We start from the raw sequence: 240,871 nt of genomic DNA, 5'->3' as shown, positions 1-240,871 counted from the left end.
TGCCGTACCCGTGGCTCACAGCAGGATAGGCGTAGGAAATGGGGCTGGCGACGATGGTTTTGGCCACCACGGGCGTGTGCACGTCGATCCTGGAGGAGTAGCTGGTGGCGGCCGGAAGGGCGTATCCTCCGTGCAGGTATCCAGGAGCTGGGGCCGCAGCAGCAACGGCGAGCACTACAGACAACACCACCAACTTGAACATTTTACTAGGTCTGTGTCGTCGACGTGAATGACAGAATACCCGTTCTGCGAAAAATCCACATTTATATAGAGGGAAAAGCACCAAATCCGTCCCCTCTGCAGCCGCTCTAACGCAATACAAAGACCTTTATTGTGAGAAAATAAGTAAAATATGGTCACGCGTCGCTGGTGACCGCCAAATTACAAGTATATGGAACGAAATTCGTAATTATGAGATTATTATTGCCGTAACTGCTTTATTCAAATAGTTTGAACATGAACGGGTGAAGAAATTTTTAATGTTTTGACACTGTAGCTTGAAACAACATTTGGAGCTGTACAAATATTTGGTTTAGTTCAGCGTCAAATTTTGTCACAATCACAGCTACATATGCAGATTTATTGCTTTCTTCTGTTTAAGGTAATATAGTTTTATTTTGTGAATTTACGATTGTTTGACACATGCCCATTTATAATATTATACAAGCGTGTGATATCACAATACAAGCAACTTATGTCATCACTGTTTTTACTTAAGCAGTATACATTAAATTACGTTTAAGTGATGAGAAAGTAATTTTTCTCTAAATGCAGTAATAAGGTATTTAAAAGAAAAGTGACACAACCAATAAGATAAACGTTTCATTACAAAAGAAACATTGTATTGTGATAAATAGTTACAGTTTAAGTAACAGCATTGCAGCAACTATTCTACATACCGACCTGAAATGGGTCCAGAAGAAGGAATTTTTTTTTTCTGGAAAAAAATACATTTGTCTAGATGCATTTGGTTAATTGTACTTAGATTATCTTGAAGCTATTAATTAATAAAAATGAACTAACATTTAGGCATGCTTGTTCTAAAATGTTATAAGAAATACCAGTTTTTTGCATTTTTTTTCAATAATTAATTAATTTTAATTTTACGGATTTTAAGGAAAAAAGGGAAGAACAGAAACACAAAATTTTTTGTTGATGTGTATTTATTTTTCAAACAATATACAATATTTCATTGCGATTGAAATATAAATGTAAATAGCAAAATAGGTCATAAAAATTCAACGTTACAAAAACATAAATTGTGTCAAGTCAAATATGTAAACCGCAGTACAAAAAAAAATGTAAACAACTGACAAGTTATAGATATCTACAAGTAAACCTATGGTATTTGTGGTTTTATTTAAATTTTTAGACATTCCACTTGCACCGCTATTTTACTAAAGTTTAGAAGTGTTACAAAATTCTTATTTAAATAGTCATTCATTTAAACTTTAAAATATACAAAAAAAAACAATAAAAATTTGAAGTATAATATTTTATTTCTTGTTTTTAATTACATTTCAATTAATTTTTCCCACCATTTGCAAGTGCTGTTTTTTTCTAATATGTGTCGAAATCTGAATACCCTAAACTATCGTACAGTTCGACCCACTTTTGGTACGTAGCTTCCTTTGGATGATTTCTTATTTCAAGATTTTCGTTTATGTCAACGTATAAAAAGTCACCATTCTCGGTGGAAACTAGAGGCCACGTAATATTTTGCAGCAGTTCAGATGGTTCTGGAGTTGGGTTTCTGACTCAGTGTGTTAGAATATCGTACTACTGTATCAGTACTTACTGGTATTTAGCAAAGTTGGTCCAAATCGAAATTATTCTATCAACTGTGGTTTGATCAGATTGTGGATATTTAGTGACATCGCAATCTGTTCCCCCACAAAAAATGTAAGCATAATCTTCACTATGAGCAACACTCTCAGCACCATCATAATGGACATCGAATCCAGGAATCTCTCCGTCATAGGAAAACTGATAAAAGAACGTATCGGCAAATGCCGAATAAATTTCAGCGTGTTTGATAACAGAGCGTGTAAATGAAGTGTCACTAGAATACTACCACCAAAAATAAAAATTAAATGCACTGCAGTGATATTTTACCCGAACACCGTCCCCAAGATGCTCGGCTAAAGGTTCACCACCTGTGTAAATCTCCCGTATTTTTGACCCAATGTTGGTACGATTTGTCTCATCGGTCACTGCCATATCATGTGGCACTAACCAACCCAAATTTTCGTCATAGATGCCCATCACATTTTTCAAAGTAGCTGCGTCTGTATTTGAAAATTAGCCAAACAATTGTTGCATCTTTTGTAATAATACCCGTATTAAAAGCAAGATTTTCTTCCGAAGTAATACCAAGCAAGGTAGGAACTCGAATAACATTTCCGGCTTGAAGCAAACCATACATTTTTTTCGTGAGAAAAGCATCCGGATTTTTGACTTCCACAACTGGGGTCCAAAAAAACCCATGCAAGATTTCCGTATCATTTGGATTTTCCTCCTTCGGCAAATAACTAAATTTAAAAAAAAAAACAAATACACGCAACATACTGTATCATGATATTGCTCGGACGCTCGATCCAGTGCTTTTGCGTCCACACTTTGCAAAAATTCAAACAAAGTTTGTGAGTCACGATTGGTTTTAAACGTGTCGTTTATAAAAGCCGCCGTGTCAAAAGCAATCTCCCTGGCCCTTCTTTGGAAAGACCAAGGACTCAAAAACGTCCCACTTTGTAAAATAGCGGCTCGGAACAAACCTAAAATTTCCTTCCTTTAAGTGTCTTGTTTATAAACCAATAATAGACCTTCATTTTGTTGATTTAATAACTGATAAGCACAAGAGGCCGCACCGGCACTTTGGCCAAAAATAGTTATCTTATCAGGATCACCACCGAACAAGTTGATATTATCGTGTACCCATTTCAAGGCCAAGTGTTGATCTTTTAGACCATTGTTACCCGGGATTACTTCGTCTTGTGTTGACAGAAAACCTACGATTTTCGAAAAAAGAACACGATTTATAAAAATTGTTATAAGATTAATTACCAAAAGGCCCTAATCTGTAATTAATAGCAACAAATACAAGATTTTGGTCAACTATACGATCACCATAGGTGTGTCTACCAGAACCACCGACAAAACCACCACCATGTATGTACACCATGACAGGTATGGGATCCTTTTTATCATCAGGAAGCTACAAATCTGTTGCAAATAAACCGGGAAAAACTGTTATGCTTGTATCAGTAACCTGAGGGGTGAAAACATTGAGATAAAGACAGTCTTCCGACTCAGACTCTTTGTTAAACTGTTGTTGGTAGCACTCTACGTCCATATTAGTGGTATCTAAGGGTTCATCCCAGTTTGCTGGTGGTATGGGTGCCTTGAAACGTAACTGTCCAACTGGAGGAGTTGCATACGGAATTTTTTCGAAAGCATAGTAATGTGTGTTTTTAATTGTGGTTGCTTCTTTGCCTCTAATTGGACCGTTTGGTAGTATAATTTCGGGAGCTCCAAGCTTAAAACCGTATTTTTATTCTCGGATTTTTGAGCCTTATAAACTCACCAGAGAAGCAACGTTTGTTAATAAACTTAACGCGACTAATAACTTCTTAACCATCTTGTAGGTTTGCAAATCTAATAAATACTGCAGTTGTTATTGTTAGTAGAATAGTATTTCTAAATACTTTCTGTCCTTGACAAGGTACTTTTGATAAAAAGATATATTTCAAGAAAGCCTCTTGAATTTTTGTGATGATCTTATGATGCATAAGGTTAACGAATGATTACTGCATGTTTTTGTTCATAAATTATTGTGCCTGACAAAGAAATAAACAACTTGGAAGATCTGCAAATCATATTTTTACAAACAATTAACCGAAAAACAAAATTTTGTTCTCAAAATTTATCTTATCATCATCGAGGAAATATTTCAGTTTCGAAATATCTTCTAGTTTGAATAAATATTGCTCTTAATTAGTAATAAAAATAACACAATACAATTCAAGGCTTGAACTTTAATTTTGACCTTTATTATAATTACATATTTTTGTCATTTGTGTGTTACAACATTTAAAGAATTCCGTTTATTTTTTTTAATGCTTCTTATAATTAATTAGATGTGTGTAGCTTTGTGAGTTCACCATAACAGTAGACTATTGCATTACATCACCGTAATTTGGTAACAATTTCGAAAAACTAGGTGCAATTAGAATAATGAAAATAATTAAGAAGGTTGTTTAAAAATGGAAATGTTCCTGTTAATTATTATTATGAAACAACCGATAATTCCTTCTTAACCTAATAACTTCTTCAAGTCTCTTAACAAATTTTGCAATTTCATTACAGTGCCCAAAATGTGCTTTTTTCCGTTTTACAAAAAGCAAAATCATCCTTTAGGAAAGTGTACAGAGCACTGTAGAAATTAAGTAATAGTTATGTTAAAAATACCTGTTTAACATTCCTATAAATAAATTAAACGTTTGTATAAAAGTATGTATAGTAATTAACAAGAAAAAAAGATTTAAATTATTACCAACTTAAGCTAGTTACTGATGTTCCCCGTTTAGAATTTCATAAGTGTCGAAAAATACGTAATGATTTTTTTTAAATAGCATTTGTTTGTTTTTTTTTTATTTTAAATAGTAAATGATTTTTGTTAATCTTGAAAGTAGGTCCTTCACTCCCTTCACTATTTCTCCAAGTCAAAGTAGTAAAAAATTCAAATACTTTAAATAAAAGTTTAAATGAAATTAAACAATTGGGAGCGGTTTACAGAAGCGTCATTAAATTATCATAAAATTGCAATTAAACAGTTACTTGACCAAATTCCTATGACAAAAATTGAAATAAAATTTTAAAAAAATACTAAAAAAATTTTTTCTACTTTTTGGTGGTTTTAGAATTACGATAGGTCACCTACAATCTGTAATAGAGGTACAAAAAATTTAAATAAAAGTGAGGATTTCTAGAAAATGCATTTTAAGCAATTTTTCAAATTTTTAGAACGGCCGAAAAGTTGACTGTTATTATCTAAGCCGATAATTTCAAGTCCGATGAAAAATATTGATAAATAACACTTCCACAGACGTAAACTTATTTGTTCTGTCGTTTCTTGTTATTTCTTTAGGACTTGCTGAGTTCACAGTTCAAGATTATAGATATCTTTCTATTTCAAAAAAGATTTACCTTTTGTAGATCATATGTTAGTTACACTTGGGGGCCTCATAAAGGTTTTTAAAAAACATATTATTTTCAATAATTTTATTGTTGCAAATAATTTACATTAACACATCAGTCCTCTCTTCACCAAGCGTGTACTACTGGAGCATGGGCGGCGTAGGCGACGGGAGCAGCAGCCACAACCGTGGGGTGGTGGTAATCCACGCGGGATTGATGGGAAACAGCGGCGGAGTAGGCGACGGGGGCGGCTACGACGGCGGGAGCGGCGACAACGGCGGGCGCGGCGACTACGGCCTTCTGAACAATGGGGGCGGCATAAGTGGCAACAACTGGTTTGCTGACGACGTCGGTTCTGTACTGGTGACTGACGGCGGCAGGGACGGCCACAGCGGGGGCGGCCACCACAGCTGGGGCAGCGAGGGCAGAGTAGCCCAAAATACCACTGGGCTTAGCAGCAGCGATGGCTACGAGAGCGGACAACACCACCAATTTGAACATTTTGATTGTTTTAGGTCTGTGTGCCGAGTCTTGGACTGACTGATGCTGGATCCAAAAACTGAGCGAGTTTTTATAGGCCTGGCATTGGTGTGACGTCGCCAAAATCAAGGAAGTTTAGATCTAGATCGACAAAGGTTTGGGCAGGTATTATTGTGCTTTCATTCTTGTCACTAGACCCAAAAGCCTTGATAATGGTTTCGTGTGAGATACACCTACTGAACTTTTCCTCCGGCGGAACAACTCACGCACTAATTTGACGAAAATCTGTTTTCGATAGTCGGAATAGCTCAAATTACCGAATTAAGACACGGCTGAATATTTGGCTTTACCTATTAACTCATCTTATTACTGGAACTTGAATGACTCGTAAATATTAATTTAATTATTTCAACGGAATTATTTCAGACCTATTTCAGGGTGATCTTGTTTCAGTCATGTGTCTTAAATGTAATGGTCACTCTGTATTACACATCCGTCTAAGACTACTTATTACTATTTTAAGGACTGGTTTAGCAGTACATGACTGATTCAATTTAACTTATGATTATTTTAATTGAATAAAAACGTCAAATTAATTGTAAACCGGGCCCAAGTTTGCAAATATTGCTATTCTTACTAACAATGGTTTTGTTCCTGACCAGTCGTTAACCTTTCCAAAGTTTTTCCATAACACTGATCGTCAAAAAAACTTAAATAAGCAAAGTCTGTATTCAAATAAACCAAACCAAACAGTTGGTTAATAGATACATAAGTACTTCACTCTCAATTTCATCATTACACGTGTAGTAAAACTAGCTGTAGTAGTTGTAAATTCCGTAGTAATGAATATTTCCATTTAAAACAGTAAATACAAGTTTTTATATTTACCGGTTGTGGAATGTATTAACATATAATATAATATAGTAACATACATTCGGAAGCAGCAAAGCGTTAAAACAAACGCATTATAGTACTAAGTTTAAGAAAGTTATTACTTCTAAGTAAATCTGTCATCTATATCGTAAAAAAATTAATTAATATTCCAGTGATTTTCATAATTTATTTGTTGGCTTATGCACTAATCAATAATTTATGCAAGAAACTCGTTTGAGCTGATAAAAGCAATTTATTGTAAAGTCGTTAAAAATGAATCCCAATAAATCCACACATCAACAGATACATAAATTAAAATGTAGATAAATTTAAGTATTTTACACGAAATGTGTAATCGCTGTCTAGTCTTGTTTAATAAAAATGTCTGACCAAAAATAATACTTTTGCCGACTTATTACAACTAACAGAAATTTCAACACGTTCAATTTGTATTTATCCAACGTCTGATAATGAAATGACACTGAATCATACTATTTTGATAGTGAAATCGGCTCATTATATAACTGATTAGTCGAAACTCAAACAAAGTATTTATTCCCATTGTGCAACACTTTGAGTGACGTTGGTTTATTTTCTTTATATTTTGTATTGATTTTCAAGGTATAAATGAATTTTTTATCATTTACTCAACTGCATCTGAGACGGATTTCGAAATTTTTCCAAGGCGTGGCATGAGACAAAGCGTACATTAAAGGGTAAAATAAATAAAACATGCAATGTACTACACTTGATCTTTGGAAGGTCATCCAGGTGTAAAAATATAAGAATTAAAAAGAAAATAAAAGGATAAGTTTGAGTTTAGGAATTTTTAGGCGGTGTGCACATAAATAATAAAAGAAATAAAATCAGGGGTCACTGATTCTGAATATCGACCGACTGTCTACAAAGTCCAAGAACATTTATTAACTAACTTAATATCCATACTAAAAATTCTAATTAATAATTCAAAGAGGTGAAAAAAACAAAATTTTTTAAACTAACTCCAGCAAATTTTTATGGACTTCTACATGTCTTAACAACCCACAAATGTTGTTAAAAGTCTACAAAAAGTCCAAATGTTCGATTTTTTGATGTTTGATATTTTCAATTTTCGTCGCAGTTTTTGTCGATTTTGGGTACCCGGAACATTTGTCGAGCAATAGCTCCGAAACTATTGGAGATAACCCTATGAAGTGTATTATCGTTGGAAAGCTCTTTAAATTACCTATTTTCTTCAAAAAAGATTATTGTTCTCTGACAAATAGTTTTCGAGAAAATTGCTGCTAAATGCAAAAATTGGTAAAATTTTAAAAAATTCATAACTAAAAAACTATTGGCAATTTGGCAATTTTCTCGATGCCAATCGATTCCCCGAACTATTTTGCATAGGTACGGATCAAAACAGTTTCACTTTTTAGAATTGTTTAGCCGTAAATGAGAAAATAAAAAAAAAATAAAAAAAGTTAACACCCCCCCCTTAAAATTGGTCAATTTTTAAAGTGTCTCAAAATCAAATAAAACCTATTCTATCTTATAGATTTTGATGTGCTCTTTCCGATCTAAAAAAGCGTTTTCTCCTAGCTCTTTTAGAAACATTTTTTGCGAGATATCGCCTTAAGTCTTATTCCATTTTGTAGAGTTTTTTATTCTGGTTATCCTCCATTTTTCCGTTTCACGATATCTTTAATAGTTTCGCCGTAATTGGCGATTGAAAATTAAAAAAAAGTGAAAATGGAAACATTTTTTTTTCCGTTTTTCTCGAAAACTGTAAAACTTAGAGTAACGAACAAAAAACCATCTGATAGCGCTTAATTTTATCTATTTTTTCGTCTAAACCCGAAGTCGCTCCGGGCAACGGTTCCGGCTACAGAGGCGATCAAAGTTTTTCACTAAAAAAATTTATCAAAAAAAAACTAAAAGTCGTAGAGCATTGCGATTTGTTCCATTGAATTCTACGGCTCATTTTACATATTATATCAATTTTTCACAAGAATTAAAAATTTAAAATTTTTTGCCTAAATTTAGGGTAGCCATTTGTCATAGTGAAAAATTTTATTCATTAAAAAAATTCATAATTCGAAAACTAAAAGTCGTAGAGCAATTCGGTTTGTTCCATTGAATTCTACGGCTCATTTTACATATTATATCAATTTTTCACAAGAATTAAAAATTTAAAATTTTTTGCCTAAATTTAGGGTAGCCATTTGTTATAGTGAAAAATTTTATTCATTAAAAAAATTCATAACTCGAAAACTAAAAGTCGTAGAGCAATGCGGTTTGTTGAATTCAGCGGTTCATTTTCTGTATTGTACCAACTTCAGAACTTTAGTTTAGAACACTTATTAACTAACTTAATATCTATACTAAAAATTCTAATTAAAATTTTTTCAGATTTTTTTCGAAAATTTTTCGCGAAATATTTCTTTGGATATAATCTATAAAATTTCTAATTTATTATTATTGCAAAACTTGTTCAAAACATCTGGCCTGTCTTTTACAAAATTTTGACCCCAAACAGTTATCGATTTCAAATAAAGAATAATAACAAAAAAACAAAAGCAGTAAAGTAAACTACATCTTCAGTATAAAAGCCCAAATTATTAATAAAGATATTAAATCTTTTCTGTAGAAATAGATGTGAGTTTATTTATGGAAAATGTATTTTATTGTTAATTTTTATTTTTAGTTCTTATATTATTCATAAATAAATAAGCGAAAACCGACCACCAATAATTCACTTCAAACATATTAAAATTTAATTTAATTTGCATAACAAGAGATAGGAGTTGACACTTACACCAAAGAACCGCGATTTATTAATACTTAAAGACATTCTTATTGTTTCTGTTGATATTGCGATTTTATCTTGCAAAATAGTAGGATACCTAGTGTCAACAGATGTTATTGAACTCTTTTTTATAAGTTTTCAAATAAAATTAAATAAAATCCGGGACTGTAAAACAATCTTCAACAGACACCACATTTTAACTTTTGTTTTACTATTCCACTGTCAGAACAAAAAATTTTATTAGACAGCAAAGAACATAAAAGTTTCATTAATTTACTAAAGTAAAAAAATAGATTACAGAATTACAGAAAATTACAGAAAATAGAAGTACCTACTTCTTTGTAGTTTATAAAGCTAATATTAATTACAGAAGTATCAAAAAACATACATAATTGTGAGTAAATTGTCAATCAGAATTACATAAATTACATTTATCGACGAATAAAAGTACCAGGAACCAGCATGTTCTTGAATTTAAATATCCAATAACGAAGCAAAATGACTAACAGCGTGTCGATAATAATAGCAGTACCGTTTCGCAATCCGTCCACTAGGAAACTACAAACGTGTATTGCACCTAATCGTATGAATTAGTACGCTCGTAGTCGTACCAACTCCTCACCAACACGGTAAAAGTAAGCTTTCAAGGTCTGGGTCCCCCAAGGATTCGAACCAAATACTTAACTCCTCGCCGAATTCATTGAATGTCTCACACCAACTGATCGCTATAAAAACGGCTCGGAAATCCAAATCGGCATTAGTTCGATTCAGTCAGTCGCACGACTCGTCAACACAGACCTACAAAATGTTTAAATTGGTGGTGTTGTCCGCTCTCGTTGCCATCGTGGCCGCCAAACCCGGAGGCCTTTTGGGCTACTCTGCCTACGCCCCGGCCGTCGTCGCCGCCCCAGCGGTGGCCGTGCCCGCCGCCGTCAGCCACCAGTACAGAACCGACGTCATCAGCAAGCCGGTGGTTGCCACCTATGCTGCCCCCATCGTACAGAAAACCGTCGTTGCCGCCCCCGCCGTCTACAGCGCGCCTTTGGCTTACGCCGCCCATGGTGCCCATTTGGCTTACGCCGCCCCCCTTGCTCACGCTTGGTAGAGAGGATTGATGGAACTTAAATGAATTTATTTTATTTTATAAATAAATAAATTATTATTTTTCATTTTTGTATTTTCATTTTTCCCATTTTTTTTTAATTAGGGACATGTTTATGAGTGGGAATGCACATGCTTCAATCTTCAACAAAAAAATCATAACTCCAAAACAAAAAGTGATAAAGCAAAACGGCTTATTCCAGTGAATTCCACGCTTTATTTTACGTATTCTACAAACTTTTCAGAAGATTTATTATTTTGAATTTTTTTCCTAAAAATTTTAATTTTGCCTTACCTTCTTACCTCCACAAAAGTAAAAAAACATTTTTTTAACTAACTTTAGCAATGTTTTATGGACCCTCTGAAGTTGTTAAAAGTGCAAAAAAGTTAATAGCATTGATTTTTTAATATTTAATTTTTGCAATTTTTCTCGCGATTTTAGTCGATTTTTGGTAACCGGAACATTTATCGAGAAATAACTCTTGAACTATTAGAGATAACCCTTTGAACCTTATTATCGTTGGAAATCTCTATTAATTAACTATCTATCTATCTATCATTGTTTTTTCGGAAATTGCTCATAAAACCAAAAATAGGTAAAATTTTAAAAACGATTCCGGCTACAGAGACAATTAAAGTTTTACACTAAAAAAATTCGTAACACAAAAACTAAAAGTTGTAGAGCAAAGCGGTTTGTTCCATTGTGTTCCATGGCTCATTTTGCATGTTTTATCAATTTTTAACAAGGATTGAAAATTTAAAATTTTTTGCCTAAATTTAGGGTAGCCATTTGTCATAGTGAAAAATTTTATTCATTATAAAAATTCATAACTCAAAAACTAAAAGTCGTAGAGCAATGTGGTTTGCTCCATTGAATTCAGCGGTTCAGTTTTTGTATTATACCAACTTTTCACGAGATTTAAAATTTTCAATTTTTTTGCTCAAATTTCCTGAATAATAATAATACACTTTACCTTCAAAGAGGTGAAAAAAAATTTTTCTTTAAACTAACTCCAACAAATTTTTATGGACTTCTACATGTCTGAACAACCCACTAAAGTTGTTAAAAGTCCACAGAAAGTCCAAATGTTCGATTTTTAGATGTTTGATTTTTTCAATTTTCGTCGCAGTTTTTGTCGATTTTGAGTACCCGGAACATTTGTCGAGCAATAGCTCCGGAACTATTAGAGATAACCCCATGAGGTGTATTATCGTTGGAAAGCTCTTTAAATTATCTATTTTTTTCAAAAAAGGTTATTGATCTCCGACTAATAGTTTTCGAGCAAATTGCTGCTAAATGCAAAAATTGGTAAAATTTTAAAAAATTCATAGCTAAAAAACTATTGGAAATTTGACAATTTTCTCGATGCCAATCGATTCCCCGGATTATTTTGCATAGGTATGGATCAAAACAGTTCCACTTTTTAGAATAGTTTAGCCGTAAATGAGAAAATAAAAAAAATTTAAAAAAAGTTAACACCCCCCCCTTAAAATCAGTCAATTTTTAAAGTGTTTCAAAATCAAATGAAACCTATTTTGTCTTATAGTTTTTGATGTGCTCTTTACGATGGAACAAACCGTTTTCTTCTAGCTCTTTTAGTTTGGCCGTAATCGGCGTTTAAAAATTGAAAAATTTTTTGCGAGATATTGCCTTGTGTTCTATGCCATTTTGTAGAGTTTTTTACTCCGGTTATCCTCCATTTTTCCGTTTCTCGATAACTCTAATAGTTTCGCCGTAATTAGCGATTGAAAATTGAAAAAAAGTGAAAATGGAAACATTTTTTTGCGTTTTTCTCGGAAACTGTAAGACTTAGAGCAACAAACAAAAAACCATATAATAGCGCTTAATTTTATCTATTTTTTCGACCACACCCGGAGCCGCTACGGGCAACGGTTCCGGCTACAGAGGCGATCAAAGTTTTTCACTAAAAAAATTCATAAAAAAAAAACTAAAAGTCGTAGAGCATTGCGGTTTGTTCGATTGAATTCTACGGCTCATTTTACATATTATATCGATTTTTCACAAGAATTAAAAATTTAAAATTTTTTGCCTAAATTTAGGATAGCCATTTGTCATAGTGAAAAATTTTATTCATTAAAAAAATTCATAACTCGAAAACTAAAAGTCGTAGAGCAGTGCGGTTTGTTCCATTGGATTCAGCGGCTTTTTTTTTCTATTATACTAATTTTTCACGCAATTTAAAATTTTCAATTTTTTTGCTCAAATTTCCTGAGTACCTTCAAGAGGTGAAAAAAAAAATTTTTTTTTTAACTAACTCTAGGAAATTTTTATGGACTTCTACATGTCTTAACAACCCACAAAAGTTGTTAAAAGTCCACAAAAAGTCCAAATGTTCGATTTTTAGATGTTTGATTTTTTCAATTTTCGTCGCAGTTTTTGTCGATTTTGGGTACCCGGAACATTTGTCGAGCAATAGCTCCGGAACTATTAGAGATAACCCCATGAGGTGTATTATCGTTGGAAAGCTCTTTCAATTATCTATTTTTTTCAAAAAAGATTATTGATCTCCGACTAATAGTTTTCGAGCAAATTGCTGCTAAATGCAAAAATTGGTAAAATTTTAAAAAATTCATAGCTAAAAAACTATTGGAAATTTGACAATTTTCTCGATGCCAATCGATTCCCCGGATTATTTTGCATAGGCATGGATCAAAACAGTTCCACTTTTTAGAATAGTTTAGCCGTAAATGAGAAAATAGAAAAAATTTAAAAAAAGTTAACACCCCCCCCCTCAAAATCAGTCAATTTTTAAAGTGTTTCAAAATCAAATAAAACCTATTTCATCTTATAGTTTTTGATGTGCTCTTTACGATGGAACAAACCGTTTTCTTCTAGCTCTTTTAGTTTGGCCGTAATCGGCGTTTAAAAATTGAAAAATTTTTTGCGAGATATTGCCTTGAGTCTTATGCCATTTTGTAGAGTTTTTTACTCCGGTTATCCTCCATTTTTCCGTTTCTCGATAACTCTAATAGTTTCGCCGTAATTAGCGATTGAAAATTGAAAAAAAGTGAAAATGGAAACATTTTTTTGCGTTTTTCTCGGAAACTGTAAGACTTAGAGCAACGAACAAAAAACCATCTGATAGCGCTTAATTTTATCTATTTTTTCGACCAAACCCGGAGCCGCTACGGGCAACGGTTCCGGCTACAGAGGCGATCAAAGTTTTTCACTAAAAAAATTCATAAAAAAAAAACTAAAAGTCGTAGAGCATTGCGGTTTGTTCGATTGAATTCTACGGCTCATTTTACATATTATATCGATTTTTCACAAGAATTAAAAATTCAAAATTTTTTGCCTAAATTTAGGGTAGCCATTTGTCATAGTGAAAAATTTTATTCATTAAAAAAATTCATAACTCGATAACTAAAAGTCGTAGAGCATTGCGGTTTGTTCGATTGAATTCTACGGCTCATTTTACATATTATATCGATTTTTCACAAGAATTAAAAATTTAAAATTTTTTGCCTAAATTTAGGATAGCCATTTGTCATAGTGAAAAATTTTATTCATTAAAAAAATTCATAACTCGATAACTAAAAGTCGTAGAGCATTGCGGTTTGTTCGATTGAATTCTACGGCTCATTTTACATATTATATCGATTTTTCACAAGAATTAAAAATTCAAAATTTTTTGCCTAAATTTAGGGTAGCCATTTGTCATAGTGAAAAATTTTATTCATTAAAAAAATTCATAACTCGATAACTAAAAGTCGTAGAGCATTGCAGTTTGTTCGATTGAATTCTACGGCTCATTTTACATATTATATCGATTTTTCACAAGAATTAAAAATTTAAAATTTTTTGCCTAAATTTAGGATAGCCATTTGTCATAGTGAAAAATTTTATTCATTAAAAAAATTCATAACTCGAAAACTAAAAGTCGTAGAGCAGTGCGGTTTGTTCCATTGGATTCAGCGGCTTTTTTTTTCTATTATACTAATTTTTCACGCAATTTAAAATTTTCAATTTTTTTGCTCAAATTTCCTGAGTACCTTCAAGAGGTGAAAAAAAAAAATTTTTTTTTTAACTAACTCTAGGAAATTTTTATGGACTTCTACATGTCTTAACAACCCACAAAAGTTGTTAAAAGTCCACAAAAAGTCCAAATGTTCGATTTTTAGATGTTTGATTTTTTCAATTTTCGTCGCAGTTTTTGTCGATTTTAGGTACCCGGAACATTTGTCGAGCAATAGCTCCGGAACTATTAGAGATAACCCCATGAGGTGTATTATCGTTGGAAAGCTCTTTCAATTATCTATTTTTTTCAAAAAAGATTATTGATCTCCGACTAATAGTTTTCGAGCAAATTGCTGCTAAATGCAAAAATTGGTAAAATTTTAAAAAATTCATAGCTAAAAAACTATTGGAAATTTGACAATTTTCTCGATGCCAATCGATTCCCCGGATTATTTTGCATAGGCATGGATCAAAACAGTTCCACTTTTTAGAATAGTTTAGCCGTAAATAAAAAAATTAAAAAAATTTAAAAAAAGTTAACACCCCCCCCCTCAAAATCAGTCAATTTTTAAAGTGTTTCAAAATCAAATAAAACCTATTCCATCTTATAGTTTTTGATGTGCTCTTTACGATGGAACAAACCGTTTTCTTCTAGCTCTTTTAGTTTGGCCGTAATCGGCGTTTAAAAATTGAAAAATTTTTTGCGAGATATTGCCTTGAGTCTTATGCCATTTTGTAGAGTTTTTTACTCCGGTTATCCTCCATTTTTCCGTTTCTCGATAACTCTAATAGTTTCGCCGTAATTAGCGATTGAAAATTGAAAAAAAGTGAAAATGGAAACATTTTTTTGCGTTTTTCTCGGAAACTGTAAGACTTAGAGCAACGAACAAAAAACCATCTGATAGCGCTTAATTTTATCTATTTTTTCGACCAAACCCGGAGCCGCTACGGGCAACGGTTCCGGCTACAGAGGCGATCAAAGTTTTTCACTAAAAAAATTCATAAAAAAAAAACTAAAAGTCGTAGAGCATTGCGGTTTGTTCGATTGAATTCTACGGCTCATTTTACATATTATATCGATTTTTCACAAGAATTAAAAATTCAAAATTTTTTGCCTAAATTTAGGGTAGCCATTTGTCATAGTGAAAAATTTTATTCATTAAAAAAATTCATAACTCGATAACTAAAAGTCGTAGAGCATTGCGGTTTGTTCGATTGAATTCTACGGCTCATTTTACATATTATATCGATTTTTCACAAGAATTAAAAATTTAAAATTTTTTGCCTAAATTTAGGATAGCCATTTGTCATAGTGAAAAATTTTATTCATTAAAAAAATTCATAACTCGAAAACTAAAAGTCGTAGAGCAGTGCGGTTTGTTCCATTGGATTCAGCGGCTTTTTTTTTCTATTATACTAATTTTTCACGCAATTTAAAATTTTCAATTTTTTTGCTCAAATTTCCTGAGTACCTTCAAGAGGTGAAAAAAAAAATTTTTTTTTTAACTAACTCTAGGAAATTTTTATGGACTTCTACATGTCTTAACAACCCACAAAAGTTGTTAAAAGTCCACAAAAAGTCCAAATGTTCGATTTTTAGATGTTTGATTTTTTCAATTTTCGTCGCAGTTTTTGTCGATTTTGGGTACCCGGAACATTTGTCGAGCAATAGCTCCGGAACTATTAGAGATAACCCCATGAGGTGTATTATCGTTGGAAAGCTCTTTCAATTATCTATTTTTTTCAAAAAAGATTATTGATCTCCGACTAATAGTTTTCGAGCAAATTGCTGCTAAATGCAAAAATTGGTAAAATTTTAAAAAATTCATAGCTAAAAAACTATTGGAAATTTGACAATTTTCTCGATGCCAATCGATTCCCCGGATTATTTTGCATAGGCATGGATCAAAACAGTTCCACTTTTTAGAATAGTTTAGCCGTAAATGAGAAAATAGAAAAAATTTAAAAAAAGTTAACACCCCCCCCCCTTAAAATCAGTCAATTTTTAAAGTGTTTCAAAATCAAATAAAACCTATTCCATCTTATAGTTTTTGATGTGCTCTTTACGATGGAACAAACCGTTTTCTTCTAGCTCTTTTAGTTTGGCCGTAATCGGCGTTTAAAAATTGAAAAATTTTTTGCGAGATATTGCCTTGAGTCTTATGCCATTTTGTAGAGTTTTTTACTCCGGTTATCCTCCATTTTTCCGTTTCTCGATAACTCTAATAGTTTCGCCGTAATTAGCGATTGAAAATTGAAAAAAAGTGAAAATGGAAACATTTTTTTGCGTTTTTCTCGGAAACTGTAAGACTTAGAGCAACGAACAAAAAACCATCTGATAGCGCTTAATTTTATCTATTTTTTCGACCAAACCCGGAGCCGCTACGGGCAACGGTTCCGGCTACAGAGGCGATCAAAGTTTTTCACTAAAAAAATTCATAAAAAAAAAACTAAAAGTCGTAGAGCATTGCGGTTTGTTCGATTGAATTCTACGGCTCATTTTACATATTATATCGATTTTTCACAAGAATTAAAAATTCAAAATTTTTTGCCTAAATTTAGGGTAGCCATTTGTCATAGTGAAAAATTTTATTCATTAAAAAAATTCATAACTCGATAACTAAAAGTCGTAGAGCATTGCGGTTTGTTCGATTGAATTCTACGGCTCATTTTACATATTATATCGATTTTTCACAAGAATTAAAAATTTAAAATTTTTTGCCTAAATTTAGGATAGCCATTTGTCATAGTGAAAAATTTTATTCATTAAAAAAATTCATAACTCGATAACTAAAAGTCGTAGAGCATTGCGGTTTGTTCGATTGAATTCTACGGCTCATTTTACATATTATATCGATTTTTCACAAGAATTAAAAATTTAAAATTTTTTGCCTAAATTTAGGGTAGCCATTTGTCATAGTGAAAAATTTTATTCATTAAAAAAATTCATAACTCGATAACTAAAAGTCGTAGAGCATTGCGGTTTGTTCGATTGAATTCTACGGCTCATTTTACATATTATATCGATTTTTCACAAGAATTAAAAATTTAAAATTTTTTGCCTAAATTTAGGATAGCCATTTGTCATAGTGAAAAATTTTATTCATTAAAAAAATTCATAACTCGAAAACTAAAAGTCGTAGAGCAGTGCGGTTTGTTCCATTGGATTCAGCGGCTTTTTTTCTCTATTATACTAATTTTTCACGCAATTTAAAATTTTCAATTTTTTTGCTCAAATTTCCTGAGTACCTTCAAGAGGTGAAAAAAAAAATTTTTTTTTAACTAACTCTAGGAAATTTTTATGGACTTCTACATGTCTTAACAACCCACAAAAGTTGTTAAAAGTCCACAAAAAGTCCAAATGTTCGATTTTTAGATGTTTGATTTTTTCAATTTTCGTCGCAGTTTTTGTCGATTTTGGGTACCCGGAACATTTGTCGAGCAATAGCTCCGGAACTATTAGAGATAACCCCATGAGGTGTATTATCGTTGGAAAGCTCTTTAAATTATCTATTTTTTTCAAAAAAGATTATTGATCTCCGACTAATAGTTTTCGAGCAAATTGCTGCTAAATGCAAAAATTGGTAAAATTTTAAAAAATTCATAGCTAAAAAACTATTGGAAATTTGACAATTTTTTCGATGCCAATCGATTCCCCGGATTATTTTGCATAGGCATGGATCAAAACAGTTCCACTTTTTAGAATAGTTTAGCCGTAAATGAGAAAATAAAAAAAATTTAAAAAAAGTTAACACCCCCCCCTTTAAAATCAGTCAATTTTTAAAGTGTTTCAAAATCAAATGAAACCTATTCCATCTTATAGTTTTTGATGTGCTCTTTACGATGGAACAATCCGTTTTCTTCTAGCTCCTTTAGTTTGGCCGTAATAGGCGTTTAAAAATTGAAAAATTTTTTGCGAGATATTGCCTTGAGTCTTATGCTATTTTGTAGAGTTTTTTACTCCGGTTATCCTCCATTTTTCCGTTTCTCGATAACTCTAATAGTTTCGCCGTAATTAGCGATTGAAAATTGAAAAAAAGTGAAAATGGAAACATTTTTTTGCGTTTTTCTCGGAAACTGTAAGACTTAGAGCAACAAACAAAAAACCATATAATAGCGCTTAATTTTATCTATTTTTTCGACCAAACCCGGAGCCGCTACGGGCAACGGTTCCGGCTACAGAGGCGATCAAAGTTTTTCACTAAAAAAATTCATAAAAAAAAAACTAAAAGTCGTAGAGCATTGCGGTTTGTTCGATTGAATTCTACGGCTCATTTTACATATTATATCGATTTTTCACAAGAATTAAAAATTCAAAATTTTTTGCCTAAATTTAGGGTAGCCATTTGTCATAGTGAAAAATTTTATTCATTAAAAAAATTCATAACTCGAAAACTAAAAGTCGTAGAGCAGTGCGGTTTGTTCCATTGGATTCAGCGGCTTTTTTTCTCTATTATACTAATTTTTTACGCAATTTAAAATTTTCAATTTTTTTGCTCAAATTTCCTGAGTACCTTTCAAGAGGTGAAAAAAAAATTTTTTTTTTACTAACTCTAGGAAATTTTTATGGACTTCTACATGTCTTAACAACCCACAAAAGTTGTTAAAAGTCCACAAAAAGTCCAAATGTTCGATTTTTAGATGTTTGATTTTTTCAATTTTCGTCGCAGTTTTTGTCGATTTTAGGTACCCGGAACATTTGTCGAGCAATAGCTCCGGAACTATTAGAGATAACCCCATGAGGTGTATTATCGTTGGAAAGCTCTTTCAATTATCTATTTTTTTCAAAAAAGATTATTGATCTCCGACTAATAGTTTTCGAGCAAATTGCTGCTAAATGCAAAAATTGGTAAAATTTTAAAAAATTCATAGCTAAAAAACTATTGGAAATTTGACAATTTTCTCGATGCCAATCGATTCCCCGGATTATTTTGCATAGGCATGGATCAAAACAGTTCCACTTTTTAGAATAGTTTAGCCGTAAATGAGAAAATAAAAAAAATTTAAAAAAAGTTAACACCCCCCCCCTTAAAATCAGTCAATTTTTAAAGTGTTTCAAAATCAAATGAAACCTATTCCATCTTATAGTTTTTGATGTGCTCTTTACGATGGAACAAACCGTTTTCTTCTAGCTCTTTTAGTTTGGCCGTAATCGGCGTTTAAAAATTGAAAAATTTTTTGCGAGATATTGCCTTGAGTCTTATGCCATTTTGTAGAGTTTTTTACTCCGGTTATCCTCCATTTTTCCGTTTCTCGATAACTCTAATAGTTTCGCCGTAATTAGCGATTGAAAATTGAAAAAAAGTGAAAATGGAAACATTTTTTTGCGTTTTTCTCGGAAACTGTAAGACTTAGAGCAACAAACAAAAAACCATATAATAGCGCTTAATTTTATCTATTTTTTCGACCACACCCGGAGCCGCTACGGGCAACGGTTCCGGCTACAGAGGCGATCAAAGTTTTTCACTAAAAAAATTCATAAAAAAAAAACTAAAAGTCGTAGAGCATTGCGGTTTGTTCGATTGAATTCTACGGCTCATTTTACATATTATATCGATTTTTCACAAAAATTAAAAATTTTAAATTTTTTGCCTAAATTTAGGGTAGCCATTTGTCATAGTGAAAAATTTTATTCATTAATAAAATTCATAACTCGATAACTAAAAGTCGTAGAGCATTGCGGTTTGTTCGATTGAATTCTACGGCTCATTTTACATATTATATCGATTTTTCACAAGAATTAAAAATTCAAAATTTTTTGCCTAAATTTAGGGTAGCCATTTGTCATAGTGAAAAATTTTATTCATTAAAAAAATTCATAACTCGATAACTAAAAGTCGTAGGGCATTGCGGTTTGTTCGATTGAATTCTACGGCTCATTTTACATATTATATCGATTTTTCACAAGAATTAAAAATTTAAAATTTTTTGCCTAAATTTAGGATAGCCATTTGTCATAGTGAAAAATTTTATTCATTATAAAAATTCATAACTCGAAAACTAAAAGTCGTAGAGCAGTGCGGTTTGTTCCATTGGATTCAGCGGCTTTTTTTCTCTATTATACTGATTTTTCACGCAATTTAAAATTTTCAATTTTTTTGCTCAAATTTCCTGAGTACCTTCAAGAGGTGAAAAAAAAAATTTTTTTTTTAACTAACTCTAGGAAATTTTTATGGACTTCTACATGTCTTAACAACCCACAAAAGTTGTTAAAAGTCCACAAAAAGTCCAAATGTTCGATTTTTAGATGTTTGATTTTTTCAATTTTCGTCGCAGTTTTTGTCGATTTTGGGTACTCGGAACATTTGTCGAGCAATAGCTCCGGAACTATTAGAGATAACCCCATGAGGTGTATTATCGTTGGAAAGCTCTTTCAATTATCTATTTTTTTCAAAAAAGATTATTGATCTCCGACTAATAGTTTTCGAGCAAATTGCTGCTAAATGCAAAAATTGGTAAAATTTTAAAAAATTCATAGCTAAAAAACTATTGGAAGAAATTTGACAATTTTCTCGATGCCAATCGATTCCCCGGATTATTTTGCATAGGCATGGATCAAAACAGTTCCACTTTTTAGAATAGTTTAGCCGTAAATGAGAAAATAAGAAAAATTTAAAAAAAGTTAACACCCCCCCCTTAAAATCAGTCAATTTTTAAAGTGTTTCAAAATCAAATGAAACCTATTCCATCTTATAGTTTTTGATGTGCTCTTTACGATGGAACAAACCGTTTTCTTCTAGCTCTTTTAGTTTGGCCGTAATCGGCGTTTAAAAATTGAAAAATTTTTTGCGAGATATTGCCTTGAGTCTTATGCCATTTTGTAGAGTTTTTTATTCCGTTTATCCTCCATTATTTTTCCGTTTCTCGATAACTCTAATAGTTTCGCCGTAATTAGCGATTGAAAATTGAAAAAAGTGAAAATGGAAACCTTTTTTTGCGTTTTTCTCGGAAACTGTAAGACTTAGAGCAACAAACAAAAAACCATATAATAGCGCTTAATTTTATCTATTTTTTCGACCAAACCCGGAGCCGCTACGGGCAACGGTTCCGGCTACAGAAGCGATCAGTTTTTCACTAAAAAAATTCATAAAAAAAAACTAAAAGTCGTAGAGCATTGCGGTTTGTTCGATTGAATTCTACGGCTCATTTTACATATTATATCGATTTTTCACAAGAATTAAAAATTTAAAATTTTTTGCCTAAATTTAGGATAGCCATTTGTCATAGTGAAAAATTTTATTCATTAAAAAAATTCATAACTCGAAAACTAAAAGTCGTAGAGCAGTGCGGTTTGTTCCATTGGATTCAGCGGCTTTTTTTCTCTATTATACTAATTTTTTACGCAATTTAAAATTTTCAATTTTTTTGCTCAAATTTCCTGAGTACCTTTCAAGAGGTGAAAAAAAAATTTTTTTTTTACTAACTCTAGGAAATTTTAATGGACTTCTACATGTCTTAACAACCCACAAAAGTTGTTAAAAGTCCACAAAAAGTCCAAATGTTCGATTTTTAGATGTTTGATTTTTTCAATTTTCGTCGCAGTTTTTGTCGATTTTAGGTACCCGGAACATTTGTCGAGCAATAGCTCCGGAACTATTAGAGATAACCCCATGAGGTGTATTATCGTTGGAAAGCTCTTTCAATTATCTATTTTTTTCAAAAAAGATTATTGATCTCCGACTAATAGTTTTCGAGCAAATTGCTGCTAAATGCAAAAATTGGTAAAATTTTAAAAAATTCATAGCTAAAAAACTATTGGAAATTTGACAATTTTCTCGATGCCAATCGATTCCCCGGATTATTTTGCATAGGCATGGATCAAAACAGTTCCACTTTTTAGAATAGTTTAGCCGTAAATAAAAAAATTAAAAAAATTTAAAAAAAGTTAACACCCCCCCCTCAAAATCAGTCAATTTTTAAAGTGTTTCAAAATCAAATGAAACCAATTTTGTCTTATAGTTTTTGATGTGCTCTTTATGATGGAACAAACCGTTTTCTTCTAGCTCTTTTAGTTTGGCCGTAATCGGCGTTTAAAAATTGAAAAATTTTTTGCAAGATATTGCCTTGAGTCTTATGCCATTTTGTAGAGTTTTTTATTCCGGTTATCCTCCATTTTTCCGTTTCTCGATAACTCTAATAGTTTCGCCGTAATTAGCGATTGAAAATTGAAAAAAAGTGAAAATGGAAACCTTTTTTTGCGTTTTTCTCGGAAACTGTAAGACTTAGAGCAACAAACAAAAAACCATATAATAGCGCTTAATTTTATCTATTTTTTCGACCAAACCCGGAGCCGCTACGGGCAACGGTTCCGGCTACAGAGGCGATCAAAAATTTTTCACTAAAAAAAATCATTAAAAAAAAACTAAAAGTCGTAGAGCATTGCGGTTTGTTCGATTGAATTCTACGGCTCATTTTACATATTATATCGATTTTTCACAAGAATTAAAAATTTAAAATTTTTTGCCTAAATTTAGGATAGCCATTTGTCATAGTGAAAAATTTTATTCATTAAAAAAATTCATAACTCGAAAACTAAAAGCCGTAGAGCACTGCGGTTTGTTCCATTGGATTCAGCGGCTTTTTTTCTCTGTTATACTAATTTTTAACGCAATTTAAAATTTTTTTTTTTCAAAAAAGATCATTGTTCTCTAACTAATAGTTGTCGAGAAAATTGCAAATGAAAGCAAAAATAGGTAAAATTTAAACGTTTTAAACGAATTGATCATATACTTAAAAAATAGAAATATTTTGTAATCACTAATCATTAGTCAGTTAGGAAATAAAAGGTACCAAGTTATGTGTACCTGATTAAATAAAATTATTATCTTGTAAAATACTAATTTGCTAACAAAAACTACAAAGTATACTTACGAAACAAAGAATTCATAACAAAACGACCACATACAGAATGTGCTATTGCGCTTAATAAATCCAATGTTAAATACATCTTTAAATTAGCTAATACCTCAATAAACTTATGATGCAATGAGACTGCATTAAATAATAGATTTAAAGTTATTGTTACACAGAAAAATTGCAATTTCGAATTGCTGACAGATGTTTATAAGTAATAATAATTGTCTTTCGGCAGTTTTATGCGTTTGTTCATTTAAATTTCTGATCAAAGTCCCTATCACTCTCTCTATTTTATTCACTGTCGAAAACTTAGCGAGATTAAATTGAAGACTGTTGAAAAATTGACCAAAAAAAATGTTTTTATTTACTTATTTGCATTCGAAAATAAAGCTATAGATATGTTAATACCTACATTAGACCATTATGTAGGAGTCCATTTAACATTTTTCACCTCCCACAGACTAACCAACCCACCCTAGCAGTAATTTAATTAAGGTTTTTATTATACAATGTGTCACTAAGAAAAAGCAAAATTTATTGTTCGGATTTTCTAATATTTCATTAATTTATTTTTACCATTTTACAGCTATTGTAATTATGTGGACAGGAATATGCAAAAAACAAATTATAGGTAACAGTTTATTTTTAATGAAACATATCACCTTGAAAGAAAAAACACAAACTTGAACTTTTCACAAATGTTGGACAAGAGTTTTATTGTATTAAAACAAGACTACCGAACCTCAGAAGCCAAGCCTTTTTAGGTTTTAGTGACAGATACGAAAAAAAATCCGCTAATTTATTAGGAGGGTGTTCCAACAATAGCTAAAAGAAAAGAAAAATTTTTGAAATATACGAGTATTATAAAAGATAAAAATTTTAACCGACAAATTTATCCACAATGATCGTAAAAAAGCTATTCTCTAATTACATTATCTTTTTTTCATTACCCTAATGTGTTTCTCGTAAACATTCATATTAGAATAATTATACTTTAAGTGGGTCAGTTAAGGTAAAAAACCGACACTGACAAGGCAAAACATTCTTATTGTTTCACTTATTTCACATCCAAAAAGATGCTTATCAAAAGCAGCATACCTTCAGCAGATAGAGTGCGTACCTGCCGTTCAGAAAAAATAAAAATTTCGCCACACATTTGCATCAAAGTACATGCAACTTGATATTACAGTGGCATTTATTATGCAACCGAACTGAAATGGGCGAAAGCACACATAACTCGTACGCCTTTAGAATGATATACCTTGATTACATATAAAGAAGTTACAGTTAGACAATTGCGTTATCAGATGAAATTCACTTTTCTAAGAAATTCCAAAATGTTCAACAACTAACCTTGCTTAATTTCGTCATTACTGTTATGTGTAACCATGGCCTCCTTGATGTATGGTGACAACTTCGTTGTTCCGGCCTGGCGCATCGTTAAGTTCGGCTGATTCTCCACTGGCGCTGCATTTAGCGGACTGACGTTTATTTGACAAATACCATTTTTGAGGTTAAAGACTAATAAATTTGAAAGATGTAAGTGTGCATTCGTGAAATACGTTGAAAATGTGAGGATAATTCTAAAGTTATGCCCTGAATGAACGTTTGGATAGTGTAACTTTTGCAGGAAATCATTTTACGATCATTAGGATTTTTTATTTTCAGCTTCAGAAGATATACAAATTATTTAAAGGTGAATTGATTGTTCCTCGTTTATAAGTATTTTAAGCATAACCTACGGCACTAGTACGCAGACACAGATGCAGAGAAAACGATGTTTCAAAGAACCTTCCATTTATTATGCATACTCTATGGTTTTACCAATGGTTAAGGTTGAATGCGTTACAAATCTGTGATTTTTAAGACATGGCTTAAGTTTTCTGAAAGGTATTTGCAACCTTTTAACCAGCAGATATTTGCAATACATGGTTTAGGCAAATGAAACTATTTTGCACACACGTATTTTCAAAACCTGCTATTGTTAATTTAATTTTAGTAAAATGTACAAAGGAAGTCGTTTTTTTCAAATGAAATGGGTTACAAAAGCTCGATCCAGCGTTCTTCTGCTAGAGTGTCTCTGAACCGTCCGTTCCAAAGTCCCTGTCTGGACCTCGGCTCACTCTCAAGCACCGCTCGTGGATCACCAAACTCCCGAAAAAAATCTACTACTTTATAAATTTTTTTGAGTTTTTGTATTTAGAAATTATCAATTACATTGTGGGCTCTTTTTCACCTTCTCTTATGATGATTGTACTTGTTAAATTCAATTTTTTTTCGGATTTAACCTCACAAATGCTATTTGTCACATAAACGTCAGTGCACTAAATAGGGCGCCATCTACGGTTTCGAAAAAACCGCTGAAGCTTATCGATGCGCCAGGCCTGAACAACGAAGTTGCCTCAATATATCAAGGAGGCCATGTGTGTAACCGCTAAAAAATTATATAGCAGTGCGACAACCTTTACACATTATCTTCTAAGGTAAAATAAATGACCTTGGGCGTTATGATGTGACGCAAACCAAAATTTGTTTGCTGGCAGGATCAGGCATGCGGAAAATCACATTTCAGGACAAAGAAGCGGCACTTTCCAATCGGTTTCTTATTCAGTGCAGTTTCAAAACACCTGTGGTGAAAAATGTGGCAACTTTTAAATTCAAATTTTCATTAATCACTCCGTTTGAAGTTCAAGGTTTAAGTGCGCTAATTTTAGAATTATGTAGGCATTTAAAAGAAAATTGACGGACCTTTTGCCACTTTTTTGAAGCCTTTGGAAGGTATAAGTGTCTTGTAATTATTTGTTGCGAATTGATAGTCCTATTAAAAATAATAGAGCAATAATTTTAGCTGTCGCTTTAAAAGGACGTCGTCTGCCATTGATATTTACAACACAATAAGATGTACAGAATCTGTCATAAAGTCAACAACCTTTCACTATCACACTTTGTTGTAACCTTCACCTTCAACTTGAAATAGTGGGATTTCCGTAAACGTTATTCTTCACTTAATTCTGAATGTTCAGTGAATATCAGTGCTTGAAATTACGTTTTACTGAGCAAACAAATTTAAATTAGTTACACGTTATCCACGCTACTAATCATGCATCAAGCTGAGTCTAGACGAGTTTCCACAACGAATAATGCATCATATCTGCCAACAAATGCAAGACTTTCTAATAAGTGCAATGCCAAACATGCTGAGTGCATTTTTTGAATACAAATTTTGTCTAAAAAAATAAAATAAACCTACATTCAATTCAATTCATGAATTTATAGACAAATATGTAAATAGTCCTTGAAAGGACAGACGTAAGATATTTTCAGCATTTTTAAAGCTATGCCAAGTAAATAACATTGTTCCTCGAAGAATTTGTTGACCTTTAATTTTGATTCGTTGAATTTAATTAGACGCAAATAAATTACCAAAGGGTGTGCCACTTAATTTATTGCCAATATTGTTATAGTTTTGACACTGTTATTACAACAAAATCATAACACCGAATGAATAATTTAAAAAATTCAAATCTGAAATGAGAAAATCTCAACTTCTATTTGGTCAGATTTTTTTGTTGAGTTTTTAAGACAAAGACTGTAATTCTCTGTGATTTAATATTTCCTAATAGGAAACTGCGAGGTCGAAAAAAGTTCTAAGGTCATGTGAACATGACTGTCTAAAGCAATATGTCTTATTTTATCCAAAAATCTAATTTAAGTAACTTATGCAACAAAATATTAATTTAAGGTTAGAAAAGCACCTAATAAAAGTAGGAAACATCCCTAGAGGCGGATCCAGAAATTAATTTTAGGGAGGCCCTTCCAAAAAATTTTAGAGTGGTGAAGGTTAAGTTATTGAATAAATTACTGTTGGTATGTTAAAAAATTTCAAATATTTTTAAAAAAAGAAATTGAAAAATAAATGTTATAAAGCAAATATTTTTTTTTAAATAGAACAACCTATATTTTGTGCATTTTGGAGACATACTGAGTGAGTTTAAAAAAAGGCATAAATTGCATACTTATACTTATATTATAAGCAAAAAAAAACACTCGTCTCTTATAAAATAAGCAAAAAAAAGATAAAGTCTTTTATGTGTAATCAATACATTTTTGCGTGTTTTTAGTTTATTTTCTTTTTACGATTTTTTTAAATAATTTTAATTATTTTATGCTTACCAGAAAGATAAAAAAGTTTATCTACAATAAAAAAACAGTAACCAAAAATCTTGGTTGCCATTTAAAAAAAATAAAAATGCCGCCATTAATTAGAAATCAGTGACGTCACAAATGTTAGCATGCTGTAAAAATATAGCATTTGCAAAAATAAAATCGACCTGTTCGAGGATATTTTTGAAAAATAACCCACAACAGAAATATAAATTTTTTGTGTTACTTTGAGCTCACTCTATGTATAGTTGTTAATCATAATATTTTTTACTAATCGATTTTGCCAAGTTTTAAAATACTTGGATATCATTGACAAAAACAACATATTTTTTTAAAAATAAAAAAAAAACAACATAAAATACAACTTTATTGTATTACTCTTCGATTTATACCTAGAATATTTTATTAAGTGCATAATAACCATTTATTTATTAATTTATTATTAAATGTGCATTAAAAAACTTATGTTAGAGTAATTATTAATAAAAAAAAGTATTCAAAATTGTAATTAATTAATTACATAGGTAAGTACTGTAGACTGTAGAGCAAAAAAATAAAAACAAAAATCGTAGTTTTTCCAGATGAAATTAATATTTCATAATAGCAAAGTGGAGCAAGGTCAGTCTTCACGACAAATTGCCTTAATCAAGGAACTATCACATCCTTTTAACGTTGAAAAAATGATATTCAGGTGCAATTCCATAAATAATTAAGTGTCCATTATTCCTTATCCGTCCACGTTTCCCAATGATGAAATAAAATTACGCATTATCCACGCAGTATTCATTCCATAATTCCACAGAATTGCGTAAATGGTGAGCAAGCGGCCCCCTCTTCAGCCGAAGCCCCGAAGGCCGGTAAATTTTTTTGTGTCTGCGCTAAGGTATCACATCCGCAATATTGTAAACCACACAAGGTTTAGGTTGGGCGTAGCACATTCACCTTCTAGTGTATAAAAAGCTCTGATAGCCATCGTCTTCTTCAGTCCAGTTTGTCCACAGCACAACACAGACCTACAGACAAAATGTTCAAATTGGTGGTGTTGTCCGCTCTTTTGGCCGTTGCCGCCGCTCGTCCCGGATACTTGGCTCCGGCTGTTTACAGCAGTGCCGTCGTGGGCAGCGTTCCCACCTCCATCAGCCACCACAGCAGCTCGGTGGTCCACAGTGCCGCCATCGCCGCCCCCGTCGTCCACGCCGCCCCTGTTGTACACGCCGCTCCTCTCGTCACGGCCCATGCCGCCCCCATCGTTGCCGCTCATGCCCCACTCATCTCCACCTATGCTGCTCACGCCCCTCTCGTCTGGTAGAACCGACGAAGTTAGGAAAATAGTCATCTTCAAGCCGAAGAAGCAGCAACCAATCTGTTATCTCTGCCATATTTAATGCTCTCTACTGTGAAAAAATAAATATAGATCCTTTTTTACCCTTATGTTCTTGTGTTCGTCCTCCTAATCATGAGTAATCCTCCACCAAAAACCAAAGGATAATCAATAGATTTCTTAAGAAAAATTGTCAAAACGTTTTTTACTGGAAATTTATTTATTAAATAAAAAAAAGTTGAAAGTATAATAACAGAAAATAAAAAATGTTGGTATAAAAATAATATCAAGTATTATTAAAAAGGTAGTAAAAATTCTTTATCATATTTCAGAAAATCGGTAGCTGCAAACTTATTTTGTAACTACTTCAGTCCACATTATCTATAGTATAATGATAAATAATTGTTTATAACTTTGTAGTAGTTTATTTAATTTAAAAAATCAAAATTTGGAGACGTGACAACATTGCGTATTATTTTTTAAGAAAGGGCTCAGTTCCAAAAATTATTAGACAATATTGCTACATATCGTTTATTAAAAATTCGTGATTTATCAATAACTTTAATATACACCTAGACGATTTTTGACTATTTTTACCCGTCTTTTATGCATTCTTGTCTCAATTGCTCCATTTATTTCAGTTTTAAAGTTTTAATTAATTACTTTATTGAAATAACTTTATGAAATGTTTTCCAGAACATTTAATTGCAATCAAAATTCAAATTGTGATTAATCTGATGTTTGAAAATAATGCAAAGTAAATCAAAACGTAATTCAAATTAGTCTAATTCTGAATTAAATTTTAATTTGTCTTCTGTAAACTGACTAGTATGAATGATTTAATTATTGATTAATTCCCACGTAATCAGATGAACTAATCAAATGCTCAGGTTCCGGGGCTAATTGTGCATTACATTTAAGACCGGAATTTTGCTTAATTTCATTAATAATTTTTATTTAAAGATTATTAAATTTTCAGTAAAAAATCTTTTTTCTTTAAATTTAAATTGAAATTATTGAAATAAATTATTGTCCAATAAAACATACAAAATAAGACAAAATTGTGTTTTAGTCAATTAATAATTGTTTAGACGTTGAAACAAATTTTGAATTACTTTTTTTGGTGAATTATAACAGCAACATATAGAACGTTATTGCAAATAACTTGAAAATTTAATGCGCCATCTGTATATAAAAATCAACTTCATATTCCAATTGGAAAGCTAAAGTTATTGTTTCTCAGCACGGTAACTGTAATATGGTGGAAACCAGTTGTATAGTTGATGAATAGATGTCAGGTAAATGTTATTTTTTATTGTTTTGAACTGGTATATTTCAATTTAAAAATTTAAGAATTTTTTAAAAAAACAAGGTCAACAGTCAGCCTCAAGTTTTATTTGATTTATGGCATAATTTATACTGTACAATTTACAAAAGCATCTACGATTATAACTAAAAAAACTGTTGAAAATATGGAATTATAATACATTTAAATATTATTTTGCCCAGTTATACCTAAATAAATATCTCTATTTCAAAAAAAAATCAATAACACGCGGAATACTCACAACGTACTCATAATTTATTAATACATTGATATTGTGCATAATAATTAATCAAAACTTTACAAAATGTGTTATTATTAATTTGACTAAATTTAATTATACGGATATTTAAATTTTTTCTTGCATAATAATAAATTTAGCTTAAATGACATTGTTTAAAAGGTAGTATTTTTTGGTTCATTTTAAATTATACATTTAGATTTGAATAAAAATCTAAAAAAATGCGACCAATAAATTGGGTGCGACTGGCGACTCCTCGCTAATTTAAATTCGGAATAGTCTGACTACAAAAAATAAATTTCAAACTAATGCTTATACCAAAAAAACGCCTATTTATAACATCAACGTAGTCAAGAATAACCGAAAACTAGTTCTTTTGGCGTCCGGTGTGTACGCCAATTAAATCTTTTAATGTCAACGTGCTTTATATTACTCGACTTTTCTCATCAGAACAGCTTCGTCGTCCTTCATACCACACCCAATCTTCTATAAAAACCCCGAAATTTATTGGTGCATATTCAGTCTTTACTTTACACAGCACAGACCTTCTTTAACATGTTCAAGCTGGTGGTGTTGTTCGCTACTTTGGCCCTCGCCTGCGCCAAACCTAGCATTGGCCATGGGGCGGTTTCCTACACGGCCTCCATCCCGACTGTAACCGGGGCCGTAAGCCACCAGAGCAGAACCGACTACGTCAGCAGCCCCGTGGTAGCTTCTTACGCCGCCCCCGTTGTCAAAACCGCCGAAATCGTCGAAACCGCCCCCGTGGTCAAAACCACCCTCCACGCAGGGCCAGCCGTCACCCACTATGCCTCCGTGCCAGTCACTGGAACAGCCTACACCAAAAACCTCCATTTCGCCGAAAAAGACGTAGTCACTGGATACACCTCCCACATTTACAAGCCCAATTTGGCGGCTTTAGCCACCCCCGTCGAAGCCATCGCTCACCACGAAATCGCCGCCCCCACCATCGCCCACGTCCAACCTGAAGTCGCCGTCAAAAAAGTCGAATTTGAAACACCTGTTGTAAACGAAATCCACGCCGTCCATGCCGCCCCCGCCGTCTCCAGCTACTCTTACTCCGTAGCCGCTCCCGCGGTTGAAACCAAAGTTGCAGCTGTTCCTGTCGTTGAGACCAGAGTTGCCACCCCCGCAGCTACCAGCTACGCTTACTCTACCCAAGCTAAAATTGCCGCCCCTGCTGTTTCTCACGCGGTTCCAGCCGTCGAAACCAGAGTTGCCGCCCCCGCCGCCACCAGCTACTCATACTCTTCCCAGACTAACATTGCCGCTCCTGCTAAAGTCGTAGCTGCCGCCCCTGCTGTTTCCTACTCGGTTCCTGCCGTCGAAACAAGAGTTACCGCCCCCGCCGCCACCAGCTACTCATACTCTTCCCAGACTAACATTGCTGCTCCTGCTAAAGTCGTAGCTGCCGCCCCCGCTGTATCTTATTCAGTTCCAGCTGTAGAAACCCGAGTTGCCGTGCCTGCCGCCCCCGCAGTTTCCAGCTACTCTTACTCTGTTCCCGCCGCTAAAGTTGTAGCTGCCGCCCCCGCAACTAGCTACGCTTACTCTACTCAAGCTAAAATTGCCGCCCCAGCCGTCTCCGGCTACGCTTACTCGGCTCCCGCCGCCAGAGTTGTGGCTTCCGCCCCCGCTACCAGCTACGCTTACTCTACTGAGACTAAAGTCGCCGCCCCTGCCGTCTCCGGCTACGCTTACTCGGCTCCCGCCGCCAGAGTTGTGGCAGCCGCCCCCGCTACTAGCTACGCTTATTCTACTGAAGCCAGAATTGCCGCTCCTGCTGCTAAAGTTGTAGCTGCTGCTCCTGCTGTTTCCAGCTACGCTTATTCGGCTCCTGCTGTTGCCACTAGAGTTGCTGCTGTAGCTCCTGCTGTTGCTGAATATTCAGCTGCTATTGCTACTCCAGCTATTTCTACTTATGCCGTTCATGCACCGATTTATGGAGCTAGAGTAACTAGTCCTGTAGTTGCTACTAGAACTATCAGCGTGCCTTCGAGCATTGCGACTGAAGTACGTCACTCTAGCGTCAATCAATGGTAAATGTAATGACTGATTTTGCAGCAATTGTGTTGTGAATTAATTTAATATTGTATTATTGTAAATACAAAATATAATAGTCAAACATCTACCGACTGTCTTTTTTGGAACAAGCTGTAAACGCAACCAGATTCAAATTAAAAATAAAGCACATCTACGTTGTGTCTTTTTTATTTTCGAATAATAATTTGCCTTGTTCCTAAACCCACGACTTTGATCTTTGACATTTTCCCAGAAGATTCCCAATGCATATTGTTTAATTAAAAAAAAAAATCAGAGAGCAGTGTTTGGTTTTTTAAGACAAAATATTCCAATTATTTGAAAGCGTAATCATTAGCTCCAAGTGAGACACTTCAACATGATATGGGTGGAGTGGACCCACAAATTTGGCAAGGCCAATAATAAGTTGACATTTATACCGGTGCGAACCCGGTAATGAACCAATAGTTTAGGTAATGTCACAATGAATAATACAATTTTCTAATTTAATAAAGTATCCTCAATCAGTAGCACAAAAGTAATAAAAATTGTGAATTGTTGTTTAGATTTGAAATAAAAAATTTGCAGGATTTAAGCAGTAAGGATCAATAGAAAATAACAATAAAGCCTTTTTTTTATTTTTTGTAATTCGCAACCTCTCGCAACATAACTAAGAAAAAATAAATTAAATACAATGCACTCCATATTTATCGGAAACTTTAGAAAAAGGAGTTGATTATTGCAAAAGTTTCCTGTTGACATTGACTCTGGCTGGTCGACATAACCGGCCCAAAGATTTTAAATGTTGCATTAATTATTCTTGCATTTCTTATTGTCTTGAATTTTGGAGTAAGACATACTCGTAAAGTGAGAATTTTAATTCGCTGAACAACGAATATTACACACAACACTATTAACCCTACGCTCAATTTCAAAAAAATCAAATCAGTGCATTAGTAAAATTTTGAAATCTTCTATATTCTATGGAGGAAATAAAAGAATTAGTTTTATGTTTAGTTAAAAAAACATGTGAATGCATTACAAGCAGTGCCATGAAAACGCTAGTGTTCAGCGAAATAAAATTTTCACTGTATAAATCTTCTCATTCGCGTAGTTGTTTTGTTACGAGACGAAAAAATTCCCTTCATTTAGAAGGTATAAATTATTGGGTGTAAGAACTGGTTTAAATATAATGTGGAGTCAATTATACAGTGAAGACTTTATTTTGCTGAACACTCGCGTCGCCATATAACTGCCTGTAACATATTTTCATGATTTTTTTAGTTTTTTCTTATGATTTTATTTTTTTTAATTAGTTCTAATTAAATTAGCACTACTGATTAATAGTACTTAATAAAACTGTCGAATAATTTCAAATGCCAGTTCTTGAAGTTGAAAATTAGCATTTTATAAATAAGCGAATAATATTTAGATAATAAAATAATTATTATTCAAATAATAAATTAATTAATTAAACTCAACCAAAACACTTCCGTCGTATACCTGTATCCTCCAGCTTTATTCAAAGGAAATACCTAATGCCGTAATTATCTGTACATGAATATATAGTTTTTTGTTTAATTTTTTTGAAATAAACAATATGCAAATAGAAAACGAGCATAAACGTGTCACATGTGAGGAATCACAAAAACAATACGAGACATCTGTTGCTTTTTAAAAATCTTTAAAAAGTGACATCAGGAAAGAGAAAGAACAAGTAAATAATCAGTTACTGGAAGCAAAAGCAAAATTAGAGTTTGCAGAAGCAGAACATGAAAACCGTTGATCATTGGAAAGCTTTTTAAAGAAGAGAGTAACTCGTTAAAAGAACTTAAAACGCAAAAACTTGCTGGCTAAACGAGTTGAAAGATAATTTAGTAAAGCTAAGAACGTTGCTGCAGAAGCGCCGATTAAGTCTTTACAATTTATTTAAATCATTCAGCACAGGAAAGATCCCCAAGAAAGTTAAATTCACAAAAAATTGTCGTTCAAATCCACCAAAATTCGCGATAATTTAATCTAGCGCCTTGGTAATTTTTTTTTCAAGTTACCTCTTTTGAACTAAATATTTTTTTTTATTTTTTCAATTTTTCTACGCAGTGATGATTACCAAAAGTTTCCATTTACAATTAAGTGTTGGTTATTGTTTTATAACTAATAATGTTCATAGTGAAAGTACGTGGCCCCAAAGGTCAGGCAAAAGCTCAATGTGCTAAGTGCGTCATGTGCGAAAATACAAAAACAAAGATTACGCAACCAATCAATACAGAGCTTTCCAATTTGCGCGTGCTGTAATATAAAAAAAGTAACTTCCTGTCATGATATCATAATATTAATGAGTAAATTTGATGTTTGAATTTTAAAGCGGTCAAACGCTCGGTGTTCCTTCCGATTCTTGCTTTTATTATCGTAACTACACGGCCACTTTCTCCCGGAGCCGGATCTACTTTGAACTTCGGTGCACTTTTTGATGTAATCTTTGACTTGCGATGGAACCGACGCAAAAATACTCGTCAATTAAAGTAGTAAAAAATGTTTAAATGAAAAAATACCACGTTTAAACATATTACTTTAATAAATAAATGTATCTCTAACACAATTATTGGTAGGTTTATTTGTTTGATTTTCTCGAGATCATTGAACCCTACCGAGTTAAAAGAATTAAGTGTAATGCAGAGACGGCGTTCAGCGTGCAGCAGGATTTAGTAATAGTAATCAGGGATTCCCGACTTCCTTGACTGCCACTTTCATTTTCAGTTCGGTAATTTGAGGTGTTGAAAGAGCTGAGTTACTCATCGGAGTCACCGCAAACACCGAGAGAAGCTTGTAGATTATTATTTAAGAAACACAATTACCAAGTAATCAAATTTTTCACTTAGTTTTGATTACTTACAACGTAGGTTCAGAATAACGACTGACAATCTTTCCCAAAAAAAAGCTTTTTTCGCGACTCCAAAATTGCAAACCACGTGTTAGTTGGCCTAAATATTATAATACAATTTTTTAATCTGCATGGAGATCATAAATAGTGAAGTCACACTGTATAAGTTACACCTTAATTCTCCTGAAATGGTTTTGAAATATTTTCAGGTCGGAATTTCCAGTCAGAATATGTATGACTTGACCCTCTATCAATTCAGTTCCAAGAAAATCCCAGTTTTGTAACACATTATGTCATAATAATCGGAAGACCACGTACTCTATAAATTTATTCTCTTCTAATACGTGCTTAAAAAACATTAATCTATTATTATTTTTACGAGTTCATGATGCACCCAATTCATATTGCTTAAGTGTTTTAATATTGGGGATTCCCCGTCCTTAATCTTAAATTTTAAATTGGTATCTGATGAACTTGTCCGCAATAAACATCTTTATTACACAATAAAAAACCGCCAATCATATCGAACTGCTTGTATTGTCTTTGACCCACATCACGACTCTAGAATTTGTCAACTAAAAGATTTTGTTCTCTTTTCCTCATTTCTGTTATTTTTTTAATTCTCTTAAAAGGATATAATAATTTAAAATATTGAAAACTCGATTGAAAAGCTAAAAGCAACACTTTCTAGAACTTGTGATAGGAGAAATTTTAATAAAACACAAATTTTGTGTATAATTTTTTATTAAATTAAAACAATACAAAAAATTGTGAGACACATTTATTTAAAAAATCGTGTAAGCAAACAATGAACTTATTATTTTTTAAAGCCTAAAAAAACCTTTCGCTTTTTAATAATCTCATTAATAGAACACCCATCTTCACAAAGCTTTCCTTTCGGTGATTTAATTAGTGTGATATATGGATATACCAACTCGTATTGTACGGTTGGTGTGAATTTTTCTTTTGAGCATTTTTTGTCTCGTTCCACGTCCAAATTTTCTCTTTCTCAATTATTATTAACAAATAGTACTAATAATAAAAAAATTAAACCGAGACATTGTAACACGTATTGTTTTGTTAATAAATTTGCATTTTTTAAAGTCTTGTTTCTGTATTATTTTCAAAATATCTGTATTGGGACTCTTTCTAGTTACATATAGCGAAGAGTTTCTTGTAGAAATTACTGTTGTTTTGCAAAAGCATTGTCAAAAAATATTAAAAAATGGACAAGTATAGACTTTTATCTATTAGTCACTTGTATTACTAATAAAATTAACAATTTAAATTGTAATGATCTTTGGTGCACGTAAAGTTGCAAATACACATAAAAAAATACAACAGGTGATACTTGTATTAATAAAATGCAATTGATAGTTAATTATATTAGCAAAATTTCCCACAACGCACCAAGATCCGTCTTTCCATCCCAATTCTCTTAAATTCTTTTGCAACCATCCCCTACTAAAAACTTCTTTAGCTTTACTGAAGAATATATAAGGTGAATACTGCAGTATGCAGCGTCAGTATAGCAGCAAGAATATTTTTAGTTTGAGATAGAAAGTGTCTGCCTACGTTAAGAAGGGACGATATAAAAGAGTCTATCAGAGAAAAGAAGTTCTTCATTTAGAGTGTGTAGTGCTTATCAAACGGAGAAGTGCAGCTTTCCAACAGGTAAGCTATTTTTTTGTTCTAATTATTATAGTGTCTCAATTAGTTTATTAATTATAAAAGAACCAAATAAATTAAACATTGTGACAATAATTGCAAATGTAAATATTTTTTACTGTAATATGTAACTAAAAATTTAATAGTGTTGAATTTTGATATTTTAACGGTAAACCATAATTTTCTCTTTTACAATATGACAATTTCAAAATTAATGATGTGTGTAACCCATTTAAAGTGTTCCACATAATACCATTTTAATCAGCTATTTTTGTATATTTATACCTACTTGAAAGTTTAGTGGTAAAAACTCAAACAAACAAAAATGTAAATTAATTACAACTAATTACAGATTTTTATTTTTACTTAAACGCTTTCTCTGATCTGACATGTGTATTACCAGTGTTGTCACTTTTAATTTTAATAATAAATCAAAACAATGATTGAAAGATACAGAAGATACTTAATTAGCGCCGGTTCAGTTTGTTACGGTACATTTTTCAGTTACGGTAATGAACTAGTGGCCGTGACCGCAACAAGATCGTTGGAAAGTAAAGGAATCATTGCATCTTTGACTGACGTGATAATTTTACTAAGTATAACTTGCTTCACTTACTTTCACTTGGATTTCCAGAGAAATTAGCATCTACTGACATTAATACAATTGCTATTGTTTTCAGTTTAGAACACAAAATTCACATTATCATTTCCCATCGAATCTATGTCAGTAGCAACAAGTTCACTTGAAAAAAAACCTCTTTCTTTAATATGTAGTTTAAAAAAAAATGTTTTTCTCATCGATTCTTTGTTGACGAGTTAATATGACATCATCCTCTGCCTCCGAAAATGTTCTTGAACCCATGCTGGAAAGCACGGAAAGTAAAAGCGCTAACCTACTTCTTCCAAACGAAGCGCCACCCACTGCACTTTTGCCAAATCGGTGTAGCAGAAGGCGGCGATGTGCGAATTTCACTTTTACGCCACAACAACTTTCTTGCGCTGGATTTACCCACATTCAAGAAATTTAATTATTTCCAATAAACATATCAAAAAAATTTCCAGACATGCGTTTGACACCAATCATTGCCTTCGCGGCAATGTTCCTCCTGTGCCATGCTGCTGCTGAAGAGAACGCATGGTCCTGGGGCAACAAAGACAAATCACCATCCAACAACCCACTTGAACAACAACCCTCAGCCAGCGATCTGGCCGAGCAAAGCTCCCAATTCAACTCCACCCAAGCCGAGAAAATCATCGACCATATCCTGGTCTCAAACAGGCAAGGGCGGAACGTTGATGGGTTCGATGAAGTCTACAGCGACCCCAGCGTCCAGGACGCCCTCCAGAAGGGCGACGACGCCGAGGCGAGAAACCTCATAAAGGATAGGCTGTGTTCCTTAGGACTCATGCAAGTACGTTTAACGTGTGCTTTATAAAAAATATTTTTCCGTTATACAGATTTGGAGATTTTTTGTAGATTTTGAAAATAACCCCATGTAACTTATTATCTTTGAAAAGCTTTATTAATTATTTGTCTTTTTCAAAAAAAAACATCGTTCTTCGAGTAATAGTTTTCCCGCAAATTGCTCACAAAATCAAAAACAATTAAAATAAAAAAAATTCATAATTAAAAAACTATTGAGTATTTGGCAATTTTTTTGATGACAATCGATTTTTTAAATTGTCTTACATAATATAGAACCAAAGAAGTTCCATTTTTTCGAATAGTTTTGCCGTAATTAAGAAAATAAAAAAAAATGTTAATACTTTCTTGGCACAATTAAAAATTTTAAGAAAAAAAATTACTAAAACCCATTTTATTTTGTAGATTTTTGCTTCAAGCCTGAGATAACCACATAAACCTTACAATTTTTGGAAAGCTCTTTTTCGAAGCAAATCATTGTTTTCCGACTAATATTTTTTTTGCACATTGCTCATAAAATCAAAAACAAATAATATAAAAAAAATTATAACTAAAAACTATTGAGAATTTGGCGATTTTTTTGATGATAATCGATTTTTTAAATTGTCTTACATAATATAGAACCAAAGAAGTTTCATTTTTTCGAATAGTTTTGCCGGTATTAAGAAAATAAAAAAAATTGTTAATACTTTCTCCGCAAAATTAAAAATTTTGAAAAAAAAAGTTGCTAAAACCATTTTATTTTGTAGATTTTTGCTTCAAGCCTGAGATAACCACATAAACCTTACAATTTTTGGAAAGCTTTTTTAATTATCCATCTTTTTTGAAGCAAATCATTGTTCTCCGACTAATATTTTGATGATCGCATATTGCTCATAAAATCAAAAACAAATAAAATAAAAATAAATCATAACTAAAAACTATTGAGAATTTGGCGATTTTCTTGATGACAATCGATTTTGTAAATTGTCTTACATAATATAGAACCAAAGAAGTTCCATTTTTTCGAATAGTTTTGCCGTAATTAAGAAAATAAAAAAAATTGTTAATACTTTCTCCGCAAAATTAAAAATTTTGAGAAAAAAAAGTTGCTAAAACCATTTTATTTTGTAGATTTTTACTTCAAGCCTGAGATAACCATATAAATCTTACTATTTTTAGAAAGCTCTTTTAATTATCTATCTTTTTCGAAGCAAATCATTGTTCTCCGATTAATATTTTTTTTTGCACATTGCTCATAATATCAAAAACAAATAATATAAAAAAAATCATAACTAAAAACTATTGAGAATTTGGCGATTTTTTTGATGACAATCGATTTTGTAAATTGTCTTACATAATATAGAACCAAAGAAGTTCCATTTTTTCGAATAGTTTTGCCGTAATTAAGAAAATAAAAAAAATTGTTAATACTTTCTCCGCAAAATTCAAAATTTTGAGAAAAAAAAGTTGCTAGAACCCATTTTATTTTATAGATTTTTGCTTCAAGCCTGAGATAACCACATAAACCTTACAATTTTTTGGAAAGCTTTTTTAATTATCTATCTTTTTTGAAGCAAATCATTGTTCTCCGATTAATATTTTTTTTTGCACATTGCTCATAAAATCAAAAACAAATAATATAAAAAAAATCATAACTAAAAACTATTGAGAATTTGGCGATTTTCTTGATGACAATGGATTTTGTAAATTGTCTTACATAATATAGAATCAAAGAAGTTCTATTTTTTCGAATAGTTTTGCCGTAATTGAGAAAATAAAAAAATTGTTAATACTTTCTCCGCAAAATTAAAAATTTTGAGAAAATAAAGTTGCTAAAACCATTTTATTTTATAGATTTTTGCTTCAAGCCTGAGATAACCACATAAACCTCACTATTTTTTGAAAGCTCTTCTAATTATCTATCTTTTTCGAAGCAAATCATTGTTCTCCGATTAATATTTTTTTTTTGCACATTGCTCATAAAATCAAAAACAAATAATATAAAAAAAATTATAACTAAAAACTATTAAAAATTTGGCGATTTTTTTTATGACAATCGATTTTGTAAATTGTCTTACATAATATAGAACCAAAGAAGTTCCATTTTTTCGAATAGTTTTTCCGTAATTAAAAAAATAAAAAAAATTGTTTATACTTTCTCCGCAAAATTAAAAATTTTGAGAAAAAAAAGTTGCTAGAACCTATTTTATTTTATAGATTTTTGCTTCAAGCCTGAGATAACCACATAAACCTTACAATTTTTGGAAAGCTTTTTTAATTATCTATCTTTTTTGAAGCAAATCATTGTTCTCCGATTAATATTTTTTTTGCACATTGCTCATAAAATCAAAAACAAATAATATAAAAAAAATCATAACTAAAAACTATTGAGAATTTGGCGATTTTCTTGATGACAATGGATTTTGTAAATTGTCTTACATAATATAGAATCAAAGAAGTTCTATTTTTTCGAATAGTTTTGCCGTAATTGAGAAAATAAAAAAAATTGTTTATACTTTCTCCGCAAAATTAAAAATTTTGAGAAAAAAAAGTTGCTAAAACCATTTTATTTTATAGATTTTTGCTTCAAGCCTGACATAACCACATAAACCTTACTATTTTTGGAAAGCTCTTTTAATTATCTATCGTTTTCGAAGCAAATCATTGTTCTCCGACTAATATTTTTTTCGCACATTGCTCATAAAAAAATGTTTTTTTCAGTGTGAGGAAGACATCCAGGGCAAGCGCCCCTACATCGCCCCCGAAGAGCTAATCTACGCCCAACCCGTGGCAATCAACCCCGTGGGTCGCCCGATCCCCACAATCCCCCTCAAAGTGCCAAACCGCGGCACCTACGGCCCCCCCAAACCCGTCCCATTCCCCCCAGGTCCTCCCCCAAGCAAGTTCGGCCCTCCTGGAAAATACGGCCCTCCCCACAAACCCCCCCGTCGCGGCTACGGCCCTCTCCCACCCTCCAAACCCTTCTACGGCCCTCCGCACAAACCCCCATTCATTGGCGAACACGAACTTTACGATGGTCCTGAGTTTATTTCCAAACCGCACGACTCTTTCGTGCAACCAATCGAACCTGATACGCCTTATCAGTTCGAAACTGGCCACCACAAAGATAAGAAAGTGGAGGTGCACGTGACCGCTCATGGGGGAAGTACCCAAGGTGGTGCAAATGCTGGAGGTGTCCAACAACACGTCCACCACCACTTCCACCACAATGCTGATGGTATTGCTGCTAAACCGACGGTTGTGGTCAATCCGGTGCCCATTGCCACGACTGCGGCCATTTCGTCGTCGAATTTCGGGTCTTCGTTACTTGAAACCGGGGGAACTACCCATTTTAAACCATCAGAGGTTTTGTCATCAAGTTTTAACCCACTGTCCTCCAGTTACCAACCAGGATTATCGAGTGGTTTTGGAAGCGGGGGTTTGACAATTGGGGGTTCGAACTTTGGGGGGTCTTATGGGGGCCAGACCATTGCCAGTTACGGGGGGTCCTCCCACAATTTGGGGTACTTTGACAAGATTAAACCTGTGAGTGAAAACTACGGGGGTAGCAGTTATGGTACCACTGTTGGTTCGTACGGATCGTCAGGACTTTACAAGAAAGAGCTCAATCTTGGGAGCAATTCCATCAATTCTAACTTCATTCAAAGTAGCTACGCTGATAAGTACCAAGGGTTGGAGTCAGCAAGGGCCGAGAATTACGACTGTGTTTGTGTACCATATGACCAGTGCCCCAGTCATGATATAATTGGGCGTAAAGACGACCTCTACCTTCCCCTTGATCCCAGAAATTTGAAAACCGATATTGAAGCTTTGGGGGAGGAAGAACGGGTGATTACGGACGGAAACGGCACAATGACAGTCGTGCGAGTGCCCAAGGAGGCAAACTTTGATAACAACACACAGGAAAATTTGAAAAATAATGACACCAAAACGGTGACAAAACGTGAAGCTCCAACAGACGGGGAAAACAAGGACGACAAAGCCAAAATTGAACCTGTAAGTATTTTTTCTTAATAATTCTGGTGTACCAACATAATCGTTAACCCAATGGAAATTAACTTGGTCGAATGGTTTGCTAGGAGCGACCGCTACTGATCCACCGCCTGCCTTGTAACTAAACCACTAAAAGAAACTGTAAATAGTTCAGTCTAAAACACTGACAAATGACTGACCAATTTTAAGAGTGCAAAATTTTGCAGCGACAATCGTACGGAACTTATACCAACAACAACAACAATAAGAAAGTGAAACCGACTTTCGGAATTTCGTTTGGTTTACCAAACCAAGGAGGCGGTGGATACCCCATTAATCCCTACGGCCCTAATCCCCACGTTAATCCCTACGGTGGCTCGATCGGGGGTCAGGGAATCAATCTCGGATTGGTTTCCGTCAATCCCTTGATCTCCCTCCAAGTCACGAAAGACGATTACGGCGAAAAAGTTTTAAAACCGTTTGTCAATCTCCACGTGACGCCCAATAACTACCTCCTTCATAAATTCGAAGGGCTGTTCCACTACAAGAAAAACTTGATTTTCAACAAACACAAACACTTCCACTACCACAAGCCGCACCACCATAACGTTCACTATTACCCGACCCACCATCACGCCCATGGTCCTCCAATTTACCATCATGGTCCCCCGGATTATCCCGGGCCGGAGTATTCCTACGACCATGGGCCGAGCGAGTTAAGCGAGCCACCGTCTTACGAGCATTTCGTGGGCGCTGACTACCCCCCTAGTCATCCGTACTATGACCAAGGCTCCGCTCTGTCGTACTATGACGACCCCCATAATTACGGGGGCAGTCATGGCAGTTACTATGACGGTAGTTTTCATGGTAGAGCTCACGATAACACGACTAATTTAGTCGATGGTAATAGTCTTTTGTACCAACTCCAGCAACAGTACGACAGTGGTCAAAATATTTATGCCAACTCTTTGTCTGATAATTCCCAAAGTGACGATTTGTACAATTCCGAATCGCAAAATTCTCACTCCAGACGGGGCAAAAGCCTTGCCACTTCCAACCCTATCAAATTCCCCTCCGACCGAAAAAGACGTGACGTGACTATGACACCGACAAAAAAATCTAACACGACGAAGGTAAAGTAGGCAAAGCGTTATTTTTCGCAGAAAAGCACCAGTATAACAGGTGGTGAAGTTGACGATTCAAAAATAACAACACTATTAAACAAACAATCTGTGGCATTCAATTTTTGGCAATTACGACAAAATTTGCTGCCAAAATAAACCACATGTGTATGTTAGACATTCTAATTAATCTAGGAACGTCGTAAAACCGCAAAATTCAGGAAAGTTTAGAAGTTAAATAGTTTTTATCCATTTTGAATACAAGTATCAGCTATAATAACGCAGAAAAATGGAAAAATTAAAGTGTTTTTAAATTTCTACGAGTAGTTTTTGTTATATTTAACAATTTTGTGTGTTTGTACTCTCGCAAACCATTTATAACATCGCGGAATCAAAATGCATAAAGCGTTTTTACTTAGGGTTTTTGAGTAATTATTTTTTTTTCAAAACTTCAAAAAAATTAAATGTGTCTACAGTCAAAGGAATTATTATTATTATTGTTACTATTATTATTATGATTATGATTATTATTATCATTATTATTCTATTTATTATTATTTATTATTATTATTATTATTATTATTATTATTATTATTATTATTATTATTATTATTATTATTTTAGATATTCGATAAAGTATTGAACATGGATTTTGACAGTTTATTTTAATTTTGGTATTGGTCTTATGAGTTATAAGTTATAACTTATAAGGTCTTAAAAACTCAGAGAAAAGCGTATTCAAAATTTTGAAAAACCGAGTTGTGTTTTTTCCGAGATTTTTTCATACAATCACGCTAAAACTATGTATTATCCGATTTTATTTTATAAACAATTGTCAGTGTATTATTTATAAAACTTTATGGTTACTTTGATCGTTTCTAATCCTAGAAGATCTTGACAATATTGTACGTATAATCATTTTGACACAACACTTATAGTTTTCAAAAAATACATATTTTTTTAAGTATTAAACGTGTGGTCTAGATTATACCTTCTATCGACTCTGGCTTTTCGCTGTTTATTTAATACAAGTAGAGAATTTATCAAATTATTTTTTTAAATAAGGTTGATAAGAATGTAAAATAGTTATCACTGGTTATTTCTGTCACTGATTAATATAATATAAATTGCGTTAGCTATTTTTTTTGAAGTACATGAATAATTTATAATAGCTAATTTTGAGAGTAAATGCGTTTTTATAGTTTTGAAACAGCTAATATAAATATAGAATATTTATCCCATTTGCAGAAAACATTTATAGATCAATTTTCGTGAACTGAATTGTCATGAATTAAAAATCAATTTATGAACTTAAATTTAGGAGGAAGTAATGAATTATAGGTCTATCTAACCGAATAGATCTATCTAACCGAATCTTTACTGTTTTCAGCAAAACAGCTTAACATTAAGCAGGTTTTTGCTTTGGGGTTCCAAGAAGCTTTAAACTGTAGGATTTCGCACGTAAAAGTTAAAGAAAGCGTTAAAAAAATCCAATCGCTTTTTGTCTAATTTGACTGTGTTATAGGATGGGTGTTATGATTTAGAGAACCAAATGCAAAATCTGATTTTTTTAGCCATATATTTTAGAATTTTATAAATAATCTTTTAACAACTCTTTCTCCGATTTTTTTCTAAGTGTGTTCACAGTTTTGAAAAAACAAATAACTAAAACTCGTAAAAACATTCAAAATCTGGTTTTCTAAAAATAAAATCACACTGATTTCACCAAGTGGTGAAAATGTCTATGAGCAGTTCCTACTTTATTTTCAACATTTTCTAAAAGCCAAAGCAGCTAAGAATTGACAATAACTTACGTAAAATCGTCCAGGAAATATGATTACGTAAACCGTTTTGCCTTGCAAACAATAGATCTTAATTTTTAATTAATTAATTTTTTTCCAGCGCTGATTAAATATTGATATTAAGCGCAAATTCTTTTTTTTGGCGTAGGTCTTAAACTATATTTAAAAATCGGCCAAAAACAACAAATAAATGCAGACACGTGCCTATGTCTCCAATAATTATCTGAAGAAAGTTTTTAACACCGTCTTCATCACCGACTTGGTGACTTTCTGCACTTCCCCGCCCTGCCTTTGCACAATCACCTAATTCGTAAAACTTTGCAGCGCCAGGCCCACTTCGGCCGCTCCTCGACCTGCGGCCCCCGGCACGTGTGCTGCCGCCGCCCCTTGCGCCCCCACGTCCCAACCCCCGGCCACCGCCAATGCGGCACCCGCCACTCCCAGGGCATCAACGGCCGCATCAAAAACCCCGTCTACGTGGACGGCGACAGCGAGTTCGGCGAATACCCCTGGCAAGTGGCCATCCTCAAGAAAGACCCCAAGGAGAGCGTCTACGTCTGCGGGGGCACCCTTATCGACAATCTACACATAATCACGGCCGCCCACTGCGTCAAGACCTACACCGGGTTCGACCTGAGGGTGCGTTTGGGCGAATGGGACGTCAACCACGACGTGGAGTTCTACCCCTACATCGAACGCGAAATCACCTCCGTCAACGTGCACCCCGAGTTCTACGCCGGGACTCTGTACAACGACTTGGCCATTCTGCGCATGGACAAGCCGGTGGACTTCGCCAAGCAGCCCCACATCAGCCCCGCGTGCCTGCCCAGCCCCCATGACGACTACACCGGGAGCAGGTGCTGGACCACGGGCTGGGGCAAGGACGCGTTCGGGGACTTTGGCAAGTATCAGAATATTCTGAAGGAGGTGGATGTGCCGATTGTCAATCACGGGCTGTGTGAGAGGCAGTTGAAGCAGACGAGGCTGGGGTACGACTTTAAGCTGCACCCTGGGTTTGTCTGCGCCGGTGGAGAGGAGGGCAAAGATGCCTGCAAAGGGGACGGTGGCGGGCCCATGGTGTGCGAAAGAGGGGGCACTTGGCAAGTCGTGGGGGTCGTCAGCTGGGGCATTGGATGTGGGCAAGTTGGAATTCCGGGGGTTTATGTCAAAGTGGCACATTATCTGGACTGGATTCGGCAGGCTACGCAGCGGTATTAGAATGGAACGTTATTTATAATTGTAGTTTTAAGGATAACTTATTTTTTGTATTGTTAGTTTCAAGACTTAATTACCTAGGTCAATGGTAATCGCCTATGTGATACTTTTGTTTCGAGTAATTTTATAACTATTTATAATAGGGAGGTAACTTTGAAAAAGTTTTGTAATTCTGATTTAAATGATTATAGTTTGAATAAAAAATTAAAATCAGCCGATTTTCTCTTTCCCCTCCAACTATACTTCCTTAAATAAATAATTAACAATCGTGTAAAATTCCAAAAATATGATTTCCAAAATTTGTCTTGGACGCACTAAAATTTACGTGACGGTTACTGATTATCCTCTCTCAGTTCTATCCTAAGCTGCATTTTTTGATATGATATATCACTTTAGTCAATGTTTGTTTTTACGGTTGGAAGACTGTAGCAAATAAATGTCACGAAAGATTTTTTTCTTGGCATTTTTTTAAATCTTTCCTTTCTCTTAATATTTAGTTATAAGTAATTGTAGGTAGGTATTCAATAAAACAAGAAGTAATTTAGAAACATTTTATTGTCTCTGTTAAACATTTGTAACACATACACTGTAAAATACAAACATGTTAAGTAATAAAAAAATTGTTTCTTCCATATAAAAACTTTTTTGTAACCTTCTCCATTGCAAAAAGTACTACAAAACACAAAATTTAATAAATATCTGTTAAGTAAAATATCGCACAAAAAGCAAATTTGTAGAAACTGCATTGTACAAGTATTTATTTATTTATTTTGGATGATGATTAGATGATTTTTTTTATTAATTCGTTAACTGTTATTGATAAATAATTAGTATTTGAAACAAGAAGAATGTTTTATTGTTATTCAAAATTATTTTATCATAAGAGGATGAGCCATAATTTAATGTTTGCACGGAGCAATTTATTATTTAATTTCTTATCATTTGTTATGAAATACAGGATCACACAAATAGGGCCTTAATCGTTCTATAAGTTCTCTAAAGTTAAATGTTAATTTTATAAAGTTTTTAATTATTGCAGATCATTTAAACTTAAATAATTGCAGAATGATTACTGATTAGTCATGAGAAAACGAAAATTTATTATAAATCCTGATATGAACAGTCTTTTTATTTTTTAACCGCGAATATTTGCCTAGAAACACGTCCAATGTCCCACGATTAAAATTAATTTATTCAAATTGGAATAATCACAAAATGTCTAAAGCTGACATTATTGAAATACACAATTCAGTAAACAATGGTAAAGCAGAAACCCACAGAGGCATTTTTTTAAATCTTTTTTTCTCTTAATATTTGGTTAAGTAATCGTAAGTATTCAATAAAACAAGAAGTAATTTAGAAACATTTTATTGTCTTAAACATTTGTAACACATACACTGCAAAATACAAACACGTTAAGTAATAAAAAAATTGTTTCTTCCATATAACAATTTTTTTGTAACCTTCTCCATTCCAGCATTGCAGTCAAGGGAATGCAACAACGATGCGCGAAAGAAAAGTGCTACAAAACAAAACACAAAATTTAATAAATATTTGTTAAGTAAACTATCGCACAAAAAGCAAATTTGTAGAAACTGCACTTGTACAAGTATTTATTTATTTATTTTGGATGATGATGATTAGATGATTTTTTTATTAATTCGTTAACTGTTCTTGATAAATAATTAGTATTTGAAACAAGAAGAATGTTTTATTGTTATTCAAAATTATTTTATCATAAGAGGATGAGCCATAATTTAATGTTTGCACGGAGCAATTTATTATTTAATTTCTTATCATTTGTTATGAAATACAGGATCACACAAATAGGGCCTTAACCGTTCTATAAGTTCTCTAAAGTTAAATGTTAATTTTATAAAGTTTTTAATTATTGCAGATCATTTAAACTTAAATAATTGCAAAGTGATTAGTCATGAGAAAACGAAAATTTATTATAAATCTTGATATGAACAGTCTTTTTATTTTTTTAACCGCGAATATTTGCAAGGGTTAGTCAAGCGGCATAGGAGAAACGGTTTATTAAATCATACTATCAACATGCGGGGCCACGTGCGTTATCTATGCAGATTTCTGTAAATTTGGGGTACGTGGCACGGTCGTTAATAGAAACTACTTATGCCATCTTTTGGTAGTGTGATTTCAAATTAAATCGACGAATTTATCCAAAAATCCAAAATATTAAGCAACCTTTGGCGCGCAATGTCACACTACATTCAACGGTGTCAAAAAGTTTTTTCAATTTTAAATGTTTCAATTTCCAATTTGAATTATTCTGCTACGTGTTGTGTTCGTGGTTTTCTCTTTTTATTCTTATTTGAATTCGTTTGTTGGTGTTATCTACTCCTAAAGTAATCTCAAAAACATTTAAGTTTTGAACTTTCGAAGGCTAAAATTTGGTAAGTCGGGATTCTTTTGCCACCAAAAATACTATGTAATACATATCTCCAGCTCTGGTATGGACCTATTGTACACTTAAAAGGCAACCTACAACGTTTATTAAACAACTTCTAGCTGGCTGGAACACATGATTCTGGAAACAGTGCATCTCTTTACTTGTGAAAGTTATCCAGAAACAAATCGACTTGGGCACCAAAAATAACTTCGAGAATTTAAACCAAATTTCATTTTTTGAGTGGACATCTATGATGGACACCGTTTAAGACTTCTACCTTGCACATAGTGTCTTTTATTTAATACACGCGTTCATTCATTCATTTGTACAAAAGCCACAAAAACGTATCTTGAACTCCCTCCATTTTTACCGTTAAGTTTCAAGACTGGTGAATCCACGAAAGTGGAGTCCTTACATTAAAATCAGAAAAACCTCTTACTCATAATAAGTTCATATAAGTAAATTTGTTGTAAAGTCATTTACGTGAGTCTACAACCAACACGAAAACATACAAGAAATGTTTGCACATACTATTCAAAGCAACTACTTTTCTGTGAAAATTGAATTGGGCACATGTCTAAAACTCCAATGGTACCTTATTAGAGTCCGTATTTACTTACTTAGTGCTTTAATTTTTTTCTAAATTTCAAAATAATGTTAAATAACCGGTTTTGAGGGTGAGGAAGTTGCCAAATTAAAATGTGGAAGCCAAACACGACATTTATTTCTTATAATTGATGTTTTCATAATTTGTGTAACGTTAATTCATTAATAAATTATTTTCATTCATTGTATTTATTTTTTCTTTATATTTATAATACTAACAAAATTTTGCAATTAAACACATTTAACCGATTTTCAATAAAATCGGTTATGTGTGTTTAAATTGTAAAAAAATAAAAAAATTAAATTAATTGTATAAATAAACATTTAATATTCTATGATATTTGCCTAGAAACACGTCCAATGTCCCACGATTGAAATTAATTTATTCAAATTGGAATAATCACAAAATGTCTAAAGCTGACATTATTGAAATACACAATTCAGCAAACAATGGTAAAGCAGAAACCCACAGAGACTTATGGAATAAACTGGTAAAAGAAACGGACGATTTGAAACGCGAGGTGGAAGAATATAAGCGTTCTAAAACCCCAGTTCTGGATCCTCCCCCACGTACAAAATTAGTAGCCCCTGCTACTAATAAACACTATTTTCCAGATCCTGTTATTGATTATTTAAACGAGACCATTTTCCCGGTCCTCAACTGCGGCTTAATAAAAATGCTTGAAAAAGTGAAGGAGCAAGAAAGCGAAATTTTTACAGTAAAACGCACCACATTCACATCGTTCAATAACTTTATTTTTAGGAAGGTGACACTTATCTCAACAGTCTTAACTTTATCGCAGAGTATCTCTGGAACATGAATCCTAGACATCCACAAAGAAAAGAAAATTGGACACCTATTACTAACATTTTTGGAAATAATAAATAGCTAATTATTACTACACTGACGAAAGTTTTACATTCTTGTAAAGACTAATTTTCGGCAATTCTTGCATGTTTGGTTGGAAAGTGACAGTGGGTGTCTCACCCTCTTCCGCAACCCTGTATTTCCCCGTCTTCGTTTTGTGATAAATAATCTCCAACTTCAAATCATGTACATCCTCCCCTTTAGCTTTGTTTTCTCGCATCAACACGTCTTTCATCAAAGGAGGAAACTCCATAGTCCTTTGTAAAATCTTAATGTCGCGCTTTGCTTCAACCTTGCTGGTATATTTATGCTCCTCATCCTTTGGTATTAACTGATAATCCGCTTTGTAACTGGTGGACTCGATTGTTATAGGTTTAGGATAGGTTATGCCCCTAAACGTTTTCTCAACCAGGACTCGAACTTTACGTTGGTCCTTAAAACAAGGATTAGTGCTACGTGGCTGAAAGCATCACCCTTACATCCATCGTTTGCACTTCAGGACAAGCCAAAGGCTCGACCTTCAAGATTTTGAAAAAACTTGTCTCAGGATATCTCTCAAACGTGCTCCTTATAACTAATCGGCCCATACCGAAGTTTTTCAAGTTTCCGATAATTTCCCACAAGGTTTTGCCCTTGTAACTGGTGGTTCTGCCTATGTATTTGTACGGCATTTTATTTTTTCTTTAAACTTTGTGAAAATATTTTTTTAGGTTAGGAAAGTGCAAAAGTGAGGTTAGGGTAAGTAAGTTCAAACTTCTTTATTCTAATAAAGACAAACTGCTTCTAAATGAAATAAAACGATAAATAATTTGATAAAAATCACAATATTAAGTTTTCTTAAAAAAGCTCATCAGTGTTGGTTGTTTTCCGCTGACTGGTTTCTTGTTCTTCCCTTTTGTTGCTGGCTTCTCAAGTTCTGCCTTATTGTTCTTCTTTTCTGACAAAACCTTGGGCTTTTGTTGAGATTCCTGCTTTGGTACTTCTTTCTCATCTTCAGAGGCACTTTCGTAAATATATTCAACATTTGTAACTGAAGAAATTATGAAAATACTTATTTTATTTGAACAACTTGGAAAAACAAAGACTAGTTTACCTATAAAGCCTTCTTCATCAACGTAAGTCTTATCAACAGCCTTCCTCTTTTTATTTTTTGGGGCTGGTGTTGGTTTCGCAACTGGAATCTCAACAGGTTCTTCATCAGATTTCTCAATAATATCTTCTTCACGGTCTTCATCTTCGAAAATGTCTAAAATTGAAGAGACAATAATATACAAAAAACTATATTGTAATTTATTTATTACCACTACCGCTATCTGAATCGCAGATTTGCTGTATCCTTTTCCTCTTTTTATTGGGAAGATCACTTTTACTGCTCTTCTTCCTTTTCTTAGTACTTTGCTTTTGAACCTTCTGTGCAACTGGTTTTATCTCTTCAATATCTACATCCATTTCTTCAATCTTTTGACTGTCTTCATCAATAGATTTGCTAGTAGTAACCTTAGTTTCTTCAACCTCGTTCTTCTTTTCTTCACTTTTAGGTTTAACGTCTTCTTTCTCTGACTTGGGTGGAGCTTTTGCAAAAAAACTTGCAATCCCTCCATTCTGTTTAGGTTTGACGGAAGTGATTTTACTTTGTTTTTGTGATGATTGTGGTTCTTTGACACTTTCTTTCGCAGTTGCTTGAGTCACTGGTTTTGGCTGGGAGTCAACCTTTTTAAAGAATGAACCTTTTTCCTTGACAGTAGTTGGAGGCAGAGGTGGCAAAGTTTTCTCCTTAACATTTCGTTTCACACAGTTTTTACTAGTCAAACAACCAGCACTGAAACGCGTTATTTAGCCACAAACCAGGATATGAATAAAACTCACAAATTGTCATAAGAGGAGTCTGTTAAGGCTATCATGTTGTAATCAATTTGTCTCGCCTTCTGAACACTGTAAACAACTTCTGATGAAATATTCTCGAACAAATCCTTCTTCTCTTGTAAATCTTCATCCCTGACGAGGTAAATCACTGAACCCTGCTTGTCTTTCAAAGCACCACAAAGTAAATAAGTGCAGTGTAGTTCCCCCAGTTTTAATTTCGGGGAATCTTCAATAAACTGATTCAAGTGTCTGGTGGCTTCACTCAGTGATATTTTTAGCTCATTTGCAACTAAAGCAGTAGTCACCTGAAGGTTACGAGCACTTTAAAAGGCAAACCCTCAAGCTGTGGAATACTCACAATCTTTTCTTCATCGTGAACCAACTCGATTATCCGTTTCTGATTAGAATTTTCTGTAGAACCCATTTTATTTTATGCAAGTGTGCAAGACAAGTAACTCTATTATCTATCTATTATCTATTACAACAATAATATTAAAATCGCGCCATAATGCTAACAGCAAAAACCTAACCAAAAACACGTAGTCTGGACGCGAGAATCGCCAGATTGTAGACCATACGCCCACGAGAATTCTACAAGGATCGAAAATCTTTAGTTCTTTATACTAGAACCAAAGCTACAACTCACAAATTAAACAAATTGAAAATAATTTTCTAACTATTGTCTAAACAATAATTTAAGAGTTTATGAAATTGTTGTATTTATTTAAACAATAAACAATTGGACTTGGCTCCAGATACAATTCTGACAAGAAAAAATGCGGAAATCAAATGCAGTTAAGTTTTAATTTGTAATCGAAACACATTAGAATGGCCAGGAGATGTTCTACAAATGTGATATGCAAGTCAGCGTAACAGCTTATTGATGTTTTTATAATGATTTACGATTATTTTGATAATTTTCCTGGTGTGAACTTGGCTGTAGAAAACGAGAATGGTGGGGAAATGGTGCAGCAATTGTCTGGTCGACTGTAATTTTCATGGTGCCAGCACGTTGTCTTTACCGACATTCTGACAAGAGAGTTGTCAGTGGCACCAACGTTTAACTTTTTTCAAATACAAAATGGTTGAATTGTGTATTGTTTATAAGTATTGCTGTATTGAAAAAAACGCAAAACAATGACGTTTTTTATTGTTTTTAGCCTACAAATATGGTGAACAAGTCGTAAGGGCATACTCTACAAGTTTACAAGACAATCTACAAGAAAACCACCATTGAAAAAATTACCAGGTTAGCAAAATTTTACTCGGAATCGGTTTACACAGCTCCAGTGCTACACCAAGACGGATTTTAATTGAAGCTGCATACAGCCCCACATTACGTTTGACCAAGTTATTACAGTTGGTTGCAATAAAAACCGAAAATGTCTTAGCAAGATTTATTAATTTGAATACGTCTTGTTTTCTGAACTGGTAAGTTAGAACCAATTAGAACTACCAACTAATCACAGTTTGACAAATTTTATGCGAGGCTCAAATTTTCTGAGCCAGTAGTTTTCATTAAAAACTTCAATTCTTGCTTTAAGAAATGGTCTTATGAAACCTGATTTTAATATACAGCGTGCTCAAAAACTGGCGCACCAACTCAATGGTGTGTGGTAGAGAAGTGGTTACATATAAAGGTAAAAATAGTAAAAAAATTCTTTGTATTAAAGTTATTGATAAATAACTAATTTTAGGTAAATGATATGTGTCAACGTTGTCTAACAGTCTTGATCGCAATAGAATTTGAGCAACAATAAAAATAAATTATTTTTGAAACGGTTTCCTAGGAAATAATTCCCAGTGTTGGCACATCTACACATTGTGATTTTTTGGATGAATTTTAATTTTATTAAATTAAAAAAACTGCTAAAATCTGATAGTAAATTTTAAAATAATTATTCATCGTTTTGGGACGGAACGATTACCTGTTGTGAAACATAAAAACATAAAAAAATAATGAAAACTAAAGAAGCTAACACAATAAGTTTGTAGCTTCAGATTTTTTAAAATGTAACATTAGGATTTTTTTCAATATTTTTTCCGTAATCTGCACTTGCTTCTCAATAACGTACCACTAAGTTGGTGCGCCAGTTTTTGAGCACCCTGTATAGTACTATCTTGCGTTCCTATATTCTATTTCAGTTTATAATTGCCATTTCAGTTTATTATAGAATTTTTCAACAACGCATTTGGAGTTTCTGGTGGGTTTTCTTGTTTTCTTGGCTCAAAACTTGTCGTTGGGATTTAGCTTAACACAGAGTTTTTGTCTTATACAGAAACTTTCAATTTGTACTTTATTTCACTCTAGAACATTCTACTATGAACTGAAATGGGATATAACACACATTTTGGTTTTAATTATTATTTATTATAATTATTAATTATTTTATGCTGATAGCTGCAAAAGTTTAAATTGGATTTTGGACCGGAGAGAAGTTAAAAAATATAACGATTGTCTCGCGTTTTTGTGATCTTTATTCATATTTTCGTTTAAGCTAATTCCGAATTTAATTTATTTAAATTCTTGTATATTTGGTTGCCTATACATTCCGGCATAAAATTGACAGATTGAAGAAATAAAAAATTCGTACAAAACGGTTGTTTTAATAATAAAATCATTTATACAATGACATTGTATATTTTTTTCAGGAAAATTACAAGTTTTATAAATTTTTTATTATTTTTGAGTGTTTTATTTACAATTTTTAAATAATTTTCATTTACAGTTTACTGTAATTTCATATTTTACAGAGCACTGTATAGATGACACAATAGAATTTATAGTTTCCTGTAAATTTGTACTTTGACAGTCAACTGTTAGATGGCACTGGCAGTGACATCTAGGCGCCAATTATCGAAACAAAAATACCAAAACTGTGGATTACAGTAACCTATATATTTTTGAGTACCATTTTATAAACAATTTTGGATTAATTTAAAACCAAAATTTGCACTAAGATCATAGAAAGACAAGAAGGTGTTTATATTTTTACCTCTGAGTATTCGTGTGGTCCGTAAAATTTTGCATTTTTTCACAGTTTGGACTTTCAACCAACTAAGATGGAAGTTTAATTATAATAATTTGGGAATTAAATAAATTAATTAAGGGTTTTTAGTTAGTTAAAGACGTTTCTGTAATCTTAATACACATTTTGATTTTATTTTTAATTTAATAATATTTATGTTGTTTAAACTCTCGTATAGTTGGTTGTCTATGCAACCTATTAAAATTGGCAAATTTTGTAAAAATTAAATTTGTATCAAGATCATAGGAACGCAATAAGGTTTTTAATTTTAAAGATTCTTTTGCGTTCCGATGATCCTAATACTTTCTTTAATTTTTTTTTTTAGGTTGGAATTGTATCCTGATTTTGGTTATAATTGAAGAGTGTACGCTTATCGCATTTTATGGTACTGAAAGGATAAAATCCGACTTTGAATTCATGTTGGACCCATTTGCTGGTCACGTTCTTTGTTGCTGACTGGAATTTTCACATGGGCTTCGATTGTCATACAGAGTATGAATTTGTTGAAGACCCAGAATGAATATTTGGTACTGGATAATAACTTGTTTTGGCATAATTTTTTTTTGTTTTTTTTTTTTGGAAAATTTACTTACAACACACAAATTGAAATAAAAGAATTACAGATTGGACCAAAAAATTTTGTTAATAATTTTAAAGTAGGCATGTTAATTTCTATCATTCCAGTTCAGTGGTTCTCAAAATTTGGGATCTTGACATTTTTGGGAAAACTATGCATTTTTAGAAAATGTCTTTTTTATTTAAATTAATAACTAGTTACATTATTGTTAACCGTTATAAACGCACATAAAGAAACTAACACCAAAGTGACAAAATAAAAGAATTTAAAAAACTATTAATAAATAAATTGGCAAAACTCTGAAATTTTGACACGTTTGTTTAAATACTTTTTACTCCAAAACCAAGGTCTATGCAAAAATCGAGACAAAAATTTTATAACGTACAGAAATTGTTTAGAAATAATGTACCTTTCAAATAAAAAAATTCAGATGTCTTAATATTATTTTATAAAAATAATAAAGTTACAAAAGTGACACCAAATCTTTGGTTTTGACAGCAAATTATTGTACAGTAATTCATTAAGGAGTTAAAAGAAACATTACAATATGTAATTTTCAAACTTTGGCGCCCTCTAACTTTTAAACGCTGCGACTTTCTACAAAGGTAACTTGGATTTTGTCGCTTTATTTTGACATTTTGTCCCACCTTTACGTAACATCCTGTAGTCAATTTAAATTTCCCGCTTATTTTTTGCCACAAACAAATTATTCAACATCTTATTGCGTTGTCGCTCCAACAGGTGCTACAATTTCGATAAAAGGCGACAAACTTTGTACCGCCTGACGAATTTACGACCGCAATAAGCCGTAAAAGTGACATTTTACGCCTGCAATTAGTCCGGGACTTCCCCGCCTCAATGTTTCCAACAATTATGAAATTTTTATGCAAAATTTAAACCAACTAAATTTCAGTTCTGGATGTACAGTAAAAGTGGTGAGATCCGTCGAGACGAGGCCTGCCTTGACTACAGCGGTCAAGAGGTGATTCTGTACCCGTGTCACGGCAGCAAGGGCAACCAATTTTGGGATTACAACGCCAACAGCAAACTTTTAAGGCATGGAAGTAGCGATAAATGTTTGGCCATAAACGAAGCGAAAAATAAACTACTAATGGAGCCCTGCGACGAAGAGGCCACAAGGCAACACTGGTCGTTGGAGAACTACGACGCCAGCAAATTGTGATTGTTTTAGTTTATGTGTGTGTGGCAAAAAGACGAGTAAAGTAAGTGTACAAAAGTTTTGTATAAATGATCGGTTTTGCAGTTTTATAACGAATTGTAGATTCTAGCAACGACTGTGTCTATCAATATCTACATATCCAATTGTTTTAGCGCTCAATTGTTACATTCCTTTACTTAAGACTGTAAATAACTGGTTACATATCCAACAAATATCATTTAAGCAAGCGGCCTGTGTATATAATAACAATTGAAAAGTACTTAATTTCATGGCAAATTATTTTCGAAAACGATCATGTGATAATTAGTCCTTTAATTATGTAAATAATTATATTATTTGCTCAATTTCGTTCCCTTTTACGTCAATTACTCTTCAAAGGGCCATAAAGCAGCGTTATGTAAATAACTCGCAGTATTTTATCCTGATTTTATTATTACATAATCATAATGTACTTAATATAGTGTACTAGACATGTAAATGTAGGCCAGTGTATGTATTTTTATAACGTGCCTTATTTGTGTATATAAAACGTTAATAACATTATGTTGAAATCACCCCACATCAATTATGTCTGCGACAGTACTCTGCTGGAGCGAGATAAACTTATACCGCTGTCGTAGAACAGAGCGAGACACAAAATGTGTATTACTGGTTGCCGGTAAGTTGGCGTTTATTTTATTAAATTTATTCTAGTATAACCGGAAGAGTAATTACTGAATTTTTAACGTTGGAAAAATTATATTGAAATCAACATCCCCCTTTTTTTAAGAAAATACTCAGTTAAGCGAGATCAACTTATAGGTGTGTTGAAAGCTAAGGTGTGACACTGGTGTACTACTGGTTGCCTATAATTCTATGTTTCGTGACGATGTAATGTAATGTCATCAACTGTCAATTGTTTTTAAAAATTTAATTTAAATCAATTTAATTTAAAATAAAGCTAGCCCCAATAATATTTTTCATTAAAAAATTAAAATTCGGTCCTGTACATCATCGACACACGATTAACTGTGATTTTCAGATTGGTAGTATGACAAATTTTGGTGCGAAAATTAGTTGTAGCGTATTTTAATTATGTTTTATTAGCTATAAACTTGTCCAAAATAGCTTAAAAGGTGACAAATATGTTTGACTACAAATTGACGAATTAATTTTCACACAACTGGTAAGTTTTATCTAAATACACAATAACCGGCCCTCGTATACGATTTTAAACCACCCTCGTATACAATGATTTCGTGTTGGCGCGCTTAATTTCCACTAAATACGTCACGAAAGTGACCAGGTTATTGATTTTCTCGAACCCCAAATACGGGGGCAGTTTTAAAAATGCTTGAAATATTAACTTTGTGGTGAAAAAGTGTCTTGCAGGACAATTTTTCGAGTCTCAACACCCAGTGTGGCCACGCGTTAGAGGGCTGTTTGAAATAAATATAATTTTCGATTTTTAAAATGCATTTAATTTAATGGCGGGAACAATAATTTTTGGGGCGCCCTCATATAATGTGTTTTCAAAGTTGGTAGACTTGGTTTCCACTAAAACGTCACAAACGTCACGCGATCGATTTTCTGCTACGGGGGCGTTCTAAAAGTTATTTAAATTCTGGCTTTGGGGTAAATAAATGGTTTGCAGGACATTTTTTATATTCTCAACCCCTTTGTTACACGCAGTGTGTCCACGTGTTAAAGGGCTGCTTGAAAAAAATGTAATTTTCTATTTTTAAAATGAATAAATTTAGTGTGCGGGCGATGAAATTTTTGAGGCGCCCTCGTAAACGGTGCAAATTTGTCCGAACACGTGTACTTTTTTTGACAAGTACGTCAACTGTTGCGTGAGAGCGGCAGTTTTCGGGCGGCGGCCGGAGCGGTCGGACGTGTGTCTGTGCGTGCGTCTTGTTCGTTAAATTATTAAATAAATTATTAAACCGCGACCGCGACGCGAATTAATTAAAGTGGTGCTGTGCTGTGCTGTGTTGTGCTGCGAAATTTTAAGGATATTTTGTACAAAGGACCGTTTAACCGCAAGTACACTTTTATTAAATTGGGGCGCGAATTAAACTTTAATTTCGAAGCGAGACAATCTAGCGGCCGGTTTAATTCATTTGTTAAATGTTAATTTTGAACGTAAATCAAATTTATTCAAGTATTCGAAATAATTTAATTGCCGTCAAGCCTCGGTTAATTTATTTTCGTTTTCAATTCAGTTCGAAGCGCGAATCCGTTTAAGTTTAAATTTAAACAAATTCAAATGAAAATTAACGTTGAACTTGAATGCACTTTCACGGCCGGTTTAATTTATTTATTAAATTTTAATTTTGAATTTAAATCAAATTTATTCAAGTACTCGAAATAATTTAATTGCAATCAGGGGCCGGTTTATAGCAAGCGCCGGTTAATTTGTTTTCGTTTTCAATTCAATTCGAGGCGCGAATCCGTGTATTTTTAAATTTAAACAAATTCAAATGAAAACGAACTTTAATTTTGAAACGAGACAAATTAAGCTTGAATTTGAATGCACTTTTACGGCCGGTTTAATTTATTTATTAAATTTTAATTTGAATTTAAATCAAATTTATTCAAGTACTCGAAATAATTTAATTGCAGTCAAGGGCCGGTAATTTATTTTCGTTTTCAATTCAGTTCGAAGCGCGAATCCGTTTAAGTTTAAATTTAAACAAATTCAAATGAAAATTAACGTTGAACTTGAATGCACTTTCACGGCCGGTTTAATTTATTTATTAAATTTTAATTTGAATTTAAATCAAATTTATTCAAGTACTTGAAATAATTTGATTGTAATTACGGACCGGTTTACAGCAAGCGATTTAAATTTAATTCAGAATTATTTTAATTCGTTTCGTTTCACGTTTTACGATTCAGTTGACTGCGTAATTAAAGGCCGGCTTACAGCAAACGATTTAAATTTTAATTCCGAATTAAAGAATAATTTATTTTCGTTTTCATTTCAATTCGACGCGCGAATCCGTGTATTTTTAAATTTAAACAAATTCAAATGAAAATTAACGTTGAACTTGAATGCACTTTCACGGCCGGTTTAATTTATTTGTTAAATTTAATTTTGAATTTAAATCAAATTTATTCAAGTACTTGAAATAATTTAATTACAGTCAAGCGCCGGTTAATTTATTTTCGTTTTCAATTCAGTTCGAAGCCCGAATCCGTTTAAGTTTAAGTTTAAACAAATTCAAATGAAAATTAACGTTGAACTTGAATGCACTTTCACGGCCGGTTTAATTTATTTATTAAATTTTAATTTGAATTTAAATCAAATTTATTCAAGTACTCGAAATAATTTGATTGTAATTACGACCGGTTTACAGCAAGCGATTTAAATTTTAATTCCGAATTAAAGAATAATTTGTTTTCGTTTTCAATTCAATTCGGGACGCGAATCCGTGTATTTTTAAATTTAAACAAATTCAAATGAAAATTAACCTTGAACTTGAATGCACTTTTACGGCCGGTTTAATTTATTTATTAAATTTAATTTTGAATTTAAATCAAATTTATTCAAGTACTTGAAATAATTTAATTACAGTCAAGCGCCGGTTAATTTATTTTCGTTTTCAATTCAGTTCGAAGCCCGAATCCGTTTAAATTTAAATTTAAACAAATTCAAATGAAAATTAACGTTGAACTTGAATGCACTTTCACGGCCGGTTTAATTTATTTATTAAATTTTAATTTGAATTTAAATCAAATTTATTCAAGTACTTGAAATAATTTGATTGTAATTACGGACCGGTTTACAGCAAGCGATTTAAATTTAATTCAGAATTATTTTAATTCGTTTCGTTTCACGTTTTACGATTCAGTTGACTGCGTAATTAAAGGCCGGCTTACAGCAAACGATTTAAATTTTAATTCCGAATTAAAGAATAATTTATTTTCGTTTTCAATTCAATTCGAGGCGCGAATCCGTGTATTTTTAAATTTAAACAAATTCAAATGAAAACGAACTTTAATTTTGAAACGAGACAAATTAACCTTGAACTTGAATGCACTTTTACGGCCGGTTTAATTTATTTATTAAATTTAATTTTGAATTTAAATCAAATTTATTCAAGTACTCGAAATAATTTAATTGCAGTCAAGGGCCGGTAATTTATTTTCGTTTTCAATTCAGTTCGAAGCGCGAATCCGTTTAAGTTTAAATTTAAACAAATTCAAATGAAAATTAACCTTGAACTTGAATGCGCTTTCACGGCCGGTTTAATTTATTTATTAAATTTTAATTTTGAATTTAAATCAAATTTATTCAAGTACTCGAAATAATTTAATTGCAATCAGGGGCCGGTTTATAGCAAGCGCCGGTTAATTTGTTTTCGTTTTCAATTCAATTCGAGGCGCGAATCCGTGTATTTTTAAATTTAAACAAATTCAAATGAAAATGAACTTTAATTTTGAAACGAGACAAATTAAGCTTGAATTTGAATGCACTTTTACGGCCGGTTTAATTTATTTATTAAATTTTAATTTGAATTTAAATCAAATTTATTCAAGTACTCGAAATAATTTAATTGCAATCCGGGGCCGGTTTACAGCAAGCGGTTTAAATTTTAATTCCGAATTAAAGAATAATTTGTTTTCGTTTTCAATTCAATTCGGGACGCGAATCCGTGTATTTTTAAATTTAAACAAATTCAAATGAAGATTAACCTTGAACTTGAATGCGCTTTCACGGCCGGTTTAATTTATTTTTTAAATTTTAACTTTGAATTTAAATCAAATTTATTCAAGTACTTGAAATAATTTGATTGTAATTACGACCGGTTTACAGCAAGCGATTTAAATTTAATTCAGAATTATTTTAATTCGTTTCGTTTCACGTTTTACGATTCAGTTGACTGCGTAATTAAAGGCCGGCTTACAGCAAACGATTTAAATTTTAATTCCGAATTAAAGAATAATTTATTTTCGTTTTCAATTCAATTCGAAGCGCGAATCCATTTAAGTTTAAATTTAAACAAATTCAAATGAAAATTAACCTTGAACTTGAATACATTGCTGGTTTAATTGATTTATTAAATTTTAATTTTGAATTTAAATCAAATTTATTCAAGTACTTGAAATAATTTAATTGCAATCCGGGGCCGGTTTACAGCAAGCGATTTAAATTTAATTCCGAATTAAAGAATAATTTATTGTCATTTTCAATTTAATTCGAAGCGCGAATCCGTGTATTTTTAAATTTAAACAAATTCAAATGAAAACGAACTTTAATTTTGAAACGAGACAAATTAACCTTGAACTTGAATGCACTTTTACAGCCGGTTTAATTTATTTATTAAATTTTAATTTGAATTTAATCAAATTTATTCAAGTAATCGAAATAATTTAATTGCAATCCGGGGCCGGTTTACAGCAAGCGATTTAAAGTTTAATTCCGAATTAAAGAATAATTTGTTTTCGTTTTAATTTCAATTCAAAGTGCGAATCAGTTTAAGTTTAAATTTAAACAAACTCAAATGAAAACGAATTATTTTACTTCAGAATTAGAATTTGTTCTTTCGGTCCACTTTTGTAAAAAATCATTACGATGTAAATGACTAATTTGTTAGCATGACAACTTGTATAATACATAAAAGCTAATGCCAAGAGTACGCTTTTTGCACCTCAATATTTTTTATGAAAGTGAACCGAAAGTAATTAATTCGTTTTAATCTTTTTGGCTTGGCTGCTGCTGTTGTTTCTATAGCATCATTGGCTTGACACTAATTTAATAAATTTTCACCCTCATTTTGAGACATTCTGTAGCAATAAATTATTTTAAAAAGACTCTGATGCTATTTAAACATCAGTATCATCTTAATAGAGGTGTGCTTAACGATTAAAATTTATTTACTGCAATTATTTCGTCTTTTATTTTTAAATTTAACATTCATATCGTCCCACAATTTGGTACAAATACGTATTGATAAGCACATCTCTAATAAAAAAGGGAAGTATGTACGTAATTCGGAAATAGGTTTCAAGTTTACGTGTTCTGATGTAACTTTTTTCACCACTACCGAAAGTAGCCAACAAAATTCACAATTTTTTGCGCGTCTTTTCTTTTTCTTCTTCGTAATATTATTGCTTCAAATGGGAATAGATGTAACCGCTGATGCTGACTGACTGCAGTCAATTCAATTTGTTTCCAATTCATTGAAGAAAAAGCTATGAATGCAATTTTACTTATGAGATATTTTCCTCACTCCAGGTAATTTTTTGCTTGCGTCATCATCGCCTACTGGGCCAACCGGGGATTTTGAATTAATTCACATTATGGCATCGAAAACAAATGGTCTCGTGGCATGGTGCTGAACCATTGGGAAAAGGAAACTATCTGATGGTTATAATAGAAGACGTAAGTGAACGTCGCTCCAACTCATGGCATGTTGGGGGAAAAGTGGAGGAAATAATAAAAAAAAATTGGATTCGATGGAATTGACTGATCTAATTATGATTTCTTAAAAGTGGGTTAGTATGATTCTCTTGAATAAGTGGGCACTGATTATTTTCCTATGACTAAATTTTATCAAAATTGATAAAAAAAAAAAATAGCAAACCCCTAGATTTGTTAATGTATCAATGGTGTACTAAGCTCGTAGTAAAATCGAATAAAGACTCGATCTCATTAATTTGAGTGTGTTAGTCGTGCTGATGCTCCTCGATAGACACATACCTATAAACGGTATTAGCTGTCGTGCAAATACATATCTTAGATATGTAGAGGAGATGCTGCGAGCATAAAATAGTACACTAAATACAGGCATTTTCTAGGATGGCTTTGCATTCATTAAAAAAATCAAAAATATACACAAACTATAAAAAAAATAAAAAATAAATAAAAAATAAACAAAATAAAAAATAAAAAAATAAAAAATAAAAAAATAAAAAAAATAAAAAATAAAAAAAATAAATAAAAAAAATGGTCGTAAAAGGAAATTAATCATTGCCTGTTTATTTAAGAGAATTGCTTAGGTAGCCCAAGAATCATAATTAGATCAGTCAATTTCATCGCGTCCGCCTCTGCTTTTCTCCCATTTGCCATGAGTTTGAGTGGCGTTCCCGTCTTTTATTATAATCATCACACTGTTTCCTTTTCCTGGTGGTGTCTGCACTGTGCCACGAGACCATTTCTTTTCGATGGTACAGTGTGGGTCAATTTAAAATCACCAACTGGCCCATTTAGCCGATTATGGCACCAGCAAGAATTATTTGGACTGAGAATAAAATATTTTATGGGTAATGCGCGTTTATAGTTTTTTCTCTTTGCTTTTTTTTTAACGGTGTCACATTATCACAGTCAGCAATTGCTTTCTCATTTATTTCCACTTTAAGCGATTTTTTGTCAATGTTTTTTTGTTAATTTAATGAATTTGGTGGCTGATTTCGGTAGCGGATTTTATTTAATGTAAAGCTCGAGTCTTGTTATAAGTACATACTTTCCTTTATCAGGTAGGTAAATTTAAATTCATTCAAACTTTTTTTTATAATATAATAAAGGTCGGTTTACATTAACCCAATTGCAGTCAAACTGCTGATCACGTGATCAAATTGATTGGCGAATTAACTTTTAATTCAGTCTTTTTTAAACCGACTTTTAGTATATTATTTTTTTATTAACCGAGGTTTTGGGTTTGTAATTTTGGGTACAGAAAATATTTTTGTTTTATTTTGTAACATTAATCTTCAAATAGTGTCAATCCCTGCAAGAGCAGCTTTTACAATTCTCGTATAAATTTCGGTTAAGTCTGTTAATCATGGTATCGTGTAATATGAATAATTGTTACAGTTTTTTTTTCACAAATAAATAAATTTATCCGACGATTGTACATGCAGCTCTTATTATTTTTATTTATATTAATCATAAATAATTTCTTCGTTTCTTAGAAATTTTTATCACATGTGTTACTTCCACCTTCAAGGGTTGCCCAACACGAATGCAAAGATTGCATTAAACAGTGAGTAAATCTAAAGTTGCTGAAGTAAAATTAATAATCGTCTTAGGTCGTTCATTGCAATTTCCACTTGGAGTTATGAATTTTGAGAGCTCAAAAGCTGGTGCCTGTGTTGTAAGTTTTAAACTTACTTTTTATGCATTTATTATATGTTTATTTATTAGGAATTGCTTTACAAACTGTTGCGGCCTGCGGGATTCGGAGGATTTCAAAGGCGTTCTTCGTCTGGTTCTTCAGAAATTATTTTTTAACTGACAATAATTATCATTAAACGTTGTTATATTTGTGTGATTGATTATGTTTTTTTTAATAAACGCTAAGGAAATGTGTCTTTTATTGGGGGGCAAATACAAGTTCAATAAATTATAGGCATTTTTGAGCTAAAAAAAATAAATAGAAGAAAAAGGTAAGTGGAAAAATAATGTACAATTACAGTGTTTAAAAAAATCGCGCTAAATCAAATTATTTTAAATCGGTTTTTCCGCGCTAAACTAGATTTAAAAGGTTTGTGAATACGTGTTGTCAATCATTATGAAATTAAAAATCGTACTAAACCGGTAATTTAAAAAATGGCGCGGACACGTGCACTTAAACGGTAAATAAATTTAAAAAATGGCGCGGACAGGTGCTAATTGGTAAATAAATTTAAAAAAAATGGCGCGGACACGTGCTAATTGGTAAATAAATTTAAAAAAAAAATGGCGCGGACATGTGCACTTGAACGGTAAATAAATTAAAAAAAATCGTGCGGACACGTGCACTAAATCGGTATATAAAAAAAATGGCGCGGACACGTGCTAATAGGTAAATAAATTTAAAAAAAAATGGCGCGGACATGTGCACTTGAACGGTAAATAAATTAAAAAAAATCGCGCGGACACGTGCACTAAATCGGTAAATAAAAAAAATGGCGCGGACACGTGCTAATAGGTAAATAAATTTAAAAAAAAATGGCGCGGACATGTGCACTTGAACGGTAAATAAATTAAAAAAAATCGTGCGGACACGTGCACTAAATCGGTATATAAAAAAATGGCGCGGACACGTGCACTTAAACGGTAAATAAATTAAAAAAATCGCGCGGACACGTGCACTTAATCGGTAAATAAAAAAAAATGGCGCGGACACGTGCACTAAATCGGTAAATAAATTTAAAAAATCGCGCGGACACGTGCACTAAATCGGTAAATAAAAAAAATGGCGCGGACAGGTGCTAATTGGTAAATAAATTTAAAAAAAATGGCGCGGACATGTGCACTTGAACGGTAAATAAATTAAAAAAAATCGTGCGGACACGTGCACTAAATCGGTATATAAAAAAAATGGCGCGGACACGTGCTAATAGGTAAATAAATTTAAAAAAAAATGGCGCGGACATGTGCACTTGAACGGTAAATAAATTAAAAAAAATCGCGCGGACACGTGCACTAAATCGGTAAATAAAAAAAATGGCGCGGACACGTGCTAATAGGTAAATAAATTTAAAAAAAAATGGCGCGGACATGTGCACTTGAACGGTAAATAAATTAAAAAAAATCGCGCGGACACGTGCACTAAATCGGTAAATAAAAAAAATGGCGCGGACATGTGCACTTGAACGGTAAATAAATTAAAAAAAATCGTGCGGACACGTGCACTAAATCGGTATATAAAAAAAATGGCGCGGACACGTGCTAATAGGTAAATAAATTTAAAAAAAAATGGCGCGGACATGTGCACTTGAACGGTAAATAAATTAAAAAAAATCGCGCGGACACGTGCACTAAATCGGTAAATAAAAAAAATGGCGCGGACACGTGCTAATAGGTAAATAAATTTAAAAAAAAATGGCGCGGACATGTGCACTTGAACGGTAAATAAATTAAAAAAAATCGCGCGGACACGTGCACTAAATCGGTAAATAAAAAAAATGGCGCGGACACGTGCTAATAGGTAAATAAATTTAAAAAAAAATGGCGCGGACATGTGCACTTGAACGGTAAATAAATTAAAAAAAATCGTGCGGACACGTGCACTAAATCGGTATATAAAAAAAATGGCGCGGACACGTGCTAATAGGTAAATAAATTTAAAAAAAAATGGCGCGGACATGTGCACTTGAACGGTAAATAAATTAAAAAAAATCGCGCGGACACGTGCACTAAATCGGTAAATAAAAAAAATGGCGCGGACATGTGCACTTGAACGGTAAATAAATTAAAAAAAATCGTGCGGACACGTGCACTAAATCGGTAAATAAAAAAAATGGCGCGGACATGTGCACTTGAACGGTAAATAAATTAAAAAAAATCGTGCGGACACGTGCACTAAATCGGTATATAAAAAAAATGGCGCGGACACGTGCTAATAGGTAAATAAATTTAAAAAAAAATGGCGCGGACATGTGCACTTGAACGGTAAATAAATTAAAAAAAATCGCGCGGACACGTGCACTAAATCGGTAAATAAAAAAAATGGCGCGGACACGTGCTAATAGGTAAATAAATTTAAAAAAAAATGGCGCGGACATGTGCACTTGAACGGTAAATAAATTAAAAAAAATCGTGCGGACACGTGCACTAAATCGGTATATAAAAAAAATGGCGCGGACACGTGCTAATAGGTAAATAAATTTAAAAAAAAATGGCGCGGACATGTGCACTTGAACGGTAAATAAATTAAAAAAAATCGCGCGGACACGTGCACTAAATCGGTAAATAAAAAAAATGGCGCGGACACGTGCTAATAGGTAAATAAATTTAAAAAAAAATGGCGCGGACATGTGCACTTGAACGGTAAATAAATTAAAAAAAATCGTGCGGACACGTGCACTAAATCGGTATATAAAAAAATGGCGCGGACACGTGCACTTAAACGGTAAATAAATTAAAAAAATCGCGCGGACACGTGCACTTAATCGGTAAATAAAAAAAAATGGCGCGGACACGTGCACTTAATCGGTAAATAAATTAAAAAAATCGCGCGGACACGTGCACTAAATCGGTAAATAAATTTAAAAAATCGCGCGGACACGTGCACTAAATCGGTAAATAAAAAAAATGGCGCGGACACGTGCTAATTGGTAAATAAATTTAAAAAAAATGGCGCGGACACGTGCTAATTGGTAAATAAATTTAAAAAAAAAATGGCGCGGACATGTGCACTTGAACGGTAAATAAATTAAAAAAAATCGTGCGGACACGTGCACTAAATCGGTATATAAAAAAAATGGCGCGGACACGTGCTAATAGGTAAATAAATTTAAAAAAAAATGGCGCGGACATGTGCACTTGAACGGTAAATAAATTAAAAAAAATCGCGCGGACACGTGCACTAAATCGGTAAATAAAAAAAATGGCGCGGACACGTGCTAATAGGTAAATAAATTTAAAAAAAAATGGCGCGGACATGTGCACTTGAACGGTAAATAAATTAAAAAAAATCGCGCGGACACGTGCACTAAATCGGTAAATAAAAAAAATCGTGCGGACACGTGCACTAAATCGGTATATAAAAAAAATGGCGCGGACACGTGCTAATAGGTAAATAAATTTAAAAAAAAATGGCGCGGACATGTGCACTTAAACGGTAAATAAATTAAAAAAATCGCGCGGACACGTGCACTTAATCGGTAAATAAAAAAAAATGGCGCGGACACGTGCACTTAATCGGTAAATAAATTAAAAAAATCGCGCGGACACGTGCACTAAATCGGTAAATAAATTTAAAAAATCGCGCGGACACGTGCACTAAATCGGTAAATAAAAAAAATGGCGCGGACACGTGCTAATTGGTAAATAAATTTAAAAAAAAATGGCGCGGACATGTGCACTTGAACGGTAAATAAATTTAAAAAAAATCGTGCGGACACGTGCACTAAATCGGTATATAAAAAAATGGCGCGGACACGTGCACTTAAACGGTAAATAAATTAAAAAAATCGCGCGGACACGTGCACTTAATCGGTAAATAAAAAAAAATGGCGCGGACACGTGCACTTAATCGGTAAATAAATTAAAAAAATCGCGCGGACACGTGCACTAAATCGGTAAATAAAAAAAATGGCGCGGACACGTGCTAATTGGTAAATAAATTTAAAAAAAAATGGCGCGGACATGTGCACTTGAACGGTAAATAAATTTAAAAAAAATCGTGCGGACACGTGCACTAAATCGGTATATAAAAAAATGGCGCGGACACGTGCACTTAAACGGTAAATAAATTAAAAAAATCGCGCGGACACGTGCACTTAATCGGTAAATAAAAAAAAATGGCGCGGACACGTGCACTTAATCGGTAAATAAATTAAAAAAATCGCGCGGACACGTGCACTTAATCGGTAAATAAAAAAAAATGGCGCGGACACGTGCACTTAATCGGTAAATAAATTAAAAAAATCGCGCGGACACGTGCACTAAATCGGTAAATAAATTTAAAAAATCGCGCGGACACGTGCACTAAATCGGTAAATAAAAAAAATGGCGCGGACACGTGCTAATTGGTAAATAAATTTAAAAAAAAATGGCGCGGACATGTGCACTTGAACGGTAAATAAATTTAAAAAAAATCGTGCGGACACGTGCACTAAATCGGTATATAAAAAAATGGCGCGGACACGTGCACTTAAACGGTAAATAAATTAAAAAAATCGCGCGGACACGTGCACTTAATCGGTAAATAAAAAAAAATGGCGCGGACACGTGCACTTAATCGGTAAATAAATTAAAAAAATCGCGCGGACACGTGCACTTAATCGGTAAATAAAAAAAAATGGCGCGGACACGTGCACTTAATCGGTAAATAAATTAAAAAAATCGCGCGGACACGTGCACTAAATCGGTAAATAAATTTAAAAAATCGCGCGGACACGTGCACTAAATCGGTAAATAAAAAAAATGGCGCAGACACGTGCTAATTGGTAAATAAATTTAAAAAAAAATGGCGCGGACATGTGCACTTGAACGGTAAATAAATTAAAAAAAATCGTGCGGACACGTGCACTAAATCGGTATATAAAAAAAAATGGCGCGGACACGTGCACTTAAACGGTAAATAAATTAAAAAAATCGCGCGGACACGTGCACTTAATCGGTAAATAAAAAAAAATGGCGCGGACACGTGCACTTAATCGGTAAATAAATTAAAAAAATCGCGCGGACACGTGCACTAAATCGGTAAATAAAAAAAATGGCGCGGACACGTGCTAATTGGTAAATAAATTTTAAAAAAATGGCGCGGACATGTGCACTTGAACGGTAAATAAATTAAAAAAAATCGTGCGGACACGTGCACTAAATCGGTATATAAAAAAAATGGCGCGGACACGTGCACTTAAACGGTAAATAAATTAAAAAATCGCGCGGACACGTGCACTTAATCGGTAAATAAAAAAAAATGGCGCGGACACGTGCACTTAATCGGTAAATAAATTAAAAAAATCGCGCGGACACGTGCACTAAATCGGTAAATAAATTTAAAAAATCGCGCGGACACGTGCACTAAATCGGTAAATAAAAAAAATGGCGCGGACACGTGCTAATTGGTAAATAAATTTAAAAAAAATGGCGCGGACACGTGCTAATTGGTAAATAAATTAAAAAAAATGGCGCGGACACGTGCACTTAATCGGTAAATAAATTAAAAAAATCGCGCGGACACGTGCACTTAATCGGTAAATAAAAAAAATGGCGTGGACACGTGTTACTCGGTAAATAAATTTTAAAAAAATGCCGCGGACACGTGCTGCGGACACGTGCTAATTGGTAAATAAATTTTAAAAAAATGGCGCGGACACGTGCACTTAATCGGTAAATGAAAAAAAATGGCGCGACACGTGCTAATTGGTAAATAAATTTAAAAAATCGCGCGGACACGTGCACTAAATCGGTAAATAAAAAAAATGGCGTGGACACGTGTTACTCGGTAAATAAATTTTAAAAAAATGCCGCGGACACGTGCACTTAATCGGTAAATAAATTTAAAAAATGGCGCGGACACGTGCACTTAAACGGTAAATAAATTTAAAAAATCGCGCGGACACGTGCACTTAAACGGTAAATAAATTTAAAAAATGGCGCGGACACGTGCACTTAAACGGTAAATAAATTTAAAAAATGGCGCGGACACGTGCACTTAATCGGTAAATAAATTAAAAAAATCGCGCGGACACGTGCACTTAATCGGTAAATAAAAAAAAATGGCGCGGACACGTGCACTTAATCGGTAAATAAATTTAAAAAATCGCGCGGACACGTGCACTTAATCGGTAAATAAAAAAAATGGCGTGGACACGTGTTACTCGGTAAATAAATTTTAAAAAAATGCCGCGGACACGTGCTGCGGACACGTGCTAATTGGTAAATAAATTTTAAAAAAATGGCGCGGACACGTGCTGCGGACACGTGCTAATTGGTAAATAAATTTAAAAAAAATGGCGCGGACACGTGCTAATCGGTAAATAAATTTTAAAAAAATGGCGCGGACACGTGCTGCGGACACGTGCTAATTGGTAAATAAATTTTAAAAAAATGGCGCGGACACGTGCACTTAATCGGTAAATAAATTTAAAAAATCGCGCGGACACGTGCACTTAATCGGTATACAAAAAAAAATGGCGCGGACACGTGCACTTAAACGGTAAATAAATTAAAAAAATCGCGCGGACACGTGCACTTAATCGGTAAATAAATTTAAAAAATCGCGCGGACACGTGCACTTAATCGGTAAATAAATTTAAAAAATCGCGCGGACACGTGCACTTAATCGGTAAATAAAAAAAATGGCGCGGACTAAAAAAAAATGGCGCGGACACGTGCACTTAATCGGTAAATAAATTTAAAAAATCGCGCGGACACGTGCACTTAATCGGTAAATAAATTTAAAAAATCGCGCGGACACGTGCACTAAATCGGTAAATAAAAAAAATCGTGCGGACACGTGCACTAAATCGGTATATAAAAAAAATGGCGCGGACACGTGCTAATAGGTAAATAAATTTAAAAAAAAATGGCGCGGACATGTGCACTTAAACGGTAAATAAATTAAAAAAATCGCGCGGACACGTGCACTTAATCGGTAAATAAAAAAAAATGGCGCGGACACGTGCACTTAATCGGTAAATAAATTAAAAAAATCGCGCGGACACGTGCACTAAATCGGTAAATAAATTTAAAAAATCGCGCGGACACGTGCACTAAATCGGTAAATAAAAAAAATGGCGCGGACACGTGCTAATTGGTAAATAAATTTAAAAAAAAATGGCGCGGACATGTGCACTTGAACGGTAAATAAATTTAAAAAAAATCGTGCGGACACGTGCACTAAATCGGTATATAAAAAAATGGCGCGGACACGTGCACTTAAACGGTAAATAAATTAAAAAAATCGCGCGGACACGTGCACTTAATCGGTAAATAAAAAAAAATGGCGCGGACACGTGCACTTAATCGGTAAATAAATTAAAAAAATCGCGCGGACACGTGCACTAAATCGGTAAATAAAAAAAATGGCGCGGACACGTGCTAATTGGTAAATAAATTTAAAAAAAAATGGCGCGGACATGTGCACTTGAACGGTAAATAAATTTAAAAAAAATCGTGCGGACACGTGCACTAAATCGGTATATAAAAAAATGGCGCGGACACGTGCACTTAAACGGTAAATAAATTAAAAAAATCGCGCGGACACGTGCACTTAATCGGTAAATAAAAAAAAATGGCGCGGACACGTGCACTTAATCGGTAAATAAATTAAAAAAATCGCGCGGACACGTGCACTTAATCGGTAAATAAAAAAAAATGGCGCGGACACGTGCACTTAATCGGTAAATAAATTAAAAAAATCGCGCGGACACGTGCACTAAATCGGTAAATAAATTTAAAAAATCGCGCGGACACGTGCACTAAATCGGTAAATAAAAAAAATGGCGCGGACACGTGCTAATTGGTAAATAAATTTAAAAAAAAATGGCGCGGACATGTGCACTTGAACGGTAAATAAATTTAAAAAAAATCGTGCGGACACGTGCACTAAATCGGTATATAAAAAAATGGCGCGGACACGTGCACTTAAACGGTAAATAAATTAAAAAAATCGCGCGGACACGTGCACTTAATCGGTAAATAAAAAAAAATGGCGCGGACACGTGCACTTAATCGGTAAATAAATTAAAAAAATCGCGCGGACACGTGCACTTAATCGGTAAATAAAAAAAAATGGCGCGGACACGTGCACTTAATCGGTAAATAAATTAAAAAAATCGCGCGGACACGTGCACTAAATCGGTAAATAAATTTAAAAAATCGCGCGGACACGTGCACTAAATCGGTAAATAAAAAAAATGGCGCAGACACGTGCTAATTGGTAAATAAATTTAAAAAAAAATGGCGCGGACATGTGCACTTGAACGGTAAATAAATTAAAAAAAATCGTGCGGACACGTGCACTAAATCGGTATATAAAAAAAAATGGCGCGGACACGTGCACTTAAACGGTAAATAAATTAAAAAAATCGCGCGGACACGTGCACTTAATCGGTAAATAAAAAAAAATGGCGCGGACACGTGCACTTAATCGGTAAATAAATTAAAAAAATCGCGCGGACACGTGCACTAAATCGGTAAATAAAAAAAATGGCGCGGACACGTGCTAATTGGTAAATAAATTTTAAAAAAATGGCGCGGACATGTGCACTTGAACGGTAAATAAATTAAAAAAAATCGTGCGGACACGTGCACTAAATCGGTATATAAAAAAAATGGCGCGGACACGTGCACTTAAACGGTAAATAAATTAAAAAATCGCGCGGACACGTGCACTTAATCGGTAAATAAAAAAAAATGGCGCGGACACGTGCACTTAATCGGTAAATAAATTAAAAAAATCGCGCGGACACGTGCACTAAATCGGTAAATAAATTTAAAAAATCGCGCGGACACGTGCACTAAATCGGTAAATAAAAAAAATGGCGCGGACACGTGCTAATTGGTAAATAAATTTAAAAAAAATGGCGCGGACACGTGCTAATTGGTAAATAAATTAAAAAAAATGGCGCGGACACGTGCACTTAATCGGTAAATAAATTAAAAAAATCGCGCGGACACGTGCACTTAATCGGTAAATAAAAAAAATGGCGTGGACACGTGTTACTCGGTAAATAAATTTTAAAAAAATGCCGCGGACACGTGCTGCGGACACGTGCTAATTGGTAAATAAATTTTAAAAAAATGGCGCGGACACGTGCACTTAATCGGTAAATGAAAAAAAATGGCGCGGACACGTGCTAATTGGTAAATAAATTTAAAAAATCGCGCGGACACGTGCACTAAATCGGTAAATAAAAAAAATGGCGTGGACACGTGTTACTCGGTAAATAAATTTTAAAAAAATGCCGCGGACACGTGCACTTAATCGGTAAATAAATTTAAAAAATGGCGCGGACACGTGCACTTAAACGGTAAATAAATTTAAAAAATCGCGCGGACACGTGCACTTAAACGGTAAATAAATTTAAAAAATGGCGCGGACACGTGCACTTAAACGGTAAATAAATTTAAAAAATGGCGCGGACACGTGCACTTAATCGGTAAATAAATTAAAAAAATCGCGCGGACACGTGCACTTAATCGGTAAATAAAAAAAAATGGCGCGGACACGTGCACTTAATCGGTAAATAAATTTAAAAAATCGCGCGGACACGTGCACTTAATCGGTAAATAAAAAAAATGGCGTGGACACGTGTTACTCGGTAAATAAATTTTAAAAAAATGCCGCGGACACGTGCTGCGGACACGTGCTAATTGGTAAATAAATTTTAAAAAAATGGCGCGGACACGTGCTGCGGACACGTGCTAATTGGTAAATAAATTTAAAAAAAATGGCGCGGACACGTGCTAATCGGTAAATAAATTTTAAAAAAATGGCGCGGACACGTGCTGCGGACACGTGCTAATTGGTAAATAAATTTTAAAAAAATGGCGCGGACACGTGCACTTAATCGGTAAATAAATTTAAAAAATCGCGCGGACACGTGCACTTAATCGGTATACAAAAAAAAATGGCGCGGACACGTGCACTTAAACGGTAAATAAATTAAAAAAATCGCGCGGACACGTGCACTTAATCGGTAAATAAATTTAAAAAATCGCGCGGACACGTGCACTTAATCGGTAAATAAATTTAAAAAATCGCGCGGACACGTGCACTTAATCGGTAAATAAAAAAAATGGCGCGGACTAAAAAAAAATGGCGCGGACACGTGCACTTAATCGGTAAATAAATTTAAAAAATCGCGCGGACACGTGCACTTAATCGGTAAATAAATTTAAAAAATCGCGCGGACACGTGCACTTAATCGGTAAATAAAAAAAAATGGCGCGGACACGTGCTAATTGGTAAATAAATTAAAAAAATCGCGCGGACACGTGCACTTAATCGGTAAATAAAAAAAAATGGCGCGGACACGTGCTAATTGGTAAATAAATTTAAAAAATCGCGCGGACACGTGCACTAAATCGGTAAATAAAAAAAATGGCGTGGACACGTGTTACTCGGTAAATAAATTTTAAAAAAATGCCGCGGACACGTGCACTTAATCGGTAAATAAATTTAAAAAATGGCGCGGACACGTGCACTTAAACGGTAAATAAATTTAAAAAATCGCGCGGACACGTGCACTTAAACGGTAAATAAATTTAAAAAATGGCGCGGACACGTGCACTTAAACGGTAAATAAATTTAAAAAATGGCGCGGACACGTGCACTTAATCGGTAAATAAATTAAAAAAATCGCGCGGACACGTGCACTTAATCGGTAAATAAAAAAAAATGGCGCGGACACGTGCACTTAATCGGTAAATAAATTTAAAAAATCGCGCGGACACGTGCACTAAATCGGTAAATAAAAAAAATGGCGTGGACACGTTACTCGATAAATAAATTTTAAAAAAATGCCGCGGACACGTGCACTTAATCGGAAAATAAAAAAAAATGGCGCGAACACGTGCACTTAAACGGTAAATAAATTTAAAAAATCGCGCGGACACGTGCACTAAATCGGTAAATAAAAAAAAATGGCGCGGACACGTGCACTTAAACGGTAAATAAATTTAAAAAATCGCGCGGACACGTGCACTTAGTAATCGGTAAATAAATTAAAAAAATCGCGCGGACACGTGCACTTAATCGGTAAATAAAAAAAAATGGCGCGGACACGTGCTAATTGGTAAATAAATTTAAAAAATCGCGCGGACACGTGCACTAAATCGGTAAATAAAAAAAATGGCGTGGACACGTGTTACTCGGTAAATAAGTTTAAAAAAAATGCCGCGGACACGTGCACTTAATCGGTAAATAAATTTAAAAAATCGCGCGGACACGTGCACTTAATCGGTAAATAAAAAAAAATGGCGCGGACACGTGCACTTAAACGGTAAATAAAAAAAATGGCGTGGACACGTGTTACTCGGTAAATAAGTTTAAAAAAAATGCCGCGCACACGTGCACTTAATCGGTAAATAAATGTAAAAAATCGCGCGGACACGTGCACTTAATCGGTAAATAAAAAAAAATGGCGCGGACACGTGCACTTAAACGGTAAATAAATTTAAAAAATCGCGCGGACACGTGCACTAAATCGGTAAATAAAAAAAAATGGCGCGGACACGTGCACTTAATCGGTAAATAAAAAAATGGCGTGGACACGTGTTACTCGGTAAATAAGTTTAAAAAAAATGCCGCGGACACGTGCACTTAATCGGTAAATAAATGTAAAAAATCGCGCGGACACGTGCACTTAATCGGTAAATAAAAAAAAATGGCGCGGACACGTGCACTTAAACGGTAAATAAATTTAAAAAATCGCGCGGACACGTGCACTTAATCGGTAAATAAAAAAATGGCGTGGACACGTGCACTAAATCGGTAAATAAAAAAAATGGCGTGGACACGTGTTACTCGGTAAATAAGTTTAAAAAAAATGCCGCGGACACGTGCACTTAATCGGTAAATAAATGTAAAAAATCGCGCGGACACGTGCACTTAATCGGTAAATAAAAAAAAATGGCGCGGACACGTGCACTTAAACGGTAAATAAATTTAAAAAATCGCGCGGACACGTGCACTTAATCGGTAAATAAAAAAATGGCGCCATTTTTTTTATTTACCGATTAAGTTGCACGTGTCCGATTAAGTGCACGTGTCCGCGCCATTTTTTTTAAATTTACTTACCGATTAGCACGCGTCCGCGCCATTTTTTTTATTTACCGATTAAGTGCACGTGTCCGCGCGATTTTTTAAATTTATTTACCGATTAAGTGCACGTGTCCGCGCGATTTTTTTTTAATTTATTTACCGTTCAAGTGCACATGTCCGCGCCATTTTTTTTTATATACCGATTTAGTGCACGTGTCCGCGCGATTTTTTAAATTTATTTACCAATTAGCACGTGTCCGCGCCATTTTTTTTTATTTACCGATTAAGTGCACGTGTCCGCGCGATTTTTTTAATTTATTTACCGATTAAGTGCACGTGTCCGCGCGATTTTTTAAATTTATTTACCGTTTAAGTGCACGTGTCCGCGCCATTTTTTTTTATATACCGATTTAGTGCACGTGTCCGCACGATTTTTTTTAGATTTATTTACCGTTCAAGTGCACATGTCCGCGCCATTTTTTTTTTAAATTTATTTACCAATTAGCACGTGTCCGCGCCATTTTTTTTATTTACCGATTTAGTGCACGTGTCCGCGCGATTTTTTAAATTTATTTACCGTTTAAGTGCACGTGTCCGCGCCATTTTTTTTTTTATATACCGATTTAGTGCACGTGTCCGCACGATTTTTTTTTAAATTTATTTACCGTTCAAGTGCACATGTCCGCGCCATTTTTTTTTAAATTTATTTACCAATTAGCACGTGTCCGCGCCATTTTTTTTATTTACCGATTTAGTGCACGTGTCCGCGCGATTTTTTTTAATTTATTTACCGTTCAAGTGCACATGTCCGCGCCATTTTTTTTTAAATTTATTTACCTATTAGCACGTGTCCGCGCCATTTTTTTTATTTACCGATTTAGTGCACGTGTCCGCGCGATTTTTTAAATTTATTTACCGTTTAAGTGCACGTGTCCGCGCCATTTTTTTATATACCGATTTAGTGCACGTGTCCGCACGATTTTTTTTAATTTATTTACCGTTCAAGTGCACATGTCCGCGCCATTTTTTTTTAAATTTATTTACCTATTAGCACGTGTCCGCGCCATTTTTTTTATTTACCGATTTAGTGCACGTGTCCGCGCGATTTTTTAAATTTATTTACCGTTTAAGTGCACGTGTCCGCGCCATTTTTTTTTATTTACCGAATAAGTGCACGTGTCCGCGCGATTTTTTTAATTTATTTACCGTTTAAGTGCACGTGTCCGCGCCATTTTTTATATATACCGATTTAGTGCACGTGTCCGCACGATTTTTTTTAATTTATTTACCGTTCAAGTGCACATGTCCGCGCCATTTTTTTTTAAATTTATTTACCAATTAGCACGTGTCCGCGCCATTTTTTTTAAATTTATTTACCAATTAGCACGTGTCCGCGCCATTTTTTTTATTTACCGATTTAGTGCACGTGTCCGCGCGATTTTTTAAATTTATTTACCGATTAAGTGCACGTGTCCGCGCCATTTTTTTTTATTTACCAATTAAGTGCACGTGTCCGCGCGATTTTTTTAATTTATTTACCGATTTAGTGCACGTGTCCGCACGATTTTTTTTAATTTATTTACCGTTCAAGTGCACATGTCCGCGCCATTTTTTTTTAAATTTATTTACCTATTAGCACGTGTCCGCGCCATTTTTTTTATTTACCGATTTAGTGCACGTGTCCGCGCGATTTTTTTTAATTTATTTACCGTTCAAGTGCACATGTCCGCGCCATTTTTTTTAAAATTTATTTACCTATTAGCACGTGTCCGCGCCATTTTTTTTATTTACCGATTTAGTGCACGTGTCCGCGCGATTTTTTTAATTTATTTACCGATTTAGTGCACGTGTCCGCACGATTTTTTTTAATTTATTTACCGTTCAAGTGCACATGTCCGCGCCATTTTTTTTAAAATTTATTTACCTATTAGCACGTGTCCGCGCCATTTTTTTTATTTACCGATTTAGTGCACGTGTCCGTGCGATTTTTTTTAATTTATTTACCGTTCAAGTGCACATGTCCGCGCCATTTTTTTTTAAATTTATTTACCTATTAGCACGTGTCCGCGCCATTTTTTTTATATACCGATTTAGTGCACGTGTCCGCACGATTTTTTTTAATTTATTTACCGTTCAAGTGCACATGTCCGCGCCATTTTTTTTTAAATTTATTTACCTATTAGCACGTGTCCGCGCCATTTTTTTTATTTACCGATTTAGTGCACGTGTCCGCGCGATTTTTTTTAATTTATCTACCGTTCAAGTGCACATGTCCGCGCCATTTTTTTTTATTTACCAATTAAGTGCACGTGTCCGCGCGATTTTTTTAATTTATTTACCGATTTAGTGCACGTGTCCGCACGATTTTTTTTAATTTATTTACCGTTCAAGTGCACATGTCCGCGCCATTTTTTTTAAAATTTATTTACCTATTAGCACGTGTCCGCGCCATTTTTTTTATTTACCGATTTAGTGCACGTGTCCGTGCGATTTTTTTTAATTTATTTACCGTTCAAGTGCACATGTCCGCGCCATTTTTTTTTAAATTTATTTACCTATTAGCACGTGTCCGCGCCATTTTTTTTATATACCGATTTAGTGCACGTGTCCGCACGATTTTTTTTAATTTATTTACCGTTCAAGTGCACATGTCCGCGCCATTTTTTTTTAAATTTATTTACCTATTAGCACGTGTCCGCGCCATTTTTTTTATTTACCGATTTAGTGCACGTGTCCGCGCGATTTTTTTTAATTTATCTACCGTTCAAGTGCACATGTCCGCGCCATTTTTTTTTAAATTTATTTACCTATTAGCACGTGTCCGCGCCATTTTTTTATTTACCGATTTAGTGCACGTGTCCGCGCGATTTTTTTAAATTTATTTACCGTTCAAGTGCACATGTCCGCGCCATTTTTTTTTAAATTTATTTACCAATTAGCACCTGTCCGCGCCATTTTTTTTATTTACCGATTTAGTGCACGTGTCCGCACGATTTTTTTAAATTTATTTACCGTTCAAGTGCACATGTCCGCGCCATTTTTTTTTAAATTTATTTACCAATTAGCACCTGTCCGCGCCATTTTTTTTATTTACCGATTTAGTGCACGTGTCCGCGCGATTTTTTAAATTTATTTACCGATTTAGTGCACGTGTCCGCGCGATTTTTTTAATTTATTTACCGATTAAGTGCACGTGTCCGCGCCATTTTTTTTTATTTACCGATTAAGTGCACGTGTCCGCGCGATTTTTTTTAATTTATTTACCGTTCAAGTGCACATGTCCGCGCCATTTTTTTTTTAAATTTATTTACCAATTAGCACCTGTCCGCGCCATTTTTTTTATTTACCGATTTAGTGCACGTGTCCGCGCGATTTTTTTTAATTTATTTACCGTTCAAGTGCACATGTCCGCGCCATTTTTTTTAAAATTTATTTACCTATTAGCACGTGTCCGCGCCATTTTTTTTATATACCGATTTAGTGCACGTGTCCGCACGATTTTTTTTAATTTATTTACCGTTCAAGTGCACATGTCCGCGCCATTTTTTTTTTAAATTTATTTACCAATTAGCACCTGTCCGCGCCATTTTTTTTATTTACCGATTTAGTGCACGTGTCCGCACGATTTTTTTTAATTTATTTACCGTTCAAGTGCACATGTCCGCGCCATTTTTTTTTAAATTTATTTACCTATTAGCACGTGTCCGCGCCATTTTTTTTATTTACCGATTTAGTGCACGTGTCCGCGCGATTTTTTTTAATTTATTTACCGTTCAAGTGCACATGTCCGCGCCATTTTTTTTTAAATTTATTTACCAATTAGCACGTGTCCGCGCCATTTTTTTTATTTACCGATTTAGTGCACGTGTCCGCGCGATTTTTTAAATTTATTTACCGATTTAGTGCACGTGTCCGCGCGATTTTTTTAATTTATTTACCGATTAAGTGCACGTGTCCGCGCCATTTTTTTTTATTTACCGATTAAGTGCACGTGTCCGCGCGATTTTTTTAATTTATTTACCGTTTAAGTGCACGTGTCCGCGCCATTTTTTTATATACCGATTTAGTGCACGTGTCCGCACGATTTTTTTTAATTTATTTACCGTTCAAGTGCACATGTCCGCGCCATTTTTTTTTAAATTTATTTACCTATTAGCACGTGTCCGCGCCATTTTTTTTATTTACCGATTTAGTGCACGTGTCCGCGCGATTTTTTTTAATTTATCTACCGTTCAAGTGCACATGTCCGCGCCATTTTTTTTTAAATTTATTTACCTATTAGCACGTGTCCGCGCCATTTTTTTTATATACCGATTTAGTGCACGTGTCCGCACGATTTTTTTTAATTTATTTACCGTTCAAGTGCACATGTCCGCGCCATTTTTTTTTTAAATTTATTTACCAATTAGCACGTGTCCGCGCCATTTTTTTTAAATTTATTTACCAATTAGCACCTGTCCGCGCCATTTTTTTTATTTACCGATTTAGTGCACGTGTCCGCGCGATTTTTTAAATTTATTTACCGATTTAGTGCACGTGTCCGCGCCATTTTTTTTTATTTACCGATTAAGTGCACGTGTCCGCGCGATTTTTTTAATTTATTTACCGTTTAAGTGCACGTGTCCGCGCCATTTTTTTATATACCGATTTAGTGCACGTGTCCGCACGATTTTTTTTAATTTATTTACCGTTCAAGTGCACATGTCCGCGCCATTTTTTTTTAAATTTATTTACCTATTAGCACGTGTCCGCGCCATTTTTTTTATTTACCGATTTAGTGCACGTGTCCGCGCGATTTTTTTTAATTTATTTACCGTTCAAGTGCACATGTCCGCGCCATTTTTTTTTAAATTTATTTACCTATTAGCACGTGTCCGCGCCATTTTTTTTATTTACCGATTTAGTGCACGTGTCCGCGCGATTTTTTTTAATTTATTTACCGTTCAAGTGCACATGTCCGCGCCATTTTTTTTTAAATTTATTTACCTATTAGCACGTGTCCGCGCCATTTTTTTTATATACCGATTTAGTGCACGTGTCCGCACGATTTTTTTTAATTTATTTACCGTTCAAGTGCACATGTCCGCGCCATTTTTTTTAAATTTATTTACCAATTAGCACCTGTCCGCGCCATTTTTTTTATTTACCGATTTAGTGCACGTGTCCGCGCGATTTTTTAAATTTATTTACCGATTTAGTGCACGTGTCCGCGCCATTTTTTTTTATTTACCGATTAAGTGCACGTGTCCGCGCGATTTTTTTAATTTATTTACCGTTTAAGTGCACGTGTCCGCGCCATTTTTTTATATACCGATTTAGTGCACGTGTCCGCACGATTTTTTTTAATTTATTTACCGTTCAAGTGCACATGTCCGCGCCATTTTTTTTTAAATTTATTTACCTATTAGCACGTGTCCGCGCCATTTTTTTTATTTACCGATTAAGTGCACGTGTCCGCGCGATTTTTTTAATTTATTTACCGTTTAAGTGCACGTGTCCGCGCCATTTTTTTATATACCGATTTAGTGCACGTGTCCGCACGATTTTTTTTAATTTATTTACCGTTCAAGTGCACATGTCCGCGCCATTTTTTTTTAAATTTATTTACCTATTAGCACGTGTCCGCGCCATTTTTTTTATTTACCGATTTAGTGCACGTGTCCGCGCGATTTTTTTTAATTTATTTACCGTTCAAGTGCACATGTCCGCGCCATTTTTTTTTAAATTTATTTACCAATTAGCACCTGTCCGCGCCATTTTTTTTATTTACCGATTTAGTGCACGTGTCCGCGCGATTTTTTTTAATTTATTTACCGTTCAAGTGCACATGTCCGCGCCATTTTTTTTAAATTTATTTACCAATTAGCACCTGTCCGCGCCATTTTTTTTATTTACCGATTTAGTGCACGTGTCCGCGCGATTTTTTAAATTTATTTACCGATTTAGTGCACGTGTCCGCGCCATTTTTTTTTATTTACCGATTAAGTGCACGTGTCCGCGCGATTTTTTTAATTTATTTACCGTTTAAGTGCACGTGTCCGCGCCATTTTTTTATATACCGATTTAGTGCACGTGTCCGCACGATTTTTTTTAATTTATTTACCGTTCAAGTGCACATGTCCGCGCCATTTTTTTTTAAATTTATTTACCTATTAGCACATGTCCGCGCCATTTTTTTTTAAATTTATTTACCTATTAGCACGTGTCCGCGCCATTTTTTTTATATACCGATTTAGTGCACGTGTCCGCACGATTTTTTTTAATTTATTTACCGTTCAAGTGCACATGTCCGCGCCATTTTTTTTTTAAATTTATTTACCAATTAGCACGTGTCCGCGCCATTTTTTTTAAATTTATTTACCAATTAGCACCTGTCCGCGCCATTTTTTAAATTTATTTACCGTTTAAGTGCACGTGTCCGCGCCATTTTTTAAATTACCGGTTTAGTACGATTTTTAATTTCATAATGATTGACAACACGTATTCACAAACCTTTTAAATCTAGTTTAGCGCGGAAAAACCGATTTAAAATAATTTGATTTAGCGCGATTTTTTTAAACACTGTAATTGTACATTATTTTTCCACTTACCTTTTTCTTCTATTTATTTTTTTTAGCTCAAAAATGCCTATAATTTATTGAACTTGTATTTGCCCCCCAATAAAAGACACATTTCCTTAGCGTTTATTAAAAAAAACATAATCAATCACACAAATATAACAACGTTTAATGATAATTATTGTCAGTTAAAAAATAATTTCTGAAGAACCAGACGAAGAACGCCTTTGAAATCCTCCGAATCCCGCAGGCCGCAACAGTTTGTAAAGCAATTCCTAATAAATAAACATATAATAAATGCATAAAAAGTAAGTTTAAAACTTACAACACAGGCACCAGCTTTTGAGCTCTCAAAATTCATAACTCCAAGTGGAAATTGCAATGAACGACCTAAGACGATTATTAATTTTACTTCAGCAACTTTAGATTTACTCACTGTTTAATGCAATCTTTGCATTCGTGTTGGGCAACCCTTGAAGGTGGAAGTAACACATGTGATAAAAATTTCTAAGAAACGAAGAAATTATTTATGATTAATATAAATAAAAATAATAAGAGCTGCATGTACAATCGTCGGATAAATTTATTTATTTGTGAAAAAAAAACTGTAACAATTATTCATATTACACGATACCATGATTAACAGACTTAACCGAAATTTATACGAGAATTGTAAAAGCTGCTCTTGCAGGGATTGACACTATTTGAAGATTAATGTTACAAAATAAAACAAAAATATTTTCTGTACCCAAAATTACAAACCCAAAACCTCGGTTAATAAAAAAATAATATACTAAAAGTCGGTTTAAAAAAGACTGAATTAAAAGTTAATTCGCCAATCAATTTGATCACGTGATCAGCAGTTTGACTGCAATTGGGTTAATGTAAACCGACCTTTATTATATTATAAAAAAAAGTTTGAATGAATTTAAATTTACCTACCTGATAAAGGAAAGTATGTACTTATAACAAGACTCGAGCTTTACATTAAATAAAATCCGCTACCGAAATCAGCCACCAAATTCATTAAATTAACAAAAAAACATTGACAAAAAATCGCTTAAAGTGGAAATAAATGAGAAAGCAATTGCTGACTGTGATAATGTGACACCGTTAAAAAAAAAGCAAAGAGAAAAAACTATAAACGCGCATTACCCATAAAATATTTTATTCTCAGTCCAAATAATTCTTGCTGGTGCCATAATCGGCTAAATGGGCCAGTTGGTGATTTTAAATTGACCCACACTGTACCATCGAAAAGAAATGGTCTCGTGGCACAGTGCAGACACCACCAGGAAAAGGAAACAGTGTGATGATTATAATAAAAGACGGGAACGCCACTCAAACTCATGGCAAATGGGAGAAAAGCAGAGGCGGACGCGATGAAATTGACTGATCTAATTATGATTCTTGGGCTACCTAAGCAATTCTCTTAAATAAACAGGCAATGATTAATTTCCTTTTACGACCATTTTTTTTATTTATTTTTTTTATTTTTTATTTTTTTTATTTTTTTATTTTTTATTTTTTTATTTTTTATTTTGTTTATTTTTTATTTATTTTTTATTTTTTTTATAGTTTGTGTATATTTTTGATTTTTTTAATGAATGCAAAGCCATCCTAGAAAATGCCTGTATTTAGTGTACTATTTTATGCTCGCAGCATCTCCTCTACATATCTAAGATATGTATTTGCACGACAGCTAATACCGTTTATAGGTATGTGTCTATCGAGGAGCATCAGCACGACTAACACACTCAAATTAATGAGATCGAGTCTTTATTCGATTTTACTACGAGCTTAGTACACCATTGATACATTAACAAATCTAGGGGTTTGCTATTTTTTTTTTTTATCAATTTTGATAAAATTTAGTCATAGGAAAATAATCAGTGCCCACTTATTCAAGAGAATCATACTAACCCACTTTTAAGAAATCATAATTAGATCAGTCAATTCCATCGAATCCAATTTTTTTTTATTATTTCCTCCACTTTTCCCCCAACATGCCATGAGTTGGAGCGACGTTCACTTACGTCTTCTATTATAACCATCAGATAGTTTCCTTTTCCCAATGGTTCAGCACCATGCCACGAGACCATTTGTTTTCGATGCCATAATGTGAATTAATTCAAAATCCCCGGTTGGCCCAGTAGGCGATGATGACGCAAGCAAAAAATTACCTGGAGTGAGGAAAATATCTCATAAGTAAAATTGCATTCATAGCTTTTTCTTCAATGAATTGGAAACAAATTGAATTGACTGCAGTCAGTCAGCATCAGCGGTTACATCTATTCCCATTTGAAGCAATAATATTACGAAGAAGAAAAAGAAAAGACGCGCAAAAAATTGTGAATTTTGTTGGCTACTTTCGGTAGTGGTGAAAAAAGTTACATCAGAACACGTAAACTTGAAACCTATTTCCGAATTACGTACATACTTCCCTTTTTTATTAGAGATGTGCTTATCAATACGTATTTGTACCAAATTGTGGGACGATATGAATGTTAAATTTAAAAATAAAAGACGAAATAATTGCAGTAAATAAATTTTAATCGTTAAGCACACCTCTATTAAGATGATACTGATGTTTAAATAGCATCAGAGTCTTTTTAAAATAATTTATTGCTACAGAATGTCTCAAAATGAGGGTGAAAATTTATTAAATTAGTGTCAAGCCAATGATGCTATAGAAACAACAGCAGCAGCCAAGCCAAAAAGATTAAAACGAATTAATTACTTTCGGTTCACTTTCATAAAAAATATTGAGGTGCAAAAAGCGTACTCTTGGCATTAGCTTTTATGTATTATACAAGTTGTCATGCTAACAAATTAGTCATTTACATCGTAATGATTTTTTACAAAAGTGGACCGAAAGAACAAATTCTAATTCTGAAGTAAAATAATTCGTTTTCATTTGAGTTTGTTTAAATTTAAACTTAAACTGATTCGCACTTTGAATTGAAATTAAAACGAAAACAAATTATTCTTTAATTCGGAATTAAACTTTAAATCGCTTGCTGTAAACCGGCCCCGGATTGCAATTAAATTATTTCGATTACTTGAATAAATTTGATTAAATTCAAATTAAAATTTAATAAATAAATTAAACCGGCTGTAAAAGTGCATTCAAGTTCAAGGTTAATTTGTCTCGTTTCAAAATTAAAGTTCGTTTTCATTTGAATTTGTTTAAATTTAAAAATACACGGATTCGCGCTTCGAATTAAATTGAAAATGACAATAAATTATTCTTTAATTCGGAATTAAATTTAAATCGCTTGCTGTAAACCGGCCCCGGATTGCAATTAAATTATTTCAAGTACTTGAATAAATTTGATTTAAATTCAAAATTAAAATTTAATAAATCAATTAAACCAGCAATGTATTCAAGTTCAAGGTTAATTTTCATTTGAATTTGTTTAAATTTAAACTTAAATGGATTCGCGCTTCGAATTGAATTGAAAACGAAAATAAATTATTCTTTAATTCGGAATTAAAATTTAAATCGTTTGCTGTAAGCCGGCCTTTAATTACGCAGTCAACTGAATCGTAAAACGTGAAACGAAACGAATTAAAATAATTCTGAATTAAATTTAAATCGCTTGCTGTAAACCGGTCGTAATTACAATCAAATTATTTCAAGTACTTGAATAAATTTGATTTAAATTCAAAGTTAAAATTTAAAAAATAAATTAAACCGGCCGTGAAAGCGCATTCAAGTTCAAGGTTAATCTTCATTTGAATTTGTTTAAATTTAAAAATACACGGATTCGCGTCCCGAATTGAATTGAAAACGAAAACAAATTATTCTTTAATTCGGAATTAAAATTTAAACCGCTTGCTGTAAACCGGCCCCGGATTGCAATTAAATTATTTCGAGTACTTGAATAAATTTGATTTAAATTCAAATTAAAATTTAATAAATAAATTAAACCGGCCGTAAAAGTGCATTCAAATTCAAGCTTAATTTGTCTCGTTTCAAAATTAAAGTTCATTTTCATTTGAATTTGTTTAAATTTAAAAATACACGGATTCGCGCCTCGAATTGAATTGAAAACGAAAACAAATTAACCGGCGCTTGCTATAAACCGGCCCCTGATTGCAATTAAATTATTTCGAGTACTTGAATAAATTTGATTTAAATTCAAAATTAAAATTTAATAAATAAATTAAACCGGCCGTGAAAGCGCATTCAAGTTCAAGGTTAATTTTCATTTGAATTTGTTTAAATTTAAACTTAAACGGATTCGCGCTTCGAACTGAATTGAAAACGAAAATAAATTACCGGCCCTTGACTGCAATTAAATTATTTCGAGTACTTGAATAAATTTGATTTAAATTCAAAATTAAATTTAATAAATAAATTAAACCGGCCGTAAAAGTGCATTCAAGTTCAAGGTTAATTTGTCTCGTTTCAAAATTAAAGTTCGTTTTCATTTGAATTTGTTTAAATTTAAAAATACACGGATTCGCGCCTCGAATTGAATTGAAAACGAAAATAAATTATTCTTTAATTCGGAATTAAAATTTAAATCGTTTGCTGTAAGCCGGCCTTTAATTACGCAGTCAACTGAATCGTAAAACGTGAAACGAAACGAATTAAAATAATTCTGAATTAAATTTAAATCGCTTGCTGTAAACCGGTCCGTAATTACAATCAAATTATTTCAAGTACTTGAATAAATTTGATTTAAATTCAAATTAAAATTTAATAAATAAATTAAACCGGCCGTGAAAGTGCATTCAAGTTCAACGTTAATTTTCATTTGAATTTGTTTAAATTTAAATTTAAACGGATTCGGGCTTCGAACTGAATTGAAAACGAAAATAAATTAACCGGCGCTTGACTGTAATTAAATTATTTCAAGTACTTGAATAAATTTGATTTAAATTCAAAATTAAATTTAATAAATAAATTAAACCGGCCGTAAAAGTGCATTCAAGTTCAAGGTTAATCTTCATTTGAATTTGTTTAAATTTAAAAATACACGGATTCGCGTCCCGAATTGAATTGAAAACGAAAACAAATTATTCTTTAATTCGGAATTAAAATTTAAACCGCTTGCTGTAAACCGGCCCCGGATTGCAATTAAATTATTTCGAGTACTTGAATAAATTTGATTTAAATTCAAATTAAAATTTAATAAATAAATTAAACCGGCCGTAAAAGTGCATTCAAGTTCAAGGTTAATTTTCATTTGAATTTGTTTAAATTTAAAAATACACGGATTCGCGTCCCGAATTGAATTGAAAACGAAAACAAATTATTCTTTAATTCGGAATTAAAATTTAAATCGCTTGCTGTAAACCGGTCGTAATTACAATCAAATTATTTCGAGTACTTGAATAAATTTGATTTAAATTCAAATTAAAATTTAATAAATAAATTAAACCGGCCGTGAAAGTGCATTCAAGTTCAACGTTAATTTTCATTTGAATTTGTTTAAACTTAAACTTAAACGGATTCGGGCTTCGAACTGAATTGAAAACGAAAATAAATTAACCGGCGCTTGACTGTAATTAAATTATTTCAAGTACTTGAATAAATTTGATTTAAATTCAAAATTAAATTTAACAAATAAATTAAACCGGCCGTGAAAGTGCATTCAAGTTCAACGTTAATTTTCATTTGAATTTGTTTAAATTTAAAAATACACGGATTCGCGCGTCGAATTGAAATGAAAACGAAAATAAATTATTCTTTAATTCGGAATTAAAATTTAAATCGTTTGCTGTAAGCCGGCCTTTAATTACGCAGTCAACTGAATCGTAAAACGTGAAACGAAACGAATTAAAATAATTCTGAATTAAATTTAAATCGCTTGCTGTAAACCGGTCCGTAATTACAATCAAATTATTTCAAGTACTTGAATAAATTTGATTTAAATTCAAATTAAAATTTAATAAATAAATTAAACCGGCCGTGAAAGTGCATTCAAGTTCAACGTTAATTTTCATTTGAATTTGTTTAAATTTAAACTTAAACGGATTCGCGCTTCGAACTGAATTGAAAACGAAAATAAATTACCGGCCCTTGACTGCAATTAAATTATTTCGAGTACTTGAATAAATTTGATTTAAATTCAAATTAAAATTTAATAAATAAATTAAACCGGCCGTAAAAGTGCATTCAAATTCAAGCTTAATTTGTCTCGTTTCAAAATTAAAGTTCATTTTCATTTGAATTTGTTTAAATTTAAAAATACACGGATTCGCGCCTCGAATTGAATTGAAAACGAAAACAAATTAACCGGCGCTTGCTATAAACCGGCCCCTGATTGCAATTAAATTATTTCGAGTACTTGAATAAATTTGATTTAAATTCAAAATTAAAATTTAATAAATAAATTAAACCGGCCGTGAAAGTGCATTCAAGTTCAACGTTAATTTTCATTTGAATTTGTTTAAATTTAAACTTAAACGGATTCGCGCTTCGAACTGAATTGAAAACGAAAATAAATTAACCGACGCTTGACGGCAATTAAATTATTTCGAATACTTGAATAAATTTGATTTACGTTCAAAATTAACATTTAACAAATGAATTAAACCGGCCGCTAGATTGTCTCGCTTCGAAATTAAAGTTTAATTCGCGCCCCAATTTAATAAAAGTGTACTTGCGGTTAAACGGTCCTTTGTACAAAATATCCTTAAAATTTCGCAGCACAACACAGCACAGCACAGCACCACTTTAATTAATTCGCGTCGCGGTCGCGGTTTAATAATTTATTTAATAATTTAACGAACAAGACGCACGCACAGACACACGTCCGACCGCTCCGGCCGCCGCCCGAAAACTGCCGCTCTCACGCAACAGTTGACGTACTTGTCAAAAAAAGTACACGTGTTCGGACAAATTTGCACCGTTTACGAGGGCGCCTCAAAAATTTCATCGCCCGCACACTAAATTTATTCATTTTAAAAATAGAAAATTACATTTTTTTCAAGCAGCCCTTTAACACGTGGACACACTGCGTGTAACAAAGGGGTTGAGAATATAAAAAATGTCCTGCAAACCATTTATTTACCCCAAAGCCAGAATTTAAATAACTTTTAGAACGCCCCCGTAGCAGAAAATCGATCGCGTGACGTTTGTGACGTTTTAGTGGAAACCAAGTCTACCAACTTTGAAAACACATTATATGAGGGCGCCCCAAAAATTATTGTTCCCGCCATTAAATTAAATGCATTTTAAAAATCGAAAATTATATTTATTTCAAACAGCCCTCTAACGCGTGGCCACACTGGGTGTTGAGACTCGAAAAATTGTCCTGCAAGACACTTTTTCACCACAAAGTTAATATTTCAAGCATTTTTAAAACTGCCCCCGTATTTGGGGTTCGAGAAAATCAATAACCTGGTCACTTTCGTGACGTATTTAGTGGAAATTAAGCGCGCCAACACGAAATCATTGTATACGAGGGTGGTTTAAAATCGTATACGAGGGCCGGTTATTGTGTATTTAGATAAAACTTACCAGTTGTGTGAAAATTAATTCGTCAATTTGTAGTCAAACATATTTGTCACCTTTTAAGCTATTTTGGACAAGTTTATAGCTAATAAAACATAATTAAAATACGCTACAACTAATTTTCGCACCAAAATTTGTCATACTACCAATCTGAAAATCACAGTTAATCGTGTGTCGATGATGTACAGGACCGAATTTTAATTTTTTAATGAAAAATATTATTGGGGCTAGCTTTATTTTAAATTAAATTGATTTAAATTAAATTTTTAAAAACAATTGACAGTTGATGACATTACATTACATCGTCACGAAACATAGAATTATAGGCAACCAGTAGTACACCAGTGTCACACCTTAGCTTTCAACACACCTATAAGTTGATCTCGCTTAACTGAGTATTTTCTTAAAAAAAGGGGGATGTTGATTTCAATATAATTTTTCCAACGTTAAAAATTCAGTAATTACTCTTCCGGTTATACTAGAATAAATTTAATAAAATAAACGCCAACTTACCGGCAACCAGTAATACACATTTTGTGTCTCGCTCTGTTCTACGACAGCGGTATAAGTTTATCTCGCTCCAGCAGAGTACTGTCGCAGACATAATTGATGTGGGGTGATTTCAACATAATGTTATTAACGTTTTATATACACAAATAAGGCACGTTATAAAAATACATACACTGGCCTACATTTACATGTCTAGTACACTATATTAAGTACATTATGATTATGTAATAATAAAATCAGGATAAAATACTGCGAGTTATTTACATAACGCTGCTTTATGGCCCTTTGAAGAGTAATTGACGTAAAAGGGAACGAAATTGAGCAAATAATATAATTATTTACATAATTAAAGGACTAATTATCACATGATCGTTTTCGAAAATAATTTGCCATGAAATTAAGTACTTTTCAATTGTTATTATATACACAGGCCGCTTGCTTAAATGATATTTGTTGGATATGTAACCAGTTATTTACAGTCTTAAGTAAAGGAATGTAACAATTGAGCGCTAAAACAATTGGATATGTAGATATTGATAGACACAGTCGTTGCTAGAATCTACAATTCGTTATAAAACTGCAAAACCGATCATTTATACAAAACTTTTGTACACTTACTTTACTCGTCTTTTTGCCACACACACATAAACTAAAACAATCACAATTTGCTGGCGTCGTAGTTCTCCAACGACCAGTGTTGCCTTGTGGCCTCTTCGTCGCAGGGCTCCATTAGTAGTTTATTTTTCGCTTCGTTTATGGCCAAACATTTATCGCTACTTCCATGCCTTAAAAGTTTGCTGTTGGCGTTGTAATCCCAAAATTGGTTGCCCTTGCTGCCGTGACACGGGTACAGAATCACCTCTTGACCGCTGTAGTCAAGGCAGGCCTCGTCTCGACGGATCTCACCACTTTTACTGTACATCCAGAACTGAAATTTAGTTGGTTTAAATTTTGCATAAAAATTTCATAATTGTTGGAAACATTGAGGCGGGGAAGTCCCGGACTAATTGCAGGCGTAAAATGTCACTTTTACGGCTTATTGCGGTCGTAAATTCGTCAGGCGGTACAAAGTTTGTCGCCTTTTATCGAAATTGTAGCACCTGTTGGAGCGACAACGCAATAAGATGTTGAATAATTTGTTTGTGGCAAAAAATAAGCGGGAAATTTAAATTGACTACAGGATGTTACGTAAAGGTGGGACAAAATGTCAAAATAAAGCGACAAAATCCAAGTTACCTTTGTAGAAAGTCGCAGCGTTTAAAAGTTAGAGGGCGCCAAAGTTTGAAAATTACATATTGTAATGTTTCTTTTAACTCCTTAATGAATTACTGTACAATAATTTGCTGTCAAAACCAAAGATTTGGTGTCACTTTTGTAACTTTATTATTTTTATAAAATAATATTAAGACATCTGAATTTTTTTATTTGAAAGGTACATTATTTCTAAACAATTTCTGTACGTTATAAAATTTTTGTCTCGATTTTTGCATAGACCTTGGTTTTGGAGTAAAAAGTATTTAAACAAACGTGTCAAAATTTCAGAGTTTTGCCAATTTATTTATTAATAGTTTTTTAAATTCTTTTATTTTGTCACTTTGGTGTTAGTTTCTTTATGTGCGTTTATAACGGTTAACAATAATGTAACTAGTTATTAATTTAAATAAAAAAGACATTTTCTAAAAATGCATAGTTTTCCCAAAAATGTCAAGATCCCAAATTTTGAGAACCACTGAACTGGAATGATAGAAATTAACATGCCTACTTTAAAATTATTAACAAAATTTTTTGGTCCAATCTGTAATTCTTTTATTTCAATTTGTGTGTTGTAAGTAAATTTTCCAAAAAAAAAAAACAAAAAAAAATTATGCCAAAACAAGTTATTATCCAGTACCAAATATTCATTCTGGGTCTTCAACAAATTCATACTCTGTATGACAATCGAAGCCCATGTGAAAATTCCAGTCAGCAACAAAGAACGTGACCAGCAAATGGGTCCAACATGAATTCAAAGTCGGATTTTATCCTTTCAGTACCATAAAATGCGATAAGCGTACACTCTTCAATTATAACCAAAATCAGGATACAATTCCAACCTAAAAAAAAAAATTAAAGAAAGTATTAGGATCATCGGAACGCAAAAGAATCTTTAAAATTAAAAACCTTATTGCGTTCCTATGATCTTGATACAAATTTAATTTTTACAAAATTTGCCAATTTTAATAGGTTGCATAGACAACCAACTATACGAGAGTTTAAACAACATAAATATTATTAAATTAAAAATAAAATCAAAATGTGTATTAAGATTACAGAAACGTCTTTAACTAACTAAAAACCCTTAATTAATTTATTTAATTCCCAAATTATTATAATTAAACTTCCATCTTAGTTGGTTGAAAGTCCAAACTGTGAAAAAATGCAAAATTTTACGGACCACACGAATACTCAGAGGTAAAAATATAAACACCTTCTTGTCTTTCTATGATCTTAGTGCAAATTTTGGTTTTAAATTAATCCAAAATTGTTTATAAAATGGTACTCAAAAATATATAGGTTACTGTAATCCACAGTTTTGGTATTTTTGTTTCGATAATTGGCGCCTAGATGTCACTGCCAGTGCCATCTAACAGTTGACTGTCAAAGTACAAATTTACAGGAAACTATAAATTCTATTGTGTCATCTATACAGTACTCTGTAAAATATGAAATTACAGTAAACTGTAAATGAAAATTATTTAAAAATTGTAAATAAAACACTCAAAAATAATAAAAAATTTATAAAACTTGTAATTTTCCTGAAAAAAATATACAATGTCATTGTATAAATGATTTTATTATTAAAACAACCGTTTTGTACGAATTTTTTATTTTTTCAATCTGTCAATTTTATGCCGGAATGTATAGGCAACCAAATATACAAGAATTTAAATAAATTAAATTCGGAATTAGCTTTAACGAAAATATGAATAAAGATCACAAAAACGCGAGACAATCGTTATATTTTTTAACTTCTCTCCGGTCCAAAATCCAATTTAAACTTTTGCAGCTATCAGCATAAAATAATTAATAATTATAATAAATAATAATTAAAACCAAAATGTGTGTTATATCCCATTTCAGTTCATAGTAGAATGTTCTAGAGTGAAATAAAGTACAAATTGAAAGTTTCTGTATAAGACAAAAACTCTGTGTTAAGCTAAATCCCAACGACAAGTTTTGAGCCAAGAAAACAAGAAAACCCACCAGAAACTCCAAATGCGTTGTTGAAAAATTCGTTGTGGACCCTCCGAACTTTAGTAATAAATCGAATTTTCGACGTCGCGCTTTATATACCTACCTACGCACACACACGTCGATACACGCGGTTCCCGTTATAATAAATTTTTTCGGGTTGACGTGAGCGCGCCAAGAATAAACACCTCCCAACGATTTATTTGCGAAATTATTATCGACACGTCAAAACGACACTGTGCCGCCCCCGGGGGCAGCAGCAGAGATTGATAAGCGATCGAAGGAGGAGGATTCGGAGGTGGCGGACTATTATTAAAACGAACGATGAAAAATTCGAGGCAAGCGTTTACAAGCAGCTAATTGTATATTTATTACTTGCTTGCTGAGTTAATTAATGTGGTTTATTTGCCAAGCTGGGATTTTTGCTTGGTTCGGTTATTTACACAGAAATAAAAATTGATGAACAAGTTTGTTTATTTTTTTTCGTTGTTACGACAACCGCAGTAATTACTACAAAAATCGGGTGACCAAAACCGCATTTTTTGTTTTCCTTCAACTACCAGGAAGCGAAACGAGGTACAGATAACTCGATTCTGTACTCAAAAATAAAGTGCAGCGGAGGAAAAATGAAGCCGCTTCCAGCGTTTTAAATTAATTTCAAATATTTTTTTTTCATAAACCTATGAAACAGTTTTAGCGTTAGTACCATTACCTACATTTTTTATTATGTACGAGGATACAATTTTATTTTATCTTTGCGAGCTTGTGAAGATAATGGTGAATTTTATCAGCGTCCTTCATTATTTCGGTTAAATTACTGATTATTTTGAAAAATCGTTTGGTAATTAAAAAAAACATGAGATAAGTGTATCACTTTAAATTTCATTGTTTTTCTGAAACTAATTACTACAAGTCCTTGTGCTTAAAAAAGCGCTACTTTGCCGTCTTTTGTGCCACAATAAATAGGTATTTAATAATAGAATTGTCTAAAACTGTTGACACTCGCACGCAAGGCTCCAACCTAATTATCCAGCTTCAAAGTTGTTTATTTTCCTAGTTCGTCGTACCGGAAATGTGGGATAAATTGCGGGCCTCCGGCGTTTCCGGAGTCCGTTCCTGGAAGCGATAAATAAAACCCAAATTCGCAACAATTCAAACATCTCAACGTGTCGATCAATTATTCGCGAAAAATAAGAAACGAGGGGTTGGTTTCCGTTCCGGGAATACCGGAAAATTAGCTTAGTTCGAACCGTCGGCCATGCTTTGTTCGGGAAATGTTTGACAGGAATTCCGATGCAATTTCCATAATAGTTAAAGCTGGACGTGGACGCGTTTATGGTTTTTTTTGTATGGTTTCTGGTCGAGACGAGAAAAAGTATCGAGAACTCGAGACATTGAGCTAATAGTCAATTCTAGTAGGTGTAAATATTTTATGAAAATTGCAAATATTTTTGCGTTTTTCACGGAGAGTGTAATAAAAAACAAAATAAGCGTCAGATAGCGCTTGAAATTATCTAATTTCTCGTCAAAACAAAGAGTCGTTTCCGGCAACGGTTCCAGGTACAGAGGCGTTTAAAGTTTTATACTAAAAAAATTCATAACTCAAAAACTAAAAGTCGTGGAGCAATGCGGTTTGTTCCATTGGATTCAGCGGCTCATTTTCTGTATTATACCAACTTTTAACAAGATTTAAAATTTTAAAGTTTTTTGCTAAAAATTAATATTGACATTTCCTATAGTGGAAAATTTTATTCAACAAAAAAATTCATAACTCAAAAACTAAAAGTCGTAGAGCAATGCGGTTTGTTCCATTGAATTCAGCGGTTCATTTTCTGTATGATACCAACTTTTCACGAGATTTAAAATTTTCAATTTTTTTGCTCAAATTTCCTGAGTAAAATACACTTACTCTCAATGAGGTGAAAAAAAATTTTTTTTGAAAAAAAAAAAAAACTCACTTCAGCATATTTTTATGGACTTCTTTATGTCTTAACAATTCACAAAAGTTGTTAAAAGTCCACAAAAAGTCCAAATGTTCGATTTTTTGATGTTTGATTTTTTCAATTTTCGTGGCAGTTTTTATCGGTTTTGGGTACCCGGAACATCGGAATAAGGAGGAACCACAACACTCAAATCAAACAAACATTCAAAAAAACCAAAATGTAAAAAATATTAGGATCACCGGAACGCAGAAAAGTATTTAAAGTTAAAAACCTTCTTGCGTTTCTACGATCTTGATGCAAATTTTAGTTTTAAATTATTCCAAAATTATTTAAAAAACCGTGAATTACAGAAACCTGTATTTAACATTTAAATAAATAATTTTAAAATATACAGGTTACTGTAATCATTTAATGTCAAAACAGTGGATAACAGTAACCTGTATTTACCACTTTAAAATGTTTTTGTTTCGGTATTTGACGCCTAGATGTCACTGCCATGTCAAAACACTGGATTACAACAACCTACATTTACCATTTTAAAATGTTTTTGTTTTGGTATTTGACGCCTAGATGTCACTGCTAAGGAGTAGGTAGTGCCATCTAATCAGTGCTTGTCAAAGTACAAACTTACGAAAATCTATACGTGCTCTTCTGAAACATCAAATTACAGTAATCTGTTAATGTTTAAAGATTACTAAAGAATTACCAATCACTCAAAAATCAAACAAAATCTGTAAAGCTTATGGTTCTCTTAAAAAAAAATCTACATTGTTGTATGAATTATTTTATTAAAATAATTTCTTCCTGTAGAAATTCTTTATTTCTAAAATCTTGCATTTTTTGACAGTGTGTATAGGCAACCAACTATACGAGAATTTAAATAATATAATTTCTAATCTTGGAATTAGAAATATCCAAAATGTAATTTAAGATCACATGCAAAGCTGCCTTTGTATTTTTTCACCTCTTTGCATTTCTGTAATCCAGGTCCAAAATCCATTTTAAAGTTTTGCAATTTTTAGCATAAAATAATATTGTTATTGTAAAATTAAAACCAAAATGTGAATTAGGATTATAAAAACGCAAAATAGTACTAAATTATTAAATATTTTGTGCTATTTAAATTCCGTAAAAAACACGAATATGGATCATAATAAAGGGAATATTGTATAAACGCCCCCTGAAATTTATGGAACTGGCAAAAACATGATCGGGAATTTGCCTCCTACCAACCTAAACTTTTCGTTAATATGTTTATTAAAGCATCAAAATAGCGGCAAATTAGAAAAAAGTTTTTACATTTAGATACCACTTTCCGTTTGTGTAATCCTACTGCCAATAATTTAAAAAATGCAATTTATTATCTGCGGTATGGTATGCACCCAACTATACACCGGCGAACATCTGGATTGCCAACCTTTAGAAAATATTAACGGAAAAAAAATAGTAAAATTTAGTAATACTTTAAAATTAAAAATTAAATTTATACTCCGGTAATCTATGCGTAATGATGTATAGGGCTGGAATAGTTTAATAGTTACTACAGACTTAGGTAGTTTGAGGCACGCATAAACTTTGTCAAATTTTAATTAATTGATAATTCTAACGGGTTCTAACTTACCATCTTTTTTGAAAACAATCCGTATCCAAATTACAAAAATGTTTAACTCTTGCTACGACATTTTCGGAATTTCCGAATTGCAACCAACTGTAATAATTCCGTCAAACGTAAAGTGAGGCTGTGTGCAGCTTCAATTAAAATCCGTTTTGGTGTAACAATGGAGCTGTGTAAACCAATCCCGTGTAAAATTTTCCCAATTAAGATTTTTCTAACCTCGTAATTTTTTGCAATGGTAGTTTTCTTTTAGATTGTCTTCTAAACTTGTAGGGTATGCTGCTACGACTTGTTCACCATATTTGTAGACTAAAAACTATAAAAAAGGTCATTGTTTTGCGGTTTTTCAATACTTACAAGCAATAAACAATTCACCCAAATTTAATTTAAAAAAATGTTAAAAGTTGGTACCACTGATAACGCGCTTGTCAGAATTGTATTAGTGGCCAAGTCTCATTTGTCCGAATGTCATTGTTTATTTTATTATGTTATGAAACAACTCCATAAATTTCGAATTTTCCTCCAGACAATAGTTGAAAAATTATTTTAAATTATTAGTTTAGTTTTTGAGTTCTAGTATAAATAACAAAAAGTTGGCGGTCCTTGTGGAATTCTCGTCGGCGTATGATCTACGATCTGGCTATTCATTTTGCAATAATGTAAAACTAAAAGAATTATTAAGATTACTAAAACGTAAAAAAAAATAATTTTGGTACCCCCTTGCGTTCCCGTAATCCCAACCCCAATAATTAAGAAAAAATAAAATTTTATGGTAGGTTTCTTCTATGCAACCAGCTATATACCGGAGAGTACTCAGATTGCCTACACTCACCAAGTATTACTCAAAAAAAGTTTGGTAAAATTTTGCATTAATTTAAAATTAAGGAGTATTAAAATTACAACAACGCAAAGAAGTATTAAATTTCCGTACCTGTTTCCTATAGTGCATTCAAGTTATTTTTTATTTATTTCTATTTTTATTATTTTTGAAAAAAATTGAAGATTGTTATTTTATATTCGGAGTACGTTTTTGGCTCTTTGTTTGATAGAGTAGACAGATAAAAGCAATCAGTATATTAACATAAATAGCTGAAAGTTAATGCCACTAGCAGAGGTACACCAAAAAAATAAATAATTCGTTACGTATTAGTTGGGTATCCTTATGCATTATATTATATATTATCATAAGAACAGACGTTTTCTAATTCATGTTCTACCCAATTACACTGTGTTCCAAAAAAATAAATAAATAAAGAAAGAAATAAAACATATAATAATCACAAACTGAATAATAATTACCTAACCCGTTGTTTACGTGATGCGTGTAAACGCGCATGAAGTAAGCACGAGAATTGATTGAAATCTCGTTTATTTTTATTATAATCTAATCACTTGTACTGGAATAAAAGAAACTGTACACACCCCATTATCTTTTAGACAGCCGTTATAAAATATCGAGCGGAAAGATCTTGGAATTTATAAGATGTGAGCAGTTGCTATTAACTGTACATCAATAAAAAAGTGCAACATTAAAAAATACTAATAAATTAAGTGGTAATTGTTTAGTTATTAATAAGGCAACTTTACAGGAATAAAATCTCAATTATGCAGTCAGCGGTGTGGCATGTAAGACAGTACGTACAAAAAATACAGTCTAGTTAAAACCAATGTGCGTTAAAATGTAAGATGTAGGTCAAAAAATTGTTGGCATTTCTTAAACACACACCTTCATCATTAAGAACATAATCAATCTCGAAATATTTTTTTGATTTTTTTCAAATGTTATTAAATTATAAAAGTCAACAAAAAATTGTCTGCCAGAGTAATAAACTAAACATTACCAATTAACCGTTTAGCATGAGGTTTTTGCTTGATAATGTTGCTATTACATCATAATAACAATTACGAGTAGAAGAATTTTTAAAGATCTAACACGAAACAAATTGGAAACTTTGGACCAAAAATTCTAAAATATGACTAAATAAAACTTTGTAACACACTTATCAGATTGACTGAAACAAGTCAGTAAGAATCAATACATTTTACATGTCATGGAACAATGAATAATATGCCATTTAAACATCTTATTACTGTTATTCTCGTGCGCAACTTGATAAATACGACTAAAAGAAAATTCAGTTATTTGAACCAAACGAATACGAAAATAAAACGATAAATAATGAAACCACAAAATCGCGCGAACAGTTTGTTACTGAATTAGGTCAAGTTTAAAGAATCCTGTTAAGTAATTGGATAGGTAAGTGTGTAAAAGTAAAACGAAACCTGAAACGAAAAAACAACGTCGCGTATTATGATTTGATTACAATTATTGTATGTCGATATTTTATTGGAACCGCCTTTTTTCTATTCCTCGCTCTAATTTAACGCCACAACCACAAAATTGGGAGACATATACAGTTAATTTCAGGTATTCTCAATAATACGTGGACATGTAGGTCATCTGGAAGTCATTTTATGCTTGGCAAATTTTCCGACTCTGCGCCATCCGAATTTGCATTGTCTTTAACAATCGTCTTATCGAACTTATGTTTAATTGTTTACATCTGATAAAAAATAAACAGTTAACGAAGTCGAGCGAACGGGATCTACTCGGTGCAGTTTGCAGCAAAAATGCCTTGAGCGTCCTTTCTTTGAAACAGAACTGTGTCGAAAAGTGGAGCTTGATACACGTCCCATTGTAGATCATGAAGTAATTGCATAATAAATGGCCAAAGATAAGTCGAGACATTTCCGCATTAGGTAACTGGGTCGCCCTAATGAACGCACGCTAAAATTATATTATGCAAATATCCACTTAGCACAGAATTCAGTTTTTTGGTATCGTCACTGCGGATGCAATTAAACAAAGGCATGCATAAACCAGTTAATTTACAACAAAATGGTAATACCGAGCTTTTCCGCTTCAGTTGCTTCTGGATTAGGTCAGATGATAAGTCAGGCTTTTTGTCGCTTCATTACTGCAATCAGAATCATTACTCATTCAACTACTGGTCTATTATTGAAAAATATTGTCGCACTAAATACTCCAGTTACTTAAACTGGACTGAATGATGTACGCAGATGGCTTTTATGGAGATGTAACAGCGGTATTTTTATCGCCCAGTCAAGGGAAACCAAAAAGTTAATTTACTTTGCTACTTTATTGCTGTTTCTGTAAATTGGCTGCAAAGATCAAAACAAACTCATTTATGTCATTTATGTATGTACACACATTGAGGGCTTTTATTGCAATACGAAACTGCAATTTTACGTCTCGTCATAACAGTTAATTAGTTGCAAATTTTCATCATTTTTTAAAACATTGTTAAAGGACAAGACATACAAACACATCTAGTATGTGATAACAAGAGTACAAGACACGATCTCAGATAATAATTAATTATTTGAACAATGTTAACAATTTTTGAACTGCAGCATGTAATCACGTTTTGCAAATAAGGTGTATTTCTGTGAAAATTTCTAGTCGACCACATCGTTAAATATACGATAATGACGCCAATAACGGAAAACTAAGTATATTACTAGACTTAGTACATATTTACGAATGTGGGACGTTACTCTAAAAACATTAAATTATGTACAAATTTTAAGACATTATTAAGGTTAAATTAATAAACTAATTAAATAAAGTAAAAGCATCGAATTAAACTAATCAATATTCTTTGATTTTTTATTTAATTTTAATAAAAATTAAATAAAATAACAAATTAAATGATGGAGATGAAGTACATATTCGTAATAATTATCTAGATTCAAACTTAAAATCTTGGTCCCATATAAAGTAGGTAAACTTATTTAAAAACAACAACAATAGTGTTCACTTGAAACTGCAACAGTCAGAAAAGCTCTAAAATTCATTCTTCATTCTTAATCAATAGAAAATAGTATTAGATCAGAAAACGTCAATTCATTTTACAATAACTATAATAATTAAATGTACCTACTATTTCAGATTATTGTAGCAACGTTTTCTTTGTACACCATAAAGTTTTACAACAGATATTTGTGTCTGAAAGGCTACAGCCTGTCTGCAATAAATAACACAATAACTTTGCATAAGTGACTGGCCTCGGTTTGGGTTAATCATAATAAAAATTTAATGGTGTACAAAGAAAACGTTGCTACAATAGTCAGTTGTATAAAAAAAAACTCATTTGTAAATACCAACTGAACCAAAAGTAACGCACAAGTATCTTTGTTATATAACAATATATGTTATTAGTAATTTAATAAAAAATCTTCGAAAATGACGATTTTATTTTCTTAAATGCTACATTTTGTCATCATAGTGACATTTAAGATGTCATTGGTGATTGAGTTGTAATGCCATTTTTATTTTTTTTTTAAATAACATAACCGGCATTTCTGATAATAAAAAAATATAGAAAATAAAAAATTAAATTTTGTTTTATTAAATAAAAATATTAATTTTATTAATTGTTTGTCCATGTGACAAATAAACGTAATGGGCTTATCTTTTTGTTACTGACTTATTCTATAAGTTGCAATTGTTTTTATAAACTTTTTTTTATAATTATTAGTTAATTAAATATAACACTTAAACACAAAAAATAAACAAAAAAGAATAACCTTTTATAAAATAAAATAAGAACGTAAGAGAGAGAGAGAGATAAAGCTGCTTTGTGTACGTACTCTCAATAACTTTTATGTAATTTCATCTGTTTTTTAATTTTTTTGCTTTATTTTTTAAATTCTTTTAAACTTGTAGGAAAGATACAAATTTGTATCATCTAAAAAACTAATAATAAATATTATGGTGTTAAAATTTATCATTTAAAAAATAAAATAATCTGAGAATTTTTTTAAAAAATGACTAAACAAGGATATAATTTTGTGCGTTTTTTTTTGGTTCAGTCTGTATATTTTCTAAAATTCATATTACTCTTTTAAACTAAAACTGGAAAAAGTGTCACAAAAATGTATATTTTTCGCCTATTTTCAAAGAACAAATTTTTGCAAAATGTGAAGAGAACGTTTTAGATTCTATTAAGTGATAAATCAGCCGGTGCATGTAAGTGTCAAATCCAGACAGACGTTTCTGGTTTCCTTGCTAATTTGCTGATTAAATAATATGAACAATAATTATCAGAGCAAGTTCACATAATTACATATTAAAATAAGCATGCTACTTCAATGAGTATGTTAATTCTGCAGTTTTTACATGAATATCTATCGTAATTGTTTTAACTGTATGTTGATCCACATTATTTCAAAATAAATTTGCCACAACTGCATTGATTAACACGTGGCCCAGTTGAGGAACAAGATCCTGGTCTAATATCAAATTATGAGAAAAAATGCTCAAAAATTTTTATCACACATAAATGTTTCTTCTAGCATTGTTTTAGACAATATGCCGAGAAATCGAGAGTTAGTAAAAAACAACGGTTTAGAATTAAAGACCTGACAGTGCCCCATTTTTACAAAGAAAATAAATAATGGCTTAATTATGAAAATTACGCGTTCATGCATATGCCCAACTTTGGCCCCAAAATACACATAATTTTGATTTATAATAAAGGTTAATTAAGAATATGAACATCTACCGTAATTTAAGTAGTGAACGAGTCATGCACTTTTTATGAGCTTTGCTTTCCCAACGGTACAACTACTCTTACTATTTATTCTTACATCATGTCATCACGAAAGTTGATGATCTCTGTTTGTATCATCTATTCACTTACTGCACTGGACTGGAAAACAAACAAAATGGGAGAATAAAAACCTAGAGAAAGGGGCTTTATAATATTTCAAACACCAAATGGAACAGTGAAGGGCAGAGTGCAAGTTATCGGTGCTATATTGCTACAGTCACAAATAATTCTATTCCTAACTGTATTTACTTGCATGCGAACAAAATTAAAAACACCTTTGCATGTGTTGCTGTTAATTTTTTTCTAAGAAAAGTGTTCAATGACTGGGCGCGATTTCTGCCTCAATAAATTTAAGCAGAACAAAGTGCTGCGCGAATTTTTGAATAAATTAATTAAGATGATTTTACACGGGTATCATAATAATTTGACTTATTATGACTTAGGTATGGGTGTTGCAACATGCAACCATTAAAACCTAATTATTGCGTTCAAGAAATTCAGTCCAGTTGTATATTCAAATTTATTCTTATAATAGTGGATGCTAACTTATCTCCACCATTAGATCGCATTAATAAAAGAGCAATTGTGGATGTAATAACGGTGTCAATTTCTTGCAACAATTATATCGCTGTTACGGCGCTAAAACAAATTGCCTATTTGCTTTCGAATGCTTTATCTCTTTGTTAACAGTTCCTTGCAGCATTTTCTGCAAAAAGATCGATAAAAAAACCGTTCATTTTCAGTGCACTGCAAGTGTAACAAGTGACACGCTAACCCGAAAATTTGCACATTATTTCAGCAACGGTTTTGCAATTCTCACAATGCGTTTACTGTCATTTTGGAGCTCCGCTTGTATTAAAAAGGCGCAATTATCTTCAAATTAATTATGCGAATAGAAAAATAATTCTATTCTTTTAATAAAGTCGTTACCGAAAAGATTTTATGATTAGCGAGAAAATTGCGGTGAATTAGTGTCACTAATGGTGGATAACTGTCGACAGGAGGATTCCACGAGTTGTCATTGCACGAAAATATCTTATTTATTTTTTTGCCACATACTTGTGCCAAATTATCCGAAAAAACCCAAGTAATCTCCGTTTAATTCAGCAGCAGCTCGTCAAAAGTAAGTGGCGGAGATTGTAGAGTGAAGGCATGAAAGCATGCAGTAGGTCGCGATGTCACTCGCTAAATTTCTCACACTTCTTTAGCTTTTTTATTACATCACATTATTACGACCCAAGAGATCTGAATAACTCCAGCTGAGGTGTAATTAAAAGTAGCGTATTTACTTTGTTTACTTCTATTTGTTGCAAAAACTGGTGATAACATTAAGAACTAATCAATAATTTTCATGCAAATTAGCCATTCTTATCCCAAAATAATTTGCACAAAAATTACTGGTGGCACTGATGGTGGTATGTCCAGTAAAGTATAAATAATACATTGGCCACATATCTTCTATAGAGAAAGCTTTATTTACGTATGTGCGGGTGTACGTATTTATTCAAAATTTATTGTATATTAAGTTCTAAATGATTAGAACTTTCCTTTTAATTAATTTCTTTGCGAAGGAAACAAATACGAGTACAAGTATATCTCAAAAAATACTAAAATAAAAGTATGACATTAAATACTTAATTTTTTTCATCATGCAATTTTTTCAGAATTTTTCTACAAATGCTTATAATAAATTTAGATTAAAATAATAATTAATTTCTATTTATTAATCGAAATTTTCTAATTTCTAGTGTCAATCTAAAATAAATAATGCAAGAAAGATGTTTTAAGTAAACAATACTTTAAAAAATGTTGCTAGTCCCAAAATTAATCAATAAAGTTTTGAGGCTATAGTGACTTTCTTAAGGATTTTCTTGTACACTTTTATGCAGTCACTTAATATTAATTAATTTTATAAAAAATAAAAAAATACATGCATGTAGAAAAATACAATCTGTTGTAGGATCGTAGTAGGTATTAAAAATTTGGTTCTTTCCAGAAAAAACAAACAATGTTAATATATAAAAAAATTGGATTTATTGGTCGTCTGAGCAGATAAAAATTAGTACTTTTCAGAAAATTCATAGAAAAAAAGTAATTAAATGTGGCAAATTCTATTCCAGAACAGTCTGTATAATGTAGCTGAATTCTGTGTGATTATTATTTTTTGTAAATACAGTAAAGCTAGTAAGCTGAAAATTTACCTCGTATATCCAGTATTTTAAGTTAAAATTTCAAATTTTTGGTCTAAAATTTTAGTGGTCTCACTACAAAAATCAACAGTTTTTTTTACTCACTAAACTAAAGTTGTATAGACTTCTCTATTCATTAATTTCTTTGCAAAGGAATCAAATACGAGTACAATGCTAAAAGTACATTTTACTAGTATATCTCAAAAAATATTAAAATCAGAGTTTGCTATTAAATACAATGTTTTTTTAAATGATCCTCATCTAGTCGTCTGTGAATTTCGCATGTAAAATCAGAAATGCCGCTTTATAAAATTAATGACAGGCATTTAGACACCGAATATTAGCATTCTCTATTTATTAACTCTCCAATTCAGAAATAAGCTTCGACAATAAAAGTGTTTTTTTACACGATGTATCAATTTAGTTGCTATTTAACCAAATTTTTAAAATTAATTAATTGACAATTTGTAAATTTCACAACTGACAGTTTTGACATTTGTCGACAGAGAATTCAATTGAGCAGAGCGGCACAATTTTTTTTACATGTAAACCAATTTCAAAGTTAACTCGATGAGAATCATTTAAAAACACATTGTACTTTTAATTTTTTCTCCGTGCATGTGAATGATTTTTTTCTCAGAATTTTTGTACAATACCAAGACCTCTAGTAAATATTAATAAAATTAAAAATTCAGAATAAAAATTCTGCGGGTCATTGTATATAGGTATTAATCCAGCTTTTCACAAAAACTAAAAAAAAATTGTTTCACTCAATCATGCAAAGTTTTATGGACTTTTCTACGCCTTTACAACCCTTTCGAGTTTTTAAAAGTGCAATAAAAGTCAATAGGTTCCATTTTTTAATGTTTGCTTTATCAAATTTTTGCAAGATTTTTGTTGATTTTCGGTACCCGGAACATTTATCGAGTAATAACTTCGGAACTATTAGAGATAACCCCATGAAGTTTATTATCGTTGGAAAGCTCTTTTAGTTACCTATCTTTTATTAAAAAAAAAACATTGTTCTCCGGTTAACAGTTTTCGAGAAAATTGCAAATAAATGTAAAAATTGGTAAAATAAACTAAAAACAAAAAACTATTGGGAACTTGGCGATTTTCTTGAAGCCAATCATTTCCCAGAATCATTTTACATAAGCTAGAATCAAAATAGTTGCAAAATAGTTTTGCCGTAATTGGAAAAAAATGTAACCTTTGTGTTTTTCTAGAAAACTACAGATTGAACCAAAACAAACGCACAATTATGAGTTATTTTTCAAAAAAATCCACGAACAGGTCAAATCCAGAATTGATTTCAGTTTTTATTTTATATTAAATGCCATTCATTCAACGTATTTGTCTAGTTAGTAATAAATGAATGTTAGAAATAGAGCACAGGTATGAACAATTGCTTTCAATAATAAAAATTTCTGAAGCTATTGTCGTGTCAAACCTTTATTCCTTTATGATGCTATGAGCAATTTTTATCGTTATGTAAAGAAACAATGCTGTCGTTAATGCGAATTGTAAAAATTTCAATAAAAGATAAAAAATCCTCTACCTCCTTTCAAATAACCCAGTTCTTTAACAGTTAGTCTACGCAAGAGAAGATCGATCAGAAGAAAATCGATAAACATTTAGATCCTTTTGAGCATTTGTTACGACCCAATTGTACAACTGACCGTCCTCGAAATTTGTGGTTGAATAACTGGCAGTACTGATTCGGCAAATTAAAGATCCAACTATTGGGAGCTTTGGAAGCTCGACCGACGAAATGGAACTTGCAGTTTTTTACACGAGGCGTTCTTCACCTAATTCTAAAGTAGGTCTAAGTGGGGTCTGGCAAAAAAACAAAGAAATGGTTTGTTTTTGGCGCGGAGGGCGTAACTGGACCTTCACAAACAAACGGACGAACTGTATAGTGGAGTACGTAACAGTACTGAAGACTTGGTTCTTGTAGCGTAGCGGGGCGGAACAGACCTCTAGCAAACACGCGGAACTACTGTTCGTCTCAGTTATTGCATGTCTTTGAACAGGTAGCTGTTTAATAAGTTCACGATCGCGAATTCATTCACTACTTCCGATTAAGACTACTATCGGCTTTTCACACGCGTGAGCTTGGCCAGTTGGAGCTGTTGATTGACTACTGCCACCGGCTAGTGTTTAGTGTTTAGTGATAGAAAATGCAAGACATTGAGAGGCATTTGCAAACTAGGATTACCACTTTGTTTGTGATTTTCATACAGATTGTAAGTGGTGATTGTTTTTATATATGACATAGGTACTACCAAAAGTGTGAAAAGCTCTTATATCTTGAAAAAAATCTTTAACTTTTTAACTTAGGAACAAACATGTGTTGTGACAATTTGAACCTTTTGCCTCAATGACTTTAATGAATTACAGGAAATGAACCGGCAAATTGACGAACAATGATGGTACTTGAATAACAATTTTTGTATAAAAAAAAAGTAAAATTTTTGTGCAAAATTTAGGAAAAATAGCAGAAAATTTCTTGTAAAATACAAGATCGAAACAGAATTTTGGATTAATAGAATTACTTGAGACAAACACACTATAGATTCTACGAGGGTTTCAGTGTAAAGAGTTATGTGTTCATCAAAGAATACAGATTGAACCAAACGTAACGCACAAAATTCAAATCCTTGTTATATTCAATGTTCAAAAAAATCCTCGAACAGGCCGATTTTATTTTTTCTAATGCTACATTTTGACAACATAATAACATTTATTCTTCAACACTGTCAAAATTTACGGTTTTTCTCCTGTGTAAGGAAGTTTTGACAACTGTTTGGCATTTCTCAGTACGAAACGTCAGATTATTTTTAACAAATTTAAAGCAATTTTAAGCCTTGCTGAGTCTATTTCGAAGAATAAAATGTATTCAACTCGTTTTTGTGTAAATCGGTTCATTTATTACGCCTCGTGGATGATAAACCACTCGTTTTCACTCGTGGTTTAAAAATCCACACGTGAAATAAAGCGTCCGATTTACACTCAAACTCATTTAATAAATAACTATTCTATGTCATCCGTTTTTGAGTAGTAACGTCATTTTTACTTTTTTTAAATGACAACTGACATTTTTCATTAGTGTTTTACATAGCAGATATTTTTATATTTCTGATAGGTATAAACTAATTAAAAAAAAGGAAATAAAATAAAGTTATAAACACAAAGTGTTTTATTTTTTCCTTCTTGCTTTATAAAGGATAATAGTTTTCTCTTTATTTTTTTGTGTACAAGTGTCATATTAAATAATATTATTTTATTTAAAATCTGCAAAGCCAAGGTTTTGAAACTACGAGACAAAGTAGGTTAAAGAACTTATTTAAAAAATACAATTTTTGTCAGCACATATCTCACAAACTAATTGATACATAGATAAGCTAAAACAACCATTTTATAGTAAATTGTATTAGATTTAATTTTGTTCCAAACTTGTTTCATTGTAACTTCTGTTTTCTTGTTCTGTTTCTGTTTTCAATCATACATTATACAATTTACACGTTTTCAGCATTCATTGACTGTTCAATAATGTTGTAGTACCAGGTTGTTTTATAACAATTAAAAATTTTAAAGTTACGACTTAAAATAATTTTTAAATACAATTTTAGGGTTGATTCTGAAAATTTTTCACAAGAAAATGCAAAAAAAAATTTGAAACGTGTTTTTATTTTCTGTTACAAAAAAAATAAAATAAAAATAAACTGGTGAACCAACAAAAATTATAATTCTATGATATTCCTGTTTCTGTTAAAAATATTTGCAGCACACTATAAAGCATGTCTAAATGTCTAAGTATTACTATTAAAGTAACTATTAAAGTACCAACTCGATCAATTAATAATTACAATAATAAATAATATAATTATAAATTAAATTATAATAATATTATAAATAATAATTATTCAGTGAATACAGAATATTTTACATTTTAAGGGTCGATCTACAGAAAGCAAATTAAAACTTAAATCAGTATTAAATAAATTAAATTAAGTTTTCACTTACTTTGAATTATCAAATCAACTGTAAATTATAATTTGACTACAATTAAATGTCCTCTAAACTATTTTTTTCCAAAAAAGCCACAAAAAAATAAAAAAATTTAATCAAATAACACTTAACATTAACTCGGGACTGATTAGTAGGTAATAAAATACTAACAGTGGCAAAATAAAAATTGATTTTTGAGTTCCAAAAAAGTAAAGAATCTTTTAAAATTATGGTAATTCTTATTTGAAAGATAAAAAAGCCAAATTTATATTTTTAACAGAAAATTAATTGAATTTACTAATTTCCAAAAAAATGTGTCACCAAAAAACAAAAGCTAGGGTATTATTAAAGAGTATTAAAGAAATCCTACCAAAAAAATTAGATCATAAAACTTAATAAAACTAATTTTTTAACTCTGAAGTATGTGGTGGTAATTTTATTAAATTTACTAGCCAAACTCGTAATCTTTCCTTGGAGAATTGGCACAGAGAATTGTTGATAAAAAATTGCAAATTTTAATTTTGAGAATATAAAAAGGATTTTTTAAGAATCTAAAGATTTAATTTATTATAGTTAATTTAAATTAGGCATACCTAATAAATATAAGTAAAAAAATCTAAAAATTTTTGATTGTGACGTAATTAATTTTTGTTGTACAGACTGTTTACAAAAGACTGTAGGATCTTAGGTGGTTCTGAAATATTTAATTACTTTTTTTCTATGAAAAGTACCAATTTTTATCTACTCAGACAACCAGTAAAACAATTTTTTTTATATATTAACATTGTTCGTTTTCTGGAAAGAAGTACCAAAATTTAATACCTACTACGATCCTACATTTATAAACAGATTGTATAAGATCTTTTGATCTCCTGAGCTTAACTAAATTACAACTCAATATAATTACAATATAGGTCAATAAATAACTTCTTTAAGTTCCATGTCCAGGTCTGGTAAAAACGGTGTACCTACTTTTAGTTTTTTATTTACTAAACTAGATACGAGCTAAGCATTACAGTAGAACGCGTCTTTTCACCTATGATTTAGGTCATATAAAAAACCAGACCTTATTTGCAGGAAAACATCGCTACCATCTTTGCAGATTTTATGTAAATGTTTTAAAAAGCTTTTTGTGTAAAAGCAGGCTTGAAAAAGTGTAATGAATTCGCGTTACAGTTTTAAACGTTGTAATTAGAATGCACTGGTGTAATGGAAACTGTTTGAAAAATTCTTTCCATTACCTCTAATTTCTTGAATTTAAGAAATAAGTGGCGAGAGGCAGATGGCTGATAACCACGATGAGCACTTTCATTTACAACTACTTTCCACAAATCAGGTGCACAAGCAATTTATTATAATTCTTGAATGCACCTAGCACCTGTTTTCATTTTCATCGTAATCTCACAGGTCAGCTTCCTACTTCAAAGATGCTTCTTACTTTTATCTATTACGCAATTACGGGCATAATGGTGTCTAATTATGTGATAATAGCGAACACGGTTTTCTACATCATACACAAACAGGTGTAAGCGTGTAAGGAGTTTCCATAGACGGTTGACTTTAATCGATCAGTTGCAACTGATAAACTGTAAACTTTTACTGTTAAAATTGCAGCCTGACTGCAACTGTCTAATTAAATAATTAAAATACTTTTATGGGTATATAGTGCACAGAAGATGGCATACTAGTGTTTAACAGTAATGGTCAGAATGACAAAAATCATACTCACGGTTAAATCAACATTTCTTAATAAGAAAAAATAAACAGGAAACAATTTCATGTTCCTGCCGAAAAATATTTTCATGAAACGGTAAAAATAATTAACGTTGGCCCGAATTTTAACAAGATATTGTCCGCACACAAAAGGAACATAATAGTTGTTAATTATTAAATAATATTTCAGACAGGTGGTCTACAATTATAACGTCATAATTCATTTATGCAAGTCACTGAGATTGGGAGCTCACGCTAATTTAGCTTTAGATGTTCATCCAATTTGTAGTTATTTGCATTTTAAATATTTAATTTAAACCAACTCTGAAAAATTGGTGAACTAAACACTGAATTGGATTTCCACTCTTTACGAAGTTGATAAGATAATTCAAACACTGTGTTTATTGAGACATTTATTTAGGTACTATCCCAAAACAAAAAAATTCAAGTTATACATAAGATCGTCCAAAATTAATAGTAATAGGGTTACTAAGGATCTCACGCTAGTTCAAACCTAAATTTAACCAAACAGTTTATATTTAGTGTTGAAAAATTTCTACGAATGTTAAATTCAAATGCCCACTGTAAAACTGTTTGCATTGTTTGGTTTCAACCACAGAACAGTTTCTTTTTATTTGTTACTTTTGTGGTTTCTGGTGTTGTTTGAGTTTCCATTTTCAGGTTTAAAGCTGTTTAGTTATTCACAAAGATTTTTAATACCTTATAGTAAATTAAGTAGTTCAAAATTTCTGGAGAATGAGAATATAATTTTAATTTATTACAAAGTGCACATAAAAAAAAATTTAGACTGTTGTATTTCACAAACGAAGCATAAATAAGCCGAAAGTATCAACACAATTTCCATTCATCTTATAAGTCTAAAAACGCCATACATTTGACCAAGATTATAAAAACTGAAGAATTTTATTTTTTTAAGTAAGTTCATACATAAATGTCAGCCGTTTAAGGCCGCAGTAATTCAAGAATCGTGTATGTGGCAATGTACTAATAAGTAATAACACCAAATATAACTGCGGTAGTAAAACAAAAACTGACACACAAAACGATTTCTAAACATTGCATTTCTATACGAATTAATTTGAAAATTGTTTTCTACTCTGTTGGTTGAAAAATTAATTTTTGAGCACAGTTGGAATAATTTAACTACAATATCGTTCATCACACCAATTTTTCAAGGTTATTAAAGAGAAAGGAACCACAAAAGCGTTAAAATGATGCATATAAAAGAAATACCTAAACGATTTTAGAAAAAAAATGACTAAGTATGTGATATTTAGGATTTAGACAGTAGGTACATCAGGTAGCAAAAATAACAAAAAAAATGCTTTCAACAAAGTTTACAATAATAGTTTCTCAAGCAGGAATCACCCTATATATAACAAATTAAAATAATTGTTTTACTTCGTTTTTCTATGCTTGTTACTTGTTGGATTAATTTTTTTTTATTTCAGGTATTCACATCATCACAAGACTATGAGGGTAAGTTTTTTTCGTAAAAATAATACTATTACCAATTTTTATAATTAATTTGTTAATTAATAATAAGACACAGTTCAGAAATTGCTATATTAAGTTGTCCTTAATTTATAATTTTGCTGTGCATTTGAATTGATTCAGTTGTTTTCTACATTAAAAAAAAATCATTCATTTATTAGTTAGTTCATTAGTCATTACCTAAGAGTAAGTCCTTGCATAAATTATTTATTATGTTATTGTAAAACATGTTTAATTATAAATTTGTTTTGTGCAAAAAATACGTTAAAAATGTCGCTAGCCCAAAACAATAACAATAATAATTAATAAAAAAAAAAAATAAAATAATTTTAAGGTCAGCAATAAATGTTTCACTATTTTAAATTAATTTTAATATTTATTAATTATAAGGAATAAGTAAAAAAATCGGATAAATCACATACAAAGAGAAAAAAGTCAAGTATTTCTAAACAAAAAATAAAGAATTCCGTGTTGTTAGTTTTTGAGTTACGATAGTAGAAAAAATCCTTTTTAGCGCTCACTTTGTATACTAATTTAAAATATTTGTCACGTTTAGATCATATATCGTAATGTTTTGCCATCCAATAAGAAATGGTGCAGGTGATAATTGAATGAAAATTGTATGTTTACGTTGTGTTATTGTTCTCAGCTGTGCTATCAACCGTTATAAAAATCAAATAATTCAATTATTCAGAGAAAAAACTATCAGATGTAAAGAACGGCACGCATCTTACACACAGAAACCGTAACAATTTAACCAGACGTGCCAGTTGGCAGATTATGGTCACGATAATACAAATCGAGCAGAAAAACAGCAATTTTGCATTAACTTCTATTAGAATTATGGCTTTATTAAAGGTGCGAGTAAATTGCTTCGTGAAGAATAACAGTAAGATAAGCGAAAACTCTTATAATTACAGTGACAGAAATCCAATGCACATTCGCCAGCGGCAACAGCATAGGTCCCCGCGACTCAATTATAGCAAAATTAAGGAAACCCGACGGCTTTAAGGGAAATCCTCTCTTCGCAGACGACCGAGGAGTCGACCCGGAAACGGATCACGTCTGCCAGATAAAGCCCGATCTCTCAGACCCCACCGGTTTAAAATATAATCTCAAGATCACAGATTTTAGCAGATGTGGCGTTTTGAAACGTAACGTAAGGTTGGTCCCGAATTTTGAAACTTTTTCCAAATGAAAATGTTTAGGGCTTTGTCCATGTGCGAGTATGGTTTCCGCAGTTTCCCGGTGTGGTGATGCAATCGGATCAAGAACTGATTATTATGTGCAAGCCGCCGGAACCCACGGTTATTGAAAACAAGGCAGCTGGTTTTGCTGGCAGTTTGTGAGTACATGCCTAATTTTCTTCTAGTCTTTTTGCAAAGTGGAACAAGAGTGAATTGTTTATGACTGTAAATCTCGATCAACGAAGCAAAACGATGTGGTTTTCGTTTGAACAAGCCAAGATGTCATTTCTGTTAACAGTTATACTAACACGAAATAATTATTGTGGCAAAAATAACTAATACTAGAAAAACATTGATGGAATTTTTCCTTACCTAGTCCTCATGGAGCCCGGGTTTCGGGAGTGGTTGAAGAAACTCCAGGTCGTCTGGAGTACGAAGTAGCTCTTTACAAGGAAGCTCCAGCCAGAATCAGCAATGCCACGAATAGTGAGCTTCCAGTGGATCAGGCAGTACCCATTGGTACTAAGCTGCAGCTCCGGGCCCGCATCAGTCCTGAATCTGCTTGGAAGTATGTCAAGTTGATGGAGGTTACCGTCAGTCCAGACCCAGATGACCCGCACATGATTGGAAGTGTGGCACTCGTTAAAGATGGGTTTGTATTCCAAAGCAATAAATTAACGCAATTCCAAAAATAAAAAATTCTGACGATATTTGAGAAATTCATGTATTAGGAAGTTACTTACGCTCGTGAAAGCAAAAACTGTGTTTTCCTTCTTGTACTTCCAGAAAACACTGCCGAAAAAGCAACAAATGGCACATTACGCAAATAATTTTTTCGGTATAAGTGCCTTCTTCCACTAAGCTTACTTACGAGAAGCTTATTTTTGACTTGAAGTGTCTTTTAGTAAAGAATGAATTTGAATTTAGACACAAAACATTCGGTAATAACGCGTTCCAGGACAGAAGTGCGTCCAAAATCCGTAAAAGTTTTTGCCAAAACTACAACATATACGTAATTTTTTAACAAAATTACAGTTACGTACAATAATAATAAATAAACAAAATTTGTGGCAATTGAGATAAGCTGCTGTCAATTTTTCCCCTAAAATGTTGACTAGAAAAAATATTAAAGTCACTACATGCCTTACGTTATTTCATAAAATAATGAGTCTGTCGTTTTTGTTGCATCTCCCACTTTTAATTTTTCTTTGAATTCTGCCCCACTAAGTAATGTTGGACACAAAAATTGGAGAATTAGAGAAAATAAATAAGGAATATTGAATTGAAAGTCTTTTATACTAGCTTGGCATTACTGATATTAGTCAAAAAGGTTCAACTGACGAAGCGCATGCGCGCGCACTTTCAAATTTGACAGTTTACAATTTTAGAAAATCTATCAAAAAACCAACAAAAAAAGACGAAAAGTCGTTGTAAACTGTCCCGGGAACTTTATAAAGAACAACCTGCGACTGGGAGAATCAAAACTAAAGACTATACACACAAAAATTGGAAAATGGCAGATTTGACTTGACGGAAAAGCTTGAGCAATTATAATGAATTAAAAGTTGCTTAATTAAATTTTTCGCAGATGCCGCAACCGCGACTTCGCCTCGATCATCCCGCACCAACCAGCCCGATACCGCGAACGCCACAACGAAGTTTTCCTCGACTTTGAAGCCTTCCTTCTAAGCACAATGAAAGAGCGCTCCACTCTCTGGATCCACTCGCAAATAAAAGCGTGCATGGACCCGGCCGACTGCCAGCCCGACTTCTGCCTGGACTTGTTCGAACCTTCAGGACACGGTCGAAAACGGCGTGACGTCGAAGCCATCGAAGTGGTGGAAGCCCCGGAACTGCCTTCAGACTTAGCAAAGCACAACGCCACCATACAGTACACAAAAATCAAGGAAAATCTCGAATATACAGTTTTGATGCCTGGGGAGTTCTACCACCGAACCGCAGCAATGGAAAGCTCGTGCAGCACTTTCCTGGCAGTTGCCGCGATTTTGGGCTGTTTGCTGTTCTTGTCCGCGTTTGTTATGTGCTGGTTGGCGTCCAGGCTGCATTCGGCGCTCGTGGGGACTGTTAATACGAATAAAAATATAGATGAGTTGGTCAGGGAGAGTCGGCATTATTCCGAGTCGGGGTACACTGGACGGGCTACCACGCAATGAGGGCTAGAACGTGTTAGTACTTAATTTAAACCAAAAAACGTAGTGAGTTAGTTCCTAAAGTCGCGGAAATTGCCCAGGAAAATTTATCGTACGGTTCAGACTGATTTCCAAAGGAATAAACTCAAGTATAGAACGTACCTCCTAGTTTTTCAAAATATTTATTATTTATTTATTTATTTATTTTTAAACATGTAGTTTTTCTGTGAAGAAAGACGTCAGGCATGACTTAAGTACGCTTTAAAATTAAGTACACTACCCGGGGTGAATAAAAATTATTGCTTAAACTTTTATTTACTTGCATACTTTTTGTTCACTCTGTATCTGTACGTAAGTAGTAGTAATGTATTTATTCTTGTGTAATATTAACCCGATAGATTTAAAAATAATATTTGCAAAACTGTAATCTCGAGAACAGGACGCAGTTTTACATTTATCTCCGCTAATACAGCAATTTTATCACTGAATTGCTATATTTTGATGATACAAAAATCAATTACGCAGAGATGAGTAATTTTGAATATATTGGGTTATTACGACACATTAATTGTGGGGGCAATATGTATACATTGAATGCCAATCAATGGAAAAATGTATAAAAGGTTATCACAAAACTTAAATATTTAGCCTGTACTTTTCTGTTGTAATTAATACAAATTACTAGAAAGGTACTGGAAAGATTAAACAATTTATTCTCGATCCACAGCCCTATAAATAAAAAATGTAACAGATTAAGTTGTTTAATCATTAATACTAATTTCTCGGGTTGGTTCTCGTTTGATTTTTTACTTGTAAAACAAAGTGTATATACGGATATTTATCGCAAATTGGGAGTAAAGGAGTCTTCCTTCCAAATGTTATATTGCAAATTGGGGAAAATATATGAACAAGAATTTTGTAAACCATAAACTTTCAACATTTTTCTACCCATGTCGTTATCCCATACCTCCTTTATAGCAAATTATTTCAAGGAAAGAGAAAGATACAAACTTAAAAAAAAACAAAGAGTGTTTATTGGTCAACAACAGTCACTTAATAAAATATAATTAATAATAATATAATTGATTAAATAATATACAATACGAATAAACAATGAAAATAAAAATATTATGTTTAAATAATTATTAATAATAAACGAACTTATTAATACATAATAACGGTCCACCAGAGAAGCCACGGAAGTTTTACGTCAACCGTCTTGGATAAAATTTATGACATGAAAGAGGTATCTGATTGTGGTGTTTTTAAAGCAAGAATTAAACTTTTCAATGTCAAAATAACAAAAAGAATAAATTGTAACAAAAAAGTGTGCATTAAAAACCTCCATAAATACATATTTTTTCATACAAAGAGTGAAAAAAACACCTTGTATACATTTGTCCATAGATAATTCTCTCACAAACTCACATATGAAGTTTTGACCGAAAACTCATTTACCAAAATTTCGCTAACGTGATGCCTTTCATACGAATTTTTTTCTACCAGGGATAAATAAAAGACAAGTAAAATGCTTTGCAGAAAAATATATTATATACAAATAACATTTTGCCAACAAGAAAATAAAGGTAATTTTGGCTAATATATTCACAGTAACATTAATTTTTCTCGACAAATGAGGTAAAATAAGCATGTGTAGATCACGTAACATATAAAGCTCTTACTAGTCAATACATTAAAATTTAAAAATGCCATAGAAGACAAAATGGAAAATGTAGAACCTCTATTCTGTACAAAAACAGCCATTACATAAATATCACAACGTAACACACTAGTGAAGATTATAAAACAGAATACTACGGTTTAACAACTCAGATTTTGTTATCAAACTACCTATTCAATATTTAATACAGTACGGAAAAACACTTACAACGAAGGTAATGGAAAATAAAATGGCCATTTAAGAACAAATAATCTACAAAACGTTCCACATAAAATAATGAGTAAGCATATCTTTATGTTCGGTTAAGAGATCGAGTATTGTCTCTTGTGATTATTCTAGACAAGCTAATCCCGATTGTATGAAAATAGTGACCCTCTAATTTCTTTGTGTGCACCACTATAATAAATATAAGAAAGTAATAAATAAAACACAAGATGGGATAAATACGTTACAACACCTAAAATTACCTTGATCAAAGCAGAATGAAGCCAAGTAGTGACATCATGCAAAAAACTAGTCAAGGTTTGTTGTGATGATTCAACGCGTTCCAGTTAAATTAATAAAACATTTATCACAAACGTATCCCAACTTGTTTCCTGGCCTTTAAATATTTGGTAAAACGCCGACTAGGAAAGCATTGATTTTGAATTAATTTGTACTCAATAAAATTCGAATAAAATTGAAATTAATTGCCGACATTGATTAGATCACCGTTCACTTTATCTTTCTCCAAAAACTTGATCAATTCCAACTCCTTCTTCTCCTTCTTGAAATTTCTCGCCTCAAACTCCAGCCTGTTCCTGATTATTCGATCGACAATTTTCTCCGTCGTCATGTCACTCCCTGAATCAACGGTGATAAACTTCTTCACTTGTTTCGGGTACGCGAAGGGATCTCGCCCATCGACGTCGTTCATAACTGGGGTACACCCATGAACGACCATATCGATGTTAAAATGCTCCATCAAATCTTTGGTAACGGTATAGGGCGCCCCAATGACCACCTCCGAGACGTACTTGCACGCCAGCACGCTCAGAACCCGCTCGTGCAGGTTCATAATGGGGTAATTCGAGCCTTTGTACCGGTTGACCACCGGGTCGGTGTGCAGCCCCACAATGAGGTAATCGCCTTGTTGTTTGGCTTTTTCCAAGAAATCGAGATGACCCACGTGGAAGAGATCAAAAGCGCCGGCCACGTAAACAACCTTATCGGTTGGTTTGGGGGGTTTTCCGTCCGAAAACTGGATTATTTTCTGGGTGGTGGGTAAGAATTGGGAACAGCCGGTCCAGGGCGACCTCGCGAGGGAGTCCTGGCCCATTGTGGAGGAATGTTCCTTCTCGACTTCGTATTCGCGTTCGCCTTGCCGGAAGTGGTTGCGGGTGAGGAGGAGCATGCGGCCCACGAGGTCGGTGGTGGAGACGCCGGCAGTCCGTTGGACTTCTCTGTAAGCCAGGCGAAAAATTTGTTTTGTAAATTTAAAAGTAAAAAAAATTGGAGATTGTATTTTGTTTAGAATGTAATAAAACTATTATAATATCAAATAAACATTTTTTATTTATAATCCAAGTTCTAAAACAGCTCTAAAAGTACGTGTATAACTAAAAAAAAAATTAAATTGATCAAAATAAGCTTAAAAATAAAGGACAGAAAAATTTAATGCATGTATATTATAAAAATATCGCAAAATAAGCGAAGGTTTTATGAAAATTCTGCGATTTCTGGCATTTATTCAACAAAACTTAAACAAAAGAACAAAACAATTCATAAATGATAATAAATTCGATGTATATTTTGAATAAATTGAACGAAACTTAGAACTTGTTTTGTGATTTTCTTTACCGACAAAAAATCGCTGCAACAAGCAAAGGAATGTTTTAAATAAAATTATCAATATGTGGCACTTCAATAGAATAAAGGAGCCAATTATAATTAAAAAAGGCCAGAATGAACTTAATCAACAAATGTTATTATAATTCAAAGCCATTATTTAATAGGTATAACCAAAACGTTTCAATTCTGCATACATATTTTTTTTATTAGAGCAAATAATAATTATTGTTGAAAAGTGAACTGAAGATCTCAACTTAGACCTATTCTTGTGCTTCTTGTTATTGTATTATTGTTGTTTTACACCGATATAATTAGAAAATAGGCTACTTTAGAATTTGTGGCTTTAGCTCAACAAACTAAAGACGATAACAAATAAGGCAGATTGAACGAAAGAAGACGAAAATTAAACATTTTTTAAACAAGAGTTCAAAAGCTAAAAGCTAAAAAACTAAATTTTAAGACATGTTTCTGCAAATTTCTGCAAAGATTATAAAAATTACTACTAATTAAACGAAATTGTTATTAAAACATCTTAGGTTTTCTGGTATTTATTCAAAAAATATAAAGTATTCTTCAAAAATAGATTGAGCAAAACAAGCCAAAATAATTCATTTTTAAAGATATTTTTCGATATAAAAATCTTCGTTATATTGAACGAAATAAGCGAAAAATACAAACTTATTAGAACTTGTATCGTAATTTCATTGTATCGCAAAAAAATTAATGACAAGTCTGACAAGTAGTTATTAATAAAAAAAATGGGCGATAATTAACACAAATCCAGTGTGAGTTCAATTACTAAATGTTTAATAACCAAATGTATTTAATGGAATCAGTTTAAATTTTTTCAAAAGCAGAAGAATGTAAATCCAATACCTACTTTTAAGTCAATTGAAAACAACAAATAAGCCAGGTTGAAGAAAACAGGCCAAAATAATCAAGTTCAAAGCATATTTGTGCATAAAGTAGGTAACGTATAGTTTATTCATAGACTGGTTAATAGATAATAATAAAAATTGCAAAAATAAAAATACAAAAATGTTTTTCTGTGTAATTTATGTTGGATTCAAGCACTAATAAAAATGATACCAACATAGAAATTTTGTTATTATTGAAGTTTTCTAAAATATTCTATTGTCAGTTTATTGAAATAATAACAAAATGTATGCGTCTTTTGAGCATTTTTAGATGCTTTTAGAAGCTAAGCCATTGACAAACTTTTTGAAATTCCTCAAATTTTCTTGTACCTTTAACCATGTTCGCAACGTATTTAAAATTTCATTTTTTTTTCATGGATTCGTCTTAATTTAGATTGTCAGTTTTTTCAAATTGTTAAGAAAAAACGTAAACAGGTTAAATAAAAATTAATTTAAAACAATTACGAGATGATCTGACGCAATACCGTCCTGATATTTACCTATATCGTCCTGCAGCTTTAACTAAATGGTAAGTATCGACTCCATCAGCGGTCATAGTAATATCGTCCCCGTGGCAGCAAAAGTCGCAGTCGTATTTGTCCAAAGTTTCCAAAGTTGTGACATAGGGCGCCCCTTCTACGACTTCATCTACCCATTTTATGCCCCTGACCATTTTGTATCGTTCCTCTTGGTTGAATACAGGAGGTCCTTTATGTTTTGTGATTTCCTCATCGGTGTGGACACCAACTATTAGGTAATCGCCCAAAGCTTTCGCCTGTCGGAGCGAATTGGCGTGACCAAAGTGAACCATGTCGTAGCTAAAAAATAATAAATAATAACAAACAAGAAAAAAACTGACTAGTTATTTGAAATGACCAGCAAAAATTTTCTCAACTGATCGATCTCTTACCATCGTAATAACAAACACGGAATGTTTTAGAATTTTGTGTAGAATTAAAGTGCACACAGTCATTATAATAAATCACTTCGTATTTGTTGAAAGTTGATAGATATCAATGAAAACTAATTAAAATATAGTATTTACAGAAAGTCTCTGAACAAATGATTTTGAGAAAAAATTAAGCGGTGAATGCATCAGCGGAATGAAATCTGATTAGTCACTTGAGTGACAAATGAACAATCCAGATAAATCGATCTGGAACCACTTTTTTGATTGTTAATTCATTTTTCCCAAAATGAACAGTTCGGCTAACTTCCTAATCAATGAATCAGACACTCAACGATGATAAAAAGTTAAGAAAGTTTGCAAAATTTTTGATTGTTTTGTACTTGAAACTGCAATTTGTAGGTACACAATGTGTCAACAATTCACTGAAAACAAACTGATAAGTATGTGACAATTACTTAACACACAATAACGCAAATCAATCAATTTGCACTCAATACCATAATAGTTAGTTTACTTCTTGTCTCTTGAAATAGGCTAAAGGAAAGGGACAGGAAAATAAAACACACTGTCCCAGATTTTTTTCTATCAATAATTGGGAAAAAATTCCGTATGCAAAAATGTAAATATACCAATAGGTTATCAGAACTATTTATTTACTCTACGCATTATCTTTAGTTCTATTTTTGTAAAAATTTAATCCCAGAGGTTGTACTGATTGTAATGTGTATAATCAACAAAATACTGCACATTGCCCCACTTCCGCCTCAAAAATGTTATGACCTAAGACTTATAACTTAATTATTTGTTAGTGGGTGTGATAACACGAGAAGAATTATCTCCAATTAGTGTTAAATAAAAATTGTGCTATTTTTTAACCTGACTGTACCACAGGGGATTCACCTGAATCAAAGGTGCCGCCAACAGAAATAATATTAAATATGAATAGAATAAATCAATAAAAGGCAGGTAATAAATAAATAAATAATCTTCGCTTAATTGCATCATAACTCGTTTTATAAATCATTATAAAACTGAAAGTGCCTAATTTGGAAAAAAATAAAGTGTGGAAAGGTACAAGGTTACCCTAATTTATGCAATTCGCAACAAAATATTCCAGCAAACAAGTTGCGGTAGTTTTTTTTATTACAATTATAAAAAAATCGGATGGATAAACAACTTACCACCCATCACACCAAACCCGGATTGACTTCGTCCGGCCGTTTTGTAATTTACTTTCAGGCATATTTCCCCCAATTCTCTTAAAAGCACATAAACCGATAGAAGGCTAAACTTTCATTCACCACAGTCAATTTCCTGACTAAAAATAACTCGTGTGTGAGCGCTCTCCTCGAAGTTTAGCAACTCCCTACCCAAACAATTTTCACATAATGAATGAGAATAACAGAACCGAATCAGCCAGCAATGACCAAGAAACGTAATTGATTGTAGAGGTGGGGTGTTCCGATGCCCTTTAGATTTGTCACACCACGTTCAGCCACGTCTTCATCCCCACCATTTGCTCTAGACGAATAGGAATTATCGATTTTACACACTATCAAAACAAAACGTAGCGCGGTCATGCGTCGAACCCACTGAAACATCTTCCATCTCCATCTACTGTAGGATGCAGTATTGACCATGCGCCTTAAAGATAGGAAAAATACTTCCGACACGGCGCCAAGGATTCAGATTTTGTGCACAAACTCCAAAAATTACCACCCATTTGTGTATTTATCCATTCAAACTCAAACCTAATTTAGAACGGTAATTTATGCGGGGGTAAAGAACTTGAAAGCTGTAAACACAATTCCAATTACAGTAACACCTCCCAACAACGGACATCTATCTTAATTGTCCGTTGTGGAGAGATGTCCGTTATTCGGAGGTGTCCATTGAACATTCTTTAAATTCTTATTATCAGTAATCTGAAGTTCCTTGATCCAAAATAAAAAAATCTATTGACGTTTACTCTCTCAAATATATTTTCTGATCACCTTAAGCTTACGAAGCCGTTATCTAAAAAAAGTAATAAACATTTTTAATTTCAAAGTAATAATTACGACGAAATAACTTTTATCACGTTGTAAAAGAACACACCTTTCGTTTTACGTCAAATTCATTAATAAAAACCTGTAATCAAGTACGTATTTATTGTTCTTTTTGAAAACGTTTATTTTAATTTTTCAATCGGATTTTCAATGTGGGGATGGAATAAGACACTGGCACGTTTTCAATAAATGTTTTATTACACTAAATAGCATAATAATATGTACATATGGCAAGCAACTCATCCAACAAAACACAAAAAGGAACAATTGAAGTGTATTCGAGATGATACAAAAATATCTATGCGGTAATAATTAAGCTGAATGGACTAACCAATGTTAATCTAACTTGGTACGTAGCCTTAATTCTAAGAGAATTAAAATTGTCAGGTAATGCTCACAACCATTATTAAAATACCTATCATATAAAAATTTAATATAAAATTTTTCCGAATTCTATTAGAATTAAGCACTTGTTCTTAATTTACAACGCTTGGTAGCAGGTTGAGAGATCAAAGCCGAAATTAAACGGATATTTGAGACACAGTTCTATAAGGCTGAGAAGAGAAAGTGATGAGATGTTTCGTGATATGTTTGAAATATGAGCGATGGTGTGACTGTTGGCACAATTATTACAGAAAACTGTGGTTAGTATTTGCTATTACGCCCCTAAATGTTGAAAATTTTGACATTCGAACCGGCTAACCAGCTCAAAGTACAAAGGCACATCTTTGGAAAAACAATTATTTTTCCATTTGATTTATGGGTTATTACAACAGCGCACCTATTGTTAATAGTTTTAAACAATGATCAAATTAATTTATTTTTCATAAATTGCAACCGTAATTGGATTTTTTAAATGGGTTATTACAACAGCGCACCTATTGTTAATAGTTAATAGTTTTATTTTTTATTGGATTTTTTAAATGCCAACTCCAATTCTTATCAGCGTGCCCTTAGAAATGTGTAACAAATATTAAAAGAATTGTACAGTTTCAAGCTTACATTGGCGACACCCTGTATAGATTTAATTTGGTAACAAAACGGGGCTCACAACACCGTCAAACCTCTCTTTGCAAAATCGCACGTGGAAGATCACCCTATTTAAGATTTCATCTAACGTTACAAAGCCAAGTGGATGATGAAACCTAAAGGAAGCAATTAGTATACACAGATGACCAAACTTAAACACACGAAAGCCGATTAGGTATCACTGATAACTTGTATCAAAATTAATTTTATACATCGATTTATGTAGATATGAATATGACAATACAAAGACATACACGTTACAAGTAAAATGGTATTTGTATAAAAGCACACTGTATAAATATGATCGTATCTATCGCATATTAACATGAAACAAATGCAAATTGTCCAACAATGTTCACCGCCCGATCACTAAAAGTGATCATTTAGACCGTCTCCAGTTTTTGGCGTAAACATTCAAGGAGTTTTGTTTGTAAATAAGTATTATGTATGCACCTACAATAAGTATTTCAAATTTTAATATGTTCCATAACAACTTTTCCAAGTTCATTGGAATATCATTTTTATCACTAGAGTGTTCATAATTTTGCAATGTTCTCGACTGATGGCGTGTAAGATGAGTCAATGAGTGCTTGTGTTTTTTAATCTCCCAAAATTCATCTTGGAGTAGGCGGGAAACAGTTTATTATTTCAACGGAATAAAAGTACAAAAACAATTTTCACGTGCCCTATTTTCCAGATGTGTTAGTTTTTCTACATTTTATTTTAAACTGTTTAAGTTTGGGAGATTACTTAACAGCTTGTAAGATGATTTCCACAATTTCCATCGATTAACTGTAAACACCGATTGATTTATTTGTAGAATCTATCTATAAATGGTTATTGTTACTATTTTTTTCAACTCAATTTCTAAAAAGAAGTGAGTTTTCAGGTTCACGAATGTATAGATGTACAACTTAATTTAATATTTCATTTTTGTTTATTTTTATTTCGTTTATTTCTCTTATCCTGTTATACAATTTTTCGGCCAATTTCGGCAAAATCTCGCAAAATAAGTGAGGAAAAACAAACAATGATTGAATGAACCCTAACCACTTATAGACAGATTTGGATTAGAAACACGTAATCTTTTGAGCCTTAGTTTATTATCTTACAATCCATTGCTTAAAATTCAGATCCGCGAAACCAACGTTTACACAATGCCATACAGTTTACAACAAAGCTTTTAAGACATAAATGCACAACGCATTTACTTTCTATATTATATTAGAAAATTAAAAATCAGTCTGTGATTATTATAATTATTTTGTCACAAAATGTGCTCAAAGCTATTACAAGTATTATCAAACTATCATAGGCACTGATACATTTTCACAACATATAGGTTTTCATTGAAGAAAGTTAAAGAAAAAATTATTGCGTTAAATAAACGAGTATTAACATGCTTGAAAAGATATGCTACCTATTATTATTTGCCGCAACGATTAGGCACAATAAAAAAATTACAACCTCTTTCAAGTAACCATCTATTTGTTGGTACAAGATTTCTAAGCCAACCTTGTACTTGGAACTAAGTATTCACAACTCCGAGTGTAGAACTAAACATGTCTTTTAAGCGTTCTGTGTGAAAAAAGCAACATATTTCCCTTCTTTCAATCAAATGAATTAATAATCGCCAAATCTGAAAAGATTATGATAATTACTGTAGTTTGTGCAACTAACGTGTTTTAAAAGCCCATTGTTTGTGGTTTTATTACTGGCGTAAGTAAATTATGAAATTCGTTTTATTTTTGGGTTTGATGAGGTTATTAAAACGAAATAAGTGGCCGTAAAATGGTACAAAAACCATAATCTCACCAGATTTGGAACAAATCAGTGGCTAGAAAATTGTTTATAAAAATATGTTGCAGATCTGTGACTTGTAACAATTACAACCAATCGTGTATACGCTGGAAGCCATTATATTTTTGTAAATTTGTATTGTAAAAGCGCAGACTACAAAACAGTTTGATCTAAAATTATGCGAAAAATGACTAGAATAAAGGTAACTGCAGTTGTTCGCAACAAAACCAACTCAACTAAAAACAATAAAACTTAACATATCTAACGTTAAATCACAATATGACCAGGCAAAGCCCTTGAACACAAGCATACGAGATGAACTGGAGTACCAACCTACTGTGTCCGAGTTTCCTGTTTTTACAAAAACAAATAAAAAACTATACGTTCCTAGGCTGCACTACCGTATTATTGTTTAAACGCAAAGGCGTCTCATTGTTAGAATTTTCATCGGCGGGCATTTGCTCGCTTTGCAAGTTGCCCTCAAAGCCGGGGTTCAGTATAATGTTTGGAACTAGTTCTATAATCTCTTGTTCTTCTGGAACTGCGAAGTAATCTCGATTTAAAATACGATTATTCGAGCGATTTGCCGACAACTAATTTCACTAAACTTACCACTAGGAAGGCGACATTCTTGGTACAATAAGAAACATGTTCCCAGTCCGAGTAAAATAAGTGTTCCCATGACTATACCCACGGCTACGGCCCACACTCTCGTGTCGAATTTATCGGCTCCAGCTAACATACGCCGAGCCAATTCTAGATTAAAAAACATTTTTTTCTACACTTTGGCTACAATTGACCACTTTGTTTTTAAGCGTTTGGCTCATTGCTTGTGAAATTAAAATAAATAAAAGCAGCAATTTACGGTTTAAAAGTGGTCCATTATACTAACTACACACCAATCAATGTGCAACGAAAACTAGCCATCCATACAAACATTGCTAATTCCTACCTTCTTCGCGATACTCGTGTGATGTTGTACCTATAACTGTCGTTATCTCGCCCCTACCGAGTTTGTTAGTAGCCCAGATTCGAAACTCGTAGCTTGTATTAGGCTGCAGTTTGTACACGTCGATTTGTCTCTGCGGAGATTGAAAAAATCTAAATTCTTCAGTCGATTAATCAGAAACAAAAAAGCCAGTTGTCAAATAATCACAAGAAACAACAAAGTATACAGGAGTCCTTTTTCGAGCTCCACTATAAGGATCTCAGTTATTATAACAGTTATTATTATAATACTTTATTTAGAATAAGAATGATATTGTTGTATTAAAACAGAACGAAAAGAATTTGAACTTTTTCTAATAAAAACCTATAAAAAATAAGAGGATAGTTAATGTCCGTCCAGCAAGAAATACACAATTTTACACAAAATATTTTCCAACAGTCTATCACAGTCGGAAATTAATATTTCGCAAAATATTGTAAAAAAATTACTAAATATTAAAAGCTTTTATTCACTTTTTCAAAAATTCGTAAAATGCATGCCATTCTTTTGCGTTTATTAGTCATTAACTTATTAACGAAAAGGGCATTCTGCAAAAACGTTGTTTATCAGAAGTTAAAGTAGTTTTAATCAGTTTTTGCAATGTTGGCAGGGTATTTATTCATATGCAATAAAAATATTTAAAAAATCTCGTACAACAAAGTATAGGCAATATTTAGGTTAAAAAAATTCATAATTTGCACAAAATCCTCGAAAGTGTTAAAATTGTAAAATATTTTGTATTGTTAAACTGTTCACTGACGTGTAATCTCTCATTGGAAAATTTATTTCTAATAGGTATCGTAAATTTTTTAGAGCACTATTGAGTGTTGACCTTCTTTAAAGTTTAGTGACTCAAAGATTATTTTCATAGAAACAAGAATAAAGACCACAGATGGAAAAAATATAGTGTTTTTAAAATAACAATTTCTATGAGATCTATGAGGTCTCAAGTTATCAATCAAATGTACAAACATGTTTTTAGTATGGAAAAGACTCCCTTTAGAGCAACAAAAATGTATTTACTCTATGACATAAATTGTTGTTTCCAGATAGAATAAACCGTTTTCAGCCGATTCTCAAAAATCCTCTCGTTTTTAAGCAAGAAATAAGTTGTTTTTTATTTCAACAAGTTAAATTAGTGCATAAACCATTCTTTTAAGCTGGAAAAAGGCGTTTCCAGTCTATTCTATAAATGTTTTTTCGTTTCAGAAGCAAAGAATCATCTAAAATAAGCCGTTTTCATCCACACTATAAGATAAATCAGCAAGAATAAAGAGTTTTTAATCTGTTTTATAGAACATTTTTCGTTTATAAGCAAAGAATCGTCCGAGATAAGCCGTTTTCAGCCAGTTCTCAAAAAATTTCTCATTTTTAATAGTTTCTTTGAGCTAGAATAAGGCGTTTTCAGTGTGTTTTATAAAACATTTTTAGTTTCTAGTCCAAGAATCGTCCGAAATAAGCCGTTTTCAGTCAATTCTCAAAAAAATTTTCGTTTTGAACCATTCTTTCGAGCAGAATAAGACGTTTTTAGTCTGTTTTAGCAAAAATTTTGAAGTAGAAACGGCTTATTTTAGTCAGAAAACAACAATACACAAGACAATGATTTGCATATGTATTTAAAAAGTGTACTTCTTTAAATATATGTAGTTAATTGGTAAAGATTGTGTGCTTCAATACATTAAATAAAGTCCAGTTTTCGCAATTTTAACGTTTTAATAAGATTTAGAAAGTCTATGTTACAGATAAAATGTTCTAGAAAGTTTTACTGCTAGTCACCAACAGTGAGGACAATTATTAAATTTGCGATAAAAATAAAGATAGTTTTTATTTATTCATTGAATCTTAAGTTTAATCTCAACTTAATTGATGGCATAGTATTTTCATTCAAAAAAAAAAAATAAATAAACTGAATAAAAAACAAATAGATATTTGGGGTCTAAAGTGGCATGAACTTAAATGTTACGATGATAACTCTCAATATTTTTCCAAAATGCAGAATGCTTGATTTTCATAAAATAGATAACACTAGCGCTCTAGTCAAGCACAAGTTCTACTGATAATTTTCTCCTATCGCAGCGATATTGACCTGTTTATTAACCCCTGCGTATTTACTGATTGACTTCTGCTAACAATTTTTTATTGCTTCCGGAAGAAATACTTACAGAATTTGGTGTGATATGGTTGGGTGATATTGGTAACCATTCCCCCTCAGAACCAGCTAACCTGTATTGAGCAGTAAAGTTAATAATAGGATATCCTCCAGTCCCATTGACCTCCCACAAGATCAAAGCAATTATGGAACTTGGCCTCACAGAGACGTTTCCCAAAGCCGGTGGCGGAGCTGAAATTTCCTCATTTATAAAAACACACCGAGTGGCTTCTACTCACTCTTCACAACCACTTTCATTCTAGCCTTTTCATCGTCCACGCTGTTTGCTTTATAACAAGCATAAATCCCAGCGTCCGATTTTTCAACTGAAGAAAGAAACAAAGAACCGTTGTTTATAATTTGCATGTGTGATATTTGGTGGTCTTCTCGTTCCTCCCTGACCCACATAACATCCTTGGTATCCTGTATTGGGCATGGCAGTGTTAAGTTACGTCCAACATCGACACCAAATTCTGATATTTTTGCACCTAAAACTACAATTATAACACTACATCCAGTAATAATAAAAAACAAACCTTTCACTACAACAAGACACAAAAGTAAGCACAGAAATGGTACCCCTTTAATGCACATAATTCCATATTCTTGCACAAGTTTATATAAAAAATAATACTTTTTCTATTGCTACACCATGACACGTTGTTCTAGTGGAATCACAGTGTTGTACTTTGTGTATTTTTACATGTTTTTGTCAATTAATCTCCGGCAATTTAACAAATATCAAATAGAACACCCACAACACCCAATGTTTGTAAATTATTGATCGCCAATACGACGCCCCGAAACTCCCCAGATTCATAAGCTGAATTCAAGTGGGGACGATCATCTTGTCGTGGCACAACTGGGACCGGCTGTCAACTTGTCATCGCTGTCAAACTGACAGTTTACTATTATCAAACACATAATAGGCATAATAGTAAATTATTTGCCTTTTGTTAAATTCGACACAACTTTACGTAATGTAATTTAGTTGAAGTAGTGCTGCGAGTGCCCGCTTGTATAACCAGTTGAGTCAAGTCTCACAGAAATGAGCTTTTTGGGCCCAAAATGAATTAAGTAAGTGGAGTCCAAGATTATTGATGAATGGCATTGTTTGTTTTCACCATTTCGGACTATTTTTCCTTTCTTTTATTGTCGGCTAATTGACTACAAATTTTTCTTTCATGTCAGGAACATAGAACAGTGTTTTTTTATATTGTGGTAAATAATTTTAACTACAGTTTTTTAATTGTTGCCCCAAATACAAATAATCAATACTTATTTTAAAATTTGTAAAAATGAGCCGTGTTGTTTTTTCAGGACATTCAAAGTGGGGTCAAAAAACCCAGGATAGGCCGAATAATCCGTTTTGATTTTTTTATAAGCGAGGAAATACTTCTTCCAATTATAAAAAATATTAAGAGCGTTCCAGAGTTAAGAGAATATAAAAATAGCTCATTTTATTTGTATACAAAATAAGTGGAACCTTTCCGGCCAGATAGAATATTTAGTTCAAGCTATATTGTTTGAATACTCGTTGGCACGAATTGTCCGGTTTTCACTAGGAAATCTATTGTTAAAGTAATTTAGTTGGGGACAGTATTTGAGTCGTTTAAAAATACATAACCGTGATACAATTTATTTCAAAAATCCACAGTGGTTAAAAAAAAATAAATATTCAAGGAGTTTGGTAAAAAACAATCTCGTATCTTCTGTAATACAGTGGAGTCTGTTATATCGAACTCCGAAAATAGTTCGATATAAGCGGTAATTTAAGTGTTTTTTAGCAGTTATTTTTACTTTACATATGAAATAAGACGAAATAAATAACTATCTATTGTATCTTTTTGATCACTGTACGTTAAACCCGGAAGCTCGTGACAAGCGGGTTTGTTATAACCGGGCTCCACTGTAGATACTAGTTTTCTGAAATAAATGTTAACTAAAAAATGGAAAAGTACTTCCACAAGACACCTTTATTGCTACACGTAATTTTAGATAATTAAGTTTCAGACAGTTCTCCGTTTATTCCTGAACACGTGCACTTAAAAATACTTCATAAAAAACGAAAACTATACTTAGTTGAACATAATTGTTCCTTATTTCCATTAGGCAAGCCAAAAGTTGGCACGGTTTTGTAACAGTAAATATAGACCAATTTAGATATAGTACTTCGCTAAATGCACATTATTTTGTTAAAAATTTGTATTCAACCGAGCCATCAAATTTCAAATAGTTGGCCTGAAATGCGATGAAACGCAGCTATTTAATTATGAATGAGGCTTTGATCTGCCCAAATCATCAAAGATGGGATGACAACAGGCTATCCTGTTCAGCGCTGATGTGTTATAATAGGCTCATTAGTTTTATTGTGGCGGCAGTTTAATTTACGATAATGTGCAGAAATCATTCAAAAATTGCAATTTTGGGGTTTATTTCAGGCAACGGGTACGCACCCAAACTTTGATTAGATCCAATATCGGTTATTGGTGAAAAGCAAAAGGGCGTCGCGACGCCAGTGCGCAGTGGGACTGCTGGAGTTACCTTTGACATTTAACCAGCTCGAGCTGGGCTCAGCGGGCTATTCTTTCCACTTCCTCCTATTTCCATTATGAGCAGATAGATACACATTGTATTATGTTCATCTTCCTTGGGAGAAATTTGCAGCGTTTTTTCCGGACGATTTTATGCGTCCTTGAACAGTTAGAATCAACGATTGTACTTTGATGTTTGCCCTTTTTAATTATTAGTCACGAATGAGTAGCGCTCACTTGCTACTAGTAATTATTTATTCGAAAAGTTGGTTGGTGAAGCGCAATAGTTTTATGGATTTTTGTGTCAAGTCCGGTGTACGAAAATAAGTCGTTCCATCTGGTAGCGACATTTGTTTCATTGATTTCCCGGCTTCCGGCTAATCTACAGTCGTAAAATTACATTTTGTAGTGTGTTGACTTTGTAAAAGTCGGAAGCGTCTTCGTGCTCATTGTGCGATATTCGGTCCGTCGTTTCAGTGGGCTCCAGAGCCAGTGCTCGTCGATCAATAGGGTTTCGTCTCGACGCCTAGATCGGGTACACCCGCAGATTCGCACCTTACTGTAAACGTTATTGCGAACGCAGTCAGTGCTCGTTTATCGCATCGGCGGTAAAATGGATTTAAAAACGTATTTATCCACCTCCTTGTAACATGTGCCGACAAATGAAATCAAGCCCAAAACCACTGTGTTGATAACAAGTTGTGTTATTGTTTCTCATTCAAGTGGAGCGGTTTTGCAAACAAATCATTGCGTTTATTACCGGATTTTCATATTAATGGAAAAAGTTAACGCCGGATAATAAATCAAGTGCAACTCTTCGGAAAATTGGGGCTTTCCATGGACATGTAGGTACACACCTATTTTTAGTTTACGAGCTTCGGCTGAGATTTATTACATTTTAGATAATTTAGTTTTATTGACCCGAATTATTCCAATTGTAAATAGGTAAGTCCAGCTTATTGTTAAGCCCAGGCAAGGAAACGGTGTACATGGAGCGCAATCAAAACACGCCCACGTCAAGTCCAACTGAATTTTCCTACAGCAAGTTATTTGCAAAAATGATTACATTTACAGAGTTCACGTGTTTTTATTTATTTCTCCAACTACTTGCGTTGGAAACTCGAAAATTACATTTTGCTCCGGACGCTGTATTCATTTTCAGTCCTGGAAAACATAATTTGATTTGTAACGTTGTGCAGTTACATGTTCTAAACGTTTTTCTCAAATTTAATGAATGAGCGAAAGCTGATTGCTTTAAGTAGCTGAACGGAATAATTCTGTTTTGTAAACAGAGCCACGTAATTTTAGAAAATTGAATTAACTGTATTGTTTCCCTGTGTAATTATTTGCCATTGCAAACGGTCTATTCTGGGACCAATTGATGAATTCGCTCCATGCCATTATCGCAACAAATGAGTGGAAAAAATTGGCTGTGGGTTTAAAATTCTCCAAAATTTTGTGTTCCGTGTGTGTTTTAAAATTACTGGAATCTTACGATGTGACATTTAAGGTCAAAGCTATTATTCGACACGTGTTGTTCGTGCTAAAGCGGAAGGTTTAATGCATGCACGAATATTGGTCGGGGGTGTTGGGACTACATTTTAAAATTACTTTATGCGTAGTTAATAATATTCAACAGAACTCTTGGAAGAAACCGAAATACGCTAAATTATGTTGGCTGTTGAACGATAAAATAAACCATTCTGTTTAAATTTACCGGCAATAAATCAGCAAAAATTGAAGGAAAATGTCAAAAGGCTATTTTTAATTTCCGTGTGATATTCTGCTGATTGCTAATCTGCAAATGCGATTATCAAATAGCACTAGTATGACTTCGGAGGATTTTTTATCCACTGCTGCGTAAGCACCCCGACCAAGGATAATCTAACACGGTTTTTCAATCGCGGTAATTTCTATTTCCCATTTAAATTATAGGCCAAATTAGGTAATAAGTAGTGACCCTTGCCCCCACAAAATTTCATTAAATTGGAAGAATATTTTAACGCATTACAAGTCATGTTTATTTGTTGTACAACACTCAAGGCGAGACGTAAAATATGTAGCATGTTCATGCAAATTAATGGTTCCAAAAATTTTGGCACCACAAGTACAATTTTAATTCTCTTCATAAATAAATACATTCTTCCTTCATTTGATTAATGTCCAATGAAGCCATTTAAAGTAAATGCAAAAGTCGTGTTCGCGAAATAAAACAACAATAACCGTGTGTATGGGAGTTTGCATTCGGAACAACTGCAAAAAATGAGCAAACTTTGGACAGTCTGCCATTGATATTCCGGTTCGCGTGTCTGGAGATTTGAAATTTATTTGGTTTGCATTTTTCCAGCTAGAATAATGTGGATAACTTGGGATCCATTCCAAATCGTCTAAAGTGGACGGACGTCCTCGTCAGCCATGCTCATCAAGGAATATCGTATTCCTCTGCCTCTCACGGTGGAGGAATATCGAATTGCTCAGCTGTATATGATTGCTGTAAGTTACCACTAATTGCGTCTTTCTTTCATCCCACATTTCGCCACAAACTCTGAACTGAATCTACAAGTTCTACTTTAAATTGTGAGTGGCACAAGTGTTTGTTTGCTTCACGTCTTGACACCGCGAATTGTCTGGAAAGGACTTTCCAACCAGTAGAAACACAAAACTCTTCTGTGGATTACTATTTCAACAAAGAGCTGACCTGGATATGCAGCGAGCAAAAAATCCAGTATTTTTATTTTGAAAAAATAAAAAAAAAATTAAGCGTTTTCTTAATCGGCTTTCGTAAATATAAAGATTAATGGTCTAACATTTAAAGCTCAAAAATGGATTTTTCACATCGCTGGGACACCCTGTATATCATTTTTATTTAATTTATTTACACATTCTTATTTCGTTTTCGGAATAATTTTTATTTGTTATAATTAGTAACAAATTGTTTGCTAAAAGAAGGTGTTTTTCTTTGATATTTGTTAGAAAAAAAGTCGCGAGGAGAGCAGCGGGGCAGGCAGTGGTGTCGAAATTCTGGTCAATGAGCCTTACAAAGATGGGCCTGGCGGACAAGGACAGTACACCCGTAAGATATATCATGTGGGGAGCCATTTACCAGGCAAGTGACCCCAGTGGTAAAAATCGCGTCTGAACTTTGCTGCTGCAGGATGGCTGAAGGGCATCCTCCCGAAAACCGCCCTAATGGTGGAAGAGGAGGCGTGGAACGCGTATCCATACACCAAGACGCGGTACACATGTCCCTTTGTCGAAAAGTTCTCCCTCGAGATCGAGACCTATTATTACCAGGATAACGGGCACCAGGAGAATGTGTTTAATTTAACTGGGAGTGATCTAAGGAACAGGATCGTCGATGTGATAGATGTAGTGAAGGATCAGTTGTACGGTGCTGACTACGTCAAAAATGAGGATCCGGTGTATTTCAAGTCGGAAAAGTCCGGCAGGGGGCCGTTATCGGAAAATTGGCTCGAGGAGTATTGGAGGGAGGTTCAGGGAAAACAACAACCGTTACCTAATGGAAAGTCTCTAATGTGCGCTTATAAATTATGCAGAGTGGAGTTTAGGTATTGGGGGATGCAGACGAAAATCGAGAAATTTATTCACGATATAGGTAATATTGGCTTTTTGTTATTTTCCTAAGTGATGGGGTTGTTTAGCGCTTCGGAAAACAATGCTGAGGGCTCATAGACAGGCGTGGGCTTGGCAAGACGAATGGCACGGTTTGACTATGGAGGATATTAGGGAAATAGAAAAACAGACGCAGCTTGCGCTGAAGAGGAAAATGGGGCAGGTGGAGGACGAGGAAATTGGTAAGAAAATCAGAGGTTTCATTATTATCCACATAAAAAATTTCGCTTGAAATTTATTTAAAAAAAAAAATATAATTTTCGTAATGCCACATTTAACTAACATTTAATGAATTGTTCAACAATTTTGCGTGTATAGTGTTAATTACTTACAATAGAAAGAATTACTTTAAAAGTACGTGGTGGTAAATACTAGCGTTGGCTTTGGTTCTGTAGTTTTTCGTGGTATAAAGTGTTTATTGTTGGAACTTGAAAGTGGATAAAAAGTGAAAAATATTTAAATTTTGATTACAAAGTGTTATCAAACAGTTGTCTAATTAAAGATTATAAGTAATGGATCACAGCGAACACAAAGTTTGGCTCAAGAAACCAATAAATTAGTGAAGTGTTATGAATTTTGGGTTAGAATTTTCCACTGAAAAAATCATGCTGTGGTAAATCTACAAAACTACAATAAAGATTAACAACTGCTGATACATTTAAACGTAAATTATGCCAAAAGGTAGGCTTTTCAATGTCTTTGTAATAATTTTCCAATAAAGAAAGTGAACCAAACAGTCATTCGTTATTCGTGTTTTCCTCGTCATCTCTCATTTGTCAACATAAGTTTCTTGCATCAAAGATGCAATAATCATTCCGCATAGGCAATGTAATAATTGTGAAGCCCCAAAATTCGTACAACGCTCAAAATATCCGAATAAACATTTTCCCGCCATTTATGGTTACTGTTTTCGACCTAGCTCAGTGGCGCCCCCAACGGTAATTTTACTTCCGAATTAATATAAGTAAGTGTCAGGAGAATTTTTTAAAATATGTCACATGTCACTCGGGAATGAAGAAATATTTTATTGCCATTCTGTCATTCCATTGGTTGTTTATTCACCCTTTATCCCCTTTTCCTTTTTTAATCCCCTAATTACAATCACTTCCTTCTTTTAAATTTCTTTACGTGCCTCTCTTATACAGGGCGAGTTTAAAGTATCGCGTAAAATTGATATTCTTGTTACTGTATTTTTTCAATATCAGCAATCACCCTTTTAAAATACGACAAATACAAAAGATTTTGCTTTTTATGTGTAATTATCAATAAGTTTTCTTTCTCATATAATGAATATTGATCTGCTGCCTGTCTCTTATACCTTGTTTTTTATTTATTTTTTATCCAATTTCGTTCTTTGTTGTTTTTCTCTTTCGAACAATTGTTTCGTAATCTCTTATTGGTTATTGGTATTTCTGTTTTTCTTCGTAGACTTCTTTTATCTCAACATTTGTTTCTTCCAGCCTTTTTACTTACTAGGATGAATTGAAAAATAGTGTCCCTTTTTTTATTAATTAATAACAGACGTAATAAACATGCAATTCATTAAAATGTGTTTTTTTTAACACCAAAACAGCTTAAACCTCACTTATGATCATAAATGTTTTCTCTTACAAAGAATTAATTCATTCGTCATTGTTCTTTTGTGCTAAATATTCTTCTTTTCGTTATTCATTCATTTATTCACTTAGTGAAAGTGAAAGTCGCTTAAAAACAAAATATAATTAATTTTAAAGAAATAAATAAAAGAACATTTATAAATATACAACAAAAAATTAATTTAAACATCTCTTGGCTAAATTAATTATTGGTTACACGGAAAAGGAAAATAATCTGACGAATTTTCCGAAAAAAACTGACTATAATAAACATTTCAAAATTAGAACATTGGTGATGTTAGTTAAACAGTCATTGAAAAACACGTAAATCTTTTACACTGACATGTCTAAGACAAATTTGCTTTACCATTTATTATGTAAGGATGTAAATATTTACCGATTACATTGTTATTGTTACAGATTGACACTTAATATTTTATTAAAAAAATGCAGTCGTTTTAAATAATATACGAAACTTTGCCAAAGACACAATTTATGCAATTGAACAGTAATGACTTGTTTATGATAAAAACCAACTTTGAGAGTCTCCAGATATTCCCATCATGCCATTGAAAAACCTAAATTTAGCCCAAATATTTACGCTCATTTGTTAAACAGTTCATAGAAAAACATACATCAGAGACACTTTAATTAACTCATATTTTCGAATATCTATTTTCATATTCTAGACGAAGATGATAATCTGAATAACAGTACACCTAAAGAAGACCCGGTAAAAACCCTAGCTGCGACCCTCGGCAGCATAGAAGTATCAGAAGACAGTCCCCTAATGACTAAAAATTCAAACATTCCTTCAATCCAGACCGCAATCAGTTCCGACGGTGACTTATCACCGGAAGACGAAACAGGAGTGCATTGCAAGTACGTTTGTGGTAACCACCAAACTTAAAATTAAGTAAACTTGTCTTAGACGCGAGGAGAAATGGCAACAGCGAGGTTTGCACTCCCCGAGCTCTTCATCGATCAAAAGCTTCGATTTGCAAGTGGCGAATTGGAGGATTGAAAGTCTGGGACGCGACTCGGATTCCGGGTCGGACGAAGAGTTTTTCGACTGTGAAGATTCGTCCTCGTTGGCCAAGTGGAGCTCGTTGGACTTGCTGACCGAGGAGGACGCTGATACTACCTCACCGACGGTCGTGGTTGACAAAAACGGTAATTAAACCAATGTTGAAGTCAAGTGAGAAAGTTTGATTTTTTGTGTTAGACGACAGCATATTCTCCCCTACATTCCTGCAACGCGTGGCGAGCGAACGCAGCAACCGCAAGATGATGCAGAGAGGCAAAGTGAACTCGCTTGATGCCTCATGTCCGGAGTCTCCGACTGCGTCCCCCGCACATCTTCCATGCAATACCACAGTATTATTGTTAGTGCTTCACGCTGGGAGTGTCCTAGATGCCAACATCGACATGGCGGCGAAGAAGTCGGACGTGACCACCTTGCGTGGGGCTTTCGAGTCGGTTATGCGCCAGCATTATCCGTCGCTGTTAGGCCATGTTGCGATTCGATTGGTGTCTTGTCCCTCTATCTGTACTGAAGGCCTTGCAATCCTGTCTAGTCTTAGTCCGTATAGTTTCGATGTTTCGCCTTCGTGTATCGATGTACCTCAAATCACACACGACTCCATTCCGATTGGTGCTATTCCAATCCTGGCCAGTTCCACCTCTGACTATCAAGAAGCGGTTTCACGGACAATCAATGCAGCAAATACCACTTATCAAGGTGAGTTAAGTCAAATACAGGACCTCCAGTTCTTAAATTAAGTCGGCAATAACGAACAAGTTAAGAGGTACAAGTAATAAAATGATTCACCACAGTTTTAAATCCCTAAGAAGGAATCAATAAAAAAAATTAATACCATTTGAGCTGTTCCCAGGCGACTTGACTCGTTTTAAGGCGAGTGATTGGCATATTTATTTAAAAAAAAACTAGTGCAAAATAAGCCGATTTGAACTACTTAAATTTTTTTGTGTGAAGAAAATCGACTATGAGGTATTTTCAAGCGATTTGGCACGTTTTTAGGGGAAAAATCTAAGAAAATCACTGTGCATATTTCAATGAAACGAGGGCCAAATAAGGGGATCTAAGCTAATTTGGCTCGTTTTAAAATGCAAAATAGTTGAAAAATGACTCAGCAACTTATTTTTTTAAGTTAAATGCCTTAAATTCACCAAAGGACCAAATATTCTTAAAATAATCCAACGACCCTTCGAATTTTGACAGAATTTAAAACACCCTGTAAAGTATTATCTAATTTAATAATAGATTCACATTTACGAAGGCTAAAACATTTAAACTTAAACTAAAAAAAATATAGCGAAAAAAATAAATTTTCCATTTTAATTAGCTTGAAAAATAGTTGAAAAATGATTCAGTAACTTATTTTCAGGCGAATTGACTTGTTTTTTATTTTATTTTTTACTTCTTTGCGACTTAGTCTGTTTTTAAGCGAGGAAAAGAATTATTTTTCACTGAAACAAGTGCCAAAAAAGGCAAATTGGCTCGTTTTGTTTGGGAATCAATCTATTTGGTATGTTTTATGTGGATAATAATTGAAAATCAAAGTATTTCGGCCAAAGAATTGACGTTTTCAGGCGAGGAAAAATAATCACTCAGAATTGAATTATGGTATAATTTATAATTAAATTTTTTTTATGTTTATAGTGAAATTACTCGAAAGTATACCGAAAAGTTACAAAAAGTGATAAATTTTGAGTTGAAAATTCAGTTTTTTTCGCTGAATTTTGCTAAGCCGAGCAAAAGTCAAAATGTTGTTCCGAAAATGAAATTAGTTTATTGCTGTTGCGTTTTATTCATTGGCAAAAATTCAATAGTTCGTCGAAAATATGACGGAAATAGTGAAATTTTTGCGTTTTTAAACATCATTTTTATCTAGAAACTCTGTTATTTTGCTACATCTCACTCTCAACATCTTGCCGAATTCATTCGAAAATGGTATTGTATTTAAGTATTCTGTATTTGCATTTTCCGAAAAAAAAAATTCAGTAGGTAGTTTTTTGGAGATTTTGTTAAACTGGAATGTGAAATTTTACCATATGTCAATTTCAAACATAAACTGTTTCAACAAAATTAAGCCAAAAAGTCACAAATTGGTTAAAAAATTATATTATTTTTGCCTATTAAATCGCTATATTGCGTTAAACTCAGATAAATAAAATTGTATTTTGAAATTGAATTTTATTATTTTATTATTAAAATATATTTTTATTTTATTTATCGTCATGTTACTAATAATTAATTGTTGAAGTTTGGTCTATGTTTTTTCTTTTTATTAAATGATTAATAATAATAACACGTCTTTATTATTTTGGAGGCGAAGTCTAGCAATTGCTATTCGAACTGAACCCCCTTAACAACCAAATCTAAACTAAGAAGAAAACAAATAGAAAAATAAATAGATAAATGAATAAATTAACGAAATAAAACAATAAGAAAACAACAAATATCAAAAAGAATTCTGAAAAAAAACTTTAGAGATTAGAAAAATATTTAACATTGGAAAGCACCAATAATTCGCAGAGTTTTTTCGAAATTTAAAATTCAAATTTTGTAGTTGAAATATAGTGTTTTTAAGGCAATGTAAGATATTTTAACAATAAAATTGATACATTTTCTAAATCGTAATAAATTATTAACAATTCTGAGTTCAATTTTCGAGTTTATTTTTGTGTTTCTTGTGAAATTATTTATTATTCTTCTTCAATTTGGCCCTCTTTTTGATTATCTGATCGTTTTAAAGGGAATTATTTTCTTTGAATAAAAGATCCAAAAATTAATTCATTCCTGCTATTATAACTAATCAAAGCTTTAAAATACAACCTACATGTATACCTAGTTTTTTACAACTTCTTAAAAACCAGAATATTTTGCAAAATATCGTTTAATAATTTATTTTAGCAGATGTTTAATAGATGAATTGTGGCCCCAGTGTTGCCAACTTAATTTCAGAATGGTAGGCCACTTTGATCGTAAATTGAAAATTGTGTTTTTTAGAGTTCTTAAAGTCAGAGGAGGGCCAGGGTTTCGCCGGTCAAGTGTGCATCGTTGCGGATTCAATTGGTTCAATATTAGCTTATGACGCTTTATGTAGATCGACGAAATACCAGTCAAGGCATGGCAGTGAGAACAGTATTTTAGACAATGATAATTACCACAGAGGCAAGTCAGGAATTTTTACGTTACAAAAACACGTAAAGTTGCTTTTAGACGAGGTTCAAATCAACGAAACTGGGTACTTGACGGCACCCTCTCCTCGCAGAAGATCGTCCTCAACCAGCGATCAATCCAATCAGATGAAGTTCGAGTTCGATACGACCGATGTGTTTATGTTTGGTAGTCCTTTAGCGTTAGTTCTAGCCTATAGAAAAATTGCAGCAACTGATGAAAAATCCAGTGAGTGTCTCTGTGTTTGTTTCTTGGGGGTTTTTGGCGACGAATACGTTGATTTTAGATACCATAACCCGTCCAAGTTGCGTGCAAGTTTACAATTTGTTCCATCCCACTGATCCAGTAGCTGCACGTTTGGAGCCACTTTTGTCGGCACGGTTTTCGATTCTGCCGCCGGTGAATGTGGCAAGATATGCGAAGTATCCCCTGGGAAACGGGCAACCGTATCACTTGCGTAAGTGTTGGAATTTAGTGATTGGGTTTGTTTAGGTGATGTTTGCAAACTAGCGTTTGGGACACTTTCACTAATGCTCTTTTCTAACTCTTTTAGTCGAAATTCTTCAAACTAATCCTCAGATGTTTAGTGATTCTTCACAACATAGACGGTTATCTGAGGTTTCTATACAAAGTACAGTTTCTGGATTAATTGATAATATACCCCTTCAAGCTATTAATGCTTGTAAGTATTAGAAAACTGTATGTGTAGTCCCTTCCCGCAGTGTCTGTTAGAACAACTTGCTTCGGGTCTTACAACACTTGTGAATGTAGTGTCACTGTCAGTGTTTTTACAAACTACACATTTTACAAATTCAATTAAATTCTTTCGTACAATTATTAAAAATAATAATTTATAAAACTATAGTCACACTACAGTTTCAAAATAGTTCTATAAAGTAGGAAATCTTATGTAAATTAAACAGAACATGACATTTCCAAATCGGTCTTGTCTTTTTTGTAGCTATATATTTTATATGAGTTATTATTTTTATTTTAAATACTTTTGCCAACGTAGTGCATCTCTTAGCTGCTAAGCATCGAATAAAAATTCAGAATAAGTGACTAACAAAAATAATATTTTGCTCTTTTCTGTATAATATAATTTTACCAAAGGTTAACCAACATGTTCTAAATCTCTGTTGTGTTTAAATAATAAAAAAATTAGGGTTTGTGTCACTACAAGAATTTATAGTAAAAAATTCTCAATTTCATTTAATGTAAGAAAAAAAATCTTGTTTCAAACTTACTGAGGGGTGGTGTACAGGGTATCCACTAAACAAATGGCAAAACATTGAAGTATTTGTTCTTTAATGTTTAATGGTTTTGCGAATTCACTAAAGGACAAAATATCCTTAAAATAACCCAAGGACCAAGGAATTTTGGCAGATGTTTAAAACACCCTGTAAAGTTTTATTTAATTTATTAATAAATTCATATTCATGAAAGCTAAAATAATTAAAATTAAATTTAAAAAAAAGTTGATTTTTTAATTTTTAATGCAATATTATTGTTTATAAACCATGTTTTTTAACAAAAAACAATTAAAACATCCATTGATACAATCTTTTACCAAAAAAATCGCCGGAATAGGGTACCATTTAAGAAAAAAAAATTTTATAACTCCAAAACTAAAAGGAATTTCGAAAAAAAATTCTTGACAAATTATCACATTTTTAAAGTACTTGATGTACTAAATAATTTTTTTGTAAAGTACATAGTTTTAGCATAAAATACTTGGATCCATTCTTCTATCTCTGTATACCGGTGATTCAAAAGTCTCGGACCATCTTGGATGTATAAAAACATTTTTTTTTATTTTTACTTTGTATTTAAATAATCCCTTAAATAAAAATAAATAAAAAAATAAACGTTACTTGCGAAATCTTATCTTACAATGAGAGTGCAAATCAAACTAGAATCTTTATTAACCTTGATTTTGGATAATTATTTTTTAGATTGAATACTGGACAGTAATTGAAAAAATTCATATTACACATTTTACATTTTTTTACTTAAACGTTTTGACGTTTTATGTTTGGATTTAGCAAAAAAAAAAAGATGGGCTAAGTGTTCGGAAATCGTTGTATTTATATCATCTTTGAGTTATTACAGTTTATTTAAACATCTAGTCTGTGATTTGTGGGCAAAGTATCATCTGCCCAAGTGTTAAAAGCAAACATTCAAACTTGTTTCACTTACTCCTAAGTAACTACACAACAGCAATCCATTTAGGATTGGAACTCTTCCAGAATATCAATAAAGCCTGATGTTGTGCCGCTATTTATGTTTGAACATTCCTCCATCATCCAAAGCTTATCCCCTTCTGTTTTAAAGTGCAACAAAAATGGTGGGGTGGCAAACGAATGGATTACGCGTTATATTGCCCTGAAGGCTTGTCAAACTTCCCCACCAACGCCCTGCCACACTTATTCCACGCAAGTTACTGGGAAAGTTGCGACGTGATCGCTTTTATTTTGCGCCAAGTTGGCGGTATTGAAGCTGCACCTTTGTCAGGTGTTGAGGATAGGGAACTATGTTTCAAACCTGGACAACCTCGGGAGAAATGGATGAAAAAGCGAACGTCGGTCAAAGTGAAAGTAAATTGACACCGGAAAATAAAAAATAAACATTTCCCCAACATTTTTTTTCCAGAATGTCACAGCTAATCATCGGGCGAATGATATAATCGTGCGAGAAGGCGCACCTCAGGTGTTATCAGCCAGGTTTATGTACGGGCCCCTAGATATGGTCGCATTGACCGGCGAAAAAGTCGATATTCATGTAATGAAGGAAGTGGCGGTGGGAGAATGGGTTCAGATAGCTACAGAGGTGACGGATAAAGCCGGGAGAATTACTCATACAATCCCGGAAGAAAAAACATTGGGTTACGGTTTATATCCTATAAAGGTGATACAAAAGGTGGAATGAAAAAAAAAAAGAGATAAATGAGTTGATTATAGATGGTGGTAAGGGGTGATCACACCTCTGTCGATTTTTTTATGGCTGTAGTTCCTCCAAAAACCGAATGTGTGGTGTTTAGTATTGATGGGTCCTTTACTGCCAGTATGTCAGTGACGGGAAGGGATCCGAAAGTTAGGGCGGGGGCTGTTGATGTCGTTAGGTAAGTTTGGAAAAATGCAAACCACAATTTTTCAAATCGTGCCATAAAGTGGTTCAGATGGAAAGAGAAGCTTTACTCTTAAAGTTTCTTTTGTAGCTTTATCCGACGCTTATATTTCCATGAATATTCTTTTTGCATTCAATTGCAAATAAAGTAGTTTAGATGCATAGTCCAAAAAAAAACTGTTAAGTTATAAATTATAAATTTCTAATACAAAGTACGATAAAAAGCACAAACACAAAATAACGACCGGCTACCTTAAATATTTATAAAAATTTGTTTCTATAAGTGTCTAAAGGAAATTCTGCAATTGTTAATTAATAATTACCATTTTCAATTGCTCTCGTAAATCAATTTCGAGAACTTCTTTCAACTACTTTCAAGAAACCTTCTTAAGGAGTCATATTTTAAAATTGCTATGTTAAATAAGTAAATTTATTGGTATAAGTACAAAACTGTACATGTCTAATAAGTGCAAAAAAAAGATCACCCAAAAGAGCAAATTCAGCTAAAAAAAGTATGTGCTAGAGATTTGAAACTAAAAATGGTAACAGATACGAAATAATTAACACGATTTTTACTTATTTTATTCCTTAAAATCTTCAAAAACCTTTGAACCTTTATTGAAATGTCAATTCTAATCCATTTTTTCGCAAAAAAATTAGAACTGCACATTATTTTCCTGAATTAGCTTTTACTTAAATGTTTAATGTATACTGCTATTTTTATTTAATTGAAATTTTCGACTGTCTTGCGTTTAGTTGTCACAACTAAATCATAGATTAATTAACTGATTATAAATTTTAAGGATAAATTTGATGATAATAAATAATAATAAAAAACAATCCACGGTGACATAATTCTTTAACTAATCTTTTGATGCGGATTTTTGCGCCAAAATTTTTCCTTCTAGCTTGAAATTTTAATCACGAATTGTCACTGAAGGTAATTCCATAATTTAAAAATGTTAATCAAAAAAATACTGATTTTCATTTTATTTAGTGAAGTCAATAATTGAATAAAATTAAATGGCGCATCAATAATTGTGTAAGAGTATACATAAATCACCATTAAAAAAATGTTTGGGTAACTAACTGTTGCAAAGGTGCAAATAAAGATATTTTTTTCGATCTTATTTTTTGGGAAAATAATAATTTAGGTCGAAACCGCATCCCTGTCGTCTCTTGTATTTGAATTATAAAGAAAGGTTGATATTTTAGCGAAGTCTTTAAAAATTCGTATCTTTGATCAGAACATACAAATTTGGGATACATTACAAGTAGTTCATTAATTAAAAAAAAATCAAAATCAGAACATTAATAGTAAAAAATTCAGAGTGTAAAATACATATCAACATAAAAGAAACGGCTGAAAAGCTTAGTATTTTCATAATTATTGCTAAATATCTACCTAAATACCCATACAAGTTGTACTTATTCGTAACAATAATATTTTTCAAAACTATATTTAGTTTTCAAATGCATATCTGAATTGCTATTGTTTTCTGCAAAATTTTTGTAAAAAATAAAAGTCCTTTAAAATTTCCTTTATTCTTTATGTATGGAAGGAAAAGGCGTTTAGTTAAGAATTTTTTACAACTACTGTTATATTTAATTTTTGTGGCAAAATCTGGACAACACGGGACATAAACGTAAAACGGGGCAAAACAGCGAGAATCTGGCTAAATCAGGACGGTTGGTCACCGTATATTTTTTTAACGAGTTGGTTAATTATAGTAATATCTTATGATTTGAGAAAATAAAAACGGGTTTTCTCATCAAATTGTTCGATGCAATCATGAAATTGTTGTTTATTGTAATTTGTCAACTTTATTTGTGTTAATTATTTCTAAAATGTGGGCTTTATGACAGAAAAAAATGCGTTAGTTTTAGGAACAAAATCGGTACTATTCTGTGCCTCTAACTGTAAAATTGTTAATAGAGACAGAAGTTACGAAATTTTGCATTTTACTTGACTCATGTCTTTAGTTTCAACGCAAATACCGATCTAAACCAGTTTTTTTCGTATTTCCATTATAAAAATAATATTGTAGACATTGGCAAGAGCTTGGTTACCTCATCGTTTACATAACTGGAAGACCTGACATGCAGCACCGAAGAGTTGTGTCATGGTTATCCCAACATAATTTCCCTCATGGTCTCGTGTCATTTGCTGATGGTCTTTCAACCGATCCTTTAGGACATAAGGCTGCTTATCTTAATAACTTAATCCAAGTAATCACCTACTTTCATTAAAACAATTCAAGTGAAAAATTAATTTCCAGAATCATGGTGTAATTATCCATTGTGCATACGGTAGCAGTAAAGACATAAGTGTATATACCTCAGTCGGACTGAAACCTAAACAAATCTTCATCGTCGGCAAAGCGTCAAAGAAACAACATGCTCAAGCAACAATCCTAGTAGACGGCTATGCCGCCCATCTCACCATGCTGATGGCCCATGGGGGCTCCCGACCTGCGCAAGGAAACGCCCGAATGGTTCTACCACGCGGCTATTTCGGTCTGCCAGGCCAAAGTTTTAACCGAAGGAGAAGGTAATCTTAACATTTCGAAAAGTTGATGCTTGATTTACTCAAATGGGTTACTTTTCTATTACAAATCGAATGGTAGGGTAGTTTAATATGCATGTGGTGGTGTCACTGTTTCAGCCACGACACGAGCATCTCATCTCCTGCGCGCAACAGTGGCTTTCTGAAGCGCAAAGTTTACATTAGTCATGTCTAACATTGACGATAGTTACTTAGGATATGGTAATTATTTCAACAACCTTGCACTCACCAGTAGATAATTCGCACCACATATTTGTCAGTTTGCCGAGATTTGTGGTACTAATAAGTACACTTAAAGAAATAACTAAATAATATCTCATTAATAAAAATATAAATGAAAATTAAATGGACATGTGCATTACTTAAATCATTTTTAAAACAAAAAGCTAAATGAAAGGTTAACGTGACTGATTAACTCAAACTTACCGTTACATTCGGACTTCACACAATAACATTTTTGTTATACAGGGCGTTGAAAAGTATTTCAATTACTTGTTGAGATAAAAAATATTAAATGATTATTTTTTAACTATTTTGTGAAGTCCATACACAACTAAACATTGCTCCAAATTCAGATAATGATTGAAGAAAACGTAAAGCAATGCTTGGTTGTTACTTTGTGACATTGTTCCATTACATTTGTCTGCTTACAGTTGGTTAATGTGTCCAGTATATGTTAGTGTTAAGTTATTAAAAGTTAAAGTTAAATAAAAATTCGCTCTAGGCGAATGAAACAGCATCATTAAAATATGTGGTGGTTGTATTTTTGTCATATTTTGCCGTATTTGCTATTTTTTGCGCATTTTAAGGTGAGTGTCAGACTAATGCTATTGTTGCCAGTCGTTGACATGCTAAAGTAATACAAAACATATTTTATTTTTTCATATTTATACAGAGTAAACTTTTTGTTCTTTGCAAAGCCTCTTCAGCACTTTCAACCCTTTTATCTGGAGAATTAAATTTCCATAAAAGTTGCTTCCGCCATTGTTTTTGTTTTATTTCATTTTTTATTTATGTGCTTTTCCTTCTCTTCCTTTATTAATCTGTTTTGCCGAAACAGAAGGTAAATAATTACTAAAATGTAAAATTTAAACTACAAGCTAAAATCACCAATAAATTGCTATGTTTCGAGTGGCTTTTTGTTATAACAAGTGTTTATCTACAGCCGTTCCGCCAAAAGAGCCACATCTTATCCGATCGCCACCGAGGTCGTTACTCCACTGGAAAGATCACTAAGTTCTCGTCGGTATCAATTGCCAAAACCTACGCTTTCAACTATTGGAAATAGTTCCGGATAAGTAGCTCCCAGCGAGCTTGAAAATATACATAGTACTATAAAAAAACACTTTTAGATCTTGCCATTGTTTATATTTTTCTACCTTTAACACAGAAAAAATATACTATGATTGAAAAAGTGTTGTTGTCGGCTGTTACACTGAAACAAAGTATTTTTTGTAACATTGCGTTTCTGCTATTGTTGCATACAATGAACAAGTAAAAGGAACAAACTAGTTATTAGTGTTGGCAGTTTTTTCTTTGTGTACTTACTTACATATCTTTTAAGTGATTTTCTTTACGTAACTTGAAAAATGTGATTGTACACTGTTCCAGAAAGCGTAATATGTACTTAAAACTAAGGGATAATTAGACAATTAAATAAGATATATCTAAAGATGCTTGTTCATTGTTATAAATGTGTTGTGTAAATAACTATTACTGTAAAAATATAGATAGAAACATAATAAAAACTATATTTTGAAAGAGTAACAAATATTTTTATTTAGGACACGTCGAAAAAGAGATATTCATATTTTTCTTATTTTTCAAGTTTGTAGTCATAGGACACGAAGTTGGTTTATTCCATACTGATGTTACGCTTTCCAAAAATATTGTAATTTTAACTGTTGATCAAAATATTATGTACAATTTTTTCGTTACCAAAGTTTGCTTTTATATCTCTCTTGTTATGTTACAATAACAATAAATGTGACGAAATTCCTGTTGTTCTGTAGATACTCCATTTGAGACATATCATTTAAAAAAATACACGAAAGTACCTGTTGTAGGCCAAATAATCTAAATTGGAGGTCACTCTCTTTAAATAATCGAAAAATGAGCAATAGACAACTAAATGAAGTATCTACACATTGTGTATGAATTCCTGCAAGTTATTATGGTTAGGTGCGTGACATGTTTGGTACCTCAAATCGCCGTTAATTGGTAGGGATGTTTTTTGAGTTACAACAAATAAGTTTATTGAATTTATCTGAAAATAAGTGTAGAGATGAATAAAACTAAAAATAAGCACTTCGTTTCATTTTTACAGTATTTTCCCCACTGTACAGCTCCTATTTCTCCTTAAGAAAGCATTGTTGAAAATAATTGTTAAGATTTTTTTTAATTTTAAAGCAAAATTACACACAGTGCCCCATAATCTAGGAACATCATTTTCGATAACATTATTTCGTACATTTATTTTATCCGGTTACTTAAAAAAAAGATTAATGTGATTATGCACGAAAATAAGTCCGGCGCCTATTTTTGCATTTTAATTAAAGGTAATACGATACGAAACTTAATTTAGGTTCGCAATTTAATGACAAATGATAACGTAATTGCATAATTATAAGACTTCCGTCATTATAATACAATTTCGGGGCGAAGCATGCAATTAGGTTTTTAGTAATACCGAGTGTTTGGCTTTTTTTAATGAAAAACATTAGCAAATGAATCATTGCTAAATTTAGTCAGATCTCAAAATAAAAGACATTCGACATATTAATAAATAAACTCGAATTAATAATAATAATTCAAGGAATATTGGATATTCTGCCACCGTACAAAACACTTGGTGTATCATTTTGAATACGTATCCTACATATTATAACACCGACGCATCATTTAAAACAGATATGTAAATAACAAATAAACTCTTTGATTCATAAACACCTATAAAAAGCGACTCTCATCAAACAAACATTATTCTTTAGTGATTCACTTTTAACACAAGACAATATGAAGTTCCTCCTTATTGCTGTAGTCTTAGCCTTATCTTTAAACACCATTTATTGTTACACAAGTACGTATAAACATAAATTATTTAACGCGAAAGAATTAATTAATATTTATAGGTAATCAATGTTTGGGCGAAAACGAAGTTTATAACTCGTGCGGCTCCCCATGTATTTCTACGTGCACCAACAGACAATTTGCAAATTGTGAAGCCAGATGTGAAGAAGGATGTTTCTGTAAAGATGGATATCTGAGAGATGAAGAAACGGGAAGTTGTGTTTTACCAAAGGATTGCTCTACTGGTTACTGATGAGTGATGACTTAATATTTATTTTAAAATATGTATAGCAAGAATTAATAAAACTTTCAGCACTGAAATGAGTATGAGTTATTACGGACGGTTTAAGAAAAAGCATTTTTACGTGCAGTTTTTATTAAAAATATAATTCATAATAAGTACATAAGTCTTAAATTTAAAACAATCAAAGTTGTAAAAATTATTCTAATCTTTTTTCAGATATGCTAAAGCTAATTCCTCCTTCAGATTTAAAATCTCATTCATAATCTCCGTGTTGTTATCCTCGAGTTTCTGTAAGGCACTTTTGTACACTTCTTCAGTCTGTTTGTGCTTTTTCAATATTTTCAAAAATCTATCTTCCTTGCTAAAGTATTTGTCTACAAAAATATTTATTCATCAATCATCGAAAAGTACAAATGAGCCTCTTACCAATATCTTTACCACACATTTCTCGCAAATGGTGGTTTTCATTTTTCAAACTATTTACATGATGAACCAATTCGTTCAGCTTTGCTTTGTGATATTGCTTTAACTTATCAGTCTCTGTGTTATGCAGTGATACTTTCTTACTCAACGCGTCACATTCGCTATTTACTTTAGTTAATTGTCTTTCTAACTTTAGATTTTGCCCCTCAACAGCCCTAAGTTTAAGTTTCAAATGAACGATGTCTTTCTGAAACAGTGATTGCACCAAAGTGACTAAAAATATCACGACACGCACCTCCAAGTCGTTATTTTTTATCTCTTTTGAGCGATTACAAATACCCAAATCGGACATCTGCGATATCGTTTTTCTGTGTAATTGAACCAACAAAAGCGAATTATTTACAACTTGTTCCAACAATTCTGTGCCAGACTTTGCCAAGTCGATTGGTGGAAGACCCAATGTCTCAAAATCCTGAACTCAATCACTACATGAGGGCTACTGTAAACTTACATACCTGTGACAAGAGCTGCAGCTGCTCCTCCAAGTCACTCTTGGGGCACTCAATACTGGACGAACTCGAATACTTCCTCTCAATTTCTCGCAAAACTTCGTCAACGTCTTCCAACTGATCCATTATTGTTAGATCAATAGAATCTATTTTAACTCGCAAACTTCTGACTTTTTTCAAATTCAAATTCTGACGGATGACGCCGACAACATAACCACAAACAGCACTACCGCTGACACACAAATTCACTGCAATTGGGGCTTGCACCACTTATGTGCCCAAAAGTCATGAAAACGAAAAAACGAGACACACACACACGAATATTCTATGTGGCATTTAGCCAAAAACCGCCAAAACTAAATTAAAAACCCCACCGCTTGACAGGTAGAGTACCACGTGACCGTTTGCCACGTGCCAAATGTCAATAATGACAGTATTTGTTGTTGCTTAATTGTTCGTGTAATTTGTGTTTATTTAATGATTAAGTTTTTAATCTTGAAAATGAAATGTACCGGAGTTATGGGGGACTTATTTTCTTCCGTCCACACCGTTCGCTTTGTCCTGAAAGTTTTTGCATCAAAATAACAAGCAAAATATTGATAGTGAAGGTAATAGTTTAATTTTATGTATGATGTGAACTTGAAAGTATGTCGAGATTATTGTATTTTAGCCGTATGGATAATTCCGAAGTATTATCAGACTGTTCTGAGTCTTCTAAAGCTTCAGAATGTGGTTCTTCAAACCTGTCAACACTCTCAGGCTTGAGTGAATATCAAGGTGAATTTTTGAGACTAAAGGAACTTATCGATCCTGGAAGTTCTCCCAATGTTAAGGCAAGTGTCAGGAGAAACCATATAACAACGTGGTACGAAAACCAAATTAAAACTTTGACTGTTCAATTACAAAATTCACTCAAGGAGAATGAAAATTACAAAAACCAGTTATACAATTTGGAGAAGAAAAAAGCTATTTTATACAATGACAAGGTCGAGACATTGCTCAAACAAAACAATCAACTCGAGAAAAAGTTGTTAGAAGCCAACGCCCAAATCCAGAGGCTTCTTAACGTCTGTGAAACCAAAAGTAACACAGACTTGCAGAACAAAATGTTAAAGCTTGAGAAAAACAATCAGGAGTTATCCAACCAGAACTATTCGCTATCAAATGAACTACGCCAATGTACTTATCAAAAGAGTGAGATTGAAAGTGATTATTGTAACTTAAAGTCTGAAACAAGTGACTTAAAATTAGATTTGGTCGCAAAGTTGCATTGTATCGAAGAATTGAAGAAAAAAATCTCCGACCAACACGTTGAGCTACAAAACCTGACCCAAAACAACGTAAAGTTAGTCCACGAGCTTGATTTACTTACAACCGAGTTGGAATACGTCCGGAAATCGGAAAATTGGTACAAACACGAACTGCACCAACTGCAGGCCGAGAAAAGCGACTTGAGTGCGCAGCTTTTGCAAAATAAAAAAACCACAGCCTTACAAGGGCAAAAAATTCAGGAAATGGGGCTCGAATTGAGCAATTTGAAGTGCGTTTGCGACGAGTTGCGCTTGAGTTCGCTGAAGGAAAAGGAGAGGATTTTGAAGCAATTTGAAAACTCCACTGACACGCCTATCAAGCTTGAAAATTTTAATAAAATTAACCCTCCCGTCGACATTGACGGCATTAGCACTTATTATGAGACAGTTATTAGCGATTTAACGAGCGACGTTGCTAAAATTAAGTCGGACTTTGAGCACCAGCAAAAAAATTTCGCCAACCTTTCCAGGGAAAATTCGGAGGTTTTGGCGAAATGTTTGTTGTTGCAAAACAGTTTGAACGAGAAGGAAAACACAATCGAGCAGTTGGAAAGCAGTAAAAAAGAATTGAAATGCAAATTATCGCAAGCGATGGATAAGCAGGTGGAGGAGAGCCGGAAATTGGCGGATTTGCATAAAAACTGCGCGAAACTCGAAACTGAGTTGCAATTAAAAAATGAGGAGAAAGACGTTGTTGAGAAGTCGGTGAAGGCGATAAAAGCGCAGTTTAATTCGTTCAGATGCGGTTACCAGCGGTTGAAAGACGAGCTAAGTCGGAAGAACCTGGAAATAGTTCGACTGCAACGTGCGTTAAGCGAATTGGAGGAAAACACGGCGCGGGATGCAGAGCACGTTGCCAAATTGAATGAACGGCTTGCTTTTGTGGAGAGAGCGAATAAGGAGGCGGAATTTGCGAAAGAAAATTATTTAAACGAGATTAATTCGCTAAATAAAGCCATTGAAGGTTTACAAACGAAGCCGGAGGAAAATAACAACACGAGTCGAGCTGTTGATGTAATGGAATACATCTGCAAAAGCTGTAATATCGGTGAAGATGGCTCTAACCGCCGTTCTGTGTCAAGTGGCAATCACTCCGACTATATTAAATTATTACTAAATCGGATTGTTGCACAATTTCAATGCAACGCGACCGAAATTGCGACCAAAGACCGCAACATCGCCGAACTGAGGCGAAAAATCGCAAAATTGAAAAAGTTTCTAATGAATCGCGTTGAGAAAATTGAGGAGCGGTGCAGAAGTTTTTCAAAACGGAGCGACGAAAATATGAAAATGTTGAAAGCATTGTGTGAAAATAGCAAGGGTTGCGACCAGAGCGAAAAGTACAAGCACTTGCAAGCACTGCTACAAGTTAAAATCCAAGAGGAGAAAGACAAACAACGACGGTAAGTTTTAATTACGCTGCCCCCATTCCCTCGTGTTATTGTATTTGTTTAAGCGTTTTGGATTTGTATGTTGCAATTTTTTGGCGTGGAATTTGTAAACATGATCACATTAAACCGCCTCTGCGATTTTTCGCAGGGATTATTTGAGGGAATTTCTGCGTTTATGTGTTTCACGCGATTTTTGGCCTTAAAACGGTTTTTTTAATCGAAAATTGATTTTTTGGGCATGTTGCTGTTCACTCTCTTTTTCCGTGGGAGTAGGTAAATAATTTAATTTGCAAGTGAAAATGGGAAACAAAAAATGAATAAGAGAGAGGCTTTGATCTGGCGTGTGTCTGCTAGCTTTGTCATCATGTCTTGGATAGAAAATCTTGTTGTAGTTTATTATTAGACAATAAATCAATATGTAGTTCACGCTATGAGACGAAAATCAACTTTCTTTGTTGCTTCTGAAAGTGATTTTATCTCGCGAAAAGTAGAGTTAGTTACAGGGTGTGCCAAACGTTCCCATCTTTGATGTTATGAGTCAATAAAGTACTTTTTTTCGATAGCAACGTGTTTTCACTATTTTAAAACATGCTTCCCATAGCAACGTAAATTAAAATGTTCCAAAAAAATTTTGAATAACACTCATACGAAAACGCTTAAGGTTCTCGCATAAGCTCGTTGCATAACGAACTCTAAGCTTGTGTTTTCGCACTCTATTAATAACTATATTTTTTCTGTAATGCATTTTTTTTATTTTTCGATTTTTAATCCGTTTCAGTTCATTTAGTGACAAAAAAGTTGATATTTTAATATCATAATGATTTTTTTAACAACGAAATTTCATGTTTCGGCTGTTACTAGTTTCCTGTTTATTTGCTAAATTTTCGATGACGGATCTGCTTAATTAGGTGTAGTTAGACCGCATCAGCGTTCTCGTTTCGCTCGCAAAAAATGCACTCATAAATTGTTCTGTCTTGCATTAAATTCGGTAACGCGATACTTTGATTTTGTTGATTTATCGTAGACGTATCCTGTAATGAAATCATTAATCTTTATCATTTTTTATCACCTTAAATTTATCACATAATTTGTCATTTCAGATACGAGAGAAATTACCGCACATTGTTACGGAAAGTTCGCGAGCACATGAAAGGTAGAAATGTAGCGGAAAAACATAATGGATATTTGCAAGAACTACATAACAATTTATCAGACGAGTGTAACACGTTGAAGTTACAGCTAGAGATGAAAGATTGCGAAATAAATAAGTTACAAGATTGTGTAGATAATTATTTGGCAATTAATGAAAAATTAAAACAAAAACTTGAAAAGGAGTTAACTAATCCGTGTACCAAATGTGAAGAATTGGAAAAAAGTAACCTCGCTGATGCGCTAAAGAGGTGCAAATGCGAGGCGAAAGATGAAGTAATTCTAAACTTGCAACATGAGGTATTGTGTCAACATGTTTCGATTTTACGTTTGTAATTTTTATTTGTAGAATGAACGTCTGTTATTAGAGATGACTTCGCTCACTGCCAAGGTGGAAACACTTGTTGAAAGTAATAACGCATTGGGTGCCAAATTAGCTAACTTAGAAAAATTGTTATCGGAAGAGAAAGCTACACACGAAATTACGCGAAATGGATTAATTCAGTTGGAAAACACTTGTTCGAAATTTAATAATGAAAAGGAGCAGCTGGGTAAAAGACTCGAGAATCTTTCGGGGAAAAATGTTTACCTAACTAAAGAACTACAAGTATAATTTTCCTTCATTAGCGAATTCTTTTCCTACTTAATTTTTTGTAGCACATTAATTCGTGTCTTCAGCAAAGGACTGAAGAGGTAAACGAATTAAACTTGCAGAGAAAACACCTCGAAAACACTTGCTTGGAGAAGGAAGTTAATTTGCAAAAGCTTATTACTGGTCTGAAGAACCAACTTCTTGTTTTTAAAAATGAAATTGACTCACTAAAGAATGAAAAATACTTTTTACAAAGGCTGTGTAACGACTTAAAAGTCGCTTTGAAAATTCACGTGGATCACAATAAGGTAAGTCATGAAATTATTATAAAGTCGATTTGCTAGTTTGAATTTTCAGGCTCTGAAAGAGTATGTTAATAGCAGCTTTAAGGGGAAAGAAAAGTTTGACAGCATGCCTCTTCTATCAAATTTTCCCAGTCCTACAAGGTACGACGATGGTTACATTAATAAATTATTAGAAGAGAATAAAACGCCCGTTCAAGAGACCCCGCTTAGTGATATCCAAGATTGCCTGAATACGCTTCGAAATGAAATTTGTGTTTTACAGAATCAGATTTCTGAAAGAAATTATTTGTGATGTGCAAGTATTAAACCAGTATTTACAAAAAAATAAAGTTTTTGCGTTTATTCTGCCCACGTTTATTTCCTGTTTGCACAAATTCCTCAACGTCCCACTGAAATATTTATGAAAATATAAAGTCTCAAAGGTTTATGGAGTAATTTGTCAGGTTGTCGTGCTTGCGATATCAGCCTTCGATTTCCAACTGCGTTTTTCAAACCTTAGATTTTTTTCTAAGGAAGGAACTTCCAACTTTCAGGTTTACTTAAGAGACTTTTTCATTTGGCTTTAAAAGTCATCAAAAATGGTCAGGTCAAAAACTACTCTTGCATTTAAGTATTCGACAGTCAGAAATTCATTTATTTCGAAAAATTTCTTCAAAAAATAAAGTGAAATAGGAGGTAACAAATTAAAAAATAAAGCGAAAAAGAAGGTAAGTAAGTAAATATTTTTATTTATTTGTAAGATTTTTCAAAATAAGGCGGAGAAATTTTTTAATTTCGTCGAAAATATCTTTATTTTTGTGTCTTAACACATTTACCAGCTAGAAACAGCTAATTATAGCATAAAATTGCGTAAAACAAACCCAAAATTTATCCAGTTTGCTTTTTTCGGTGAGAGGACTTTTTTTTTCAAAAAAAATTACTAAAACGGGCTGAAAAATTACTACAGAAGTCAGTTTAACAGTTTCACGCGATTTAGTTCATTTTATTTCAGAGATCTTGCGTGTTTATCTTAGTTTCATTTATTTTTGAGCGAAATCTCGACATAAATAAACAAAAAAAATCAATCATTTCAACTGGGTTGTGGAGTTTGGTACGATTTAAAAATAAAAATATTAAAAAATGTAAAAACAAAAAGAGTTAAAAAAAAATTGCACTGTTTTGTTTAATGCACTTTGTGAATTTGAAAGCTTGAATAAAGCCGTCCCTTTGGTCCTTTTAGTCTGTTACCGGCTACAGCTAAGACCATTAAACTTTAAGATTAAATTATAGACTGGTTTCAGCTGTAATGCTGCCATTATCTAGGTAATAATGTTGGTGCTCCATTCTGTTTATTCTAAAATAAGTGCATAATTAAAAACTTAATTCAACATCTCCCTTTAGTCAGTTTTTATGTTCGTTTAAGAAAACAAAACTCGCTCATATAACGGGCTTTTCGGCGCAAAGTCGAATAACTTTCTTCATTTTTTTGTATTTAATATCAAACACAAGCAAAGTTCCGACTTTGCATTACCTTCATTAAATTTTTATATTTGATTTTATCGAGCAATTCAGCCGATTTTAATTTTCTTCGGATACCATAAACTGGTTGTGTAAAAACGACAAAAATCTCATAATAAAATCTAACGTACCCAAAGGATGAATAACTTTCTTTAGTGAGGTCTACCAGAAACCTTATATTTTATTTCGCATTCTGCGACACGCTAGACTAGTCTGCGGCGCAACTGAATATTTAGAATAACAAAGCGGAACAAAATACTTGAGTTTCAGAAAATGTGGCTGCAAAGTCATAATTACAAAATTACAAGGAAAGTTCTAATACTGCCGGTAATTAAAAACGTTTGAGAGGAATCCCGGGCCCGGAAGACCTGACTATGACATCCACAAAGTATAATGATCCTTTTTAAGGAAAAGTATAAAATGAAGTGTGCGGTTTTATGTTTGAACAACTTGATTGTTGGCAGATCGATAACGATTTTGACATTTATTTCTGATAAAAATGCGTTTCAACTCGTCCGAGCTGTGACCTGCTTTAAATTAACAACGACCTAGTGAACCATTATGTCCGTATGAATGATTGAATCGATTACGATAATCCCATAGTTGACCCCGATTTGCCCACCGGCTTAAATCGGCACAGAAGTGGGCAAATATATTTTTCCAACTCACATTCTGCGCTGGATTTAAATTATAATTGTTGTTTATAGTGGGCGGTATTTTTAAATTGCAATATTTATGGAAGACTTTTATTGTAAGCTCGTAAATAAGCGGCGTAAAACATCAAACACAAAGCCATTTTAAGAAATTCAGTATTTGCGTGCATATTTTTAATAAAAAGTAATTATCCTTAGGGTAAAAATAGCTAAATGTTTGGGATTGTGTTCCCAATGCAATTAAATTTTACTGTTTCGCATAAAACGCAACAAAAGGGAACAGACACCGTGTTTTGGTTAAGACACAGCTGCTATCAATCAGTTTTCGTTTCATCGGAGCTGTTGATTTTTTTTTACTCAAAGTTTTGGTGTACACTATGACGTGTTGCACGTTCAACACCCGCAGCTTCTTAATTTACTCCAAGCCGTCATTTGTGAACGGCTCTCCCGTCAATCGGCCTCCAAAATGCGAGTGCAGTGAAAAATGGTGCAAGTGTCCGAAGTGAAGGAGAGCTTTGTGGTGCAGGAGCCTCCAAGTGAAGCTTTGAGGGTAAACTTGCGTTCCCATAAATATTTATGCCAATTTTGAGAGCAAACTAGTCTAACTTCAAAGCTGCATTTTGTGAATTGTGGAAGCAAATGTGATTAAAATGCAACCAAACAGTTGATATAAATCTAGCATCAAAGCAGAAGTAGCTACATTTTCCGCCGAGGTGGTAACTTATGGCTGGCAAACTACCATAAATTACCTGTCTGTTTATTGCAGATGTCTGGTTATAACTTCCATTAATTTTAAATTCTCTTCCGATTGCCCCGAATATCAAGATTATGTGGAATAAGCAACCGGTTGAAAATGTTCGGATTTTGCTGCGCTTACGAGGATATTTGTAATTTATTTGGCAATAAATTTATAATGTTGCCGTTTTCAGCAAAATCGTGTATATGGACAAATGTAAAAATGGATAACATTCCTGAAATTTTAAACTTACCACAAGCGTTTAAAACGCTTTATATGTTTTTGTTGCTCATGAATGGTTCGAGAAAACGTGCGAAAAGAATAAATAAATGAAGATTAAAGTGAGTTTATTTTTTATCCTTAAAAATAAATGCTCAAATAATATTGCAAAAATACCTCATGGAAGAGAATTCGGCTATAAAGTTTTAAATTCAAATTTTGTCTGTTAAATTATGGTAATTAAGCAAATCAATAATTAAATTTTTTAATAGTGCTAGAGCCGGTTTACACAACATTTAGTTGCAATCAAATTTTAATTGTCGATTAATTTAATGTTTGTCAGTGACAATGTAATTCGAACTAGTTTTGTTCTGAGTAAAATTCACTTACTGCATTATTGATCTATTGATTTTATTCTATTTTTTTTTCAAATAAAACTTTTTTATAATTTAATAATAACTTTTGTACCACCAAGTAATCAAGAATATTTTTGTATATCTCAAAAATTGTGACAGAAATGTGAAGATAAACTAATGCAAAAGTTACTAAACGATATTTAAAATAGTGTATCTTATGGTTTTGGGCAACACGACAAATTTGCAGAATATTTTTGCAAAAAAAATGGTTTCGGATCAAAATGTTTATGCCACAGTTACAAGAACGCGCATTTTTAAATCACATAAAAATCTCCTCACCGGATTAACGTACAATTGTAGAAATATGATATTAAAGGAAACAAAATGATAAAACTGAAAATTCCATATTTCAAAATTAACTGGGGAAAAATGAAGTCATTCAGATACTTAGGGGCAGCAATATCATACAAAAGTTTAAAAGAATATTAAGAAAAATCATAAAGTACTAAATACAATTTATTGTAATCGGTACATACACCAAAAAATATGTTAATTTCTCTTAAAAAAAATTGATGTCATGTTACTCAAATTTTAACGCCTCAGTATAGTATTTCCATCTTTCAACGGTCGTTATTTTACAATGGTGTTAAAGTTTTTAATTCTATGTGGAACGTTTCAGTGATTAAATTTCTTACAACTCTAGAAAGTTTCTTGTTCTCACATTTTTATCAATACATGCTGCATTTTTATTTTCATTTTTATTCTTTTTTACATTTTCTTTACCCCGTGATTTTTAAAGAATGGGGGAAAAAATATATTGGCAACACTGAATTATTGGCCTCCCTGATAGAGTGTTAAATGGAGCTGTTTTTTTTTCACCTTTTGTTTTTTTACTTTTTAGTTCTTCTCCGTATGTTCATTTGTGTATTTTCTCTTTTGTTTAATTTTATATATTTTTTTGTTATTTTGGATGTTGAGTTGAATACCTTTTGGCTAGACTTCGCCCCATAGAGTTTGTATGTATTTTTTTAATAAAATTACGATTATTATTATTATTATTATTATTATTTACAGCAGAACAGAAAAAAATTGAAAAAATACTACATTACCTGAACTGTTTTCTTTATTTTACTTTAGGTACATTCTTTGTGAATTAAATTATCTTCACAAAACAAAAATATTAGGTGCTTTAATTTATTGAAAAATGTAATTTCTTTATTTAAAGGTCTGTTTTATTTAAATGAATGAAGAGATCATGAAGGTAGAGTATTATTATACCAGTATGAAAAAATGAATATTTTTTGTATAAAAGTTGAATGAAATACGCCTACTTTTCCTAAAATAAACTTATTCATAAAAAAGTTAAAAAAAAGCAACGTAACACAATTTTAAATTCATTTAATAAATCCTGTATGCCCCAAGGACTGATAACTTTTCTTCTCTGAACGGACCACCTTATATTTTATTTCTGACTTTATAAATTCATAACGAAGTATTGATAAATCACATATTTTGAATTTGCAGTCTTCGAACGAGTTAATATTAAGTTTGTTGATTCGAACTTGCTACAATTTAAATTAGATTCGCTCATAAAGTTCAAACCTTCTTGTTCAAAATACCTTCAATCTAGGTATAACTAGCCCAACTTTTGTCCCATATTATATTGTAGCAAAGCTGCTTTTGAAGTACTAGTAGTGATTTTTATTAGTAAATTGCAGTTTTGGAACAAAGGCTTCTAATGATATATCGTCTTGACAATGCCAGAAATGGTCAAGCGAATAATGAATTAATCATTCACTCGTAACAAAGAAAATGAAATCAAAACACAAACTGATGCTTTTGTAAAAAACGCTTTCATGTTTTTAGCTCGTTGCTTGCAGTGTTCCAAATCTTTAAAATAAAAAATTGACTCGAGAAAAATGGCAGTTTATTGCTCCGTCTGGATGTTTAGAATTTTTTCGGGCGGGTTTGGGGCTACGTGCATTCATTCATTTTCATAATTTCTTTGTTTCCGTTAAAAAGCTTTGTGCTTAAAATGAAAATGGGACATTTTCCCTCACTCATTATCTTGCGTAGTGCATTTTCTCTTGTTAATTAAGCTTTCCAAGATTTGGATTAGCCATCCGTGCCTTAATCAAAATTTATTTACAGGAGGAGCGCCGCAGAACGGGAAGATATGTAGCGACTGTGATAGCAATTTTTGTTTCTTTATTCGGTTTGTACCAGGCGATGGCTCGAGGGACGCCCGAATATGCAGCATTTTTTTTACCGGCACTGATTATGTTCTTCTACGTGCTTTGGATTCTATACGCTTCCAGGTCTCGCGGCAAACTTTTTACCGTAAGTTCGTTAGAAAATTTGCATTTTATTTGTGTTTGCAATGAAAAATATTATTAAATTAAAGAACAAGTTTGGAAATAAACGGAATTTTACCTCTACAACGGTATTAACGAAAGCAATTTGCTCACCTTTGCTGTAAAATAAATCTGAGAAACTAAGACATAAATCGATAGTGTGGGAGTTTATTCTACTCCTGCATAAGAACAATCAATCAGAGACGTCATAAAATATTCATACATTTTTCCATTCACGGCAAATCCCGGCCAAAGTTTCAACTTTCAAGGAAGTTGGCGTTTTGCGTCTAAAATAAAAATAGACGCGATTATTGGAAACAGCTTAACGTGTCCATTGATCTCGAATTATCTCTTTACACATCCTTTGTACATTTGCAAGCACGTTTCAAGTTTTATGGCAGTTTCTACAAATTTTGTACACAAGTTTGAATTTATTCGTTTTTTAAATTTTTAAATAATGAATTTGGCCGATAAAGCACACAAAACTTCCGGATTCCTTGCATGATTGATTGGACTTCCTGATGATTGATTCCAATAACAGCGTAAAAATTCACAGTTGTGTTTGCATTTTACCGGATGTAACCTATTTCATGCCCACCTATAACTCCCTAGTGTTTATTTGAGATTCTCCTCTTTGACAGTATTAAAACAAATAATTTTTACTTAGTTTCCACATTTTACGAGGCTCATTAATGTCAATAAAGCTGTGTGTAAAAGTTATGGCGTTTTATGAACTCTTATAAAAGCAGCGGTTACTTTCTACTAAATCTTTTTTGAAGTACTGTTTATTATTTCTAGGATGAAACCACCGAAGCACTGGAAGACATTAAAACTGTTTCTGAGAATCCTTCTGGGGACAGCAGTCTTACAAATCCCAAACCATCCACGTCCCAGAAGCCACAAATTTTTTCTAGGTCCTATTCCGTAGCGTAATTGATACAATATTTATTGTTTTATACGATGAACGCATTTTGTATATTTGTTACAATATTTACATTAATAGGATAATATATTGTAATTAGGTATTATGTTGTTTGGGATGTTGCAAAACATTGCATTAAAATTTTGATAATTTAATTTTAATGATTATTTAATAAATATAAAAATATTTTATTCCCTAGAATGAGCAATACATACAGGGTGTCCAGCCCTGCTGCCATCCTCTGTAGCTCAGTCATTATTTAAAAACATATTCCACAAACAAGTTTTTGATTATACAAAGTGTCTCAGCTATACTCTATATAATCAAAAATATTTTCCTAAAATACTTCGTAGAGTATAAATACCGTGTATAGTCAATAAATATTTTTATTAAAATAAAAATTAAAAATAAAGGTAAACACATTCAGAGTTTATTCGACGTTTGGTCATAAAATTGCTTAAATATTTTTAAACAGATTATTTTATAGTTGGCTGGTTGATACGATTGCTTACCACATTGCCAATATTTAACCTTCGATTTGTTTATAAGATGATGCAAAGTCAGTAATATCTACCTGTTATTACTTCCAATATTTTCTTCTTCTCCTGCCCGTAATAATTTATATTTTGGTTCATATTTTTATTAAAAATATTAAGAAAAATCACACTTAAAGTTAAAGTAAGTTTGAAAAACAAAATCTTAAAGAATCAGATTTTCAAACTATTTAATGTGTGAGGTGTACAGAAAGAACTCAAAAAAAATTCCAACGCTGTTTGGAACGAACTTTGAATTAAAAAAATGTCCAAAAAATAAACAAATTTTTACAATATGTTTTTAAATGATTTTTATCTAGTCGTCTGTGAATTTCCTATGTAAAATCAGAAATGCCGCTTTATAGAGTTAATGACAGGCATTTAGACACCGAATATTTCCATTCTTCATTTATTAAGTCTCCAATTCTGAAGTAAAATAATAAAAATGTAACAATTTAGTTGCATTTTGACGAAATTTTTTAAATTAATTAATTGACAATTTGTAAATTTCACAGTTTTGACATCTACTGACAGAGAATTCAATTGAGCAGAGCGGCACAATTTTTTTATATGTAAACTAATTTCAAAGTTAACTAGATGAGAATCATTTAAAAACAATTGTATTATTAATAAATGGTAGTAACCGAAATTTTTTATTACTTCCAATATTTTCTTCTTCTACTGTCCGTAATAATTCATAATACAGGGCATCGTTTGGTTGATATTTTCATTAAAAATATTAAGAAAAATCACATTTAAAGTTAAAGTTAGTTTGAAAAACAATATCATAAAGAATCAGATTTTCAAACTATTTAATGTGTGAGGTGTACAGAAAGAACTAAAAAAAAACTCCAACGCTACTTGCAACGAACTTTGAATTAAAAAAATGTCCAGGAAATAAGCGAATTTTTACAATATGTTTTTAAATGATTTTTATCTAGTCGTCTGTGAATTTCCTATGTAAAATCAGAAATACCGCTTTATAGAGTTAATGACAGGCATTTAGACACCGAATATTACCATTCTTCATTTATTACGTCTCCAATTCAGAAATAAAATAATAAAAATGTAACATTTTAACGAAATTTTTTAAATTAATCAATTGACAATTCGTAAATTACACAATTTTGACATTGACAGAGAATTCAATTGAGCAGAGCGGCACAATTTTTTAAACGAATTTCAAAGTTAACTAGATGAGAATCATTTAAAAACAATTGTATTATTAATAAATGGTAGTAACCGGAATTTTTTCGTATTAAACTCGTATGAGAGACTTGATGTGTGTTTTTGGTCCTTTTACATTTCACTAGTTGGTTGCCTGTCTGGGATTTACGATTCTTCCATGTTAAACATCAAAAGTTTTACAACTTACTTAAGTTGAAAGTCTTTACTTTTATTTACCTTCCAGTTTACCTTTGTAGAAGTGAGTAAATCTAAATTTTACGATCGATCACTATTGTGTTAGACGAGATTAACTTTTCGCTACTTATTTCTGCCAACATTTTTTAACGTCGAAAGGATCGCAGGAGATAATAGTTTTAATCTGTCTGGTTAGGGGCGCATGCCTGTTGCTTTTATTAAGATATCGATTCGACATCAGACACGTAGGTAAAGTGTTATCTGTCTGCATTTTTCGCTTTGAATATGTGCACTGGAGGGCTGAACGAAGCTCTGATGGGGATTATCGCAGGCTTATCTCAGTTTTTGGTTGCTCTTTGTCCCAATCTTTCAGTTCTGAGTCATAAGTAACGCGAAATATTCGCGAAGAATTTATCCGTGTTGTATTCACAAATACCCAAGGGACGTGGAATTCTGCAGGAATAGTCTCCGTTCGTGATAGCTAATAGAATGCCAATATTGGCGCAAAATCTAAAGAAGCGCGTGAACGGATTTCATATTGCTTGCTTGATGGCAAGTTTCAGGATTTACCGGCTGGTTTCGTGACGAAAAACTTGGACCCTTTCTGTGATTGTATTAAAAGTTTGACACCTTGCCTGCTTACACCACTTTGGATGCATTATTTGTCGTTCAGTTGAAAAAACACCACTTAAGTATTTTAAACTCACACAGTTGGTGTTTGTTTTACGATTAATGGAGTGCCTATTAACTGAGAATTATTCCAAAGCGCTGATGCATCTTGTAACTTCTAGTTTAGTTAGTTAGAAATTCATAAAATCCCGGGGTTGTTGGCGGGTTAAACCCGTTAATTTTTTATAAACTCGCGTTATTCCAGTCTTTATGCTTTAAGTAAGTAAAGTAAGCAGTGAGAGGCTTCGAAACTTTAATTCAGAGCTACACCTGTGTCTTGTGTAAAACTATCGTGCTTCAAACTTAAAGTCCTGACACGTTTTGCCACTCATTCTAAAACTGAACATTTTTAAGTTATTTTTACCCGGCAATTTCCCGCAAAACGTACAAATTATTGCATAAAGTGGTGGAATAGGGGCAGGACTGTTCAAATTGTATTTGCAGCGAATGAAAAATCCCTAAATTCTCGCACAAAATCTCCAAAGCATTTAATCCAATAAAATCAATTTTCACAGTTCCCCGGCGAAAATTCAAGTATCCTCCTTCAACTTTTTGCCAATAACATTATAAGGCGATGAAGCTGGAAGATATAAATGTAGGGCTTGGGAGTTGCATTTTTTGACAAATGTGGTCTAAGGGCACGATCTCGTGGTTTTAGTCAAATACTGGCTAGGGAAACCCTTGGCTGGAAATAATTAGCAATGTCACTTGGTGCTCTACTTATACATATTCAATGGAATAATTAATTGGGTTTTTTGTACGTGTATCGGCTCACAATCAAAGGCACACATGCGAGTATAATCTGATTAGTGCCGGAAGGAAGACACCCGGAGGCAACTTCATTACGATATTGTGTGTTGTTAACCTTTTGTTAAACGAAATCTGTAATTGTTCCATTTGCCTCAAAGTGGATTTTTATGTTGATGCAAAAATGTGGAAAGATAGGTTGAGGAAAATGTAGCCACTTGAATTATAAAATTGTTACACTGAAACGGTCTTTGTAAATTTACACCTACAAATAAGATAAAACTTGCTTGTGTCGGGTCACATTTACATTTTGGGGGAAACCACGCCACTGACATGTGGGGCTTAATTTTGTGTCGCTTCCCTGCAATTAGTTTTAAATTTTCCCCCCTGGAGAATAATTCGATACGTGAAAAACTGGGAAAGATTTCCCATGGCAGTTGCAATCAAATTTTCCACTTGCGATAATTTGATCAAAAATTAATATTACTAAGCCGGGAAATTGGCTTGTGTGTTGAAAAATCGCAACTGGCCACCGTATTCATTCATCAAAAACTTTAAAAAAAGTTAATTAACCGTTGAATCTAAATATCGTTATAAATTTTCTGATTTTTTTATTTTTTTCTTAGAATTGTCTATATAAAAACATATCTCACGTTTCCAATTCACAAAGATTTTTGACCTAATTTGGTACATTTCTGAATATTGTCAGGGAATCTGGCGAGACAATTGAGTTATTGCTGAAAAACTTGCGAAATATTTGAGTTTAAATACGAAATAATTGGGAGATTCAATCTTTATCAAAAACAAATCGATCCACAATTTATCCGCGATTTTTAAACCCAAGTGTAATAGAAAACTTGAAATTTTCTTAGAAAACAAGGAATTCCGGATGGTTTGCCCGACATTTACAAAATAATCAAACATCAATTTTTTGCTCAGTTTTAGTCGCCTTATGATTGGTCTATTTTACAGTTGGGTGTGCGATATCCCTCCAATGACAAACGCTTCAATCGTCATGCAACTTTTTGTGCACCAGATAAACAAGTAGGAGGAGATTTTTATATTTTATTGGTCAAATTACTTGCTTCAAGAACTAATAAAACATTAGCAGTCAGGTGTTTTAGGTGCGAATAAAATGGTCGATTCTGCTTAGTTTTTTTTTACGAAAACACACTTTTTTAAGTTTATTACACAAAAACTATCCTAAGAAAGTGTACTTTCGCACAACTAATTGAAGTTTACACTGTCGGTTTAGGAAAATTAATAATTATAATTATAATAATTAAAAGAAATAAATTTTTAAAATCAAAATTAACAATTGGCGAACAGTGCAATTTTGACACTTCTTATTTTTCATTCCAAAATGAAGGCTGATACAAAATTTGTTTAAAATTAAAAAAATATTTTATTTAATTCAATTTAAGAGACATTTAACTGTTATTGTTTTTAGATAGACAATTTAAAGGTCTTTTAGATGCAAAAAGAAAAAATAGGGTGTTGCATTTTTTAAGTTATTTAACTGTTAACGAACCTCTTAATTTGTTTATTTTTTTGATCGAAATAGGCTAAGAAAAAATACTTTCTTAAGGATTGAACATTCTACTTCCAAGTGGTGAAAGGCCGACTTTTCTAGATGTCTTAGTTTTTCAGTAATGAATTTTTAAAAAGCGTATTTTCGTTAAAAACATTAACATACTTCAAAAACCAGGTAAAAACGACCAATAAAAGTTTGAGTCAAAATCATTAGTTTTAAAAGTTTCATCAAAAAATGTAAAAAAATATAGTGTTTCATTTAAAAAAATATAAGTTTGTATTATAGCTCATTTCAGAAACACCATGTATATTTGAAAATAATTTTAGGTGAGGCAGAGGGTTAGTATCTGCGGCTTAAGAAAATATTTTTTCTCTTTTCCACTATTAAGAAAAGAATAATGGACTTTACCTAAAATAATTTACCTAGAATTCTAAAATTCAAAAACTGACAAAGAAACTTAAACGCTAGTAAAACACAAAAAACTAAAAAAATATTAAGACTGAAATTTTGAAGAAGTAAGCTACTGAAAAACTCAAAAAACTCTAAAAAGTTCTTAAAAATTGTGTCTCTAATTATGAGCTTTGCACTCGTAGCTTTGGGTTGATAGCTCACATAGGCGGAAATCACCGTTTCAGCAAAGTTGAGCAGGTAATGTACATCCACTTGAGAACTAATTAATATTCAAAACTTGAATTAAGTTGACTTTGTTTACACTACCATGTTGCAAGGATTGCGACACACTGACGTAATAACTGCAGGTATTTTTAGTTGTTTTGCGTTTTTCCTCCATTTGCTGCATCTGTTTTTTTTGTATTCTCCTCCGATTTTAACACCGGCGTCAGCGTTTTAAGATTTATTGAATACTTAGAGGGATGATTGCGATTAAACCCCGCAGTTTGTTCGCAGCGAATAAATAACAGGCTTTGATGCTTGTCTGCGCTGATGAAATACCACGCCGATTTTTTTAATTGATAAATTGTTTGGTACTTAATCCAATTAATTTGAAATAACTTTAATTAAGTACATGGATGGGCAGCGTGGAAAAAGCACAAACCTTGTCAAAATTTATTTAATTGACCGTTTTGTGCGAAATTAAATAATGTAGTCATGAGAAATGAGGGCAAGCCTAATTTAATTTTAATCGGAATTACTTTTTAGTTGAAATAAATTGCAGGATTTGCAATTATCCGGCATTCAGTGATGGGATTTTAAAACACGAGTTTTTGGAAAGTTTTAATTCCGCAACTGAAATTGATTTGTGTGGTTAATTCTCGAAAAAAATATTTATTCAGTGCTAGATTCCGGGACGTCCTTGCCGAACGTTTGATTCGAGGATTAGTCTTAAAAGCGACGGACTTCAGGCTTTTGTCAAAGGTCAGAGGTGAAAATACATTTCTACTTTTGCTTGATTTCTGTTTCACTTCCAAATTGGCAACGTTTGCTTGGCGGGATTTATGGACTTAGTTGTCGGGCGTTAGTTTAGGCGATGAGATTAATATTGTAAACAGTTTGGGCATTGTTGGATGTAAGCTGCTATCGGGCGGAACATCTTAGGCCAGCCGTAATTCCGGGGGTTACCGGTCATCGTTTTGACACCACTTGAATCAGCAGTTTACAAGTTACAAGCAAAATTATCACTTTCATAATGTGTGAGCAGAAACTAGGTCGTGGGTAATGGCAAGTTTTTGCCACTTTTATTCTTTTATTTACCGGAGCTGGAAGCTCTTACATGTTGTATAGAATAATTGTTTTGCGCATCGCATTCACAGTTTTATGAACTTGCACCCAATTATACACTTTTTCGTGTTTGGGCGAGTAATAAAAATTGGGCTTCTCGGTTGATTATCGCGGTTTTTCCCGGTATTGTTGAAAACTTTTGTTGTTTGAAATTTGAGGAGTTTGTTCCCGAAACGGGCGGAATTCCAGTCTCTTGTAAATTAAAGCCGACGTTCCATTTCTGGAATGTCGATATCCATGAAGGGTTGGTTGCTGCAATGGATAACAATCGAGATTTATCTTTGATATCTTGGTTTTCGATGTCATGGTGAGCAAATGTTAAATACAGATTTTGGTGTCGTTGCCGTTGGCAATATTCCGGAACGGTAAGGGAATATTATGTTACGGTTTGTAGGATTATACACTGGGAAATAGCTACACCAACAGTTTGAGGTCTTCACACAACGATCATTCTGTTATTGCAGAAATAAATGCGTTTAGCGCGGAAATGTTGTTTTCTTTCACCCACAATTAAAACAAAAAAAAATTTAATGGCAAATCAAGCTTTTGTCGCAACAAAAAAATTAATATACCTACAGGAGCCGAAAAGCTCCATAACTTGTTTATTATTAGAAATATTGACTTTTATTAGATTATAACTGCCTTTCTACTGCATATTTTAAATATATCAAGTGTCTCAATATTAAAAATGATCTCAACTTGTATTTGTCGATTCTGTTAATTTAAAAAAATATTACACAAAAACAAAGAATCCTTGAAAAGTAGGACTTTCACCACTTTAAAGGAACAAATTTAAACTTAAAACTTTAACAATTGTTATTTTGCTCTTGCTTCTTAAAAATTATTAGATTAACTATAAAACATACAGTTTTAATTGCCTAAAATGAATAATAATTTATTAAAAAATATTATTTGACTTTCAAAGTTAATTTCAGCAATGCACATTTTTCATCAGCATTGTAGTTACTATAGAAACCATACTATAACCATGGTAACTTCACCAAGGACCATTTGGTTTAAGAGGGATTTAAAAATTCGTCATAAATATTAAAATTTTAGTTATTTCACGAATAATAGCTTAATAAGGGTAATATTAAAGTTATAAGTTGTTGAAAATTTCACTTTTCAATTACTGAAATAATAGTTAATAATGTTTTTAATGTTTATCAGCAAGAGACACTTAACTGTTAATGTTTTTAGACAGACAAATTAAAGGTCTTTTAAATGCAAAAAATTGCTGTTCCATTTAAAAAATTTAAGTTACTCAACTTGCAACATAAACTTCTTCATTTTTTTATCTTTTTAATTACAGTAAGCTAAAAAATATATCCTTTAAGTTTGAACTTAAATTCTTTAAATTGGTCAAAGACCCACTTTTTTGGAATTCTTAGTTTTTATGTAAATGTATTTTTGTCAAAAAATAAGCAAAATCAACCAATAACAATTTAGCTTAAATCGTCAGTGTTAGAAGCTACATCCAAAAAATGCAAAAAAATATTGGGTGTTCCATTTAAAACATAAGTTCGTATTGTAGCTACTTTCGAAAATATCCTGTATATACTTGAAAATAATTTTAGGGGAGTTAGTAACTATGGCTTTTGCAAAAAAAATATTTTCGAACATTTAGAGATCAATTATGACCTTTTTCAAATCGCTGAGACACCCTGTATATTTTTTTTTTAGTGCCGAATTACTTTCGTCACCAAATCAAAATTTTAAACTTCTCCTTACTAGTGCTTAATTGCTTTTGTTAGGAAATAAACACTAAGGACCGGTTTATAAAAGCACCATTAATTTAATTCGCAATTAAATGCGTGTGATTAACTGGCCACGTGACCAAACTGAGGCAATATGATTGGTCCATTAGCGTTGTTAACCTTTACCACGTGACCAAAGTCAAACATTTTGATTGGTTTATTTTAACAAAGCTAACTGTAAACCGGCTCTTATTAGTCAAATTATTAAAAAATTTAAATCAAAATAAGCCGATGAAAATCCAACTCAAGGGGCCTGCGTTCGGTAGATCTCATCCGATTTATTATTTAGCTAACTATTTCGGTCAGAATGATTGGACCAAAGGCGTAATCTGCCATTCAAAAGGGATGCAAAGTTCCAGATTTTTGCTTTGATCCATTACTGATTAAATGTTTTGATCCACTTAACATTGTTTAATTTTATTCTGGAAACAACACCCATTTCATTGAATTATTTGGCACTTTAAAATGCCACGATTTTTTCGTCTTGTTTTCATGAATTACATCACGTCGGGAGTTTTATTTTTGAAGCCGCAATGCAACATTTTTAATGAAAACTTCGCTGCATTATGCATTTTTATCTGCAGTGTAGTCATCTGATATTATATTAAGAGGACGCAGTTGGTTTCCGTTTAAGCCCCTTGAGAGCATCGCAATTGTTAAAAGATGAGTTGGCAGAACAGTCGGATTTAAATCGCGGAATCGAAACAAAAATATTTATCTGTGTTTTCGCAAAAATTTGGACTGCAATTCCGCTCTTCATTAACACGAGAGGCATTCGTTTCAACATTAGCGAAAAGGCATTCAGTGCGTTTTTGTTCACTTTGTGCAAAATTTTGATTTTCAAGCTCCCTTGTTTTTTCCATTTCATTACTTACCAATATCGCCCCGGCTGATCATAGTTTATTTGACTGAAAGTTCCGTTTGCTCACTTTGTTGACGATAGAAACGCAATAACCTATCAATTTATTTAATTGCCGCCTCGGTGGCAATTGGCTGGGAGGAGTTTTTTCGATCGCAGCCTCTTTTAGGGAAAGCAATTACAGTTCACGATTGTCTCATGTACACATTGCAATGATTTCGCATAAATTACCGACGATAAAGCTAGTTCAACGATCTTGTCTTTTAGCACATGTTGATCGGCGGTGTTGGCGCAGACGCGGGCCCGGAGCCCGACCGGAGCCGCTCCGGGAACAGTCAAAGATTCGCTGCCAACCTGTTGGTTCCAGTAGTGTAGCTTAGAACAGTTAATGACTTGGCTTTCATATCTCGCCACTGACCACTTCTCCGGTGAGCAACTTACGGGTAAGTTGCACTTTCCGGCCAACACGATTTCCGACCTAGGCAAAAATTATTTTCGCTGCTTTGCAATTACGCATCGTCCAAAAGTTTCAATTTTCCCTTCACCGAACAATTTTATTAGCTTATTGGATCCAGTGTCAACTTCTGGGAATTAAACGCTTGGCTTATCATATCTATTTTATCAGCATAGTGACAAATGCTGGTGATAAATGAAATTGGATTAACACTTTATGGGCGAAAATGTTTTCCCTGGTTTATCAAAACAGTGGAATTATTTTTGCGTTCACGCTGCCGTTAGAAGGGCATTTTTTATGCATAAGTTCAAACCAACCAGAGGAACGGAAGTGTTTGCTGACACTTTAAATATTCAGCGCTTACAAAATGTTTTCACAAGAGGAACAAAACACAGGAATTGACAACCCGATGCTTTAAAAAATCATGGATAAGCCTGACTATTCAATAAACATAAAATTACATTTTCCTAGCATTCTGTCAGCATGAAGTAAAATAAATTGCTTATTGAACTAGCGCTTTGTTGAGTGCCTCTAAATGGGTATACACTGCGTTGTAATAATGGAATACACATTCAAAGAGTAACGTTTCGATCGGAACGATTTGACACTTCCTGAGGGAAAAATAACGCACAAAGTTGTGAGCTAATTATGTTAATAAGCGCACTTTTGTTGAGTTGGATTTTGTGCTGACACCTGCTATATATACCCCCATTAATAAGTTTGGGGCATTAAGACCGCTTTCATACGATGGCAATAAATCTTGCGGAATTACAAATTATCTGAGAATAAATCTGCACTAAGAGCGGAATCAGGAAAGCAGCGCAATGAATTTTATGCACTTTTCTTCAATTTACATAGTGTTTGTGTTAACAGGACGTTGGCATTTCGTTAATTGCCTAATTAACACAATGGAGACACGTAACTGCCGTGACCTTTGAGAAAAGTTGTTTGTGAGAGCTTCAGGTTCACAATCATGACTAAATTATTTTAATATTGAATTGGAAGAGTTTGCGAGCGTATTTTTTGCCCGACATTGTCTCTGTTAGAAGCTGCGCAATTTAAAACAAATTTAATTATCTGTAAGTATGCTGTAAAAGCTTAATGATCTCAAGAATGCAAGCAACTTTCGGCGGTTTATAAAACTTTAAAATTCTTATCGCGCTTTTTCACCGCCAATAATTAATTATGTTTTGCGATTCCATTCCATTGGTTGGGTGAGTGTTTTATGCAGGAGATGTAATGAGCTGCAGATAAGTTTTAAAGACGTCGTTACTAATGCAGCACTGGTGTGTTGTGACGTTGAAATTTTATGCCGGAGCAGCTCCACGTTATGTTAATATTTTTCCAGTTTCATGTTGCTCTATTTTTAGTAGTTAAACATCTCCAAAACTCTAGTTGAGAGACGATCGAGGTGTGTGTGACATGTAATTAGTGAGACAGAGTATTTTAAAAGCTTTGTTTGCCCAAGCAGGTGGAGTGAGAGCGTCAATAAAGTTGAGTCACTGTATTTAGTACCCCTATATTTAATTAATTTATTATTTCATTCCTGGTAAATAGGACGTTTACTAGAACAAAAGTCGTTTCATTTCGGTGCAGCTGGATATTAAATTTAATTTCGCGAAGTGAGAGATAATCACGGCTTCCTATCGACTCTGTCTGCTTAAAACTGTTCCTAAGATAATTACAAAATTATTTTGCGAGCATCTCCACGCATTCGGAGTCCTCGGCTCTGCCTTTCATTTGACAATTCGTTACAGGATAATTTATCTGAGTCAATCTGTTTGTTGCAGCGATGCTACAATTAAAGCGTCTAATTTAATGCAGACTTAACAAATTTAATATTTCAGGATTTTTCTAAAACAAGTCAGAGCGCAATTAAACTTTTTCGTTTGCAGTTGGATTTAAAACAAAAAGCAATTACTGGTTTGTACAGCGGTGCAACCCGAATATGTCACTTCAATTTTCTAATTCATCACATTTCCTTCAATAAAATTACGTTTCCGTGTTCAGCGAATAGCGTGCAATTATTCTACTTACTTTCTAGACTTCTGGAGTGTAAAATAAGGATTAGGATTACCGCGAAACTTTGCCTGATTTCAGTTAACTAGACGTTATGATTTCGAAAATGTGCCAAGTTATGAAGAATTGTTGCGCAGAACATATTTATTTTAAAAAATGGTTAAAATGTGAAGCAGTTCGGATTTCGATTGGAAAATGGGTGATTTAATAAATCTTGGCAAGAGAAATTAATACTAAATAGTTACTACTGATAATGTACTTTTTATAATTATCTGATGGTAGATATTTCAGACATTTCAAATTTCATTATGAATAATATTATTACTTAAAAGATAAAAAACCAGTGTAGATTCAATTAATGTAAAAATATCTATTGAAAATGTAACATTCTATCCCGGCGCATCCACCATTTGTAACGCAAGTTTAAAAATTTAATTCTGTTTGTTTTTAATAAGAATTTTGACTTAGGACATGTCAGAAGTAACCCACAATTGACTCACCCTGTATATTTAAAACTATTAGAAACTATTAGAAAAAAAAAACTAGACGTGATAGACAAAAAAATTTTGAATGAAGTAATTAAGCCACAAAATTACCAAAACGGAAAGCTGGTAGTTTTATTTTTGGTTGGAGAACAGCCAGTCTTATCCGAGACGTTTTGTTTTCTTTCCCTACAAGTTTTCTAATGTTTGAATAAAGCCCACTGCAAAGTTAAGCCGAACTTTGCACAAGTTGCAAAATCGTCTTTGGTTCAATTAGAAAAAACAGTCGGAAAAAGATATTTTATTTGGTAAATTGTCCGTGTTCGGCAAGAAATATACGTTTCAAACACGTTGCTGCGTTTCAATCAAAACCTTTATTATTTATTTTGAAACTAAATTACATGCAAATGCAGTATTCATCATAGTGGGATAAATTGTGTTGTTCCATTTTGTTTCGCTACTCTGGACCAACTCACACTGCATAATTGAAACAATTACATTGCGGCTTACAGTATTTTGCAGTTTACCTGTAATTAGTTGGAATTGGTTTTATACATTTTTGATAAAAACAATTTTATCGCGCGATATTTCCGTCAATATTGACTGCCATGTTCCCTAATTTAGATTATGTTACAGTTGGAACAAAAAATCATATTTCTAGCAATAAGTTTGTTGAGGTTTCAAGTGTCAGAGGCAGATTTTTCCCTAACAAAGGTGTAACCTCCACCGTTTTGCGTACCATAGGGACGTTTGAACTTTTCAAGTTTGATATTGAAATTTTTGATAAAGTTTCCAGTCGTGGCAACTCCACTGACCTTTTAAACTTTGCAGCCGCAATATTATTTATGGTTTAATAACGAAAAGCTTTACCGAATCTATAGATCGAGATAATTATTGCGAGCAAACGCTTCAAGTGCAGTTTGCTATAAATTGCGTTTTGTCTAAATGTAATTTAACGACGGCCAAATCCACCGCCTAAATGGCTTAATTAAGATTTTTAATTACTTTGCGGAGGAACGGGTAGGTAACAAATTAGTCACATTTCCTGTTTAATACTCAGAGGTAACTTATTCGCATCGCAATGAAATTTATTGTGAGTGAATTCTTTAATTACTTTTTTATACGGACATAAATTTGCATAAAGCACTAGGTGCTCTAAATTGCTCGAAAACGGGCTGTTCTATTATTAGACAAATAATTGTAATGGGGAGTTTTATGCTGCACCGTTAAACTTCACGCAAATTAATAATTTCATCACCAACCCACGTACTCTTGATTTAATATCATTTTAGCCAATTTAATTATCCGTAGCGTAAAATTACTACAGATATGTCTGAACGGAGGTAATGCACTTCCTTTCATTTAGAAACGAGTGAAAGAACCAACATCTGAAAATAACTATTTTAAATGTCGTACTAAAATTAAATAACAACTTCATTTTCCTGTTTTTAATTTTGAAGTAAATTTTGTAAAAGGCCGTGTTTAATCACAACGTATCGTAAAATGTCAGGTAAATACCTGTTAATAGAACTAAAAAATCAATAATCGAAACCTATAACCGCAGTAAAGTGGTTTCGACTTTTTGCCTTTTATGGAAGCTATTAATAAGCAAGCTTTTTTGTTATCAGTAATAACATTATCTCTTTTTTTGGTTTTATGGTTATTACCACTCCTATTAGTAGTTTCATTTATTTATCTATATTTTTTTTGTAATTTTCGAAACTGTAAACTACATACAGGGTGTCCCAACGATCCCAGAAAGCTCCTTAACTTGTTTATTATTACAGATATTGACTTTTTCTTTTTTCTGATTATGGCTGCGATTTTGCTGCGTATTTATAAAATATTGCAGTATGTATACAGAGTGTCCCAATATTAAAAAATCACTAAAGAAATGTTTTTTTAAAATAAAACATACATTTTTTGACGTAGCTTTTAATACTGATGATTTTAATCTAAACTTGTATTGGTCGATTCTGTTCAGTTTTTGAAATACTTTGATTATTTTGACGAAAACAAGCATTTTACAAATTATACATTCTTTAATTTTAAATACTCTTCTTAAAAGTGGTAAAAGTTCTACTTTTTTGAAATGTTTATGTATTTTTTTAAAGCAAGTTTTTCTCAAAAAAATTAATAAACCATAACAATTTCAAAAATAAAGACATAATAATAAATTCAGTTTAAAAAATCAAAAATATCCAAAAATGCAAAAAATAAAAGTTGTTCCAATTAAAAAAAAACAATAGTTTGTGTTGTAGCTAATTTCAGAAACACCTTGTAATACTTAAAAATAATTTTAGGTGAGTCAAGTCTATGTAAGTACGGCCCTGGTTAAAAAACAGATTAATTTTCTAACAATTAAAGATCAATAATGGACTTTTTTACATCGTTGGGACACCCTGTATTTTATTATTTTCCAATTTAGAATCTCTACGACTTATTTACTACTTCTTGCCTAGTCTGACGACTTGTTGGCTATTTTTAAAACAACAGATGGGAATATAATTTTTTACCTGCTTTGGTGCATTGTTTATTTTGCAGCACCACAATTAAAATTGTTTGTGCTTGCAGCAGCCGTATGACAACAAAACAACAAAGTTGTGATACCATTCAAGAGTTCCGTTCTTACGTCTCCATTTACTTAACTAAAATAATTTAATATCAAAATAACCAGATTTAAATGATCTAATTTAATTGCGTTTACGTTCCTAAATAATATAAATAATAAGGCAAGGCAAGAGAAATTTCCCGTCTACAGATTGCTATCGCTTTTGGGAAACATATCTTGATGTTCAAAAACAAGAAGGCCGACACAAAGGAGTATTAGCTTTATCCGTGCGCGTTGATAAGTCTGTTTCTAACGCTTTTCCAATGTTAAGGGCTTGCAAATCTCAGGTCCTATCTATTAACCCGAAGGCGGTGCTATTATTTAAAACAATGATTTGAAGCTCCGGAATTGCAATTAAATTTTGTTGACTTTATTAAAATAGCAAGTTGCTATTTAAACTGGGCAAATATTACGAGTTCATTCAAATATGTTTCCATTGTAGGGCTGTGTCAAAGAGCGAACGCTTTATTATTAGACCAACAATGACATAAGTATTACATTCCACAAATAGTCTCTGCTCCTGTAATGTATTTTGTTTGAGAAATCTAAAATTGTAAAAAAAATTTTTCAAAATATGCGTTTGTTAGCCTTCTATAGACAACCCTAAATTGTCATAAAAGACAAATATTTTCTATTATTACAAGGAGGGTTAATTTGCTACAAATAACAGTTATAAACTGGGGAATAATTCGTGGTGTTGCTTCAGTGGCAACAAAGCCATGGCTTTTTTACCCTGCGATCGACCAACACAGAAAGGGCATGTCCTCAGTTGAATAATGTTGAAATTAGGTGTACAGTAAAAGTATATTGCGGTTCGCTGGTAGTGTTACAGCTTCCAGAGTAAACACAGGATAAGTCCTTGTAGTGTGGTTTGTTTGCACATCAGTCTGCTTACTGTTGTAACATTGCGAGCGTTGACGAAGTTTATAATTTCCTGTTGTAGTGCAGTTTAAAATTACTTAAAGTGTAAATGGATTAGGGAAACGTTCAATTTAATTAGATGAATAAGCGCCGAAGGCTTGTTAAAATATAGGTCTTTTAGTAATTGAAAAACAAATACCAGAGGGCTTAGGTACGCCGCTAAATGGTTGTCTAATCAATAGCCAACAACGTTCACGATGACAGCCCAAAGATCTGTCTGGAAATGCAAATGCGCCGATGGCAGGAATTTAATCAAATTAGAAATTTATTGTCAGGTTTAAGCGACGGATTTAGGGGAATTTCTCAATTTTTTTGGTGAAAATAATCGATTCATGCTTAAGTGGCTCTTGGCATAATGGGTGTTGTATAATGCAGGGATCATATCTGGTCAAGGTCGCACGTCTTTGTTAAAATGTAAATTGGAAATTGCAGATGAAATAATTGAATCGTGTAGTTTGCTAACTGAGCTTAAAATAGCCATCGATCAACTGCGCGTCTATTTCTACCGAACTGAACTCAAAATAGTAGCAACAAGAACGATTTGGTTTAACACATTAAAAATCAATCGATGAAGATGTTTTGTTGTTTCCCGTCGATTCGCTCGCTTCTTTGAAGTATGCGCATTTGTGTATTTGTTGTAGTAATTGGGTACAGTATAACCTTTTTACCAACTGATCACTAAATTGTACACTGGATTCGTAAATTTTACAAAACACAAAATGGGCTAAACGAACTATAAATCGTTAAAAGAGTGTTCTTTGAGAGTCAATCGCTAGTGAAATTAGTTTAGTTTTCGAGTGAACACAAAGCTTACGGTAGAACATTGGCAACGCTCCAAATAAGAAACTGGCTAGTCTCTGGTTTTAAATTTTACTAACCAACCCTCTTTTTGTGCCTTAAAAATAGTTTCATTTGCTAACCCGGCGCCTCCACCATTTTCCACACCAATTAAATTTATAGAAATCACTTTTTTTGTATAAAGCAAAACACACGGCCAAATATACGAAGACTTTTAAGGGAAGCATCGATATCGATAAGAAGATTAACTTGGTGTGTTTAGCGAGCAGGAAAACAAATCGAATAACCTATTAGATTAGCACTCACCACGTGGAAACGATTCAATAAGATGGAGCAATTTTCGGGAGCAAAACTGTGCTCGAAAATTCATGACCTGTCCAACCCCAAAGTGATTAATGTAGTCCCCCAAAACGATTTTATTTTAATTAAATTATAAATCCTGGCATATTGAAACTAATTTTTTATAAAGCTTTTTATTTACTACTACTTTCACTGTTAAAAATTGGAAAACTACAAAGTTTAAATTTAAAATGTGAATTATTATTACTACATTTTATGTAGTGTTTCGTTAATATTTCCTAGATACCGTAAAAATATCTATTAAAAATCTTTTACTTCAATATTAATTTTAATTTGCAGTTAATAAAAAATTTAGTAAAAAAATAATTAGTCCGGCGCATCCACCATTTTTGAAAAATTAATTATATTTGTTTTTAATTAGAATTTTGATTATTTTGTACGATTTGATAATTATTTTTCATCTTTAATTTTTCTCAAGCTATTTTTAATTTTTTATGGTTAATTACACTGATTTTACAAATAGATGAATGTGTCGGTAGATTATATAATGTTTCTGTATGTATTTTTAAATTATCGTAAAATTGTCAATTAAAAATGTTTATATTTTAATAATAATTTTATTATACTGTTTAAAAAAAACTGCTTAAAAGGAAAAGAATATTTACCTTTAAAAAATATCCCGGCGCATCCACCATTTTTAACACAAACTTAAAATTTTAATTGTGCTTGTTTTTAATTAAAATTTTGATTATTTTGAACGACCTGATATTTATTTACAAATTTATTTTATTTTAATCTTTGTCGTCTTTAGTTATTTTTCATTTTTCACGATTTATTACCCTAGTTTACAACGCTTGCAAAATTAAAATTGACACAAATTGTATTTTTTTCTGCACTGATTAGTATCAGTTTCTTTTATTGGAAACCAACAGTGATCAATAAACGTATTTTTATTCCAAAAACCTCTTTTCATAAGACTTTAAATCTTGATGAAATCGTTTACAAATTGATAGCTTAAGTTTCCAAGGTTTTATTAGGATAATTTTACCACAAACAAAACAAAAGTTGTTTGGATTTAATCTACATTCACTTGACAATATTTTAAAACAAATAAAATGTTGAACAATTAGTTTATCACAGAAACAACGAATGCCAAACTAGACACCAGAAACAATTTTTTTCAGAACTTTTACAGAAATGTAAACTAGTGTTATTAGTCAAAATAAAAACATAATAAGGACACACTGTTTGTAACACAAGCTCAATAAATTCTTTGTGTGTTAAATTTTACAATATTTGGAAAAATGACTTGAATAGCTTTACCCCAATAAATTGCCAGTTTTTACCAAAACTTTTTTCTCGACTTCCTAGACCAAGTGCTTACTCAAAATCTATGAGTTTTTTTTTAATTTGAAGGGTCTACAATACTTGGAGCGATGGATTAGTCGGGACTTCAATCGATAAAGCAATCAATCAACCATACTTTCCTTCAGTATTTCAGAAGCGTTTTTTTACAATTGAGTAAACTCTGAAAAATTGTTGAACGTGCTTTCATCGAAAAGGCATTTTTTGTACAAATAATCTTATCAAAATGAATCTCTTGTCTGTGTGTACTTTGTGTTAAAAATTGTTAAACCGGTTTAATTTCAGCTTAAAGACTGGCGTCGAACTCGAAGAATTTGATGAAGGGTCGGCACCAGTTTCGCAGGCGGTTTAGCTTGCAACCTTCGTTCTTGAAAGAGGAGCCTGACGAAGACAAACGTCTACACAATTCTAGGTATGCTAAGATTTCGTACTTTCTCCCATCCTTATTGCTAGTTAAAAAAACTATTGGAAGTGAAAAATTAGCCACACTTTTATCCACTCGACTACGTCTGAACATAGAATAAATCAATATCTTTATATAGAACACAATGCTATTTAAATAGGAATGCAACAAGTGGTGACAACAATGAAGCTTTAAAAGATCACATTCCGTGCTGAAAGCAACAACGTGTGGACTAATATCGCATTATATTAAAAATTGAATCCGCTGTTCCCAGACCGCCTGAATTGTTCAAGTGGTGCCCACAAGACACTTTTTCTCAAAAGAGTATTTATGCTCAGATTGTGTTTACCTCCACTTTAAATGTAAATTAAATTCGGTATTTTTCCCAACATTTTTGTGTAAACCGAGTAAACCGAAGATAAATATTTGCACATAATACGAGAGTATTTGTCGACGTCCCCCAACCTCGCACAAAAATTACCAAACGATTATTGAAATTGGTGGAATGATAAAAAACGTTCTCGTAAAATATTTTCGCGCCAGCTGACGTCAATCTTTCCCTCAACCTCCAACAATACTCGATCAGTTCTCGCTACACAAGTACCAGTTCTAAGTAGCCGTATATTGCAGTTGTGCAGGAAATGAGACAAAAGTGCCCCAGCTTCAACATTTTCCATTTTTTACAGCGCGCTATTTTCTATAGATTCTCCGCTGTCCAAATCCACTGTGTGACAACGCAAGTTATCAGCGAGGTAATTCATTTAAGCCGACGTATATAGGCCAAGTAATTTATGTTCGTTTGCACAGTACAATTTAAATGTAAATTAATTTCCATCTTTGCCAGATATCTATTTTTCAGCTCGCCCTACCCACATCAAGCCGTTTCCTGAGAAAGCACGCATTTATCTAACATATTCCCGACATTAATAATTTTTATTCGCCTTATAAATATTTATCCAAAAGAAAATAGCGCACCTGTTTTGAATGGAATCTTGGGGCGAGTCAAGTGCAGTTTCCCAGGAATTCGTACAATACACGAGTGCACTACAATGGCTTAATAACGCCAATTTTATTGAGCATTTTTCGTGGCTGTCGCGCTTGGACGCTTTTATGGCTTTTTAAGCGGTGGACCAAACACATAAAAATGATTAAAATTGCACGGTCTGCACAAATAGTAAAACAAAATTATTAGCGCAATTGTGGCTTTTTCCTAAATGTAACACTCATTCAAACTTTTTATCAACAGGGAAACACAACACAAAATTCTGCAGCATCAAATTTTTATTTACTCGGAGGCTGCACCAGAAATGTTTTAAAGCGTTTAAAAGGTTTTACAAAAAATTATTTCGACCAACTTTTTTTTAAACTTTTTCAGCGAAATTCAAAAACTGACTAAAAGTAGTAGCGAAGATCAATAGAATTTTGCTCCAAATTTGGAACAATTGCATTTTTCTCAATTAAGTTAATCTAATAAACAATAATGATATTATTATTGATTTGTTAGATAAAAAAAAATGTTTTGAGAGAAAAAAACCTTGTAAAGATATTATTTTCGCTACGAAATTTTTGCTAAAACACGTCTTTAAGCTTACTCATAGATTAGCTTGTTTGCTGATCGAACATTTAGTATTAGTTTATGGTAAATTCCTCGCTCACTCACCACTTTTCTAAAAAACGTATAATAATATAAAAATGTACCTACAAATTTTATTTAGAAACATCGCCAAAATTTATTATTTTAGTAAATATTGGTCATAAAATAACTTCATCATAGCTATGATGTTATAAAATTGTTATTATTATAAGTATGGGTACTGACCGCAAAATTTGCAACACACCAAAAATATACGTACAAAATTACGAAAACACTAAAATATAGCTAACTTTTCAAAAAATAAAAGTTCCCCTTGACTACCAATCTCAAACAATTATATTTTTTTGCATTTTTTTAATAAGTTTATTAAGTGAACTAAATTTGTTTATTTAAATAGTAGAGCTCTGAAAATATGCAAAATGCATAAATGAATCCGTTGAGTTTTCTGGATTTTCAAAGAAAGTTTCTGATTATGATTATGATTCAACAAATGATTCAACAGTGAAATTACCTGTAGTTTTTAAATATGAGAGCAAATTCTTTGACAGTGTCGATAAATCGATTCTGGATATACAATGTGTTCAAAAATAGTTGTTCATCAAGTTGACTATGAAATTCAAAATCAAGTGCCGCTTAGTCCAAATAACTATCGTAATTGTTCTGTCAAGTCTTTGAATTAGCTTTTTACTCACTTTTTCAAGCAAAAGTGTTTCAAGTGTAAGGTTTGTCTTGATTTCCGTAATTTTTGTTGTGTATTTATTGAAATCGAAGCATTTTTGCATTATTTTGACAGATCTGACACTTTGACAGCATTCACAATTTAAATTAAGCGGCACATTACGTTCAAATTTCAAAGGTGACTTGATAAACAACCATTTTTTAACACAATTTGCTACAATTTGCATTTCTAATTATTTATTAATATTTTTCTTTGTTGGGGCATTTCATAAAAGGCTTGTCAATTTGTATGAGAAAAAATAATTTAAAAAAATGCGATTTTGAAAAAATGGTACATAGAAAAAGTGTTTGTCTTGACGAGTTCTACCACTAATTAAAATTAATGTACTTATTTCACTTACATCCTGTAAGTTTACAACGCTAAAAATAAAGTAATAAATAAAAATGAATGTAACAGAAATATGTAGCAGTAAAAAAATTAGTTGTAAGCAACTTATTGGAAACTTGTTCATATTATTTTCATGTATGAAGTAAAAAAACGACTATTTTGTTATATTATAACAGCTTATGCATATTAAAAAACATAACAGCGCATATTTTAAAAATTTTTAAATGCATATTTTCCGAACCTTATTTATTAGGTAAACAATATAGTAACTAATTAAATGTTTTTTGTTTAACACCTTTATGAGTGCAAATACAAATACAAATACAAATATGTTTTATTAAATACGACTATTTAAAAAAAATAATTCTCTAATTTGTCATTGGGATCATTTAAATTTTGTTTTTTATTTAAATTGCAATTACAAAATTAAATTCAGAAAATCAAGAATCTGCGGTCTTGTTCTTAGTTTTTTAACCAAAATATTTGCCAAGTATTCTTTATATTCCCGTAAAGTTTTCTAAAAAAATAGTATTTTCTGGGTTTTCTTGTCTTAGCCAGCCTTAGAAAACCAATAATATAAATTTATTTCCAAATGTAGAAAACTTTTTTGGTTTTCCTCCTTTAAAATTCTGCTTAAAATTTATGCTTACGTTTTCTGTGTATGAAGATACTTGTAATATAACAAAGCAAAACTACCCGACACTCAGATATAATCTGGTAATACACTGAAATAAGTTTAAAGAAATTTTGTTTGACTTATTAAAACAAGTTGTACGATTTTTTGTGAGCTTGTTTTTTCCACTTCAAAGGTGCAAATTTTATGTATGATTTCAATTAAATTGATATTTAATTATCCTTAAGAATAGTGGGCTTTCAAACACAGATTCATGTTGCAAATACTAATGGGGAATATGCGGAGATTATCTAATAAATATGGTGTTAACAGTGTACTGGTTATGCAGGTTTGGTGTAATTATATTACCAAAATTACCACCACACGTTATTAATTACACGATCAAAATTAAAATCAAACATCTTTATTAATTAATTCTGGATTCTGGCTATATTCTCTTCCGCTAGCTGCAGCCGAAGTGTAATAGGATTTAACTGAATTGTACATTATTGATCTTTGCTACTCTAATTCTCCGCCTAATGATTAATTTTGTTTATCAAAAAAAAAGAGAATACGAGTGAATTGAATCGTAATGAAAACGAGTTCTGAGTGTTTTTTCCGGCGAGCGTTCCTCTTGAGGGTGTAACGAGACTATGGAAAACCAGGATATAGGCGGGAAGCTCATTTCAGAACTTTCGTGATGAGAAAAAGTAAGCAAAACCAGACGCACAGCCTCAACTAAGCGGGTTCTTATCTTTAATAAATGGAACTAAAAATTTTGATACTGTATAGGCTTCTTGTGCGAAATAGCGGTTGAAATTTTCATTTTATCTCTCGAGATTTTTAAATAGAAGGTTATTATTTTGTAATTTTCCTCGAGCTTAGCTTATTGTTTCAGAAAATAGCGCTTCCATTGCGGTGAACATGCGGCTTATAAAAATTGCAGATCTTTTTGCAGCTTTGCAGAAACCAAACTGGTGTGTCTCGCACAAGTGTAATTTTTTCCAAAACTCCATTAACGAATTATCGTTGTGTTTGTACTATAATAGAATTGTTTAACTGTGAACGTAATGCCCAGCGATGTGTTAAATAAGACTTCTCGGGAGATTAGAACATTTATCTCCGAGTGAAGTAGGTAATATCCATTTATGTCAACTAATATAACTCCCCAGACAAAAAAGCTATCGGGGGACTGCTTTGATTTATGCAGATTACGGTTTTAGGAACAACAAAATACTAAAAATTGCGAAAAATAGAATTAGTTGGTTGCACGGGTGAAATAATAAATAATTTATCTTTGTGAAAAAACTCGTTATAATGCTGTGACTGCTCATAGAACACAGTTTTAATCACACTCCCTCTTCTCGTGAATAATTCACTCAAACACCACAACTCGATGAAATAATAAATAGGATGTAAAAAATCCTTCCGAAAAAAATAACTCAATTAAATATTTAAACATACCGGCTGGTGTATGGGGAAAAAGGCGTGGAATTGGATTTTTTAAATCTTGTAGAATCCGAACACACGGAAACAAAGTAACTTTTGTTAGGAAAATTAGGTTTGAACTTGGTCATTGTGAATTTATTTAAGCACTCACAGAAATAATGAATTATTTTAGTGGGGTTAGCACATTATAATAAATTCATTAAGATTTTATGCCAAACAAGAGTTCGAAAATGTTGTCAAACATTTTAGGATAAAGTGCATTTGAAATTTTAAAATAAAAATAAAACCTTACGTTCATTACAGTAATTAATTCCTCCTACATCACTTTCTGTAGTTACATAAACTTTTGCCTTCGGTCGTCTTGTTGGCTAATTTTAATCAGAACATTAAATAAAATGAATCACTAGGAGCGATTTTTGCCGCACTTGTCCGTTTCAATATAATGTTTTAAACAAACATTAGCGACTAAAAGCTTGTACTCATTTCAATTTAAAAAAGGAAAAATCGTAAAGTCAGTCATACAAAAGCAAACACTTGGCATCTCTCATTGCATAATTTTTCTATCAATGGCATCTTGAAACGCAGAGGAAACTTTATAATGATAAAGCCAAACGCGTAACTTAATTAAGAAGGTCAGAAATGGCGCTTGAATACGTAATATACCCCCTGAATTATTGATGAAATGATTTACTGAATGTTTATAGTTTTAGAGCGACTTGAGTGTTTGCATAATTAACTAAATAATGTTGTAATGCTCAACGAAGACAAGCGAGTTTCTTAAACTGCGTAAATTAATTCTTTATTGATCTTTGTTTTACGTACTTTGAATTTCAATCCGGTAAAGTTTGGAAACAGTTTTACATTCATATTATTTTAATTTGGCTTTCGTCAGCTGGAAATACTTATTCATGGCTACAAGAAAGTTGGAAAAAACTCGGCTGAAAGCATGCATGCAAGCTAAACTTTTGAACAGCATTAGGAAGCTGGAAAAATGGGGTGGATAATCCACTTTACCGGTTATTTACAAAATTTTTGTGTTTAATTAATTTTGCATTGCCGTGGCGGTTTGACAATACTGTTTAGGGTTCTCAGGTCGCAAAAGAGCGAAGATGTGGAGTCGCTGGAAAAGGACGACAGCGTGGGTCCTGTCAACAGCGTTCGCCATAAGATAGTAGTAATGGGTGCGGCTAAAGTCGGCAAGTCTTCCATCATAACCCAGTTCTTGTACGGAACCTTTTGCTCCAAGTATAAGCGAACGGTTGAAGAGATGCATCATGGGGAATTCAACGTGTCTGGAGTTCATTTAACGTTAGACATATTAGATACTGCTGGTTCTTACGAATTTCCTGCTATGAGAGCGTTATCAATTTCTTCGGCGGATGCATTCATCTTAGTGTATGACGTGACTGACAGTTCCACCTTCGAGGAAGCGAGAGCCTTAAGAGATCAAATACATGAAACTAAGGCCACGACTAATGTGCCTATCGTTGTTGTGGGGAACAAAATCGATCTGGCCGGAAACAGACAGGTAGGATGTTTTTTTTTTTACTAAACTTGCAATGCCAATAATTCGTATACACATTTAGGTGTATTTTAAATTTATGTGGTATTTCTTAAATTTGTTCAATATAACGTAATTTTAATAATTTAACACGGCTCATCCACCATTTTTCTCTCGATCTAAATTAGTTGTTTTTGTCATTTTATGCATACGTTTGTACATTGCGACTAAAAACTTCAATCCTCTAAAGTTTGCAAGAACAATTGGGTGTGTTTTAAGCATAAGTAAAACTAATAAAAAGAAACATTTTACGTATTGTTTCTTTTATATTTTTTAATCATCGTAAAAATATCTACTAAAAATGTTTACCACGCAATAATAATTAAAATTAGCTGTTTCAAAAAAGACTTGCTTAAAAAGAAAACTTGACATTGAACATTATTCCGGCGCATCCACCATTTTTACCGCATACTTGGAAATTTAATTGTGCGCGTTTTTACTTGGAATTTTGATTATTTTGTACGATGTAATTAAACTTGAACCTGTTCAAAAAGACATATTTCTTCGAGGCGCAATATTTATTTACAAATTTATTTTATTTAAAACTAGACTAGAATTATTTAAAAAATAAATTCAATTAATGTTTTTAAAAATCAAATAAAGCATCCAAATCAGTGGCGTATTTATGTCCATTGCCGCCCCTGACTATGATAACATTTCTTAATTAATTTATTCGGAATAATAAAATTTGAAAAAAGACAATAATTGTTATTGACAGGACATTTTTTGTCGTACCTATTTTAAAAATTTGTAGTACTTGACCCATTTGTAATACAAGTTGCCCTCTTTAAATGGTATACCATTCTTGTGACACCTCAAATGAAATGTTAAATAAAAATAATTGATAATGTAATTAATAGTTTTAGTGATAGATCTAATCATTAATAACTATTATACAATTTTATAAATCGTGTTTAGAAAAAATAATTCGGTCTAATTCAGCGTTGGCTGAATTTTTATTACTTTGAAACAGCTAATAAACTACTCTACAACAGATTAATAATCTAGCATCAAACAAATTCAGTTACTTTCTATTCTATTCTATTTTCGAGCATGGAATCTAATAAAAAGAAATAAGTAAATTTGTATCTGCTTGTAACTTTATTCCTTTTATCGGTTGATTTTTTTTAAAATACAGTAATGTCCTTAACTTCTTAACAATTCATTTAAATGAAACACCGAATCCAGTTTTAGGACAAGTTTTCTAAAAATGAAAATTATTTTTTAAATTTAATTTAAAAAGCTGAAATAGTTCTTTGTAATGTCACAGAACATGCACTAGATTTGTATCTATAACCTTTATTTCCTAAATATTATTGAAAAACCAACCTGTATTTATTTTAAAAAAATTTTTACGACTTTTTTCTATACCTAATATTACGTTGCCGCTGACTTTTTTCGAAGACATTTTACTGTATTCTTAACTACTCAGGCTTTTTCTAGAACATTACTCATCGTCAGTTTTCTATAATAAAAATTAAAACTATTAAATAGTTCTTAAAACTCATTAACCAAACATCAAGAACTTACGAAATAAAAAACACGTCGAAAACTAAAAATCTGATTAATTAATTAAAAAAACTTAACAAATGGGTGTGTTTTAAGCATCAGTAAAACATTTTATGTAGTGTTTCTTTTATTTTTACTAATCATCGTAAAATCATCTTGCTTAAAAAGAAAACTTCGCTATAAACATTATCCCGGCGCATCCACCATTTTTAACTCATACTTGGAAATTTAATTGTGCTCGTTTTTACTTGAAATTTTGGTTATTTTGTACTCTGTGAGTAAACTTAAACTCACTAATCAAACATCAAAAACTTACAAAATAAAAAATACGTCAAAAACTGAAAATCTGATAAATTAATTTAAAAAAGCAACTCTATGTAACAAGTATTTTTTTAGTCAAAGTATGAGAATTTTAAAATAATGCTTGGTATTTTTGTTGCATCTTAACCCAAAAATTATTCACCCTGTATACAAACAGAATGTTAACTCATAATATAACCATATTTATTACATCTGTGATGTTTGCTGCCCTTATTTTTTACAATAATTATGCCGAGAGGTAGATTTGTTAGGAATGGGCAAAAAGTTATTCTAAATACGACACAAATTTAATGAAAGGCGCTATTTAAGTAATTTGATTCGATCGCTTCATAAAATGCGTCTATGCTTCGAGTCTTCTTGATCTCTTTAGAAAGGTTCGAAATTTAATTTCATTTAAAAAAATATTGCCGACGGATCGGTTTAAAAGAAACACCCGGCCATAAACCAGTTCTCGAATCCAAATCGTTTTCTCCTCCAACTGTGAGACATAAATTCAGATAATCTTGATGAAAACAGTCAGGCGTTTGAACAACGTAAACCGAAAGTTTGAAAGAAAAAGTCATTATATTCCAAAACTGATTTATTCTATCTCTCGGTGAAATTTTCTTAATGAGCACTGACGGTCTCCTCGTTATCTCAATTTGCGCAAACGACAACAAAGTTATTAATAAATCCAATCGCATCGAGACGAGCGGCTAGTTACGAAATGAATGAAATTGCAAGCAATGAACCGGAAAACAACACCCCTTCACTCCCGCATGACTGCACTAACAGAATTTAAATATTGCCGAAAACAGGTTGATACCGCAACAACCGAGTCCGTGGTGACGGTCGATTGGGAGAACGGCTTCGTGGAAGCTTCGGCGAAAGAGAACACGAACATAACCAAGGTTTTCAAAGAGCTTTTAACGCAGGCTAAGGTCAAATACAACCTCAGTCCGGCTTTGAGGCGTCGGAGGAGGCAGTCTCTGCCCTCGCAATCGGGGCCGCCGCCCTCGACGCCCTCTCACGCTGCGATGATTCCTTCAGCCGTCCAACTCCAGCACTTGCAACAAATTAGGGACCGTCACGGAAAAAGAAACTCCTGTATCATATCTTAAGCATGTGCATCGTAGCAATTACTTCTTTATGTGCAGAAAATAATGATCGATGCCCAGAATTGATTTAACAAGTCCTGTGTGCAGGCACAGTTTGCGTTCACTACTTTGCATATCAACTGCACACTGCTCTTTCTTTTCCCACTACTTTCGACAATTTTGAACACCAAGGGCATGGTTTCATTGTTTTTGGGAACATAGACCACAACTAATTCTTCCATATTTAATAACTTGATGTCTATCGATTATCTAATAAGTGGTGTAAATATGCTGAATTAACAACCGACATGTAACTGCAGGTTGGATCACTTGTCAATATACAGAGTTAGTGACTTCGATCTACTTTTTTATGTTGATAAAATGTGCAATTTTATAAAGGTGTAGCAATACCGGTTTATTTTTCAATGGTTGAAGACTGTCTTAAAGTAGAAACAGCGTTACAATTTTTTGTTGATTTTAATTGAAACGTTAAGTGCATGTTTTGCAGATCTCAACCAGTATGTGTACTAAGCTTTTTTAAATAGAAATGAGTACGTAGTTCTAGCTTTTGTATTTCTGTTAGTTTTAGTTTCTGTATTACGTATATGTGACTTCAATCTTGACAATCCAGAATCAATGTATTATTAAATATAGGAACGATGAATGTAAAGCTAGTTTTCATTTAAAAATAAAATTACTAATCCCAAAATAACCCAACCTTTTCATGCCAGCGTGCGAACACTTTCTGAAAAATTACTCAATTTAGAAATATCTCTCCAGGATGTAATGTAATTTTTACGTAGTTTCTTTTGTCTGGTGTTTCGAACAGCTGAGTTGAATGTTCATCACGCAATTTGATATTTTTGCAGGGAACATTTCTCTTACCAGGCAATCGTAATTAAGTTGCTCTTTATTAACGAAACTTTTCTTTATCTCAGACTGGTTATATAAAAAACGTCCGTACCTGCGCTAATTTTCAGAGATTCACAAGACTGAGAATTAAAAATTAAGCGGACAAAAACATTCCAATACCTACAAAATTAGCAATACTTTTAGAATCTCACAGAAAAAAGTTCTACATAACTAACTAACTTGAAAAGCGACCAGCAATTTTTTTGAATCTTCAAAGTAAGAGCAAACAACATTCAAAAAAAGTTTTTTAATAAAAATATACAGCGTCAGAATTCCTTCTCAACAGAAAAAGGTTCGCTGTGATGTTTACAATCTTTCCGGGGTAAAACGCAAAAATCAAATTCCTTAAAAAGTAAGCGAATAAATGGCATTATTTTTGCAAGTTCTGAAAATTTAAACACTTTTTTAGACCAAAAATCAAGTTTTTCTTCCTGTTAGAACGAAAAAATAACGTTTTTTAAGCGTTTATTCCGCAAAAATTCAATTACTGCGCAAAATACACACAATACCACAGCCCCCGCCATAAATTATTCGAGCTTTTAGATCTCCAATATTAAAATGTTAATTATTTAAAATCTATCAACGTTCACATAATTTTATTTTAGCAATTACGTCTCTAAGGATCGGTTTATAAGGGCGCCATTAATTTAATCTGCAGTTAATTCGTGATTAACTGATCACATGACCAAATTGAAGCCATTTGGTTGGTCCATTCGCGTCGTTGACTTTTAACTACGGATTAAAAATTAATGAAACTTTCTATAAAGCGGCCCTAAGTTAATTGCGCTGTTAAAAGTTACCAACGCGAATGAACCAACCAAATAATTGCTTCAGTTTGGTCACGTGATCACACATTTAATTGAGGATTAAATTAATGACGCATCTATAAACCGGTTCTAAAAATTAGAGAAATTTTACGCGGTTCACTTAAAAAAATCACAATATTGGTTTTTAATGTCTCACAGCAATAACTTAAAAATTTTGAACAATGTCAGAGTATGAGATGGTAGCGTAATTAATTCCTTATCGTTTAAACTATTAATTAATTTTTTTATTAAACTAGAAATATTGATTTTTTGTCTCAACCATAAAAATCACCAAATGACATTATTGCCTTTTTATTGAAATTATGGTCAAAAAGACAATTATTTCACAAAATTTGTCTAAAACAGGCCAAAATTACAAGATTTAACCGAACGTCTTTTTTGTCTTAATTGTTTAAACTTTAATTGTTTTTAATAAAATTGCCCTAAAAATTAGTCCATTTTTGAACCAGATGTTTGTTGCTTACTGGTAATAATAATTAACACACAAACATTAAAAAAACAATCGAATTTGATATTAGGTATTTTATTGTTTCCTCGTAAATAATAAACATTTGTGTACAAGGTTACGTTTTTTTTTCAGTTTTTTTCCATCTCAAAGCTATTTAAACCCCACTATTTCTTCTGAATCTTCAAAATTATAGCAAGAAACTTTTATTTTTGAATTCAACTTGTATTTTAAAAAAAAAAATTAAAAAAACAATATAATCGCTGCTGAAATTGCTGCCATATCTCAAAAACTAATACGCAGAATTCAGCATTTGCTGATTTTTTCTCTATGTAGCAATGTAATTTTTTCAGACCTTATCCACAATTAATTTATATTAAATCTCTTCTGAATCAAGAACGTCCACCTTTTTATTTTGATTTTGTATGTTTTTTATAATTTATTGACACAACACAACAGTAAAAAAGTGCCCCATTGCAACCGTGGTGCAGTATATTAATAATTCAGCGACTGAGACTGAACGGTCTTTTCGCATTGGTCCTGAAAAAATACAACCCATTTCTGAAAAACCAAATTCAAGGCAACCATACACCAGATCGCTCAACATTACTTATAAGACTCGACTTGTCCCATGTAAACACTTGTCGCTTGAACACACCGCATACGAAGCGCTTCCTCCACATTGTTACATCTGTTGCTCCTGAAAGCCCTTTTGTTCCGTATTGATTCAGCAAAATAATAATAAGCTCGAGCGTGGTTACAAATTACACTTTCACTAAACTTCCCTAAAAGCAACATTTGCCTAATTTCTTGCGCAAACACCGGCCGAAAAAATGAACATACAGATGTCGGATATTTCGGGACAACCGGGTTGCCGTCTCCCCCCGTTGGGGTAAAAATCAACGTGACCAACAGGTTGTGCAAGACTTAACACTTTCATGTACGTGTGCACGACATCGACCATTTTCGCGTCATTTGCGTCCAGTTTCAGCTTGGCCTCGATGTCCTTGAAGCCAGGGGCTGCAGGATCAAGGCCTGGGCACATATTTTTTTATTCAATACTATGTTAAAGTATTATTAACACCTGTAATGCGCCCGATTTTCCCGTTTTTGACTTCGTGGCCCCCGATCCCCGCCACGTGCGCCCCCAGGCTGTGCCCCACCAGGTGTATGTTGTTGTAATCGACCCCGAGTACAGACAACCAAGTGAGAAATTCGCCCAGAACTTTGCCGGCTTTTCGCACTCCGCCAATTGCCGATAAATACTCGAATTCGCACAGAACGGACCAATCCATCCCAATAACATTGTAATCACCCGAATCTAAATAAGCTGAAACTGAATTATTCACTCGGATTACAACATTTGGGGCTTGAACCGTTTTTGTTGACCACAAAAATGTCCTCCTCAATGCTGCTTTGAAAGCCGTGAATAATTATCTTGACCGGATTGCTGAAATTGAACCCTGATTTTTTGAACCCGTTGAAATCGTTAATTCTGAGATTAAATGGGGGATGGCTCCTGAAATATTTACAGTTTTGCTGTTTGAGTATTTAGTTGGGGTCGCACCTTGTGAATAAAATAAACTGTACGTTGGGCCCATCGGGGTCGAGCAGACTGGTGTGATTATTCTCGATATTGTTCATTTTGTTGTTCTTTAGTTTTCCGTTGGTTGCCGCTACAAATTTTTACACTTGACACGGTTAATAACAGAAAGTGATTTACCCAAGACGAGCAAAACGGCCGAAGTCGCAGCTAGAGCAAAGCTTGTGAAGGTAACAAGCGCACACATTTAGTGGAAAAAAATGTTTTGTCACTTTCACCACACATTGGATGGAAATGGACAATCAAAATAATGGAGGGTCCATATTTCATGCATCTGATTGTGATCATTATTCACATTTCCGTAATTTATAGCGGAAACTTTTGTATCCGATTATAAAAGTTGCTTGATGATTGTTTTGAACTAGTTGGAGTAACAATGACGGATCATTTGGGTGAAGTAATAATGGTTTTTAACAAATTGTAACATGTCATTTTTAAATTAGGGGGGTAAGAGTAATGAGGATCAACAAATTCGCGAACAGAGTTTTTTACTCGATTTGCGCATCAACTTTCACCAGGAAGTGTATCAATGTGTGGTTTAATGATTTTTGGTTTATTTTTACACATCTATAAGCTTTGCTTGTGATAATTAACTTACTTTGTACCCCATTTTGCGCTCCTTTAATGTTAATAATTATTTTTTTTTGCCTTAAATTAAAAATCTCATTTAATTTATAATTGTAGAGTGAGTGTTTTTTTTCTTTGTCATTGATAAACTAGAGGAAACAAATGTATTCTAATTAAGTATTATCGTTGTAGAGGCTTCGAATTGATTAAATGTGTTAATCAATGCTTTCATCAAAGTAAAAAAAATATTAAAGCCTATTTTATTTTATTTTTTTTTATTTCTTTTTGTTTTGTACATGAAACAACGAATTGTTCTTGAGCTTTCTTAAAAAAGTCTAACATCAGTGTGATAAAAATCTGCTATTTACGAAGTTAAAGAGTGGGTATCTAAATAAGTCTTCAAATTTCTGTAAAAATTACAAAAATTTTTGTAGCTTTTGTAAACCTGGAGAAAAGAAACCACAGTTGGCTCTGTGTATTGTAACAATAATTTGAATTATACGCGTAATTTATTAGTTTGGTGAGCACAACAGTAAAATAACAGCACTAACTGTACTAAGTTCCAACTGTAAAAAAAAAATCTGAAAACTGGTGGATAATTTTGGCTCCACGTGTGCACACATAACATGTAAGTACAGCTTGATACATTTTTTGATCAAACTGTTCCGATTTTTTTTTAATTATACACTTAAAAGTAAAAGTAATATATTTAAAGTAGCGAGTGGAGAAATCAACAAACAATCCCTTGAATGATCGTCTGTAACAAGTGTTCATACGGTCTTTTTTTACTGTTTTTTATTCTGATTTTAAAGGATTAAAATTAAGAAAAGTTTGGGCCACTTAACATTGTGCCCTACTTTTTAGAAGTGAATTCTCAATATTTTTTGTATTACTTTCCTAAGAAGTAATTCAAAAATCCTAGACCATCTGTTAGGTGGCAATAAATGATAAAATTCCTATGACAAAAAATTGTTTGAGTTTACTATTTACTATTTTTAGGTCACGTGTAGAAGTAAACCTATTAAACCAAATTTAGCGATTCAAAAAAATTATTACACAGTATTTATTATTCATATCGTAATAGTAATTAAAATCCCTTACTTTATATTACGCAAAAACACTATAAATAAAAATTAAAATAAAAAATTTTAATTAATCATCAATTTCAAGACATTACAAAATACAGATTATTTACCTACATTTATTATTAAAAACCCCAAATGTTAGTGATTCAGATACATTGTTTTTTTGACAAACTTGTTATTGATTTTTGCGATTATTGTCCTTATGATCATATGATCCCAACATGTGGTTGTTGAAACACGTAAATATAAGTCCTAAAGTCCAGGATTCCAGTTCTAGAATCCGGTATTGAATTTCGTGTTCGTGTTCTCCTGTACGTTAACAAGATTATCTCAGGATCAGACCTTGTTTTACTTAAAAAAATAATAAAAAAACAAAAAAGAAACGTTATTTTACATTTATATAATATTTGATTTAGAAATCAAATCGTTTTTTTTTTTTGATTAGCCACATGAAACTTGTACAAAATTTAGATTTTAAGTGAATTAGTTTATGCAACCAAATATATCACTTAATAAGCGCCAAAAATTTTAAACCAGCGCATGCGCACAACTATTGACAATAGCGTCCATTTCATCGTCAAAAAAGCCGTCAAACGAATTGTCATCATTGCAAAATTCAAATTATTGTTTAAAAGTATTAAAACCACAAACCATGGAATTACTCACACCGCATTTAAGCAGCGTTAGAGTCCCAACAGCGACCAGCAAAGTATACAAGGACGAATGTGTCTTCTCTTTCGATAATCCGGTAAGTGATCGAATAATAAAAAATCTAGGTTATGTTCATTTTACCGAGCACAATTTTCCACATTTCAGGAAACCGAGACCGGTCTGTACGTAGGTCTGAAGAGTTTTTTCGGACTTGGACGCGATTATGTTGAAAAACACTTCCACAAAACGGGAGAAGCCGTCTATCTCCACATCCGGCGAGTGCGTCATGAAGTAAGAACTTGCTCAAAAATGCGTCAGGGCGTAAATTCACTGTGTTTTTATTAAGGTCTCATCACCCCCACAGGGCGATGGACCCGAGAAGAAAATCACGCGCTTGGCCATTGGAGTTGACGGTGGTTTTGATCCAGAGGCCATGTCAAAGAAGTTTGAGTTTGAGGACTCCTACAATATTGTCGTTTTGCCAGGTTTCAGCACCATCCCCTGGCCCAACACAGAGCTTCCCCAAATTGTACGTGATTTTAAAAAAAAAATGGTATTTTTAAAACATTGTTTAGGTAAAATCGTCTATTGAGGGCATTTTGGAAGCCCCCTCGGCCAGTAAAGTGGCCGAAATGGAGGCTTTGACGGGGACGTGGGATGGCGAAGCTCGGGTTGTCTCCCAGTTTGCCCACAACTTGCCACAGTTAGATAATGGGAAAAAAATTCCACCTTCTGGGTGGCAGTGCGAAAAATGTGATAAAACTGATAATCTGTGGCTGAACTTAACCGATGGGTCTATCTTATGTGGCAGGAGGTTTTATGATGGAAGTGGAGGAAATAATCACGCCATTGAACATTATAACGCCACAGGTCATCCCTTAGCTGTTAAATTGGGGACGATCACAAAGGAAGGAAAAGGCGATGTGTTCAGCTACAAGGAAGATGACATGGTGGAAGACCCGAATCTAGTCCAGCATTTAGCACACTGGGGTAAATTGCGAGCACAACTAATGACTTATTAAAATGGTCTGCTTTTATCAAGAACCTGTTTAAAACACATTTTTGGTACTAAATGTTCGAGCAAATAATATTAAAGCTACAAAACCCACTGTACTTTAGTAAAAATTTAGTAATGTACTCCGATTTGGTGTAGAAGTCAAAGTAACTGATTACCACTTTAATCAGCAAGATGTAATCGTTACAACTTGTGCAAAAATTGTGATAAAAAATTTGTGATAACTGAGTTAGTTTTGTTAGGGCTCTTATTATGAAGAAAAATGTTACACAACATTGTTTTTAAATGAAGAGTAATCAAACGAATACATCTTTACAGACTTTGCAAATACATAGTATATGTCGACTAAGTATTTTTATCTGTAAACGTCACACAAGTTACAAATTTTATCACTAAATGCCACAGCATAAGTTTTATTTTTCGACCATAAAGTAAAGTTTGCGCCTAAGCATTTTTCCTTTTATCAATTTATCAATTTTCATCAGTATACCCAACGAACAAGAAGCGGGCGTTTTTACGTATTATATTAAATATTGTAATTTTTTTAACGAAATAGAGACAGTACTTGTTTTAAGATCTGAGGGTTTTAAAAATCAAGGATTTTTTTGGGAAGCGTGTCACCATGATGGTGCTCTTGGAAATGTCTTGAAATAGCAATGCTGCTGCAATTTTGTCTCGTCCTGTGTAAAACATATTTTTATTTACTTTTCCAAAAAACTTACATTATTATTGTTAAAATTGAAATTTTAAAACTTGCTTGGGTTGTGAAGAACACAGTGGTTTACATATTACTTTTTTGTGATCCCGATATGCCTAAAAACCAACGAATTGTATTTTAAATAGTCGAATTTTTTTATTTAGATATTGATTTTGTCATTAGGAATAAATATCGCGAATATGGAAAAAACCGAAAAGTCGATGGTCGAGCTCGAGCTGGAATTGAACCAAAAATCGAACGAATGGTCGGCTTTGCAGGAAAGCGACGGCCAATTGAAACCCATCTACGGCCCTGGATACACTGGAATGACCAACATGGGCAACTCCTGTTACCTCAACAGCGTGATGCAAATGGTATTCTCTATTCCAGATTTCATCCAAAGATACTACCATGACGCTGAATTATTTTTCAACAACGTGGTTGGTGACCCATGTGAAGATTTTAACGCTCAAATGTAATATAATCTTTATATGTTCTAATAAAATTGTGACTGTATTTTATTTGTAAGGGCTAAATTAGCTGTTGGTCTACATTCGGGAAAATATTCAGTCCCACCACCTGCAGGATCTCCCGTAGATGCGGATCCTCCAGGAATATGTCCCTTGATGTTCAAGGCTTTGGTGGGTCGAGGACATCCAGAATTCTCAACGAAAAAGCAACAAGACGCCCAGGAGTTTTTCCTCCACATACTCACTCTATTGGAGCGGAACAGCAAAAATAAAGTCAATCCGGGCGATTGTTTTAAATTTAAAGTGGAGGAGAAATTTCAATGCAGTGCCAGCAAGAAAGTCAAGTATTTGACGAGGTCTGACGTTCTTCTGCCACTGATCATCCCAATGGATGCAGCCATCAATAAAGACGAGGTACTTAATAAAAATAATATTTTTTTAATTAAAGGATTAGAAACAAAACATTCGTTTCGTTATCAGGTTGCAGCCTACGAAACGAAGAAGCTAGAGGCGGAAAAAACGGGCAAAAAACTCCTCGCTAACACCATCGTGCGGCCAAAAATAAATTTCCTTTCGTGTTTGGAACTCTTCACGCAATCGGAAGTCATTAACAATTTTTACAGCTCGGCAGTCAACGCAAACGTTACTGCCCGGAAGTAAGTCGTGATTGAAAATTAGACTAAAGTTCGTCTAAAGTCGGAGTTTGTAGAACTACGCGATTGGCAACATTTCCAGACTACCTCTGCATTCAGTTAAAAAAATTCATGCTGAGGGAAGACTGGGTTCCGATTAAACTGGACGTTTCTATTGAAATGCCAGACATTTTGGACATATCATCCCTGCGTGGTACTGGCCCCCAGTCGGACGAAGAGCTGCTTCCGGAGCCCAAAGTGCAGCCCCCGGCGCCTGTGATGGACGAGGGGGTCCTGGCACAGCTGGCTGACATGGGTTTTCCGCCCGAGGCCTGCAAAAGAGCGGTGTTTTTCACCCATAACTCCGGCCTGGAGGCGGCCACCGCCTGGATCATGGAGCACATCACGGATTCCGATTTTTCGGACCCGTTTGTTCCTCCCGGCACGGAGAGTTCGCACTTTACGCCGAATGCCGAAGCTTTGGCGAGTATTGTGGCGATGGGGTTCACACAACATCAAGCAACTAAGGCTCTGAAGGCGACGGATAATAATGTGGAAAGAGCGATGGATTGGATTTTTTCGCATCAGGATGAGTTGGATAATGTTACGTCACCGCCGCCGCCCGAATTCAGGGACGGGGACGGGAGTATGTTTGCTACGTTTGTGGGCGATTTTATTGTGTTGTGTTTTAGGGTATAAATTGGTGGCGTTTGTTTCTCATATGGGGACTTCAACAATGGTCGGCCACTATGTGGTCCATATTCTCAAAAATGGGCAATGGGTCATCTTTAACGACAATAAGGTGGCTCTGTCGGAACGGCCCCCGAAGGATCTAGGTTATATGTATTTATATGAGCGACTTTAAGTAGCCAATGGGTTTGTTTCTCTGATTTTGTATGTATAAATACCAAATAAATTGTCAAGATTTTTCACATTAATTGGTGTTTTATTTCCCTTCAACCATTATCATCATAAACTCCTTATATTAAATGCAACAGTGCGAAGCACTAAAATAATTTTAGCCCCCATCTTTCTTAATTTACGTTTTAAGAATGACAAGATTCCTGCATTTTTTTGAACAAATCGCAAATTAACAAAATTCCTGCAAAACAGCTCATTTTTGCAAGTTTAAAGCAGCTGAGGAGTTTTAAATAGTTCAGTGGTTTAAACGATATTTACTACCAAATTAATTACGCAGTTTATCAAAAGGTTGAATAACGGATAATGCGTAACGAATTTTTTATTCCCTAACATTGAGACTTAATTCAAACGCAAATCTATTATTAGACATATTAAACATTGCGATCTCGTTTACTGCTCATTGACTATTCAGCATTATACACTAAAACATTTTTGGTGAAGTTGTCTGCTTATGTAATTCGCAAATTCAATTTTAACGCTTCTTACCTATACTAATGATAGTTTCTACTTTGAAATTTCTTCCCAAGTTTGTCCTTGATGTTCAGTAAACTATCTATTGTGATTTAAATATACGTCATCCCAAATTGACTGACGATAAGTTAGGCAGAACTTTGACTATCCATATATGCACAACTTTGAGACAAACCGTTAATAGAACAAACTATGAGTTCCAAGTGTTACACAATATTCTGGGAAGAGCTAGGTAGGTAAGCAGAAGCAAAGGACGAGGACTGAGCACTAGGAGCATAAGTCAAAGTGGTGCTGTCGGAAGACGGAGTGTGGTTGGTGATCGAATGAGAGTAAAAAAATACTAAAGTAAAATATTTTCGATGTGCTTTCGAGGTATGCACTGAAACCGCGCGTTAATTTAGACTATAAATCTATGAATACTTTTACTTTATTTTTGGCAAAATGACAATGACCATGAATTTTTCGGTTCACATCTCGTGGTTGCTTTAAGTTGTGCAATTTTTCCTCACAATTTTTTGTCCTTGCACAAACCTATAATCGAATGCTTTATCAGTGCTTATGATTTATTTGTACTGTAGTACTTCGATAGTTTTTCCTCGATTTTTTAATATGAGACAGTATTATTTGAATTTTTAATAAATCATGAGTTTTATTACTTAATTTCTTATACCTATACTGATAGGTAAGTTGTACATTTTGTTAAATTTCGTTCTCTCAACGAATACAATCTTGCGATATTTGACCTTTGAAAGAACAGCCGGAAATTCACACGTATCTACCATGTGTTTTACAACGCAAACCCGAACAAAAACTAAAGAAGTGATAAGTATTTGATCGAAAGTATTTTTGATTCGGTTGATACTTCTTTTAATTTGAACTGAAATAAACTCGGTTTTTACATCAAAAATTAACAACAAAACCATCAATATTCCAATATTGGCCAGGAATTTTCAACTTAACTTTATTTTCACTTCTTATACTTTCCTGGTGTACCACCTTGTTATTTTGTATTAAATAATATAATTGCTCATCTTCCGTCATAATACTCTAATCTGCGAAAAGTAGTACGTTGCATTTTTACAGTAAGATGCACAGATTAACATATTTTTGATACCTAATTTTTACGTCGTAAGAATGAAATAAATGACCAATTTTTAGTACTCATGTTTCCAAAAATTCAAGCTGTGCTGAACCTGACATTGAAACTGACCACAACTGCAACTATAACTACAACAACGTAAAATTGTCAGTTCAAATACTAAAAAAATACAAGAAACATTTATTTAAAAGAAGCGTGTAATTAAATGTTGAGAGTTTCTATTAAGGAAATTAAAATACATTCATTTATTTCTTTTGCAGCAATAAATTTACAAATACAAATTTATTTAAAGTCAAGGTTCGTTATTGAACTGCTTCAATTTAACAAATTACTGTATACAATATGTTTTAGTTGAATGGTACTGTATCCACAGATTGGTGTTCCATTGTCGAATTGATTCCGGTTTAAAGCGAAAGTGACACTGTAACATCTCCAACAAATATGGCAAAAGATGATTTTCAAGAAAACGGATTGGAGGAAACAGTACCACTAAATACGTAAGTTTTTTTTTACTTCAGCAACAAATAGATCAAATGTCAATATTTCCTGTTTTTCACAATTTTTTTTGTACTCATTTCTTCGAAACGTAAGTATGATTATTATTGCAAAGCTTCTGTTTTCTGCTTATACTATTTCTCAGGTAAGTACGAGTAGTGGGAGGGTGGACAGATAAACTGTAAAAACGATACTACTACATTAGATATTACAAATTAAAGCAGCTTATGGCGAATTAATTATGATTTATGACATTTTCTGAAGTTCTTTTAGATTATTAAATGCTTTATAAAATTGGCAATAGCCTAATTAGTTCATCTATGACGCACATGACAAAATTGTCTCCACGTGCTCCTGGATTGATATTTCGCTTAATTCTAACACCAATTTAGATCAATTAAATTCAAGTAAATGGCGTAATAAATAACGACAGTGAAGCTGAATCTTCAAGACTGAATTGTTTTTCAATGATGATAAAAATAAATCAGTTTTAAGTATTTTTTTATCACGTTTATTTAAAGTTGCTTTTATTGATATAATAAGAGTACAGTTTTCATAACATAATGTTACACAATTATTACACCTTATTGTAACTCAATGATATAAAAAATGTGACTGACAATTTATTGATCATTAGTGATCAACAAAAAATAATGCAGCCTAATACTGACTAGAAAATTCATCTCACTCTCTTATCTTTCAATCAAACATAAAACGCGTTGTCATGTTCATAAAAGACTTTTTTAAAAGAAATTTTGCAACGTATTTTGTTTTGTTTTTTTCTTTAAAGACAACAACTTATCTCATGGTTGCTTTTTATTCAGTTATCTTCACTCCAATTTACTTTAACTATTAATGATAAAAAATCAATTACTTTTTTTGAAAAATATTTTTTAATATACTGGAGGATTAGAGACGTTAATTATTTTTATAAAAAATATTATCTCCGGAAATTAAAACAATTTTCATCAGTGGTGGGTAATAGTACTAATAGTACAAATAATTTGGGTTATCGGTAGTGGAAAAAATATATTTTAAAATAAAAATATATTTTGTAATTTTAATGAAACCAAAATTATGAAAACACCATGCACCCTAATTTAACACTATTTGCGCTTGCGCTTTTATAATGTTTGTTATTATTATACATAAGTAATCAGTATATTTAACTTTTGCTTCTGTTCATACTCGTAATTGTCTTCTGCAATATCAAATATGACAATGAAAAAACGTTCCAGGTGAGACTAATTACTTTTATTGTAAAAAAATTGTGTTTCTTTTTCAACAATTCCCTGACTCATTTAAAGGTACCTGTATCACAATTTTGAAAATTTTGGGCAAGAGAAAGCACATAGATCAATACATCACATACAGAAAGACACAATGAGCAAATAGAATTTATTTTCTATCATCACAACAAAAAAGATAAAACTATAATAAAACCTTTGCTACATTTTATTCATACTACCCACTAACCCGTTAATGTTTCCTGGGTCGTTATCACTAAAACACAAAAATTAAATTCGAAATTTGGAGAACATTATTCTACTTTTGCATGTTTTTAATGTCTATTTTTTTAATTCTTAATTTTTATGATTTGGAGTATGAGATTTAAATCTTATTTATTCGAATTTTAAATGAATTAGACCCAGTTTCTAAATAAATTTAAACCTCAGTTAAAACACAACGCCAATCAATATGTGAGCAAACTTATTAAAAATTATTTCAAAAACGGGACTAACTTTCAGTTTTTATGACCATTTTTCGACTGAAAATTATCAGAATTAGTAAAGGAAATTTCAGATAGTATTTATTGTTTTTCAGTGTAATCTACTTTGAAGGTCTTTTTGATCGACTAAACATAAAACGGGCAAATTTTTTTTTCAAACCCAATATTATTATTATCATACATAAGTAATAAGTTAGTAATAAATGACCTAATTTTTGCTTCTGTTCATACTCGGGGGTAATAGATTTCAGTATTAAATATGACAAGGAAAAAAGTTCCAGGTGAGTCTAATTAGTTTTGTTCATACTTGTTATAAATTTGAAATTTGGTAAACTTTATTGTAGATTTTTTAAAATTTTTGTTTTGTAGTAGTTGTTAATTGTTCATCGTCTACTTGTAGTCTAGATATTTAGAAGTCAAGCGGTCTAAATATTTATTGTTTTACAACCTGAGTGTTAATGACTAGCACATTTTCTAACAAATGACAATTAATATTAATTATCTAATTCCTTATCTTCGATAGTATAAATTAAACAAAGATATGCCAGTGGTTTAGATTAATCCACACGTGGGTTAAAAGATCTGTGACGTTGTCAAATGTTCAGTAGTTGTGTAATTTTCAAAGAGTTTACTTCATAAAAATTAGTATGGTCCAGAAATCTTTAAAAGGGTAGGTCTAAATAATTTTGAGAAAACCTCATTTACACCTTGTACACAACCGCAAGTTCAAATTAATTTTTTTATTGTGCAACAGAATTAATTTTCAAATTTGACGTGTATCTAAATACATCAAGTAATCTTTTTTACAACTGCATTGTAAAAGACAGCCTTCAGACAGATTACTTGATCAAATATCTCGTATTTTTAGCGAATATGTGAAAAATAAACTGAAAATCAAAAAGACAAAGGATGGGAAAAAGGAGGACAAAAAGGAGGAGAAAAAAATCTCATATTTTCAACTGGTACGAGAAAAAAAAACGGATCCAAAGTGCCTACTTACAACTTTTTTAGTTTCGTTACACCACATTGCAAGACAAATTATGCATAGCTTTAGGCACCCTGTGTGCAGTAATATGCGGCTGCATCCAACCTTACGTAATGATACTTTTTGGAGATGTTACCGAAGTCATTATCCAATTCGCCGAGACTTTGAAGTCAAACAATTCGGAAATTAACAGAACACAAGCTGTGGACGACTTATTTAGGGGCGTAACGGACTTTGCGATTTATTCCTCAAGCTCAGGGATTGTGATGATAATTACGACTTACTTGGCCGGGATACTTTTCAGTTCAAGTGCCTTAAGACAGGTAATTATTTACCAAAAAATGGGCATAATAATTGCGTTCAGATCTTCCATATTAGGAAATTAATTCTGCAAAAGACGTTAAACATGGACATTTCCTGGTACGACCTTAACAAGACGGGAGACTTTGCGACCACTTTCACAGAGTAAGTCACAGGACACTACCGACAAACTCACCCACCCATATTGTAGAAACTTGTCGAAACTTGAGGAAGGAATAGGCGAAAAAGTTGGCATTTTTTTGTACTTTGAGACGATTTTTGTCACTGGGATTGTGATGGGGCTTGTGCTGGGCTGGGAGCTGGCCCTAATTTGCCTCATTTCACTGCCAGTGTCCTTCGCTGTCGCGTTCTTAATCTCATGGGTAAGTCGGCAAAAATTGCATTTACTGCCTAACTCCAGCTCGCCAGTTATCCACAAAATTCTCGAAACAAGAACTCGAAGCCTACGCTAACGCCGGTGCCATCGCTGAGGAAGTTCTAAGCTCGGTCCGGACAGTTGTAGCTTTCGACGGCCAAGGAAAGGAATTCGAACGCTACGAGAAGCACCTACAAGCTGCCAAGAAAAACAACATCCGCAAAAACCTATTCACGGGCGTAAGTAACGCCGTTATGTGGTTTTTCGTGTTCGCCTCCTACGCCCTATCATTCTGGTACGGCGTTGGGTTGATTTTGAAAGAGAAGGAACTGCCCTACGAAGAGCGAGTTTACACTCCTGGAAATATGGTCTCCGTAAGTAGTTTTGGTGCAAAAACTACGTTTAAGTAAGTAATTTGAAGGTGTTTTTTTGTACGTTAATGGCGTCCTGGAATTTCGGGACTGGCGCCCCGTATTTCGAAATTTTCGGGACGGCTTGTGGCGCCGCCGCCAAAGTGTTCGAGATTTTGGACACAAAACCCGACATAAACCTCTCCAAAACCAAAGGCTTGAAACCGAAAAACCTGAAAGGCGATATCGTTTTCAAGGACGTTTCCTTCCATTATCCTTCCAGGCCGGACGTCAAGGTTTGTTGAAAATGGCCAAAAAAATTAATTGTGTTCCCAGATTTTGCAAAATTTCAGTATTGAAATCAAAGCCGGTCAAACCGTAGCTCTGGTCGGAAGTTCGGGTTGCGGAAAATCAACGTGTATTCAACTGATCCAAAGATTTTACGACGCTGTGACTGGCACTGTACGTTTTCAAACAATTCAAAATCGAAATAACCAAGGATTTTAGGTCAAAATTGACGACAACAATATCAAAGACTTAAATTTAACATGGTTGAGGAGTAAAATCGGGGTTGTAGGCCAGGAACCGGCACTTTTCGGGGCCACAATCGCCGAGAACATAAAATTCGGGAACGTTACAGCCACTCAAAGTGATGTCGAACGCGCTGCCAAAAAAGCCAACGCCCATAATTTCATCCAAAAATTGCCACGCGGTTACAATACCGTCGTTGGCGAAAGAGGGGCCCAACTTTCCGGGGGCCAAAAGCAAAGAATTGCGATAGCTAGGGCCTTAATACGGGAACCTAAAATACTGTTACTTGATGAAGCCACTTCGGCCCTTGATACCACAAGTGAGGCGGAGGTTCAAGCGGCCCTGGACGCTGTAATTACAGATTTTAATTATTGGGCGTCTTTAACACCCAGTTGTAGGTCAGTGGCGAGTGCACCACCATTATTGTAGCTCACAGATTATCAACAATAAGGAACGCTAACCGAATTGTGGTCGTTTCTCACGGATCGGTGATCGAGGAAGGGACACACAGTGAGCTAATGGCGAAAAAGGGGGCTTACTTCGACTTAGTACAGTCGCAAGGGTTGGTCGAAACTGAAGAAACAACCACAGGTAAGTCACTCGACTTTTACGAAAAAACTGACACAGCACTTTAGAAGAAAAACAAAAACAGAACGGTGTGGTCGACACTAAACCTAATCAAACGGAAGTTACTGAAATTATTTCCACTGAAAATGTAAGTAATTTGCTAAATTAATTCATTGTAAACATTTTTCTATCACAGCTGAACGACGCTCAAGCAGAGAATAAAGGAAGTCCGATACTGCAAATTTTAAAAATGAATAAACCCGAGTGGTTCCACATTTTCACAGGGTGTGTAACTGCGGTTATAAACGGTTCAGCTTTCCCCATTTATGGGCTAGTTTTCGGTGATATAATCGGTGTAGGTTTTACCGAATTGTTTCGAACGAAATAATTGTTCGCTTTGTAGGTGCTAGCCGACCCTAGAGATTCTTATGTTCGCGAGCAGAGTAATATCTTTTCTCTGTACTTTGTGATTATTGGGATTGTTACAGCTGTCGCTACGTTTTTGCAGGTAAATTGCCTCAATTTTTGATTTTTTCGGTTTTAAATGTTTTTTAGATTTATTATTTTGCCGTCGCTGGCGAGAAACTGACGAAACGTCTGCGCGCGAAAATGTTCCGCGCAATGTTAAACCAGGAAATGGCTTGGTTTGACCGAAAGGAAAACGGGGTTGGGGCTCTTTGTGCAAAATTGTCAGGGGAGGCGGCTAGTGTCCAAGGGGTACGTCCAACGCATCTAACAATAATTTTGCAGTGCTGATATTTTATAGGCTGGTGGAATCCGAATTGGAACAGTACTTAACTCCCTGGCCACGTTTATAATATCTAACATAATAGCACTTTATTTCGAATGGAGATTAGCCTTGGTTTTGATATCTTTTTCGCCCATTATATTACTGTCGGTTTTCTTTGAGCAAAAATTCACACAGGGCGACTCTCAAGTGAATCAGAAATATTTGGAAAACTCGGCAAAGGTGAGTAATTGTCACAATTTGCAACTTTCTATGCAAAAATCCCGCAGATCGCAGTGGAAGCTATTGGGAACATTCGAACGATTGCGTCCTTAGGATGCGAGGAAGTTTTTCACGGCTACTATGTCAAAGAGTTGACTCCATACGTGGCCAATGTTAAGAAGCAAATGCACTTTAGATCGGCTGTTCTGGGTGTTGCCAGAAGCGTAATGCTTTTTGCCTACGCTGTCGGGATGGGATATGGCGCCAAATTAATGGTGGATTCTGATGTAGACTACGGAACAGTCTTCATGTACCAAAAACTAATTTTACTTTCCTTCAATTATTTAAAAAAATTTCAGAGTTTCCGAAACTGTAATAGTCGGCTCATGGTCGATCGGTAACGCATTTTCGTTCTCCCCCAACTTCCAGAAGGGATTATCCGCCGCTGACCGAATATTCTCGCTTTTGAAGCGCGTGCCTGAAGTGAAAAACTCACTCGAACCTGTCTATTTAAACGACGTAAGAGCGTCATCTAATCCTGATTGAAAACACTAATTGTAATTTTAGGTCCGAGGGAACATCGAATACTCAAACATTTATTTCTCATACCCCACTCGGTCCTCAGTCTCGGTACTAAACGGCCTGAACTTGAACGTGCTTCAAGGCAAAACCGTGGCTTTGGTGGGTGCGAGTGGTTGTGGCAAATCAACCATCATCCAACTGTTGGAAAGGTTCTACGATCCGGTCTCCGGCGAGGTTTCCCTCGACGGAGAATCGGTCAAAACTGTCGACATTCAAAACTTGCGGTCACACCTTGGCATTGTGTCCCAAGAACCGAACCTTTTCGACAGAACAATAGCCGAGAATATTGCCTATGGGGCCAACGATCGCACAGTTGGCATGAACGAAATCGTCGAAGCGGCCAAATCGGCAAACATCCACACTTTCATATCGTCTCTACCAGGGGTAAGACTGGGCAAAAATTGGGCTTTAATGACTTGGGTTTTTAAGGGTTATGAAACTAGTTTGGGTAGCAAAGGGGCGCAGTTGTCTGGGGGCCAAAAACAGCGCGTTGCTATTGCTAGGGCTTTGATTCGGAATCCGAAGATTCTATTGCTGGATGAAGCAACTTCAGCACTCGATAACGAGAGCGAAAAAGTAATTTTGGCGCAAATTAGTTGAAACACTACAGTTTGGGTTTCAGGTCGTGCAAGAAGCTCTAGATAATGCAAAGAAAAACAGGACTTGTATCACAATAGCGCACAGATTGACCACAATCCAAGACGCCGATCTTATTTGTGTGTTAAACGAGGGAGTTGTTGCAGAAATGGGAAAGCACAATGAGTTACTGGACAAAAAGGGGCTCTATTACGACTTCTATAAATTACAAACTGGGCAAAAGTAGTTAATTTAGGCACAATTGTTAATGTAGTTAAGCTACGTGTGTTAAGAAACGGGCTTTCAGATTGGCAAAATCTCAGTTTGATAAATGAAACTATTTTTTTTACAAAATCATATATTTATTTTTTTAACTAAAGTAAATACATCATGTTTGTAATATTTCTTATATTACACTCAACACTACTCTTACTTCAAGAAATAATTTTGGGCATCGCCCCCCGTGACACGTTTGCTTAGAAAATGACACCTATTCAATAATGTTCAAACAAATTAATCAATTTACTGCGCCATGTCAGACGGGCCTTTATAAACTACGATAAAGTTAAGAAAGTGAAAATAAGTAATACTTACAACAGACTCGACATAAAAATTGTTGTACTTTAATGTTATGTACAGTATAAATAATTTAAAATTACCACATTGGAGCCCTTGACTCAACCCCAAAAATTATTCCATGGTACAATATCTGAACTTTGATAAAATGGAATAAAAATTATTTATTATGACAAACACCAGCGCACCTATTCAGTTATTTTACCATGAGGCGAATCCAAAAATATACATATTTCTAAATAAACTTTGAATGTTTTGAACATAAAACTTTATTTACAGAAGCAAATCAATTAAACTTCACTCCGATATACATAAAATTATAAAAATAAACTTTGAATATGGTCAATTTGCGTGCGAATAAAATAGTCAATGAAAGAATATAACTTAATTGCACGAAAGAAACGTTAAAGCATTAAAAAATGAAAATCGGTGCACAAATGGCAACGCAGCGCTGCCGCTCTGTACAACTGCTACGTGGTGTTAAATCTAAAACCTGAACAATAAAGGTACTATTCATAAAATACTAGGCGTTAATGTAGGCAATACATTTACTTTTGAGGAGTGGACTGAGTGGCGGTTGACCCGGTTGTGGTCTGCCCTTGCTGGGCGTATTGTTGTGCATATTGCGCCCAATCCTGCTGGGAGTACTGACCGTACTGGTTTGCCCCCGCTGTATTACTACCAGCAGATTGGCCCTAACGAACGCCTTGTAGACAAAACGCCAAAACTACAAATGCACTTACCTGAGTGCCGCTCCAGTTCTGGGGATACTGCCCGTAGTAATTCCAGTTGGAGTAGCCGTAACTCTGACTCCCTCCTCCGTACTTCCACTGGTTTTGGCTGCTCTGGTTGTTCCAACCGCCCTGGCCCCAGGAGCCCTGACTCCACGGCTGGTTGCTCCAGCTGCCCTGGCTCTGGCCGCCCCAGCTGGAGGGCCAGTTGCCCCCAGGCCCCCGTCCAACTTGGTTGCGATTGCGGTTGTAGTTGCTGCCCTGGTGCGAGTCTCGGCTGCCGCGGTCTCGAGAATTACCTAAATGAAAATATAATCACAAATTTCAAAGTTATGCTCACCTCTGTTCCTCCAATCTCTCGGAGGGGGCCCTCGGTTGTCCCGTCTGTCTCTGTTCCATCCTCCGGGACGTTGCGGGTGCCAGTTGCCCTGTCTCGGGGGGCCTCTGTCGTAGCGGTTGCTGTGGTAACTCCTGTCTCGGTAGTTACTCCCCCGGTAATCATTGCCTGATAAAAATTCACAAATTTTTGGAAAACAGAAGTTTACAAATGACATTCATTATTTCTGTGATAATACAATTGTTAAACATCTTTTTTGCTTTAAAATATCGTCAGGTCCCAAAATATTTTTTTAATGTTTTTGTTTAAATTATGCCACAAAACCTGGGAAGCTAGTGATAATCGAATAATTCTTACGTCTGTACTGCCATCTATGGCGGTCATCTCGATGTCCAAATCTTCTTTGCACGCCAATTGTTTCGCGCGCTTGGGAATTATACTTCTGAACCAGGGATTTAGCTTCTTCTTCGCCAAGGCCTACATAGAGTACTTCGTCAATCCATTCCCCCTTCTGTGGTAAGCTCATGTTTGCTACAATTTGGAGGAGAAAATGAGACAATTATTAAGATTTCGATTGTAATAAAACTCGATACGAGAAATCGAACTTTATGTACAATCGGTTTCAGGTAGAAAAACGTCATCACTTCTTAATTATGCCACAGTTTTTAACAAAATTAGTCTGATGCCTTTTATTTAGAAGCACATACATTTAAAAAACTGTTTGGGCAGACCTGTCTCTTCTTGCTACTTTTTCCATTCCAATCGTAAGAGTAATCACTGGAAAATGCAATCCCATGCACTTGATTTACTACCGACACAATATTTTTTCCTAATTAAAAAAACTAAAGAGCGCATTTTAAAAATAAAATGTATTCGTTTCCAATGGTACGTATGGAGAAACATCCAGTTACAAGGCACTAACTTTTTTCCAATCCATCGTCGAAATTTTCTCTCAAAATATTTTGCCTGTGTTAACAATTATGTTGTGGCATAAATTCCTAAAAATTATTTCATCTAAAAGAGAACTCGTTCGTATAATCAGCGATAGCCTCACACCGTTCATACTAACAAAGACAAAGAGATAAAAGTAAGAAGAAAAAACTGCTAAATAAAAAACATCAGATTGTGAAAATTTGAGCCGCTTTGTCGCTGCTTGAACAAGCACTTAAAAAACGATGACGCAAAGTGCAAAAGGGATACACAAATTATAAAACAAATATTAGTTACGTATCGGTAAATATACCTTTCATATCAAGCACGGTGCTATCGGGAACGTCTTTACCGCCCTGAGCCTCTTGCAAAGATTGCCGTTTAGCTTGTTCTTCATCTCCTACTACAACAACGACAGCACGCCTCTTGAAGCCCTCAAATGGCCGCAATTTGCGGCGCTGGGCTGATGGGTACACGTTTGGCTGCCACAACGCTCAATATTATAGTAACGTTCTCATTATTTTTGTGATTATAACTTTAAGTGGGCCAAGCAGGCCAAAAACTCCTGACATATGGCCGAACTACATACTAATCGTGTCTGTGTGTGTGCTATTCCTTTAAGATCGTAGGAAATAAATATACCGTCAAAAGGCTTTGGCAGCTTGAAAAATTCCTCTAAATTATGTGGCATTATAATTGCTCTGTAAGTCACAAATTATCATTGTTTCTCTTCCAAACGCTTACATACTAACACATACCTTTTGTTCACGATGAAATAATGTCGACATTAATCAAAATCAATTAAAAATTCCGACAAATATATTCTAATAAAAAATCGATTTCCACCGCTTTACCTAGTGGGTTGATGCATAAATCCGTACCGTTCTACCGGTGAAAATTAATTAATTTTTCTCCTGACTAAAATGTAAACTAATCTTCGCCTGATGAAATTCACATGGTGATTTACAGTCCTCTTTATAAACGGCACAGTAATGTAGCATACTCTCACTTTCCTTCGCAGTTTCATTTCCTAATTTACACAAACCTTCGATTTTCACACATAAACTATTCAAGTAAATATATTTTTTACTGTCCCAGAGACAAAAAACAAATTTATGCATCAACCTGACAAATTGAGAGTATTACGGCTTTATATACACGAACTTCACGTAATACTGTACTAACCTTCACAACATTGCAATAATGCAGTCATTTTTTACCTTAATTGTTAAGCAGGTTTAAGTGTCAAAGTCTTTACAATTTAAGTATACTTACAACATTATTAAAGTTGCCTTTGAGCTTTGGTGTACTTACTTACTTTGAAAATGTTTCCGCAATGAGGTTCTATACGTTCTAAACTGATGAATTCACAAAATATTTTTTAATAAAAACAGTTTGTGAAGTCAACATATCAATAATAAATAATGGCTACCATACAAGTACATTTTGAACTTTTCTGTGTTATTTACCTGATCAATAATGTAGTTTCTTCGGCGAAGGGCAGCCACTTCCACCAGCTTGTTCAAACATTTTTGAAGCTTCTCCAGCAGCATGTTCCAACTCCCTTTGTATTTATTTTTCAATTCATCGCCGGAAACCTAAACAACACATTTACAAATTTAAAAAATTAAACATTAGGGTCTAGTAACTCATGCGCAGCCAAGAATCTAATCTCTTAAATCCTTATAAAGGTAATTAAAAGTAACAATTATTGGAAGTGAATCGTCGTAGGTCAGTATTAAAAACAGAAATTCACTTTTTGATAGATTCTTTTTTAACTTTGCCTTGATTTATAAAGGAAAAATTATGAAATAACACAGGTCTTGATATAAACAACACTTACAGTCATTTTTTGCAACAGATGTGTATTGCCCAAGACGGTGTATCTCTTCTCCGGATTCTCTTGGACATATTCTTGAACCCAGTGCGTTTTCCCAGCAGCCGGTAACCCACACATCAGAATCACCTAACGCCCCAATTATAAAAATGGTAAAACAACCAACCACAAAATTTACCTCGCAATCGCTTCTATTTTCGGGCCTTGCAGGCCCAGCAACCTTCTCCTCCACATTGGCCAAAAACTCAAAATCTTCAAAACCCTCCGGTTTGCTGAACCACGCCTCTTCTTTATTACCCAGATTCAATTCAAACGCGTAATTGCGGGAAAGGACGTGGGGGAAAAAGACGAAATTTTCCGGGAGGTCGGAACATGGGACGGATATCGCGTCTCCTTGCATCTCACCATTGACGGAGTAAGAAATTTTGATCTCAGCCTCAGTGATTTCCTGTAATACGTTTTCGTTGCTTAAATCGTAAGAAATGATGCGATTTTTGTTACCAAAAAACTAGCAACAACGTCGCCAACGCCGAACTTTTTCCCGTAATCTTCAAACTGCTTATTGAGCGCGAATCTTCCAGATGACTCATAACCGTAAGAAAACTTGTCCTCTCCTAGCTGGAGTCCAGTGTCTAGGAGCGACCACCCGACTCGGAACAAGTGGGTGGGTATGGGTTCAGTTTCTTTGGTTTCCGATTCGTCTTTCTCGTCTGATTTTTCTTTACTTTCCTCAGTTTCCATTGGTTCTTCTTGTGGATTTTCCTCTGGTGGGTTCTCGTCGGCACTCTTTTTATTATCTTCGTTTTCACTGTCGGCAGTTTCCTTCATTTCTGAGTCGTTCTCGACGCTCGTTTCTTTAGTTTCAGAGTCGGGATCAGTGGTTTCCGACTTTTCGCCGTTTTCTTGGCTGCTCTCAGCCTTGTCTTTACTTTGCTCGTCTTTACTTTTCGACTCGTCAGATTTCTTTTTATCGTCATCTTTGTGTCTCGAAGATTTATGTTGTTCTCGACGGTGTTTGTCGTAGTATTTGGAAAAATCCTCCCATTTGAGTTCTTCCGTTACTTTAACTTCGAAACACACCTAGAAATTCGTTTCATTGCTTAATGACTCTAGACTTTGGCTTGTTTGCTTTTTATTGAGCAATCAGTTTAATACCTTTCCAGTATTGACGCCATGGGTCGCTCTGACTCCCGCCCATGCAAAACCGAAAGCACCTTCATGATAGGGTTTTGCTGATAAGAACGATTCTTTATCAACTTGCAGATGAAGGTCAGAGTCATCTGGAATAAAACAAACACTTGGACTATTTCTCAACACACGAAATAATTTCTTATCGCCTGAATTCAGTTATCACACTTTTTAAGCTTGAAATAAAGGAAAAATAAAAAAATACCAATTCGTTTCAGATTTACACTTTATTGACTACACTTTAGGTACAACTGTAGTAACTACGAAACAGATACAAGATTTTGAAGTCAAATAATAAATGAAACCATGCAAGATGTGGCAAAGATGCGGTTCAAGTTTTAATTATTTTATAAATTTATGGGTAGAAATAAAAACGTGTAAGGCAAATACAGAGTGAAATGAAAACAAACTTTCATGCAAACTACACAGAAGAACCCAAATTACATTTCATGTACTACATAATTGTTACTTACACCAGCTAAGCTGAACTTTGTCCTTATCTATAGGAGGCTCGTCTTCTTTAATTGGCGATTTACTTCGTCGGCGTTGAGATCTGTCCGGAGATGGACTACTACGTCTTCGCTTTTCGCCCTTGGCTTCACCGTCTTTATTTTCGCTGACTGGTGCTTCAGTGCTTTCAGCTTGGTTGTTCTCAACCTCCTCCTTTGGCGGAGCTTCAGAACCGTCGGTTTCAGAACCACCCCAGCGTGATTTCCGCGACTTGGGTTCATCCTAACAGTGTAAATAATTTAGTGATGAAAATTGCGATATTCCACAATTACCTGTTCCCCGTTTTCCTTATTCTCTTCTAAATTGGAATTAAGTTCTTTTGGTTCAGACTGTTCAGAAGGTTCGGTTTCTTCTGGTTTAGGTGCTTCAACTTCAGGTGCAGGTTGTTGTACGGGTTCTGCAGGAGGCGCTTCTTGTGTCTAAAACGACAAGCATTGAACGATAATTTTACGAGCGGTGTAAACCACTTACATCCATTTTTTCTTCTGTTGTGGCTTCTGGTTGCTCCACTGGTGGTTGTTCTTTTGGTGGTAGTGGACAGGCTTCGGTTTTTTCAGGTTCCTTATCAGGTACTTTCGATTCTTCGGTAACGGAATCATTTTTAGTTTGCGAAGTATCCAAATCTTCCGTCGACGTATCAGCAATTGAAGTATCTGGTAACTCTGTTGTGAGAAAACACAAGTTAAATTTCCCGCCAAAATCTACTTCATGTCTTATCTGCTTCACAGCAAAGATATTGTTTTGAAACTGTTAAAATCTGGTGATTTTGACTATTTACAATGATTAGTGTTTTAACTATCGCTAACATCTCGTAATATAATAGATAATTAAACTGTACACAAATGTGGCAAGTCTACTACCCATCTTAAAAACATTAAAACAAACAGAGTGATAAACAGTGGTTTTAAACCACTCAGTGAGCGCGTTTACCAGCTGTGGGGCCCTAGTTGTGCGGAACAGCCCCAGAACTAACCTTGTTTGAGTTCTTCCTCCAAGGCTTCTTTCAAGCGCTTGACTAACGCCGGTTTGTTTCCTTTTGAATCCAAACCACGCTTTGAGAGTTCTGCACGTAATTCTACCACTTTTAACTTGGCAGGGTCCAGTGTTGAACTCATTTTTCTACTAGATTTTCAGCAGTTCACAGTAAAAATCTAAACACAAAATATTAACACACACACGCAGAAAGCACGCGCTAGTTTTGCAAATGGCGGACGTGATGCGTTGGTTCGGCAACGCATGCGTACGCTTTCTCCGACTTTCCCGCCATTTACATTTGAATTTAGAAAAAAAGAAAAGAATAAATCAAAATTTTGGTTTCTTATCATAAGTAACTCATTCAGAATTTAACTTGTGGCACCCATGCCCACCTATCTTAACGTGCTTACTTTCACATACATCCTCTTTGAACTACTTTTTGCCAAAAAAGGCCTAAAAGTAATAAAATAAGTTTTATAATAAAACTCCGCGTAAATGCAGTGTGGGTAAAAGTTATCAACAAGTGTGGCAAAATCAATTAACCTACTGAAAGTTTAAACAAAAATTTTTATTAAACGTTGTTGGCAGACAGGAACACTAACTTGTGATATGTTTTATCAATCTATCACATTTCTAATCAATTATCTACAATTTTTATCGAATTAATAATTTTAATTAATAAACTCAACCATGTGTATTGTGTGTTGCATAACAATCATTTTTTATTTATCATTATTTAATCATTTTTTTATTTTTTGATAACACCATATAATCCAACATCCTAGTTGTATTTTTTGTAACCGATTTAAGTGCCGTTACAACCGTTCGCCAGCATTACTCACCACTTTTTGCCGCGCTTCCGGTAGATAAATGTCAAACGTCAGAGTTGTCAAAATATAACCTGCTTTGTGCATTAATTTCGTGTAATATTTTCGTTATAACAGAACATTCTTCCCTTCTCGTTGCATTGATGCGTTATGAACTAAAAACTTTATTGGTAGTGTGTTTTGAACCTCTTCCCCCCATTCTACAAAAGATCAAACTCAGGGTATGTGCACCATATTTAATACTGGGGGCCCCTTAAAACAGGAAATTGTCGCTTCAGAATGTTTTCTAATGGCCTAACTTGCAACCTTCCGTTCAGTTGTATGAGTGTGACTCGAGACTCGGGCTCTGATGAACTTCTTCCCAACAGAATGGCTCGTGAACCTGTCTTGCTGAACGTCTATGATATGTACAAGATCAACGAGTATACTTCTAACATAGGCCTTGGCGTGTTCCACTCTGGTAATTTACCAATAATGTTTTCTCGCTGCTTACAATTATTGTAGGAGTGGAGGTTTACGGGACTGAATATGCGTATGGGGGGCACCAGTACCCCTTCACTGGCATATTTGAAATTAATCCCAGGGATGAGCGGGATTTAGGAGATCAGTTCAGATTTAGGTAATCTTAATTAAACATTGCCAGTGTTGGCATAAAAATATATTGCTGACGTTATCAGTTAATGTAAACGGAGTAATGAACCTTTGAGTGATGGACTGAAAACCTTTTCAGGCAAACCATCCACATTGGCTACACCGATTTCACGGAGGAAGAAGTCAAAAGAATAAAAAACGAACTCGGAAAGGAATTTCGCGGGGATCGCTACCACCTAATGAATAATAACTGTAATCACTTCTCTGGGGCTTTCACCAAGGTTGGAGAACTTTTATCTTTGAAAATATTTATTTGACGTCATTGCATCCCTTGTTTTAGATTCTTTGTGGTCAAGATATACCGCCGTGGGTGAACAGACTAGCATACTTTAGTAGTTGGGTGCCATTTTTGGAGCGCTGTTTACCCAAAGAATGGCTAATGCCAATGGCCTTGCAACATTCGTTAAACCATAGGAAAGACTCAACTTGTTCAGAATCATCAACGTCACCCTATTAACCCTTGCCAAATCTGTAGGGACGTTAAATAATGAAGTGGTAAACATGTATTATAAGAAAATAATTTTATCTGTTTAAAGTAATCATCTGTATTTAACTTTTAACCCGTTTTGCAATTATTTATTGTATTGTTTCGTGGTGGCCGTGGAGATTGCCCTATTCATTGTTTTGCATTTGTCTTTTAACGAAACAAGCCAAAGAAATCGTGAACATTGTAAATAATTTTTAATTTACACCGTGCTTTCAATTTAATTCGTGATTAAAGTGGCCTATGACTTTGAAATTAACTAAATTTCAAATTCACAGTTCACAGAAGTAAATAGGAAATTACTCGTTAAATATTTCGACATTGCTCTTGGAAAAATTTAAACCAATTTTAAGACAAAAGTTGAGAATTGGCCTTGGTTTTGCGTGTTACGAGAACACCACTTTTTCAAGAGAAATGCCGATAATAATTGTGCAGTGACCTGTAATATATTTTTGGTTGATTCCCTAGGTCACTTGTGTAAGATACTTTAGAACTAGTTCTAGGACAGTTGAAAATGATAGACGAAGTACAAATGTGTCGTACATTTTTCAGAGTGACAATTTTTCTTGCAGTTGCGACCGTAAATTTGCGTTGAATCACTTTAAGCGTAAAAATTGTGTTCATAAATTGTAAATAAAAGAGACATGTTGACACAAATTAATTTATTTTGTTCACTGAAGTTGAATAGGGGACCTTCTGTGTTGTCCAAGAATATAAGACTGTGTTTGTCAATGTTTATATTTCTACAACAGTACAAACGATTCATGAAATAGATTTTCGCACCAAAAAAAACAGTAACCTGTGATGCAACGGATTATTTGGCTCAAAAGGTATTAGAAAATCTGCCAAAATAAATGCACTTTGCTTTTGATTTTTCTGTGTAGTTCATAATTGATTTGTGATTAACTATTATTTAATAAAATTTTATTCAAGCAAGTCTTTTTTTATTTGGCGGGAATGAAACAACGGGTTATAAATATACTCCTGACTTATTTTATTTATATAATAGATAAAAATTAAAACAAACTTCTTAAAATTTTGTACAAAAAGCAAGAACGAATAAAATATTAGTAGTATTTATACAAGTGAATTTTATTATTATATAATTTCATTAACTATCGTAACCTACTGTGACACTTACACTATCTCATATTTGTCGGGAAACAAGCTAGTTTCAACAGAATACTTAACAGGAGAATCATCGTCCACCATTAATACATCAAGAATCTGAAACGAGAAAACGTCTTTAAAACCACGACCTATTACTAACGCACTCGCCGTGCTGGTGACGTAAACAGGAAAACTCACCTTAATATTTGCGTAAGCAGATTTCGAACTAAAAGAAACTGTCACCGGGAAAAAGTCGTTAGGAATAGATCGGGGCGCACTAAATTCCAACGATCCAGTTTTATTGCTTGAATCTATAATAGGTAGATTCCATATTAGCTGGTTACGTCTTGACTCATGCGTGTATGAGCCATCACATTCGCCCACAACCGGGTTACAACCCATCCTAAAATAATACATCAATAAAATACTGGGATCACATTTTATGAACGTACGGTAACGGAATCAAAATATTGACATCAGCCAGCTCTAAATTCGGATCGGCAAGTTCGTACTCGATATTGATGTCGCAACTGCCATCGCCCACTTCCGACGGCCAACAGTTGATCAAGAGAGGCACTAAACTCTCATCTGTGCTTTGCAATCGCCATTTCAGGACACCGACGTCTGTGTGCAACGGGAATGGTTTGGATGGTTGTTTGAGCCCAATCTAAATTAACGAAATTAATCAACAATAATTTTTTGGTTTGTTTGTACTTGGGAACGCAGTTTGAAAAGTTCCTTGTCTACATTGGGGTGAGTTTGGAGCTGGATGCCACGCGTGTCTTTATTTTCCAACTGGACACGAATTCGCCCCCACTTTTCGTCCCCAATGTGCAGTGTCACCAACCCCAACAACTCGAATTGTTGCACACCGCCGTCACGGCCCATTCGAACGATTAGTTTTTCCTCCAGTCTCAAGTGAACACTGGAAATAATTCAAGTCACTTTCTACTCTATTCTGTTTATTTTCTTACTCATTAATATCGGACTTGATCGCTGGTGTTTTCATTCCCCCTTGTGAAATACTGTTATTAACTGGTGCAATGACATTTTCGCCTTCGGATTTAAGCTGGTCTACGAAAGACTCAACGTCGTGGCCTTTGCCACCCAGTTTCATTCCTCGAGTCGAAGGTTTCCTATTAAATCAATTTAAAAAAAAATTTTTTGGATGTTTTTAACATACTGAGGAGCGGAGGAATAAGCTGGTGGTTTGATATCGTTTGAAATATTGGCAACATCGCCGACTGAAGGGGCTGGAGTATAACCAGATGAGCTACCAAAGCCTCCACTGCTACCAAATGATGGTTTGACGCCCTTTTTGTTGGCTTCCATTCGCTGGCGTTGCAATTCTTTAGCTTTCTCACGCATTTTGTTTTTAGCTTCGCGTTCTTGTGTCTAAAGAGGAGTCAGTTCGTAAATCAGAAATTACATTGGTTTCGAATCTATACAAACAGCATGCCTTAATTCAATTATAGGAAAGGGCTCTAAAAGAAATATTATGCTTTCTATCAAATGTTAGATGTCTCATGTCTTCTGTTTCTATTTTATTCGCCCTAAGACCTCCGTGAGGAGGTTTAAAAGTGCAGAAATATCGGAAATGGCTTTCTATGCCCAAGCTAAACATTCTGTCTGAATAAGATGTTTTTCCTTTCGTGAAACTTTAAATCTTGAATTTATTGTAAATAAAAGCAATTTAAAAATTTAATAACGCTTGTCTTTAAGTTTTCATAGTTTTTAAACCAGTGGATAAATAAGTGGGTCGTAAAAAATTCAAAAACTACACATACAAAAAAATAAACATTTTCTTTAATCACACTGCTAGTAGTTTTTCCAAAAAGTAAATAGTTTAAGCAAAAAAAAACACGTTAGATTTCATTCTCTTTATTCACCTGGTAGGTATATCAACAAGTTATACAAACAATAGCATAGTCTCTTTATGTTGATGTGAAACGGAATATTATTATGGTATTATAAGAACTCTAGATTTTACAGCAATTCTTTTTATGTTCATTATACCATTATTAATTTTCAACATAAAATCCATCAGGGTAACAAAAAAAAATAGTGAGACAGGTATTAGCGATGAATTCGTTCACTTAAACGTTAGAACAGCTGATCAGTGATCACTTACCAAATTAACTGTTAAATTAACTTTTAACAGCAAATTAATTTTTATTTCACCTTCTACTGGGTCACTATGAAATAATGTGTCGAAAAATTTATTATATCTGATTTTATACCTCAAATAAAAATTTAAAATTGGGAGGAATTTTACTTAACATCTTAAAAAATTTATTGGCAATACTGAGTTATTTGCTTTATTACCAAAATTACTTTAAGAGCTGTGACTAACACAAAATCTTTGAAAACTTGTCATTTTGTTTATTTCTTTCAAACCGCTTTCATTTAAGACAGAATCCAAAATCTTACCGGGAAATATACTGAGTTACATGGTTAAAAATTAAAAGTCAGTATTGCCATCTGAAATTACAACTTCTTGGCTTTAATAATTTTTAACCAAAAAATTCCCTTTTTTTGTCACTGATGACAGAATCCAAAACCTTAACCAGAAATATACTTCAGTTACATTGTTTAAAATTAGAATTCAGTATTGCCAACTGGAATTACGACTTTTTGGCATTACAATTTCTAGAACTGTTGTTAATTTATTTTCTGTGAGGCAATCTAATCATGAAATAGCAAATTTGAAATAATAGCCGTGTCCGTTGTTGTACAAACTTTGATAATAAATGATTTTACCAGTTTAGCAATTTTATTACCTGTCTGACGGCCTGATAGACCCGCTCTTCGTGTGAATCCATCTCGACAAATGTGCGAATTTGGCTCAAATTGACGCTTTCCCTGTACCCAAGAGCAACAATCTCATCAAACGCAAAAATGAGGGAAAATGCGTTTTCCGCAATTTCATTTTCTTCCAATGAGCGGCAATATTCGGGAATCTAAAATAATGACAATGTGAGGATGTTTTTGTGGCTTCCATGGGTCTGGACAGCTTACCACTTTCGCAAACAACCTCAGAGTTTCTAAATCTTCCAAAATGTTGCTAGCTCTTGTGGTAATCAGGAGCATGTAAAGGCGCTCAAGTGGCTGATATACATATCGGACCGAGTCGGTCTCTACAAAGGTGTGTTGTGTTCCTGTTGGGATAAGTTTGGGGAAAGCCGCCAGGAGACCCTCAATGCGGGCTTTGGTCATCTCAACAAACTGCCGAGAGACTATGGCTGGAAAGGCAGAGAAAGGTTGCAACACATGGTTCGGTGGTTTATGTGGGGTACTTACTTTTACCGGCCTTAGTGCAGACCGCCGCTGCTATGAGCACCTGAAATCATATGTTATAACGTGAGAAAATGCGTAAAATGGCAACTTGGAAATTTTAAATTGGAATTGTGAAAGGTTGGATTTGTGTGGTGTGTGAAAGATTATCTCACCATTTTAGAGACTGTGAAAGGTCTGTTGCTGTTATGTTCCTAAAAACTAAAATAATATTTTACAAAACATTACACCCTATTAATTTTTTAAGATGACGTTGACTTGTGCTTGCTGTTGAATGAGAAAAACAGTGACGTGACCGTATTCAGTCAGCCAACCTTACGCCGATTCACTGCACCAGCTCTAGGCGCAAAATTCGAAAATGCTCCAGTTTCTACTCATAAGTTACTTAAAATCAAACTAAATAAGTCAATAACTGCTCTATTTTTATATTTTTTGTTGCTTCAGCTATTTAGTAATTTGTTCCTACTAAAATATAGCAATACAGGAATGTGAAAAAAAGCAAAAAAAAACGTAATTATTTTAGAAATAAACCAGATAATAAATTGTATCTAACTAAAAAAAAATATTTTCGGTTTTTTATTATCCACTATGGCCTAAGAATATTTCAGCAAACTAAATTGTCTTAATAGATTATAGTAAATTATGATATTGTAAAGATATGTATCTGAACAAATTGATTGAATATCAAAAAAAAATTGCGGCCTAGAATTACAAGTTATTTTTATTTCTAAGGTGGGTGGTTTGGGTTATTTGAGTATTAAGTATAGCTAGTGCAATAAAAATGATTAAATAAAATATCGTGATTAAATTGCAAGTATTTTGAAAATTTAAATTTTTTTTAATATCAAACATTCCAAAATTTTTATCTTGGCTACCAGATCACGAAAATATAGGCCAGAGTTATTTTTTATTACATTCTGATTAATAAGTAAAAAATTTTAACCATTCTTTGTCTATCATAAAGTCATAAGATAAGGCTATGAAAAAAACATAGTATTTTCCTGTATGCTACTGCAAATGTTAATTAAAGATAGAAAACAATACAAAAATGCCACAGTAAAGTGTCAAATTTCAAAAATTTAAGATTAGAATAATATTAACGTGTGTTAGTCTGACTTTTGTGCGATATATTATATTATTTTCTCATTTTTTAAAGGTAATCAATGGTAATCAAAAAAATTGTAAATGTGAGAAAAATAAACAACAATAATTTTTTATTAACACAATAATTTGTCGGATATTGTTATTCATTCGTTTACTTAATTTTTTACACTTTAGGTACGAGTATTAGCAAGAAGCTTTTAATTACTTTAAGCTGATATAATCAACAAATATAATCAGCCAGCACGATTAACTGTTATTTATTATCTACCTGTAAACCATTATTAATAGTGCGTTTGGTAAATATCTCAAACTAAATAATTACTTTACTTTATTACTCTTCTTTCGATTGGCTCTTGAATTTTCCTTCAGTTTGCACATCTTGTTGAGCAATTATTTGCTGGCATTTTTCTGACGCAAGTGTGTTTCAGTTCGATATTTTCCAATACCCCGATTAGTTTGAAAATTATCGTTTAGGTGGTTACAGTGTATTCAAAAATTTGTACATAGACTGCACTGAAAACTGTAAATCCATCATAGGAATGTGTTAAAATTGATGATTAGGTACTGAGTTTGAAGCATTTTTTATTTCATGAATAAAACATTGGTGGTAGAGGATTTATAATTTGTTTGTCTCATCAAGAAATCAATATGTTTGTCAATTGACATGAATAATGTGCAGTCACAAGCTCACAAGACTACTGTTACTACACATCAGTTTAGTGAGTGTTTTTTTTTTAATCATACTTTACTTTAATAATCAACAAATGTTCCTTTTTTTGTATAAGTGATTTAAGCAACAGAACAATAGAATAGATAAAAGTGTAAAATAATCAATACAAAAATAAGGGTAGGAGTGAAAGGACTGAAAATGGGTGGTTCTAAATTTTGAAAAATAATCTACCAGCAATATAGAGCGAGTATTGGTGGTCATATAAGCGTGTTCTAAAAGTAGAGTGTGAGGAAATATTCAAAATATTTGATTTTCCTTGAATGGGGTCTTTTGAAATGGAGTAATGGAAGTTTGTTTGAGGTGTGGGCAGCGAGTTTCATTGATCCAATTACTGAATAAAGTTTAATTAACAATAATAATTGGGAGTAAAGAGTGGAGAACAAATAGATGGCGCCTTGATATCAACATTAGTAGTTTACTATATTTATCTGTTATTATGTTCATTTTATGTTCACGTTTCCGTGTGCCTCATCAAGGCCGTACCAAGGCCATAGCAAAAGCTATAGTAGTGTGTTATGTTTAGGTTAATTCTGTTAAAAACATCTCGTCCCATAGTGTCTTTGTGTAACTTTGTAGTAAAGGCTTAAAACAGTTCTATGGCCAAAGAATAATGTGTACCGTTGATTGTGTTCCTCTACCTGAGTGAAAAGGTATGTTTCATTGCATCTTCCTCTCTGACACTTAAGTACTATATGGCTAAGTACTAAGTGCTCTTACTATTGTTTACAAGTTGCCTATATCCTGTATCAAAGCAAATTGCTTTTTCCTGTGGAAGCAATTGACACATTTTAATGTGTTCAAAATTAGATTTGTATGTGCACCCAATCTAAATATAAATTTCTGTTGATAAATTAAAATTACGACGTAATAATTGCAAACCTATGCATGTATTTTTATCGTCATTCCGCAACGTGTGTTTCTTGCATTGTTTTCACTGACTGTTATAGCGATATTTAATTGATTTATGTGATTGTTATGAAATAATTTTGTCCGCAACAATGTTAATAAAATTGTATGTGAATGTAATGTTAATTCTAGTGTTATAACTAATATTTTTTATTGATGTGTGGACTTATAATTAACGTAAGTGAATTAATAATAATAATTACAGTACTTATATTTATTAAAAAAGTAGAAATAATATCCCAGTTGACCGTAAAATCTTAAAAATTATGCGCACCTACGTCGCATGTTCTTTGGCCATTAAAGACAGCTCCTTGTAATTTATCACAATCAATAAATGGTGTAATTCGTACTACTTGTTGCTTGTAAGCAACAAGAATATTTATCAAAATATTCACCTGTTGAGAATGCGATACTAGTGGTTATCACTGCGGGAATTTCCAAAAAGTGTGAGTTCGAATCCCGATCGGCTCAATTTTTTTTTACATATTTGATACAGTATGTTGTCTAGTATTTTAATTTAGGTGTTTTATTAAGATTCACACCCACGTATAATTGGGTAAACTATATTTAAGATCCATATTTGAGTAGTTTGAAGAGTTGTTTTATTCTATCTTTACTACTCGTATAATAAATATTTATAAGCATCATAATAACAAACAATTAGTACAATGAGCTCTAAAAAAAACTACCATAAAAGATAGTAACGGACAATAGAGATGTAACCGTAAAAATCGTATTAAATTAACAGTACTCGTAATTACTATGTACATAGTATTTTCAAATTTGCTTTTTGCAAAAATGTGAGTTAGGTAGGAATTTTACATCCAAGCCTTTTATTAGATCGCATTTCTTTTATCAACAACGATTAACTTCAGTAATAAAGTTGAAGAACATTTACTACATATCTTGCACAATAAAAATTATCTGTAGATTGTTAATCCTTTTTACTTTCGTGTCTGCAACGAAATACTAGAACCAAAGTTGTGTTGGTGGTTTTGGAAGCCCAGTTATTTTGTTTTTTGTCAAATTTTTGCTTTAGCAATAATTAAATGACCTATGGGAAAGACTGTTCTCTCCGTCAGTCTTAAAAGAATTAATAGAAATTTCAATTAGGTGTCATTGATGTGTTAAATCTACCCCGAATATGTTTTCCTAGCACTTCATAATTTATTAATTAATTGCTCAGAACCACGAAGTATTTTTTTTAAAGCAGATTGAGAAATTTAATTTATTCGTTTTTTCGTATAGCAACAATTTCTAAAGTAATATCTTCACGCATTATGATTACTGATTATGCACAAAGAAGTGTTTTTATCTAATCTAATGTTTCTAATTTTATTTTGTTTTTAGGATTATATTAAAATATGTTTAAAGATACATTAATATGAAAATGTTAAGAGATAAGAGACATTATAATATTACATAATAATGCTCTAAAAACATTTGTGTGGCACTACATAGGACATATGCAATAATTAATTGTTACATACAGTACGTTAATTTAAATTTAGTTTAAAAAATCTGCTGTGTTTTTTTGTTCAATCTGCTATGTTCTAAAAGTATAGTTTTTTATTTATTCTGATATGAGCAATAAAAGGAAAAAGCTCATTTCAACCCACAAAGTTTTGTGGTTTGGAAAATTGAATTGTGTTTGCGAAAAATAAAGGAGTGGACTTTATTTTTTAATGTTCAGATGAGCAAGTAACCAGTTGACCTCGGTGACGGCCGTGGAATTTGTCAAATCAAATAATTGGGAGGTATCGCGTAAACAATTATAATAATAATCTTGGATAATCTATAATAATCTTGAAGTTTCAAGTTTCTTTTTTAAGGTAACATCTAAAAATTGTTGTAGATGTGGAAGACACTAAGCATTTTGCTGCTCTGTCTTCTGCTCGAACCCTCATGGAGTCGCTTAGCCGAAGACATCACCTACTCATCCCTGGACAACTGCGTAACCGACCACTGTTTCCATCAACCAGCAGAGGCATGCCCTAGCCCTGACAGCAAGTGCCGTTGTCGCAAACTCCCATACTGCAAAAGTGCGGCCGTTTGCTGCAACGTTAATAAATTCCAACTAACGGAAGGCTTGGCATGCGCAAGTAATTATTTTAATTTATCACTCCTATAAACAATGTTACAAAATTTATTATTAATAAATTATTGTTATTATTAACAATAACAGACATCAGTGGCAACGGTCATGTGGAGTCGCTGCACATACGGAACGCCAGTCTGGACATCCTAAACGTGGAGGACTGGAGGAAACTCAAATATCTGAGATACATGACCATAACAGACGGCCAAATAAACAGCGTAGTCGGGGAATTCGCCAAACACACCATAGTCTCCTGTTTGAATTTATCCTCAAACGGGATCGTCAATTTTGAAAATAGATCTCTGGTCAATTTGTACAATCTGAGCTTCTTGGATCTTTCACACAACAATTTATCGGACGTCCCTCGGTTCAAAAAAGATGGGAATATAACTCTAGACATATCAGGTACTTGGAAACAGAAACGTCATTAAGTTAATCTGCAATTAAGTGCGTGATTAACTGATCACGTGACCAAATTGAGCAAATATGATTGGTCCAATTGCGTTGTTGACTTAACAACGAATTAAATTTTAACAAAGCTTTCTATAAACCGGCCCTTAGAATAGGAAAATAGAACTAGAAATTGCTTAAATTTAATTATAGTTAGTTATAGTGCCTTTCAAATTATTATTCTTTTAAACTATTCATTTGCAGCTAATCAGCACATGTTATGCTCAAACCTATTCGACGCTTTAAAGCGCACCGAACTCCACTTCAGCAACATAAACAATTCCTTTTGTCTATTTGCCCGAACCTTTCACTGGTTCAATACGACTGAAACTGTCCCTCTTACACAAGTGATTGGAACACATAAGGTAGTACAATCAGCAGGATTTCGAGCTGAATTGTAATTTCTTCTTTTAGTTGCGTAAAGATTGCCGCAAAAATTGCACTTGTGAGCCCTCAAGACTGGACCTAGTGTCAGGAAAACAAGCAACGATTGCAGTGGCTGTTAACTGCTCCGGACAGAGCTGGACATCACTGCCTTCACCTCTGCCACCCAACACTATAGCTCTGAACGTTTCGAATAATAACATAACTTCGCTGGAACTGTTCAGTACCGACTCCTCCTACCAGAATATTAGGGAGCTGTATGCTGATAATAACCAGATTACGTCCATTCTCCCGCTGGAGGGGTCGCAGTTTTTGAGCAGTTTCGCAGTCCTGAGTCTTAGAAACAACAAGTTGAAATCGGTAAATTTGTAAATTGTTTCAGTCATGAGCTGGGATTGTTTTCTTTCAGCTCCCAACTTACATATTCTCGAACATACTGGACCGGAATAATTACGTCCGGTACGTTTTTCTCGGTCTGAACAGACTCCAGTGTGATTGTAACACGGCCAAAGTTTTGAAGGTACTTTAATTTTGTTTGAGTCAGCAATTTTAGTTTAATTGTAGGTGTGGCTGTTGACGAAGCAGAAAAACATCCCCGATTTCGAAGAAATCTACTGTGATAACATGGATATGAAAGTGATAGATTTGAACCCTTCCAAGCTCTGTCAGACGCAACAAGACTGGACTGACTACATCTACTACATCATCACCATAGAGGTGGTGCTTCTCGTGGGTCTGATTGCCAAAGTCGTTTACGATTACTGTGTTTTTAAAACCTCCGGTTATTTGCCGTGGCCGGCGAGCAAAATGCCAAAGTTACCATGCGATTGGTTATGTGAATAGTTTTATTTTAGTCGCAACGATGTGCCTGTTAATGCTTCCGCCTTGTATCATGGTTGTGAAATGTTTACTGTAGTAGGGATTAGTGTAGGAAGTTTTGTGCTCTCAATCAAGTTTGAAACGAAAAGTCTGACACACCAACAGTCATATTAGTTTTCTAGACTCAAATCTAATACGAAAAGACAGTACAATTGCGGAAATTTAAATAAATTCGCGAATTTATTTTAAATTTTCTATCTTATTTACAAATTATGAACTATGGCTTTATATGTCTTTTACTGTAAACTATTTTTCTTCATTAGGTTTATGCAACTTTAGCTCCGTATGTGTTTTTATTTATTGTCTTCTTTTGAAAACACTGTTTTTAACATCACTTTCAGAATATTAATCCTCTAATATGTTATTCCCTTTTATTTGCTTATGCAAATATTTTCCTAATAATGTGCAATTGTATATATTTCATTTTTTACATTATCTACGGTATGTCTTTATTTGTGCAACTCTTCCCTTTATATTTTTGTTGTTTAATTGCTCAATTTATAGTAGTTGTTTGTGTTTTTTGTTTTGATATTTATTTTATTTATTTTTTTCCAAATTGTGGTAAAAGACAATATATCAAGTATACCAATTGATTTACAATAATTCCGGTGTGTATTTACTATTTGTTGTAAAATACATGAACCGCCTAAGTATGGGTAGCAACAAAATGAACTCTGTAATCATTAATACTTTTTGGAATGTAATTTAATTGTGTTTACTGTAAGCACGTCCAAATATTTAATTGTAGTCGTTTTACAGTTTTTATACTATTAAGTAATACTCATCCAAGGACAAAATCAAAAATCGTCTACGAATTATCAAAACGTGTCACAGCTTTTTAGTTTTTACAAATGTATGGTCAAAAATTGTTTGAAATCTCTTTACCCAAAATTTTTATTTTATTTAGCATATTTTACTTACTTTAAGTACAATATCTTGTTTGCTAATGTATAGATAAATATTGTTTCTTTTGTAATATTGTTTCGTATAATAAAGTGTCTTATCAAACTCTTTTTTTTAATTCCTTACCTAATTGATGGAACAAAATATTTATTTCTAGGTTTTTATTAGTTTTTACTCGAATATAAAACTAATAATTATGAGGCATAATCTTTAAATGACGTCATTTTATTTACATACTTATTTCCAAGGGAAAAAGAACAAAATGAAACATGCGGCAATAAAATTAACAAAAGTACACACTTGAGTAACAAAACGAAATGTTTGAAGTCCATTTATGTACCAATTCTTCATGCTGAATAAAAATTATAATCCTTTTACTCTTTATTCATACCTTGGATAAAATAGTTTATTATAAAGAATCAAACAATGTTGACACAAAAAAACTTGAGATAAACGTTTTTGGAAGCTCTAAAAAATTAACTTCTTTCTAAAATGCAATTATCGATGAAAATTTTAAATATAAATTACTTTCCAACAAAATGTATTTTGTTTGTCACTAAATCATCAGGTATTTAACAAAAATTTATAAAGTATACAGTTTTTATTTTTACATAATAATTGCTTATTATTCATGCCTTCTAAGTGACATTATAACATCTATTTTAAGATGTTTATTTACACATCACATATAAATATTGCAAATAATCATCTTCTTCCTTTTGTCACATGTACGTACCTAGAAGTGTTTTATTAGATGCGGTTTTAACACAAACTAGTAAACAAGCGGTACAAATACTTATTTAATTTGAAGCATCCACAGGTAAAGTCGTATCTACACATCAAAATAAGTTAAGTAAGAAGAACGGCAATGTCACAAAAAATTCCCGGAAGAAAATAAATTGAGTATTATTACGACCAATTTCACGTACATTTAGAAACTCTTATTGTTAACACTTTGTTGAGGAAAAATTATTTTAGTTTGTTAAACAAAAATCTCAACCCTTATTAGTTATTATTATTTTAATAATGTAATCTAAAACGAAGCTTTTTGTTAGTTATCAACTTATCAATTATCATTTATCAAAGGAGGCGAAATAGACCATATAACTTCCTTACAATAAATATTTGCTCTGTTCCTTCTCCCACACCATTTTATTTTTATAGCTATGCTTTAATTTCTTTAAAGCTCATGCAGATGAATGTGGTCCTGAATGGCTCCTTGCGAGGGTGGAACAAGTTATGTGATGCACTTAATTGGCTTTACTGGAGATGATTTATTTAAAAAATAAATTGTACCCATTGTAAAATTGATATTAATATTAATTTTTTACAATTAGTATACCTCTTTGACAGTAGACTGATTGTATTAGTCCATTTATTATAATTATCAAGTGTTTATATCACTGATTAGATAAATGACGCATGGTTATTCTGTTCAGTTTATTGTAGCAATTTATCATAAGCTGTTAATAAGCAAATGTATGAAAGATGAATTGCGATTTTCAGAGTACATGACTTGTCATATCATTTCTTTAGGAAATGGACACAATTATATCAGTATTTTTTCACACATGGGTATAGACAGAAGAGAGACAGAAGTCGCATTGCTATCATACCAGTAATCTCAGTCTAAAGTGCATATTTACTGACTATTTACTACTACCATATAACACAAAGATGAGAAAAAATAGCTTTTTTATTTACCTGGACTATATTTGTTTTGTGAATCTTCCAACGCAATTTAATTATGGTGTTGTTATTTATGTATTTAAAATTTTAAAATCGATTCAGTTTGGTGTAAAAGTAACTTTGCAAATAAACTATAACAAAATTTTGTGAACAAGTTTTATCACTCGTCAGTAATAATAGCAATAATCAAGATTCAAGACTAGAATCCAGGAAAAAAAATGAACTATGATCATGAATAAAATACTGCTATTTATTATCATAACTTTGCTATAATCTTCAAAGATCAATCTCAAACATTCCCCGATCTCGTGAACGATCAGCCTCAAGCACTTCATAATAGAGCATGCACGTTTTTAATTATCATAGATATAATATTGTGAAATTTAAATTACACAACAATACCTCTCAGAGATAAATATAAAATGAAGAAAAAAATTTTGAAAGTGTTGAAAAGCAAAAAATGCTGTGAAGATTAATTTTTTGGCGATTATCCTCTGTGTTCTATAAATACATTAATATATCGAATTTTTTAAAGTAAACAATCGTATTCACTTTTGTTTTAATTTTTGAACTAAAATGTTTGTTGTAAACAAATTAAAAATCATAATAACAAAATAATATCAGTTCTTATACACTTACGGCTTAATTTTAGATAAGTTGGAGTATTGTTAACAAATTTTCACATAAAATTATTTATTTATATTTCTTGAAATATTTCCTGAAACCTTTAGTTGTGAATTATCAGGGCTTGTATATCTGCATAAACCACATATTTTAATATTTTTTGTATTTAATAAACACCCAGTGTATACGTAAAATAATCTGTTGTGTTTCGAATTATTCATTGTTCTTAAAAATCCTACTAAGCATAGTAATAACGTTATTTAATTAGTTCAAAATAATTAAACAAATACCCATTTCGATAAAAAGTGACTCACAATCAAAGCAAAATTTGTTATTTAGTTTGTTCAAAGTGTACACCGATTTTTTCTTTGAAAAAATAAAATAGGTGCACACGTTTAACAGTTTTGAACAAACAAACAAATATTTTTCCATATTTCAGTTATTTGGGAAATTTATTATACCTACTACTAAGTTGGAACACCCTCTACCCATTGTTTAAATTATTCATTCTTCGCTTAATTTTGGTTAATTTCAATAAAAAAAATCACTTATTTACCCATCTCAAAGTGAATCTACTACAGAACAACAAAAGGTGAAAATCTATAATTTTATCATTAACTGGTAAGATACAATTAATATTTTTTGATCATTTAGTTATTATTAGCAACTGCCTCTAGTTACTATTTTCAATTGACGTAAATACGTAATTTTTCGTTGAAACATATGAAGTAGTTCCACAAAATTTTCGGTATTTCAAAAAGACCTACAAATTACACAGTATCGTTTTTTGATTACTAGATTTTATCACATACTCGGTAATTTTATCCATTTACAATCCTGTACTTTTTTCAAATATAGACTCGTAGGTATTCGTAATATTAAACATTTTCTAAGATATTTTGTCTTAAATTTTACCGTTTGGTAGGTATATAGGCACATTTTTTCAATTTTTTTCCTAAAGAACTAAGAAAAAATCTAATAAAAAGTCACCGTTTTAGATTCTTCTAACGTTAGGAATAAATTGCTATTAAAGTAAAAAGTTGCATCGAGTTTTGATCGAAGATGCAACCTACTTTATTGTACATTCTAGAATTAATATAAAAGTGCTTTTCTGCAGGAAATATCAAAATTCCAACATCAGTGTCCAAGCCGTAGTTATCTAGTGAAAATTATCAAACTCTCGAATGCACATATTTTTAAAGACCAACGACTTATTAATTTACAAGTGGTGTCTCGAATGATGCGAAATGAGTAATAAGTAGAGCGTAGTTCAAGTAGATGTACTTAATTAGATTTTGGCTTCAATCTGAATTCGTATTCTGATTGCTTATCGAAACGTGTTTAGAGCAAATTTATTACGTGAGGTAATATCAGTAGAGCGTAGTTCAAGTAGATGTACTTAATTAGATTTTGGCTTCAATCTGAATTCGTATTCTGATTGCTTATCGAAACGTGTTTAGAGCAAATTTATTACGTGAGGTAATATCAGTTTAAAATTAATAACACGTGTGTTCACCCCATTAGTAATAAGTACGACTTAACTATTTATCAAATTTTGGGACATCTTATACATAAAATATTTTTTATCAAAACTAATTAAAAGGAATAATATTTTTAACTGTACTTCTCTCAAAACGAGGATCAACTACAAATAGTTTTAAATTTAGTGTGTCCCTGCTAAATTCCTCATCATACGGAACTCAAGATATTTGTAAATTCACTGAATACACAAATCTATGTATATATTGTATCATTCTCATGTCATTTGCATCAAAAAGCTAGCTGATCTAGCCACCTCATAGTGAATACAAATAATTAGATCTAGTTTCACATTGAGTTCTAATGATTACTGAAAAATTCTCTTTGAACAGAAAAACCAAAACAATATACTCAAGTATTTTTTGGACGTAAACAAATTAGATTTAAAATGATGCTTCCATTTACGAAATACAACTAATCCAAATTTTCATCAATCATCCTAACTGATGGCAAATGTCGCTTAAAATCTGGTTTGCGTCATATTGACGACACATTATACTGTCCCTGCTTTCTCCCTGAGATTGATTCTCATAATTAATTAGCGTTTTCGCAGTTATTTGTTCCTGAACTGATAAACAATCGTTTTTTGTCTCACTTGTAAGTCACCTTACGTGTGATTTAAGCTTTTTGGGATTAAACCAAAATCCACAGCATTTAAATGTTCTAGATTTTTTATTTTGTTAACCGACTTAAGCATTACCAAAAAAAAAGATTTGTGGCGACTTTTGCATACGAAAAATTCCCCCTTAATTATTAAATTTAAATCGTTAATCACTGCAACCTCTATTGATCGAACATCACTGTTTATTATCTGGATATAACAGGTTTGTTAAATTTGTTTGGCGAAAAAGAATGATGTTAAAAGGTTAAGGTCGAACATCAAAAAACCCAACAAAATCCCATATTTAAGTTGAAGGTTATTAAAACACAATTTTAAATTTTTTTTGATATTATTTGAAAAAGTGTAAATATATTGTCACAATTATTAATGAAAGGAAAGACGCTTGGTTAATAAATCACGAGCTGTTCCTTGTACTGAGCGTCAGTTATCCTTATAATCTGCAATACACACCAATGAAAGGCCATTTAGAAATCGGTCAGAGAAAGTTCTGATCTTAACCCCAATGATAAAGCAGAGTCATCTTTGGTAGCGAGACTCATGGTTTTGCGCTAATGACAAGGTATAACAACAAACAAAATCCAATTAAAAAATTGGCTTGAAAATAACTTGCGTAGGTATGGGATAAATGTTACAAAAATATTTAGAATTACTTTGCCTACACTCATTCATTAATTATAATTTTTGTTATCTGTGCGCTTAAAGTTTATTTTTATCCGAATTTTTGGCAATAATTGGGTGCTTGTGATGTTAAATAATGCAGAATCTTATTATAGGATAATTTTATTGACCGTTCAGGAAAATAACTGCAGCAACTGGAGTAAAACAGGCATCATTTGTATTCTAAAAGAACTTGGACATTTCATTAAATATTCATATGGGTAACCATATCCATACAGCCATTTCCTTGGCCGATATAGTTAACCTTTAATTACTCTGATCCAAAAAAGCCCGTCTTACAGACTTGAAATCAAGAGCAAAAACTTTGAAAGAAAATTATGTAACATGTAAATGCTTCTTACATTTTGCCAACCATAAAAATGATGCAGAACTTAATATGGTTCGCAATAACACAAGCAATAAAATGTTTGATCATGCCGACACTAACTTGAAATAAATTTAGTTGATTAATGCTTAAATTAAAAAACAACGAGCGTCCTGAAAACTTAATAGGTGGGACATTAACTGGTTGCGTTTCTAGCTCGGTTTTAAGGAAAATACTGTTGAGAAAATGAATTTTTTGGTTTTGTTTGTTCATTTTTACAAAACAACGTGATGTGATTTTGTAATTGTTCTGAGGTTTCTTTTTGCTTCTTGATGGGAAAGTATCCACGCTTGCTGATCTGGCCATTTACCTTTACTTATTTTGCCAGGTTTTTATTTTGTATGTTCAATAAAAATGCGAAAACTATGTGACTTTTTTATTGAAAACAAGTTAATAACGTAAACTGCTAAATAATTTCATCATTCATAAAATATCATTTACAGTTATGGTTACAATATTACAAGAGATTAATTAACTGAAACAGGGGTGGTAATTGAAATCTTGAAAAAGTTTCAGGTGTTTGTGATAAATTTACTGAAAAATAAATCTTATCATGTCACAAATACATTCTGCAATCACTTGAGTCTTGAAAATTATTCCACAATCTGACTTATCTTAGCTTAATACCATAATGGTACCTATCTAATCAGCTGTCTGTATGAGCCAAAGAGAATAAAAATCCTTAAAGACTACTCCACAATGAGTGAAAATAAAATAAAATAATGATTAAATGAAAGCAAACACAATTCCCCAGAAGTGAATAAATTCCGGAAAAGAACAATTGCAAATTGCCTTTTATGAAGTAGTTTATGTGGAGCACCAATTAACAATTATCTAATTATGAATTAGCCAATCTTTTAAGCATCTTATTGTTATTAGTATTTTATAAAACAAATTTAGTGAAAATCAGTTGATTTGACACCAGACAACCTATCCTTACGACAGGATGCCTCTAAATTAAGTGGCATTACGATGAAATTACTTTCATTGAAATTTCGCCTACGGGTCTGACACGCAACAAATTGCAGAAAGCCTTACTCAAGGTCTAATTAATACATTGTTCACGGCCTATCTATAAAGAGAACAGAGTAATAACTCGTATCATTTTCCAATATTTTTGTAATTTCCAATAAATGTTGTTCTTTTATTATCTCCGTCCAAACAACAGATCAATACACGATTTGGAAACCAACTGAATGAACAAATCTTGCCTCTCACCGGCATTGTTAATTTTTATTATACGCAGCAATTAGTAAATCTTTTATTAAAGTGTGCAGGCACTGTCCTAATACTTTGATTCGTTTAAGCCATTTACAAAAGTCGTAAAGCCATACCGAGATTAAATCGTAATTACGGAATAAAGCCAAATTCTGAGATAATGTGAAGCAACATTTCAGACATTTTTAAAATACCTTTTCTATCACAACTCACTTTCTTCTAATTAATTTTTCACTTTTTGAAGATTACAACTTCCGTAAAATGTTTTTCCAAATGATTGGAAATGTTGTTTACGTGTTTACCATTTTTTGATTTATGTTCAACATTGTCTTTCTGATGCATCTCGGCGAAATTATTTCTTTTTTATTGCCAGTTGGCATTTAATGGCAACTTTACGACGCACAAACATAATGTATGTAACTGAAGAACCGCATGACATATCAAATATTATTTCTTAGGACGAATTTGATTAAAACGAAAGTAATGAATCAAAATAGATGCAAACATTGCATGAGCAGCGGGAGTGGTAATTGCCAATTAATTAATTATCAATTGTTACAATAATTAGAAGACTTATAAAACATTTAGGTAAGTAGTTGTAAAATAATTACGTGATTAACTTAATTACAAGTATAAATTCATTCAAGCAAAATTTAAGAGTTTGACGAGTGTTAACATTTCGAGAACACGTCCACAATTTTTAACACTCATAACTTTTATTTTTTTAATTGTGGCTCTTTTATTTCAAATGTTGTCACATTCAATCTTAAATGATTATTAATTTTTAATGTTGCATTTAAAAAAATGCAATGTTTTTACGATAAGTTTCGTCATATAGTGGGTAGAAATTTAAACGATGTTGATTTTATGGTGTTTTTCATTGATAAAAATTCTTTATCGCTGGTGTAGGTACTGACTTTGGTATTATATTTTTAACCATTTATGCTATACCTAATTTTATCGGTAAAAGTAAATATGTATGATTGTACAGTCACGATCGTAAAGACTGACACCATGATAAACTGAAGCTAAACAGCAAGAAAGGTAAGAAGTAACAAAATTTTTTCAAGATTTCTTACATTACATCACATGTTTATAGTTAAATTTATTAATTAATAGAAATTTATTTACTCAAATAAACATTACCAATTTTCTTGAGATGCTATATCAAAAAGTTCTTCGCACAAAATGAAACCTCTAATAAAAAGATGTTTCACGCTAGTGGAATATTCTTATTGACAATAATGATACCTTCCCTTATTTTTTACGATCGTGACTGTGCTTTGGTCTTTAAAACAGTGAACAGTTTTTATTGTTCTTCGTTTTTTTTTTGAATTGCTTCAGTGTGTTTTTAAATTAGTTTAAAAACTAAGCGAAACAAATCAAACTTAGGCCATTTAATTAAAAAATACGAATTAAGTACAAATAGTACTTGCAAATAATTTCAAATAATAGAACGTCGTCTAGATTTATAAGTTATGACTTTCATATTATAATTTTTTTATGTAAGTATTTTAACCTTGAATTTAGCAATTGAATGTCGATATTAACGCCATTAAAAAAAGAAAATTAAAATATTTATTCTTAATGACAAAAGTGATAACAGTAAAAAATACATTATTTTAATATAATATAATTTATAGATTTGTAGTTTTTAGTTTAGAAAAATCGCGCAAAAAACTCGTTTTTAGCTTGAAAACATACCTAAAGGCTTAAAAATCACCAATATAACACCGTTTTTTTGCATAATTTTGTGATTTTTGACAAAATGTTACGAAATAATTGCGTTTCTGGCTGAAAAACGAGCAAAGATTATTCAAAAAAACTTAATCTTTATGAATTATCTACTTAATTCAGTGACTTTTTGGCCTGTTTTAATGAGATTTTGCAAAATTCTTGAGATTTTAGCCTTAAAAAGGTACAAAACATTTAATTTTTAATCAAATTTTAGGTTCTTTTGGCTCATTTTTGACGATCATTTGCTCAAAAACGTAAAATTTGGTAATTGTTCGCTTGTTTTTAGCAAAAATTATTAAGATTTTAGTTTAAAAACGTAAACGTGTTTGGGAAAATCGCGCAAAAAACTGCGTTTTTAGCTTGAAAACCTACCGAAAAGCTTGAAAATCGCAAATATAACACCGTTTTTTGCATAATTTTCTTAATTTTTACAAGATGTAACGAAATAATTGTATTTCTGGCTGAAAAACAGAGATTACTCGATAAAACTTAATCTTTATGAATTATCTACTTAATTTAGTGATTTTTTGGTCTGTTTTAATGAGATTTTGCAATATTATTGAGATTTTAGACTTGAAAAGTTACAAAACATGCAATTTTTAATCAAATCTTGGGTTCTTTTGGCTTAATTGTGACGATAAATTGCTCAAAAACGTAAAATTTTGTGATTGTTTGCTGGTTTTTAGCGAAAATTATTAAAATGTTAGTTTAAAATCGTAAACGTGTTTGGGAAAATCGCGCAAAAAACTGCGTTTTTAGCTTGAAAACGTACCTAAAAGCTTGAAAATCGCAAATATAACACTATTTTCTGCATAATTTTCTTAATGTTTACACAATGTTACTAAATAATTGTACTTCTGGCTGAAAAACGAGCAGAGATTACTCGAAAAAACTTAATCTTTATGGATTATCTACTTAATTTAGTGATTTTTTTGGTTTCTTTTAATGAGATTTTGAGATTTTAGACTTAAAAAGGTACAAAACATTCGGTTTTTAATCAAATTTTGGGTTCTTTTGGCTTATTTTTGACGACAATTTGCTTGAAAACGTAAAATTTAATAATTTCTTGGCTTATTTTTAGCGATAATTATAAAAAAGTGACCGTGAAAAGATTTTTAGGCTTGTTGTTTACTAAAATTTGCGAAGTATTTGGTTTCTGGATAAAGCACGATCAGAAAAAACGTTCGAAAATGGCAAAACTTGCTGATTTTTCGGTAAATTTTAGCGAAATCTTGCAAAATTACTTATTTTAGTTAAAAAATCGGCTTAAAAGTTTGTAAAAGGCAACATATTCTTTCCACATCTATTAGATTGTACCAAAACCTATTCTTATGG

General features: G+C 33.1%; 26 protein-coding genes and 1 long non-coding RNA gene across 65 annotated transcripts in view; 14 read left to right on the top strand and 13 right to left on the bottom strand.

Moving 5' to 3' along the window:
• The window catches only part of LOC103313842 (cuticle protein 65), a 303-nt gene extending 101 nt beyond the window's left edge, over positions 1-202 (bottom strand). Inside the window, exon 1 of the mRNA XM_008198142.2 lies at positions 1-202. This exon is cut by the window's left edge and continues 101 nt beyond it. Coding sequence (XP_008196364.2) covers positions 1-202 — 202 coding nt within the window.
• Positions 203-1,480: 1,278 nt separating this feature from the next.
• LOC657322 (venom carboxylesterase-6) lies at positions 1,481-3,654 on the bottom strand. The gene is made up of 9 exons (XM_963788.5): positions 3,584-3,654; positions 3,269-3,535; positions 3,064-3,214; positions 2,823-3,008; positions 2,569-2,774; positions 2,338-2,518; positions 2,116-2,288; positions 1,799-2,070; positions 1,481-1,753 (listed from the first exon to the last, which is right to left on the bottom strand). Exons 1-9 carry the CDS (start codon positions 3,635-3,637, stop codon positions 1,561-1,563), a joined length of 1,683 nt encoding a protein of 560 aa, XP_968881.3. The 5' UTR covers positions 3,638-3,654; the 3' UTR covers positions 1,481-1,560.
• A 1,611-nt stretch (positions 3,655-5,265) lies between these two features.
• MFK3-15 (cuticle protein 65) lies at positions 5,266-5,719 on the bottom strand. Its single transcript, NM_001416449.1, is given in 1 exon segment — positions 5,266-5,719. A coding segment is annotated over 1 exon segment (375 nt). The 5' UTR covers positions 5,698-5,719; the 3' UTR covers positions 5,266-5,322.
• A 4,395-nt stretch (positions 5,720-10,114) lies between these two features.
• Positions 10,115-10,506, top strand: MFK3-16 (cuticle protein 19.8). Its single transcript, NM_001416448.1, is given in 1 exon segment — positions 10,115-10,506. A coding segment is annotated over 1 exon segment (300 nt). The 5' UTR covers positions 10,115-10,142; the 3' UTR covers positions 10,443-10,506.
• Positions 10,507-28,444: 17,938 nt separating this feature from the next.
• On the top strand, positions 28,445-28,868 carry LOC103312114 (pupal cuticle protein G1A). Its single transcript, NM_001416476.1, is given in 1 exon segment — positions 28,445-28,868. A coding segment is annotated over 1 exon segment (285 nt). The 5' UTR covers positions 28,445-28,461; the 3' UTR covers positions 28,747-28,868.
• A 2,000-nt stretch (positions 28,869-30,868) lies between these two features.
• On the top strand, positions 30,869-32,473 carry MFK3-17 (ice-structuring glycoprotein). Its single transcript, NM_001416477.1, is given in 1 exon segment — positions 30,869-32,473. A coding segment is annotated over 1 exon segment (1,509 nt). The 5' UTR covers positions 30,869-30,878; the 3' UTR covers positions 32,388-32,473.
• Positions 32,474-36,780: 4,307 nt separating this feature from the next.
• LOC657068 (uncharacterized protein) lies at positions 36,781-46,661 on the top strand. 2 transcript variants are annotated; one of them, XM_015977651.2, is made up of 5 exons: positions 36,781-36,918; positions 37,975-38,324; positions 41,039-42,334; positions 42,538-43,443; positions 45,558-46,661. In XM_015977651.2, exons 2-5 carry the CDS (start codon positions 37,977-37,979, stop codon positions 46,449-46,451), a joined length of 3,444 nt encoding a protein of 1,147 aa, XP_015833137.2. In that variant the 5' UTR covers positions 36,781-36,918; positions 37,975-37,976; the 3' UTR covers positions 46,452-46,661. The 2 variants fall into 2 exon arrangements, with proteins under 2 accessions (XP_015833137.2, XP_008193782.2); XM_008195560.3 differs by lacking the exon at positions 42,538-43,443.
• Positions 46,662-49,812: 3,151 nt separating this feature from the next.
• On the top strand, positions 49,813-74,068 carry LOC103313124 (putative polypeptide N-acetylgalactosaminyltransferase 9). 4 transcript variants are annotated; one of them, XR_010333282.1, is made up of 9 exons: positions 49,813-50,037; positions 50,083-50,186; positions 50,231-51,073; positions 53,359-53,629; positions 55,553-55,754; positions 56,718-59,009; positions 64,884-64,954; positions 65,001-65,065; positions 65,116-74,068. XR_010333282.1 is itself a non-coding variant. In XM_064355291.1 (4 exons), exons 3-4 carry the CDS (start codon positions 55,722-55,724, stop codon positions 56,985-56,987), a joined length of 303 nt encoding a protein of 100 aa, XP_064211361.1. In that variant the 5' UTR covers positions 50,960-51,073; positions 53,359-53,629; positions 55,553-55,721; the 3' UTR covers positions 56,988-57,538. The 4 variants fall into 4 exon arrangements, 2 of the variants coding, with proteins under 2 accessions (XP_064211361.1, XP_064211367.1); XR_010333281.1 differs by lacking the exon at positions 55,553-55,754 and having other exon boundaries at positions 56,718-59,005; XM_064355291.1 differs by lacking the exons at positions 49,813-50,037; positions 50,083-50,186; positions 64,884-64,954; positions 65,001-65,065; positions 65,116-74,068 and having other exon boundaries at positions 50,960-51,073; positions 56,718-57,538.
• Positions 50,202-51,006, bottom strand: mRpS34 (mitochondrial ribosomal protein S34). Its single transcript, XM_963402.5, has 2 exons — positions 50,815-51,006; positions 50,202-50,768 (listed from the first exon to the last, which is right to left on the bottom strand). Exons 1-2 carry the CDS (start codon positions 51,004-51,006, stop codon positions 50,367-50,369), a joined length of 594 nt encoding a protein of 197 aa, XP_968495.2. The 3' UTR covers positions 50,202-50,366.
• On the bottom strand, positions 51,079-52,749 carry PolD3 (DNA polymerase delta subunit 3). Of its 2 annotated transcripts, none has more exons than XM_008195552.3 (5): positions 52,557-52,749; positions 52,202-52,503; positions 51,643-52,154; positions 51,429-51,581; positions 51,079-51,365 (listed from the first exon to the last, which is right to left on the bottom strand). In XM_008195552.3, exons 1-5 carry the CDS (start codon positions 52,620-52,622, stop codon positions 51,163-51,165), a joined length of 1,236 nt encoding a protein of 411 aa, XP_008193774.2. In that variant the 5' UTR covers positions 52,623-52,749; the 3' UTR covers positions 51,079-51,162. The 2 variants fall into 2 exon arrangements, with proteins under 2 accessions (XP_008193774.2, XP_968411.2); XM_963318.4 differs by having other exon boundaries at positions 51,637-52,154; positions 52,557-52,747.
• A 6,459-nt stretch (positions 74,069-80,527) lies between the features above and the next one.
• On the bottom strand, positions 80,528-116,288 carry LOC654858 (putative polypeptide N-acetylgalactosaminyltransferase 9). 10 transcript variants are annotated; one of them, XR_010336301.1, is made up of 12 exons: positions 115,846-116,288; positions 115,741-115,799; positions 115,070-115,696; positions 98,804-99,111; positions 98,666-98,762; positions 98,453-98,615; positions 93,549-93,750; positions 90,298-92,585; positions 84,113-84,183; positions 84,002-84,066; positions 83,312-83,951; positions 82,892-83,268 (listed from the first exon to the last, which is right to left on the bottom strand). XR_010336301.1 is itself a non-coding variant. In XM_064359743.1 (4 exons), exons 3-4 carry the CDS (start codon positions 93,579-93,581, stop codon positions 92,316-92,318), a joined length of 303 nt encoding a protein of 100 aa, XP_064215813.1. In that variant the 5' UTR covers positions 93,582-93,750; positions 98,453-98,762; positions 115,070-115,207; the 3' UTR covers positions 91,765-92,315. The 10 variants fall into 10 exon arrangements, 1 of the variants encoding a protein (XP_064215813.1); XR_010336290.1 differs by having other exon boundaries at positions 82,893-83,268; positions 98,453-98,762; XR_010336299.1 differs by lacking the exon at positions 98,804-99,111 and having other exon boundaries at positions 82,902-83,268.
• On the top strand, positions 108,187-117,777 carry LOC100142231 (uncharacterized). The gene is made up of 6 exons (XM_008192575.3): positions 108,187-108,517; positions 113,468-113,495; positions 114,431-114,669; positions 114,719-114,855; positions 115,074-115,349; positions 116,286-117,777. The coding sequence occupies exons 1-6, from the start codon at positions 108,452-108,454 to the stop codon at positions 116,869-116,871; spliced, it is 1,332 nt and encodes a 443-aa protein (XP_008190797.1). The 5' UTR covers positions 108,187-108,451; the 3' UTR covers positions 116,872-117,777.
• Positions 117,778-118,376: 599 nt separating this feature from the next.
• Positions 118,377-123,734, bottom strand: Pect (Phosphoethanolamine cytidylyltransferase). The gene is made up of 4 exons (XM_064359709.1): positions 123,556-123,734; positions 123,367-123,503; positions 121,776-122,093; positions 118,377-119,970 (listed from the first exon to the last, which is right to left on the bottom strand). Exons 2-4 carry the CDS (start codon positions 123,426-123,428, stop codon positions 119,214-119,216), a joined length of 1,137 nt encoding a protein of 378 aa, XP_064215779.1. The 5' UTR covers positions 123,429-123,503; positions 123,556-123,734; the 3' UTR covers positions 118,377-119,213.
• A 675-nt stretch (positions 123,735-124,409) lies between these two features.
• On the bottom strand, positions 124,410-131,020 carry LOC100142032 (uncharacterized protein). Of its 5 annotated transcripts, none has more exons than XM_008192583.3 (6): positions 130,736-131,020; positions 130,439-130,687; positions 130,213-130,391; positions 128,015-128,144; positions 127,675-127,797; positions 124,410-127,615 (listed from the first exon to the last, which is right to left on the bottom strand). In XM_008192583.3, exons 1-6 carry the CDS (start codon positions 130,791-130,793, stop codon positions 127,440-127,442), a joined length of 915 nt encoding a protein of 304 aa, XP_008190805.1. In that variant the 5' UTR covers positions 130,794-131,020; the 3' UTR covers positions 124,410-127,439. The 5 variants fall into 5 exon arrangements, with proteins under 5 accessions (XP_008190805.1, XP_064215788.1, XP_008190803.1 ...); XM_064359718.1 differs by having other exon boundaries at positions 124,410-127,603; positions 130,736-131,019; XM_008192581.3 differs by having other exon boundaries at positions 127,675-127,818; positions 130,736-131,018.
• A 56-nt stretch (positions 131,021-131,076) lies between these two features.
• Positions 131,077-151,127, top strand: rdgB (retinal degeneration B). 10 transcript variants are annotated; one of them, XM_008192589.3, is made up of 18 exons: positions 131,077-131,276; positions 135,081-135,226; positions 135,707-135,839; positions 135,888-136,349; positions 136,396-136,548; positions 138,651-138,843; positions 138,893-139,134; positions 139,187-139,702; positions 141,995-142,393; positions 142,452-142,622; positions 142,719-142,847; positions 144,500-144,762; positions 144,818-145,072; positions 145,126-145,286; positions 147,340-147,520; positions 147,571-147,842; positions 147,957-148,058; positions 149,023-149,162. In XM_008192589.3, the coding sequence occupies exons 2-17, from the start codon at positions 135,149-135,151 to the stop codon at positions 148,030-148,032; spliced, it is 3,684 nt and encodes a 1,227-aa protein (XP_008190811.2). In that variant the 5' UTR covers positions 131,077-131,276; positions 135,081-135,148; the 3' UTR covers positions 148,033-148,058; positions 149,023-149,162. The 10 variants fall into 10 exon arrangements, with proteins under 10 accessions (XP_008190811.2, XP_064215695.1, XP_008190810.2 ...); XM_008192588.3 differs by lacking the exon at positions 147,957-148,058 and having other exon boundaries at positions 131,078-131,276; positions 141,995-142,159; positions 142,208-142,393; positions 149,023-150,161; XM_008192586.3 differs by lacking the exon at positions 147,957-148,058 and having other exon boundaries at positions 131,118-131,136; positions 131,191-131,276; positions 149,023-150,161.
• LOC135267907 (uncharacterized) lies at positions 148,715-149,091 on the bottom strand. Its single transcript, XR_010336306.1, has 2 exons — positions 148,968-149,091; positions 148,715-148,900 (listed from the first exon to the last, which is right to left on the bottom strand). It is a non-coding gene; the product is annotated as an uncharacterized LOC135267907 (long non-coding RNA).
• Positions 151,128-151,284: 157 nt separating the features above from the next.
• Positions 151,285-152,493, bottom strand: LOC103312292 (uncharacterized). Its single transcript, XM_008192592.3, has 4 exons — positions 152,109-152,493; positions 151,889-152,065; positions 151,597-151,840; positions 151,285-151,544 (listed from the first exon to the last, which is right to left on the bottom strand). Exons 1-4 carry the CDS (start codon positions 152,226-152,228, stop codon positions 151,372-151,374), a joined length of 714 nt encoding a protein of 237 aa, XP_008190814.2. The 5' UTR covers positions 152,229-152,493; the 3' UTR covers positions 151,285-151,371.
• A 37-nt stretch (positions 152,494-152,530) lies between these two features.
• Positions 152,531-157,191, top strand: LOC103312293 (paramyosin). Its single transcript, XM_008192593.3, has 6 exons — positions 152,531-152,710; positions 152,773-154,815; positions 155,904-156,252; positions 156,302-156,559; positions 156,610-156,852; positions 156,902-157,191. Exons 2-6 carry the CDS (start codon positions 152,777-152,779, stop codon positions 157,139-157,141), a joined length of 3,129 nt encoding a protein of 1,042 aa, XP_008190815.2. The 5' UTR covers positions 152,531-152,710; positions 152,773-152,776; the 3' UTR covers positions 157,142-157,191.
• A 2,132-nt stretch (positions 157,192-159,323) lies between these two features.
• Positions 159,324-163,741, top strand: LOC103312294 (uncharacterized). 2 transcript variants are annotated; one of them, XM_015977757.2, is made up of 4 exons: positions 159,557-159,712; positions 159,766-160,076; positions 162,462-162,650; positions 163,463-163,741. In XM_015977757.2, the coding sequence occupies exons 2-4, from the start codon at positions 160,065-160,067 to the stop codon at positions 163,595-163,597; spliced, it is 336 nt and encodes a 111-aa protein (XP_015833243.1). In that variant the 5' UTR covers positions 159,557-159,712; positions 159,766-160,064; the 3' UTR covers positions 163,598-163,741. The 2 variants fall into 2 exon arrangements, with proteins under 2 accessions (XP_008190816.1, XP_015833243.1); XM_008192594.3 differs by lacking the exons at positions 159,557-159,712; positions 159,766-160,076 and adding an exon at positions 159,324-159,549.
• A 9,339-nt stretch (positions 163,742-173,080) lies between these two features.
• On the top strand, positions 173,081-191,996 carry LOC655342 (uncharacterized protein). Of its 2 annotated transcripts, none has more exons than XM_008192596.3 (4): positions 173,081-173,227; positions 182,020-182,146; positions 187,952-188,387; positions 191,048-191,996. In XM_008192596.3, the coding sequence occupies exons 2-4, from the start codon at positions 182,052-182,054 to the stop codon at positions 191,348-191,350; spliced, it is 834 nt and encodes a 277-aa protein (XP_008190818.1). In that variant the 5' UTR covers positions 173,081-173,227; positions 182,020-182,051; the 3' UTR covers positions 191,351-191,996. The 2 variants fall into 2 exon arrangements, with proteins under 2 accessions (XP_008190818.1, XP_008190817.1); XM_008192595.3 differs by having other exon boundaries at positions 187,943-188,387.
• Positions 191,997-193,604: 1,608 nt separating this feature from the next.
• Positions 193,605-195,833, bottom strand: LOC103312299 (phospholipase A1 member A). The gene is made up of 7 exons (XM_015977759.2): positions 195,234-195,833; positions 195,078-195,186; positions 194,887-195,029; positions 194,595-194,840; positions 194,354-194,545; positions 194,121-194,295; positions 193,605-194,071 (listed from the first exon to the last, which is right to left on the bottom strand). Exons 1-7 carry the CDS (start codon positions 195,298-195,300, stop codon positions 194,014-194,016), a joined length of 990 nt encoding a protein of 329 aa, XP_015833245.1. The 5' UTR covers positions 195,301-195,833; the 3' UTR covers positions 193,605-194,013.
• A 1,476-nt stretch (positions 195,834-197,309) lies between these two features.
• Usp5 (Ubiquitin specific protease 5) lies at positions 197,310-201,168 on the top strand. 2 transcript variants are annotated; one of them, XM_064359698.1, is made up of 9 exons: positions 197,310-197,513; positions 197,582-197,707; positions 197,781-197,945; positions 197,992-198,406; positions 199,312-199,603; positions 199,658-200,012; positions 200,079-200,254; positions 200,308-200,876; positions 200,923-201,168. In XM_064359698.1, the coding sequence occupies exons 1-9, from the start codon at positions 197,418-197,420 to the stop codon at positions 201,093-201,095; spliced, it is 2,367 nt and encodes a 788-aa protein (XP_064215768.1). In that variant the 5' UTR covers positions 197,310-197,417; the 3' UTR covers positions 201,096-201,168. The 2 variants fall into 2 exon arrangements, with proteins under 2 accessions (XP_064215768.1, XP_967156.1); XM_962063.4 differs by having other exon boundaries at positions 197,763-197,945.
• Positions 201,169-201,637: 469 nt separating this feature from the next.
• On the top strand, positions 201,638-210,515 carry LOC655590 (ATP-dependent translocase ABCB1). Of its 6 annotated transcripts, none has more exons than XM_015977744.2 (22): positions 201,638-201,854; positions 202,982-203,018; positions 203,073-203,218; positions 205,814-205,907; positions 205,957-206,253; positions 206,295-206,395; positions 206,442-206,613; positions 206,660-206,980; positions 207,028-207,252; positions 207,293-207,418; positions 207,464-207,838; positions 207,886-208,078; positions 208,123-208,202; positions 208,251-208,409; positions 208,458-208,562; positions 208,610-208,771; positions 208,821-209,024; positions 209,072-209,313; positions 209,363-209,522; positions 209,571-209,969; positions 210,015-210,161; positions 210,208-210,515. In XM_015977744.2, the coding sequence occupies exons 3-22, from the start codon at positions 203,163-203,165 to the stop codon at positions 210,406-210,408; spliced, it is 3,819 nt and encodes a 1,272-aa protein (XP_015833230.1). In that variant the 5' UTR covers positions 201,638-201,854; positions 202,982-203,018; positions 203,073-203,162; the 3' UTR covers positions 210,409-210,515. The 6 variants fall into 6 exon arrangements, with proteins under 6 accessions (XP_015833230.1, XP_008190820.1, XP_015833232.1 ...); XM_008192598.3 differs by lacking the exon at positions 201,638-201,854 and adding an exon at positions 201,885-201,994; XM_015977746.2 differs by lacking the exons at positions 201,638-201,854; positions 202,982-203,018 and adding an exon at positions 201,976-201,994 and having other exon boundaries at positions 203,095-203,218.
• On the bottom strand, positions 210,502-217,506 carry LOC655838 (uncharacterized protein). Of its 2 annotated transcripts, none has more exons than XM_008192600.3 (14): positions 217,244-217,506; positions 216,742-216,932; positions 216,543-216,689; positions 216,234-216,492; positions 215,728-215,852; positions 215,074-215,652; positions 214,751-215,020; positions 214,579-214,701; positions 214,205-214,333; positions 213,049-213,217; positions 212,163-212,336; positions 211,809-211,973; positions 211,481-211,767; positions 210,502-211,432 (listed from the first exon to the last, which is right to left on the bottom strand). In XM_008192600.3, the coding sequence occupies exons 1-14, from the start codon at positions 217,383-217,385 to the stop codon at positions 211,286-211,288; spliced, it is 2,907 nt and encodes a 968-aa protein (XP_008190822.1). In that variant the 5' UTR covers positions 217,386-217,506; the 3' UTR covers positions 210,502-211,285. The 2 variants fall into 2 exon arrangements, with proteins under 2 accessions (XP_008190822.1, XP_967494.2); XM_962401.5 differs by having other exon boundaries at positions 211,481-211,755.
• A 474-nt stretch (positions 217,507-217,980) lies between these two features.
• On the top strand, positions 217,981-220,143 carry LOC655999 (uncharacterized protein). The gene is made up of 5 exons (XM_962556.5): positions 217,981-218,293; positions 218,351-218,532; positions 218,577-218,691; positions 218,803-218,944; positions 219,004-220,143. Exons 2-5 carry the CDS (start codon positions 218,352-218,354, stop codon positions 219,178-219,180), a joined length of 615 nt encoding a protein of 204 aa, XP_967649.1. The 5' UTR covers positions 217,981-218,293; position 218,351; the 3' UTR covers positions 219,181-220,143.
• A 34-nt stretch (positions 220,144-220,177) lies between these two features.
• On the bottom strand, positions 220,178-223,922 carry deltaCOP (Coat Protein (coatomer) delta). Its single transcript, XM_962632.5, has 10 exons — positions 223,767-223,922; positions 223,618-223,657; positions 223,336-223,559; positions 223,098-223,277; positions 221,501-221,712; positions 221,292-221,453; positions 221,032-221,242; positions 220,770-220,984; positions 220,516-220,720; positions 220,178-220,434 (listed from the first exon to the last, which is right to left on the bottom strand). The coding sequence occupies exons 1-10, from the start codon at positions 223,767-223,769 to the stop codon at positions 220,345-220,347; spliced, it is 1,542 nt and encodes a 513-aa protein (XP_967725.2). The 5' UTR covers positions 223,770-223,922; the 3' UTR covers positions 220,178-220,344.
• Positions 223,923-225,371: 1,449 nt separating this feature from the next.
• On the top strand, positions 225,372-231,170 carry hfw (halfway). Of its 3 annotated transcripts, none has more exons than XM_015977756.2 (7): positions 225,372-225,434; positions 228,207-228,453; positions 228,537-228,854; positions 229,104-229,264; positions 229,314-229,643; positions 229,693-229,803; positions 229,848-231,170. In XM_015977756.2, the coding sequence occupies exons 1-7, from the start codon at positions 225,387-225,389 to the stop codon at positions 230,124-230,126; spliced, it is 1,494 nt and encodes a 497-aa protein (XP_015833242.1). In that variant the 5' UTR covers positions 225,372-225,386; the 3' UTR covers positions 230,127-231,170. The 3 variants fall into 3 exon arrangements, with proteins under 3 accessions (XP_015833242.1, XP_008190823.1, XP_967806.3); XM_008192601.3 differs by lacking the exon at positions 225,372-225,434 and adding an exon at positions 225,890-226,095; XM_962713.5 differs by lacking the exon at positions 225,372-225,434 and adding an exon at positions 226,372-226,528.
• Positions 231,171-240,871: the final 9,701 nt, after the last annotated feature.

The sequence above is a fragment of the Tribolium castaneum genome, chromosome 1 (genome assembly GCF_031307605.1).
Source record: "Tribolium castaneum strain GA2 chromosome 1, icTriCast1.1, whole genome shotgun sequence".
NCBI classification, from domain to species: Eukaryota; Metazoa; Arthropoda; class Insecta; order Coleoptera; family Tenebrionidae; genus Tribolium; species Tribolium castaneum.
The sequence above is the reverse complement of the archived record's forward strand: the minus strand, read 5'-3'. Positions and strand labels throughout refer to the sequence as shown.

Bases quoted from the DNA above. Each gene is read 5' to 3' on its own strand.
- LOC657322 (XM_963788.5), bottom strand. From the start codon at position 3,637: ATGGTTAAGAAGTTATTAGTCGCGTTAAGTTTATTAACAAACGTTGCT. The intron at 3,215-3,268 runs GTTACTGATACA...ACAGATTTGTAG, and splicing joins TCAATGTTTTCACCCCTCAG to CTTCCTGATGATAAAAAGGA. The intron at 2,071-2,115 runs GTAAAATATCAC...TTTTGGTGGTAG, and splicing joins ATCTTGGGGACGGTGTTCGG to TATTCTAGTGACACTTCATT.
- LOC657068 (XM_015977651.2), top strand. From the start codon at position 37,977: ATGCGTTTGACACCAATCATTGCCTTCGCGGCAATGTTCCTCCTGTGC. The intron at 38,325-41,038 runs GTACGTTTAACG...TGTTTTTTTCAG, and splicing joins GTTCCTTAGGACTCATGCAA to TGTGAGGAAGACATCCAGGG. The intron at 43,444-45,557 runs GTAAAGTAGGCA...AAAACTTTGCAG, and splicing joins AAAAATCTAACACGACGAAG to CGCCAGGCCCACTTCGGCCG.
- mRpS34 (XM_963402.5), bottom strand. From the start codon at position 51,006: ATGCCGTACAAATACATAGGCAGAACCACCAGTTACAAGGGCAAAACC. The intron at 50,769-50,814 runs GTAAGGGTGATG...CCTTGTTTTAAG, and splicing joins CTGAAGTGCAAACGATGGAT to GACCAACGTAAAGTTCGAGT.
- PolD3 (XM_963318.4), bottom strand. From the start codon at position 52,622: ATGGGTTCTACAGAAAATTCTAATCAGAAACGGATAATCGAGTTGGTT. The intron at 52,155-52,201 runs GTGAGTTTTATT...AACGCGTTTCAG, and splicing joins GACTCCTCTTATGACAATTT to TGCTGGTTGTTTGACTAGTA. The intron at 51,366-51,428 runs GTAAACTAGTCT...TAATTTCTTCAG, and splicing joins TGATGAAGAAGGCTTTATAG to TTACAAATGTTGAATATATT.
- LOC103313124 (XM_064355291.1), top strand. From the start codon at position 55,722: ATGAATTTGTTGAAGACCCAGAATGAATATTTG. The intron at 55,755-56,717 runs GTACTGGATAAT...ACTAAATTTCAG, and splicing joins AGACCCAGAATGAATATTTG to TTCTGGATGTACAGTAAAAG.
- LOC654858 (XM_064359743.1), bottom strand. From the start codon at position 93,581: ATGAATTTGTTGAAGACCCAGAATGAATATTTG. The intron at 92,586-93,548 runs GTACTGGATAAT...ACTAAATTTCAG, and splicing joins AGACCCAGAATGAATATTTG to TTCTGGATGTACAGTAAAAG.
- LOC100142231 (XM_008192575.3), top strand. From the start codon at position 108,452: ATGCAAGACATTGAGAGGCATTTGCAAACTAGGATTACCACTTTGTTT. The intron at 113,496-114,430 runs GTAAGTTTTTTT...TTATAATTACAG, and splicing joins ATCATCACAAGACTATGAGG to TGACAGAAATCCAATGCACA. The intron at 114,856-115,073 runs GTGAGTACATGC...TTCCTTACCTAG, and splicing joins GCTGGTTTTGCTGGCAGTTT to TCCTCATGGAGCCCGGGTTT.
- Pect (XM_064359709.1), bottom strand. From the start codon at position 123,428: ATGCCTGAAAGTAAATTACAAAACGGCCGGACGAAGTCAATCCGGGTT. The intron at 122,094-123,366 runs GTAAGTTGTTTA...ATTATTTTTTAG, and splicing joins CGGGTTTGGTGTGATGGGTG to CTACGACATGGTTCACTTTG. The intron at 119,971-121,775 runs GTAAATATCAGG...CCTGGCTTACAG, and splicing joins AAAGCTGCAGGACGATATAG to AGAAGTCCAACGGACTGCCG.
- LOC100142032 (XM_008192581.3), bottom strand. From the start codon at position 130,793: ATGTGCATTAAAGGGGTACCATTTCTGTGCTTACTTTTGTGTCTTGTT. The intron at 130,392-130,438 runs GTGAGTAGAAGC...AGGAAATTTCAG, and splicing joins AATGAAAGTGGTTGTGAAGA to CTCCGCCACCGGCTTTGGGA. The intron at 127,819-128,014 runs GTAGGAATTAGC...TTTTTAATCTAG, and splicing joins ACACGAGTATCGCGAAGAAG to AATTGGCTCGGCGTATGTTA.
- rdgB (XM_008192585.3), top strand. From the start codon at position 135,149: ATGCTCATCAAGGAATATCGTATTCCTCTGCCTCTCACGGTGGAGGAA. The intron at 136,350-136,395 runs GTAATATTGGCT...GGGGTTGTTTAG, and splicing joins GAAATTTATTCACGATATAG to CGCTTCGGAAAACAATGCTG. The intron at 139,135-139,186 runs GTAATTAAACCA...TTTTTGTGTTAG, and splicing joins GGTCGTGGTTGACAAAAACG to ACGACAGCATATTCTCCCCT.
- LOC103312292 (XM_008192592.3), bottom strand. From the start codon at position 152,228: ATGGATCAGTTGGAAGACGTTGACGAAGTTTTGCGAGAAATTGAGAGG. The intron at 152,066-152,108 runs GTATGTAAGTTT...GATTGAGTTCAG, and splicing joins AGCTGCAGCTCTTGTCACAG to GATTTTGAGACATTGGGTCT. The intron at 151,545-151,596 runs GTAAGAGGCTCA...ATATTTTTGTAG, and splicing joins AATGTGTGGTAAAGATATTG to ACAAATACTTTAGCAAGGAA.
- LOC103312293 (XM_008192593.3), top strand. From the start codon at position 152,777: ATGGATAATTCCGAAGTATTATCAGACTGTTCTGAGTCTTCTAAAGCT. The intron at 154,816-155,903 runs GTAAGTTTTAAT...TTGTCATTTCAG, and splicing joins GAGAAAGACAAACAACGACG to ATACGAGAGAAATTACCGCA. The intron at 156,253-156,301 runs GTATTGTGTCAA...TTTTATTTGTAG, and splicing joins TTCTAAACTTGCAACATGAG to AATGAACGTCTGTTATTAGA.
- LOC103312294 (XM_008192594.3), top strand. From the start codon at position 159,484: ATGGTGCAAGTGTCCGAAGTGAAGGAGAGCTTTGTGGTGCAGGAGCCT. The intron at 159,550-162,461 runs GTAAACTTGCGT...ATTTATTTACAG, and splicing joins CTCCAAGTGAAGCTTTGAGG to GAGGAGCGCCGCAGAACGGG. The intron at 162,651-163,462 runs GTAAGTTCGTTA...TATTATTTCTAG, and splicing joins CTCGCGGCAAACTTTTTACC to GATGAAACCACCGAAGCACT.
- LOC655342 (XM_008192595.3), top strand. From the start codon at position 182,052: ATGAAGGGTCGGCACCAGTTTCGCAGGCGGTTTAGCTTGCAACCTTCG. The intron at 182,147-187,942 runs GTATGCTAAGAT...AATACTGTTTAG, and splicing joins AAACGTCTACACAATTCTAG to GGTTCTCAGGTCGCAAAAGA. The intron at 188,388-191,047 runs GTAGGATGTTTT...TGCCGAAAACAG, and splicing joins ATCTGGCCGGAAACAGACAG to GTTGATACCGCAACAACCGA.
- LOC103312299 (XM_015977759.2), bottom strand. From the start codon at position 195,300: ATGTGTGCGCTTGTTACCTTCACAAGCTTTGCTCTAGCTGCGACTTCG. The intron at 195,030-195,077 runs GTGCGACCCCAA...TAAATATTTCAG, and splicing joins CAGTTTATTTTATTCACAAG to GAGCCATCCCCCATTTAATC. The intron at 194,296-194,353 runs GTATGTTCATTT...TGTTGCTTTTAG, and splicing joins TCCCGAAATATCCGACATCT to GGAAGTTTAGTGAAAGTGTA.
- Usp5 (XM_962063.4), top strand. From the start codon at position 197,418: ATGGAATTACTCACACCGCATTTAAGCAGCGTTAGAGTCCCAACAGCG. The intron at 197,946-197,991 runs GTACGTGATTTT...AACATTGTTTAG, and splicing joins ACACAGAGCTTCCCCAAATT to GTAAAATCGTCTATTGAGGG. The intron at 198,407-199,311 runs GTAAATTGCGAG...TTTTGTCATTAG, and splicing joins CCAGCATTTAGCACACTGGG to GAATAAATATCGCGAATATG.
- LOC655590 (XM_015977744.2), top strand. From the start codon at position 203,163: ATGGCAAAAGATGATTTTCAAGAAAACGGATTGGAGGAAACAGTACCA. The intron at 207,253-207,292 runs GTTTGTTGAAAA...TTGTGTTCCCAG, and splicing joins CTTCCAGGCCGGACGTCAAG to ATTTTGCAAAATTTCAGTAT. The intron at 208,410-208,457 runs GTAGGTTTTACC...TTCGCTTTGTAG, and splicing joins TTTTCGGTGATATAATCGGT to GTGCTAGCCGACCCTAGAGA.
- LOC655838 (XM_008192600.3), bottom strand. From the start codon at position 217,385: ATGAGTTCAACACTGGACCCTGCCAAGTTAAAAGTGGTAGAATTACGT. The intron at 216,690-216,741 runs GTAAGTGGTTTA...TTGTCGTTTTAG, and splicing joins CAACAGAAGAAAAAATGGAT to ACACAAGAAGCGCCTCCTGC. The intron at 216,493-216,542 runs GTAATTGTGGAA...TTACACTGTTAG, and splicing joins ATAAGGAAAACGGGGAACAG to GATGAACCCAAGTCGCGGAA.
- LOC655999 (XM_962556.5), top strand. From the start codon at position 218,352: ATGTTTTCTAATGGCCTAACTTGCAACCTTCCGTTCAGTTGTATGAGT. The intron at 218,533-218,576 runs GTAATTTACCAA...CAATTATTGTAG, and splicing joins CCTTGGCGTGTTCCACTCTG to GAGTGGAGGTTTACGGGACT. The intron at 218,945-219,003 runs GTTGGAGAACTT...CCCTTGTTTTAG, and splicing joins TCTCTGGGGCTTTCACCAAG to ATTCTTTGTGGTCAAGATAT.
- deltaCOP (XM_962632.5), bottom strand. The intron at 221,713-223,097 runs GTAATAAAATTG...ACTCCTCTTTAG, and splicing joins TCTATCAGGCCGTCAGACAG to ACACAAGAACGCGAAGCTAA. The intron at 221,243-221,291 runs GTAAGAAAATAA...AATTATTTCCAG, and splicing joins ATCAAGTCCGATATTAATGA to TGTTCACTTGAGACTGGAGG.
- hfw (XM_015977756.2), top strand. From the start codon at position 225,387: ATGTGCAGTCACAAGCTCACAAGACTACTGTTACTACACATCAGTTTA. The intron at 228,454-228,536 runs GTAATTATTTTA...TAACAATAACAG, and splicing joins GGAAGGCTTGGCATGCGCAA to ACATCAGTGGCAACGGTCAT. The intron at 229,804-229,847 runs GTACTTTAATTT...GTTTAATTGTAG, and splicing joins ACACGGCCAAAGTTTTGAAG to GTGTGGCTGTTGACGAAGCA.